The sequence below is a fragment of the Peromyscus leucopus genome, chromosome X (genome assembly GCF_004664715.2).
Source record: "Peromyscus leucopus breed LL Stock chromosome X, UCI_PerLeu_2.1, whole genome shotgun sequence".
In the NCBI taxonomy this organism is placed as follows: domain Eukaryota; kingdom Metazoa; phylum Chordata; class Mammalia; order Rodentia; family Cricetidae; genus Peromyscus; species Peromyscus leucopus.
The window spans coordinates 107,910,077-108,139,852 of record NC_051083.1 but is presented as its reverse complement, the minus strand read 5'-3'; the positions used below and the strand labels follow the sequence as shown (position 1 = coordinate 108,139,852).

Here is a 229,776-nt window from a genome sequence, read left to right as displayed (position 1 = left end):
TGTATTTAAAACATTTTAAAATTAGTAGGGTACTATGCAGTCTATCTCTGGGGGGTCCTCATATCCCCCTTCTGTTTAACAAGCATCTCTTTATAAGGTTTAATCTATCCATCTAGGCATTTTATAATTTTTGTTTTATCAGGGCTAATTTTTTTTTGTTTGTTTGTTTTTCGAGACAGGGTTTCTCTGTGTAGCTTTGCGCCTTTCCTGGAACTCACTTGGTAGCCCAGGCTGGCCTCGAACTCACAGAGATCCGCCTGGCTCTGCCTCCCGAGTGCTGGGATTAAAGGCGCGCGCCACCACCGCCCGGCTCAGGGCTAATTCTTTTTTGGCCTCAGCTGTTAATTGTCTTGGACTGTTTAAATCTGAGTTACCTTGCAGAATTTGAAACAAATTAGTTAATTCTTGAGTAGACAATCCAATTGTAGGCTGCAACCAGTTAATATAATCCAATAATTTTTGAAAATCACTGAGAGTATGCAGTCGATCTCTCCTAATCTGTACCTTTCTGTGGCTGAATTCTCAGTTTACTTAATTTATAGCCTAAATAGCTAAGAGAATCTCCTCTTTATATTTTTTAGGAGATATTTGTAATCCCCAACAGGGTTAATTTTTTTTGTACTACATTAAACATTTTTCTAAGGTATCTGTATCAGGAGCAGCCAATAAAACATCATCCATATAATGATAAATAATAGATTGAGGAAATTCTTTACAAGTCATTTCCAGTGGCTGATTTACAAAATATTGACATAAAGTTGGGCTACTGACAGCGGCCCCTACTCTAAATTGACAATCTCTATAGGATTTGAAGAGGTAACTTTAGGCAATACCCTGGAGTAGTTTTATAAAATCTTAAAAAGAGGATCCTTTTTTATAGGTTCCAAGTAACATATTAATGCAAATCACCAATTATTAACAATGTGGACCAAACAATTTACTTGTATTTTATTTAGTGGAAAAGTAATTTTGTAAACTCTTTATCAGTAACAGATGATTTTTATGGGTTTTTATCCTTGCAACCATATTATTTAATAAGCTAACAACCCAATCTGTTTCAGGTGTTACATTTCTATAGAATTTAACCAAGCATTTTTAGAAAGCAACTTAAAGAGCAGAGCCGAATTCTCAGTAATGATGAACAGACAAGAGCATATCTAATATATAGTTGAAAATTGTGAATCCTGTTTTTTTTTGTTTATCTACCATGAAAATCAAACATTCATCCAAACGAGTATTAAACAATCAAAAGAAAAGAACATCTTCTATACATTGAATGATTAATATCTCTGGAAAATCAAAGAGCACCAACTTTAGCATTCCAAGTCCTGACCGCAACCGTTCTTCACCAGAAGTTGAGCCCATTTAAACTTCCTCTTTCTCCCATGAAGGAATAATGAGTTATTCCCACCATTAGGGAAAAACTGAAAAACGTTTCCCATGAAGGGATCTTTAATATTGAGTTATTCCAGCTCCGAGGGAAAAATAAAAAACATTCAAACCAAGGTTAAGCAAACAGACAACAACATTCTAAGCTCTGGGCTTGCTGTGTTTGTTCAGGCTGCAGCAGTGAGGCCTCCCGTTGATTCTTTGTAATTCAGATGCTGACACTGTGCTGGCAAGCAGAAAGAGCTCAGAGTATTAGCTATTCTGAAATTTTTAGGTAGGAAAGAGCCTTTTATTCCTCTATTTTTATTGGGAAGAGGCTTTTTTCTTTCCTATATTTTCCTTTTATGTGGCCTTATAATCTTTAGGCCTAGTTTTAATATTTTCCCCCTTTTACTGGGAAAAACCTTTTTTGTTGATGATTTTTTTTCTTTTCTAATAGGAAATTTCTTTTTATTTCCATTCCTTCCCTCTTCTCTATTGGGAAGATTTTCTTTTTTATTTTCTTTCTTTCCCTTTTCTCTATTGAGAAAGGTCTTTTTCCTTTATTTATTTCTTGTCTCAGGAGCCATTGTATTTCTATCCTTAAAAATTGTGTAGTTACTGCTTTTTATTTTGACAAGCATTTTAGCAACTGTACATTTTGTTGCTCCTGAGATGGGGAGTTTAAATTCCCCATGACCCTGCCAATCCTGGAGTCCTCTTACCCTGAGGTTGCTCCCTCCAGTTCTTAAGATGACCGTCTCTATCCTTCTTCAGCAGATACTTTGTCCTTCTTCAAGCCATGTGTTGGGCACCAAATGTAACTGTTTGTCTCGACATGGGTGTGGGGGTTCACTCTGGTCCGTGGAAAGAAGACTCAGAGGCATCTTAAGAATGAATATAGCCTTTCGTGGCTGCAGGGGGGTCCAGCCTTGAAGGACAGAAGCACTATCCCTACACCTAGGGTATTTTTATTTCTCTCTATTTACAGTTTAGCCAGTTAATTCCTGTACCTTCAAAGCAATCTAAAAGGAGCTCCCAGAGACCAAATGCCAAGTGCAAATTACTTGATTTATCAGGTACCTCGGTTTTCTGGGTTTCCTGCACCAAGTTTTGCATAGGCCTTTGATCCCTGGGGGACTCTCTGATCCTTGACTCTCAGACAAGATTCACATAGGGCGATAAGAGAAACAAAAGGTAAGAGAAACAAAAGGCGTGGTTAAGCAAAGGAAGGTTGAGGGCTGGGTGCTGCTCTCTGGAACTCAGCAGGAATACACTACACCTGAGCTATAGCCCTGAGCTTTGCTATGATGAACAACATCCTTTGACTCTAAACTTTGCCCTTTGCAGCAGTCATTGAGCTTATTCTGTTTTTTTCTTCGCTCCTGTTTTCAGGTGTATATAGTGTCTATGTTCTTTACATGCTACAAGCCTTAAGTGTCCCAGGCCGGTCTCAAACTTGATGTAGTAGTAGTAGTAGTAGTTGTAGTTAAGTAGTAGTAGTGTCCCATTGAAGTTCTGATCCTCTTGTCTCCACCTTCTAAATGCAGAGATTGCAAGGATGCACCACCATGCCTAGATTCTGCAGTCCTGGGAACTGAACGTTGGGCTTGGTATATGCTGGACAAGCATTCTGTCAAGTGAGCTACATCTGTTGGTTAAGCGGTAGCGCTCGTGGCTGGCCGCTGCCCGCAGTGGCCATGCGGAAGAGACCACTGGATGCCGTGGTCGCGGAAGAATCACGAGCCATGGTTATCTTTCTAGAGCTTTATTGGGAGAGGGAGGGGGAGGGAGAGAGAGAGAGAGAGAGAGAGAGAGAGAGAGAGAGAGAGAGAGAGAGAGAGAGAGAGAGAAACAGAGAGACAGAGAGACTGCTCGGAGGAGAGAGAATACAGAAGGAGAGAGTGCGGAAAAAGAGAGGACACAGAAGGCATAATCCTTACAACATCTCCATCTCCATTCTGGAACCTAAAGACTTATTCAGGTTAGGCAAGTATTATACTCTGAACTATGTCCCCAGTCCTATTTTTACCTTTTTATTTTGAGGCTGAGTCATTCTACTGTGTCCACATTGACTGTGAACAGAGTTAGTAAACCACACTGGCCTTGAACTCAGGATCCTCCTCCCTCAGCCTCCTGAGTAGCTAGGATTATAAGCCTGTGCCACCTAGGCCCAGTTTCTATATTATGAGACTCCTAACCACTTTTTTTTTTCTTTTTTGTGCATTAAGAGTTGAAGAATGTCGTAGATTTATAATGAAACCTATTAAACTCTGAATGTCTAGTTCTTTGCCAGACTTCCAATCATCTCTTAGATGAAAATTGTCTAGTAGAATCTTCAGAAAGAGCTATTGAATAAAAAATTTCCTCAGGTCTTGAATGTATAAAACAGTAACTTTGGTTAACTTTTACTTTACTTGTTTTTAATTTTTAAAAGTTTTATTTTTATTATTATTATTATTATTGTGTGTGTGTGTGTGTGTGTGTGTGTGTGTGTGTGTGTGTGTCAGAGAACAACTTGCAGGAGTCAGTTCTCTACTTCCACCATGTGAATCCTGGAGATTGAACTCAGGCCATCAGGGTAGGTGGCAGACACTTATATACCCCTCTTGGGTTTCTTTACAATAATGTCACCCCCACATCTTTCCTTTAATATTTTGTCAAGTATATTGGTCCCTTCTGTTTTTCCTTTCTAATAGGTCCTGTAGGGTTATTATTTTTTTGGCTTATAGATTATTTCACTTTTCTTTATGAGATGGAGTCTCATTATGTTGCCCAGGCTGACCAGTAGCTTGTGATATTCTGTGTCAGCCTCCTGAATGCAGGGATTTCAGGCCTTCCTAATCATGCCTGGCTGACTGTATTTGGTTCTTTGTCATCAACATCTGTTTGTGTGGCTTAGCTTTGTTCCAGAGCTGACTGTCAATGAGTTATCAAGTTTGCTCTTTTCTTGTGGAAAAGGCCAATGAATCAAGGATCGGTGGTTGGGGCAAGGAGAAAGATTTATGTGGAAAACCAGGAAACAAAGAACTTGAAAGGTACCAGGCATAGCAGCCTACACCTTTTGCCCCAGTCCTCAGGAGGCAGAGGCAAGGGTACCTCTGTGAGTTCGAGGCCAGCCTTGTCTACAGAGCAAGTTCCAGGACAGCCAGGACTGCACAGATGTTGCAGGATATTTGTTTAGTCTGTGTGAAGATTTGCCTATGTTCTGCCTCACCTGACTAAGGCACCTGATTGGTTTAATAAAGAGCTGAATGGCCAATAGCTAGGCAAGAGGGGATAGGTGGGACTTCGGGGCAGAGATAGGAACTCTCAGAAGAAGAGAGGTGGGATTTGCCAGCAAGATACATAGGAAGTCAGACATATATTATGGAGGAAGGGTAACAAGCCACATGGCAGAACATAGATTAATATAAATGGGTTAATTTAAGTTTAAGAGCTAGTTGAGAACCAGCCTAAGCTAAGGCCAAACTTTCATAATTAATAAGAAGTCTCCATCTCATTATCTGGGAGTTGGAGGCCCAAGAAAGTCTGACTACACACAGAGAAACCCTGTCTCGAAAAAACCAAGTGAACAAAACCAAACAAACAAAGGCAACATAAATAATGTTAGAAGGCTCAGGTTTGCCAAAGGGCTTTATAGGGAGGAGCTGGGGGCAATGGGCAGGAAAGAATTGATGCCCAAACATCTCCAGTAACCTGGAACAGGATGTTGTCTTTCTTAATCACTCTTATCTTGGTGTGCTCATTCCTGAAGGAGAGATTCAGTCATTGGAGGTCAAATCAACCGGTGCAGTTCTGAATAAAAAAAACTGTTTTTTTTTTTTAAATGGCTCATCTATCTACATGCAAAATTGAGAAGATAGAGTCTGACCTAAAGGTCAGGGTAGCCAAGGAGACGTGCAATTGGAAGGCTGAGAGGCCAAGCATTTCTACTGAGTTAGTCACTCATTGGACATCTGCGGGGCTCACTGCTTTCAGCAAAAGTGGACTCCATGTTCCTGAAAAGTAACCTAGGCAACGGTTATTCTCATTACACACACAGCAGAAGTGCTGTTGACAGCAAGGCTAATGGGAGACTAATAATATATTGTCCAGCTGCATGACCTCCACAACTTAGGAATTTGAAAATCAACTGAAAGCAGGGGAAGCCAGCAGATTTGTTGAGCTTTTCCCTCAGTTACAGATGTTCTCGAGTACATGGCAGGATCTTTTAGTACATTACATTTAGATGTTTTTTTGTTCCTGAGAGTTCCAATTCAACTGTGATAAATTTAAACCCGAGTTCTGTGCCATGCTTTGCTTTTTCCAACTTACTTTCGTTGTTATTCCTCCCGTCTTTTACCTGTTTGTGTGTTTGTTTTGCAGTCCTGTGGCTTGAACCCAGACTCTCCTATATGCTAGGGAAGCAGCTCCACAGAGTGTCACTAATTGCTGAAGCTGTCCTTAAATGTGTGTGCCTCCTGCCTTGGCCTCCCAAGTAGCTGGGATTATAGTCACATGTCACTAGTCTTAACTTCTTTTTTTCCCTTTGGTTTTTGAGACAGGGTTTCTCTCTGTAGCCCTGGCTGTCCTGGAACTCACTCTGTAGGCCAGGCTGGCCTCAAACTTTGAACTCCGCATGCTCTTGCCACAGCTTTAAAAGCCTTGAGTACCTTTTAATTTAGTATTCTCATCTGAGATGATTTTGTTTTTTCCCTTCAATGTCTTTCTTCAGTTCAGTTAGCATTGTGTATTTTCCTACTTCTGTCATGGAGTTTTCCATTTCTCACGGTTGGTTTAAAAATATTTATTTATTTTTATTTTATTTGCATGTTTGTGTGTGCCTGGTGCCTGTGGAGGCCAGGTGAGGTTACTGGCTATCCTTAACTGGAATTACAGGGAGTTGTAAGCAACTATATGGATGCTAGGAATCAAACCTGGGTCCTCTGTGAGAACAAGAGCTCTTAACTGCTGAACCATCTCCTCAGCCCCAATTTCCTGTTTTGTTCTTTCATATTTATATTGATTATTTAATGATATTAGTTTGTCTTCTCCTCTGCTTTGTGGTTTTTTTTTATCACAGGATAATTTATTTATATCCACTGAAAAGTTTTGACTCTTAGAGGCTGGGGTACAGCCCAGAGTTAGAGAGGTAGAGACTTGTCTATCATGTGTAAGGCCTTGACATCAATTCTCAACATATCATACAGGCACTAAATAAGTAATGAGAAACATATAAAAAACTTTGGAGAGCTGTCCTAGTAGTTAAGAATTGCTCTTCCACAAGACCTGGGTTTAATTCCCTGAACCCACTTGGCAGCTCACAACCATCTGTAACTCCAGGTCTAGGGAACCTCACACTGCCTTCTGGCCTTCCTGGGCACCACACACACGTAGCTGGGGAGTTGCTCTCCAGGTCCTGCCAAGCTCCCGTAGTCCCACAGCCCACTTATAAAGTAATTACTTCGAAGCTTATATTACTTATAAACTGTATGGCTGTGGCAGGCTTCTTGTTATCTAGTTCTTTTTTTTTTTTTTTTGGTTTTTCGAGACAGGGTTTCTCTGTGTAGCTTTGCGCCTTTCCTGGAACTCACTTGGTAGCCCAGGCTGGCCTCGAACTCACAGAGATCCGCCTGGCTCTGCCTCCCGAGTGCTGGGATTAAAGGCGTGCGCCACCACCGCCCGGCTGTTATCTAGTTCTTATATCTTAAATTAACTCATTTCTATTAATTTATAAGTTGCCATGTGGCTCATGGCTTACCAGTATCTTTTTTTAGTAATTTATTTATTTTTTATTTTATGTGTATTGGTGTTTTGTCTGTGTGTATGTCTGTGTGAGGGTTCCCTGGTCCCCTGGAACTGGAGTTACAGACAGTTGTGAGCTGCCATATGGGTGCTGGGAATTGAACCTGGGTCCTTTGGAAGAGCAGTCAGTGCTCTTAACCGCTAAGGTATCTGCTTCTCAGCCTTCCACTTCCCAGAATTCTTCTCTCTCTTTGTCCCACCTATACTTCCTGTCTGGCTACTGGCCAATCACTATTTTATTTATTAACCAATCAGAGAAACACATTTACAGCATACAGAATATCCCACAGCACACACACACATGGTATACAGACACACATGCAGGCAAAGTGTTCATGCACAGAAAGTAAAAATATGTAAATCTTTAAAAAAAGTTGTGACTCACTAGAGTATACTGTCACAAGCATCTAGTACCAGCACTCAGGAGGAGGAGTCAGGAGATTCAGGTGTTCAAGGTAATCCTTGGCTATATATCAAGTTCAAGGCCGACATGGACTACATGAGAGACCCTGTCTCAAAAACAAAAGCAAGCAAGCAAGAAATTAAAGGGAAAAGAAATATAAAAGTAGGCCCAAGGAGATGGCCCAGTGGGTAAAGGAGCTTGCTGCCGAGCCTGAAAACCTGAATGTGATCCTGGGTCCTACATAGTAGAAGGAAAGAACTGACTTTGGCTTATTGTTCTCTGACATCTGCTTGTGAGCTGAAAGACTGTCTCCCAAAGTTAAAAATAACAAGGTAATGAAAAGTTTAGATTCTTGCTTTTCTCTTCTTTTATTGTACTTTCATACAGGTGCTGTGGGTTTTTTTTTTTAATCTTGCCACAGTAAAGTGTCCCCAAGTTTCCTGGAGCTATGGGGCCAAAATTTAGATGCCTTATTTGGTTGATTGGCTCAAGAGCACCCTCTTCTGTTGGTACAACAAGGTACAATTTCTTTAATAAACTTAGCTTTGGTAGGAGGGCCATTGATTCATGGCTGTGATGCTATTCCACCAGCAGTCATTTTTTTCTATCTTGCTGCCTTCATAAGATTCTTCATAAGATTCTTTCCTTCCTTCCTTCCTTCCTTCCTTCCTTCCTTCCTTCCTTCCTTCCTTCCTTCCTTCCTTCCTTCCTTCCTTCCTTCCTTCCTTCCTTCCTTTCTCCCCTTCTTTCTGTCCTTTCTTTCCTTCTTTCTTTCTGTCTTTCTTCCGTTTTCTTTTTGGGTTTTTTTTTTTTGACAGGATTTCTCTGTGAAACAGAAGATTTCTAGTTTATACTGAGTGCTCTGGTTCACTGGGCTTCACATGTGTTCTTAGGATTCACTTAGTTAGGTTGGACTTGTTTCCCTTCAAGTGCAAACTGTAGATGATGGTACTTTTTGTTACCGATAGTACTCTGCAGAGCTTCCTTCTCATCCTCACATTTCCTGCCTAACATTTCAAAGACATGGAGTAATATATGCAGGGTTTCGTAACTGTTTTCTGGATAAAATTTCTTCAGTGTTTATCTGTGCACTAAGTAGTATGCATCATCAGTAGTTTATTATTCTTATAAGTTTATAATCTTCCATTGTGTAAATATCCCATGTTTTCCTTACTCATGCACACGCTGGACCATTCCCAATATTTGGCTATTATCTGGATTTTGTTTTATTGCTGCAGGGAATTGAACCTCCTACATATAAACTGTACTACTGTACTTCTGCACCATTTTGGCTATTATGAATAATGCCATTACAAAGATTTGTGTGCAAGTTTTTTTTTGTGCAAACATATGCTTTCATTTATGTTGGGTATTATACCTAGAGATAGGATTAGCAGGACTTAGAAGAGCTATTTTGAAGAATGGCTAAATGGTATTTCAGAGTGCTTTCATGAGAGACTAGGGATGTGGCTCAGTTGGTAGAATGTTTGTGCAGCATGCATGCGGGCCCTGTAGTTCCCCACTATCACATAAACTATGTGTGGTGATGCATGCCTGTGTTATCAGCAGTGGGGGAGGTGTAGGCAAGAGGATAAGGAGCTTAAGGAAGGCCATACTTGGCTAAATGGTGAGTTTGAAGCCAGCCTGGAATACATGAGACCGTGTCTAAGAAAACAAAACAAAGTACTACTTTACATTCCTACCAGCAATGTCTGACAGTATTCAAATCTTCACATCTTCAACATTTGTTTTTGTTTGAATTGTGGCCATCCTGGTGATATACCATTATTATTTTCGTTTGTATTTCCTTAATGATTACTCCTGTTGAACATCTTTTCAAGCCTCATTGGCTGTTTATACACTTCAATTTTGACAGGGTCTCACTATATAGCCTAGGCTGACCTCAAATTCACAGAGATCCATCTATCTTTGCTCCCCAAGTGCTGGGATTAAAGGTGTGCACCACCATGCCTGGCCATTTGTACATATTCATTGTTTTATATTTATTTATTTTGGTCTTTCGACACAGTGTCTTATTATGTACACCAGACTGGCCTTGAACTTTCAGCAATCCTTCTGCCTTTACCTCTTGGGTTCTGGGATTATAGGATTGTGCCACCTTGTATAGCTTATTTTCAATATTCTTTTTTTTCTTTTTATAAAAATCTGCCTTTAAAGACTTTCCCATTTTTATTTGGGAGTGGGTGGGTGAAAGTGGAGGCCAAAAGAGAGAGTCAGACCACCTGAAACTGGAGTCACAGGCAGCTGTGAGCCACCCAACATGGCTGCTGGGAGTCAAACTCGTCCTCTGCAAGAGCAGCAAGCATTCTTAACTACTGAGCCACCTTCCAGCCCCTATTTTCAATATTCTTTATGCATAAATATTTCATATATAATATTTGCAAATATCTTTCTCATTTTGTTGGCTTTCTTTTCATTGCTTCCTTTACTCATCTCTTTGAGGTAGGGTTTTGTTATATAGTCAAGTCTGGTCTGAAACTCACTGTAGCCCAAACTGACCTCTAACAAACTGTTTTTCTGCTTTAGTCTCCCGAGTGTTGTGATTATAGGTGTACACCACCATATACAACTATCTTTTCACTTAAAATGTTCCATTCATTGTGTGTGTGGGTGTGTGCATAGGGATCAGATGGCAACTTCCAGAGTAGGCTCTCTTTGTCCATAATGTGTATTCTGTGCATTGAATTCAGGTTGGAAGGATTGGTTGCAAGAGCCTTTACCAACAGAGTCATCTAACTAGCCCTCTTCTTCTTTCTTTCATTTGGTTGAGTGTCTTCATCATGCTCCATCTTAGTTTTTGAGATAAGGTCTCCCACTGAACCTGGAGCTCAATGGCCTTCCCCATGCTGGGATTACAGATATATACCACTACTCCTAGTACCCAGCAGGAACTGGTCTGAACTTAGGTCCTTATGATTGCATAAGTCCCCTGCCAACTAAAATATCTGCACAGCCTCTTTTGGAGGTAGAGTCTCCTGTAGCACAGGCTGAGTTTAAGCTATGTACCTGACACTGATCTCGAATTCTTGATCCTCCTGCCTCTACCTGTTGAGTGCTGAGATTACAGGTAAGTGGCTCACTGGTGTTTTTGATGCTGTATCTGAAAACATATTACCTAAACCAAGGCTTTTAAAGCTTTATTTATTCTTTTAAAAATGTTTTAAGGAGCTAGAAAGCTGGCTCATCAGTTAAGAGTGTACTGTGCTTCCAGAGGACCTGGGTTCAATTCCCAGCACCCACATCAGACAGCTCACTGCCTGTAACTCCAGCTCCAGAGCTATTGGACACTCTCTCCTCTTTGAGCAAATGCACTTGGATACTACACATACATATAAATAAAAATAATCAAAATAAAAAATTTAAAATTTGCTTATTTTGTGTGTCCATTTGAAGTGTGCATGTGTGAGATGTATCTGTATGTGGTGTATGTACATATATGTAGACAGCTATGCACACACCTTTCCTCTCCCGAAATCAGAGGCATGTAGGGTATCCTCTTCTATCATTGTCTGCCTTATTATTTTTTTAAAAATTTATTTTATGTGCACTGGTGTGAAGGTGTCATATCCCCTGGAACCAGAGTCACAGACAGTTGTGAGCTGCCATGTGGATGCTGGGAATTGAACCTGGGTCCTGTGGAAGAGCAGCCAGTGCTCTCAACTGCTGAGCCATCTCTCCAGCCCCCTGCTTTATTCCTTTGAAGCAGTCTCTCTCTCTGAACCTGGAGCCCTTTTGGCTTGGCTGGCCAAAGGGATTGTTTTTGTCACTGCCCCGTGCAGCACTGGAGTAACAGGCATGCATGATATTTGCCTGGCTTGTTACACGTGTGCTGGTGTCCAGGCGGGTCCTCAGGGTTGCACACCTAGCACTGAGCCCTCCCCCAGCACTTTCAGTCACCTTTGGCCCCTCACCTGGCAACATTTTACTCAATATCAGGCATATAAAATAGATCTGTATAAACCAAACATTTATTGATAACAAATCATAAAGAAATTTATTTTAGGCTGGGCATGGTGGCACACAACTTTTTAAATCTCAACATTGAGAGGTAGAGGCAGGCAGATCCCTGTGAGTTTGAGGCCAGCCTGGTCTACATAGTGAGTTCCAGGACAGCCAGGGTGATACAGTAAGACCCCAGCTGAAAAAAAAGGAGTAAAAAATAAATTTATTTTAAAGAAACTCTTTGCATACATGTACTTTTACCATTAATTAAAGACAAAGTCAAATTTGCATACTAATGCGATGCCTGTTTATTTTTACATAAAGAATTAAATCTTGGCTGCATATTTAATATTGCAGGATGTAGAACATCTTCAAGATTTTTCATAGTTGATTGATACTTTGATTTTATAATTCTCCCACTGAAACTGCCTCCTTGTATAAATATGTAGTATAAAATGGCAGAAATATGTTTAGAGTCATTTCAGAAAGTGTCAGAAATTCTGTTCTACTACCAAGCCAAATGCACTGAATTTTTTTTTTTTTAAAAATGAAACTTTAGTCAGCAACTCAAACAGCTATTTCTATTTTTTTTAAATTTGTATTACACTTTATTTATTTTGTGTGCATATATGTGGGAGTCATGTGTGTGCTACTGGACACACATGGAAGTCATTCACAGGTGGAGGTCAGAGGGCAACTTTTGGAAGTATATGGTGATATTTTATTTGTACTAAAATGTGATTTGTATGTTAATAAATAAAGTTGCCTGGGGGTCAGAGCTATTAGAGCCATAGAAAAGCTGGGCGGTGGTGGTGCATGCCTTTAATCCCAGCACTTGGTAGGCAGAGCTAGGCTGATTTCTGTGTGTTCAAGGATACTGCCAGCATTGGAGACACACACCTTTAATCTCAATACCAACCATAGAAGACCTGGAGGTCTGTACAGACAGGCAGTGACGAGACGGTCATGTGGTTGGGTTTGCAACCAATGAGAAGGCAGAACAGAAAGTCTACATAAAGATAAACACATAGGAAGTAGGTCTCTTGGCTGAAGAGAACAGCGACAGTGAAGGGTAAGGTTTTTAGCTCTTAGCTATTGCTCTGACCTCTTGGCTTTCATCTCTGTATTGGCTCTGTGTTTCTTATTTAATAAGATGGTTCCATACATAGAAGTAGGCTTTCTCCTTCTAATATATGGGTCCTGGGGATCAAGCTCAGGTTGCTAGGCTTAACAGCAAGTGCTTTCAACCACTGAGTCATCTTGCCAGCCCAAAGAACAATCTTAAAAGTCAAAGATTCCAACACAGTACAACCCAAATATGACATGTGGAGGAATAATGGTAGGAAAATACTTAAAAGAATTTACTTTCTGTAAATAAACCATTAGGTTTCTTTAAGAGCAGAAAAAAAAATGTGCATTCATAACAGACAACAGCGTTGGATCTGAGTCAAGAAGTTTCAGATAGCCTTCATTAGCTTACCATGGTATAGTGACATGCTCAGTGTAAAGTATGCATGTTGTGTGTTCGGAATCTAGGCTGCAGTGAGTGAAGTGGTACAATACAACACAGGCAAGGACTGCTAGAAACACCTCAAATTGGTGATGCATGTTAATCACTGAGTACTCAGAAACCTTTTACATTTGCTAAATTTTTCTCTTTACATTTGAATCCTCATTTAAGTGACAAGAACATTTGGAGCTGCTGTGTGTTCTTGTGAATGGTGTGGCAATGTCTCTAGTAGTGCTGTTCGTTTTGTGTTGTTTTTGAGACAAGGTCGTAGCCTTCTGTGTCCTGGAACTCACTCTGTAGACCACCACCACACGCACCCTCTAGAAATGCTTTTTTAATTAATATTCATTTATTTATTATTTATTTATTTATTTATTTATTTATTTATTTATTTATTTATTTTTTATTTGCACATATACACACACTTGCAGGATTCAGTTCTTTCTTTGTATCAGGTCAGTCCTGGGATATAATTCAGGTTATCAGGCTTGGCAGCAATTGTTAGACCTAGCAATGCTTTCTGATTTCAAATTTAATCTATGTGATATTAGGATGTGTCTATAAACTTTCTTTTATATAATATCTTAGGGTTTCTGTTGCTATGAAGAGACACTGTGACCACAGCAACTCTAATAAAGGAAAACATTTAATTGGGGCTGGCTTACAGTTCAGAGGTTTGGTCCATTATCATCATGGTGGGATATGGTAGCACGCAGGCAGACATGGTGCCAGAGAAGGAGCTGAGAAGTCTACATCTTGATCTGCAGGCAGCAGAAGCAACTGTGTGTCACACTGTGGGTAGCTTGAGTATAGGAGACCTCAAAACCTGCCCCCCACAGAGACACACTTCCTCCAAGGACACACCTACTCTAACAAGGCCACACCTCCTAATAGTGCCACTACCTAAGGGCCAAGAATTAAAAAACATGAGTCTATGGGGGCCATACCTATTGAAAATACCACAGATAGTATTTAAGTGGCATACCTTTCCTCATATTTTTGTTTTGTGTTTGTTTTTGTGACGGGTGTTATTTAGCCAAAACTGGTCTCAAATTTACTATGTAGTCAAAAATGATCACGAATTTTTGACTCTTCTGCTTCCAAGTGTTGGTATTCCAGGCAAACACGCCCGGTTTTATCACAGATTTTAAATATTTCTATAATTTTTTATAATACATTCATTTCTTAATTAAAACAAGCAACTGTATGTGCACCTGCACATGTATGAGTGAATGTACTCTAACAATCTGTTTTTAATTGATGCATTTAGTAAAATTATAGTTAATATAATTTGGTGTACATTAATTGATCTTTTGAATGTACTGTCTCTTTGTTTTGTGTTTATTTTCTTCCTTATAGCTGTGGATGGTTAAGGTTTTAAAATTATTCATGGAATAGGAGCTGAGTAGATCAGTCTATGGGTTTTTTATTTTAGCTTGTTTGAGACCTCAGGTTTAATTCCTAGGAGCTCAAGAAAATTATTCCCTACTCCTATAACTCCCTAAATAACATTAGTTAAAAACATTTTTGAGGGTTTATTGTGGTGGTCCATGTCATTAATCTCAGCATTCAGTGGGGCAGAGGCAGGCAGATCTCTATGAGTTCAAAGCCAACCTTGTCTACATTGCAAGTTCCAGGCCATCCAGAGCTACACAATGAGACCCTATCTTTAAAAAAAAAAGTGTTATTTTTTTTTCAGTTGTGATGACACACATATCTGAAGAGGCAGAGGCAGAGAGCCAGGAGGCTGACAAGGCATGCTACCTTAATCCCAGCACTCAGAAGGAAGAAGCAGGCTGATCTCTGTGAGTTCAAGACCATTGTGGTGAGTTCCAGGCAGCCAGGGCTACATAGCAAGACCCTTTCTCAAAAACAAATTGTTCGACAGTTTCATATACTTATATAATGAATTTTGGTTATTTTCACTTCGTGTCAGTTATAACATGGTCAAGAACCCTCGAGGGATAGTCCCTGGTGGGGTTGGGGGTGGGGGGGGGCGACCTACTACTATGGTTCTATTAACTAGTCAGTGTTTCTTTAGAGCCTACATAGTTACCACTTTCCTTGTTCCTCATTCCTGCTCTACTCTGAGCTTCTGTCTTAAGAACAGTGTTTAAAATTTGTTCACTGAGTGATAGGTAATGCTCTCATGGCAAACTGTCTTCGTTTTATTTTCTTTATTCAAATATATTCCAGCGACATACAATTGTAGGTGGACAGACATTTCCTTACAACATCTTTTTCCTTTCTTTTCTTTTGTGAGGTAAGGTCTCACTACTGTGAACTTAAGTTCCCAGTTTAAAAAAAAAAAAAAAAAAAAAAAAAAGGTCATGCTTATAACAAATGGAGACCTCTACAGAAAACCACAGTCAATCAAAATGCAGAGTTGTTGAACCCAGTCCTAATGGATATAAGTACACACAACTCCCACACTTAAGGCTCAGGGAACATTGCTGAAGAGGGGGCAGAGAGATTGTAAGAGCCGGAGTACCAGGGAGTTTACTGTGACATTGTGTCTCCTAGTAACATCAGAAGCTACATCCATAAAGTCTCACCAGCATGATTGCCCGGACATGTGATGAACAAGGATGACACCAGTGAACATATGAAACTGCATGGGGCTTGGTGGGGGAGCCCATATAGCCTCATCCTACATAAAGAACTACATGCAATTGAGCAAAGCATGAGAGGTGGCCCTCCCCAGGGAAGAGCAAAGCAATTGGTTGTCCAGTGCCAAATGGCCAGCCCTGAAAACACACATACAAGTAACATTGTGTGGACTCAACAGGTTATATTTGGGAATATATGTATATACAAACACATGTATGTATGCAATAACAACTGATGAACAATGAGGGCGTGAATTTGAAGGAGAGTGGGGAGGGGTAGAGGGGAGGATTTGGAGGGAGGAAAGGGAAAAGAGAAATGTAATTAAAATACAATCAGTCTCAAAGATAAACAACAAAAAGCTATGCTTGTATTAAACATTCAATAAGGCTGATTGATTGAGAGTAGGAATGCTACAGGTTGGGAGCCAAAGTTATCTTAGACTAGCTTAGTCCCCTAAGTAGCCATTTATTGCCCACCTCTGTATGTGACCTAACTTCTTTGTGACTACTAGGTAAATATTTTTTAGTGTATACAAACAGGCTCCCCTAAGGCTCCCTAGCTTCCAGTAACTCAGAGGCTAAGATTATCACCACATAACACTGAAGCCTTGAAGCCTATTACAAATTGCCCTGTTTTGCTATAAATGGGAAAAATCTATTTGATTTTTTCCATCATTGTATTTGAAGTGACTTGATTGTTTTTGCCCTGTTACTATAAAACTTGATGAAATTGTCACTACATTGGAACATGATATTTGGAATAACTTTAGTCCATGTTTCTGGGTCTGGAGACACGCAACTTTGGCTCCAGAATAAACTAACCCTTATTTCCTTTGAGCTGTGAGCTGTATTTTGCATGTTTGTTTGTTTCAGGGCCTTGTAGTCCTATTTGGCCTGGAACTCACTCCATAGCCCAAGCTGCTCTCAGACTTGCACTAATCTTGTTGCCTGTGCCCCCCAAGTGCTGGAATTATAGGTCCGCATCACTGAACTCAGCCTGTGTGTGTGTGTGTGTGTGTGTGTGTGTGTGTGTGTGTGTGTGTGTGTGTGTGAGACGTGGCCTGCTCCGTTTCCTGCCCATCTCCCCATTGTCAGGACCTGAACCTACTCTCCACTCTCTCTCCTCAGAGGTGGACTCCACGCTGCGGCACTTGTTTTCATCCTCGACTCTCCTGTGGACCTCAGGAGCAGCTCCCTCCGGATTCTGTTGCTACAGCATCTTCAACTTGTATTCATGCTGTAACCACATATATGCATATATGAGAAATATTTCCTCTTTGCAGTGTGCTATGAGACTTAATGTTTATTACTTGTTCTTTTAAAATTAATTTTATTTCTTAAATTTGTGTGTGTTGTGTGAATATGTGCATGTGAGTGTAGGTGTCTATGGCGACCAAAGGAGTTGGATCTCCTGCAGCTGGTGGTTGTGAGATGTCGATAGCAGAAACTGAACTCTGGCCTTCTGGAAGGACAATACATGCTCTTAACTGCTGAGCCATCTCTGCAGCCCCTTACTTATGTATCATTTGGTTAGTAATTAAGATTACAATAAAAGAACCTGTCTCCATTTCCTAAATAAAACACCAACAGCACAAACCCTGAGCACAACAATTAATAAATGGGACCTCTCGAAACTGAGAAGCTTTTGCAGGGCAAAAGACACAGTCAATAAGACAAAAAGACAGCCAACAGAATGGGAAAAGATCTTCACCAACCCCACATCTGACAGAGGATTGATCTCCACAGTATATAAAAAACTCAAGAAAATAGACATCAAAATACTGAACAGTCCAATTAAAAAATGAGCTAAAGAGCTAAACAGAGAATTCACAAAACAAGAAATACAAATGGCTGAAAGACATTTAAAGAAATGCTCAACATCCTTAGTCATCAGAGAAATGCAAATCAAAACGACTCTGAGATACCACCTTACACCTGTCAGAATGGCTACGATCAAAAACACCAATGACAGTCAATGTTGGAGAGGATGTGGAGCAAAGGGAACACTCCTCCACTGTTGGTGGGAATGTAAACTTGTACAACCACTGTGGAAATCAGTATGGCGGTTTCTCAGAAAATTAGGAATCAAACTACCTCAAGACCCAGCCATCCCACTCTTGGGCATATACCCAAAGAATGCTGATACATACCATAAAGATACATGCTCAGCTATGCTCATAGCAGCACTATTTGTAATAGCCAGAACCTGGAAACAACCTAGATGCCCGTCAACGGAAGAATGGATGAAAAAAATGTGGTACATATACACAATGGAGTACTACTCAGCAGAGAAAAGCAATGGCATCATGACGTTTGTGGGCAAATGGATGGAACTAGAAAAAAATCATCCTGAGTGAGGTAACCCAAACCCAGAAAGACAGTCATGGTATGTACTCACTCATAAGTGGATTCTAGATATAAAATAAAGAACAATCAGACCACAACCCATAGAACCATGGAGGCTATATATATAGCATGGAGGTCCCTAGGACGACTGTGGCTTATAATAAATTTTGGTTTTACTCAATTATTGAAAAAAAATAGCCAAATGAATGGAAACACATGAACTATGAACCAAAGGCTGAGGGGCCCCCAGCTGGATCAGGCCCTCTGAATAGGTGAGACAGTTGACTGGCTTGATCAGTTTGGGAGGCATCTAGGCAGTGGGACCAAGTCCTGTGCTCGTTGCATGAGTTGGCTGTTTGAAACCTGGAGCTTATGCAGGGCCACTTGGCTCAGTCTGGGAGGAAGGGACTGGACCTGCCTGGACTGAGTCTATCAGGTCGATCTCAGTCCTCAGGGGAGGATTTGCCCTGGAGGAGGTGGGAATGGGGGGTGGGCTGGGGGTAAGGGGAGGGAGTGGGAGGGGGGAGAATAGGGGAACCTGTGGCTGATATGTAGAACTGAATGGTATTGTAAAATAAAATAAATAAAATTAAAAAAAAAAGAACCTGTCTCTGCAAGATTACCACGGTAGGCAGGATTATCTGGCAAATCACTGTCATTGAAACTGCTGACCTTAGTGAATTTATTGCTATTTACTAAATTCTGATATCATACAAATATAAAACTCTATCCTATGGTGATATCTTATTTGTGCTGAAATGTGATTTTATTTGTATGTTAATAAATAAAGTTGCCTGGGGGTCAGAGCTAATAGCAAGCCATTTAGCAGAAGTCTGGCAGTGGTAACACATGCCCTTAATCTGATCACATGACAGGCAGAGTCTGTGTGTTCAAGGACATAGCCAGCTTGGTGACACATGCCTTTAATCCAAGTACCAACCATAGAGACCTGGAGGTCTGTATAGATAGGCAGTGACGAAGAAGTCATGTGGTTGGGTTTAGAACCAATGAGAAGACAGAACAGAAAGTCAATAAAAAGAAAGACACACAGGAAGTAGGTCTCTTTCTGAGGGGAAGGATGGCAGCAACTGGTAAACTAAAGGCTATTCGCTAGTGCTCTGACCTCTTGGGCTTTTAACTATTTGGCTCTGTGTTTCTTATTTAATAGGACTGTTTAGAATTACATCTACACTGTCCATCGATGTTTCTGGTATAGTGTTCTCACAACAAATACCTTGAGTTTGATAAGTACCTCTGTGTAGACAAGTTCTATTCATACCTCTGTGTTCTGACCACAGCTGCTGTCTCGAGTAAAGCGACCATAATCTTTTGTTGTTTTGTTTTTGCTTTTTGTTTATTTGTTTGTTATTTAAGACAGGGTTTCTCTGTGTAGTCCTGGCTGTCTTGGAACTCACTCTATAAACCAGGCTGGCCTCGAACTCATAGAGATCTGCCTGTCTGCTTTTGCCTCCTGAGTGCTGGGATTAACGGTGTATTGCTCCACTCTCCCCTGTCCTCCACCCTACAAGTGACCGTTATTTTATCAACCAATAAATCAGACATTTCATTCCCTTGTTTAAAACCTTCCTGTGGCTTTGGAACTCAATCAAAACAAAAATACTCATTTAACTGGCTCCCTGGTTCCCACTTAGATCTTATCAGGAACACCGAAGTTAGCTAGCTGCCGGCAAGGCCTCAAATGGGCCAAGCATGCTTGTGCCTTAGGGCTTCCCTCTTCCCTGCTTTTTGCTGTTCTTTACTAAGATATTTTCAAGTTGATTTGTCCAACTCCAAGTTTCTGCTCAAATTTCACCTTTCATCAGAAGGCCTTTCCTGCCCACCCTATGTAAAGTAGCACACCTATCTCCCTTTATTCCTGTTCAAAGTTTTTTCAGTTATAATAAAAAATGTGTTTCATTGTTACACCTTCTTAATTATATACATTATACCTTGCATATATTACCTACGTCCACTACCCGTCCTTGTCCCTGCTCCCCACCTCTTGCTGCTTCGCTGACTCCCTACAGACTGTTCTTCTCCTTGAAGAACCAAAGCACCCCCATTTCAAGCAAGCCCCTCACCCCAGCTTGAAACAGGCCTGATTTTCAAACTTCTCAGAGCTGCTGACATAAGTCCCAGGACAAAGTCAGGATGTTTGAAGAACCATCTGGTAACAACTGATTAACCATAGAATGCCCCAATGCCGGAGATGGTCAAAGTACAAAGTCAGGATGTTTGAAGGACTAGCCGGTAACAATTGATTAACCACAGAATGCCCCAATGCGGAGGTAGTCTATAAAGTTTGACAAACAACCGGTTAAAACAATTTGAGCAGAAATTGAAACAGAATTTTGAGATCCATGAGGTAGTCTTTTAGATCTAAAATGTTTCTCAAAAGTTTATCACTCAGCTTGCTGCTATTGGGAGGTGGTAAAACTGGGTAAGATGTTGTGCCTACAGGATGAGCCTTCTGGTAATTGAATAATTGAGAGTGGCCCATCAATAGGATATTAGTACCCTGTCTCTTCCTTTTCCTCTTTTTTCACTTTCTAGCTGTCATGAGCTCTGCAGCTTCTTCTATTACCTGCTGTAGTGTACTGCCTTGCCACAGGCACATAAACAATGAAACCAGATTTTCCATGGACTGGAACCTCCAACGGCAGTGTGTGCTCCTGTAATCCTAGCCCTTGGGCAGATGAAAAGCTCAAGGCCAATAGCAAATTCAAGTCCAGCCCAGACTATATAAGACCCTGTCTCAAAAAACAAAACAAAACAAACAAACAAACAAAAAAACCAAAAACAAATGAAACCAACATCTCCAAAATTATGAACCCAAATAAACCTTTCTGCTTTCTCCTTTGTGCTCCAATGGGCCCTAGGCAAGTGTCTGTCCTCATTTAAAGGTAATTACCTGAGGCATTTGTGACATTAATGAAAACCAACTCACAGAAAAATAAAATAAAATTCAATGAGGAAAGAACAAAGCATCTGTAAAGGAAACTAGTTACTCAAAGCAACATAAAAGGACTGAATTTTGCAAAGATATTATCTCCAAGTTGATTCATAAAGTTATTGAAGTTCTCATTTTAAAACCTCACACTACTTTTTTTGTGTAGTCAGAAAGATCCTAATGTTTCATCTAAATAATTATATGTATCTAGGGAGTTTATGAGAACAAATTTAATACAGGGAAGACTAGGGGCTAGAGTCATAGCTCAGCCAGTAAACTGCTTGCAAGCATCTAGTTCGATGCTTGCAAGCATCTGAGTTCGACTCCCAGCACCCAAGCATGGTGGCACATGTTTGTAATCAGTCCTGGGGAGGCAGAGACAAAGGATTCCCAGGACCTACTGGTTAACCAGCATAGCTGAATCAGTAAATCCCAGGTCCCAGTGAGAAATCCTGTCTCAAAAAATAAAGTTGGTGGTTCCTGTGGGCTGACAGCCAGGGTTCACACACACATGCATACACATGTATCCTTACACATACACAGAAGTAAGTCTAACTCTACTGTACTTGAAAACAAATTGCAAGGTAGTAGTAATTTTAAACTTATGATTCAATAAAATAATAAATAAATTAGGCACATATGATAATTTGGATTTTGATAAATGTAGCATTTTGAAACCAGTAGTGAAAATGTCAAATTGTCCAATGAAACTGTCTGGAAAATTGGCTGGTATTTTTGAAAAATAGAGATGCTTTTCAACCTCATTTCTTACTCTGGAAAAAATTCAGACATCTCAAGGATTTAATTAATAGGACCATAAAAGTATTATAGGAAGAAAAAAAGTAGTGAGGCATTTGTAAACATAACACAAAGCCAGAAACTTACAAGGCAAAATCCACAAATTCAACTGCACGCAAGAGAAAAATAAAAATAAACCTACGCAATGGAAAATGTTAGAGATAAAAGTAAAAAACATAAATTGGACATAAATACTTACACTACAGATGTAATGTAAGATGATAGAAAAACGTTTAATGAAAAAAAAAACCCAAACCCTTATGACCAACATCCAAACAATGAGCAAAATGGATATAAGATGGACAAATATATAGATAGCTAATAACTGTATTAAAGACACTCAATGAAATGAAAGGCAAAATATTTCCTTTGAGCTATTGGATGGGCAAAGATGCAAAATATTGACAGGTCTGTCCTTTGGTGGACCAAGCTATGTACCACATCCAGGCTCTCATCAGGGCAAGCAAGGGCTCTCCCTTATATGTTTAGTATTCTGTGGCCTTAAAAGCTGTCTGAGGTTCCTTGGCAGTATCTATATGAAGAGAATATGGTACAGTGTGGCTGCCCAAGAAGAGTTTTGTCTATAGTCTCATCGTGGTGTTATAGGGCTACCGAACTTTTTAGCTGATGCTTCCTAGTGCAACATTAAATGCTGGTGTGAATGTAAATCATGAGTCAAGTCTATCAAGACCAGTTCCCAGTAATCCAAGTAATGATAGGATGATGGCTTTGGTTTAAATAGGTACTTTCCATTGGTACAGTGAAAGTTGGCAGAGAACTTACACTGGAGCTGTCAATTAGAGTTCTCAATGCGGCTGCAATGCTGTTTCTTTTCAATAGACAAAAGAGTGGTATGCCTTTTTGCCAGCCTGTTGCTATCTGATGAATGTAGTATTTGTATGGCATGATAGTTAATAGGTAGAGTGTGGAGGTGGACAGACGTCTCAGTGGGCAAGAGTACTAGCTGCACTAGCACAAGGACCTGAGTTTATGTCCCCAGCACCAACATTAAAAAACAAACAAACAAACAAACAAACAAACAAAAAACCCCACCACCAACAGAATCAGAGATAGGAGGTTCACTGGAGCTTGCTGGCCATTGGCGTAGGTCCAGAGTCAGTGAGAGAGCCTGCTATGGCCTCCACACACACCCTCCATGCATGCACACAATACTCAAACACACACACTCATAAACACACACACACACATACATACATACATACATACATACATACATACATACATACATATATACAGAGAGAGAGAGAGACAGAGAACATGAGAACAAGAGAGGAGGGGCTGGATTGATTGCTCAATGATTAAGAAAACTTGGTGCTTTCTTACAGAGGACTGGCATTTGGTTCCCAGAACACTTGTGGAAGTCTCATAGCCACCTGTAACTCCAGGTTCAAAGTATCTGAAGCCCTGTTCTGTCCTCCTTAGGCATCTACATGCATCCACACAGACACAGACACAAAAGCAAACATAAAATGGATCTTTTTAAAACAGATGTTGACTCTGGGTTACTGCAGTGCATGCTGAGCTCAGTAGACTATCATCTGGAGCTCACTCCAGTCCTTACTGCTTGTTCCATGAATGCTTATGCACTTGGTCCTGACCCTTTCTTCATGTCCTTACTTGCCTGACCATAATCTTTTAAGATGCCAATCTTGCTTTAGGGAATTGAGGTTAGTGATTAAGATGTTGATTGTTTCTCTCAGAAAACTGCTGGTACAATGTTGTTTTATTTTCCTTCATTCTTTTTTTTTTTTCAAATTAGCACTGAAACAAATGTCTCCATAGTAGTTAAAATAAAGAAAAATAGGCATTTTATTTTTATTTTTTGTTTTTCGAGACGGGGTTTTTCTGTGTCGTTTTGGTGCCTGTCCTTGATCTCGATCTGTACACAAGCTGGCCTCGAACTCACAGAGATCCACCTGGCTCTGCCTCCTGACTACTGGCATTAAAGGCGTGCACCACCACCACCACCACCAGGGCAAAATAGGCATTTTTATCCTCAAATTTGAACACATGGCCCAGACATCCTCTTCTTATTAAATTCTGCTTGCAAGTAACACCTCAGCTGGAATTGGTAAAACGATGGAGCCTGGAGGGTGTATCTAATAGGTACTTCTTATAGAATCTTCTACAGGGGATGAACTTCAGATCTGAGGAGTGTCCAGCCAATGACTGTGCGTAGACATGATGTCAGCTCATGACAATTTCCACTTTGTGTGAGACACTTAGGCAACCTTTACTCTGGGCTTTCTTACTGAAGGGACTGCTTAGTGCTGGGAGAGAGCCCAGGGACAGTATAGACAATACAACATATCTCTTGAGACCTGGGATTGTTATGCCCAGATCGCAGGGACCCCCAAAAACCACTACGGAGACCAAATCCCACATGTAAAAGCAAAGAGCCTTTATTTCAAGCTCTGGAGCTTGGTCCCTCTGTCTGTCCAATGCAGTGGTCAGAGCAGAGAGCCCTGAGCTCAGGTGGGGCAGAGTTTTTATCATAGCAGAGGTTAGGGTGAGGGGATTTCTAGGGTCGAGACCCTGATTGGCTGACAATTGTCAAGGGGTATCTGTAAAATAAAAAATAGGTGTGTGCTAGACTCAAGAACATCTGGCCACCTTATCTAATGGTTGGAATGTTTGGGATGTCAGGTACTTTCTCACCCTGGGTGGATCCCTGGGTGGTATCAGCTTAAGGCTTTTCCTGGATCTGGGTGTTGCCTGCCAGTAAGCCTGTCACAGAAGCTGTGTTTAGGTCCCTAAGCCTGTCATGGCTGCTGTGTGATCAAGCTATTTTGGGGCCCCTCCACAGGATAATGGTGGTTATTCCACAGTTCTCCCAGACAACTCTGCTCTATGTGGAGTAGAGACCTCCCGACGAAATTTCCTGAGGTCCTAGCCTGCTTGTCTGATTCCGACGACTATGATGGGCCTTGAAGAAGCTCTTTGGCTGGCCAGACTTGTTTTCAGCTTCTCTCATTTGAAGAGATTGCCACTTAGGCTCTGAGGAACCTGAGGCAAAGACAATTCCTCCTTGTGCTTCAGCAGAGGGATAATGGCTCCTTGGCTAATTGTGAACCAAAAGAGCAAACTCTTACTATTTCCTGGCTTCCACTGCTCATGGGACCATAGTAATCTGACATACCTGTGAAGAAGTCCAAATCATGACCAGGCAAAGGGAAATGACTCATTCCAGGAGATGTATTAACTAGATAAAGGAAGACAAACTTGAACAACTAGAAAAGTGGCTTCTATTGACGTAGCACTACAGAATGAGGCAGAGAAAATTATTAACTGATTAAGCAAATTAATATTTGTATAGTGTTTAGAAAAGAGCCTGACATATACTGTATGTCATATATAAACCTGTCAAATAAACTGCAACAGAAAAGTCATGTCAGAGCACACACACACACACACACACACACACACACACACACACACACACACACACACAACACCATAGAACTAGAAAACATGCTTTTAGAATTTAAAAATTCCACATACTAATGCCAAGCTGGGATAGAGAGATGGCTCAGCACTTAAGACTGTGCATTCCTCTAGCAGAGGACACAAGTTCAATTCAATTCCTAGCACCTAATTCTTCTCAGCACCCTTGTTAGCTAGCTCACAACTGCCTGTAACGCCAGCTCCAAGGGATCAGTCTTTGGGCACTACACTCAAGTGTACACACACACACACACACACACACACACACACACACACACACACACACACTTAAAAGGTATGGGGGTTAGAGAAATGGCTCAGCAGTCAAAAACACTGGCTACTCATCTAAAAGACCCAAGTTCAATTCCCAGCACTCCCATGATACTCACAACCACCCAATCTTAGAGGATGCAGCTTCTTCTTTTGGCCTCTGTAGACACTAGGCATGCATACGTCACACAGACATACATGCAGGCAAAAGGCTCATATACATATAAATTTAAAAAGTAAATCCTTAAAAATAAAAAAAAATACATAAGCTGAAGAAGAAAGGGATGATCTTTAGCTCAGAAACAAGTCAATACTCTGAAAGATCAAATAAGATAAATATCATTAATGGATCTTTCAAAGAGGTAGAAATCATGAGGATTACAAGAACAGAAAACAGACTCAAGGGGCTTGTCATGAAAGCAGTAAGAGTCCAGAAGGGCAAAGTGAAAGGAAGGAAGATAATTAATTAATTAATTAAAAACAAGACACTTTCCCTGAACTGAACAAAGATCTGAGCTTCCAACTGAAGGTATTCACTGAATCTCATGAATGGAAATTGAGAGAGAGAGAGAGAGAGAGAGAGAGAGAGAGAGAGAGAGAGAGAGAGAACCAAACCTATCCCGTGGAGTCCCTGAATGCCAAGATAAAGAGAAGGTCTTATAAACTTTGGAACAAGAAAAACACATCATAGCTTGCAACTGGCTTTAGGTAGTAGTAGGCACTGGTGAAGGATGGAGGCAGGGGTTCAGGAGAACGCAAGGGGCTTTGCTTTCCTCTCTACCTCAGTGCCTCTTTAGTGTCTATTATATACTGCCACATAGGCCCCGGCTGGATAGCCTTGACCCTTGGGCTCAAGGAACTTTTTTTTTTTTTTACTTCTTTTTAACTATCTAGAGAATGCCCCTCATTGTCCCTGTTTGGTTTATCGGTTCTTCTATTATTTGTGTAATTTATTTTCTGAATTGCTATATTCCCTGTTTTATTTATTAAATTGCTTAAGTTTTTTTCTGAGACAGGGTTTCAAGTAGCCCAGGGTGGCCTTGAATTTGCTATATAGCAAAATATAACCTTGAAGTCTTGGTCCCCTTACTTCCACTTCTCTGGTGCTGAGATTATAGACGTGTCACCATGTACAGTTATCTTATTTTTTTTTTTACATATTTTAAGTTCCTCTTATTGGTGTGTGTGTGTGTGTGTGTGTGTGTGTGTGTGTGTGTGTGTGTCCCCAGAGTGAGCATGTAGAGGTCACAGGAATATTTTGTGGTGTCAGTCTGCTCCTCCCACTGTGGGTTAGAGGGATCAATCTTGGGTTGTCAGGCTTGTGAGGCAAGGGCTTTATCTGCTGAGCCACCTTGATGACCCCATTATATTTACTTTTAATTAGTTTTTGAGACTGAGTCTCACTGTGTAGTCCAGGCTGGCTTCAAACTTGTCTTCTTCTTGCCTCTACACCTCCTGGTCTATTCTTTTTATTTTACTTGGAGGAGTTTCTATTTTCCAGTAGGACTGTAACTGACATATCTACCAATGAAAACAAATTTGGACCTTTTATCCATACCACAAAGGCTACAAAATGGTGGAATACAGTATTAGAGTTCTTTGAAACTCTCAAACAGAACTTATAGAATGAATTATATTAGAATGACTTAAGGCTGTGGTCCAGCTAATCCAACAATGGCTGACTATGAATGGAAGTTCCAAGCATCCAGTAGTTGTTCAGTTCATAAGGCTGGATATCTCAACTGGTCTTCAGTTTATGCCAGAATCCCAAAGAATTAGGCTTTAATGCCAGTGAAGGAATGGACTTTCTAGTAAGGCAAAAGCAAGTGCAGAGAAAGAGCAAAAACTTCCTCTTCCATGTTCCATGTGGCCCATCTTCCCACCTCAAAAGATCTGTATTAAAGGCGTGTCTTCCCACCTCAATGATCCAGATTAGACGTGGATCTTCCCATTTCAAATTAAGCAAAACTCCCTATAGATGTGCCCCATTTTAGGGTTTTAGTTAATTCCAGATGTAGTCAAGTTGACAATCAAGAATAGCCATCACAAATATCAACTCTAAAATGTTGGCAGAAAAGAACTTAAAATCCTATACTTAGCTGTGGTTGGCTGCTTTGAAATGATTCCTCAGAATGCTACTGGCGTTCATGGCTGTGTGAAAATCTTTCCAAGCCAGGCATTAGGCCCATGCCATTAGTCCCAAGCACTCAGGAGACAAAGGCAGACAGATCTCTTGAGTTCAAAGCCAGCCTGGTCTACATACTGAATTCCAGAAGAGCCAGTGCTACATAGTGAGACCCTGTTTCAAACAAAGAAACAAACAAACAAACTATTTTGTAGGTGTGTGCGTGCGTGTGCGTGTGCGTGTGCGTGTGCGTGTGCGTGTGTGTGTGTGTGTGTGTGTGTTGGAACTAGTAAAAACTGACTGTAGAAAAATGGAGGAGACTGTGGCATGAAAGACTAGCTTCTGTACTTTGCTCACCTCTGTCTGTCTCTTCTTGTGTGGTGTCTTTTGTAGAGGGCCATCTGTCTAGGAACAAAACATTTCTAACAACCACGTAAAATAGGTCCTGTTCCAGATGAGTCTTGAGCTGAGACCATAGATACTTGACTGCAGCTTGTGAAAGACCCTGAGTGGACACACTGGTTGCAATCTTTTGAGAGTCTAAAGCAAATCAGGTCATGCCTGAATTCCTGAAACTATGAGACTATAATGTATGCCAATTAAGGCAACGTGTTTTTCTTTCTTTTTCTTTTGCTTGTTTTGTGATGCTAGAGATTGAAACCAGGGTCATATGGAGGCTACAGACATGCCATACCACTGAGTCACATCCCTAGCTTAGCAATTAAGTTTCATGAGGTAAAAAATAGAATTCAAAATCAAAAGCATTAAGCAGTTATACCTTGTGTATTTTTTCATTTCGTTTTGTTTGTTTTTCAAGATAGGGTTTCTCTGTGTGTTCCTGGCTGTCCTGGAACTCATTCTGTAGACCAGGCTGGCCTTGAACTCACAGAGATCCTCCTGCCCCTGCCTCCTGAGTGCTGGGATCAAACACGTGTGCCGCCACCACGCAGCTGACCTTGAACTTCTAACCCTTCTGCTTCTATCACCTCAGTTCTGGGATTCCATGCCTGAGCCACCACACCCAATTTCTGTGGTGCTAGCACCCAGGGCTTTCTACATGCTAGGAAAGCACTTTACCAACTGAACTATATTCCCAGCACTGCTTAATGCTTTTGATGTACAATTGGGGAGACACAGAGCTTGTGGGAAATTGGAAAATATGAGACTAGCCTGAAAGCATTCAAGTTCAGCAGCTTGCAATAGCCCATTACCATAAATGTTTTTATCGTCAAAAAATTAAAAACATGCAAACCGTGTAATCTACTAAGAGCAAATAAACCACAAATTATCAAAAATAAAAGACAAATAGGCAGTTAATGAAAGATAAAGCTCAAATAACCAAAAGAGAAACTTGTCACTGGTGGGCTTCTCTGGGAACCACGCTGAGGGGTTAAGGGCATAGTAATTTTAGAGGAGTAACCTGTAAAAACAATGGCAGGCTATGTTGTGAGAGTGCAGTGAACACCTGCATGTCTCAGCTGGCCCATCAGGGAATTCTGGAGCAATTACTGCCCATCAAATGAGCTGTGCAATGAACAGAACAGGTTAGACCCCAGCACCTCCCCTCCCTTCATCTTCTGCCTTGGGCATTCTGAGCGGGAGATGACCTCAGCTCAAACGCTGAGGTGGACCCTGGAGGAACTAAGAGCCTGCAGCACTAACAGCTGCTCACATTCTCTCCAGTGGCACAGTGAGACCCCTCTTTGAAGCAAGGCTTAAGTGACTCCTCTTTGCTGCATCTGTCACAAAAACAAACATCGTTATAAGCCCCAACCAAAAGCTGCATTTAAAAAGGTAAATTCGATCTACTAAAGCATCTGCCTTTTTTGGTCTGTGTGCAATTTGTAAAATGGTTCTACAAATCTGCAGAGTGGACATTTCAGATCTGTCAAATGATGTGTTAAGCAAAACCAAGTAATATTCAGAGGGCTGTCTGCCAGCATGGAGCCTTTAAATGGAACTATTTCGAAGTCAGCCTTCCATGCAGTGCCCCTAAACTAGGTAGAAAACTGTGACGAAATGAAAAGGGGCTAGTAGTCTTTGAGAAAAAATTCTCTTCTGTCAGATTGAGGGTTCTGTGTCTGCCAGAATTGAAAGCAGTATTTTCCGTTTTGAACTTTTCATTTTTGGATTTTATTTTGATTTTCTGAGACCGGGTCTCACTATGCAGTCCTGTGGAATCGATGCTCTCTCCCTGCTGACCAGGCTGGCCTCAGACTCACAGAGATCCGTCTGCCTCTGCTTCCTGAGTGCTGGGATTAAAGGCGTGCACCACTATGCATGGCCAGGGGAGCAGGGCAGTATTTTAATAGATGTCAGGAAAGCAGTGGCAAGGTTACTTGGGGATGGGGAGAAAGGCGATGGGAGAAGGGGAATAGGGAGAGGCCCCCCAAAAACCCAAAGTATGTATGAAAATGCCACAATGAAACTCATTCTTTTGTATGCTAATTTTAAAAAAGAACAGGATTTGGGAAGGGATCGGCTGAGCTGAGCCCATGAACAGAATTTGACTACACATACTGGCACTCCTGAGCATGGAGAACCCCAGGAGAGCAAGAGCGCCCCAGCTGATCAACTCACTGAGCATTCCTGATTATTTTAACACTGACTTGACTGGATCTAAATCGAACAGGAGAAATTCATAGATGTCCCCATGTTCTGGAGCTCTGTGACGGAGATACCAGCTAGCTTGGTGGATTCTTTTTGTCGGCCAGTTAAGAATCAAAGCAATAGCTCAGAGTGAAGTGAAAGGGAAGTTTATTGGCCAAGACTCTTCAAACACAGGAAGAAAGGCCACAGAGCTTAGAATCTACTGATTCTAGGGGGTACTGGGTTGTAGCTAGAGTTTTCCTGCCTTGCCCACAGTCAGGACAAATCTGTCACCCGCCAGTCCCACAGCTGCTCAGACCCAACCAAGTAAACACAGAGACTTGTATTGCTTACAAACTGTATGGCCGTGGCAGGCTTTGCTAACTGTACTTATATCTTAAATTAATCCATTTCCATAAATCTATACCTTGCCACGTGGCTGGTGGCTTACCGGCGTCTTCACATGCTGCTGGTCATGGCGGCAGCTGGCAGTGTCTCTGCCTCAGCCTTCTGCTTCCCAGTATTCTCCTCTCTCCTTGTCCCACCTACTTCCTGCCTGGCCACTGGCCAATCAGTGTTTTACTTATTGACCAATCAGAGCAACAGATTTGACATACAGACCATCCCACAGCACTGGGTTTTTACTTTGGGTTCAAGTACTCACTCCTGGTGACTTCTTTACTTTGCTACTGAACCTATAGTGTTCATACATCCCATCTGTTGTAGGGATTGGGTCTCTGTTTCTGTCCATAAGCATGGAAATAATTGCACATGGACTCCCCACTTAGGTTCATGATCATAGAAGCAGCTACAATGAGGTCCCTGATCTTGGTGCACAGGTGTGGAAACAATTGTTAGTTGGTTGGGAAAAGGGTCCCCAGCCTGTCTTTTCCTTTGTGGTGGCTTTCCTTGCTGTGGGTGGGTGAGGGGAAAATGAAATCTACTGTTAGAGAGGAAGACTCAGAAAGGCCATTAACTCTCCATTCTCTCACCTAGGGACTCATGGTCTCAATAGCATTTAATAACACCCATTCGGATGTAATCTGTATATTATTCTGTGGTGTTTCTCCAAGTAACTGATGAAATATATGTGGTCCAATTATTCTGTACTACTCTGACATGCCTTATCTGTATTTGATTCTGCATAGTCAATAGACATAAATCTCTTCTGAACATCCTTCATGGTAAGTGTTCAAAAATTTTACCTCAATGGCATGAATGGGAAAAACATGATGATTAAAATGTAGGCTGCTATTTAATACCTGGAACGCAGCTAATCTGATGGGGAATGTGCTAAAAGTATAAATGCACACATGCTTCCAAAACTTTAGACTGAGAGCTGCTGCCACGGCTCCACAGGTGACCAGAGTCGGAGTCCTGGGAGCCACATGGTGGAAGGGCAATACTGACTTTTGAAAACTATCCCCTTACCTCCACATGTGTGCCATGGCACACACATGCCTACACATGCATACACACTAGCAGAGATAAATACAATACAAATATTTAGGATGAAAAGTTAAGCCACCCCATGAATTTATACTGAATAAGTATATATTTTGGGCCTATGAATATATATTCTTAGATAGTCTCTCTCTCTCTCTCTCTCTCTCTCTCTCTCTCTCTCTCACACACACACACACACACACACACACACACACACACACACACACACACACACACACACACACACATATATAGTTTTGTTAGTGCTGGAAGTTGAATCCAGGGCTACCCCAACTCTTCTGAATCTTTGTGTGTGTGTGTGTGTGTGTGTGTGTGTGTGTGTGTGTGTGTGTGTGTGTGTATGGTTTTTCGAGACAGGGTTTCTCTGTGTAGCTTTGCGCCTTTCCTGGAACTCACTTGGTAGCCCAGGCTGACCTCGAACTCACAGAGATCCGCCTGCCTCTGCCTCCTGAGTGCTGGGATTAAAGGTGTGAGCCACCACCTCCCTGTACTTCTGAAACTTTTTAAGACAGGGTTTCACATCACTTTAAGTACACACTGTACCATTAAATTCTGAGTCCCCAGAAATAGAGATATGGATATAGTTTCATTTTTTACATGGGAGTATCCTGGTTTTTGAGCACCATTTATTGGAGATTTTCTTTCTTTCTTTCTTTCTTTCTTTCTTTCTTTCTTTCTTTCTTTCTTTCTTTCTTTCTTTCTTTCTTTCTTTCTTTCTTTCTTTCTTCTTTCTTCCTTCCTTCCTTCCTTCCTTCCTTCCTTCCTTCCTTCCTCCCTCCCTCCCTCCCTCCCTCCCTTCCTCTCTCCCTCCCTCCCTCCTCCCTCCCTCCCTCCCTCCCTCCCTCCCTCCCTTCCTCTCTCCCTCCCTCCCTCCCTCCCTCCCTCCCTCCCTCCCTCCTTCCTTCCTTCCTTCTTTCCTTTCTTTTTTTTGGAGACAGAGTTTAATGGAGCTTAGGCTAGCCCCCAACTTGAACTCCTCATATAGTCTGAGAACTTCTTACCTTTCTGCCTCCACATTCTAGGGTATTTAGATTATGGGTATGTGGCACTACAATCTGTTTATTCAGTACAGCAGGTGGACTCGATGGCTTCATGCATGCTAGGTATCTACCAACTGAGCTATATCTCCAAACCTAAAGCTGTATTTTTAAGCATGGTGGAGGAGAACAAGTTTGGAGGCACAGCTCCAAATATTACTTTGCCTCATCTGGGTAAATTAGAATACCCCAAACAATGCTGAACAAAAATGATGATAGCATCCTTTAATTTTATATTTTAATGAATACGATTTTATATTTTCAACATTTAGCGTAATGTTTGCTGTTGCATTTTCATAAGCAAATTAATTATATTTAATTGTTAAATTTTAATCTGTACTACTGTGACTATTAGAATGGCTGCTGCTTTTAAGTACCTTTTCAATGTCTTTGACACAATAATATGTATTTTCTCCTTTAATTGCTTTGTATGAATCATGTTGATAGATTTCCTAATGTCAAATCGTTTTTGCATTTCTGAAATAAAGTCTACTTGGTCATGGTATGCAATTCTTTGCCACACTGCTAGATATATGCCCAAGAGTGGGTACTACATTTTCTCTAGCCATTGTTTATCAAGGGACACCTAGGCTGTCCTGACTATTCCGAATGGTTCAGCAACTTTTTTTTTTTTTTCGAGACAGTGTTTCTCTGCGTAGCTTTGTGCCTTTCCTGGAACTCACTTGGTAGCCCAGGCTGGCCTCGAACTCACAGAGATTCGTCTGGCTCTGCCTCCCGAGTGCTGGGATTAAAGGCGTGTGCCACCACTGCCCGGCCGGTTCAGCAACTTTTTACAGGAGTCAGGTCTCTCCTTTTGCGATGTGGGTTCTGCGGATCAAGCCTAGGTCATTAGGCTCACAGAAAAGCACTGTTACCTACTGAGCCTTCTCACCAGCCCATAGTTAGTGTTTGGGGAACTGTATGTTCATATCATTGGCCCACTATTCTAAGTGGTTTCTCATTTTCTTATTGATTATAGTTCATATATATTTGTGGTAGCAGATATTAAAATCACTTATAAGGGCTAGATGTGCTGGTACATCCCTTTGATCCTAGCACTCAAGAGACAGAGACAGACAGATCTCTGAGTTTGAGGCCTGCTGATCTACATAACAAGTTCCAGGTCAGTCAGGATTACCTAGCGAGACCCTTTGGTAAAGAAAAAGAAATATTTGTATGGTCCAGGACCCAGATTTGAATGTGGTGGCTAGTGCATCTGTGTAAGTGACATCAAGTCAAGTGACATAGTGTGCTGTGTAAATGTGTGGGTAGAATGGGTGGACTGGCATCAGACAAGGCACATGCCTCTCTTGGCCATGACTATACACAGTATCTTCACCTACCAGTGCCTGTTCCTACTGGAGCCTACTGTGCCTACTGTGGTTTTCTCTGGGCCACCTTCCTTTGCTTTTCACAGCAATGTGCGATGATGCATTGAAGTCAGTGTGCGTCTTTCTTCTTAAAGAGGAGGCCATGACATTGGAAAGGCCCCCAAGCAGTGAGCTATTCAACGTTCCCTTCCCATGACTATGTTTTGTTCCTGTACTTTACTGGACTTCCTGCAGAGAAGGTATTCAATCAACAAGTTGTGTGCTCCATTTTGAAACGTGACAAATCTCAGGTCCGCTTATTTTTGTTTGTATCATCACACTTCTAAAGTTCTTTCTTTTCAATTAAAAAATTGAGGCATGGTCTCACTATGTACCTCTGGCTGGCCTACAACTTGCTATGTAGGTCTGGTAGCTTTCAACTTGCAAAGATCTACTTGTCTCTGCCTCTTGAGTGTTCAGATTAAAGGCATGTGCCATCATGCCCAGCCTTAAATTAAAATTTTAAGTTGGTCTATATAGTAATGAATTTATGGTATTTTCGTGTGTGTGATTATACTTTGTTCTTATTCATAACTTTCCTCCAATACCTTCCCCCATAGTCCTTTCTTCTCTGTTGCTGATCAGTCCTCTTCTTGCAGAGTCACCCTTTCTGTTTTCATGTCCCTTCTCTTTTTCCACCATCCTCTTTCCATAGGATCTTTTTATTATCATGATCTGTTGTACACTTTCATGACTTCCACACACATGTTATTATGTATGTTTAAATCTAGATTCTTTGTAGGAAAGAAAAACTTGAAGTATTTGTCTTTCGGGGTCTGAATTATTTCACTTAATATAGCTAGTTCTAGTTTTATCCATTTCTCTGCAAATGACATGATTTCATTCTACTTTAAGGGTGAAAAATTCCATTGTGTGTATGTACTACATTTTCTTTTTTACTTTTTTTATTAAATTTTTAAAATTTATTTTATATACCAACCACAGTTTCTCCTCCCTCCTCTCCTCCCGTCCCCTCCCCCACCTCCTTTCTACCCCCTTCATCCCCTCCTCCAAAAGAGTAAGGCCTCCCATGGGACTCAACACAGCATGTTATACCAAGTTGAGGCAGGACCAAGCTCCTCTCTGCTGCATCAAGGTTGAGTGAGGCATTCCACCATAGGGAATTGGTTCCAATAAGCCAGCTCATGCACCAGGGACAGATCTCAGTCCTACTGCTAAGGGCCACAAACAGAACAAGCTACATAACTGTCTTCCACATGCAGAGTGCCTAGGTCAGTCCCATGCAGGCTCCCTAGCTGTTGATCTAGAGTCTGTGAGCTCTCATGAACTTGGGTCAGCTGTCTTTGTGGGTTTCCCTGTCATGATCTTAACCCCACCCATTACTCATATAATCCATCCTCCCTCTCTTCAACTGGACTCCTTGGAGTTCGGTCAAGTGCTTGGCTGTGGGTCTCTGCATCTGCTTCCATCAGTTACTGGGTGTAGATTCTATGATGACAGATAGGGTATTCACTAATCTGATTACAGGAGAAAGTCAGTTCAGGCACCCTCTCCACTATTGCTAGGAGTCTTAGCTGGGGTCATCCTTGTGGATTCCTAGGAGTTTCCCTGGGACTAGATTTCTCCCTAACCCCATAATGGCCCCTTCTATCAAGATATCTCTTTCATTGCTCTTCCTCTCTGTTCCTTCCCCAACTCGACCATCCCAATCCCGATACCTCCTCCACCCCCTCTCCTCTAAACCCTCCACCCCTACCCCCAGTTTACCCAGGAGTTTCCATCGTGGCGATCTATCTCTTTAGCTTAGGTTATTCTAATGTATTTCGTGTGTGTGTGTGTGTGTGTGTGTGTGTGTGTGTGTGTGTGTGTGTGTGTGTGATGCGTGTTGATTTGTTTTATGTGTATGTTTTTTGTCTTGCTTTTATGTCGACCATGTGCACGGAGTACCTGCAGAGTCCAGAAGAGGGCAGCAGATACCCTGGAACTGGAGTTATAGACAGTTGTGAACTGCCATATGAGTACTGGAAACTGAACTTGGGTCCTCTGGAAGAGTAGCCAGGGTTCTTAACTGCTAAGCCTTCTCTCCAGCCCATGTATGTATGTATTTTAAAAAAGATATTGTGAATGAGAATTCCCCTCCTGATTTGTTGTTTATTTGAGGTAGAGTGTCATGTTGTAGTGGGTGGCTGTTTGAGCCATGCCCTGAAGCACCAACCCTAGTGTGGGAGCAGGTAGCTGTTACACCTGCCTATGATCTTGAGGTACATGCTCCTGGGGCGTGGCCGCTGGGGGTGGACCCTTAAGACCTGGGATGCACATATGTGGCTCTCTTTGCTACCTCCTGGTTTTGGATTCTGGGACAGACCAGGGCAGAGCTCGCCAGAGAACAGCGTTGGACTGTGCCTCGCTCTTCCAGGATTCTGTGACAAATTCCTTTATTCTATCATGTGAGTTAACCCCCAAATAAATTCCTTTGATCGTTATGCAGACTCTGTGGATTGCTAGCAATATAATCCCATTATCATGTAGCTCAGGGTGTCCTCAAATTTGCTATGTATTGGAGGATGGCCTTGAAATCTTGATCTTGGTGCCTCTGCTGGGATCACAGGCATGAGCCACCACACCCAGGTTTTTTTTTTTATTTCATTTTTTGGCAAGTTTTTTGGTGGTATATAGAAAGGCTGGGATTTTGTATGTTGATCTTGTATCCTACGTTATTGAAAATAAGTGTCAAGTATAAATTTTCCGGTAGAATCTTTATGGTGTTTCAAATATAGAATCATGTTGTCTGCAACTAAGGATACTGCAGCTTCTTCCTTTCCTATTTGTATCCCTTCTCTTTCTTTCTCTTCTCTTATTACTCTAGTTGACATTTCATACAATATATTGAAAAGGAAATTGGGCAGCCTTGCTTGCCTCTTTCCTAATTTTAGAGTATATGGTTTAGCTTTTCTCCATTTAGTATAGTGTTGGGTATAGGTTTGCTATATATAATCTTCATTATGTTGTTAGATCTTTCTTTCCATTTCTAGATCCTTCAGAGGTTTTATCATGAAGGAAGAAAAGTTGAACTTTGTCACAGACTTTGTATCTTTTGAGATGATCGTGTGATTTCTGACCTTACGTCTATTTAGATGCTGTTAATAACTTGTGTGTGTTGAACCAACTTGATCATGGTGTGTGATCTTCTTAATGTGTTCTTGAATTTTGATTTGCAAGAATTCTTTTTGGAGAAATTTTGTACCTATGTTCATCAGGGATATTGATCTATCCTTTTCTTTTTTGTGTCCTGATCTGGTATTGCTATCTGGATAGTGCTGACTTTGTAGGATGAGTGGTATGTTTTCTTCCCTTTCTGTTTTGGGGAGCAGTTTGTGGCATATTGCTGTCATCACTTTGTTGAACAAATCCTAAATGGTCTTATAATAAAAACCTAGAGCCATATATCAGGATGAAAACTGAAAGGTCAGAGAAGCAGAGCAAGCCACAGCCACCACCTCTTACCTCACCAACTCCTCAGCCTGAAAGAACTCTAATTCCTGTCTCCTCCTGCCTTGTATTCCTTTCTCTGCCCAGCCATGAGAGGGTTCCTGTCTCAACCTTCCTAGAGCTGGATTAAAGGTGTGTGCCCAAATGATAAAAGGGCTTAGAAAGAAGTCAGAGAAACATCACCCTTTACAATAGCCACAAATAATATAAAATACCTTGGGATAACACTAACTAAACAAGTGAAGGACCTTTTTGATAAGAACTTTAAGTCTCTAAAGAAAGAAATTGAAGAAGATACCAGAAAATGGAAGGATCTCCCATGCTCTTGGATAGGTAGGATTAACATAGTAAAAATGGCAATCTTACCAAAAGCAATCTACAGATTCAATGCAATCCCCATCAAAATCCCAACACAATTCTTCACAGACTTGGAAAGAAAAATACTCAACTTTATATGGAAAAACAAAAGACCCAGGATAGCTAAAAGAATCCTATACGATAAAGCAACCCCCGGAGGCATCACCATCCCTGACCTCAAACTCTACTATAGAGCTATAGTAATAAAAACAGCTTGGTACTGGTATAAAAACCGACATACGGACCAATGGAATTGAAGACCCTGACATTGATCCATGCACATATGAACACCTGGTTTTTGACAAAGGAGCCAAAACTATACAATGGAACAAAGAAAGTATCTTCAACAAATGGTGCTGGCATAACTGGATGTCAATATGTAAAAGATTACAAATAGATCCATATCTGTCACCATGCACAAAACTCAAGTCCAAGTGGATCAAAGACCTAAACATAAATCCAGTTACACTAAACTCAATGGAAAAGAAAATAGGAAGCACTCTTTAACACATTGGCACCAGAGACCATTTCCTAAATAAAACACCAATAGCACAGACCCTGAGCACAACAATTAATAAATGGGACTTCTCGAAACTGAGAAGCTTTTGCAGGGCAAAAGACACAGTCAATAAGACAAAAAGACAGCCAACAGATTGGGAAAAGATCTTCACCAACCCCACATCTGACAGAGGATTGATCTCCACAATATATAAAGAACTCAAGAAACTAGACATCAAAGTACTGAACAGTCCAATTAAAAAATGGGCTAAAGAGCTAAACAGAGAATTCACAAAACAAGAACTACAAATGGCTGAAAGACATTTAAAGAAATGCTCAACATCCTTAATCATCAGAGAAATGCAAATCAAAACGACTCTGAGATACCACCTTACACCTGTTAGAATGGCTACGATCAAAAACACCAATGACAACCAATGTTGGAGAGGATGTGGAGCAAAGGGAACACTCCTCCACTGTTGGTGGGAATGTAAACTTGTACAACCACTGTGGAAATCAGTATGGTGGTTTCTCAGAAAATTAGGAATCGAACTACCTCAAGACTCAGCCATCCCACTCTTGGGCATATACCCAAGGAATGCTGATTCATACCATAAAGATACATTCTCAGCTATGTTCATAGCAGCACTATTTGTAATAGCCAGAACCTGGAAACAACCTAGATGCCCATCAACGGAAGAATGGATGAAAAAAAAAATGTGGTACATATACACAATGGAGTACTACTCAGCAGAGAAAAACAATGAAAGCATGAAATTTGCAGGCAAATGGATGGAACTAGAAAAAATCATCCTGAGTGAGGTAACCCAAACCCAGAAAGACAGTTATGGTATGTACTCACTCATAGGTGGATTCTAGATATAAAATAAAGAACAATCAGACCACAACCCATAGAACCATAGAGGCTATATATATAGCATGGAGGTCCCTAGGACGACTGTGGCTTATAATAAATTTCAGTTTTACTCAATTATTGAAAAAAAATAGCCAAATGAATGGAAACACATGAACTATGAACCAAAGGCTGAGGGGTCCCCAGCTGGATCAGGCCCTCTGAATAGGTGAGACAGTTGATTGGCTTGATCAGGTTGGGAGGCAACTAGGCAGTGGGACTGAGTCTTGTGCTCATTGCATGAGTTGGCTGTTTGAAACCTGGAGCTTACGCAGGGCCACTTGGCTCAGTCTGGGAGGAAGGGACTGGACCTCCCTGGACTGAGTCTACCAGGTTGATCACAGTCTTCGGGGGAGGACTTGTCCTGGAAGAGGTGGGAATGGAGGGTAGGCTGGGGGTGAGGGGAGGGGGTGGGAGGGGGAAGAATAGGGGAACCCGTGGCTGATATGTAGAACTGAATGGTATGTATATATATACATACATATATATATATATATATATATATATATATATATATATATAGTGTGTGCTCTGTTTCTCTTTTACACTGAATTAGTCTCATATAGCCCAGTGTGGCCTTGAACTCACAGAAATCCAGACTGGATCTCTGCCTCCCGAGTGCTAGGATTAAAGGTGTGTGCCACCACTGCCTGACTTCTGTAACTAACTCTGTGGCTGGCTCTGTCCTCTGATCTTCAGGCAAGCTTTATTTCTTAGATTACAAATATATCACCATAGCACTTTACAGGAGTGGTAGAATTTGACAATGAATTGATCCAGTGGAAGGCTTTTTTTACTGGAGGACTTTAAATTTTTTTTTGAAATTCTAATTAAAATAATATTTCCCCTTTCCTTTTTCCCCTTCAACTTCTCCCATGTTCACTCCCTCCCACCCCACCCATATCTCCCTTCACTGCTTTACCAATTCATAGAATCCTTTTCTTTGATGATTACTATTATACATATGTAAATGCACAAACAGATAATATAACCTGCGGTGTCCATTTAGTGTTGCTTATGTGTATATGATTTCAGGGCTAACCACTTGGTATTGGATAATCAATTAGGGACCTCAACTCTTGGAAAGACTAATAGTTCCTCTCTCAGCAGTCATTAGTTGCCTGTAGTTCTTTTGCTAAAGGTTGGACCCCATGAGATACATGGTGAGACCCTGTCTCCAAAAACAACAGAAAGAATTTACTTAATTGCTTCCCAAAGGTTTTTGTAAATGGTGCTTTCATTTGAGTCTAGGAGTTTTTAAAATTTCTCCTTGACTTCTTCAATGACCCTCTGCTGATTCAAGAACGTATTATTCAGTCTCCAAGCATTTCTCTAGTTTCTGTATCGTTTCTTGCTATTTATTTCTAGTTTATTTTCACCATGCTCTGATAAAACAGAATAAATTATTTTGGTTCTTTTGTGTTTGTTAAAAGTTGCTGGCCGGGCGGTGGTGGCGCACGCCTTTAATCCCAGCACTTGGGAGGCAGAGCCAGGCGGATCTCTGTGAGTTCGAGGCCAGCCTGGTCTCCAAAGTGAGTTCCAGGAAAGGCACAAAGCTACACAGAGAAACCCTGTCTCGAAAAAAACAAAAACAAAACAAACAAACAAAAAAAAGTGCAAATCAGCAGTTTCGGGGGCTGGAGAGATGGCTCAGAGGTTAAGAGCACCGACTGTTATTCCAGAGGTCCTGAGTTCAATTCCCAGCACCCACATGGTGGCTCACAACCATCTGTAATGAGATCTGGCTCCCTCTTCTGTGTACAAAATAAATAAATAAATAAATAAATAAATAAATAAATAAATAAATAAATAAATAAATAAGTTGCTTTGTGGCCTCTAATGTGGGTTTATTTTAGAGGAGGCTCCATGGGATGCTCAGAAGAATATATGCTCCCTATTTGTGGTATATATCTGTTAAGTCCGTGGGAACTATGCTACAGTTTAACTCAGAAGCTTCTTTTTTCATTTGTAGTTCAAGTGATCTATCTAAAATATATGAAGCATTTCTTAGATTTGAATGCCATTTTTTTTTGCACTGAGGCCATGCTAATACCTTTATTCCCCCAAGTTTTGTATATTTTGCTAAAGTGAACATTCCATTTGTTTTTTTATTGAAAATTGTTTTACATCTTGTCCAAACATAACCCCCAATTTGAGACTAAACAGTGTTATTTCTCTACTGTTTCCACTTCTGTACTATTATTTAGACCAAACTGACAGCAATGGCAAACGGAAGCTTTTAGTCATTTTATTTGGGTGACTATTTTGATGACAGTGGAGCTCAGAAACCCTAATTCTGATTGTTTAAATACAAATTTCACACCTCCTTCAAGCAGGAGAGTAGGCCTAACTCCAGAAGTCTTACCAGGATATTAGATCCTAAGTCATGGGAGAATAATGTTCCATTACTAACTCTCATACACCTGTTTTCGCATTCTTCCCATATCCAAACTCCTAAGATCCATCACCAGCTTTTTTCTTCTTATCCCTACAAATACAGATACTTCAAGTTCTACAAACAGTCAATGAATAATTTTTAAAGATTTATTTGGGGACTGGAAAGATAGCCAAGTGTTTAAAAGCACTTGCTGCTCCTTCAAAGGATATGAGTATGATTCCTAGCACCCACCTGGCAGCTCACAACTGTCTGCAACTCCCGTCCAAGGGATGTGATGCCCTCCTCTGGCCTCTGTGGGCACCTGCATCCATAAGCCATATACATATACAAACAACGCATAGACACCATGGCAGGGAAGGAGGAGAAAGAGGTAGATACATATACATAATATAAATAAAAAGAGTAAAAATAAATCTTTAAAAATAAATGCAAATTAAATGTAACAAACAAAAACCCTCTTTAACTTTGTTCACCATCCCACAGACACAGTATATACTCCTCAAAGACAAACCTATGAAGTGTGATTTTGAGGTTATATTCATTGCGTGTACTGTACAATAAAACTTCCCAATTTCTTCCTTTTTCTCGTCATACAGTACTTTCTTTCATTGTGACAAGAATTTGAAAACTTTTAGTAGAGATTCTTTCTGGTTTCTCTACCCCTGAGGGTCTACTTTAAAGGATCACGTCTGATCTAGCTGTCTTCCTTTGACTATAACAGACTTTGCAGTAAGTGTCTGAGAGCAAAAGTTTTATCTGGTAGGCAATCCCAGGGAGCAGGGCAGGGAAGTTAGACAGGGGAAATGGAAAACAATACAACTTCTATTAATGAGTAGGTTGGTGCTGTGGGCAAATGGCATTCAGCTCCACTGGGATCTCAGGAAGACTAAATAGAAAGAATATGCCTTAGAGTTTTCCACCTAAGAAACAAGAAAGCTGCTGAGCAGTGGTGGCGCACGCCTTTAATCCCAGCAGTTGGAAGACAGAGCTAGGTGGATCTCTGTGAGTTCAAGGCCAGCGTGGGCTACAGAGTGAGTTCCAGGAAAGGCACAAAGCTACACAGAGAAACCCTGTCTCGAAAAACCAAAACAAACAAACAAACAAAACAAAAAAAACATCCCAAAGCAAACAAAAACAAAGAAACAAGAAAGCTGATGTAGTTTCCTTCCATTCACACTGTTATTATTATTATTTTTTTTTTTGAGGGGAGGCGGTGGTTCAAGATAGGGTTTCTCGTATAAGAGTTGTAGCTGCCCTGGAACTCACTGTATAGACCTGGCTGTCCTCAAACTCAAAGATCTGGCTTTGCCTCCCAAGTGCACCACTACAGCCACCACCCGGCTCACATTGTTATGTTCTGATAGGAAATGTCCCTCACAGGCACCCGGGTTGAGGGCTTGGTTCCCAGGTGGTGGTACAACTGTGAGAAGCTCTGCAAATTCTAGCAGGCAGAGACTAGCTGGAGGAGGTGAGTCACTGAACATGTATTTTAGGAGGCTATTATCTTGTCCTTGGCTTCTTCCTCTCTCTTTCTGTTTGGTTACTATGAGGTGACCAGTGTTAACCTTCCCTGCCCTTCCCACCATAATACACTGCCTCACCACAACCCATCAATAATGGACACAGACAACTATGGCCTGAAGCCTCTGAAAGCCAAAATACAGATGGCCTGCTTCAAGACTGTTCTGCCGGGTGTTCTGTCCGAGTAGTCCAATCTTTTTACTATAAAGTGGAGTCCTCATTGATTAAGGGTTGCTCCTGGTGCCCTTTGCATCTTGACACTTATTTGCCTCACCTTATATTTTGTGTGGACAGAAAGCTCTTAGAGAGGCAGGGGTGCTTGTAGTAAGAAACAATGGATGTCTGTGGCGCACAAGGAGAAGCAACGACAGAGTGCTGCCTATAGGTGGATGCGAGAGAATGGACCTTTCCTTGATACATCTTGCCTCCTCCCTTTCTGATTGAGGTGGGTTAACAGGTGCCTGTGCAATGGTTGGCAAAAGGCATCAAGATGGAACGTTTCCTCCTTAGAGATCATATATTTCCTCTTTAGATTTTGAACTTTTAGATTTTTGATAGTACAGTCAAGAAAAGCTGTACATGGTGGAGAACTCCCTCCCATGTGAAGGGGATCAAGGCAGAAGGGAAGAAAGGAAAATTCCATTCCATACAACTAGACCTTGAATGCCTATGTGAGTCTCAGTAATATTTTCTCACAGCTCCTGGTGCCTCCACCTTACTGTTCAGAGCTGCTTTGGTCTATAAGTACAGAACACCTAAGTATTGTGGCATAAGAATAAGGGTTTGTGTGTTTATTTTCTCACAGACAGAAAGGCTGGAGGTCAGGGGCTGCTGGCACTTGCTTAACATCTCAACAAGGTCAGGCATGATGACTTTGCAGCCTTCTTGGCCTTTCTCTCAATGTCACTAGGTCTACACTCAAGACAAGAATAAGGGAGAGGAGAGAGAACCTGTATAAGGAAAGCAAACCTGTTTCCAAAGAAGCCATGAATTAGTTTCTTCCAACTAATATATCAGCATATCACAAATTTCGTGGCTTCAAGGAATACAAGCTTAATATTAATACCGTACAGTTTTGGGCATCAGAAGTCCAAAGTGGGTCTCATTAGGCTAAAATCACTGTTACCAGGGCCAAGTTCCTTCTGGAAGGAAGCTGTAGGAAAGGAAATGTCTCTTTGTCTCGAAAGAGTCATATTCTTTACTGATAGTTCCTTTCATCTTTACAGCCAATGGCTGCATCACTCTTCCCCCCCTCGTGTGTGTGTGTGTGTGTGTGTGTGTGTGTGTGTGTGTGTGTGTGTGTGTTTTACAGGGACTAGAACCCAGTGCTTCATGCAAGTTCTTTAACACTTTACAACAAAAGACCTGAAAACAATTTTACTGTTCATATTGAGGAAATGGATAAATGACTCATTTTTTCCAAAATGAATCCCTGTACATTTTATACAACGAAATACCCTGCAGCCTTCATAAACAGTGAGGCAGCTCTGAAATGTAATCACATGACTACTCATGGTTTATCTTCATGGGAAAATGCAAGTTGCAGAACAGCATGTGTTGTATGACCCTACATATGTTGTAGAAAATAAATGGAAACTTATTGTCCTGGGAAAGAAAGAACACAAAAATATCAATTTCTTGGTCTGGGAACCTAGATGTGGTAGCACACACCTGTGATCCCAGGAGTCAGGAGTCAGAAACCGGATAACCCAGAGTTCAAGGCTAACCTTACTATGTACCAAGGAAAGCCTGGTCTGCAAGAGACTTTGTCTCAAAAAACAACATAAAAGCAACAAAAATAGTTTTTAGGACCAGCAAGAGGGCTCATCAGGTGAAGGTGCTCCACCAAATGTGACCCATATGGTAGATGGAGAGAGTCAACTCCTGAATGTTGTCCCATGACCTCTACAAGTGTGGTCACCCACACACTTCTTCCTCCAAAATAAGTAATTGTAAAAATAGATTAAGGAATCCAACTCTTGGTTTTGAAGTATTCCAGAAACACATAGCATACTCTTCTCATGTCTTTGCACTGATTTTCCTCCTTTCTGTAATACTTTTCCATCAATGTATTAAAATATTAATGAATCTCCAACACAGAAAAATTAGAGGAAATATTAATATAAATTGCCATAATTGGTGGCTATATTCTCTGTTCATTAAGGTCTCTGTACAATGTTGTCTTCATAGAGTTACCTGACTTGACTGAGATATCATCTAAAACAGCAGGCTCTGTCACTCTCCTTTTCTTATCCTCCACTCTATTTTTGTGACATTCTGTGTCCATTTGTTTGTCCCATCCCATGAGACTGTGGATCTAGGATGTACATTCACCTAGGTGATTGTGATCTGGGCTGCTAGACTACCTCAGTTTTCAAACCATTTCTAACATTTAGTTAGAACAGTAGTTCTCAAAACATGGTCTCCATGCCAACAGCATCAGCATCATCTGGGAACTTGTTAGAAATGCAAATTATCTAAGTCCCACCCAGAACAACTAAGCAAAAAGCCTTGGGAATTGGGCCCAGCAGTCAGTGTTTTAACAAGCCCTCCAGGGGATTGTGGTACCTTGCATTTTTTTTTCTAGTCAGCTGTTCCCAGTTTTCTTCTTAGGTATCGTTCCCAAGAGGAAATATGGTAATTGTCTCCCCTATTCTATCCTCCACAATGCATCTTCTCTTTTATAAGATTTCTTTTTCTTTTTCTTTATGTGTATTTGTGTGAACTCCACGTGTATGTGAGTGCCTGAAGCCAGGAGAGAGAGAGAGAGAGAGAGAGTCATATCCCCTGGAGCTGGAGTTACAGGTGGTTATGGGTGCTGGCAACTGAACTCAAGTCCTCCACAAGTGTAGTACATGCTCTTAATTACTGAGCCATCTCTCCATCCCCCAGGCTTCACTTTTAGGTGGGTGATTTAGCTGCTGTTGCATTCCCAAGAAACCAGCAGCAGAGACTAACACGGAACTCTTGATAAAGTATCAGTGACTGAGGAGATACCAACCAACTACCTGTGAAAATTAATTGCATTGGTGCCCTTCTACCTTGGGAGAGATGGGAGAGTAAGTTGCCCTCAATGCCATCAGTAAACATTTCAAGTCAGTAACTTCTTTGAATGCTTGTGTTGCTTCTATCTAACCCTGCAACTTCCTGTTTTCCTTTGTGGGTTTCATTCTTCAGTAAATCCTTTGCACTGCTTATGTGGTTTCAGCTCGTCCTTCCTAAAGAATACAATCTGCCAGAACCTCTTTCTTTGCTAACGAGAAAGGGGATACTCATAATGTGGCAGGCGCTGATGGTGATTACTCGAATGATCACCCATGGTGGTTTAAAATCGAATGCAATTTTAAGTCAACACTTTACAAATTCAAGTGACTAGACCACCTAGTCCCTATGGTGATGATGAGTTCAAAGGATTCAGTTACGGCCAACTCTTTCTGATACCGCTGGAAAGCTTGCACAGAAAAGAGGACAAATGGCAAGGCTTGAATGTACAGTGAAGAATACACTGGAAAATCAAAGAGCATCAATGCTAGCATCAAAGTAGTTTTCAGAGTTGCAGAACAGATATGCCTAAAGATCATGCCCAGGGACTGATTATAAATGTTACAGAAGTGCTGCATAAATTACATGATTCTCAGACCAAGTTAAAGATACTCTTGGGGGAAAGAATAAGACCCTAACATGCTGGCTAGGAATATTTGGCATAAACAGATGAGGCCAAGAAAAAAATAGCCCCATAGTCCCCTGAACCTTTTTTTTTTCCCTTCGAGACAGGGTTTCTCTGTGTAGCTTTGCACCTTTCCTGGAACTCGCTTTGTAGACCAGGCTGGCCTCAAACTCACAGAGATCTGCCTGCCTCTGCCTCCTGAGTGCTGGGATTAAAAGCATGCGCCGCCACCACCACCCGGCTCCCCTGAACCTTTCTTGCAAATTTGAGTAGCCCTTTATCCCTTCTAAAGGTAGCAATCTACCTCTTTGATGCGTTCCACCAGAGTGTTCTCCTTCCAATAAGTGCTGGATCTCCTCAGAACCAATCCTCACTACACCTCACTGCCCCCCCCTACTCTCAGAAGAATTATTAGATCTCAAGCCAAGTGTGGCTGTGCATTCATGAAATCCCTGTGCTCCTGAGGTGGAAGCAGGAGGATCAGGTTATTAAAGGCATCCTTGGCCAAATAATGAAATTTAGGCCAGTTTTGGCTAAATGAGATCTTGTCACCAAACCAAACCAAAAGAAATAGACATGTTAGATATCATCCAAGCATAGCGGCTCATGCCTGTAACCCCAGTGCTCAGGAGGCTAGAAGCAGAAGAGGTGAGTTACATAGTGGGTGAGATATATAGAAAACCTCCTCCTGTCTCAACAAAACAAAACAAACAAATCAGTTGTTAGATTTCAGCACCTCTCCAATCTCCTAAGGGGAAGGGGAATATGGGCACGTTATGCACATCTGCTCTGAACCTACCTTCCCCTTCAATTCTCTTCTTAGAAGTTCTTGGCGTGGCTCCCCTTGAGCAGCTAGCACCACAACTGGATTCCATTGTTCTTTTCCTAAAGTGTCTCCCTCTACTAATTAATGTCCATTAAAGGCAATTTGAAAAAGAATGTTGTAATTTTAGGTTGGTGTGTGTGTGTGTGTGTGTGTGTGTGTGTGTGTGTGAGAGAGAGAGAGAGAGAGAGAGAGAGAGAGAGAGAGAGAGAGAGAGAGAAAGAGAGAGAGAGGTGAGTGCGGTGGAGTGGGGTGTGAGGGAGCCTGAGGACTCCAGAAGAGAGGTCAGATCTCCAGGCGGCTTTGAGCCACCTGACATGGGTGCTGGGAACCAAACTCAGGTCCTCTGGAAGAGCCGTAAATGTTCTTGACCGGTAAGCCATCTTCTCAGCCTTGAAAACCTCTTTTTAATAAATTCTGAGTTTGTTTTTTTTTTTAAAAGCTCTGTGCTATAGGATGACCCACTACCTTGGTTTTCCAAGATCTTAAGGGTTAGATTGTGGTATTTTCATTTTTTTAAATAAAAATTACTTTATTGTAATGAATTCACAATTAAAAGCATATTCATGTAGCCACCCAGACAAATGCCTGCCCAGTTGATCATCCTCTCAGAAGGACACTGTATCAAGAAATATATTCATGAGGGGCTAGAGATGTAGCTGATTGGTAGAGTACTTGTGTAGAATGTGCAAAGTTTGCTTAACACCCACCCACCACCACGACCAACAACAACAAGAAAAATCAAAACAAACAAACAAAATACACCAGCAAAGACTAAACATTGGGGTTATGAAAGAAACAAAGCACTTTCTGATTGCATGTGAGGACTGTCCTACCTGAAGAATCTGATGTCAGTTACTGCAAATCTGAGCAAAATCCCGTGACCAGGGAAATCATAGTCCCTAGGAGAGAATCTACTGTTGTTGTTTTGCTAAACAATGGTCACATTGTCAAAATATTTAGGCTCATACCCATAGATTTGTATTGGTTTAGTCAGAGAATATGGTCGATATTCCCTTTTGCCCTTTAGTTGGTTTGCCCTCTTTCTGCTGACTTCCACTATCTTCTTTCCCTGTGATGCTGTCCTTGATGGCCCAGGGCCAGAGCAGCTGAAAAGGAATCCATAATGTTTAGGTGGATCCATCTGCAATAACAAATGCATACCCCTTCCCCATGATAAACATTTTAATTTTGCTGAAATTGCACTGGAAATAGCAAGCGCAGCTCATGAGGCCAGGGAGGAATTGGTAAACCCATTCCTTTTCCCTGAAGTGCCCTAGATTGTCCAGCTTGTACATTTACCATTTTCATAGGCTTTCCAAAATCCTCATCAGGAAGTGGAGAGGATTCAAGATTAGAGTGATTATCAAATTCCTCACCCAGTGCTTCAGGGTCATTTTCAGGCAATGGCTCCAATAAGGGGGTTTATCTGTGGTTTATCAGTGGTGCTGTGTTTACAATCAATTTTGCCTGAATGGGGAAAATCTCTTTTTTGCCTCTTTCTCCAGTTTTAAGGGTTGATCATCTAGTTTATATTCATTCAGGGAATTAGCCATCTCTTCCTTGTGATTAATATCTTCCTTATCCTCCTTGAGTATTCCAATAACAGTTTGAATCAATGTTCAAGTGACCCAAAATTGAACAGTGATATTTTCCTCTTGTTTGTACACATTTTCAATAATCTTTTGGATTTTGTCACATGCTTCTTCAACTAAAGTTCCTTCTTCTGGAAACCAGGGATTACAATAATGATAAACAACTTGCAAGCAATCTAATAATTGTGATTGTGATACTTGCGCTCTTTCTTTCTTTAAAAAATGATACTCAAAGCCGGGCAGTGGTGGTGCACGCCTTTAATCCCAGCATCAGAGGCAGAGCCAGGCAGATCTCTGTGAGTTCGAGGCCAGCCTGGTCTACAGAGTGAGTTCCAGGAAAGGCGCAAAGCTACAGAGAGAAACCCTGTCTCAAAAAACAAAACAAAACAAAAAATGATACTCAAGCTTGTCATAAAGCAAACCCTTCCCTGGTTTCTGCACCATTATTCTTACCCACCTCCACTCTCTTTTCTCAAAGCCTACTTCAGGTCCTTGATTTGGGAGCCACTTGTCACCAAGTGTACAATCACAAGGGCAAGCCACACATGGCAGACAAGCCACACGTGGCAGTTAAGCTGCATATGGCAAAAACGTGGTTTTTCATCGAGGAATACAAACAAATAACAATAGCTAGCTGTGATGAATAATCTGAAGTAAACTCACTCGTATCCACCATATCTGAGAGGGGCATGAGAACACATTCCAAGAACAATTTCATGTTTTTGAAGAAACCGAGGTCACAAGACCTTATTCTCTTGGAAGACTTGTCTTGTTTTCTTGGAGTTTTCTCACAAGCACTCAGAATTTTCCTCACACGACTCCATTCTTGGGCCATGTTCTGACAGGTAGTGGTTAATGGAGAGACTTAAAACTGGTCAATATGCTGAGCATGAGTAACTGAGTGCTCAGCTGTGGTTGAATCACCTATATCAATTTCTTCCCAGCTAAGGCTGAAGGAACATTGGGGAAGAGAGTGTGGAAAGAATGGAAGAGCTAGTGGATAGGGAGGAGAGCTGTGGAATGCTGACTTCTGGATATGACATACCTGTTACACTGTAGGTGGACTTTTTCTGTCCCTCCAGCCAGCTCCTAAAATACCACACAGAGACTTAATATTAATTATAAATGCTTTGCCGATAGCTTAGGCTTGTTACTAACTAACTAGCTCTTAAAACTTAAATTAAATTAAACCATGTTTCTTATCTATGCTCTATCACGTGGAAGTACCTTTTTTTCAGCACCCACCTAACCACTTCCTGCCTAGCTATTGGTCAGTCAGCTGTTTTATTAATCCAATCAAAGGTGCTTTGGCAAAGACACCATCTTCATAGTGTACAAAAAGACTATTCCATAACATTGCACACAGCAACTCTGATTACTCTGAATAAGACAAGATCAAGCCAGTCAGAATTCCAGCATGGTTGGGGGAGGGGCCCTGAAGGCCCTATACTTATGTGAGGAGCTACTGATAGCTAAAGGCCTGTGTAACCATGCCCAACTTATGCCTGCAATTAAAAAAAAGAATATTGCTTAAAAATTCAACATTGGTGCCGGGCGGTGGTGGCGCACGCCTTTAATCCCAGCACTCGGGAGGAAGAGGCAGGCGGATCTCTGTGAGTTCGAGGCCAGCCTGGGCTACCAAGTGAGTTCCAGGAAAGGCGCAAAGCTACACAGAGAAACCCTGTCTCGAAAAACCAAAAAAAAAAAAAAAAAAAAAAAAAAAAGGATAAAAAAAAAATTCAACATTGGTAAGAGTATCATCTGTGTTATTGAAATGCTGCACAAAATAGCATCTATAAGCTGGAGATGATGGGGGAAGTTACCATGGTGAATCTAGGCACCCTGATTTCAGTAGAAACCATAGAACCCTAAAGGGTACAGTCTAGGCAATAGCACTTAAGTATCAGAGCTAAAGTTGGCACAATTAACATAATCAAGCAGGGTGATGGGGTGGTGACAAAAGTATGTTCACCTCTAAAAACTGCAGTGGTTGACTGTGGAATTCCCAAGGGGTTATTTCATGCCATATAGATGCTGACTTGGTACTTGGCAGACTTCTAGACACTGTTCTCAAATCTGCTAAGCCAATTTACAGATCTGCAATCTCTACCTGAGGACAGGATCTGAATGTCTTTGAAAAAGAGCCCTAGTGCTATGCTGTCATGCACACATGTGCTACAAACCCTGCAGGCCTTCCTTAGATTGGGACCTGTTGTCATTTATTAGAGAACCATGACCAAGGAAGAAACACCTCCCTTCTCAGAGTTATCAGATCCTGTCTTTGAATTGATACTAACTCTTCTATATTTTTTCTTACTGCCATTTATTTTTTTTTTTAATATAAGATCTCACTACATAGCCCAAGCTGTTCTAGGGCTCACTATGTAGCCCAAGTTGGTCTTTATCTTGCCAAAATCTCACCCTAGCCTACCAACTACTAGGATTATAGACATGTACCACCATGCCTGTTTTGAAGCTAATTTTGAATATTCAGTATGACACTTTGGTTTTTTCACAGAGGGGTATTAACTGAGGTCACCTCCCCAAAGCCCTGCCTACGTTAAACATTCTACAAGCCTGATTGATTGGTGAAACTTTAATGATTGTAAGGAGTTAGGATGATGCATTCACAGAGCCAAAGCTTAGGCTTAGTCCCCTAAACAGTCACATATTACCTAACTATGAGTTTGACCTAAGATCTTTGTTACTATTAGGTAAATAGGTTTTGGAGTATACTTACACACCCCAAGTTTCTACCAATCCAAAGACTAAGAATGTCACCAGCTAACATCTGAGGCTTACGTCAGATTACTGTTTTGTTGTAACTGGTCTCTGATGTTTCCATCAGTGCATTTGAAAAACGTCTTCATTTTCAGTTTTCTTTGGTTTGTGACTATAAAAACTTCATGAAACTATTACCATGTTGGAAGATGGTATTTGGTATAACTTAAGTCTGTGTTCCCTGGCCATGGTCACTCTCATATTTGGCTTTAGAATAAATAATCTCATTTTCTTTGTTTGATTTTTGCAATACCCATTTTTAAAATCTTTATTAAACATTAAAAATTATTTATTTCTTTTTATTTCCTGTGCATCAGTGTTTTGCCTGCATCTATGTCTGTGTGAGGGTGTCAGGTTCCCTGGAATTAGAGTTACAGACAGTTGTGAGCTGCCATGTGGGTGCTGGGAATTGAACCGAGGTCCTTTGGAAGAGGAGCCGGTGCTCTTAACTGCTGAGACATCTCTCCAGTCCCTAGAATAAACAATTTCATATCCCATTTGAATTGAGGGCTGTGTTTTTTGCTTCAGTAATGGGGACATAGGAAATGATGTCTTGGCTTTGTTGTTTTCACTGCAAACTTGCACTCATCTCAACAGAATCACCACACATTATTTTTCTGACACACTGACCCTTGGAAAGACAGTTTTATAGAGATAAATAACCTCTGCAACTTTACCTCTCCCTCCCTTCATCCTTCATACTGAATCAATACTGAATCCCAGGAGCAATCAAAATAAGTACAGCCTGGTATGGGATGGTCTACATGTCAAATTACTCTGATTGGTCAATAAATAAAACACTGATTGGACAGTGGCTGGGCAGGAAGTATAGGTGGGACTAACAGAGAGTAGAAAAGAAAGAACAGGAAGGCAGAAGGAGTCACTGCCAGCCACCGCCATGACAAGCAGCATGTGAAGACGCAGGTAAGCCACGAGCCATGTGGCAAGGTATAGATTATGGAAATGGATTAATTTAAGATGTAAGAACAGTTAGCAAGAATCCTGCCACAGCCATACAGTTTGTAAGCAATATAAGTCTCTGTGTTTACTTGGTTGGGTCTGAGCGCCTGTGGGACTGGCGGGTGACAGAGATTTGTCCTGACTGTGGGCAAGGCAGGAAAACTCTAGTTACAACAGCCATAACCAAGAACTTAAAACATGGAAATGCAATGACTTCAACCACAACCTCCCCTTTATCTTTTTTAATCTATGGAAAAAGCTGTAAGATTTTGATAGATGACTATGGATTATCATTAGTTGATCAGGTGCTGGTGTTGCCAATCAGAACTGTGATCCCTAAGCTAAGAGTGTATTTTAGAAATCTCTCTCTCTCTCTCTCTCTCTCTCTCTCTCTCTCTCTCTCTCTCTCTCTCTCTTTCTCTTTCTGAGACAAAGTTTCTCTGTGTAGTTTTGGTGCCTGTCCTGGATCTCACTCTGTAGACCAGGCTGGTCTCGAACTCACAGAGATCCGCCTGACTCTGCCTCCCAAGTGCTGGGATTAAAGGCATGCACCACCACTGCCCAGCAGAAATTTGTTTCTTTTTTGAGACAGGATCTCACTATATAACACTGGCTGGTCTAGAACTCACTGAGTAGACCAGGCGGCTTTGGACTTACAGCTATCTGCTAAACCCTACCTCCTGAATGCTAGGATTAATGGGGTGTGCCACTACACCTAGCCTTTATTTTTTATTTATGTGTATGTGCATGTGTGTTTGTGTTAGTGTGTGTGTGTAGGTGTATGTCCATGTGGATGCCCTTGGAAGTCAAATGAGAGCACTAGATTCCTTGGAGTTGGAGTTACAGATAGTTGTGAGCTCTTCAACATGTATTCTAGGAACCAAACCCAGGTGGTCTGCAAAAGCAGCAAGTGTTCTTAATCACTGAGCTACCTCTCTAGCCTCCCAAGGTTATATCTTTACTGAACAAAAACATCAACACAGCATTTGGTATATGTTGCCTTAGCAAATATCAAAATCTACTTGCCTTTCTGGATGTGGAGCTATGTGGCAGAAAATAAAAAATGTTGGGGGCTGGAGAAATGGCTCAGAGGTTAAGAGTACTCACTGCTCTTATGGCAGATGGGGCTGCAGTTGCTTGCACCCATTTGGGGGATCACAAACATTTGTAACAGTTTTAGGGGGATTGATGCCTTCTTCTGACATCTACAACACCAGGTATGCACTCATGTGGTGCATACACATATATGCAGGCAAAACCACCCATATACATAAAATAAAATAAATCTAAAAAACAATAAAAAAAGAAAATAAAAATGTTTACTCTTATTCTCTAACCTCAGTATTATCTGCTGTCATAATCTATTCCAGAAAGAAGTTGGTTGTCTTTTTTATCCCACAGACATGATGATGGCCTTATTCTAATGATTACACTGAACAGGAAGAATGAAGCACACTAGATGCTTTATGCACAAAGGATAGAAGATAAACCCATGAAAGCTCAAGGGTCTGTTACATGGCTGTTTATAGATGGCTGAGCCATTTGGAACATGTTAAGACATGCCCTTTTAAAAATCAATTCAAGGGTTTGGATTTTTGCTTGGCAGAATGCTTGTCCAGCATGCATGAGGCTCTGGATTCTAATCAAAGCACTAAACTAAATTAAATTAGGTTGGTGCTCACCTAGAGTTCTATCACTTTGGAGATAAAGACAAGAGCATCAAGAGTTCAGAGTCGTCCTCGATGACATAGGAAGATTGAGGTCAGCCTGGGAAACATGAATAAATAAATGAATAAACACACTAAAGTCAAGTTGTGTTCTTGTGAATCAATCACTACAAATAAATCCATCTTCACTAGCCTCTAGAGTTTAGAAGGTAATATATATTATATTTAGGTACATTGCTTTGACCACTGCCTGAGTAAACTGTTAGAAGGCCAATTTTGAGTGGTATCTGAAAAAATGGCTCAGTGACAAATCTGGACTGCAATGCAGACAGTTCTGTTCCTTGGGCCTCATGACTCAGCAAACCCATACAATTAATGCATGAAAATACAAAAAGAGAAGCATATACTCAAATCCCCAAATCTTCCCAAGTAACAAGTCTGATTCTCTTTTAGAGGAAAAAGAAACAAAGTAGCTTGATGTGTAATCGCTCATATCTGAGCACTTGGGAGGCAAGGGCAGAGGCAGGAGGTTATCTTTGAGTTCCAGGACAGTGTGAACTGCACAGAGAGTCCCAGTACAGCCAGGACTACACAGAGAGACCCAGTACAGCCAGAACTACACAGAGAGACCCAGTTGAAAGAAAGAAATACGGAAGGAAAGAGAGAAAGAAAGAAAGAGAGAGAGAGAGAGAGAGAGAGAGAGAGAGAGAAAGAAAGAAAGAAAGAAAGAAAGAAAGAAAGAAAGAAAGAAAGAAAGAAAAGAAAGAAAGAAAGAAAGAAAAAGAAGTCAACTACTCTACACTTATTCTTATGCAGAGACTAACAAGGTGGCTCCAGAAGAATGAGGAAAAAACAAAATAAGCATTTGATGATAAGGAGGCCCAGCAGAGAAATACATGCACAGACCTCTAGAATGGGCCCCACTGTGAAGTGTATCTGATGACCCATTTGAAAGATGTTAGTGACCTGTTTCCTCAGCTACCCTAGGGCTTGCTCAGAAAGCACAGGAATAAAGCTCGAGACTGTGGAAGTGGGGCCTATGTGTGGACTCAATAACATTTTTTCCCTCATGGAAGCGGATCTGTCCACTGCCACTGTTGAATAGGCAGCCTGCTTATCAGCAGAGACCAAACCCTGAAACACCAGAAGAGCTCCATTCTTCAGGGGGAGCAGGTAGTCAGTCTCCTAGTGGGAAGTTGGTTATACTAGAACTCTTCCATCATGTAGTAGGTTCTAAATGTCTTCACAGGATGAAAAACATGCTTTAAATATGGATTTGCTCTCCGTATTAGTAATGCTTCTGCTGGTATCATCCTGTGGACTCACAATATTTTATTCTTCACCATGGTGGTCCTTTCTAATGTTGCCACTCACAATTCATTTTTAGGATGGAGGACATGTTGTGATAGGCCAATCCCTGTAGAATTTATTGGTTTCTATGCAGCATTCTATCAACCAGAAGAATGTGGCTTGATAGAATAGGGACATTTCCTGCTGGAAGCACAGTTATGACACTGCAACTAGAAGACTGCAACTAGTTCCAGCACTAGGGATGCAGAGGCAAGCAGACCTCTGTGAGTTCAAGGCCAGCCTGGTCTACAGGGCAAGTTCCAGGACAGCCAGGGCTACACTGAGAAACCCTGTCTCGAACTCATCCCCCCTCCCCAAAAGAAGACTGTAACTAGCAAGTTTAGGGTATTTTCCCAAAGAACCTTGGAAATACTTTTAATAGCTACCATTCATTTTTGTTTATGTGAATGTGTATGTGCCATGTGTGTGGATGCCAACAGAACCCAAAACAGGGTATCAGAACCCCGGGAGCTGGAGTCACAGGTGGTTGTAAGTCCTGAGAACCAAACCTGGAGCCTCTAGAAGAGCAGCAAGAGCTCTTAGCCACTGATCATTCCCTCCAGTTACCCTTGTAAGTATTTTAAAGTGTAGGATAATATAAGCCATTATTCCTTTTGTATCCAGAATATATGGGTTCAATATTCAAGGGGGATGAATGATCCTTTTCTAAAAAGACTTAGTTTTCTTTTAATTAAATTCTGTGTACATGTATGTCTGTTCAGGGGTATGAGTATATGAGTGCAGGTACCTGTGGAGGCCAGAAGAGGGTGTCAGATATCCTGGAGTTGGAGAAACAGAGCTATGAGCCACTGAACTTAGAATCTCTGCAAGAGCAATACTTGCTCCTAACCACTTAGCCATCTCTCCAGCCCTATAGAGTGATCCTTCCCAGTAAAGAAATATTTCTTTTCCAGCTTTACATACAGGTATCAGTGAATTATAAGGTTCTAGCAACAAAGGGAGAGATGCTTATATTAGGGAAATATTGGGAATTTACTATTTTAGGCACTAGCCCTGATCCCAGACCGTTTTATACTTCTCAGAGTGTTGCATTAACAGGCAGACAGGAGTCACAGTACTGAGTGTGGTGGTTGCAATGGTTATTTTGTGTGTGTGTGTGTGTGTGTGTGTGTGTGTGTGTGTGTGTGTGTGTGAAAGAGAGAGACAGAGAGAGAGCGAGAGCGAGAGCGAGAACAGGCTGACCTTGAAGTCACTGTATAATAGAGGACAAGTTTGAACTCCTGATCCTTGGCTTCTACTTCCGTGAGTGCTAGGATCAGTGGCATATGTCACCATGCCCAGTCTGAACATTGCTGGGGACTGAATCCAGAGCCTTTTGAATGCTAGGCACCCATTCTACAAACTGAATTACATCCTTAACACTGGACCATTTTTTTGAGACACTGGAACTCACTATATATGTTAGGTTAGCCTTGAACTCAGCAATTCTCCTCTTTCAAAGTCCCATGTTCTAGGATGACAGGCATAAACCACCATGCCAGGCTTTTGTATTTGGAACTTTTTAAGTTGGATGCTTAGTTTTTAAATTTCCAATGTTATTTTTTTAATAACTTTATTGTTATTTACATGCACAGTTTTATCTTTGAATTTCACTTTAGCTTTGAGGCTTTCATTAGTTGTTGAGGTAGAATATTTTCGATAGTTTTGGTGTTATTTTATCTTTTTAGTGTGAATTTTCCCTGAGCTGTGGTTTATTTCAAAGGATGTTTTTAAGTTTCCAAAGATGGACATTTTATTTATCATTTTATTATTGGTTTTCAATTTAGTTGCATCAAGGTCAGAAGATTAAGATTTGAATGAGAGTGATTCTTTGAATTGCGCTGACACAGGCTTTATTGTGTCTAGTTGATGGTTTTCATAAATGTTCCCTGTGCTGGGCCAACAATAGATGACGCAGTGCCTTTGTGTAGATTAGAAAAACAAGCTGTTTTTCAGGTGGATGCAGTACCATGCTTTATAAGTAATTTGGCAAGTGGAGCATACAATCAGTGTGGCCCCATTTGTTCCTTTGGCTTAGTACTTTCATAAATGAACACCTGTGACCTTGTTCATGTGTTCTTTCAAAGGATGTTTGTTTTCTAGTTGCTAGGTATAGTGTTTTATAGATATAGCCACCAGAAAAAGCTTGTCCTAATTTTCTGCATCATTACTGACTGTTTTGTCTACTTTCATCTGTCAATTTCCAAGAAAATCTCTTAATATGGAGGTAAGATATATTTCTACTTGTAATACTGTTAATTTTCCCTTCACATATTTCAGAGTTGTAACTGAATACAGTTAGGATTAGGATTGTTTATTTTTTATAATTAATTGAAATTTTAGGAATAGCCACCATTTTTCCAGATGAATGTAACTTCTTTCAGGACCTCTGTTTTTGCTTGGCGTAATGGCAGACACCTTTATTCCCAGCACTTGGGAGGCAAGGGCAGGCCGACATGTGAGTTTGAGACCAGACTGGTCTACATAGTGAATACCAGGACAGCCAGAGCTGCACAGAGACATGCTGTCTCAAACAACAGCAGCAACAAAAGACTTCTGCTTTTTGTTTTTTTTTTTTTTTAGGTTTTACGAGACAGGGTTTCTCTGTGTAGCTTTGCGCCTTTCCTGGGACTCACTTGGTAGCCCAGGCTGGCCTCGAACTCACAGAGATCCGCCTGCCTCTGCCTCCCGAGTGCTGGGATTAAAGGCGTGCGCCACCACCGCCCGGCAAGACTTCTGTTTTTTAAACACATAATTCTCACAGCACACAGCATTAACATTTCTAGTTCTTCTTTTTACATATGTGGGCCATTTGGGAAGAATAGTATTAAGATCATGATCTAAACTACCTCTTAGGGACTCGTGGTTTAATAATCATCGAATAATTTAAAAATAATCACTCAATAATCATTGAATAATCAGTTATTCAAGACACTGTACAATGATGTATACCAAAGCAGCCGGGTGGTGGTGGCGGCGGCGGCGGCGGCGGCGGCGGCGGCGGCAGGCGCGGCGGCAGCGGCAGCGCAGCAGCAGCAGCAGCAGCAGCAGCAGCAGCGGTGCACGCCTTTAATCCCAGCACTCGGGAGGCAGAGGCAGGCGAATCTCTGTGAGTTCGAGGCCAGCCTGGGCTACCAATTGAGTTCCAGGAAAGGCACAAAGCTACACAGAGAAACCCTGTCTCGAAAAACCAAAAAAAAAAAAAAAAAAAAAAAAAAAAAAAGCATGGCTGAATGTCATTATTTACCCAGACATTAAAAAAATGTCAGTTTTCAGTGGCCTGCCAGTGATGTCCTGTAGACAAAATCTGGTTGTTGTTCTATTTTTGTATAGGGTTATATTTTAATGGGATGTTTAAAAAACAACTAAACAACAATAAAATATATGTGACAGAGGCACATATGCCTTAAAATTATTTATCATCTGGTTTTATGCAGAAAAAGATTGTTGACCCCTTTTCTGCACAAATCCAACTGTAAGAGATTACTACTGGCATATCCTTATGCATATTAAACTGGACGCTGCAGTAATGGACCAGTGCCAGCAGCATGATTCACTGCTCAAATGAGGCGCTTTTGTTTGAATATGTACATTTCCAAAACAATTTCATCTGGAAAGCTGCACTGCTACTTAACTCTACTCCTTGGTAATTAGGCCCACATGTGAAATCACAGTCTGCTTAGGGACTACAGTGAAGCAGCACAGAGTGTTTCCAATGTCAGTGGTTATTAGTGGTTTGAGACCACTTAAATGTTAATAAGATCTATAATTTAGATATTGTTGATAGGTGGCATCAGTGCATTATTTAAACAGCCTCTACAAAACATGTATGAACATCCTGATTATTTGCAGAAGAATAACTAGTGAACTCAGTAGAAACTTATTTTAAACATGGGAAATTGAATATAACATGAAGGCAGTAGGGGGACTAATTTGAAGGAGGAAGGAGAGTTAGGGCTAGGAAGGGAACTAGTAGGGACAGGCATTTGAGGGTAATGCGAAGCAAATATGAGCCAAGTATGGTGATACATATATATATAAACATCACAAAGAAACCCATTATTTTGTATGCTTATTAAAATTAATTTTTGAAAAAGGAAATGGATAAAAAGGAAAACAAAATTAAAAAAAAACTGTAACTAAACCCTCTGGAACACAAAGACTAGGGTCTCTCAGTCATTGCTCCTAAAATGGCCTGGGTTCTATATTAGTTTATAATTGTTGCAGTGGGAAGCTTGTAGCTTGTCAGTAAGGCTTTTAATAAATAGTAAGTACCAGGCCCTTGAACAAATGCTTTCAAAGTAAAATCAGCTTGGGGTTGTTCAACATATATGATTTCAGTGTGTTAATTAGACAGTTCCTGGCCAGTGCACTATATTTAAGCCACAGAAAAGCATGACTTCCCTTCTTCAAGCGATGGCTAATCATCAAATTTCTTCCTTATAAATCTGTATCTTTTGTGTATTACATGCATGTGTATATATGTATAAGTGTAGAAGCCAAAGATTGACAGTCAAATGTCTTCATCTATCACTCTCTACCTTATTATTTGAGAGACTGTCTGGCCAGCAAACCCCAAGGATCCATCTGTCTCCACCTCCCCAGTGCTGAGATTACAGGCATGTTTTTCCATACTTTGCCTTTCATGTGGGGACTTAGGGTCCAAATTCAGGCTCTCAAGCTTGTATAGCAAGCACTTTACTATGAATACACATTTTAGATTCTTAGCAAATGCTGAAGTTTTGGATTTTTCCTTTTTGAAAGACTGTTCACAATCCTTAAGTGTGGGTTTGTGTGTGTGTGTGTGTGTGTGTGTGTGTGTGTGTGTGTGATGTTCAATTCAAAACACCATTGTTATCTTCTTTTGACCCTCTTTTAAATGATTTTAAGTTAGCATACCAAGTAATGAGTTTCATCATTGTGTGTGTGTGTGTGATTATACTTTATTTTCATTTTATTTCTCCTCTACTGCCCTTTCCATTGATCCATCTACCTCCAGTTATTCCTCCCACTTCTGCTTTCTTATCACACATATTCAATTACACTCTCTTTCCCAACTGTTGTGGGACAAAGCTTTTCCTGGAGTGACACAAAACACACATCTACTCACCCCAGTTAGAGAACCCATGACTGACCAAAGTACAGATACTACCAAAGTATAATTTGGTGAACCAATGAGGTTTTTTTTTGAGGGGGTCACTTACAGGAGCAGAAATGACTCAAAGACAGCTGCAGCACCAATCTCCACCCCATCATGGGTGACAGCTCACAAAAGCTGGGAACCTGGAGCACACTCCACAGCTTACAGGCAGCACAACAGGTTGAGTGTGTCCTTTGCAGGTGCCTCAGTTGGTCTAATTCTCTTCCAAGCAGCTTAGCTGGTTTCTGTTTCTTCCAGGCAGCTGGTCTGGTCTGAGAGTCTTCTTTGCAGCTTGGCTCTCCTGTATCTGAGGGAGACTCTCAGCTTTTATTGCTTACTCTGGCACGGAGAGGCCTAGTGAATCTGCTCAGTTTCAGGGACTTCCTGAAGTTATTTTGCATTGTTTACCTTTTTTCCTGCTTAAGAATCTTCCCTGTGGAATGGAATGTTTTAATCTTGAGGAGATGCTTATGTAGCACCAACTCTCTCTTTTTTTTTTTTTTTTTGGTTTTTCGAGACAGGGTTTCTCTGTGTAGCTTTGTGCCTTTCCTGGAGCTCACTTGGTAGCCCAGGCTGGCCTCGAACTCACAGAGATCCACCTGACTCTGCCTCCCGAGTGCTGGGATTAAAGGCGTGCGCCACCAACGCCCGGCTAGCACCAACTCTCTTAAGAGCTTCAAGTTGAGCATTTTCAAATGATCTTCTATACCTATTGGATTGGGACCAACTTCTTTGTGTATCCTAATTCTGGGAAGCATCTTCCACTTTGGAGCAACTAACCATTCAGAAACAAAGAAGAAATCAGTTCCACTACTACACAGTAGAAAAATACCCCCTGCCCCCGATTTTGTCTCAATACATCCTCTACTCTGAAGCTCATGAAGGAAATGATTTTAATATTCTCTTGATAGACTGAGCTGGACACTTGTCCCTGAGAATGGCTTTCACTGTCTAGGCATCTTTATGATTGTGGCCAGTCTTGTCATTCAGACAAACAAACTTCAGAACTTTTTCTAATGTTACATAACTGGCCAGCTACGTGAGAATTATCATTATTAATCATTAAAAATATTTAGACGGGTTGAAGAGATGGCTCAGCGGTTAAGAGAACTGGCTGCTCTTCCAAAGGTTCTGAGTTTAATTCCCAGCAACCACATGGTGGCTCACAACCATCTGCAATGAGATCTGATGCCCTTTTCTGGTCTGCAGGCATATATGCAGACAGGACACTGTATACATAATAAATAAATCTTAAAAAAAAAATTAAAAAAAAAATATTTAGAGATGGCATGATGGCACATGCCTTTAAGCAGAAACAAGTGAATTTCTGTGAGTTCAAGGCCAGCCTGGCCTACATAGAGAATTCCAGGCAGGCCCCAACTGCATGGTGAGATCTGTATGTTTCCAGATGCCATGGAGTATCATTTAGCTGAGTTATATCAGCAGGAAGCATTTTTGTACTATCTATCTATCTATCTATCTATCTATCTATCTATCTATCTATCTATTTATTTATTTATTTATGTTTCTCCGTGTAGTTTTGGTGCCTGTCCTGGATCTCACTCTATAGACCAGGCTGACCTTGAACTCACAGAGGTCTGCCTGGCTCTGCCTCCCAAGTGCTGGGTTTAAAGGCATGTGTCACTGCTACCTGGCATCCTTTTTGTGCAATTTATTAACCTGTGTTCCAGACTTTATCAAATGCTGTAAACTTAAAGGCCAGTCATGAATTCTGGTAGCCAGTGTTTAGATTTCCTATCAGGAAAGATACCAGCTTGGTTTGTATCAATTTCATTAAAGACTTGTGTCCTGGTTAGTTTTGTGTTAACTTGACACAAACTTCAGTCATTTGGGAAAATGCCTCTAATGTGCAGAGATGACCGGTCACACCAGTGGAAGCTCAAGAACTGTGGACTGGTGGCTGTGGAGCCCCCATGGGCCTGGACTAGGTCATCTGGATGTGGAAGACAGTTGTTTGGCTCGAACTGTTTGGGGGCACCCAGGCAGGGGGGTCTGGATCTGTCCCTGGTACATGGGCAGGCTTCTGAGAATCTGGTGCCTGTGGTGTGATGCCTTGTGCAGCCTTGGTGCAGTGGGGAGGGGCTTGGACCTGCCTAGGCTCAGTGTGCCGGCTCTGCTGACTCCCCATGGGAGACCTTGGTTTGGGGGATATGGGGGTGCTGGGTGGCTTGGGAGAGAGAGCTGGGGGTGGGAGGAGGGAGGGGGTTGGGATCTGTTTTCTTAATAAAGAAAAATGAAAAAAAGAAAATGCCTCTATAAGATTTAACTATACGCAAGTTTGTAGTGCATTTTCTTTTGTTTTTTGTTTTGTTTTTGTTTTTTGAGGCAGGGTTTCTCTGTGTAGCTTTGCACCTTTCCTGGAACAAGCTTTGTAGACCAGGCTGACCTCGAACTCACAGAGATCTGCCTGGCTCTGCCTCCCAAGTGCTGGGATTAAAGGCATGTGCCACCACCACCCGGCATAGTGCATTTTCTTGATTGATTGATTGATGTGGCTAGTGCCATCCCTGGTTAGGTGTTCGTAGCGTATATAAGAAAGCAAGACATGAGGAGCAAGCCAGTAAGCAGCATCCCTCCATCAGCTCTGCATCAGATCCTGCCTCCTGGTTCCTTCCCTGCTTGAGTTCCTGTCCTGACTTCCCTCAGTGATGGAGTGGAATCTGAGAGTTGTAAGCTGAAATAAACCCCTTCCTGCTTAAGTTGCTTTTGGTCAATAGGAACCTAACTAAGAATACTTGAGACATCCAGTCATTGAATCACACTTATGAGGTAATACAAATAAGAAAAGAAACTGCATGTCCTCAGAATCACACACTTTGTGAGATGACATAGTATCAAATTTTTCAGGGAACATGTCTTGCAGTTCTTGCACAACAGTTTAGTTAGTAATATGAGACATTTGCAGAAGGATTTCTGAGATCTGAATCCAAACTTGCTATTAAGAGTTTTATTTATGCCGGGCGGTGGTGGTGCATGCCTTTAATCCCAGCACTCGGGAGGCAGAACCAGGTGGATCTCTGTGAATTCGAGGCCAGCCTGGTCTACAGAGTGAGATCCAGAACAGGCACTAAAACTACACAGAGAAACCCTGTCTGGAAAAACGAAACAAACAAACAAACCCAAACAAACAAAAAAAAAAAAAAGAATTTTATTAACATATTCCAGGGATTCTGAAAATTCTTTTTAGTTGTCTTCTAATATGTTTGCTCTTCAAGTGTGTCAATTGCATCTTCAGTGATCTGTCTTCAAGAATACCATGGAAATACTCTTTCTCCCCTGAGCAAAAAGTCCAGGACACTTAACATGTGTTGTGTCCTTCCAGTTACTCCTTCCTTAGTAGCTAGATGATCCTCAGCCTTTCTCCCCTTGCTGTTTTCTCCCCTACTTCCACTGTGAGTTTTACTTTTCCATGTGGCGTTCAGGTGGAATAATTAGAAACACCTTTCTATCAATACACCCTGGCCTGCCACACTTTGGGTCTTAATTTCTAATTTCAATCTTGCTTTGGTTTCCCAAAATCAGCTGTGAATTCTGATCCTGGTTAGTGCCCATATACTTTTATTGTCCCTGCTGGGAATGCTGGCCTCTGTAATCTTTGAGAAGCTCCAACATTGCTTGGGTTTTGTGAACTGGTTTGTCTAGTAGTGTCTCCAACTTGTAATTTATCTCAGTAAGTCATGAATTTGTTTTTTTTACTTTAGTACCTTGTAAATTCATTAGAAATGACCTCAGCAAACCCTGACTTGTGTAGCTTGTAACCCTTCAAAGCGATTTCTCCGTGTTTCAGTTTCAAGTATAAGTTGCTGAGACTCCAGTCTCTTTTGGAAAGAGTTAAACATTTACCAGGGGGAATTTTCCCCTCCTCTGGGACTCTCCCTGTCATGTTAACACCATGCCTTTATGAAGTGTTTTTCAATCAGAACATCCTGAGAGGAAATTTTTTGCCTCTAGAAGAAGTGTTATCGGGCTGACCAACTTTTAAAACAAGGTTTCTGGGTTGTAGAATTCAGTTTCGGTGCCTCCCTGTACCCACCTCTACTGTTATCTGGATTTTGAACTCATCATCTGTGCTTTGAAATGTGACATGAAAATATCTTGTGGTTGTATTCATTCCACTGTACATTAGGAGGCAGATAGTTCACCACTTATTGGCAGAATCCTGTTGGGTTATTGGACTGCCATTGACGGCACCTTCAATTCCTCTTTTTTTCCAGAGCTAAGGACAGAACCCAGGGCCTTGCGCTTGCTAGGCAAGCACTCTACCCCTAAGCTAAATCCCCAGCCCCCCTTCAATTCCCTTTTTGGCTATTTGTGGAAAGCTGAAATAGGAAAAGAGCTCGTCTTTGGGATTACATAGTGGGTCTGTTTTGGGAGATGAGTTACTTTCTACAGTTCATGAAAACGTTCATGCCCACTATCACCATCATCAAGCCCACAACGAACCAGGAATCTTTATGTTCTTGGATACAATAAGAAACACTGTTTGTTCTTTCTGAATCTGCCTAGTCTGTCTAATACCAATATTTCTGATACCCCTGTCCCCCCAAGACTCACTCTGGTGACTCTCTCCACTGGTACCAGAGAAATCACCATACCAAATTTTCACAAATCTTATTGTGAGGTAGCTGTGGCTTGTTCTGTCTCTCTGATCTACCAGCATTGGCCCCAATAACTGGCCTTGGGTTTGATTTTATTAATAAGAACTTTTAAGATTCCTGCTACATCTGGCGCCCAACGTTCATGTTACGAATTCATGAAAAAGCTGTTTGCCTGTGGCCTTGTGAGCCCCAGCTCAGGCCCAAGCTACACTCAGCCGGTTGTGGTGGCACACGCTGGTTGGATTTGCTGAAGGAGGCAGAGGCAGGAGGATCCCAAGTTTGAGGCCGGCCTAGGAGGCTTGGGAGAAGCTTTGGCCCGGGGCCGAACCACAAACAGTGGTGGGACCATGGAAGCAGTGGCTACTGCTCCATGTTGCCAGCTCCTTCTCATCGTGTTGGTGACTGCGGTGATGCTGATACCTGGGACGAAGGGTTTACTGCTGCTGGTTCAGAGAAGAATCGCCAGGACCATCGTGTTACAAGAAAGCATCGGCAAAGGTCAGTTTGGTAAAGTTTGGCAAGACAAATGGCGCAGAAAAATTGTTGTGAAGATTTTCTGTTCTAGGGAAGAATGTTCATGGTTCTGAGAGACAGACATTTATCAGACTGTGATTGCTCCAAACCTCGGAGGAGGCACAAAAAATAAAAAGAAAGAAAAAGAAAAAGAAAAAAAAAGTCTGCATGGAACCATGACCACACCTAACAGCAACTTTGAAATCTTCAAAAGGATTATGGTAAAGCTATTAAGCTGATTAACACCACGGAAAGCTATGCTTTGGACTACAAACTGCTTAGGACAATTTTGAGATGGCTAGCTGAGATGATCCAGCCTGACAGACTACTTGAACAAGGACTTGAAACAAGCCCTGAACTTTCCTTTTATGCAGAGACTGGACAAATGATACAGGACTTGACAATTAACCTAATTTTTTTCTTTTCAAGATTCCCTAAAGATATCTTCACCCCTAGAAAGCAAAAAGAAAAAGAGAATAAGATATGAGATAATAATTGAATCTACTCTGAGAAAAAAGATAAAGAAATAATAGGATAAATAGGTAGATCATTGAATCTACACTGAAGAAAAAGGGGAAGATATAAAAATGACAAAAGGTAGACTACTAAAACTATTATGAAAAGAAAAAAGATAGAATATGGATATAAGATAAAAAGGGAGATTATGGAATCTACTTTTAAAAAGGAACTACTTGTTTTAAATAAGATAAGTAATGAAAATTTTTTGGTCTGAGTTTATCATGTTACTGGACTGGACATTGTTAATATATATAATGGAGTTTTTATCTGAATCTGTCAAATGTTAATGGACTAGACATCATTAATGTAGTTTTTGGCTGTATATATTGTATATACTTATTGGAAAGTTTTTCTTGTATTAGTTATAAGTTTTCTTTAATTTTAGACAAAAAGAGAGGAAATGTGGTGGTATTGTGTTTCCCAAAATATCGTGTACCTTAATAAACTTATCTGGGGTCAGAGAACAGAAAAGCCACTAGTTAGGCAGTGATAGCACACACCTTTAATCCTAGCATTCCAGAGACAGAAATCCCTCTGGATCTCTGTGAGTTCAAGGCCACATTGGAAACAGCCAGGCATGGTGACTCATGCCTTTAATCCCAGGAAGCCAGCCTTTAATCCCAGAGAGTGGTGGTAGAAGGCAGAAAGGTATATAAGGCGTGAGGACGAGAAACTAGAAGCATTTGGCTGGTTAAGCATTTGGCTGGTTAAGCATGTGGCTGGTTAAGCATTCAGGCATTTGAGCAGTAATTCAGCTGAGACCCATTCTGGATGAGGATTCAGAGGCCTCCGGTCTGAGGAGACAAGACCAGCTGAGGATCCGGCGAGGTGAGATAGCTGTGGCTCGTTCTGTCTCTCTGATCAACCAGCATTGGCCCCAATAACTGGCCTTGGGTTTGATTTTATTAATAACAACTTTTAAGATTCCTGCTACATTATTGAAATAGCCTTCTTTTCCCTCTCCTTCCCTCCCTCCTCTCTAATTTTGGTTTCAAGCTTTCAACATGTACTGTACTCAATGTTCAAGGAGAATGAAGTGAGAGGAGGGGAGAGGTGGGGAGGAGGAGGCATCTGGAAAAAAAGCAGCCTGACAGTCCAGCTGTTTACAGCCTCTAGCACATCCTCCAGTTATATGGCAGAAGGGGGAGGGCTGAAAAGAAAAGAGGAGAAAGAAAAAAAATAACTTAAACAGAGAGAGAGGGGGGTTGGAGAGGGAGAGAGAGAGAGAGAGAGAGAGAGAGAGAGAGAGAGAGAGAGAGAGAGAGGAGAAGGAAACATGACACACGAGCTGGTGATCCATGAAGACAGAGGGGAGGAAGGAAGGGACGGTAGCTATTTTACCCATGTTGAACCAGCGAGCAGGGAGGGAAAAGGAAGAGGAGGGAGGGAAGAGAAAAAAATCAGAAGAAACATTAGGGCCGAGGGAGGAAGAGGCATGGAGTCAATACAACTCGAGGAGGATGAGGCAGCCTGACCGGCATGGTCCTGCGAAGGCCTTGGAGGCTTCAGTGCAGTGTTGCGCTGGTCTGGCTGGCTGCATTTCTGGGGTGGGGCATAGTCTTTAAGGAGCTTCCCTCACCCCAAGCACTGAGGCCCCAATGGCTGGACAAGAGTCTGAAGAGGCAGACGAGGCAATAGATGTGGCTGGCTGGTGCCCCGCCTGCAGCGGGTGCGGGCTGGACGGCTTGTCTCCTGCTGGCCCCCCAGCATGGGATGGGCCAGCATGCAGGGTCAGGTGCTGGAGTACGAGCTCAAAAGAGAGAGAAAGAAAACACTGAGACAGCATTAGTGGAGATGAGAGGTGAACACAGAACCTGGAGTGCCCACCCCATCCTCTTCCACTATACTCCCAATTATCCCTTCTGAGATAAATAAATAAATAAATAAATAAATAAATAAATAAATAAATAAATAAATAAATAAATAAAACATAGGAAAAATCTCCGCACAGATCCCAGGTGGGAAACAGGGTTGGGGATGCTGGCTCAGTGATTAAGAGCTCTGGCTGCTCTTCCAAATGGACCCAGGTTCAATTCCCAGTATCCACATGGCAGCTCACAACTGTCTCTACCTCCAATATCTGACACCCTCACGCAGACATACATGCAAGCAAAACATCAATGCACATAAAATAAAAATAAATAAATTAAAAAAAAACCGAAATCCACAAAGGAGGCTCTGGGCCACAGTCCTAATCCCATCCTTCTTGATGGGTGCTCAGAAGGCTGGCAGCTGCGCCAGGCTGAGGCAGCAGTCCATGCTGGAATTGTCTGGGCCCATGTAGGACAGGCCCAAGGGCTCTAGGAAGACCCAGCACGTGTCTACTAGCCTTAGAAGGCCAGCTGGGACTGCAGGTAGGAGACAGACAGTGCAGCCCAGAAGGGTTTCATCATGACCTTTAGGGTGGCCTGAGCTCCTGGTCTGCAAACTTGTCCACAAGGTAGCCAGACATACAAGGTGCATGGCAATAGAGCCGGAAGAAGAGGTGGTAGTTCCCTAGGGCCCAGGCTGCCCTCAGTGCCAACGTATGGCACCCACAGGGGTCTGCCTTCAGCTCCCTCGTGAGGTAGGCCAGCTCCATACTGTTGTCTCCAGAGTTCTCGGTAAAGATGTAGTCGAAGATTTGGCATGGAGTACATTCACCCACATTACCTGCCAAGTTTTCCACATACAGTGACTTGAACTGTGTGTCTGGCACTGGTTGAATTCTTCATGGTCACCCTTCTCCAAGGCAATGCAGGCATACATCTCATACACCCCCACAGTGAACTTGGTGAGGATTCCTTGCATCCTTAGGTCCTGCCACATGGACTTCATCTTCACGGGCAAAGGCATAGTCCTGTTTCTCCTTCCTGTGGGACTTGACCATTCAGAGACTTCTTCAAAACAGTCACAGGTTGCATAGTTGTTGGGTCTGGGGCACTGGTGAGATGCAGACAGTGCTTTGTGATGTCAGGAGAGGTGCTCACAATCTGAGGCTCCTGCCTGTCAGGGTCAGCTTCACTGCTTTCCAGGTTACTCATCTGCAGCACCAAAGGATCAAGGCGCAGGTGGCCTGAGTGCCCATGCTGGAAGCGGGCTGTCTTCTTTTGCTTCTTAAGCTCACGCCCTGGGTCCTCCAGTGCTGCCATCTTCTTATGGTGTGATTACGGAGAGCTAGGTCATGTCTCTTTCTGTGCTGTTCCCTGCCTCAACCTTATCCATGTGGACCCCGCGACCACCGCGACCCTTCGGGGATGGGTTCCTGTGGCCTACAGGGTGACACTCGTTCCCTGAGTAGGAGCTGTCAGAGACTGAGTGGGAATCACTTCTCCAGAAGTGGCAGTTGGGGGACCTGGATGAAGAGCAGGAGCATGAATCCATGCTGGAGGAAGAGCTGTTGTATTCCATGAAGACGCTACCGTTGCCAAACTTGGCAAAGCTGCTACCCTGGGCTCAGCCAGCAACCGCCAGCCCCAGGTGTCCCTCGCTGGGATTGGAAGCCTACCCTTCCGGGAGGGTGAAAGCTGCTAGAGACCTCCCATTGCTTCTTCTTGGGCCTCTCAATCACATGCTCTCTGGGCAGCCCAGGCAGAGGCTCATGGTTCCAGTCGATGGTATAGGCAGAGCCACCCTGGAGCTGGGCCTGTAGCACCTCCTTGAGCAGCTTCTCTGTCCGGTCCTTGTCCTTGGCTGACTCACGGGTGATGAAGCACGGCTCCACATATCCTGCGGCCAATCATCCGGCTTCCCAGACAGCACCCCCGCTGGGTCCCGCCCAGCCAGAAGGACCACTGTAGTTCTGAGTTTTCTCAGAGTTGGGCTGGAGGCCAAAGCTGCTTTCTTGACCCTCTGCATTGGAGCTGAAGTTCTGCTTGGTGACAGCAAAGAGCCGCTTCTGGACATTGGACTTGAGACCTCCAGTTCAAGGGGCTGGCTTTACGTGGGTCCATAGCTGCTGACCCTTCTTGGCCATGGCAAGCTTTCTGTAGCTGCGTGGCCCTATAGGTGCCCCTGCCTGACTGTGCTGAGTGCCTGGGGCTGTTCCAGGCTGAGGGCCATTGCTTGGACCATGTGTCCTATGCTGAGGGTTTGAGGGCTGAGGGGGTTGGGCTTCAGGTATCTGCTGAGGAAAGCCTAGTAGGCCATACTCTCCTCCATGCCAGGGAATGGAGGCTGCTTCAGAGTCCCTGGTGCTAGGAAGCCAACAGCTGCCGGGCTGTAGCTGAGCCTCAGGAGCTGGCCACCCCACACTTGGACGGGGGAGCTGTAGCTGTGGTACATGCTCATGGGGTAGTGGTAGCTGTAAAGATAGGCATAGTTGTATTGCTGCTACCGTTGGTAGTGCTGCTGTTAAAGCTAAGTCTTCTGCCTGAGAGACATATTGTGAACTGGTCACAAACCCACTGCTGCTGGCTTTGGAGCGGCTGGCAGCCTCTGCTTTGCTGATGCTGGCGGCCCTTCTGCCCCTCTGGGTTCTTGTGCCTGGGAATCTCCATGCCATTCTCGCTGCTGGCCCCAGGCACCGTGCTATACTGAGAAGACCAATCTGTGCTGTGCTCATCACCCACACTGGCCGCCATCCTGAGAGCCAGACTGCTTTTTCACTGTCAGCTAAACGAATGTCTGTGACAGTCGTTGAATATGATGGGTGTTGGATATGATGACTTTGAATAGCAGGTGAACTGAAAGTTGGCAAGTGGGTTAAATTTTGAAAACCCCCCTGGCATGTGTTACTATTGCCACTCTAGGATTGTCAAGATTCAGCCAGGGTGGAATCTGCCCATAGGTGATAACAAAAATATTCTGAAACCATGGTGCATATCTTCATAGATCACAGCGGTTATCTCAATTCTTCATTACCTTCAAAATGGATGGCAGAAATGTCTTCCTCCTGTAAAAATAGTGGAACAATCAGTTCTCTGCCAATGATGGTCCTTTTCTTCTCTGTTTGCTTATGAAGTTCTTGGAAGTCTTTGGGGGTTATTCCATTTTTAAAGGCCACAGTGGCTTCTGAATACAACTGCAACAGTTTTGTTTTATTTTAGTTAATTTATTTACAATTAACTTATTTATTTGTGTGGGTGTGGGTACATATGCCCCGCCAAGTGTGTGGAGGTCAGAGGTCAGAGAATGACTTGCAGGAGTAGATTCTCTGCTTCCACCATGTGTTCCTGGGATGGAACGCTGCTTGTTAGGCTTAGAGGTAGACTGAGCTGTAGGGACAACCCGAGTTTTGTTTTAGAAGAAAGGCTTTCTGACAATTTTCTTTTCAATTGATTTGTTACTTGTGGACTGGTGAAAATACACCCAGGAAAGCCCAATCTTCCATTATTAAACCCTGGGGCTTCTTTCTTGGGTGTCAAGTAACTCCCCTGAACTGTCTGTCCTTGCCTTTCACCGGTCCAGTGTGCGCATCTTCACGGTCTTTGGTACTGTTGAAAACAATGGAAACAGTAGTGGAAGAAACTTCGGTTTTGCCACTTGAATACATGGCTGGCAGCATGAAAAGAAGAAAAAAGATGTTAGGTCCTTCAGGGTGTTTTGGCTGGCAAGGGTGTGTCCAGGGCAAAGCACTGGCACCTTCACGCAGTGCGTCAGCAGACATTCCAACAGCTCCTTAACTCTTGGCTGGTTCTGTTATGTGCTTCGCAAGCATTTTTCTCACTGCTTTCTGATCCTTCCCTGTTCCCCTAACTGCTGTAGTTCCTTCAGCAGTCACGATCTGAGCTGTTCACCAAGGTGTAAACTGGTCAATTGGCCTGGGAGGGCAGAGCCAATTCTGGAAGGATTTCCCTGCACATTGTCTTTATAGGATCCAAAGAAAACATTGCAGAAATATCTCTTGCAACTGGAGTGTGGAAACAATGGCTACAATGATGCCTATAAAACACAGTTAGTTCCCATACCTGTGAGACAGAAAGATATAGGTCAGTCTATGCAGCAGCTGGAACAGCAGTATTGCCCAAAGCCACTCCAGGAAGAATGGATGATGCCTGTAGGCAGCTGTTACAGGGATTCTCAAGCCCTTGGTGCAGTGGAAGCTACAACACAGGCCAGCTCCAGGACGGGTGGGCTTCCTGGTTGTTGGGGAGGAGGGGTAGGGGAGGTGCTGCCTCCTTAAGTCTCTTTGAATTTTCTAGTTATTTTCTCTTTAATTCGTGTGTGTGTGTGTGTGTGTGTGTGTGTGTGTGTGAGAGAGAGAGAGAGAGAGAGAGAGAGAGAGAGAGAGAGAGAGAGAGAGAGAGAGATATTTGTGCCAGGGATTGAAGCTAGGGCTTAACACATGTTAGGCAAATACTCTACCCTTGAGCTACATTCTAGCCCCTAGTTTTTAATCTAATACCAAGGTACCTATCACAGCTTTGTTTTCATTGACCATTGTATTTGTCTAGTGTCTTTCCCCAAGTTTTTCCAAATTATTTGCAAACTTTTTTGTCCCTGGGCTTTAGGGCTGTCTCTAAAAAATAGCCAGACTTCTTTAAGTCAAGATAATACCCTAGGTTTTTAAAACTTGAATATTTAGTATATTTACATTTTTATACATTTCTGTTATATTAAGGTTTTAAATCCTATATTCTCCTTTTTCTATTTGTCCAATGTTTCCATTTTCCCTCTTTGCTGTCTTTAAAAAAATGCTTTAAATATGTAAATATATTTTTAAATTTAAATTTTAGTTTTTTAATATTATTATTATTTTTTTAAAATTCAACAGGTTGCTTTATTGTAAAATAGTAACTTTCATATATTGGAATACTAGCCAAATTCAATACTGATATAAATATTGTATTATTGAATAAATAAGTTTCTTAGGTCAAAATATGTGGTCAGGTGAATTTTCTGAATCTCATAAAAGACAGTTTTCAAACCATATAAAACATTTAGAAACAATATACATCAATAACATACCACATTTTAAACTAAATAAACTATGAAAATAGCTCAATCTTTAAGATTTAGAACACATATTTTCAATAACTTAAAATACCTATCTATACTTCCCATCTCTTAATTCTCCTTGGAAGAACAACTAGTTGCTAGATTTAAATAATCCAAATATTTATTCAAAGTAAGAGATTCTGATATTAAAGATAGGTGAGCTTATTGGAAACACAAAAATCATGAAAATTTATTAAGTACTTTAAATTATAACAAGTCCTTTCAAGCCCTAGATAATAAAGGCAGTTTTCAACTTTCTAGTAACACCTAAGGTTTATCTGCATAATGCAATTCATCAGCTGACCAATGATAAACAGCTGAAAGGGAATCTATTCACCTATTCAGTAATGTTTCATTGTAAAGGATATGTTGACCAGTATTTAAAATGTATAAAATTTAGTTATGCTAACATTTTGTGTTGTTGTGCTGGCTAGTTTTGTGTGTACTTGACAAGCCAGAGCCATCAGGAAGGGGGGAACCTCAATGAGAAAACGCCTCTGTAAGATCCAGTTGTAGGGCATTTTCTCAATTAGTGATTGATGGGGAGGGCCCAGCTTGCTGTAGGTGGGGTCACCCCTAGGCTGGTGGTCCTGGGTTCTATAAGAAAGTAGGCTGAGCAAGCCAGGGGAGCAAGCCAGTAAGCAGCACCCATCCATGGCCTCTACATCAGCTCCTGCCTCCAGGTTCCTGTTCTGTTCAGTTCCTGCCCTCACCACTTTTGATGATGAACTGTTCTATGGAACTGTGAATGAAATAAACCCTTTCCTCCCCAAGTTACTTTTGGTTCATGGTGTTTCACCATGGCAATAGTAAACTTAACTAAGACAATTGTTAATTTAGCAATAAATCATCTTCATGAGGCCACTCATTAAACTGAAAAGAAAGATGATACATTCTGGCTTTTATTTACAAAGTTATTTTAATTCAATAATTTGATTGTTACCACTTGAGAAGTACATTTGCTTCCCAGTATTGGGTGGCAATGAGGTTTAAGCAGCCTTCCTGGCCCTCACTTCCCTCTAACAGAAAGCAATATGGAAACTCAGCAGTAAACATTTGCTACTGCTTATGTAAACTCAGCTCCAAGAGGAAAAAAATGTGAGAACATTTCTAAGTTCTGTTTGGGACATTCCAACCTCCAGTACTCTACTCTAATAACAGGGTACACCAGCTGTTTTGTCACGGACCAATCAGCTCGAAGATGAAGATAACAGTGTTCTCACTGATGCCATTCATAACAAGTTTTTACTTAAGTTTTATATCCAAATGTGTGCATATAAAACATTTGCACAGATATTAGTGTTAAGAATTGAGAATGCACAGCAACATCCACAAATGGCCTGTTTGTATCCTGAAGCCCTACAAATGCTTTTGAGGCTGGAAGATAAAGCCTGGCTACCTATTTAAAAACATGTCATAATCATTGTGTTAAGGAGAGCTCTAGAACTGACCATCTCATGAGAGTCAACCCAACTCCTGTGGCTTCACTACTTCTTACTCCTAATTAGGTTAAGGAGAGACCAATGAATACTACAGTCAGGAATTTACTAAATACTGGTGATTTCTACTAGTCAAACTCAGCTCTGCAAGCCAACAGATGAAACAGGAGTCTTTCTGAACTCATTGTCCATTAGGAGTCAATTAAAGCCTTCATTTTCCCTGTAGACTTCAATATATGTGGGCCAAACAGGGCTGGCTCTGAGGTGGCCTCTGAATCTGGCTTTGGAATTTCTCTTTCAACTTCACCTTGACTACTGTGTTGATAGCGATAAGCAAACTTCTTTTTCAGAGCCTCTGCTATGAGGGCAGCAGGGTCAGTAGTATCTACTGGCCTAGGCTTGACATCTTTCTCTGACCTCTTGACTGACCGTAGCTTCACACTGTTCATGTCTTTAAGGATCTCAAGCATATTTGGCATGTCAGGTGGCTTTGGGTGGCTCTTCACCAAAGTCTTTCCAGCATCGAGTCTTTGCTCTCTTCGCTCTTTAATCAGATCAACAGTAGACATACTTTGGTGGAGCGGTGGGGGAGGGGTGGGGGAGGAGGAGGAGGGGGTGGTGGTGCTACCGTGGAGGAATCTGAGTGACCTGCACTGAGACTCTGTTGCTCCTGTGGGGTCACAATCTTGGCAATCTGAGCTCGAAGTGCAGCGAGCTCATTCTCAAGAGCGGAGATCTTCTGCAAGGCCTCCTCACTGGCCAGTGTTGTCTTTGGAGGATGCTCATCCTGAGACAAGTTTGGTAAGGAAACGTGCCTGCTTGGGGGCTTCTCAAAGCAAGGAAGGTCATCTTCGGGGGGGGGGGGAGACTTGGACCTGACCTCTGCCCTGAGTCTTGTTGAGCACTCTCCTTCTTCTGTGGCTACCCATCCAACATCAGCAAACGATGCCACCACATCCTCTCCTGGGTGGGCAGGACTCCCTTCTGTGGCATGGCTGGTAAGCTGAAATTGAACTCTTGGACACTGAATCAGAGATAAGTTGGTACCAATTTTCCTTACGATACTTCGAGATGAACCATATGGTTTTCCAGACCAAAGTACCGACTGCATGCTGACCCCAACTTGCTGAATCACCATCCTCATCAGCCACTTAATCCAGCCCAGCATTTAGGTGTCCACGTCTTCCCAACCTGCAGTTCAAGTGCTTCAGGCATCCAGAGTAGCACATGGTCCATAGAGCACGCTCCGCGGCGCCGCAACCAGCACCTTCCCGGCCGACTCTAATATTATTTTTTTAGATAGACTATAATTACATCATTTCCCCCTTCCCTTTCCTCCCTTTAAGCCCTCCCATGTAACCCACCTTTGCCTTCTTTATAGTGACTATTTTTGTTTCCCTTTTTAAAACAGGGTTTCACTATCTTAACCAGATTGATATTGAACTCAAAATCCTCCTGTCTCAGCTTCTCACATACCTGGGATTACAGGAACGCAGCACTGTGCCAGGCAGAAAAGCCTATGTTCTGGATCTTATTTATGAGATCAGGAAAAGGCTGGCACTTTTTAAATATCCTTCAATAGCCCATCCCCTCCTCAGAATTGTTTTTCTCAGTCCTTTCCTTGTATATCCTGGGTACATTTCCTTAGTAAACTACTTGTGCTTAAATCTTTGACTTGGTGTTTATGTGCACGAAAACTAGTTTACAACAGAGTATATCCATGCAATAAAGTTCCATGTACCATTAATCCAAAACTCTTCGATTTAGCCTCAGACATATTTTTAGGACAAGGAGCAAAAACCAGCCACATTCTTTGCCAACATATTGTAATTATAGTCTCTAGGTCAGTCGTTAATATCATTCCACTTTGCAAGTTCTTGAGCTGGATCTAATCTACATTGTTCTCAGCACTATTGTCTTCCAAGCTCTTAGTAGCATGGCCCACTAAGCCTTGCTTATAGTATTTTACCTGCTTTCCTAGTACAAAGTCCAAAAGTCTTCCACATTCATCCAATGAACATTATATGGTCAAGCCTCAGCAATAGCCCGCCATAGTTTGAATTAATGGCAATAACAGAGGAGATTTCAAGATACCCTAGTTAGTATTGACTATGGTATATGGTTGCTAGTAATCACTTATGCAGCTCTACAATGAAAAGAAGCAACTTGGAACAAGAGAAACAAAAACATACAGTTTGAGGAGAAAAAGGAATACCAGGAAGTGTAATGGAGCTAAGTCCAGTGCTCAAGGAGATAAAAAGTTTAAAGAAAAGCCTGTTGCTAAATGGTATAAAGAGAATAGTGACTTCAGGGCCAGACCCCACCTAGCTAAGCTTCTAACTTGTGAAAATTAATCAAAGAGGGGCTGGAGAGATTGCTCAGAGGTTAAGAGCACCAGCTGCTGTTCCAGAGGTCCTGAGTTCAATTCCCAGCAACCACATGGTGGCTCATAACCATCTATGATGAGATCTTGTGTTCTCCTTTGGCATGCAGGCATACATGCAGACAGAACACTGTATACACAATAAATAAATACATCTTTAAAAAAAACATAAAATGAATCAGGGAAACATTTAAGCAGTGAAGAAAACAACAGAAAACTGATAAAAATGTAACTGATTGACCAGGTCAAGTTCCAGTCCCTGCAAACATCAGAACTTGGCAGCTTTGGCCACGTGGTAGCCAAAAAAAGCTATACTGGCTTTAGTGTCAAGTATAGAAGAAAGGGGTTATGGAATCTCCCTCCACTACTAAGGAAAGCAGCTGAGGCCAGGAGTATGTCAGGGGTGCCCCTGCACGGTGGCCTAGAGAGGCCATTTTGTGAAGCTGTGCTGGTGAAGCCTGAATTGTGTTAGAGATGCCAGAGCCATGGGCTACCTGCCGTGGAAAGCTGCTGACAGGGAGTGGAACCAGCCCAAGAGAAAGAAGTATGTTGCAGTCAACAAAGCTGAAAGGAGTTGAGATCAGAAGAGGGTTTTGACATCAGACATGGAGATGCAGAGTTTGGAGTTTGCCCAGCTGCTTTTTAGTCTTGCTTTGGTCCAATATTTCTTCACTGTGATTGCTTTCCTCCCTTTTGGAATGGTAATATACATCCTATGCCATTGTATGTTGGATGTAGGTGATCTGCTTTTTTATTTTGATTTTACATGGAGTTACAGTTAAGAGATCTCATGAAACTCAGAAGAGACTCTGGACTTTGCAACATTGTTGAGACTGTGACAGACTATGGGGACTTTAGAAGTTGGAGTAAAAGCATTTTGGGCCAGACGGTGGTGGCACACGCCTTTAATCCCAGCACTTAGGAGGCAGAGGCAGGCAGATCTCTGTGAGTTCGAGGCCAGCCTGGCCTACAAAGCGATTTCCAGGACAGGCTCCAAAGCTACATCAAGAAACTCTGTCTCAACAACAACAACAACAACAACAACAACAACAAAACAACAACAACAACAACAACAAAAAGCATGTGGCTTTTCACAGCAATAGAACAGGGACTAAGACGAGCAATGTGAATCATTTCCAGTACTAATAGATACAGTTAGCCTTATTTGATAAAGAAACAGAGTCATAGCGAATAACTTAGGTGCTCCAATTTATGATGCCAAGTAATGAAACCTAAGTTCATATTCCAGTATTGGGGCTAGGGGTGGAGTTTAGCAAAGGAACACTTACTTGTCCAACATGTGTGAGAGCTTGAGTTCCGTGTGCACCATCACCAAAAACCAAACTGGAACAAGAACCAAGAAAACCCAAACAAACGTTATTTCCTCTGAGCAATATACAGTTAAGAAAGTGGGCTCTAATACTTGATTGAGTTGTGAGAGAAGAGGAAAATTCAATGAAAGGGAAACCAACAATGAAAAACTGATAGGAGATAAGAGTTCTAATCTGGGCTCTGATAATACCAATGATCTAGCTTTGTAGTAAGGTCATAGTTATCAAACTGGTTGTTTTGACCCTGCTGATGTTGACAGCTTTCTCTCTTAGAATACTGGACCAACCCCTGCCCTTCTGCTTCCTTCCTCTCCGCTTCCCCTGTGGGATTCCAGTTCCAAACTGAAGATTTTGCTACTAACAGACAATGAAAAGGTCATTTCCACACCAAAGAAACAGCTTGGATAGGATGGAGCTAAGGAGACTGGCCTGACATCAACAGCTCTAGCCTAAAAAGCAGAAATTATCAGGTAGCTTGTGTTTAGGAACTTCACTTCATTTTGGATGTTCTGAAAGCTTCTGTATTCCACTTATTATTTCTTTTGTTTGGCTTTTATGTGCTTGTTCTTTGGTTCCATCGCCTAAACTCTCATGTGATATCAAGACTGCATAATCTTGAAATTACCTAAAATCTACCTACCACTCCATGCATGAGATTGTCAACAAAGTAAGTACCCAGTCCTAGCTTTTTTCAGAGACTGCAGTCCCTCACTCCTTTGTTGGTACCCATGAGTTATTGAGATCACCAGGGAACAATACTCTCATCCACTGAGACAACAGCCAGATGTTGATGGCAAAGAGCAAGCAAGAGAACAAGGATATAAGAGATATGATAGCTTTGCAATCTTATAGGGCAAGAAGCCAATTAGCTCTGAGCAATTCCTAAGGGAGTCATCATATCATATAAAAATAGTTCTGCTGGCTCCATGAAAAGGGAAAACTAAGGCCCCAAAGGACATCATTGCACCCAGGCATTTGTGGCATACTGAGTAGTATGCATACTGAGTAGTATGCATATTACACATACTTCAGAGTTTGGGAGGAGACATCATCATGATGTGTGGCAAAGTAAACCATAATGTAGCAAAAGGGGACAATTTTGCCCTCCAGGTGACACTAGTGTGTGCACGTACGTGTGTGTATGTGTGTGTAACTGGTATCTAGTGGATTGAGCTTACAGATGGTGTTCAGCATCCTACATTGCAGAGGACCCACCTCCAAAATACACACAAAGAATGATCACACCTAAAATGTAGATGAAGCTCAAAATTGGGGAGGAGATCTCTACAATAGGTTAGTTATATAGAGAAGTATACATCAAAAAAAAAAGTCAGTGTTTCTTGTCACATAGAAACTAGCCAATAATAATGATATTTTTAGAGATCTGTCTATCTATCTATCTATCTATCTATCTATCTATCTATCTATCTATTTAGTGTGCATTGGGGTTTTTGCTGCATGTATGTCTATATGAAGGTGTCTGATCCCTTGGAACTAGAGTTACAGACAGTTGTGAACTGTCATGTGGGTGCTGGGATTGAACCTGGGTCCTTTGGAAGAGCAGTCAGTACTCTTAATTGCTGAGCCATCTCTCCTGATAATAATGATTTTGAAAAATTTTCCAGGGAGAATAATGGTACACGAAAATTCACAACATCATCTTGTTTTATTTTGTATATATTTAGTTTTTTTATTATAATGAAATATGAAGAGATCTAAGGATAATCATACTTGGATTATCGTTGAAACAGCATAATGTTTTTAAATAAGTCCAAGTTATTGAAACTCAATGCTGTGGAGCTTTCCACTGAGTAGCTTTAGAACTTTAGAGTCAGAGATTAAGAAATCAGTTACAGGAGTAATCTAAAACTAGACAAGACTCTGAAATATTTTGTCTTCTATTAAAATTCATTGTTCTGTAAAAAGATGAGGTACAGCTGGTGGAAAACCATAATAAATATTTTTCTTTTTCTTCAGACATACTTTAAACATAGCCTATTCCTCAGTTTATTAGCACCAATGAACATGGGTCATTTAATAAAACTTGCTAAATTTAGAAGCTAATACTAATTCTAAATTTCCTATGTTAGAGCCTGGTGAGATTGCACCACAGTCAAGAAGTGAAGCCTGATGATCTGAGTTCAGTCCCCAGGATCCACATGGTGGTTAGAAGGAGCTGACTGTCATACATTGTCCTCTGACTTCCACACATGCACCATGGTTTACACACTAGTGCTTATGTACATACGCTGAAAAATATATGTAAAATAAAGTTCATATATTAATATGTGCAATAAAATTTCTCTATTTTCTTATGTGTTTCATAAACTTTCTGCCAAATATGAATTTCTTTTTACATCTTACTATTTATTTATGCACAGGTTATCAGGCTCTCTCCTTGGTGCACATTTTAGTATGTGTTTCTAAAATGTTTTATATTTTAAAAAGTTTTACAAACAAAAGCACCCCTGTATGCCCTTTATCCTTAATAAGAGGGGAAGATTTCCCACTCTTCTGTTACTGTTCATAATGGAACTGATAAAATAAATGGACATAAGATTAGAAAGGAACCTATTCAAATTTACTATGTACACAAGGATATCACAGAGAAGCAAAGCAAATGTTTCAACTAGGTATGATCTGGAATTTTATATTTCCTCATTATAAGTTGTTATTATTACTATCTGGACTGGGGATATGCCGCTCCTCCAATCCCCTGCATCCATGTACAGGGTCGAATGTGGCAGTATGCTTTTGTAACCCAACCACTGATGACCTGAAGACAGGAGGATGCAAGGGCTCCTGGCCAGTTAGTCTAGCTAATTGGTGAGCCTCAGCCTTGGTGAGAGGCTGGTTTTCACAACATGAAATGGAGGCTGGGTGGTGGTGGTGCACATCTTTGATCCCAGCATTCAGGAGGCAGGGGCAGAGACAAGAAGATCTCTGTGAGTTTGAACCCAGCCTGGTCTACAGAGTGAGTTCCAGGACAGACAAACCTACATAGAGAAACCATCTCGAAAAACCAAAAAAAGAAAAAAAAAAGTGGAAAAGGATAGAGGAAGATACTCAGTGCCTACTTCTGACCTTTTCTTAACCCCCCACCCCCCACTTATCAGACCCATTAATGGCTCAGTGGGTAGATCGCTTGCCCTGCAAGTCTGATGATAACTTAAAAGTGTGTGTGTGTGTGTGTGTGTGTGTGTGTGTGTGTGTGTGTGTGTGTGTGTGTGTGGTGTGTGGAGAGGGAAGAGAACAGACTCCTGAAAGTTGTCCTCTGATCTCCACATGCATGTTCTCGTACCCATACATCAAACACACTCATACAATAAAGTTTTTTGAGACAGGGTCTCTCCACATAGCCCTGACTGTCCTGGAGCTCACTGTATAGATCAGGCTGGCTTTGAACTCACAGAGATCCACCTGCCTCTACCTCTCAAGTGTTGGAATTAGAGGCATGTGCCATCATACTTGGATAAGTTGAATTTTTTGATTAACTTCTTAGTTAGCATGTAAAATGATGTTTCCTTGTGGCATTTTCCCATACATATATACATTGTAGTTTGCTCATATTTACTCTCATTACTGTCCCTTGTTCACCATACTCCTATAGTCGTCTTTCTTCTTTCATGTTATACACACCCACCCATACGTGTGTAACCAGATTCTCCATGAAAGAAAACATGCCAGATTTGTCTTTTTTTTGCATCTTATACATTTATTCATGTATTTGTCAACCCAAATCACAAAGCTATTCTTCCCACATAACACCTAATGAATACAATGATAAGAATGCAGACTTCTGTGATTTGCTACTGATTATTGAGAAGATGAGCGCCATTGAAACTGTCGTGCTGTTTTAACTCTGAAATGTGCTTTTGGTAGGACAGAAGAGGGTGTGAGAGATTTGAGGAAAGCAGCAGAGGCTAGGCTGCTTTCTCAGGTAGAACATGTATTTTCAGACATGTTATTTTTGTTTGTCAGTTTGTTGATTACTCACATCCAGTTCATTAGTCTGACACACTTCACTCATTTTCTGCAGTTCTCCTAGGCTGTGTCCTCTTCCTCTGCTGTCTCATACAGATTCATTTCCTTTGTGTGGATTACTTGAACCTTTCTCTGATTCATGTTTCATCAGCACTTCTGCCAGAGTTCTTTCATACATTTGGTCCTTTTTCCACACTGAAATTTTCTAGAATTGTTTTCTTCACGTCATTGCCTCTAACAAGATTTTTCTTCATAGTGAGATCAGAAGATGAATACTTTTCAACTAGGGCCAAAGTGCTCAAGCTATTATGAATTGGCTAATGGGGACAGCAGAGAGGTGGTAATGCCTGTGTGTTATCTTCAGCAATATGAAGGAAGTAGGCACTAGATTTGTCATTGAGCTTTGGCTCCTGTCTTTCACCTGTGTAGTGGCAATAGATGAGTCCAACGAGGTCCTGCACCATGCCTGGCACTGGTCATAGTCGTCATTGTCATGGGTAGCAGTCTGTTCTGGCTCAAATGTGGCTGCAGTTGTACTAGGTGATACTTGCCATTACATTTAGAATACACATTAAATGAGTTATTCAGCTACAGAGGGCACTATTCCTGACATACAGGTAACAGGGACTGCTTTTCAGAACTCTCAGAGGGTATTTTTCCTTAAACAGGCTAAATTAACTTTGTTTTTCTTATATTATTACACTTTGTGGTAGCCCCCAAATAAAGCCTGGGTCCTCTGCACAGAGAATCTAATGATTGAAGAGTTCCTGATAGGGAGATTTGATGAACATGGTTGAGGTCAGAGGATCAGATTGTTGTAGGTCCTGGAGGTGGCATCAAAGGTGGCCTTGGTGAAGTTGTCTAGGGTGGCAGGGAAGCCCCTTTCTGACATCTGGAAATCATCAATATCTGCCATCAGCAGCAGCTTCTTGGGCCCAGGAGCAGAGATGATGCCTGTTCGCCTAGGGGCAGGGATGAAATGCACTAGCACGGAGCCACTATAGCCTGTCATGGAGCACTATAGGGCTTCTGTCTTAGTTAGGGTTCTATTGCTGTGAAGAGATACCATGACCACGGCAACTCATATAAAGGAAAACATTTAATTGGGGCTGGTTTACAATTCAGAGATTTAGTCCATTATCATTGTTGTGGGAAACATGGTGGTACACAGGCAGACATTGTGCTGGAGAGGTAGCTGGGAGTTCTATATCTAGATAGGCAGGCAGCAGAAAGGGAGAGTGAGCCACTGGGCTTGGCTTGAGCTTCTGAAACCTCAAAGCCCACCCCCAGTGACATACTTCCTCCAACAAGGACACACCCAGTCCAACAAGGACACACCTTCCAGTAGCGCCAATCCCATGAGCCTATAGAAGCCATTTTCTTTCAAACCACGACAGCTTGACAATCTTGTTCCCTCAGTAGCCTCTCCACACAGGGACAATGGGAAGCTTGGACAATATCATGGCCCCTTGAATGACAGTGGCTACTTCCTGTGTCATTTAACCCCCAGATGAACATGACTAATGTACTCCCCAATGTTAACAAAAACCTTGAACGTGATCTGCTGGCTAGCCTAAATCTGCTTCTGTACTGGTATTACTGATCTTTAGACTCTCATCCTTAAGAGATGCTTCTATGAAGAAGTCAATAATCTCTGACTCTTCAATGGGCAGGGAGAACACATAGAGCTCATCCATGGATTTGCTTTTTTTGTGGGGATGGGGGTTATGAGCCTAGACTTTAGCAGCTGAGCCATTTCTCCAGCCCCCAGGGACTTGATTCTTAGGTCCTTGACTAGACTGCTAAGCTTGGTGACAGGAACCCACTCCTTCTCTCTGGCTTTGCTCCCACAAGCTTTGTGATCTTAGCCTGTTCCTAGAAGAAAATTCCATGGCTTCCCAGCCTGGGCTGCACAGGTCCCCCAGACCCTCTTCCTGCACTGGCATCACCCACCATTTGTTTTTTTCCTTGAGAAGCAGGGGATTTTAAACTAATAACCTCTCCCTCCCATGAACCAGGGTCTTGTGTAGCTCTAGGTAATTTCAAAAGATCAGTCATTGTGCCTCAGCCTGAGTTGTGCTGGGAATTACAGGTATGTGACACCATACTCAACAGACCTGGTTCTACCCACCCCTAATTGATTTTTTTTAAACTCCTGGGCTGATAGCCTGTTATTTCTTTCCACTGAATAATTTCTGTATTTAATCTGGCTTTGTCTCTTTTTGGAGTTGTTCTCATCTTTGAGTTGTATTTGAGCATCTTATAATACTGAAGATGAGGTGATAGCAACTGTGTGTGTGTATGTGTGTGTGTGTGTGTGTGTGTGTGTGTGTGTATTGGTGCCTATAAAGGGGCAGTGGATTTCTTAAAGCTGGGGCAGTTGTACACACACACACACACACACACACACACACACACACACACATCTGAATGTCACCTCCTGGAATTTCTGACCCACTGTCTTCAGGCTTCACCCACTTGAAGCTGTTTCCATACTACGTGTCTGGTTGGCCAGGAGACTTATCTTTTGAATGGAGGTATTGACTCCTCCATGCTTTCAGGTCCCTACCTTTCTGGGATTCTAAGGAACCAGTGTTGGCCAGGGCCACTCAGTTGCTTCTTCCCATTCTCAGTCCTCTGGTTCCTTCCCACAGCAGTACATACACCTTTTGTTCTGTGCCCTATAAGCAGATACACCTGGCAAAGCCACCCAGGTGTACTGGAAGTCCCGTGCTGGTAAGGCACCATTTTATATATCTGCTATATCATCCTCTCTCATTGTTTTGTCTCTCCCTCTTCTATCACTTTAGACCTCTTCCTCTCCTCACACAGTTCCACATCTATTTTCATGTTTTATATCTGTCCTAATCTGGATTTACATATGCTCATAAATGTTTGATTAAAGCTCTCTCTTCTATGATAAGAGAGGTTTGTGCTTTATCTTGTTGTTGATTTTACTTGGTTGATGAGTTTTCTATGGAGATGATCCTTGACAACTGAACAGTTGAGAGTGTTTTTTTTTTTAGACAAGGTTATTCAAAGAAGGCCCCATCCCTGTTGCAATTTCTTAAGCAGGTGTGGTCCCTGGGGCCTGTACATACCGTGCTTTGCAGACTGAGACAGGCTACTTAGCGATATTCTAGCTACTATGAAGTAACCAGCATATTAAAGGTGCAGATTTCATATTTGGGGGTAGCAGTCTCTAAATGCCTTCAATTCACATTCCTAAACTGTTAACTTTACGTTTGCATTTGCTTACTCAATTTGAAATTCCTTCTAACCTCCCTCCCCCCCCAAAAAAAAACATATTTGAGAATAAGTTGCAAAATGTGTCATTGTTTCAGGGAGACTTTTTTTTCCTTTTGTTGAGACAGAGTCTCTCTACATAGCCACCAAGATGTCAGCTTGGGTATCCTTCAGGCTCAACCTCTGAGTCCCTCCTTCCTTCCTTTCTTTTCTTTTCTTTTTTTTTTCCAAGACAGGGTTTATTTGTGTAACAGCCCTGGCTGTCCTGGAACTCCCTCTGTAGACCAGGCTGGCCTTGAACTCACAGAGATCTGCCTGCCTCTGCCTCCCAAGTGCTGGGATTAAAGGTGTGCGCCCCCACAGCCCAGCCTTTTTATTTATTTTTATTATATGTGTGTGGATGTTTTGTCTAGATGTATGTCTTGGATCACATATGTGCACTGTCATCTTAAGTCAGAAGAGGGTGTCTGATCCTTTGGGACTGGAGTTATAGGTCCTTGGAAATCACCAGTTGGGCGCTGGGAATCCAACCTGTGTCCTCTGGAAGAGCAGCCAGTGCTCTTCACTGCTGAGCCATTGCTCCAACTAAAACTTGTTTCTTTTTTTTCCTTTTCTTTTCTTTTTGGTTTTTGGAGACAGGGTTTCTCCGTGTAGTTTTGGTGCCTGTCCTGGATCTCGCTCTATAGACCAGGCTGGCCTTGAACTCACAGAGATCCGCCTGGCTCTGCCTCCTGAGTGCTGGGATTAAAGGCGTGCGCCACAGCCCCCCACCCCAAGTCTTGTTTCTTGAAACAGGGATTTTTTTTCTGTGTCACAGTACAAGTATTTCAGTCAAGAAAATAACTGATACAATATTATTACTTAATCTACAGATATCCAAATGAAGTCAATTGTGCTAGTAATACTCTTTTTTAAAATTTAATTAATTTATTTATTTTATATACCTAATGCAGCCTCCCTTCCCTCCCCAGTTCCCCACCTCCCCAATCCATTCCTCCTCCCTGTTCCTTCAGAGAGGGGCAGGCCTTCCGTCCATGGGAATCAGCAAGGCATAACATATCAAGCTGCCATAAGACCGAGCACCTTCCCCTGTATTCCAGCTGGGCAAGGAACCCAGCATGAGGAATAGGTTCCCAAGAGCCAGCCAAAGCACCAGGGACAGTCCCTGCTCCCATTGCCAGGAGTCCCAGAAATAGACCAAGCTACATAACTGTCACATATGCAGAGGCCTAGGTCGGTCCATGCAGGCTCCCTGGTTGTTGGTTCAGACTCTGTGAGTTCCCATGAGCCAGGCTAGCCGTTTCTGTGGGTTTTCCTGCAATGTCTCTGATCCTCCTGGATCTCCTATAAGCCCTTCTCCCTCCCCCTCTGCTTAGCAGGACTTCCTGAGTTTGGCCCAATGTTTGGTCTTGGGTCTCTGGATCTGCCTCCATCAGTCACGGGATGAAGGCTTTCCGCTGACAACCAGGGTAGTCACCAATCCCATCAAAGGGGATGACCAGTTCAGGCTCTGCATCCACTGCTGCCAGGAATCTTAGTGGGGGGCCCTCCTTGTAGACTCCTTGGAGTTTTCCTTGCATCAGGCTTCTACCTGACTCCTGTCATGTCTCTCAGCACTCTCCCCCTCCACCCACTCCCGACCCGATCCCTCATATTCTCATGCCTCCCTCCCTCCAGTGCAACCAGGAGATCTCCCCTACTCAGTAATACTCTTTACAGCAAAAGAAAAAATTTTTTTGGGGGGAATTACTTAATTTCTTGTCTCCATTAATCTTTTCTTGAGACAGTCTCAGTATGTAACCTTGGCTGACCTGGAGCTTGCTATGTAGGTGAGGCTTGCCTGAAACTCACAGAGATCCTTCTGCTTCTGCCTCCAGTCTTCATAAATCTTGAAGAATTACTATCTTCTATGAGCTTGACAATTTTGAAGAGTGCAAGTCATTAATTTTGTAGACTGTCCCTCAATTATGGGCATGTCTTCTGCTCCTACAATATCAAATTAATATGTAAAATTCGGGCATTAACAGTTCGAAAAAGTTGATTAGTGTTTTTCCTAGCACCTCACTGGCAGTCCCATTATGTCCATTTCTTCTCACTCGCTTGCCCACCTTGCCCATTTCCAGCCTGGTGGGAAGTAGCTGTGCTCCTGCCTCAGTCTCCTGAATGTTGGAATTATATCTGTGTAAGCCTGTGGTTCACTTGTCATATTTCTGAGATAATTCAGTCTTTTTTTTTCCAGTGGTGAGGTTCCAAATCAGAGCCTGGTGCAAGCTAGGCAAGTGCTCTAGACCCGAGCTACAGCTCCAACCCTGGCAAAATTTATTTTCACCAACATAGGGTGGTATCTTCCATATTTTCCTACACTAACGTTTTCCCTTTGTAACAACAAGTATTTTGTGGAGAGATTTTTGAGACTGTAAACACTGTTTCTCTTTATACTAATGCTCCTTACTTTGACAGCTAAAGCAAGGAGTTTAGAATTTAGGGATTATGCGTTTCCCAGGGCCAGCTTTTATCCATTATGCTAGCCCTCTCTGTGATAATTTTCTATCAGTACTAACTTGAGATCTTTCTTATCTCATGTTCTTCTTTTCCAGAGGGTCATTCCATGCATGGCTGACAGTCCAGTCTCTGCAATGCCTAACATACCGAGCGCTTGCAAAATTACGTGTTTGAATTAGTGGTTTGGGGTAGATATTACAGGAGCATAAAGGCTACAAGCGGTCCGGGCCTGGCGTTTTTCAATTTTTTAATTTTTTTCCCCCCATTCTCAAGGTACGTAAAACACGAATATTGTGGAGGGCGCGGTCCTGACAGGTACTAGCGAAAGGGACCACCCGCGTCTGCCACCTCTTTGTCAGCCTGGCCTGGGGCTTCCGTTGGGTGGGGAGGTAGGTGGGGCGGGAAATCTAAAACCGAACTCCCAGCTTCCGTCACTCCCCGTGGGCGGTGCTCCCCTTTGACCCCTAGCTCGCGAGCTACACATCCGGGCCACTGTTACTAGTGAGGGGAAGATGGCGGCCGCAGCGGTGGTGGTTCCCGCAGAGTGGATAAAGAACTGGGAGAAATCAGGGAGAGGCGAATTGTGAGTGTGCGGGCCGGGGACGGGCGCCGGGCACGCTGAAGCTGGGGCGTTGGCCACATTCGGAAGTGGGGTACGGGGGCGGGAGGGGGGAGCGGCGCCCCCTCCCCCACCCGGGTGACGATTGGGGATTGTTGGTTAGGAGTTTCGAACTGCCGGAGGAACGGAACCGGTATCCTCCATCGAGCGCCTCCTTTCCCCGACCTCCGGCAAAGCCCTGCGGTCCACCGGAGCCCTGCTTCCTTTTGGTCTCTCAGCAGAACTTCCGTCTTGTCCCTTCAGGTCCCCCTGTGCTCCTGCTCTGTCTCTTTTTGTCTGTCTCTCGTTTTGCCTCAGCTCACTTGGCTGCTTTTCGCTCCGTGGGTTCGCGCCCGGGGGCTGTTGGGTCCATACTTGACATTTTCCCCGCTGTCCCATTTCATCACTCTGCACGGAAGGCGACTCCCGCAGTTTGGCGCCCGGCCTCTCCTATGCCCGAAGTCTTAGCAGGGCGAACTGTCCCGAACTCTCTACGGTCCTAGCCGCCAGTGGCAGGGGAGCTTTGGGCGTCAGGGACAGCCAGGCTTGGCACCTCTGGTTTCTTGGGGAGCGCCAGCTTGCACTGCCCTGGCCCTGCGGTCCTTGGGGGAAGTGTGACAGGGATTGCCGCTTTTTGCCAAGTCCCTACCGGCATGTCACCTCCGAGTGGATTCGGGCTGGATTCAACTTTTCATCATTAAATGTTGATGAAACCCCATTTTGGCCTGGAACTGTAGCTAGTTCTGGGCCCCCTCGAAGCTTTTTTAGTACTTTACGATGTTTTTTTTCCCCCTTTAAGTCGTAAACTTATTTTGTAACCCCCGCCTGGTAATTTGCCACGGTAGAGGTTTTCTCACCCCAAATAGCCACCCCACCCCCACTCCCCGTTTAAATAGCAAAATTAACCATTGATTTAAAAAAAAAAAAAGTTCTAATTTCTTCGTCCGAATCGCTTTGGAAGCTTAGTAGTCAATCCTAAATGAGATTAATTCTTGTTAGCTGTTAGGGTTGTCTCCTTCCACTCCCACACGTCAGTTCAGTGTCAGGTTCTCAGTTGCTAGCGGGAAGATAGGAATCTCTGAAACTTTGCTACTTCGAAGGAACGAAGCGCCAGACACGCATTGCAGGATCTCATTCTTGTAAAATGACTTACTCCCGCCGACAACTCCCTTTGCTATTCCATGAACTTAACAGTGTGAATCCTAGAATTGGATTGTCTGCATAAGCGGCTAGCTTAGCCCACTTAACTAGCTGAGTGACCTTGGTAAATTCTTCACCACTTCGACTGTTTCCCCTTGAGTAAATTGGGAATAATAAGCACTCTACTCAAAGGATTGTTGTGAAGACTAAATGTCTGTAAAGCACTTGGCTTATAGTAAGTGTTCAAGTATTCCAGCTTTTAGATATTTAAACTTCTCGGGACAGTTCTTGCACTTACAGGCTCTACCTCTTTAGTTAGCAGTTAATTGGCCTCTGGCTTCATGTGTGTATACTCTTGTTTGCCAATAAATTGAGAGGTCCTTGAAGAAAAGCGATGACATCTCTTCTTTTGGTCCAGCGTATACTTATTGTGCCCTAGTGTTTTGTTAACTCACAGGTATGTATGTCTCACATGTAAGATGCTTATTCATTTTTAATTTTTATGTACTATTTAACAAATACCTATTAGATCCCTTGAGTGCTGAGAAGGCAAGTTGGGAAGCAACTCAACTAAAGCTTGATATATTTGGGGTAATCCTCCCCAAACACATAATCCAGTTCATTGTTATTTACTGTCTAAAACCTATTTATTCGTTATGGAAGGTCATGTTTGTGGGCTGCTTAGCTTCCTTCTTTAGGTAGATTGTGTATGTGTGTGTGTATGTGTATGTATGTATGTATGTATGTATGTATGTGTATTTGGTAGTAAGTGCTCCATCAGTGGGGTACATCCACAGGCCTAGCTGTTTTTTTTTTTTTTTAGTTTAATGTTTTTGCTTCCACCTTAAAATGAGTATTATGAATAGGAGGAGTTCTGCTTCACTTGTAACTGGCAGTGGTTGGAGAAAAACTAAGTGATGTATGAAGTCAAGAATATCTAGTTAAAATGGAATTTTGAGTTTATATATTTTTACATGGTCCATGCTACCTAGTGTTAAAAGAGCTACTTAAAAACTGTACTTAGGATTTTCATGTGTGTATTTGTTGCATAGCTTGTGGAATGTGGTTTGAATTATAGTAGATCCAAATCAGTGTGATTAGCTTAATGATTATATAAATATATTTAATTCCTGTTATATTAAGAGGACTTATCTCATTTTCTGAGACAATGACCTTGTAGCCCATGCTGACCTTGAATTTATACTGCTCTTCTGGGTGCTAAGATTATAGGCATGTACCCCTGTACTAGCTGAGAATTTAAAGTTGGATGGCATAACTGGGTGTGGTGGCCAACACCTGTAATCCTAGCACCTGGGAGGATGAAGGAGGGTCCCATGAGTTTGAGGTCAACAGAGGCTACATAGTGAAACCTTTTCTCAAACAAAACAACGAAAGCTAAAAGAAAATTAAACAAAGCTACACAGACTGGGGAGATGTCTTGGGGTTAGGAGCTCTTACTGTGCTTCTAGAGGACCTGAATTTAGTTCTCAAAACCCACATCTGTTGGTTCATAGTTCATAGACTGTAACTCCAGCTCCAGGAGATCTAACACCTCTTGCCTCTTCAGGTGCCTGTATTACACACACACACACACACACACACACACACACACACACACACACACACACACACATTCACAAACATATACACAATTAAAAATATCTAAAAAAAACCTGAAGCTATATAATATAATGAATTATTTAATTTAACTTTTGCCTTACTGGTAGATGAACCTAGAGGCCTTGTACATACTAGGCAAATACTACTACTGAGCTATATCTTCAGCCCTTTACAAAATTATTTACATTAGCATACAAAGCAATAGGTTTTATTATGGCATTTTCGTGCATATGTTATACTTTAATTTGCTGACTTCCTTCCTACTACTTTCCTCTACCAACCTCTTGCTGGTCACCTTTCTCCTCCTAAGTAGTCCTACAGTTTGCTTTTATGTCACATATATTCCATATCTACTCTTTTTTTCTTTTTAATTTGAGACAAGCTCTTACTATGTAAGAGTTCCATGGCTGGCCTGGAGCTCCCTTTGTAGACCAGGCTGCTAAGTGCTGGGGTTGAAGACATACTCCACCATGGCTGACCTCATTACCTATTTTAATCTACCCTTTTCTTTCTTGAGGTCTCTCCTTCTCTCTCATCTCTTTCCACTTTCATGACCTATGCACATCTATATGTACACTTAAAAACATGGTATTTGTCTTTCTTAGTCTAGATAATTTTGTTTAAATTTGCTTAAATACATGATTTCCTGTATTTGTATTTTTCTACCTTCCTTTCTTTCTTTCTTTCTTTCTTTCTTTCTTTCTTTCTTTCTTTCTTTCTTTCTTTCTTTCTTTCTTCCTTCTTCCTTCCTTCTTCTTCTTCCTTCTTCTTCTCTTCTTCTTCCTTCCTTCTCTCTCTCTCTCTCTCTCTCTCTCTCTCTCTCTCTCTCTCTCTCTTTCTCTCTCTCCCTCTCTCTCTTCCTTCCTCTTTCTTTTTTTTTTTGGGGGGGGGTTCTCTGTGTAGCTCTGGCTGTCCTGGAACTCACTTTATAGACCAGGTTGGCCTTGAACTCACAGAGATCCTCCTCCTGCGTGCTGGAATTAAAGGCATGCCCTACCTCTGCCAGGTGATGGCTGCTGCTGCTTCTTCCTTTTTAAATGACAGTGTCTCATATATTTTAAAGCCACTGTATAACTGAGAATGACTTTGAATTTATGATTTTCCCTCTATTTCCCAAGTGCTGGAATTATACGAAAATCACATCTGGTTTATGCAGTACTGGGGATTGAACCCAGGCCATATGGCATACTATGGCAAGCACGTACCAACAGAATTACATCTTTAGCCCTTTAATCTTATATTTTGAGACAGAGTCTTGTTCAGCTGCCCAGACCAGCATTGAACTTGAAACCTTCCCATTTCAGCCTCCCAAATGGCTGGGATCATAGGCCTGCACTATCAGGCCCTGCCATAATGAAATTAAAAAAAAAAATCACTATTTAAATACTTTAAACACATCACCATCCTGTACTTTGTTTTCATTATTTGACTTTTTTTTCCTTATGTGAAACTTTGTTTCATGTAGCTTAATTTTAGAGGGTTTAAAAAATCATGTTAGAGATATTGGCATTTTCATCTTGTTAAAACAAATGGTATTGAAAATACATGCAAAAAATTCTTTGTTTGGAAACAGTGTCTTAAATATAAAACAGCAACTGGAAATGTTAAAAGTGAGGGTAGAATGAATACATTTATAGGTTTATAAAATTATGTTTTTAAAGTATTTTTTTTTTTTGAGACAGGATCTCTCTGTGTAACCCTGGCTGTCCTGGAACAGCTGTCCGTAAGTATGTAGACCAGCCTGGCCTTGACCTCAGAAATCTGCCTGCCTCTTCCTCCCAAGTGTTGGGACTATGCAGACACCCCTACTGCCCAGCTTTTTAAAATGTGTTTTTAAAGTTGTGTTTCATGAGGTTGTCAAGTTTTTCTTATCTGTAGCATGTTACCAGTATATAGTTATGGTGAGAGTTACAGTGTCCGTAGTGCTAAAAGCAGCATGAGACTGGAAATAAGTTCAAAGGTAAAGCAATTGCACAGCATACTCAGAGTCCCTGGGTTTGATCCTCAGCACTGAAAAAAAAAAAGAAAAACAAAAACCAAACCAAACCAAGAACAACAACAAAACCCAGTCCAAACTGTGGGGCATTTTATTTTTTTAGTGAAACGTTCCTTAATTTTTTTTATTCCTGATACCACAACCACAATCTTCAGAACAGTAGACCTGATATAATAAAAAGACAATGCTAAGGCAGAGACCTTATGAATTTATATCTAATTGATACTCTACTGCATTAATCAATAGCTGCATTTTCTTGCACAATGTGCTTGTGGCAGTCCTAAACAAGAAGGGTTTCCTATTCAAGCTTCGCTAGTAATTTGTGGCTATAGATATCATTGCTTCTGTCTGAGACTTTTAGACTTCCTGTCTCAAAGTAGCCTGCAGTTTCCCTGACAACTCTCCAGCTGACAACTGTAACCCTTTTCTGGGGTCTTCAAAACCTTCTTTTACTGTGTCCACCACCATAGGGACTACCAGAGCTTTGAAAAAAATTGTTTTTTAGTTTTTGAGATTATAATGGGATTACATCATTTCCCCTTCCCTTGCTTCCTTTCAAACCCTTCCATATAACTCTTTTTCACTCTTTCAAATTCATGACTGCCAAAGGTTTTAAGGAGGACAAATATATAACTGTGCTCCATGAAAACCAACTGTCGGTTAGATAGAAGAACTTATATAAGTTTTGTTGGGTAATAAAGCAGAAAAAAATGATAATTTTTGTCCATCAAAACAGTCTATCCCTCACATACCTCCTATACACTATTAGTTTCTAGAGATTATATGTGTATATGTATGTATGTGTGTGTATATATATATACATATATATATATATCATACACACACACACACACACACACACACACACATTTAAAGTTGTCACTTACTTTTAACATTTTAAAATTGTGTGTGTGTGTGCCCAATTGTGCATGCTAGGATGGAGGTCAGAAGACAATTTGTGGTAGTTGGTTTTTTCCTTCCACCATGTGGGACCAGGGGATTGAATTCAGGTCATCAGGCTTGGCAGCAAGTCCCTTTATCCACTAAGACACCTATCTGGCCCACCAAATATATTTTTAAATGATAATTATAGAACTTCTAGGGCTAGAGAGATGGCTCAGTGTGAGAACATGGACTGCTCTTCCACAAGATTAGAGTTTATTCCCATTGTCCATGTTGGGTGACCAGTTACAAGTAGTAACTCCAACTGCAAAGGAATTCATTACCTCTAGCATCCTTGGATGCTATACATGACATGCACACTCAGAGACACACAATACACATAATTAAAGTAATAAAAAAGAAATCTTTGGGAGCTGAAGTGCTATCTCAGCAGTTAGGAACACTTACTGTTCTAAGCACTGGGGATTCCAGCTCTAGGATGGGGGCCCACAACTGCCTACAACTGCAGTTCCAGGGGATATGTCATCCTCTTCTAATTTTGCAGGCTCCTGCATGCAGTGCTCATGGTGCACACATTTAAACACACATGCATACACCAAAAAGAAATCTTAAGTCTTTAAAAAAATGATAAAACTTGTAACATGTTTTTTTCCCCAAGAGGTATCAGAACAGTAGAGGACTCCTAAAGGTAATTGTTTTATTCAATAATTCTTAAGGAGCTTGGGTTTGCCTGGAACTTGCGTTAGTTCATGCTGGCCTAGAACTCCTGGTAATTCTCCTTCTTGGGTGTCCTAAGTGCTTTGTCCCCAACCCCTGAAACTTTTTTTTTTTTTGAGACAGGGTGTCATGTATTCCAGGCTGGCCTTGAACTGTCTGTGTAGCTGAGGATGACCTTGAATTTCTGATTTTATACCTTCACTTCTCAAGTACAAGGGTAGCTATGGACCCATGATAGCACACCTAGTGATCAAACCCAGGGCCTCATATATTGGCAAGCACTCTAACAACTGAGCTACATCTCTGGCCCTGAAACCTTTTCTAATTTGATTTCATATTTTAAATTATATTCATGAACTAAATGTAAATCTTGATCTGTTTTTCTAGTAATAGAAATTCATTGAGAAAATGTTGATGCAACATTAGGAATTTATTAAGTTACTACTTTTTGTTTGCTAAGTTATTTTATAATGCTGAAATGGAGTGAGTGCCATTAATGTAACTGATTTTTCCTACTTACAAGTGTAGAGCTTTTGTTAATTTGTCTTTTATAACATTTCTTGCTTTCTTGATAAGTGCATGTTTCCACAAGGTAAGATGGTTTTGTCCTAGTATTCGTTTTTGAGGATAATATTTTTGTTATAGCATTGATAATAGAGGAAGCACTTTGCTTTAACAAACAAACAAACAAACAAAAAAAAACAAAACAACAACAACAAAAAAACACAAGAAACCACTAAGTGAAGCATAGGTGACCATCAGTCTTTTATATGTGAAGCAAGCTTGCAAGCTGTGAGCATAAGTAATTCAGGCTTGTTTGTGTTTCCTTCTTGCTGAAAAAATGGGGAGTAAGTAAGATGAACAGCTAAATATTCATGTTAAGAAGCATTCACAATATACTTCTGAAATCCTTAGAAGAACATAACTCATTTCATTCAGATTTTCACAGATCTTTGACAGAATGTAAATTTCTGTCCTTGTTCTCAGGGAATTGAGGCAGCATTTCCATAACGGCACAAAACTGTTTGAAAAGTGGAAACACCGGTAAACTCAAACATTAAGAGAGTGAAATGATAGTGATTTTTGAACTGAGAGAACATTTGAATAAGTTTAAGGTCATATTAGAATGGGCAACTATTCGAGGTCATTTTGTCATCCTTCTGTAATGTAGGATAGTTTACTAGAAGTGTTCGACAGCTAAGACAGATGCAACATTCAGAACCAATTACTTCTAAGTATACTTGCTTGTTTACTATTAGTGGATTGCTTAGGAAGAACATAGTTAAATCTATACCTGAAAATATTTTTTTGAGACTGGGTACTCCTATATCCTAGGTCAGCCTTGAACTTTCCATCTCCTTTCTCAGGTTTTAAGTTCTGGGATTACTGGTATTCAGGGTCACTATTGGCTAAATCTGCAGTTCTTATCATGGGAAAATTTCTACTGGTTGTTTTTGGCTTTCTAGTGTATAAAGAATTCCCATTTTATAGTAAGGCAACACATATATCTGTTATGCAAGTGAATCACCTGAATATGATAACCCATTAATGATTTTGTACACAATTTGAACAAATCTTTGAGGTGCTAATTAATAGCTTACGATGACAATACTATCTGCAGGCTAATAAATGTGCTTGCGGCCTAGGGACTGATAATATAGAATGACATTTCAGTTATTTCTTAGTTATGTAATGATGACTGTACCTTAGGTAGGAGTGTGGAATACTGACACAATCCTTCCTCAATCATTGGAAGGCATATTGAAAAAACATTGCTGAAAGTAGCAGAAGATGAAGCTGTCGAAAATGGGAGGGAACGAATGCATTTGTCATAAGAAGGAGAAATAAAATTTCTACATCCTCCCCTTTTTAGACAGGACTTTACTCTGTATTCTATGCTGGCCTTGAACTTGTCAACCCTGCCTCAGTCTTTCAAGGGCTAGGGATTTCAAGTGCGTGAAGTGCTACAGCTGGCTCCATTGCTTCGTTATCTCCCTCCCTCCTACCTTTCCTTCAACACGTCAGGCTTCGAAGGCTGGCCTCAAGCTTATTGTTATAACTCAGGTTGACCTGGAGTTTCTGATCTTTCTGCTACCATCTCCCAAGCTCTGGAATTACAGGTGTTTGTCACCAGCATACCAGGTTTGTGTGCTGCTGGGAATCAGATCCAAGGCTTATGCATGCTAGGTGATCACTGGGTCAGCTGAGCCACATCCTCAGCCCACAGTGACTTTTCTGTACATGTATACAAAGCTGAGTACCCTCAACATTTGGAAGGTGGAGGCAGGAGGATCAGGAGTTCAATGCCAGCTTCAGCTACATAATGAGTTTAAGGTTAGCTTGGGATATGTGGACTTTGTTTCAAAAATCAAAACCCAAAAATTCTCCAGAAATAATACATGTACAAAAATAATACAAATACAGGGTCATTGGCATATCCACCATCTCAGAATCTGAGGTGGTTCTCAGCCTTCCTAATGCTTCGACCCTCTAATACAGTTCCTCATGTCGTGGAAACACCCAACTGTGGGAGCCCACTCCCACATTTTGAAGGGTTCTTAGGTGGAGGAGAGAGGAATTAGGAAATAACAGATAGACAGAGAGACCTAGATGACAAGCAGAAAGACAGAAACAGGATAGCTTCAGGAGGGCCTGGGTCAATACCCACCAGCCTTGAAGTTTATTCAAAAGGGCTTTTTTTTGTTTTGTTTTCCAAGACATGGTTTCTCTGTGTAGTTTTGGTGCCTGTCCTGGATCTATCTCACTCTGTAGACCAGGCTGGCCTCGAACTCACAGAGATCCGCCTGGCTCTGCCTCCTGTGGGCTGGGATTAAAGGCAGGGGCCACCACCACCCTGCATCAAAAGGGCTTTTTATAACAATGCCAAGGGGTGGAGTAAAAGACCTCCCCCTTGCTAAGTCAAACCACACGGTATAGCCAAGTGTAGACCCTTCCAAACACCTGGTAAACACGCCCATGAACAAATCATGTCGTTATGCAACCCTGCTGGGTAAAGCAAGCTCAGATTTTCTGTTCCTGAGTAAGTTCTCACTAGGAAACCTCTGCGGGCTCCCACACCCAACCATAAAATTACTTTGTTACTGCTTCATAAGTATAATTCTGCTATTGTTATAAATCACAATGTAAATATCTGATATGTGACCCCTGTGAGGGTCAAGACCCACAGGGTGAGAAGCGCTGCCTCAGATTTTTTTTCCTTAGTACTGAGAATATGTGAAAATTCTCTCTACTGGCAAGTTTTTTTTTTTTTTTTTTTTTTGAGACAAGGTCTTAGTCCACTGAGCCATCATCTTGCTAGCCTTATCTGATATTCTTTACTAGTTGAATAAATTTTTAATAGGTGGTGGGTGGTTAAAAATTTATAATGAGATTTTTAAATTTTATGCAGATTTAATTAGTAATTTCTTTTCATAGGCCTTTTATTCTTAATTTTGAAAATTTTGTAGCTGGGATTGGTGTTACTTGAGGCAGGAAAATCATAATTTGTGGTTTGCTACAGAGTGACTTCAAGGCTAGCTTGATAAACTTGGCCAGACTGACTGCCAAAAGAAAAACAGAAGAGGGGTAAGGATACATCCTATTGATGGAGTGCTTGCCTAGTTCATGCAAGGCTGTAGGTTCAATCCCCAGTAGCACAACAGCAAAGAAAAAAATTGTAAGTGAATTGTGGACCAGCAGATGTTTATTTTGTTGCCTTTTTCTAACCAACAAATGGAGTATCAAAATATATGATACAGAGTGGCAAGGTGTCAGAGTGTGCTAATAGATAATTTATATAATTTCAGCATAGATAATTTCTGTAGGTGATGGTATTGTGGCATCATATTAGCATAAGATAGGATATATAAAGAGAATCATAAGCTTATTCCTCCAGTGCTGAGAATTGAACTCTGGGCTTAGCACATGCCAGGGGCATGCTTATAAATTTGAGAGGGAGTGGAGGGGGCGCAGGAGTTGGAGGTGAGAAAGGGTAGGGTAGAAATGATGTAAATATAGTACTCCTGAAATTCTCATAAAAGAAGGAAAGAAACTCTTGTAATAGGAATTCATTGGTTCTCTTCCTCTACTTTAAAAGGTTGGCATGGCTGGGCATGGTGGTGCATGCCTTTAATCACAGTACTCAGAAGGCAGGGACAGGCAGACCTTTGTGAGTTCAAAGACAGACTGGTCTACAAAGTGAATTCCAGGCCTGTCAAGGCTACATATTGAGATCATATCTCAAAGAATGTTGACCTGTAAGATTTTTTTTTGTTTTTTTGAGACAGGGTTTCTTTGTGTAGCTTTGGAGCCTGTCCTAGAACTCACTCTGTAGACCAGGATGGCCTTGAACTCACAGAGATCAGCCTGGCTCTGCCTCAGTGCTGGGATTAAAGGTGTGGGCCACCATCGCCCCAGCAAGATTTTTTTCTAAATCGTGAAATTGAACAAAAAATATAGAGAAGTTCCTAAATACTAATGTGCAGAGCTTAGAAAATTATACAATTCAAATGCAAGTCAGATATAGGGGTAACTGCCTGTAAACCAACATTCAGAGACTAAAACAGGAGAGGCTTGAATTTGAGGCCAGCCTCAGCTACAAAGCTGACCTACTGTCAAAAAAACAATTTAACAGCTAGACTTGATGGACATGTATTTAAAATCCTAGCACTCAGAGACTTTGAGTTCAAAGCCCACCTGATCTATTTAGTGAGTTCCAGGCCAGCTAAGGTTACTGAAGACCCTGTCTCAAAACCAAACCAAACCAAACCAAAAAGCATATTAACAAAACAAAAACCAAAATGCATATACCACCTATTTTACATTGCCATCAGAGTAACATAACCTCTTTTTCTGATCTCTCTTTTACCTCCTCTGTGGTAATCATTATTTTGACATTTATGTTTTGGTCCTCCATATTTCACCTCATAAATTCTGGGGTTATAGGCATGTGTCACCATACCGGACTTTTAAAGTTAATGTCATATAGTAATGATTTGAAGATAGGTCAATCTGAGACAGGAGGATCAGGAATTCAAGGTTAGCCTGGACAACATGGAACCTTGTTTCAAAAATAAGAGCATCCAAAAAAAAAAAAAAAAAAAAAAACTTAGAAAAAGCCAGTGTGATTTGTATGCATTAGTATACATCATTGTGGCTTATATTTTCATTGAGCATCATTTTAGATTTATCCTTTTGAAGATCTTTATGTCTTTTGTTTGTGTTTTCAATTTAATTTTTCTTTGCTCTCTTGAGGTGCTTCATGTTGTTTGTGGGTTATATGTACTAAGAACATATTCAATCTTAAAACAGTAACCTTAACCATTTGATTTTTTGAGGTTTGGTCTTGGTTGTGTAGCTCTGGATGTCCTGGAACTCTGTGTAGCCTAGGTTGGCTTCTAACTCATGACAAATTTTCCTCCCTCACCCTCCCATGTGCTAATATGTGCTAGGAATATGCCATCATGCCTGGCTAATAGTGATTTTTTTTGGTATTTTGAGACAGGATTTGTGTAGCTCTGGAGCCTTTCCTAGAACTCACTCTGTAGCCCAGGCTGGCTCTGAGTGCTGGGATTAAAGGCGTGCTCCACCACCGCCTAGCTTGATAGTGATCTTTTGTTGTTTCTGAGATAAGGTCTGGCTGTATAGCCCAGGGTGGTCTGAACTTAATGATTAGCATCTGCCACTACACTTGGGATTAACAGTGACTTGTGATGAATATAAACGATTCATTTTAATATCATCAAATTTATCCACTGTCTGCTATATTAGTATACTTTATGCTTACTAAATATCTCCCTTTGCCACTTCCTTGTTTTTTTTTTTTTTTTTTTTTGAGGCAGGGTTTGATGTTAGTCCAGACTTTCCTGGAACTCAAGACAATCTTCCTGCCTCAGTCCTCTGAGTGTTGGAATGCTCCTTTTTGACTCCAAGGTTAGTTAAGGTGTCCTATATTACTTTAGGAAAATAATTTTACTTTTGAAATGGGGTCTTGATCTGTAATCTTCCTGGGAACTCACCTGTGTAGGCCAGTCTGGCCTCAAATTCAAGGCAATCATCCTGCCTCCACCTCAGGAGTGCTGGTATTAACGACACTCAGGTTCTCCAGAGTTTCTCTGTGTAGCCCTGTCTGTCCTGAAACTCGCTTTGTAGACCAGGCTGGCCTTAAACTCACAGAGATCTGCCTGCCTCTGCCTTTCGGGTGTTGGGATTAAAGGTGTGCACCACCACAGCCCGGCTGACACCTAGGTTCTTTTCATTTTGATTTAAAATTAAAAATTATTATTATTTCATGTATGTGAATGTGTATGGCAGGAGAGAGAGAGAGAGAGAGAGAGAGAGAGAGAGAGAGAGAGAGAGAGAGAGAGAGAGAGAGAGAGAGAGAACACGCTATTGCTTGCATGTCAGAGAATCAGAGAACAGCTTTGTGGAGTCATTTCTCTCCTTCCACTTTTGTGTAGGTTCCTTGAATTAAATTCAAATTCTCAGGCTTGGTGGCAAGAGCCTGTGTCTGCTAAGCTGTCTTGCCAGCCCTTCATTTTTCAGTCTTTTTTCTTTAACCTGGCATTGATTTTTATTGTGAGTTAGGGATTGTAATAGATTGTTGTGATTGAGGTTATGAAGAAAATCTAGCCTCATACAGCTAAATAGTTGGCAAGGGCAGCACAATTGTATTGGACTTTTTTGGTAATCATGCATATTGTTTTATATCCTGTCAAAATTCTCTTTCTCTCTCATTGGGTGTCAAAATTCTCTCTCTCTCACTGTGTATGTGTGTGGGAGGGTTGGTTTTCTCCTTCCAGGGATTGAACTCAGCATCTGTGCTTAGTCATCACCTCACTGGCCCTGCTTTTAATTTTTTTCTCAGGCTTGTTTAGATTTCAAGGGCTTAGGTGATCCTTTCTCCCTATACCCCAAGTGGTAGTTTAAACTACATTAGTAGCAGGTGTGGTGGTGGTGGTGCATGCCTGTGAAGCCAGTGCTCAGGAAGCAGAGGCAGGAGGACTGTTGGAAGTTCCAGGTCAGCCTGGTCTGTATAGTCAGCTGTGTGCCAGCTAGAGCAGTGTAGTGAGAGTGCCTTCCCAATACCCCGCAACACAAAAGTTAAAGAAAAGAAACTAAACCAGAAACCCCTAAAACATATACCCCCCGAACAAATACAAAGCAGTGACATTTTGATACATTGTAAATAAAATCCATTTTATTTCTCTTTCATTTGGAGTGGATCTTTTATCCATGTGCCATTTTATAACCTCATATATTGGCCACTTGGAAATATTTTTCACTGAATTAATACTCTGTTGTTTTCCTCAAAGGGACAAACTCAGTTCATTTTTGAGAAAATGGCCTGCCAAATATCTTGGTTTCAGTAGTCATAACTTGTTAGTTGTTTTCAAGTGGAAAAAAAATGGTGTTCTGTAAAAACAAAATAGTTAAGCTTACAGTTAAAAACAACTGTGCTGGCTGTTGAATGTTGGTGACTGTCTATAATTCCAGCACTTTGGGTGGTTGATGTGAGAGAATTACAATGAATTAGAGGCTAGTCTAAGCTACATAGTGACTACTATTCAACCCTAATAAGAAGACCCTGTCTGAGAAAAAAGTAGATGTACAAGTAGTTTCTATGCACACAACTGTTAATAATTTAATGTTGAGCAGGAACTCTTTATGCAAACTTATCATTTTATCAGAGTATCTAAAAGACATTTAAAAAGGGGCAGCATGGGATGTGATATTGCATACTTGGAATCTCAGTGCTTGTGACACTGAGGCAGGGGGATCAAGTGTGCCAGGCCAGCCTGGACTGAATGCTAAGATCCTCTGTCCCCCAAACTAAAAGTTAGGCTAGCACTCCAGAGGCAGAGCCAGTGGAATGCATATCTCAAAGAAACCAAATATTTCAGAGCTCAGGAATATTTTTTGTAGGTGGTGGAGGTTGAACCCAGGGCCTGATGTATGCTAAGAAGTGGCTTCCCACTGGACTGTACTCTAATTCTGTGTTCTGGAATTACATAAATTAATAATGAATGAAATAGAGATTTTATTCTTAAACAGTAATAATTATTTAGATAGTCTCTGGGTTGCAGCTATGCTGAAAGATGATGTCCAAGATTTTAGGGTCGAGTGCTTTTTTGTCTAGCATGTCTACCAAGCTCTTAGAAAATCCAGTAGCAGTTATAAATATGATTTGGTGTGGAGATAAAATTGGAAATAGATACACATAAGAATTACTGCCTTAGAAGTGGGTGAGATCACCCAGAGTGTATGTATGGGGGAGAAAGAGCTGCTGGGAAGAGCAAAATCAATCAACTATAAGGACAAATGTGCTTATAAGCATAAGAGTGATGATTCTTCTGAACAGGAGGGAGGGAAGAAGAGTTGGACATCCCTTAGCTCAGGTTGGAGATGTCCCAAAGTCAGAACTTCTTGAGCACTGAGATACCACAGGTAGAAACTTCCAGGTTGCAAGAACACAGTTTGTTTAGTGTCTCCAAGAAAAAAAAGTCTCCGTTCCTCCCATCAGCTACAATAACACCTTTTCTGTGCATGTCCAGGTTCTTGCCTGCAAGTCTGCGTACAGAGGAGTAAAATGACAAGTATCTTGTGTGCTGTACAGTAAACTTTGTTGAATGTACAAAATTGAAAAATATTATGTAAGGTTATTGTTAGGGGTTTGTAGAAATGACTTAGCAGTTAATAGCACTTAACTGCTCTTGCAGAGGTTCTGAGTTCAGGTCCTGGCACCTGTTGGGCAGATCACAACTGCCTGTAACTCTAGCTCCAGGGGATCTCTGACACCTTCTGTCTTCCACAGGCACCTGAACATGCTGTACACTAATACAAACATACACAAATAAAAATGAATCTTTAAAAATTTACTGTAAGGGGGACTGGAGAGAGCACTGGCTGCTTTTCCAGAGGACCTGGGTTCAATTCCCAACACCCACAGCTCATAGCTGTCTGTAACTCCAGTTCCAGGCGATTTGACACCTTCACACAGACATACATGCAGGCAAAACACCAATGTCCATAAAATACAAATGAATTATTAAAGAATTACCTTCAGGATATATGTAAGATATATACGAAACAATGAATTTTGTGTTATGCCTTAATCTGTCCTTAGACATCATAACTACATGAAAATATTCTGAACTGAGATATGAAAAAACCTATGTTCTGGAATAGTCTTGGCTCTAAGCATTATAGATAAGAGATACTCCTATTCACAATATATTACTTCTCATCCTCGCTGTTGCCCTTTTTGCTGTTTTGATTGTTTTTATTGTAGTTTGCACGTTTTCTAGTTTGATGTAGTTCAGTAGTCACCACCTTTTTGCCAATCTTGTTTCATCTACAATTACCTTTAAATTTTTTGTATTGTATTGTCTTACTTTGTAGCAGATAGCATGTTATCTGTAGTGTGACAGTGAAGATGAGAATGCACTATTTCTTTGACATTCTGTTTCCTCTGGGGTGGTGTATTTTTTCATCAGTAGCTGGGACATAATGTTTGTACTCTGTTTTTATGATGTGAACAGCCATTGACAGATGGTGAATTTTTTTGTTAGATGACTTAAAATGAAGATGTTCTAATTCTATCATTTTATTGGCATATTTTAATGTACAAAATAATGGGTCTCATGATATTTTCGTTTATGTATACAATTTACTGTAATCACATTCAACTCCAATCATTCTCTCTTCTGTCTTTCTGCTACCCTCTCCCATAGTGACCCTTTTATGTTCTAGCCTTTATGAGAGACAGAGAGAGAGAGAAAGTGAGAAATCTAGATTCCTTATCTACCTTTCCCTCTTTATTGGCTGAAATAGTTGAAAATGGAGACATTTCATTTGAGATAGGGTCTCAAATTTGCTATGTTAGCAGAGGCTGATTCTTCTGTCTTTACTTCCTGAATCCTAGAATTACAATCATGCACTACTATGCCCAGTAGAGACATTTCTTATCTAATATTGGGTTACCCCATGTTTACTTACGAGAGGCAGAAAAAAATTGATGTAAAAAATTATTTGCCAGTTTTTCAGAATAATGGATGATCATTCTCTAGTTCTGATGGGTTAGAGAAGATTGGGGTTGACTATTTTGTCGTGATCATAGGTATTTAAATGTGTCTGGGAAATTTCCATATACTTTTTAGGAGATAAACTTGCTCCTTAGGAATCAAGTGTTTTTAGGATTGGAAATTGACAGATTTTGTTTGTTTTTATTCTAGTTTGCATTTATGCCGGATTCTCAGTGAAAATAAAAGCCATGACAGTTCGACTTACAGAGGTATGATTTTCAAAAGTATCATAGCTATCATTTTTGGCTTGATAAAATTATAAATCTCCAGTTGATGTTGTGTGTGAAAATCAAAGGTTTAAGAGTGCATGTAATAGAAGACCTTATAGTCAGTACTATAACTGTAGTTACAGTAAGATTATACATCTTGAATACACACATTGTTTCATCTGCCTGACTTACATAATTGAGATTTTGTACATTTGTTTAGATTTCTGTAGTTAGCTGTACCAATCATAAATGTGAAAGAAAGCTATCCTGGGAAGAAAAACTCTTTTGATCTTATTTGCACTAGAAAATTTCCACACAATCCGTTCAGTGCTTTTACTAAAGCTGGTTGTGTTCAGCTGGTGTCTGGGGAGCTTGTTAAAGGCAGTTGTCATGAAAACATAAGCAAAGGAGCTGTTTGCTGTAGATCACAAACAGGCTTTATTAAGTAAAACGTTACATAATTAAGCAGGCTATAGATTGTACTTTTATGGGATTTTGCTGTTTAACATTCATTAATTTAAAATTAAGCACATGGATTTGGCAGAAGACAAGCCAGAATAAAAGCAATTGTGTCTGATTTATAGTGTTTTCATTTGTAGCTTTTATTGAAGATAATCTTGTAATGTTTTTTCAGTATGAAATCAATTTTTATAACTCTATTCTAACAAAATATATAAATTATAAAATTATAAAATTTATTATAGTTACATTATGGCATTGTGACTAGATGATTAAGAACAGTGTTTTTCATATAGAAAAATTTACTTTGGTTTTATCAAAAATTGAATATTACATTAACTTGAGAGAATATACTTTATTAGAGGGAACATTTGAAGGCTTTAGAGGAAAGTATTTTTAACAACTGAAACAGCAAGTTTTGGTTTCTGTTATTTAGTAAGCTCTGTTTTAAGACATCTCAGCTAGGTTTGGCGACACATTCCTGTAATCCCAGAACTTTTAATACTGAGATGAGTATTGTGATTTCAAAGCCAGCCTGGGCTATGAAGTGAGTTCTAGGCCAATCAGAGCTGTATAGTGGAACCCTGTCTTTAAATAACCAACCAAATAAAAACCCAAAACCCATGTCTCTAGCATGACACTGACAATTAGATTTTTACCTTTTTTTTAAATATAAAATTGTATAATTGGGCTGTAAATGTGTAGCTCACAAATAGAGCACTGGTCAGGCAGATGGGAAGTCCTATTTTCTGTTTCTAGTACTGCAAAAAAAATTGTATGATGTGATTACTCACAATGACTTTCAAGGTTTATATGTTTTTGTTTGCCTCAGTTAAGTTGACTGCTGGAAATTTAGGAAAGTACAAAAGTGTCTTTATAAAAAATTCTGGCACTGGGGAGGCAGAGGCAGAGGAAGAGGCAGGAGGATTGAGAGTTTTGAAGCCACCCTGGGATACATTATGAGAGCCCCTGAAAAAGAAAACACTCCCAAACCACTAGGTTTTTCAGTTTTTTTCTTCTCCAGCTTATTATTTTAAACTTCTTACTTAATTTTGATTTTTTTATGTGGATAAGAAAAAATTTAAACCTATGAAGTTAATGTGTTACTGCTCTTTTGGATTTGAAAGAACATGGATCCTTAACAAGTATATAATTATAGTTCATTTACATTGTTTTAGTTTACACATAGATCCAAAAATAGTTAGGATTGTGGCCTTAGACTGGATAACCAGTATTCTCCTTCCATTTCTCTGCTTGCTTCTTCAACACATAGACCCACAGGTTGATCTCTGCCAGTAGCTAATCTTTGGTCTAAGGCCCTGTTTGGTTGTGCATGGAAGAAATTGACTTAATACCCTTTCTTTAAGATCTCCTTTGTTTTTTTTTTTCATTTAATTTATTTTTATTTTATGTGTATGAGTGTTTGTCTGCATGTATGTCTGCGCTGTGTGAGTTCAGTGCTGCAGAGGCCATAAGAGGGAGTCCGATCTTTGGGACTGGGGTTACAGCCAGTTGTGAACTGCCATGTGGGTGTTGGGAATTGAACCCAGAGCCTCTGGTAGCACAACCAGTTCTTTTTACCACTGAGCTATCTCTCCAGCCCCCGATCTCCTTTGTTTTATTTTGGATTTACTATGGGTAGTGTCTTGTACATATCCCTTATTATGCTTTGGAATTAATTTCATTTCAGGCAAACAATTTTTGTTGTACATACTGTTTGTTCCCTTTAAAAGGTATTTCTACTTGGTAGCAATAAAACATTGTTGGCTAGGTAGATGGTTTGGCAGTTAAGAGCTCATACTGCTCTTCTGAAAGAACTTGACATCAAACACTTATATGCAAGTATCCCTCTGTTTTGTTTCTATGCTTAAAACTGCTCTTTCTAAAGTGTTAGCACTAATGTAAAGTGTTCACTGATTTTTTTTCATATATAAAGGTTGTGTGTTTCTCTGCAGTTGTGAATGTAAGTGTCAAGTTTTCCAACTCTGGTTAGCTCTGTAGTTTTAAAGCACCATTGTCTTAGTTAGGGTTTCTACTGCTGTAACAAAACTCCATGACTAAAAGTAACTCGTGGAGGAAAGGGTTTATTTTTCTTACAGCTTGTAGTCAGTCATTGAGGGAAGTCAGGGCAGGAACTAAAGACAGGAACCTGGAGGCCGAAACTGGTATAGAGGTCATGGAGGAGTGCTGCTTACTGGCTTGCTCCTCATGGTTTACTTGTCTTGCTTGATCACCAGCCCACAGTGAGCTGGGCCTTTCCACATCAGTCATCAATAGTCAATGAAGAAAATGTACCATGGCTTACTCAAGGGCCAGTCTCCGGTGGCCATTTTCTTAGTTGAGGTTTGCTCTTCTCAAGTGACCTTGTGTGACAAGTTAGCATAAAACTCGCTAGCACAATTGACCCCTTGTCAATTTGATACACAAACACAACACTGTTAGACTATAACCTTTACTTTTTGTTCATCCCCAAGACCTCATATTAATGTTAAATATCACAATATAAAATATTCCAACTTTAAAATCTCACTCTTTAAAATTCAGCACTTTAAAAGTTTAGTGTCTTTAAAACAGCCAGTCTCTGTTTCAGAGTTCAGTCCTCCCTAAAATATCAAAGCCTTTAAAATATCCATAGCTTCCCAAATATCCACTCCTTTTAAAAATCCAAAGTCACTTTAAAAATTGAGTCTCTTCCCACAGCCAAACATTAGGCGGAGCTTGGGGAATCCTGTGGAAGAGGGGGAAGAAGGATTTTAAGAGCCAGAGGGGTCAAGGACACCACAAGGAAACCCACAGAATCAACTAACCTGAACTCATAGGGGCTCACGGAGACCGGACCGACAACCAGGGGGCCTGCGTGGGACTGACCCAGGCCCTCTGCAAATGTTACAGTTGTGTAGCTTGGTGTTCTTGTGGGACTCCTAAAAGTGAGAACAGGGGCCGTCTGTGATACTTTTGCCTGCTTTTGGGACATCTTTTCTCCTACTGGGTTGTCTTGTTCGGCCTTGATATGAGGAGAGGGACCTAGTCTTATTGCAACTTAATATGCCATATTTGGTTGATTTCCCTGGGAGGCCTGCCCTTTTCTGAAGGGAAAAGAGGAGTGAATGGGGTGGAGTAGGGGAAGGGACTGGGAGAGGAAACTATGGTCCGGATGTAATAATGAAAGAAGAATAAAAAAAAATAAAAATAAAAATGAAGTCTTTCAACTTATGTGTTCCTGTAAAATAAAAACTAAGTTACATATTTTCTTATTCCAAGAGAGAATAACCAGGGCACAATCAAAGCAAAGCAAAACCAAAGTTCAGCAGTATACAAAGTTCAGTGCTTGTTGTCTGGGAGCTACTCATGATCATCTAGGCACCAAAGGACCTTGGCTGCAGCACTTCTGGCTCTGCCATCCGTATAGCACATGCGGCTAGTCTCCTAGGTTCAGGCCAGCTCCGCTCCACTGCACTGTCCTTGACATTCATCCTATAGTAGTGGCATCTCCAAAATGCTGGGGTCTCCTGCTGTAACTGGGCTGCACCTTCACCACTATTATTTCTTGGGTTTTCTTCAGGGACTCTGATCCTGCCACATGGTGCCAAGTGTTCTTCTCTCCTTGACCCCTTCATTCCTGGGGCTTCTACTTCATTTGTATATTTACCCATGGCCTGTCTTGGTCTCCCGTGGTGCCAAGCTTCAGCTACTTTCCATGACCTCTTTAGTTCTGGGATTTTCACTGCAACTGAGGTCGGACTTTCACTAATGGCTTCTTCTGGTCTCTCAGAGTGCTGCTCGTCACAACTCTGTAATGCAGTGGTTCTCAGCCTGTGTGTCTATTCCTTTGTGACTTGAACAACCCTTTCACAATGGTTGCATATCACATGTCCTGCATATCAAATATTTACATTATGATCCATAACAGTAGCAAAGTTACTGTTATGAAGTAGCAACAAAATAATTTTATGGTTGGAGTTACCACATCATGAGGAACTGTATTAAAGGGTCACAGCATTAGGAAAGTTGAGAACTACTGCTCTAATGCCTACAAAATCAGTACCACCTGGGAAACTCTTAGATATTACCAAGTTCTCTGCCAGCATGGGGGTACAATCTTGGTCCCCTCTGGACTACAGCTTTTATGTGCTGACTCTGAGGAAGCACTTTCCAGGAGATTTTTTTTTTTTTTTTTTTGGTTTTTTCGAGACAGGGTCCCTCTGTGTAGCTTTGGTGCCTTTCCTGGAACTCACTCTGTAGCCCAGGCTGGCCTCGAACTCACAGAGATCCACCTGCCTCTTTTCCAGAAGATTTTACCTCACTGATGCTGGCCTCTTCTTAATCACCACTTATTTCTCTGCTCCACCTAACAAGCATCAATTTCCCTAGTAAATCAGAGGTTTTACTTTAGTAGTTCTGGTCTCTTGCTAATCACAGCTCTCTCTTCTACTCCAGTTGACCTACAAAATATCATACAAGCCAGTGGTGGTGGTGGTGGTGGTGGTGGTGCATGCTTTTAATCCCAGCACTTGGGAGGCAGAGGCAGGAGGGTCTCTGTGAGTTCAAGGCCAGCCTGGTCTACAGAGTGAGTTCCAGGACAGGCTCCAAAGCTACACAGAAGAAACCCTGTCTGGAAAACAAAACAAACAACAACAACAAAAAATCACACAAATGACCCTGGTTATCTCTGCTTCTCTTTAAAACATCAAAAACCAAGCCTCTATCATGTGCATTGCTCTCAACAGTCTTATCATTTTGGCTCCCTGACCTCTGAGCACACAATGGCTTTTCCAGATCAGATTGTAAATGCCACCACTGCAATACCCCATGATCTGGTACCAATTTCTGTCTTAGGGTTTCTATTGCTGTGATTAAACACCATGAAACAAAAGAAGCTTGCATTTACCATTTCTTTAAGTATAATAGGAGTTCATGATCATTTAAAAATAGTTATTTAGAAAAGTTGTGAATTAGGGGCTCTCTTGGCTACTTTGTGGATTATAATTTGGCTCATTTTTTATTTCATTTGTTCAGCAAAATGACCTGGGTCACTTGTTCTCTATTTTAGTCTTCTGTGATTAAGATTAGAATTCATAGAGTTCCAATGAACAGTATATATATATATATATATATATATATATATATATATATATATATATATTTGAAGTTAATGATGTTTGGTTCTTCTAAGTGATTGCTTTAAAAAGTCATCTGGATAATTTTAAATAAATAATATTGTATATTTTCTAAGGAATTTTATTGACATAAATATATAAAATTGATCTCATTCCTACCATAACAATAATTTTTTTCTTTATTTATATAGTGTATTTACTTTTAAACACAATGAAGGCAACATGTTTATAAGGACAGAATGTTTAAAATAAGTTCTTCATAATGAATTGATAATGTTTAGAAGATGAATTAATGGACAAATTTCATTGCTAAATAATGTCCTTATTGGCTAAAAGGAGATAGACAGCACATTTTGATTTTTATTTTCTTCCTGTTTTGTGATTAGTAGTCATACCAGGGGATTTTTTTTTTTGAGCATTTCTTTTTTCACTTTTTTTTTGCCCTGAAAAAAAAATTGATTTTTTTCCCCTAAAAGGGGATTATAACTAGGCTTTCTTTTAGTTTCTTTAAGCGTGAAATGGGGTAGGACAGGATCGCATGTAGCCAGATTGGCCTGCAACTTGCTATGTAGATGAGGATGGCTTTAAATTCCTGATCCTCCTGTCTCTGCTTTCTGAATGAGTGCTGGAACTGTGGACTGGTTGTGCACTACCATGCTTGGTGTCTGTGTGTGTTTGGAATAAGTTTCCTTTGAGTACTTTTCTATTTTCTCATTCCGGGGATTGAACTCAGGGTCTCAGAAATGTTAGGGAATCATTCTACCACTTCAGCTCTAGGCTTTATTTTACATTTATGTTTTTATTTTTTTGAGAAGGTGTGTCATGTAGCCCATGTTGGCCTGTAACTTGATATGTGTGCCGAGGTTGACCCTGAACTGCAGATCTTGTTGTCTGCCTTTATCTCCCAAGTGCTTGGATTACAGGCTACAAGCACTTGGCTATGCCCAGTTTTATGTCATGTAAGAGATGGAACACAGGGCTTCTTGCATGGTATGCAAGAACTGTACTAAGTTATGACAGTAGCCCCCGACTAGTATTTTTTAAAGATATTTGTTTTTCAATATTTAATTATTGGAAGGAAATCAAAAATTTAGTATACGAAAATCAAGAAAATAATGACCCTAAGGTATTTTGTCAACTTCTAACTCCCTACTTCATAAAAAACTTTTTGTTGAGGAAATGGGACCATGATAATAGCATGGGTTACTTGTAGTTAATAGTTCTCATAAAATTGCCACTTTTGTATGTATATACATAAGTATTTATTTGTTTGAATTCTGATAGAAATTGAAGAGAAAGAAATGTAGAGTTTTGGAAGGAATTCCCTATCATGTTTACTCCTTAGGTTTCATTGTAGCCCCAAGATTGAATTGTGTATATTCTGAACAAGTTTAGACCAATCTCTGGATGTGGCTGGTGGAGAAATGGTTAATTTTGTTTATGCCTTGTTGGGTACAGTATATTTATTTAAAATATTTCTTAAGAATATGGGGAAAATGCTTTAAAATGGGTTAGTGGGTCAAGTGTGCTTGTACATGTCTGTAAATCCAGTACCTGGGAGGTTGAGGCAGGAGAGAGACCTTGTCTAAAATTAAAAATGGCTGGTGATGTAGATTATTGGTAGAGCACTTGCTTAGGACACATTAAGCCCCAGGACTACCAGAAAAGAAAAGTATTGAAGAGGAATCAAAATACTAAATGATGTACGTAGTAGATGTGGGAATAAGTGAAATTTGCAGTCATAGAAAGAATAGAAGAGAATGCTTAACCACTAGTCATATTACAGTAGAGAAGGAATGGTTAACTTTTTCCTAAACCCATTAGTGTTGTTTCTGTAGAAGTAAAAAGATAAGTTGCTAGAGAGAACTATTATAAATACATGTTTTATTACTGATGTTTATAATAATTATGAGAAATAAATAGATTTTCCAGGAGAGTTTGCCTTTCTTGTTAAACTGTCTTTACACTTATGTCTTTTATATTCAACAGATTTTCAACAAGCTCTCTATGAGTTGTCATACCATGTCATTAAAGGAAATTTAAAGCATGAACAGGCATCTAGTGTTCTTAATGATATTAGCGTAAGTATATATATTTAAAACAGTAATTGTTGCATATCTTTTCACTTTTGATACAAAGATCTTTGAAATGTATAACATGTATTTTGTCAAAATAATCGTTTGAAGGTACTACTGGCAAGCCATTCTTGCTATGAAGAAACTGACATTTAGTCTTTCTGTCTGGTTGTAAGAAGAAAAGGTTGTACAAACTGGGTGAGCTAAACAGAAGTACTGTAATGAAGTCAAAGCAAAAAGCGTCCTTAATTCATGTTTTGACTCTAAACTAGTTTAAGTACTTTGAAAGAATGTTGTTTTTGGTCATTAGGATTAAAATTTTCTTAAAATTAAGAGTTAAATTATTTTAAATCATGGTTGCATAGCTCTGACATTCATTTGTTTGTATCTGCTTCCTACTTATTTTTAGAAAATAACAGCTAATTTTTTTTAAAAACTTTTAAGTGGCTAATTCAATTTTGCTTACATTTATTAGAGAAGTTAGGGTAGATTCAGAGCAGATACTTTCAATATAGATTCAGTGTAGATTGCATATGAATCATGTCATTGGTGATTTGATAATTTGAACTGGAATGTGAACTGCTAATTGTTAGGGTGTTTATTGTAAACTTATAATTTCAAGTGGTGTGATATCCTGTTGTTAGGCTGGTTTTTAGATTTGTGTAAATTATTTGTCCAGCTTGTAGTAAGTATTGAGGTGATATTGGGGAATTTGTGGTCTCATTGTGAATTTTCTTTGTTTTATATTTCTATAGTCAGATATTTTCTGTTGGAGAGTGAAATCTGCTTCACATGATTTTTGTGTTTTTCTTGGGTTGTTTAATTGGAAGTTTTAAGTTTAGCTGTTGTGACACCACCCCAGTACATTTGAGCAGTAGGAATTTTAATATGTATTTCTCTTTCATTCTGAAACTGTCTCCAGGTGTTAAAAGTAATATTAGTTCATATTGAAGTGGTATATTTCTTTGACAACTAATATTCTATGTTGGAAAAACTCCTGTGTCTTTCTACTTCTGATCTTCAATTAACCTGAGTATTTGTATTGATAGCCCTTGAAAAACTGATAGACCACTAAGATCATTTCATTTTGTAAATTGAGAGTTGATGTAGTTTCAGTCTGTTTGTGCAATTTGATTGTAGTTATTTTTCCATTTATGAAAATAGCCTAAATAAACATTTTGTATCCCTGGTCCTTAGTTAGTGTCTCCTTTATTTTGATTACTTCATTATATCTGTGTGCTCCTACACTGTGTTACCTTTGTTATGGCTTTTCCATAGTATTAGACATTTGTCCAGTATCTTAGTCACAGAAATGGACTTACATGACTAGCAGCTGCTGGTTTTTGTCTTTAGAATTTTATTTTTTACAGTCTCTGAAAATAGATGAATTTTAGGGTTGCTATAGCGCCAGAAAACTGCTAACTCCAGTAACTGAACTGTGATCCTTACTAATGGGAGATAGCTCTAAAATTGACCATGGGAGTAACAAGTCAAGAGGCAAATGTGGAATAATGCTGGTGTTTTTATACAGAAACAGGATTGAGGGTCTTTTTCCAAAAACTATAAAGAAGAGTGAATAAAGAAAAAAAATTGCTGTAGTTTAATCAGATACAACAGCGATTCTTGAGTGACAGTGTTAAATATTCAGAAAGCAAACTAAAGAGAAAGTTGAAAAAAAAAAAGAAAAAAAAATTTGATAATTATTTCATCTTAAGAGAATTTTGAATTGTGGAATAATTGCTTTTAATTGATGTAATTTTTGATCTTCTGGTACTATAATTTTTGCATGGATCAGATATGGTTATAATATTTAAAGTTTTAGATGAAAATGTATAATTATTGATGGTCTTTATTTAGGTGCATGTGAAGTATTTTTCTACGTTTTAGTGCTTTTCTGAGGTGCTTCTTTAGGTTCTTGCCTTTTTATTAGCTATTCTGTGGTTGAAATTTAAATAGGCGGTTCTTTTTCTTTTTCTTTTTGGTGGTGTTTGAGACCATATTTTGCCATGTAGCCATGGCTAGCCTGGGACATGTAGACCATGCTGACATTGAAATCACATAATGTTGGAGTTTAGTTGACTTATAGTTGATTGATGACCATTATTCTGAAATAATAACACTTTCTGTGTACTGTTCTAGAATTAATTGTAAATCTATTTTTTAATTTAGGAATTTCGTGAGGATATGCCTTCTATTCTTGCTGATGTATTCTGCATATTAGGTAGGTTTTAAGCCTTTTATTTCACATGTAACATGTACTTGTAAATTTATGTTCATCTTTTCTTTCACAGTTTTACAAATGCTCAAATTTTTCTATAAATCTTTAGTAATTTTTAACTTTATACAGAGTATAGTTTTATAAATCAAGTGTCATTACAACTAATTTATAAAGTAGCTTTGTAGTATAATTTTTTTTCTTCTTTTTTTTCTTTTTGTTAGTTTTTCGAGACAGGGTTTCTCTGTGTAGCTTTGCGCCTTTCCTGGATCTTGCTCTGTAGACCAGGCTGGCCTCAAACTCACAGAGATCGCCTGGCTCTGCCTCCTGAGTGCTGGGATTAAAGGTGTGCGCCACCACTGCCCAGCGTAGTATAATTTTTGAGTGTTTGACAATGTATATTTATATAAATTTGAGCTAAATGAGCTAATTTCAAGTAAGAGTCAAATTTTCTGACATTTGTCTGAGTTTCTGCAATTTTAGTGACGCTATAATGTCATTCAATGAGATTTCTCTGAATCTCAAACTTAAGATACTGTGAAGGTACTACTTTGCTGTTGTACCCTTTTGATTCTTAATTTTAAAATGAGTACCATTAGTCAAAGTAATTAAAACTACTTTTGTTTTGCGAGTAAGAAATCTGTTTTGTATTAAAGTAATTAAAACTACTTTTGTTTTGCAAGTAAGAAATCTGTTTTGTATCTATCCAAAATAAAAAAGGTACATTTCTTTGATTTATGGTTAAAGGTAGTGTCCCTCCCAAGGAACACATAGATTTACAAATAATGTGTTTTACAAATTTGTCTAATTTTAGCTATTGATTAAAATAACTGAGCATGGCTTTCTCATCAGTTTTGTGCTTTCTTTAGCTTTGAGTACTAACAACATTGTTAGACATATATTACCTATAAAACAAGATTTATACTCTGAGGATTTGTCAAGTTAGAAAGAGTTATTTTAGCTCATTACTCTCTCTCTTGGTTTTTTGAGTCAGGGTTTCTCTATGTAGCTCTGGCTGTCCTGGAACTCACTGTAGAATAGGCTGGCCTAGAACTCAGAGTGATCCACCTGCCTTTGCCTCCCAAGTGCTGGGATTAAAGGTGTGTACCAGCTAGCTCAATTTCTAGGATTAGATGAGTTACTTAAATGGCTTACTGAGTATCTAGAGTTTGGTCTTAGCTAATATGAATGCCTGTGTATGAGTTTTGAGAGTGTTTCAGATTTTAGCACAGGGACAGGTCAAAATACATGTGAATGATAAATGGGAAAAACAGACCACCCATGAGTTGACCATGTGTCCTAGTTTTTTCCACTCCTGGCATAATTATTAATAGTGCTATTTTTCATTCTAAGCTATCCTGGTTTTAATGATAAAGTACATTTTTCATGGTTATATATTTGATTGATTTATACAAAATGAAAAAAGGAACTTAATATTTGAAATTGATACTAACAAATTTAGCACTGAACAAGTTCCAATTTAAAAACATTTTCTTTCTTCCTTAAATTTTATACACAGGAAACCAGTTTATGGGAGACATTTTGTGATAGCTGTTATCTCTTAGTAGTGGTAGGAATATATTTTGTCTTTAGTAATCACCAGTTATTAGCTTCTTCATTCTATTAGTTTTTCTTCAATTGACTTATTTTGTTAAAATATAGCTTTCCTTCATAGTTTAGACATATGAATTATTTCTACAGGTCATTGCCTTTTACTGTTAATATAGATTCATGATAATGATATTTGGTTACTTTGGAGGAAATTTCTCCCATACTAGCCAGTCCATTTTTATAGTCAAGATTAGAATACCATACTCAGATGAAACTATTCTTCACCTGTCCCCTTACACATCTTGGCAGAAGAAAAAAATGGGTACAAGGGTGACTCCAGAACAAGAAGGGGAATTAGGATTACGAATATGATCTAGCCAGCTGGAAAGATGGCTCAGTGGTCAAGAGCACACAGGTTCAGTTCCTAGCACCCATATGGCAGTTCTCTATCCTTAGCTCCAGTTGTACAGAATCTTACTTACCTCTGTAGGTACCAAACTTGAATGTAGTCCATATATATCCATGCAGGCAAAACACACACACATAAAATTAATAAATTCATCTTCATGAGGGTTATGTCTAATAATGATGATGATACTAATGACATTAATTGCAGTATAGTTGCTAATTTTGGAACACCATTCATGTTTTAGACACCGTGTTAAAGCTTTTCATTTTAATCTTAGTCTTTATAACAACTTCTGTATGAAAGGTATGCAGATTGGGAAAATAAGGTTTAGTGAGGTGGTCATTTTCTCAAGGCAATGCAGCTAGTAAGGCAGCATTTAATCTTGGGTCCCTTTGGCTACAAAGCCCATGATGTTTTTACTATATCATGTTGTCTTTTTAATGTGTTAAGTGTAATCAGACAGAATATTCTTATACTTTCCAGGTTAAGAGAACTTTTCAAAAGACTAATCACATGAGGGGGAGGGAGCCTGAGAGCTGTAGTAACTTGAGAGACTCACTCTGAAGTAACATGATACCCTGATGAGACCTTGGAGGTGGGCCAGTTGGTTGGTGATACAAAAGGCAGGAGCTGGAGGATGCTGAAGGCTTTTTAGAAAAAGAACTTACCAAGTGCTAATTTAGGATACAGGAGTGAGGTATGATAAATGAACTTATTTGAATAGTGTTTTGAGTTAGAACAAAAATAATAAAATAGAGAAAGTATGATTAAGATAACTGAGTGTTGAGACAGGATAACTAACAGATTTACTGAGGTCCTATTCAGTGTTACTATCATCGTCAAAAGCTGAGAGAAGAGTACCTTAATCAGTTCACGTAGCTAAGAGGATTTGGACACTGTATGCCTGATATTAAAGACCTTAGCAGTGTATCTTAACAACTTTAGAGCTCTGTGACAACTGGGAACCCTGGGAAAAAATTAATGAGACACATATCAATTACGTCTTGGAGAAAACACCATTAAAAATTGAGATTAGCTGGGCTTGAGGGCACATACTTCTTGTCCCAGCACTCTGGAGGCAGAGGTAGGTGGGTCTCTCTGAGCTTGAGGTCAGCCTAGTCTACAGAGCGAGTTCCAGAATTGCCAGAGCTGCATACTGAAACCTTGTCTCAGAAAAAAAAAAGTTGAGATTATGCTATAAGTTAAATTGCATAAATCATACCCTAAGTTTTCCTTATGTTATTTTTTCCTTTGTGGTTTCGGGGATAGAACCCAGGACCTCACAGATGCTAGGCAAGTTCTCCTATCACTAAGCCACACTCATGCCCCCTAAAATTTTCTTAATATATTTGTGCTAACTTTGTGCTACAGTGGCTAGGATATGGGCAAATGGCAATTGTCCAAGAAGGAAGAGTGAAAGGCCAGGAAAATCTTTGATGATAAATGTTGTGAGTGATGATAAATCTCCTTCTCTTTTGATTCTTGGTGTTGACAATAGAAAGTAAACTGAAGCAAAAATATAAGGTGTCTGTTATTTTGGAAGAGCCACGTAGAGGCCAACGGTTATTATTTCACTAAGACTGATGCCTTTTATTGTACTTTCTAAATTACCAGTTGACTTTAAAAATACATTAGCTTGTAATTCTAAGCACTTGGGAGGTAGAAACAAGAGGATCAGAAATTAAAGGTCATCTTGACTATCTAGTGAGTTTGGGGTCAGCCTCAGCTGCTAGAGTCCCTGTCTCAGAAAGTAAAATAATTTAATCAGTTAAAGCAACAATTCTGAAATCAGCCTTTGTCTAATCCTGCTAATCCCATTTGAAATTTTTGATGTATGGCATTTTGTATTAATTGTTTTATTTCTTCACACCTCAGATATAAACTTGGATAAGTTTTCTGAACAATTCACTAAAACTGAAGGAAGTCTCTCTTTTTAAAAAATATTTCATAGGAAGAAAATGCAAATATTGAGTACATTTTTATTTAGTGACTAGAATTGTTCAAAATAGTATTTTAAATATACCTTTTAATACTGACTTTTCATAGACTTGATATTAGACTTCTCAACTTTATTGGTAAGTGAATTTTTAGGGTTAGGAAATATTTTTGTCCTGGCACTGGGGAAAGAGAAAAAAGAGAATTTTGCTGACTTGAAGGTCAGCCTGAATTTCATTGAAGGCAGGTCTGTGCTACATGAGACATTTTCGTAAAAAACGAAAACAAAAACAAAAACAAACAAAAAAACAAACCAAGGCTGAGAAGATGGCTTTGTGGATAAAACACTTGTTACAAGTATGAGGATCAGAGCTTGGATCCTTAATACCCACAACAAAGCAGAGTAAGGCCAGGTGTGGTGGTATAAATAAGCATCTAGTCCCAGCACTAGGGAGGTAGAGGCAGGTGGATCTTTGAGTTTAAGGCCACCTGGTATTATTTAGTGAGGGCCTTGTCTTTAAAAAAGGGGAAGGGAGCACTATGGTGGTTTGCCTGTAATCCCAGTTCATGGGAGGCTGAGATGGGATCTCTTGGGCAAGCTGGCTAGTTAGACGAGCCAAATTTCAAACTCTGGGTTCAGTGAGAAACCTTGTCTCAGTAAAGTGTGGCGCATTTGAGGAAGACACCTAACACACCATCCTCTGGCCTCCATACACACCAATGTTTTTTTTTTTTTTTTATTTCTGGAGCTGAGGACCGAACCCAGGGCCTTGTGCTTTACAACGGAGCTAAATCCCCAACTCCCATACCAATGTTAATAAGTATGCACACTGCATATATGTACTCACTCAAAAAGGGGGTTGCGACCAAACCAATCAAACAACAAAATAGGCATTTTCTTTCTTTTCTTTTTTTTCCTCTTCTTTCTTTCTTTCTTTTTTTTTTTCTTTTTTTGCTGTTGTTACAACACAGCATCTTACTATTTAGTCCAGGCTGGTCTTGAACTCACTATCCTTCTGCTTCAGCCTTCTGATTACTGTTTGCTGTGTACCAGCAAACCCAGCTTAATTAGAAGATATTTTTTGTTGTTACCCAGTTCAACTTGGCCATTAAGGAATGAGTCTCTATCTTAGCACCTCTGACAAGTGGTCATTTAAACCTTGTTAGAAGTTTTTCTTTTTTGAATTTTATCTTTATTTTTGAAATTTTGTTTTCAGTGTTCCTGTGATACAAACTTACGATTTTATGGATATATGTTATAGGTGACAGGGTCAGTCATCAGTATTAAGAGAAATTAAAGTGTTTATATATGTATGAAAGACATATTACTATAGTTTATAATTTTTCCAGATTCAGAAAGAGGTATTTTATTTTTAATTAATTATATTTATTTTTGAGACAAGGTCTTTTTGTATAGTCTGGGCTGACCTGGAGCTTATAGTGTAGTCCAGACTGGCCTTTAGTCCAGGCTGGCCTTGAACTTGTTATCCTCATGGCTCTGGCTCTTGGTGCTGAAATTATAGGTGTGTACTACCATGCCTGGCCTGGAAAGAGGCATTTTTAAATATGTTTTAAAGAAGATGAATCTTTTAGTAGTAGAGAGTATAGAAAAATGCAACTTGTATCTCTTTTCTTCTGTTATTATAGATATTGAGACAAATTGTTTAGAAGAAAAAAGCAAGAGAGACTATTTTACACAATTGGTATTAGCATGTTTGGTAAGTTTTTAAATACACTTTCCCCTTCTAAATTTTGCATTGAATAAATATAATCACAGTTAATCATGTTAAATGGAGGAAGATACTGACATTCAGTCGACTTCATGGTAAGGTGAGATTTAGATTTTGAAATGGATGTTTTGTGAAATTGCTATGAAATAATCGTATTTCTAAATTACTTAATCTATACATATAAAAACCCTCATGATATTTGACTTAGTGAGTTCCTAATATAGAAAAAGGTAAGCAACTGTATAGCAAGTAGTTCTTAAACTGAATTTTTCATAAACTCTTTATTAGGCAGGGACAAAAAGATGGAAGTAATTATAAAAAAAAATACAAGTTGGGCTGTGGATGTGGCTTAGTTGATAAAGTGCTTGCCCAGCATGCATGAAACCCTCGGTTCTGTCCCTGGTACCCTATAAACTGGGCATGGGGACACATGCTTGAAGTCTCAGCACTTGGGACGTGGAGGCAGGAGGAGCAGAAGTTCAAGATCATCCTCAGCTACATAGTGAGTTCAAAGACAGCCTGGGATACATGAGATACTGTCTTTAAACTGAGAACACCACCACCTTCCCCCCAATAGAAGTTATAATTGTCTAGTGAGCCATTTTATGTTCATAAAATTAGAACCAAGGAAAAATGCCATGACTGGGACTTAGAAGAATGTTCTTGTCTTTGTTATATTATAGTTTGGCTACTTGCTGTAGAAAAAAATAGAATGCTGAAGTACTATATTAGGTGAAAATTGAGTTAAGACAGGCTCAATGTAATGAAAATTTAATCTGTAGTTCTTACTGTATGAGCTATGTACAGCAAAAAGGTAGTTTTAAAGTAATTTTTGAAAGAGATATGTGTTTTATATTTCAGTATTTGAAGAATTATTTTGTTGTAATTCTAGGCTTTATAAAGAGATAATATAGTTTTGTATTCTTACATTGGAAAGAGTATTTTGAATATATTTAAGATTGTGGGTACATAGTTGGAATGCTAAAGTATAAATTGTCTTTAATATTTTTTAATACAGTATTTAGTTTCAGACACAGTTCTGAAGGAACGTTTGGACCCAGAAACTTTGGAGTCATTAGGGCTAATCAAGCAGTCACAGCAGTTCAATCAAAAATCAGTTAAAATCAAGACAAAACTCTTGTAAGTATATGTGGCGTATGTTATGGATCAAGTAGCTGAATATTTATTTCTCATTTTGAATAGTAGCAGTTTCTAAAGGCCCTTTGAAGGCCATTTATGTTTGTGTTTGTGGTTAGTATTTTTTCCTTCTAAAACACTTAAATTACTGAGTTTTCAGTGAGCCATTCCTGTGTTAACTTTGTCCATATTTGAGTCTGAGATAACAGTCAAGTCTTCTTAAGAAGACTTACTTTAAAGGATGTGTTTGTATGTATGTGCATATGCTGAGGTGTCCTCAGAGAGCAGAGATGTTGGTGTGTTCCCTTATTAACCAATACTGCTTTTTATATTAAAAGATACATAAAAAAGTTAAACTGAAATACCCAGTCTCATGATTATTCTAAGTTAGTGATATTCAGGGAGAGTACACTACATTGTGTAAGCTTGATAATTGAAATAACCTTATCCTTTTCATGATATTTCTGATTTCAGTTATAAGCAGCAAAAATTCAATTTATTAAGAGAAGAGAATGAAGGTTATGCCAAGCTGATTGCTGAATTGGGGCAAGATTTATCTGGAAATATTACTAGCGATTTAATATTAGAAAATATCAAGTCTTTAATAGGTAAGCCATACATGTGTCTGTATACTATGTATTATTAAGATAAGCTTTATTTTTAATTAATACTCTGTTGTTTTCCTCAAAGGGACAAACTCAGTTCATTTTTGAGAAAATGGCCTGCCAAATATCTTGGTTTCAGTAGTCATAACTTGTTAGTTGTTTTCAAGTGGAAAAAAAAATGGTGTTCTGTAAAAACAAAATAGTTAAGCTTACAGTTAAAAACAACTGTGCTGGCTGTTGAATGTTGGTGACTGTCTATAATTCCAGCACTTTGGGTGGTTGATGTGAGAGAATTACAATGAATTAGAGGCTAGTCTAAGCTACATAGTGACTACTATTCAACCCTAATAAGAAGACCCTGTCTGAGAAAAAAGTAGATGTACAAGTAGTTTCTATGCACACAACTGTTAATAATTTAATGTTGAGCAGGAATTCTTTATGCAAACTTATCATTTTATCAGAGTATCTAAAAGACATTTAAAAAGGGGCAGCATGGGATGTGATATTGCATACTTGGAATCTCAGTGCTTGTGACACTGAGGCAGGGGGATCAAGTGTGCCAGGCCAGCCTGGACTGAATGCTAAGATCCTCTGTCCCCCAAACTAAAAGTTAGGCTAGCACTCCAGAGGCAGAGCCAGTGGAATGCATATCTCAAAGAAACCAAATATTTCAGAGCTCAGGAATATTTTTTGTAGGTGGTGGAGGTTGAACCCAGGGCCTGATGCATGCTAAGAAGTGGCTTCCCACTGGACTGTACTCTAATTCTGTGTTCTGGAATTACATAAATTAATAATGAATGAAATAGAGATTTTATTCTTAAACAGTAATAATTATTTAGATAGTCTCTGGGTTGCAGCTATGCTGAAAGATGATGTCCAAGATTTTAGGGTCGAGTGCTTTTTTGTCTAGCATGTCTACCAAGCTCTCAGAAAATCCAGTAGCAGTTATAAATATGATTTTTAACTTTTAGAAGATATCTATTAAAACAAAATGAATCATCCTCAGCTCTATAGTGAGTTTGAGGCAAGCCCAGACAACAGGAGATCCTTTCTCAAGAAACAAAAGAAAAGAACCCCCAAACCTGGAATTATGTAACTTTAATTTTTAGTATTTTATCGGCATTTATGAAATTTATCATGATCTTTATGAAAAATATTTTTGTCATTGTTACCTGTGTATATATTAGTTCTCATGTTCTTTCTAACACTTCTGTCTGTTAATTTTAACTATTTCTCAGACATTTTTATAGAGGGTAGAAAATAAATAAGAAATTTATGCGGGACTTTGAAACACATTTTATCTTTATTTCTGAAAGTAGCAGGATGTTGCAAGAATATACAGAAAAATGTTCTTCTTAGTTGTAAATAGCATTTTGTCACATCACTCTTATCCTGGGCATTTGAAGAAAGTCGCTGATGTTTATAGACAGGAGGAACAAATAGGGTAATCTTGGCTTTCTAAGTTTGGCAAGAATTCTTCATATTATTTGTTAGGTAGTATTCTATCTAGTGAATATTTTGAAAATTGTGCAAAATCATGTTTTGCGGTCTCCAGGAGGAATATTCTTTCCTGCCTCATTGGTTATAACTTAGCTGCCGCTTACCTTCAGCTTGTTTTTTATCTGTTTGTTTTTGGAATTTATATCTGAGTAAGAACACAATTTGGCTGAGGCCTTATTCCCTTCTTCTAGTGCTTTCTGTAGACATTTAAGTAAAGCTGTATTTATTTCAGTCGTCTTTATTCTTTGGCTTGGCTTTTGGTGACTCCAAGTGTATAAGCTAAGGCTACATTCAGTTTAAATTTACCTTTTTCTTTGAAGGCAGGTTCTGGTAGATGATCTAGTTTTTTTCTACTTCTGTCCTATGGTGATTGAACATCAGATGAGTGAGCCTCTAGCCCTGAAGGACTCTTGCTGTCTTCTGTGGCTTTGACTGTGTAGTGACCTGTTTCTAAAACTCCTCTAGTACAGGTTTCTTTTCTTTCTAGAGTAGGCTGAATTTTTCCTGCAGAGTTCCCCGCCCCCCCCATTTATCTAACTTGGGAAGCTTGTCAGTACTGCCATACTGTACTTTTTTCTCTTCCTTGTACTGTGTCATGTCCTTACTTAAGATAATGTTCCCTCCCTCTTAAGATCTTGTGTTATGGAAACCCTTCCAATATTTGCTTTCACACTTTATCTCCTTTTATGTGCACGTCTCTTTTTCTTGTTTTTTTTTTCCTTCTAGGTTTTTGTCTTTTTTATGTCTTTGTTATTTTGGGAACGTTCCTAAGATGGATTTTCTTGAAGGTATGCTTTTATGTAACTAGAAAATGTTTGCTCCTTTCTTTTCTTCAACTTTGCTCTCATAGAAAAGAGGTTATTATCTCTGTAGAACAATGTGATATCTCCACTTCAGGCTCATGGTCCACATGGATAGTTCATAAGTATAAACAATTTGATTTCTTGGTCTGTATTCATTCTAATCCATCTGGCATCTTGTAAAGATGTTAGACCAGATGTACTCAGATACCATCTTCTCAAGTCTTCCCTGGCCACCACCATTTAGCACTCCTTATTTTCTTGGGTTTTCTTCTCAGCACTTACCACTATATCAAGTATAGTTGATCCTGTGTTTCCATAGGGTTTAAAATATTCATGGGAGAATCTGTTGAAGTATTTATGTTCTATTAGTTACTATATACAATCTTTATGTGATTTAAAGTAAGAGCATGTATATCGATTATAGGCATATCTTGTTCCATTTTATATGGGACTGTAGCATCTGTTGATTTTGGCATCCTTAAGGCAGTCTTGGAACAAACTTAGACACTGAGCTTATGACTCTACCATCAGTTGAATGTACACTTCATGAGGACAATGTTTTTTGTTTGGTTTGTTTAGTACCCAATTCTTCGGGTTTGGTAGGCACTAAATAAATGAGTGGAAAGTTAATTAATACCCCCCCCCCATTTCTTGTGTTTATAGTGATTTTTAGCTTCTCTTTTTTTTTTGTCGGATTAAATAACCTTCATTGCTGTTTCTGTTACATCTTGATGGAATCCAGATCCTCACACATACACACTGCTGGTAAACAAACCCTGTGCTGCCCAAGGTTCAAGCTGAGAACAAACAAAAACACCAGGAATTTCACCGCCCAGACCTTCTTTCAGTTCCCAGAGCTCTTCACTGTGTGCCATCAGGACAAGGCACCTGTGCCCACAGACCTTCTTAGTTAGGTGCTTCCCATCAGGGTCTTCTTGGCCGCGGCGGCGAAGCAGCTCCTCAGGGCCTCGAACTCGCGCACACAAAGGTCCTTCCTCAGGCTGCCTCCGGGGGCTGTGGAGGCCTGCACGCACCTGCCGTACGCCGAAGCCTCAGCCCCGCAGGCCGCCAGGTGCTCCGGGAAGGCTCGGAGACGGCTCCGCGCGCGCCCCCATAAGGCTCCATTGGCCGACATGAGCGGTTCCTCCAGGCCCCTGTGGACGCCACCCGCTTCTCTTTTTGACGTGGAGAAATTTAGGAAGCTTAGCTCCCTGACTCTGGTTTTTTATGGTTTGATGATCTTTTGTCCACTCCAGTTGTTTGAGAAAGGAACTTTTCATTGATGTAGAAATTGAGGTTAAGGATTTAATTTAATTGAATATTCTTTCAGTGTTCAAATTAATTGTATTCACTTTCAGGGCAAACTCCATTTAATTTAGTTAGGTCTTGTCTCATCTGACCAAAACAACTTCACCTGCATAGCATCCTGTTTTTTAATGACATCTTTGGATAGGTTTTTTTCCATGTTCATTTCCACTGGCTTCTCTTAATGAACAATCTAGATAGGTAATAAATACTTCATACAAAACTATCTCAGATCTGGTCTTCATTAGCCATTGTGAGACACCAATACCTCATTTGGAAGGTATGTATGTTGGGTACGGTTGTGTTCAGGATACTTTTTCTGATGCAGAGGAATTCTCATTTATTACCCTTTAAGATTCTGGCAAATGAAAGTACATCGAACTCTTTAGCCTGTGCTGTAAGCACAGAAGCAGAACTGCTAGTATTAGTAGTAGTGATTACTATCTAAAGTCTGACAGGAAATCTGAACAACTTATTTTATAGGGTTGAAAAATTATTAGTAGGTTACTAATGTATAGATCCTTCAAGTGAATTTTATATCAAGGGGGCAGATAACAATGTATATTTTATAAATCAGGAAAAATACAGCTAAACTATTACTATATACTTAGATACCCTTAAAAAAACAAAACATTATTTTTCAATACCTTAAATATACATAATAAAAATAATTGCAAAGTATTTTTTCCTTTCATCTAAGTCATTGTTCAGCAAACATTTTTTTCTTCCACTTTCTTTTCTGTTTTCTTTTGTTTTTCACATAGGGTCTTGCACTGGCCTAGTTCTCTTGATTCTCTTGCTTCAACTTTCTTACTTTTGGAATTAATAGGTGTGCTCTATCCTGCCCAGTTTAGCTAACTGTTTTTCTGTAAAGGCTCAGAGTAAATACTTTTTGAAATTGGCCATGTAGTTTCTGTTGAAACTACTCAACTCTGCCATTGTATGGTGAAAGCAGCCATAGACAGCACATAAATAAATGAGACTCTGATTAAAACCTTATTTACAACAACCAGCAGTCGAGTGGATTTGACTGGCAGGCCATGTTTATTGATTCTTGGACTATATAAAAAATTCTGGCAAAAAGAACTCACAAGCAAGTTTACTTGAACTTAGCATTGGAGAATGGAAGTGATTCTTCTTCATTTTAGATTTAGTTGTCTGGATCTTTTTGGCTAAGTCTCTAAACTTTGTAACCACCCACCATAATTAGAACTGAGGAGCTTCATTTAAAATTTAAAAACATTCTAAGTTAGCATATAAAGCGAGTTTCATTAGGATATTCTCTCTGTCCCCTGCCTCTCATTATATTCTGTTCTTATTCATCCCCCTCTCCCATTGCCTGCTATCCCTTCAGACACCTCTTGCCGAGCCTCAGTAGTCCTTCTGTTTGGCTTCATGACATAGGAATTCCATTACTCATCTCTCAAAATCTCTTCCACTCTTCTTATGTCCCCTTTCTACTTTAATCCTACAGAGAAGTGGGGTAAAGAGAGGGATAACCATTTAAATCTAGACTCCTCATATAAAAGAAACGTTGTTTAATTTGTCTTTCTGAATCTGACTTCATTTAATATAATGATAATCTTTTCCATTCATTTTTCTTGCAGATGTCATCTTTTATTTTTTCTTTATGACTGGTAGAATCTCTTGTGTATGCCTACTACACTTTTTAAAATCTATTCATCTGCATATGATTTCATTTCTTACCTGCCGTGAATAGTACAGCTATAACCATGAATGTGCATGTATGTTTGTAATATATTGAATTTAGTGTCTTTTGCTTATCTACCTAGGTGTGGTATTGCTGTATTGTAGTAGTTCTACTTTTTGTTCTTTTGAGGACTGTCTTCCATGGTAGCTGAACCAGTTTACCTTTCCACCAGCAATGAATAAAGGTTTCCTATATCCTCACCAATGTTTTGTTGTTGATTGTTTTCTTGATGAGAGACATTCTGACAGGGCAAAATGGACTTTCAAAGCAGTTTTCATTGAATTTTATGGGTGACTAAGGAGATTGAATACTTTTTCAAGTATTTACCATTTGTATTTTTTTTATTGAAAACTGTTCATTACCCTGTTTGCTGATGGGGTGATCTTTTTTTTAGGTGATGGAGTTTTTTGTAATTGTTGTAGTTCTAATTAATATATTCTACTTACTAGTCTCTCATCTGATAAGTTGGCAAAGTTTTTTCTTTCATTCTATAGATTGTCTTTTCACTATGGTGTTCATTTAATTTACTGTGCAGGATCTTTTAAATTTCATATAATTCTACCTGTCAATTCTAGGGATTATTTCTTATGCCATTAGAATTATTTTCAGAAAGTCCTTTTTTCCTCCCTCTCTCTTTTTTTAAATTTAATGTATTTATTTTACATCCTGACCCTAGCAGCCTCTCCTCCATCTTCCCCTCATACCCCACCCCCTTCTTTCTGCCCCCTCCCTCATCCACCCTTCCTCTATGTCTGCTCAGAAAGGGGCAGACTTCCCATGGGAATCAGCAAAGCATGACATATCAAATTGCCATAAGACCGAGCACCTTCCCCTGTATTCAGGCTGGGCAAGGCAATTCAGCATGAGGAATAGCTTCCCAAGAGCCAGCCAAATCACTAGGGACAGCCCCTGCTCCCATTACCAGGAGTTGCACAAATAGATCAAACTACACAGCTGTCACATATGCAGAGGGCCTAGGTGGGTCCCATGCAGGCTTCCTGGTTGTTGATTCAAACTCAGTGAGTTCTCATGAGCTAGGCTAGTTGTTTCTGTGAGTTTTTCTGCAATGTCCCTAACCCCCCTGGCTCCTATAAGCCCTCCTTCTCAATAGGACTCCCTGAGCTTGGCCCAATGTTTGGCCTTCAGTCTGAATCTGTCTCCATTAGTCACTGGATGAATGCTCTCCAATAACAATTGGGGTAGTCACCAATTCTATCATGGGATAGCCAGTTCAGGCTATGTGTCCACTCCTGCCAGGAGTCTTAGCTGGGGCCCTCAATTGTAGACTCCTGGGAGTTTCCCTTTCATCAGGCTTCTATCTGACCCTGAAAAGCCCCCCATTTCCAGTCATCTCTCTGAACACTCTTCTCTCCCCTCCATACTCTACAACCCAGTCCCTCAAGTTCCCATGCCCACCCGCTCTTCACCTAGGAGATCTCCTCTATTTCTGCTTCCCAGAGAGATCCAATTGTCTCCTTGGGCTCTCCTTGTTATCTAGCCTCTCTGAGGCTGTGGATTGTAGCATGGTTATTCTTTACAATGCAGTTAATATCCACTTATGAGTGAGTACATACCATGTTTGTCTTTCTGGGTCTGGGTTACCTCACTCAGGAAGATTTTTTTCTAGTTCCACCCATTTGTCTTCAAATTGCCTGATGTCATTGTTTTTAAAAGCTGAGTAATACTCTGTTGTGTAAATGTACCTCATTTTCTTTATTCATTTTTCAGTTGAGGGGCATCTATGTTGTTTCCAGGTATTAGCTATTACAAATAGAGCTGCTGTGAACATAGTTGAGCAAATGTCCTATGGTATGATTGAACATTCTTTGAATATATGCTCTAGAGTGGTATTACTGGGTCTGGAGGTATATTGATTCCCAATATTCTGAGGAACCACCATATTGATTTTTTTCTATAGTGGCTGTACAAATTTGCACTCCTACCAATAATAGAGGAGTGTTCCCCTTGCTCCACATCCTCTCCATTTTAAGCTGCCATTTGTGTTTTTGATCTTAGCCATTCTGACAGGTGTAAGATGGAATCTCAGAGTTGTTTTGATTTGCATTTCCCTGATGACTAAAAGGATGATGAACAATTCCTTAAGTGTTTCTCTGCCATTGAAATTCTTCTGTTGAAAATTCTCTGTTTAGGTCTGTAGCCCATTTTTAAATCAAATTATTTGGTTTTTTTGATATGTAGTTTCTTGAGTTCTTTCTGTATTTTGGAGATCAGCCCTCTGTCAGTTGTGGGGTTGGTGAAGATCTTTTACCATTCTGTAGGCTGCCGTTTTGTTATATTGACAGTGTCCTTTGCCTTACAGAAGCTTTTCATTTTCATGAGGTCCTATTTATTAGTTGTAGATCTTAGTGTCTGTACTACTGGTGTTCTGTTCAGGAAGTTGTCTCCTGTGCCAGTGTGTTAAAGGCTACTTCCTACTTTCTCTTCTATCAGGTGCAGTGTAACTGATTTATGTTGAGGTCTTTGAACCACTTGGACTTCAGTTTTGTGTAGGGATCTATTTGCAATTTTCTACATGCCAATATGTAGTTGGGCCAACATCATTTGTTGAAGATGCTTTCTTTTCTCCATTGTACAGTTTTGGCTTCTTTGTCAAAAACCAAGTGTCCCTAGGTGTGTGGATTTATGTCTGATTCTTCAATTTAGTTCCATTTATCAATGTGTCTGTTTTGTGCCAATACCATGCTGTTTTTATTACTATTGCTCTGTAGTAGAACTTAAGATTAGGATGGTGATACCTCTAGAATTTTGATCCATTGGAATTATTTTTGTGGAGGACAAAGATGTGAGTCTACATGTTTCTACATGTTGATATCCTGTCTCCCTGGCACTGTTTGTTGAAAAGACTTTTTCAATATATGTTTTTGGCTACCTTGTCAAAAATTACATGGCTGTAGTTTATTTCTGTATCATCTAGTTCATTTGTATGCACACATTTTTTGTTAGTGTGATTGTGTAGTATAATCAGGTATTGTGTTATCTTCAGTGTTACTTTTTAATGTTAAGGATTATTTTTCTAGTTGGGAGCTTTTGTGCTTCTATAATGAAGTTTTACTTTTTCTTTTGAGAGAGTCTCCTTAGCTCTCCCTGTTGGCCTTGGAACTCACTCTGTAACTAGGCTCACAGAAATCACCCTGCCTCTGCCTCCTGTGTACTGGGATTAATGTTGTACATCACCATGCCTGGCCATGTGTGATATTATTAATGAGTTCTTGAATTTGGTTCGTAGATATCTTTTTGGAGAAATTTTGCACCTGTGTTTTTTTTTTTAGGGAAGCTGATCTATTCTTTTCTTTTGTTGTTGTGTTCTGATCTGGTATCAGGATAATGTTGACTTTGTAGGATGACTTTTGTGTCTTTTATTCCCTTTCTGGTTTGTGGAACAGTTTCAGGAGTACTGGTTTTAGAACTTTCTTAAATGATTGGTAAAATTTTGGAGTGAATCTATTCAGTTGTTGGCTTTTCTTTCTGGAGAGGTGTTTTTTTGTTTCCGTTTTATTGCTTATTATTGGTCTATTTAAATTATATCTTCTTGATTTAGTTTTTGATGAATCTTACGTTTTTAGGAATTTTTCTATTTTTTTTTTTTTAGATATTCCAGTTTTTTAAATATAAGTTATCAGAGTATTCCCTAATGATCATCTGGATTTTATTGGACTATTTTGTAAAATCCCTCTTTTTATTTCTATTTTACTGATGTGGGTCTTATCTTGTTTTGATTTGTTTGGCTAGGATATTGGTCCTCCTCATTTCAAAGAACCATTTTTTTGTTTTGTTGGTTCTGTGTTTATTTAGTCCCATTTGATTAACTTCTGCTTTAGTCTTTAGTATTTATTATTTTTTGCTACCTACTGCTTTTGGGGTTACCTTTTCTCCCTTTCCCCCCATGGTATTGGGAGTGTATCAGAAGGGTATTTATTTGAAAATCTCACTGACTTTAAAAATGTAAAAGTTCCTAGTTATAATCTTTTCTCTTAAAACTGCCTGAGCTTTGGGATTTGTTGGTGTGATATCTATTGCCTGTATTTTCATGGGTGTATCTAACTCCTTAGGTTGGATTTTTTCCTTCCGGTGCTGTCTGTAGGGCTGGATATGTGGATAAGTATTGTTTAAATCTGGTTTTATCATGGAATATTTTACTTACTCCATCTATGGTGATTGAGAGTTTTGCTGGATATAATAGTCTGGGCTGGCATCTGTGGTCTCTTAGTGTCTGCGTAATAATCTGTCCAGGACCTTCTGGCTTTTAGAGTATCCATTGAGAAATCAAATGTTATTATTATGGGTATGCCTTTATATGTTACTTGGCATATTTCCTTTGCAGCTCTTAATATTTTTTTCTTTATTCTGTATGTTTAGTGGTTTGATTATGATGTGACAAGGGGACTTCTTTTTTGGATCCAGTCTATTTGGTGTATTATAAGTTTCTTGTATCTTCATAGGCATTTCCTTCATTAGGTTGGGAAAGTTTTCATCTGTGATTATGTTGAATATATTTTCTGTGCCTTTGAGCTGGTATTCTTCTCCTTCTTCTATCCCTTATTATTCTTAGGTTTGGTCTTCTCATGGTGTCTAAGATTTCCTGGACATTTTAAGGATGTGGGGATGGGGGCGTAGCTTGGGAGGGAGGACGGAAGTGGGGAGCTAGGTGGGAGGAGGAAGGAGGTGGGATCTGTGGGTGGTATGTAGGGTGAGTAGAAAATTTCTTAATAAAAAAATTAAAAAAACCAAACCAAACCAAAACAAAAAAACCCTGCCTGAGCTATATCCCATAGCTTTTGGTAATTTGTGCTTTCAATTTTTACTTTGAATTTTTTATTTTTCCTTATGATTTCTTCCATGGCCCATTTTAGTCATCCAAGGATGTATTGTTCAGTTTCTAAGTATTTATGATTTGTGTCATTTCTTTTGCTGTCAACTTCTTGTTTTGTTCTGTTGTGATCAGTTCTTTTGTATGTGTGAGTGAAGGCTCCATTGATCATGTGTAAGAACTGGGAGGGGGCAGGGAACTGTGGCTGGGATGTAAGAGAAATAAATAATTTATTTAAAAACATAAAAAAGTACATCTGGCTTTGAGGTTTGTGAAGACAGGTGGACTTGTCCCACCTTAGGCCTTCCAGTCTTTTTTGAGCAGGGTCGTCTACCTACCTTACCTTTTGAATGTGGCTTCTGCTTTCCCTAAGTTCACAGCTGTAGCTGTGAATTTGGCTTGTCTTCTCTTTCTTGATAGTTTATAGCTGTTCAGTCAGTGCCACTGAGTTTCCAAAGCTCTTGGACTTTCTTGGTTTGGAATAGTGTATTCTTGCTTATCCCATCTCATTTCTTTAACTGGGTCATCCAGAAGCTGTTTTTAGTGTGATGCCTTACCACAGTTTCATTTGTTGGTATCTAAAGTTGAAGATTTGGTGTGGAAGAATAGGATGGGTATCTTTTCTCTTTCAATCTCATTGGTTCTTTTAGTTGTATGTACTATGACCAGAGAAACATTAAAAAGAAAATTAAATGTCAAGCCAAACAATTCTTTGAAAGATTTGTGGACAATTTTTTTGACTACATTATTTTAAAGAGTGCTTGGTATAATCTGAATATAAAGTTTATTCACTCCAGATTAATATTGTCACTGTTTCAGCTTTTTAGAGAATCCCTTTGAAAGGGAAACCAGTTTACTTCTTTCTTCATCTAAACCTTTTCATATAATAATAATAATAACTATTATTATTATTATCATTATCATTATTATTATTATTATGTTTTCTCTGTGTAGCCTTGGCTGTCCTGGAACTTACTATGTAGACCAGGCTGGTCTTGAACTCAGAGAGATCTGCCTGCCTTTGCCTCCTGAGTGCTGGAATTAAAGGTATGCACCTTTATGCTAGGCACAACTTTTTCTTTATTAAAATTTCTTGACTGTAGATGTAACAGTCTTATTCAATAAGAAAAACAGAGCCAAATGCAGAGTTAAAAGCCCAAGAGGTCAGAGCAGTAGCTAAGAGCTGAGACTTAAAACCTCCTTCTTACCCTATGCTGCTGTCCTTCCCCTGAGAAAGAGACCTACTTCCTGAGTATCTGTCTTTTTATTGACTTTCTGTTCTGCCTTCTCATTGGTTGTAAATCCAACCACATGACATCCTTGTCACTGCTTGTCTATACAGACCTCCAGGTCTTCTATGGTTAGTATTGAGATTAAAGGTGTGTGTCTCCATGCTGGTGGTGTCCTTGAACACACAGAGATCTGTGATTGGGATTAAGGGCATGTGCTACCACTGCCAGACTTCTGCTACGGTTTGCTATTAGCTCTGACCCCCAGGCACTTTTTATTTATTAACATACAAATAAAATCACATTTCAGGACAAATAAAATATCACCGTACTTGACCATGTTTTTGGAGTTTCTACTACCTACTATGCAAAAGAAGACAGTAATTGGTGTTCTCCAGCATACTTTTTTCAAAGTTTCAGGTTAATCATGCTTTTATTTTAAGTACATTTTCTGACTTTTGACCCATTGATTCTTGCTTTAAGATATGCCTTTATTATGTTTTTTTAATAAATAGTATTTCTGAGAAATCATCTACTGTAGATTTTTACTAGCTTGTTTCTTTTTCTGTCTGTATGTTGGAGGTGTGTGTGTATACCCTCATTGCTGGAGATTGAACTCAGGACCTATACATGCTAATTAGGCTCTCTTTCTACTAATTAAAAACATGATTTCCTCTGTCTTCCAAGGTCTGTTCTACCAGCAACATGATTATTGAATCTATAATTTTGTTGTCTTGCCTAAAATTTATGCATGGACACCTCTCCTAGTAATGCTTACAGTTTGGTCTGTTATTTTCCTGTTAAGAAATTCATTTGGCTTCATTCCTACAACAGTCATTGTCAACTTCATCATATTTCTTGCCTGCATTTAGTTGCATTTGCTGCAATGTACTGACTATCTGTCCATCTTTGGATAAACTCCAGTTACTTTTAGTGCATTTCCTCAGTGATCATTCTTCATAAGGCATGAACCCTTCTTAAGGATAGAAGAGGCTGTCTTTGTGTATCATAAGCTTGTTACACTTAGTGGATAGCTACATAATATTTAAATGGAGGAATGAGTCCTTAGCTGTTTCAGGTCTGTTATTTCTTTATTTTTTTCAACATATTCTTTTCCAGGATTTGCTTTTATTCTTCCAAAGGCATAAAGATATCATTGCTCCCATCCCCCTGGTGTGTGTGTGTGTGTGTGTGTGTGTGTGTGTGTGTGTGTGTGTGTGTGTCTTAATGTAACTGGTGGTTGACAACTAGGCTTATGATTTCTCTGAAGATCACATGTCTGTTGATGCTTAGGATAGACAAAAGCCTTTCTAAGATGCTTAAACACTAGAGTGCCTATGTTCTACCACAGCTGTCATTTGAAAAAACTTTAGATACTGAAGCTTGCTGATTGTTTAGAGTTTCACTGTATAGGAAATAGCTTGTTATATGAAACTCTAAAGTTTAAAAAACATTTTAACCCTTCAGTATGGTTACTTTAAACTACTACAGTAACTGAAGTTACCCCATTCCTATGGTTATTTCTGTTTTCATCTGTGAAATATGTAGCCTTTAAAAATGTTTCTGGGAAGATTCTCCTCTTAAGGAGGGACACAAACTTTGAAAATAAGCTATTAAAAATAGTTTTACCTTACTATATATTACCATGGTTGATGACTTTACTAGAAATGACATGTAATTACTTTTGAACTTAAATGTGTCTTATCTGTTTCAGGATGCTTTAATCTGGATCCCAATAGAGTTTTGGATGTAATTTTAGAAGTGTTTGAATGCAGACCAGAACATGATGACTTCTTTATATCTTTATTAGAATCTTACATGAGTATGTGTGAACCACAAACACTGTGTCATATTCTTGGATTCAAATTCAAGTTTTACCAGGTAAAAATGTGTATATATGTATATGTATAGGTTAAGTTCTTAATTTTATATGTTTAGTTTGTTTTATTTTTTATTTGCACTGTATTATTTGCTAGTTTCACCTCAAACGTTTAGCTGAAGAGATAGAGAAATGGAAAGCTAATGATGTTATGATTTATATTATATATGATTATATTATATGATTTATATTAACAATTTAAATGATCTGATGAGAAAGTCTAGAGGAAAGCAAAATTAAATTTTGCCTTAGGAGAGACAGGGTCTGGTAATACTTGGAGGAGTAATAGTGTGTTGAGGGTTTTCCATTCAGAAATAAACTGTGATACTAAAGATTAGTGATGTGGGCATATGGAGCTTATTGAAAGAATGGTCTGTAGTCTCACATGCCTGGATTGTAACAAGGGAAAAGGAATGGTAGAAAATTGTCTCTGGGTAGGCAGATGCATATTAGATTGTCATAGGCCTTTGACTACATGCTATTTTAGGATTTGATTATGTATATGAATTATGTATTAGAATTTTTTAGGGATGCTAAAAAGTACTTGAAGTGTATTTTACATCACTTTTTTAAAAAACTAAACCAGTATAATAACTGTAAAGATTCCCTATTTTCTGGTTATTTCTCTTTCAGTCTGTTCTATTATTGTTAGTGCTGTTTTCTAAAAGATTTAACGGAGGTGCCCACTACTGAAAAATCATTTTTGGTGGTATTATGCTTTTACTAAAAAATTAGCTACAACTGCTTCTCATTTTCTTACCAGAAACTTGGGAGTCCACTCCTTTTTTTTTGGTGGGGGGGAGCACTCAGAGAGATTTACCTGCCTCTGCCTCCTGAGTGCTGGGATTAAAAGTATCCACTCTCACCGCCGAGTGACAGTCCACTCTTAATATAGGAAAATAGGTCCAAGTATTTCATTAGAGTTTAAAAGTCATCTTGATTGTTTTAGATTTGATTAAGAAACCAACTACAGAAATGGAAAAGTAGAGAAAATTTAATTTGGTACATGATTAATTAAAATATAGCTTGTATATGTTTGGAGTGTGTACCTTTCAGATCATATCACAGTGAAGACAGATGACCTTTTAAGTAACATCAAGTTAGTTAATTTTAGAATTAAAAAATAGTTTTACAAGAAAAGAAAAATACAAATACAGGAAATCATGTATTTAAGCAAATTTAAACAAAATTATCTAGACTAAGAAAGACAAATACCATGTTTTAAAAAATAGTTTTACATGAACATATTGTTAGTGATGTAACCAGTATATAACTGGAAGTATTTTACAATATTTGAATAAGACTTTTTGTACATTTTAAAATAGTATATTTAATGTACATTTTTAAAGTATAAGAAATATTTGATGTTTAAAACAACATACTATTGTAAGAAATACTTTGCATACTGCTCTGTGTAACAATATTCCCTTCTCGATATTGCCAGAGCTATCTTGTCATTGTGAGAACTTAAATCTTAGGGCTGCTAAAGGGAAAGGAATTGTCAGAAATTTTAAACAATTTGTGGTCTTTGAAGGAAAGTAAGGAAAGCTTTGAAAACCAAGTCTTATTTAAGGGATGTAACCATGGGTGTAAGTTCTTAGGAATGTGTACTCAACCTGTATATTGGTCCCTCCCCTAATTTCACACTCTTTCCCACCACTACCTGAAGGCGTTAACTCCCTCTCTTCACAACCCACACATTAACAAAACCATTTAAAGGGGAAGGACAGGGATGTATGTATAGATTCAAGACATTTTTTATCCGATTGGAGCTAAGCTGGTTGATAATTAATTGAAACTAATTTATTCCCAAATATAAAGTGTTAATTGTAATACCCAAAGTAATCACTAAGAAAGAAGTCAAATTGGCACACAAAAGAAGCTAGTGATGTAGGAAATGAGGAATGAAAATCAACTAGCAAAATGCTCAAAAAGCCTGTCCTTACTAAGTATTTTAACTTATAAAATCAAAATCTTTAATTAAAAGGCAAGCTTTGTCAGAGTTCATTAAAAAAAAGCATATATATATATATATATATGTTTTATATATCTATACACACACCCCCAAATACTGAATATATATGCTTTTTGTATATATATATGTATATATATATTATTTGTACCTTTGAATAGTTTCTTTTACCTAGCATATAACACACACACACACACACACACACACACACACACACACACACACCCCTAGCATATACCATATATATACCTAGCATATACCATATATATGACCCAGGTATATGCTAGGTAAAGGAAAACTATTTAAAGGTACAAATAATTTGAAAATAACAGAGTAGAAGCAGATATTATATTTGCATATATGAAAGAGCTGTGGTGCCTGTACCAACAATAGACAGGATAGATTTAGGGGCAGAAATTGTTATGAAATGATGATGAACAGCCTATAAAACTGACATTTTCATATACTTTATATAATTTATAATAGTTATAAACACAAATGTGACAAGCAACATAGCCCCTAAATTTATGAAGCAGAGGGAACAGTTTACGTTTGACCTAAGAGTATGAAACTTCTTGAGGCGAGTTGTCTAGAACAGGATTAAGGGCATTTAGGAAGCTCAGAAGAAATTGGCAATAATTTAAATAAACCTTTGTAATTTTGCTCTTAACCAGCTATTCCCAATAGACTAGATTGGTATTAAATTTATCCTGTGATAATCCTGCTTTTATCAATGATCATATTAACTAGACATGCTGGGAATGATGGGGCTCACCTGTAATCCAAGTACTTGGGAGGCTGATGGAAGAACATAATGAGTTCTAGTCTTACTTGGCTACATATTAAGACTCTCTCATCTCAACATACAGCAAAATAAAACAAAAACCACACTAGACAAAAGATTAATAAGAAGATAGCTCCCATTAACATAAAATCAATTGGGTCTAGTAGGTACATATGGAACATTCCACCCAACAATAACAGGATACATTCTTAATGCACAGGGAACATTCTCCAACATAGGCCATATTTAGATTTTAGGCCATAAAACATCTTGAATTACAAAATAGCTTGTGCTCACATGGGATGAAATTTGATTATAGCAATAGAAATGGGCAGTGGTGTGAAATTTCTTGAGATCAGTCATTTAAAGTGGGATTTAGAGAATAGAGAATGTGACTCTAGTGCATTCAAGTCAGGTATTTCAGGACAGATTATCAGTTAAGTTCAGTAAGCTTTTGTGAGTTTATTTTGACATTGAATTTGGACCATTATTTGTTTTTATTGAAAACATTTTAATACTAAATAACTGTTTATGTGAACATATTTAGAATGAGCAAAGTGTTGTTAAATTGAAGCCTATCTATGGTAAAAAAAATACAGCAAAACAGGATATTCTTTAAACAGTACAAATTAGGTTGTTTATGGTCATAATATACATTCCAATTATGGAAACCCTTACTTATAGCCGTTTTATTTCAGTGTTGTTACAAAAAAAAAAGAAAACTTCATATGTTGTCAATGTTTGCTTTTTATCTATGTTTGACTTGTTATTTCTAGTTATTTCACTGACAGTAGAAGTTTAAAGATTAGTTTCAATGTCTATACTTGTTTTTCTAGACATATGGGCCCTCATAGATTGTTTGGAATTAACTGGGCATTTGTGTTTTAAATGCTAATTTAATCTGAACTGTGTTGAAGGGGAAGTTGGGGTGTAAGTAGACATCCTTAGGACAAAATTCAAGACAAAGGTGTAGAGTACGTACTTCATTTGTCACTGAGAACTACTTGAAAAGCAAGTGTAAAAACAATCCACAATAACAGTTTTATAAGCAGAAATGTATAACTGTGTTATATAATTTAAATCTCATGTTCTGTTCAAGTCTCAACTTTCCCTTAAGTATTCTTAAGCATTATAAAAGATGCTTAGTCTCAAAACTATTTTCTTGTACTCATCTGAGGATGTTTTGGGATGGTGGCAAAAATCATTGCCCCACTATTCAGATGTTTGATTTTAAAATGGAGAATAGTGAAGTGTATTACTTAATTTTTATTGATGATTGGTAGAGAAGAGAAAAGATTTTAATTTTACCCTATACCTAAGGAGTTTTTCTTCTTTCAGGAACCAAGTGGTGAGACTCCCTCGTCTTTATACAGAGTTGCAGCAGTGCTTCTGCAATTTAATCTCATTGATTTAGACGATCTTTATGTACACGTAAGTCGAGTGCTCTGTTAAGATGATTTGTTTCTGCTTCCCAGGGGTGGGAATAGGAGTTGGCAACTAGAATGCACTGCAGTATTAGCTCTAGACTTCCAAGGTTTAGTTTTGAAGCTATAATACATTATTGCTTTGTCTATCTTAAAAACTTAGTGGATTCTCTTCTTCAACAAACTATGCAAATTAAATTCCTCTTAGTCACCCATATATGTTTCAAGATTAGATATAAAGCTCTTTTTTTTTCCCCCGAGACAGGGTTTCTCTGTGTAGCTTTGCGCCTTTCCTGGATCTTGCTCTGTAGACCATGCTGGCCTCGAACTCACAGAGATCCGCCTGGCTCTGCCTCCCGAGTGCTGGGATTAAAGGAGTGCGCCACCACCGCCTGGCTAAAGCTCTTTTTAATCATCACCAGTGCTTAGCTCATGGGGAGAAAGGTCAAGCACTAAGCAATGTAGTGTTAAACTTCTTTATTTTATGTGTGACTTGTAGGAAATACGGGATTGCCTAGATACTTCTAGGTAAACACTGCTGTATTTTTATTTTTAGTACATTAAACATCCTTTCAGTGTTTTTACTGTGTAATAATTGACCATTACTGGGATTTATTTTTGGGTCTAGTTTCTAGAAGAGTTTATTATGGTTGTAAGAGATGACTTCTATAGAAGTTCATCAACAGTTTAGTTCCCAGTTTGGGGAGCTCAAGCTTGCACTGTACTCTTTTATTAATTTCTGCTTTGGGATATCTGTTGACTTAAACTCATCCACAATTGTAGTCTTGGGTGCCTTTGAAATCATGTAATAATTTCCTTCTTATTTGTATACTATGGTTAGAAAGTTGAATAAAAAGACTGTTTCTCCCTTGTAAACAGTCACATTATGGCAAGGGAGAAAAAAATGCCTTGTATGAAAATGTAGTCTGTGGTGTGAGCTCATCGTAGATAGTGATCACATTCATCTGTGGGTGGGCTGGGTGTTAGAAAACTTTCTAAACTAGTGAGGTTGAACTAGGATCATAGAAGAGTAGATACTTTCCAAGCTGCAATGGTAGAAATATATAGGTAAAATTAGGTGAGTTTAAAAGACAGAGATTTGACAGCATTGGAGTTACTCACCTAAGGAGACACCAGTGTTTGGAGCCTAGGTGGTATGTGGGAGTAGTGAGGATAGGAAAGCAGGTCAGAACTCAACCATTGGAAGGCCCCTATCTGCATAGAGTAGATAATTTGGATTTTTCTCTTGGGATGAGAGAACCATTCAGGATTTAAAGAAAAGTGATCTACAAACTGGAATTATGGAGAATTGGTTAGAATAGGAAGTATTGAAAGGTCTAATGGAATTAAAAAATCATGTTTCAGGTTAGTAAAAAAATACAAATAGACTATGTTGCCACCTTAAGATGATATGGGTTGACAGATTGGATTTATATACCAGTGTAGAGTCTATGTGAGACCCAGCTAAAGCCCAGGTATCAGGAAATTTATAAGTCAACTATGGGTGGTGGCTCATTCTGTAATCTCAGTACTCAGGACAGTGGCAGAAGTTTGAGATCAACCTGGTTTACATAGCAAGTTCCAGACTATTTAGAGCTATGCAGAGAGACCTTCTCTCTAACAACCAACCAAACCAACCAACCAAACAAACAAACAAACAAACATGCAAACAACAAAAAGAAAACATTGGAAGTAAAACAGTGAGGCTTTTATAGTTAGAAGAGACTTTCTAGTAATAGACTCTAAAGAGAGAGGATCATCTAAGTCAGTAGTTTTCAACCTTCCTAATGCCGTGACCCTTTAATACAGTTCCTCAGGTTGTGGTGACCCCCAACCATAAAATTATTTTTGTTGTTACTTAATAATTGTAATTTTGCTACTGTTATAAATGGTAATGTAAATGTCCATGTTTTCTGATGGTCTTAGATGACCCCAGTGAAAAGGCCATTTGACTCCCAAAGGGGTCGAGACCCACAGGTTAAGAAATGTTGATTTAAGGGGTTATGGGTAGCTCCATGTAAGAGTGCTTTATGTGGTTTATTCAGGGTCTTGGATGTAAACTCCAGCACTGCAAAACAAATAAAAAGAAAAACTCCAGAAAGAGTGTTAATGATGTTCACTAAGAAGATAAAATCATTCTAACTTTATATGCACCAAATCAACATATTCTTAAAATGCACAGAACTGAAAGTTGAGATAAACAAAAGCATTGCATACTATTTATTAGTTGTAGTCAACCAGGTAAAAGCCGAGGGCATAGAAATACATCAATTAAAATTTTTGCCATTCAGAATGAAGAAATGCACTTACCTCTTTGAACATGTCTACAGCAAATTGACTGTTTTTCCCTTTTCTTTGATTAATAGGATGAAGCATACAGTATTTAATATTTCATCTGTTAATGTTCACTGAATGTTTACCTTACATTAGCCATAGCTATTGAAATGGATTATGCATTTTAACAGGGGTAGAAACATTGCTATTGTAGCTCACTGTAGTATCTTGTAGAAACTAATTTTTTTTTGGTTGTGTTTTCATTTGAGTGAGGTTTACTATTATGAAATGCTTATAGTAACAATCTTCCACATGTACACGGTAGCTAGATTTGAGATAATCAAGCCTTCACAATAGAGGGTTGACAAGATACTACTCTCTTTTTGTATTGATCTAGAAACCAGTTTGTGACTTACTATGAGATACCAAGTTATTAATAGTTTTTGTAACTGAAAATTAGAGCATTCAAATCTCCCCTTTTGATATACATGTAGTACTTCGTTTAGTTTGGACTTTGGCTTTTAAAGGGGCAATACATAGTTTTTGTTTGTGTGGTATTTAAGTTCAAACAGGTTCTAGTCATGCTGGGCAAACTTTGCTCTCTACCACTGAGCACCCCTCCTTCTAAAAATTTCAATGGAATAGGTACATATTTTGCATATATTTATAAATTCATTGGTAAATATCTCTGTAGTGTAAATTTAGAACCTTTAGCATACCAAAGAGATGAGACATTTATTGCTAAGTGACTTTAAAATGTGTGCAGAATTCAGATAGTAACCATTTTAAATTATGAGACAATAAGTAAGACTTATTTGGAAGGAAGTCATAGATATGAATAAGCTAACCTTATTCTTATATATAGATTTTTCTAACTGGACAATAGTATTTGCTTTTTATATATGTAAGCTACTTATATTAACAATTATGAAATTTTAATGATCTATTTTTAGCTTCTTCCAGCTGATAATAGCATTATGGATGAATACAAACGAGAAATTGTGGAAGCTAAGCAAATTGTAAGAAAACTCACAATGGTTGTATTGTCTACTGAGAAACTTGATGAACGAGACAAAGAAAAGGACAAAGATGATGAAAAAGTAGAGAAGGTACATCATTTAGTCTAGTAAAACTTGCATTGTTTAGAATCATGAAATGTAATTTCTTGTGAAATGGAAGTATAATTTCTAAATTTTGATTATGTTAAAATTTGATTTGGGTAATACGCATTTACATTTTAATATGAATGGTACCTTTACAAAGAAAGCTGTTGTTTTTGTTTCTTGTGTAAATTTCTAATTAAAAAAGAAACCATAAAATTTATTGATTTTTTTTTTTAAATTTCGCTGTATATAATATTCTTCATATCCCAAGGGGATTCTCAAAGATGAATGAATTCTAGTGTCTCCTGCAGTGTAGCATTAACTCAAAGTTAATTCCAAATTTATAAATTATAACACCTATGTTACTTTGTACTAAGTGGAAAAATAAAACAACAAAAAACAAGAACAAAAGAGTCTATTTTTTCAAGTCACTGAAAATTCAGGCAATTGTTAAATTTCCCAGATATTGCAACTTTTTTGATGTACATTATTGTGATATTTAGCTCGTGTTTTTTTTTTTTTTTTTTTTTCCCCCGAGACAGGGTTTCTCTGTGTAGCTTTGCACCTTTCCTGGGACTCACTTGGTAGCTCAGGCTGGCCTAGCTCAAGTTTTAAAGAGAAATAAATATCTGTATTCCAAGTATCATTGTTATGCTTGTTCATTTTTAGCCACCTGACAACCAAAAACTTGGTTTGTTGGAAGCCTTGTTAAAGATCGGTGATTGGCAGCATGCACAGAACATCATGGATCAGTTGCCTCCATACTATGCAGCTTCACATAGACTAATAGCTCTTGCTATTTGCAAGCTCATTCACATAACTGTTGAGCCTCTCTACCGAAGGTATGTTACTCTATATTAAGTGCTGAGATAGAAATAGTTTTGGATTACTAAAAAGATCTATGTAGTTCTGTCTTTTCTCTTTAAATCTAGCATATCTATTACTATATTTTCTCAAAATTTAAGAACTATTCACAGGGCATGTTAGCCATGTGTACATCACTTCTCTCCTAACGTCCTGGTGTTCTAGAATATGTGCTGCAATGTAAAATGAAAACTATAGGTTAAGATTCTGGAGCATTTTTGCATTTGAGAGTGAAAATACCTTTCTTCTGTTTTTAGACTTTTCTTCTTGGGAGGCAGAAAATTTCTTCCTTTTTATTAGCCTTAGGGAAATCTTCTGATGTTAATGGCTCTGAGTGAAGGCATTAGCATTCTGACTGTCAGGCTGCTGTTTGGGAAATTACTAGCACAGTTCCTCTTATTATACCGACTGTGTCAACTAGTTCTATAGATGTCAGCCTATTTGTAGAGAATAGGAGCAGTAATGGAAGCAGCTCTGGCTTCAGCCTCACAGATTGGAGCCTGTTTCAAGCCTCTGAAAAGCCCCAGCAGCTTTCTTGACTTGTATATAGTTATAGGTGTTGCTTTCATTGCAACCTACAGTATTGGTAGTCCAGGCCTCTTCTCAGAGATCGACGACCCCTTTGAGTTTAAAATATAATGTCTGCTCAGTATGTGAGAATTGTGAGCATGCTGTCCTTTCTAGTATGGCAGCTGTGATTATATGTTTATCTTCCCTACTACCACTTCCTCCTACTCAGTGTAGGTAGTGGAACCCAGATTGAGAAATGTTTGATTTCATCTTGTCCTACATCTGAGGTCCATCCCTTACTTTCATTCCTGTAACCACATTCTTTGTGCTGGCCAAGCTTAACTTAAACTCATATGTTAAATGTTGCTTGAGAGCAACATTGAGAGTTCCTTTAAGTTGCTATTTTGCAACATTTTCCTTCTGAGCTTTGGTTTTATACTTGTTGAATTTGTTTTTATTTTTTGTCAGTTGAGAATTACTTACAATAAAGTTAGTGATGATTAGAATAGGTATACGAGCAAGAAAAGGATAAGATATTGGGGATTAATAGTACACAGATTTCTAAATCTTGCTTCTTTTTTTATAGAGTTGGTGTTCCTAAAGGTGCTAAAGGCTCACCTGTTAGTGCTTTGCAAAACAAGAGAGCACCAAAGCAGGTAGAGAGCTTTGAAGACTTGAGGAGGGATGTATTCAACATGTTCTGTTACCTTGGTCCTCACCTTTCTCACGATCCCATTTTATTTGCAAAAGTCGTGCGCATAGGCAAGTCATTTATGAAGGAGGTCAGTAAGATTTTCTTCTTAGTAGAAAATTAAAATTTGAAATGAAAATGTCCTGACTATATTTGTTTTGATGAGTATTCCTAAAAACAAAGTGAATGTGACTTAATTAAAGTTGTGTTTAGTAAACGTACTCCTAGTGGTGATTGTGTGTATAGGTTTGAGAACCCCAGATCTAAGAAAAATCCAGTTTGAATTCTGTTACAACTAGCACTTCATTATTCTTTCTCCTTACCTGTCTTCTATGTATTTGCTTGCATGCAGTTTTGAATCATTATTATTAGTTGTTTGGAGTCTTTCCAACCTCAAACTACTCAGGGCTTATTATTTCTATATTGTACTTATTTTTGGTGATAGGATTGAGCTAGGAGTTTTGTGTGTTTTCAGTATGTGTTCTACCGTGGTGCTATGTTCCCAGCTCATCATTTTTCTTTTTAAGTAAAGTTTTTATTGAAATAAATTATATATACAGAAAAATATATAAATTGTGATGAAATAGTTCAGTGACCTTTCTAAAACTAAAGACCCATGTGTTTACCACTTAAACCAAGAAGTGTTTAGTACCAGTAATGCCACTACCTCATTCTTAGACTATTTAAAAACATATATGACATAGAATGTGCATAATGACATAGATCTCCAGTCTTAGCTGTTTATTTTTTGACTTTTGATTATCTATCTATCTATCTATCTATCTATCTATCTATCTATCTATCTATCATTGGGGAAATTATTAAGGTCACTCCACGTAGTTAAAAGGGAGGTTTAAAATCTACCTATTATTGGGGAAATTATTAAGGCCACTCCATGTAATTAAAAGGGAGGTTTATTTTGTGGGGTAACTTACAAGTGAATGGATAGTTTACAGAGTCTAGGAAAGGCGTGGCGCAGTCCGGCGGTGTTCTCTGGAGAACTCTGCTTGGTCTACCTCCAGCGTCCAGGGTCCAGGAACCAAGAGAGATGGCGCATCCAGATCTTGGGTCTTCAGGGTTCTCTCTTGGCCCGCCTTGTAGGCGTGACAGTTACCGAAGCCTCAATGGGGGTTGGAACTTCCAGATCAAAGCTGGAATGGCTACCTACTATCTATCATCTATCTGTCTATCTATCTATCTATCTATCTATCTATCTATCTATCTATCTATCTATCTATCTATCTATCTATCTATCCGTCTATTCATCCATTCACCCACTTATCTATTTATCAGTCTATCTATCTATCTATTTATCTATCTATCTATCTATCTATCTATCTATCTATCTAATACCCACTGCCATAGTCACCACCACAAATAATCAATAGACTATTTTCATCACATGCTGTTACCTTCTGCTGTGTTGCTCATTTCTGTCATTATAGTTTTGTATTTTCTGTGATCTCATGGAAATAATATGTTCTCTTTCTGATTTCTTTCACTGAATGTTTAGAGATTCATCATTCAAGTTATTACTTGTGTCAGTAGTTCTTTTGCTGCGTAATAATATTTCATTATATGGAAACATATAGTTACTGATACATTTACCAGGTGATGGATATTTAGGTTATTTCTGCTTGGGACTGTTACAAAGCTGCTTTGAATATCTATATTTATGGGAGGCATGTTTTTGTGTTGCCAGTAGTAGGATTTGTTAGTGAAATAAATAAGTATATATTTAACTATAAGAAATTGTGAAATTCTGAATGTGGTGGTACACACTTTTTTTTTAAAAGATTTATTTATTATGTATACAGTGTTCTGTCTGCATGTATGCCTGCACACCAGAAGAGGGCACTAGATCTCATTACAGATGGTTGTGAGCCACCATGTGGTTGCTGGGAATTGAACTCAAGACCTCTGGAAGAGAAGCCAGTGCTCTCAACCTCTGAACCATCTCTTCAGCCCCCAGTGATGCACATTTTTATCGCAGAACTTGGGAGACAGATGCAGGCAGATATCTATAAAATTTTGAGGTCAGCCAGGTTTAGATAACAAGCTCTGACCAGTCAAGGTTACACAGTGAAACCTTCTCTTAAAGAAAGCAAAATAAGCTGGGCGGTGGTGGCGCACGCCTTTAATCCCAGCACTCGGGAGGCAGAGCCAGGCGGATCTCTGTGAGTTCGAGGCCAGCCTGGGCTACCAAGTGAGTTCCAGGAAAGGCGCAAAGCTACACAGAGAAACCCTGTCTTGAAACCCCCCCCCCCAAAAAAAAAAAAGAAAGCAAAATAAAACCAAAACAAAAACAAAACATGAAAACGGACAGTGTCTACAGTATTTTACATTTCTGAGAGCAGCTATTTGAGATTTCTAGGTGCTCCATAGCTTCACTGACACATGGTATTGTAATACTTAAATTTTAGTCATCCTAGTTAAGTTGTGGCATCTTATTGTGGTTTCCATTTTTGTCATGTTAGTGACTAATTTTGAGTGTCTTTTTATGTATTTACTTACTACTTAATTATTTTTAGTGAAGTGTCCATATCTTGTTCATTTTTGATATGACAGTCTTTTTGTTACTGAGTCCTATTTTTTGTATATTGTTGGCTTAAGGCCTTTATCAAATAGGTGATTTTTAAAATTTTTTTCAGTCTGGTTTGCCTTCTCATTTTTCACCTGTTTTAAAAAAATTATGTGTATATGTGTGGGAGTGGCCAGGGCTTTGTGCAAGTGGGTACAGGTGCCAGGGGAGACCAGAAGATGATGTAGGATCCCTTGGAGCCGTAGTTACAGATGGTTGTGAACTAAACTCTGGTCCTCTGGAAGAGCAGAGACTGCTCTTAACCACTGAACTATCTCTTCATCCTCTCGAAACTCACAAATGAAAAAAAAATGTAGAGCTATGACTCAGCAGTTAAGAGTCCGATCTTAGTTCGATTTCCAGCCTCTACTTTGGGTGGCTCACAACCAACCACCTGCAACTCCAGTTCCAGGCAAGCCTATGACCCTGGCTTCCACAGGTACTAGCCCTCACATGTACATACCTATGCACAGACTCAGACATATACACAACTAAAGATAATAAACAGCATTTTAAAAAGGAAAAATTAAATCTTATTTTCAGTTTAATATATTTTTCTCTTAAAATTTTCAGTTTGTATTCCCATGAAAAGTTTGACCAACCCAATAGTTTGAAGCTGAAAAGAATGTGTAGTTTCTTTTTAGTTATAAAAGAGAACAACAAAAAACATTTAGAAACTACTATGAGCACAAATACACATAATTTCTCCATAATTTGTTGATTGCATTTTTAATCTTAGCACTAGCTATATGGAAAAACTAACAGTTCTTGTTATGAATCCCATATGACATCTGAAATATTTGACTTGGTTTTTAATACTTAGCTGGTAGATTTTTTTCCCCTTAGTATCCTTTTCATACAAATCGTAAGGAAAAAGGCTTATTAGATTTTATTATTCATAATAGTACATTATAAAATGGTTCCTCTAGAGAAATCTGTTATATGAATATTGTTGTACATATCAGTTAATATATATTCATATAAAAAGGAAGCAAGTCAATGTTCCGACATCTTTGGAAAGGACAAGTAATGTTAACTATTTAATTTAACTAGTTCCTGCTTAAAGAACTGAAGGATTGCCGGGCGTTGGTGGCGTACGCCTTTAATCCCAGCACTCGGGAGGCAGAGCCAGGCTGATCTCTGTGAGTTCGAGGCCAGCCTGGGCTACCAAGTGAGCTCCAGGAAAGGCGCAAAGCTACACAGAGAAACCCTGTCTCAAAAAAAAAAAAAAAAAAAAAAAAAAAAAAAGAACTGAAGGATAGTTTTCCTTGGCACATCATAACCAGAGAGCATGGGAAGTCATTGATCCAATTACAGGTGATACAAACTTTAATCACTTTGTTGCTAGAGTTTTCCGCCTTGCCCACAATCAGGACAAATCTTTGTCACCCGCCAGTCCCACAGCCGCTCAGACCCAACCAAGTAAACACAGAGACTTATATTGCTTACAAACTGTATGGCCGTGGCAGGCTTCTTGCTAACTGTGCTTATAGCTTAAATTAGTCCATTTCCATAAATCTATACCTTGCCACGTGGCTGGTGGCTTACTGGCATCTTCACATGCTGCTGGTCATGGCGGCGGCTGCAGTGTCTCTTGCCTTCCTGTTCTTTTATTTCTCCTCTCTGTTAGTCCCGCCTATACATCCTGCCTAGCCACGACCAATCAGGTTTTATTTATTGACCAATCAGAGCAACTTGACATACAGACCATCCCCCAGCACAGCCAAGTGCAGACCATCTCAGACACCTGCACTCAGGCCCATGGTCCTAATCATCCTCTATGCGGACCTGCTGGGTAACGCCACAAAGAACCCAAGAAGGGCTCCCACAGGACATACAGAACATCCCACAGCATCACTTGGTAAGTTCTTTACCACTAAATTGCTCTACTATACAGTTACTATTTTCTCCCTTTATAGTTAATATGGGAGATACTTTGAGACTATGTAAATAGCCTGTTTCTCATCATACTTTCACTTATCCAATACTGTTGCATCGAAGAATCTGAATGTTCTGATCTTTTATTCCAAGAATTTTTTTTTATTTACAAGTATCATAAGCTTGGAAACAGATAAAAAGTCTGATGTAATGTATAGAGCTCTTACATATAAAGACCTCACATTACCTTGTTCATTTACAGCCCACCCTCTTCGCTACTTACCTTCTACTTTCCCACCTCGATGGTCCCATGTCTCCTTGCCCAGAGTCCATTCTATTCTTAATAGAATGATAAGGGAAAAGAAAGATAACCATTTTGACCGACCATTCAGGACCTTATGGGCAAGAACTAGAGTTGTGAAATTTAGAAAATGATAGTAGAATGAAGTAGAATTTTGGTATATTTTTGCTCACTAAAATATTTTACCAGCTTGGTGTGGTGATGCATGCCTGTTATTATAGCAATTTGGGATGCAGAGGCAGGAAACTGTTTAAACCCAGGCATTTCAGAATGACCTGGACAACATAGTGAGGCCTTATCCTCCAGAAAACGTAACAAAACAGAACATAGCCCAAAAGAAACAGAGCTTTATGATCACCAGTCAATGTGTTCTGTATTATAGATTTAAAAGGCTTTTATTGAGATCCAATTAGGATTCATAAAGTTGCTTTTAAATATTGAATAGGACCTTAGTTCCAAGCAACGTGTTTACAATTAAATTTACTTAACAAATACTATTTGTATATTGGGGTTGTTATATAACTCCTATTTTTGGAAGCAGCTTATATACTTAGAAAGGAAATAATGTAATGATCATGTTATCTATACTTTAATCCCTTTTAAAAATATATTCATGCAGTGTGTGTGTGTGTGTGTGTTTTGTGTATGTACATACATATACTTAACGTACATACTGCAGAGCACATGTGGAGATCAGAGGATATCTTGCTGGGGTCTGTCCTTTCCTTCTACTACATGGGTCCTGGGGAATCAATCTTAAGTCAATAGTTTTGCTTGCAGGTGCTTCTACCACTGGCCATCTCATAGGCCCTCTGCTCAGCTTTCAATCAATGAAAGATAAGAGTTGATTGTCTTCAAGACATTTCTACATAGACTCCAAAGCTGCTGAAGTGTTGAACCCTTTTTACCTACAGGGCTAATTTGGTACTGCTTCTTCCTAGGATTACTTGCCTGTACTTGAATATTGTCTGCTTTTGGGGAAAGCAAAAATTAAATTATGAGTACATTTCTTTAAACAGATTTAATGTTTAAGCTGTAATTTATTCAAAAGTTAGATGTACATGTTGTTTATTGTTTTATAATAGGAGCTATTTATATATAACAGTTTCCAGCACTCGAAAAAAATGAAAGAATTTCCAAGTGCAACCTTCCATTCCTGTAAATCTTCCTATGAATTGTATTTTTAAACTCCAAATTATTCTTATTTTATCTTCATATTTAGCCCAGGTTTGCTTTAAACTCCAAATCCTCCCTTCCTCTACTCCTGAGTGTTTGGATTCCAGGCATGTGCCACTACCCTTAGATGTTCTGAATTATTTTATTTATTTTTTACTTGAGTATTTAAAAAATATTTTGAATTTATGTGTATGGGTGTTTTGCCTCTACATATGTCTGTTTAGCATATGTGTGCCATGTCTCTGGAGGCCAGAAGAGGGAGTTGAATTCATTGGAACTGGAGTTATAGATAGGTGAAAACTGCCTCATGGATGCTGAGAATCAGACCTGGGTCCTCTGGAAAACCACTCAGTGATCTTAACTGCTGTACCATCTCTCCAGGCCAGTTCTAAATTATTTTAATGGGACCTGTTTTGGATCCCTTCTAGCAAAAAGGTTTTTCATAGAGTAGTTTTGAGGTATGTATGTGCAGTTTTTAATCTAATATACCATACCTAGTAGGTTAGGTACTCGATAATTGGTAGCTAATAAGAACATGAACAATGTGTAAGTTAAAATAGTGTCATAATTTTTACAGATACTCTAATCACAAATCCAAGTGTTTTCATTAGAGGTAGCATTTGAAAAATATTCATGGGTTAAAGGCACTAAATTAGGTGATTAGTCATTAGAAGCTATTTGTTTAGTTTTATCTCTAATTCCTTCTTTATTTCCCAACTCTCTCGAAGCCAGTCTTGATGAATCACCTGTCTTCTTTTTTTAATGTTTAGCTTTTGTGGTACTGAGTATTGTATAGTGCCATTGTCTGTTCCACCTTTATAGAGTGATGTTGGAACCTCAGTTCATGTTGATGATGGCCTTTCTAAACCTAGTTGAGTGCTCTGTTTTACTCAAATTTAAAATTCAAATGCTGAAAGCACTTCAGGCATCTTGTAGCTTAAGAGTTGTCACCTCAAAGATAGGAACTGTGTCCTCTTTTCTCTTCAAAAATCTGAGAGCATGGACACTTAGTAAATAATTGCACCTTGTACTCACTTCTTTATGTCGCCTATTTCAGCCTGGTGTTCACTGCAGCTTAGACTATTGTATGGATGATGTTTTATGTTACCTCCAATATAAAAATGAAGTAAACTAAAAGAAAAAGAACAGATAAATGGAGTAGAATGTTGTTTTAGGGTTTTTATTGCTGTGAATGTATCTTATAAATAAAAACATTTAATTGAGGTGGCTCGCTTACAGTTTCAGAGGTTCAGTCCATTATCATCAGGATGGAAAGCATGGTGGCAGGCAGGCAAGCAGGCAGATGTGGTACTGGAACTGAGAGTCCTTACATCTTGATAGGCAGGCAACAGGAAGCTTGAGAAAAAGAGAACTCAAAGCCTACCCCCACACTGACACACTTCCTCCCACAAGGCCACATTTTCTAATAGTGCTGCTCCCTTTGGGGGCCATTTTCTTTCATACCACCACAAATGTGTTTATCTTCTTTAAAAAATTGCTTTAATTTGCATGTATCTCCTGATTTATTTCTATTTAATCTTTGTTGTAATGCGCTTTTAATAGGAAATTTTACTGCTCTTCTAGGTAGCGTTATTTTTTCCCATATATATATTTTTAATTTTCCTGCTTATAAAATATTAAGAATTGACACGTGGACATTAGAAACTGACTTGAGTTACTCAGGGAAGTAAACCAGCTAAGTTACTGTGAAAATATTTTATTTCTATGGAATAAAAGTATGTAGTTTCATTAGGCTTATTTAAATCACAGTAAGGTAGGAAAAGGGGTAGACTAACATCCTTAAACTTTAATAAACTATAAGCCTAGTTTTTCCAATTATGGCCTATCCTTATTTCTGCCTCCTACTAGATACACAATATGTTAACTAAATTTTACCAGTCCTCTACCTCAAAGAAGACAACAATAGCTATTTAGTTTTGTTTCTGACGGGCCACTCCTCTATAATTGAATTGTAGGTGGATTTTTCTGTCTTGCCTGCCAGCTCCCAAATAAACAACACAGAGACTTATAACTAATTATAAAATCTTGGCCATAACTTAGGCTTGTTCCTAACTAGGTTTTATAACTTAAATTTACCCATGTTTTTATTAATCTATGTTCTACCATGTGGCTTTTACCTCTATCGCATTTTGTGTGCCTGACTCCTTCCGTGTCTGTCTGGTTTTTCTTCAAGACTCTGCCTTTTGTCTTAGTTCTCTCTGCCCTGAAAATCCTGCTTAGCTATTGGCTGTTAAGCTTTTTATTAAACCAATCTGAGTGACATTTCTTCACAGTGTATAAAAAGATTATTCCACAACATTGAATTCCTTATTTACTGACAAAATATATGTTGATCCAGTTGTGTCTGTGAAAGAGAACCATATTTTTTTGAACCTGCCAGTTAGAAGAAGAAAATATGTTGGTATGCATCCCAAAACATTGTTAGGTAAAATAAAGCACTTAGACTTCTCTGTGATAATGTCTAGTAACCTGCTCAAAAGCATACAAGCAGATTCCCTTCTTTAACAAGAAAATCAAACATTTGTTGTTGCATCGTAGGTTTCTCCTGCCCTTGCTTGATTTTTGAATGCTGATGTCTAGATTGTTTTTGGGTGTCAGTTCTTCATTTATATTTTGGATTTTCTACCTTTGTAGACATATACACCGATAGGCATCACTAACAGTTTTGTTGTTTGTTTGTTTGTTTGTTTGTTTGTTTGTGTAAGGCAGGTCCTTTTATTTAACTCTGTCTTGGAACTCACTATGTGAGATCAGGCTGACTTTGGACACTCAGAGAGCCGCTTCCCAAGTGCTGGGATTAAAGACATGCACAACTATGCTCAGCTTTCATAGTATCATTTTTTTTTAGTGGACTAGACGGCATTGTCAAAACAAGTCACTTCAGTGTTCAGTCTGTACTGGGATAATAAAGACCTCAAATGTATTTTTTTTTTTGTCAGCAGTGTCACAAATCATTTGGACTTATTTTTCATTAAGGGCTTTGGTAGTGGTGAATTATAATGCAACTTAAATTCATTTCCTTAGTTTTGGTTATATTAATATTTGATTATATTGGTTCTGTAAACCAGTGGTTCACATCCTGTGGGTCACAACCATCAGAAAACACACATTTCCAATGATCTTAGGATCTGAGACACTGCTCAGTAACAGAATTACAGTTATGAAGTAGCAACAAATAATTTCATAATTGGGGGTCACCACAACATGAGGAAGTGTATTAAAGGGTCACAGCATTAGGAGGGTTGAGAACTGCTACTGTAAAGGGAATATGAATTGAAAATGTAAATGCATTAGGACTGAATGGTTTTGATGGTTACAGTTTTGTTAAATTAAGTTTAGTAATTAATACTTAGTATGAGTTTTAGGAAGCTTTTGGTTTATAATGATGTTAAGAAAAGAACTGGCACATAAAATTGATCCTTAGGGTTGAGGATAATAGCCCAGCTAGCAGAGTGCTTATCTAGTGGCCTAAAGCCCTGGGCTTGGTTCTCAGTACTACATAAACTGGGTGTGGTAGCACACACCTGTAATCCTGGGAGGTGGAGGCTGGAGGATCAGAAGTTCAAGGTCAGCCTGGACTACATTGAGGATTGGAAACCAGCCGGGGCCACATGAGACCGTGTCTCATAGACACACACATAAAAATAAAGGAACAAACCCACCCCAGATTCATACTTTAATAAAATTCATGGAGTTTAAAATAATTTAGAGGTTAAAAGTATACGTGAAAATTTAAAATGTTTATTACTAATATGTTGTATTTCAGATGTACATGTATGTAAAAGGCAAACAACTAAGTAATATGTAATTTAGTTTTTTAAATTATAAACTAGGGAAGCATAATCAACTTTTAAACATTATTGTTTTAAATTTTAGTTTCAGTCTGATGGAAGCAAACAAGAAGATAAAGAAAGAACGGTAAGAGACTGAAAATATTAAATAATGACTGTGTTTGTCAGGATATAGCATGCTGAACATTTTACTGTGAACAAGATTTAACTATCATCAGAAATAATTAGTTTATACTTTATGTGCTCAATGCAGCATTTGGCAGTTCAGTGAACATTTTCTTTTAAAACTAGCATCCTCGTTTTTGAAGATTACCATACCGTATAAGGAAGAAGGTTAATCCCCTCATTGCCTTGCTATTTTGCATCTCTCACCACATTTGCAGTAGATGGAGAAAAGACAATGATAGGGTGGGGAATTACATATATTGTGTTATGAGATTTAAAAATAATTTCTTTAAGTCTGCTATTCCTATTGTGAGGGTATATTGAAATAAACCTCTTAATGACATATTTTTTTCCTTGCTTTCTTCTTAGGAAGTTATCCTTAGCTGTTTGCTTAGCATTACTGACCAGGTATTACTTCCATCTCTTTCTTTGATGGACTGCAATGCTTGCATGTCTGAGGAACTATGGGGAATGTTTAAGACATTTCCCTATCAGCATAGGTAAATACTTATTCAAATTGTTAACTCCTGTTAATTCTAGGGCATTAACTTCTAAGCACTTAATGTTTTCTAATTTTTCATCTCATTTTTTTTTTAAAGATACCGTTTGTATGGCCAGTGGAAGAATGAAACTTATAACAGTCACCCACTTTTAGTAAAAGTTAAAGCTCAAACAATAGACAGAGCCAAGTATATCATGAAGTAAGTTTTATTGTTTTTATATTAATCCCAATTATGTATAGATATAATTTTCTTGGTTTCAGCTATCTTGTTTAGAGGCTCAATTTTGAGAAAGCTTATAAATATTTGTTAAAGGTATAGCTGATTATATATTGCAGCTAGAATGACTTTATTTTTATGTTAGCTCATTTGAATTACAAGTTAATGTTTTATTTTTATTTTTTTAGATTTATGCGGTGTACACATTCCATAGTTTGCACATGGAGGCTAGGGAATAACTAGTGGGCATGGGTTCTCTCCTAACTCCACGTGTGCCCTGGGAATCAAGCTCTGTTCATAAGAGTGATATTAATTCTACTTTCTTATAAATTATTTAAAGCTTACAAAAATTGTGTATTTTATGCTATCATTAGTTTAGATACTAAATATGCTTTTCTTTTCTTTTTTTTCTGAGACAGGGTTTCTCTGTGTAGCTTTGGAGCCTGTCCTGGAACTCACTCTGTAAACCAGGCTGTCCTCCAACCCACAGAGATCCGCCTGCCTCTGTCTCCTGATCACTGGGATTAAAGGCATGCGCCACAACCGCCCGGCTAAATACACTTTTCTATTTGTTTTCAACAAGGATTTTGTCAGTTGTCCAACCTTTTATAGATACAGTTATGGTTATTCTAATTAAAAGTCATGTATTCTTTGGTTTCACTTGGTACAGTAGTTTGTGATGATACTGTGTTTGCCCAGTGCCATTTTCTCTGGACACTGTCTGCTGGGAAAACAGGCAGGTGCGTGGTCATGGTTTGGCTTAGTGGTTGTTACATAGACTGTATGTAGCAGGGTGGGAAGATAGACAAGAGAAGAAAATATCTAATTAGTTAATGGAGGAAGAAGTTATTGTAGGAAGTAATTGCTGAAGAGGCTATTAGGCCTACAGATACAGTTTCTAGCTTATCAAAATCAGGTCAGGTTATACACACACACACACACACACACACAACACACACACACACACACATAGTACATAAACGCACACAATATATGTATATGAGAATGATCATGCCATATTTATGTGTGTGTGTATTATTACTGTTTGTGCTAGGCACTGAGTGAGTGCTTTATAGTTTCCTTGATTCTCTATACTCTATAACCACAACCTTATTTCTTTTATCTGGAATAGTATAGTACCTCATATTATTCTCTTACTTCAAAATCCTTGGGTGACTTGACAATATTTGGCAGGTTGTACATCAAGCTTTATGGCATGGTGATGTGAGAGATACTCCCTGATCTTTCCTACCATATAGTCTATCTCATTTCCTAATGATTATACTTACAGCTGTACTGAGCCTACTTGTTTACCTAAATGTACCACACTCCATAGCTTGCATCCTTTGTATGTATATTTTGTTTCCTTTATTTCTACAAGTTTTCTCTTAGCTTGTCTTTCCTTCTCCTTCTTTGATTTACTCTTAGAAAGTGAGCTCGAATGTCAGCTCTCGGAAACCTTCCCAGAACATACTGCCAAACAAAATTGATTTGTACCACCAGTACACTTTAGGCAAATTATGCTAGCATTCTACTTGGACACATTACTATGATAGTTTTCCTTTTTGTAATTATATAAAATTCTTGAAAATTTTATGGCCATATGGTTTTAATTTCAGTAAATGAATGAGCATACAGAGTCTATATACTAGTATTACCATATAGCATTTCTCTTTCTATGCCTAGCTTAATTCAGTTCCCATAGTGTTCTCCAGTTTTATCCACGTTGTTTTGAAAGTGAGAAAGGTGGTTAGCAGGTAGTAGCAGAAGGAGAAGTATTGCTGAAAAGAGAAATTTGAAGGAAAGGAGAAATATTGACCAAAGGGATCAAGATTTCACATAGATGTAAGGAATAAATATTAGTTATGTATTATACTGTGTGGTGACTAGAGTTAATATATATTTTAAAATTTCTAAGAGAATAGATTTTTTTAAGATTCACTCCACAATAAAAAGGTAAGTTTTTGAGGCAATAAAATGATAGTTATCTTGACAGATTCATTCTTCATTGCCTATATAGATTAACAACATCATATTGCGCCCTTATAAAATACATATAGTAAAATGTCTCTCATTCTTTTGTCCATACACTCAATTCTCTCCAAAAGGAGAAAAGTAAAGTAATCAGTATTTAGATGCTTATTTATTCTTCCTGGTGTTTTTATGTATGTTCAAGGCAACATGGATATATTATTTGCACTTTTAATATTATTGATTGCATATAAGTAACCATTCTCAAATTTGTTAGCTTTTTAAAAGGAAAATTGTCAGGAGTAGTGGCAGACTCCTGTATTCCCTATACTTGGGAATCTGAGGCAGAAGGATAATGAGTTTGAGCCCTGCCTTTATTACCTGCTGAGGTGAGACTGTGTCAGAAAAACCAATAAAGAAAAAATAACATGGAAATTTAAAAAACATGATTTTAAATATGAGTATCTACTTAGGCCAGGCTTGAGAGCAAGAACTGCTCTCAGTTTTGTGTTCCCAATGTCTAGCTCTGTGCAATAGTAAGCATTAATATGAATGAATGTATACATGAATACAATTATTTAGTGTTGAAAAATATGTATAGGATTTTTAGTATACTTGGATTTTTTGTTACATTTTAGCTGTAACTGTTTCACCAAACTTTATGAGTTTTCTGCTTAAACTTTTTTATGCTGAGAGTGGAGTATATTAATATTATTTGTATAATTTTATAAGTTTTCAAATCATTCATTTCTCAAATGCTAATTGGTTGTGTTTTATATGCATAGCTTTAAGGTAGAACACCATCAAGAAGGTATTTCCTTAGTTTTACTTATTTTTCCCTTCAGTGTAGTGAAGACAGAGGGAATAGAATAAAAAGTATATAGTGTATGTGAGTAGGGAGACTGTAAACTTTGGCAAGTAGACTGCCCAAGAGCAGTGTTAGAAATAGGGAAAGGCAGAAGAGAATATGATCACAAGTTTAAAATCAATGGTCTCTCTTCTCCATTGGCAGGGAATGGGAGAAACTGAGCTATAGGAAACAAGATGGGGAAGCGGCAGATCATGACATCGTTTAATTATTGGATTGCTTTTATCACACTTGTAGATGTTTATAGAGTTTCTGCTTTTATTATGTAATCATCTCAGAAAAAGCTTCCTATTATGTGTAATAATTGTGCTGAGCTATAAGAGTTTCACTGATACAATTTTTTAGAATCTTGGAAAAAGCATGCTGAGTGCAAAAGAAATAAAGAATGAAAGGAATAAAATTAGTTGATTTTAAAAATTATGTACCTTGAATAAGAAAATCTAATCCCTGAACTGATAAATGAAACCTGGTAAATCTAAAATAATTATGATTCTTTTAAAAAGTTTTCATGTATTTGTACAATAAAGAAAGTTTTCTCGAGGCCAGCCTGGACTACCAAGTGAGTTCCAGGAAAAGGCGCAAAGCTACACAGAGAAACCCTGTCTCAAAAAACCAAAAAAAAAAAAAAAAAAAAAAAAGTAAGTTTTATCCGTAATAGATAACTAGCTCTTAAGCTCTGAAATTCCCTTAGAAAGTCTGACTTCTGCTTCTGAGTAGATGAAAATTCAGTTGCTTGTGTGAATCTATTTTGTATGTTTCAGTTTTCCTCTCATGATAAAGAGAGCTTATTAGCATCATGAGTAATGCTATTCAGTATGATCCTTGACATTTCTCTCTGTTGTAGGCGTCTAACCAAGGAAAATGTGAAGCCTTCAGGAAGACAAATTGGCAAGTTGAGCCACAGTAATCCAACCATTTTGTTTGATTATGTAAGTTTTGAAGTTAATATTATTTTAATGATGTAAATTTTAAGATATTTGGGAAAAGGCTGATGAAATGCCAGTTTATGCTAAAACCAAAATTTCACATAATATATTTAACACATTGATCTGTTTCCTAGTAATGTACAACAGAACTGTTAGGTTTTTGAAATTGCAGAATAATGTTTCACTTTGACTTAGTTATATCAATGTTACCTTCTTATTTTTTTTCTTTTTTTTTTTTTTTTTTTCGAGACAGGGTTTCTCTGTGTAGCTTGGCGCCTTTCCTAGAACTCACTTGGTAGCCCAGGCTGGCCTCGAACTCACAAATATCCGCCTGCCTCTGCCTCCCAGAGTGCTGGGATTAAAGGCGTGCGCCACCACCGCCCGGCGGCCTTCTTATTTTTTAAATTGTTTTTTGAGACAGGGTTTCTCTGTGTAGCCTTGGCTGTCCTGGATCTCTCTCTGTAGACCAGGCTGGCCTCGAACTCACAGAGATCCACCTGCCTCTGCCTCACAAGTGCTGGGATTAAAGGCGTGGGCAACTATCGCCCAGCATTACCTTCTTTTTAAAATTATCGTTATTGAAAATTTCATATAGTGTATTTTGATCATATTCTTTCCCCTCCCACAAGTCTTCTCAGATCTTCCTTGCTGCTTTCCTAGATGCCAAACTTCATGTTTTCTCTCTCTCTTGGGAAAACCAAACAAACAAAAACCCAACAAACAAACAATATGTACCTTAAACAAAAAGCAAAGAGTCCATTTTAGAAAGACTCTAAATAATAACATTTAAACCAGGACTAGCCTCTACCATTCCAAAATACAAGTTTAGACCTCGTGGAATTGTTTTCTAGATGGAAAATGTAGCTTAGAAAAATATTCTATAGGGCAATGATAATGTAATATATTTTATTTATATATAAATGCAAAATAGTAGAACCACTTTAATTGAATTATTTCTAATTTTGGAAAAGTATGAATATTACTTACCATAGAAGGTTTTCTTTTTAGTTTAGTTAATGCAACTTACTCTTCTTGATCTTCCAGATCTTGTCACAAATACAGAAATATGATAACTTAATAACACCTGTAGTAGATTCATTGAAATACCTCACTTCATTGAATTATGATGTCTTGGCCTGTATCCTTTCATGTGAAGCAATATATAGATTTCACGTTTCCCTGTATTTAAATGCTTATGAATGATTTAGTTATTCTTTCTGATTTCCCTTAGCAATAATAAAAGGTTGTTCCACATAGCTGATCTGTGGTCAAACCAAGTATTGAAAGAGAAATTGTGTGTGTATGCCTGTGTGAGCATGTGTATGCATCCATCTGTGTGAGTGCCTTGTGTTGTATAAAGGGAGAGACTGTTTTACCAAACATGTTGATACAGGTGGACTGTTACTTGTTAGGAAATGAGAAAGAGGGTAACAATGGAGAATTGATATACAATGAGTATGGTTATTTTTATTTCTTCCTGGAGACGTGAAGATTTAATGGTCTTTGTTCCCGATGTTGTGATAATTTTTTTTCTTAATGTGTGAAAGATTGTATCATTGAAGCTTTAGCTAATCCAGAAAAGGAGAAAATGAAACATGATGACACAACCATCTCTAACTGGCTTCAGAGTAAGTATTCTTCTTTTTCTAAGGATGATAGTACTATTGGTGATACTAAGGAAGTGATCATTACCATGTTTTATTTGCTTACCCTATGCTTTCAGGGGCTTATTTCTCAAGACGTCTTGATAATCTCAAGCCCCTCAGCTTGTTCTGCAAAGTGTTAGAGACCTTGGGTCTGTATGGAGATTTATTTAGTACTTACTAATGTTCTTTACACAAGAGCCTGTTTTTGAACTGTGATAGAATTTGAGGAAGTAGTCTCTGTCTATACCAGCCTGAATGTGTTGAGTGTCATCTGATCTGGGAAGCTAAGCAGGGTTGGGCTGGGTTAGTATGTACATGGGAGAATTTAGGGAGGCATTTGGAAGCTGACAATCTTTCTTTGTAACTTAGTGTTATTTAGAGGTTACATGCTTTCCTTTTGTAAATATGTGAATCTAAATCTTGCAGTGACTCTCTATTATCCTGTAAAGTTTGATTGTTTTTCCCCCTACAGTATTGGGCATTGAATTTAGTCACTCACACATACTAAACAAACATTTTACCATTTACTCAGCCCATGAAATACTTAGTAAGTGCTATAAGCTAAGTCCTTTAGGATCAGGCTCTTACTAGTCTAGCTTCATATCCCCTCACCCCCAGCCCCGTCAGTTCTCAATTCCATTAATACTGAAATTCTGGGCTTTTCATAGACCGTTTGCACCTTATTTCCTCAACATAGATACCCTTCCATGGTCACTCACTTCATCCAGTCCATCTTCTGTTTGTTCATTAGATTTCAAACGAGAAGTTATTTTCTTTGAAAAACTTTCATTGTTAATGCTCCCATTCACAAGTCTGAATGTATTGCTCTTGGTACTCTCACAGAACCAATTTACTCATCATAGCCATTCACTTTTCTGAATTCCCTACCTACCGAACTCTAAGCTCCTTAAGGGGAGGACTAATTTGCTCTAATTATTTAGGTGCTTAACAAATAACTGTTAGATAAGTTATAGGTTATTAGATACTCTTGACTTCACTGGGGTTTCCTCTCCTTCAGGAAATGAGAGGGACTATTGTTTAAATTGGTCCTCCTAGGCTGAGATGGCTCAGCATTTAAGAGCATTGACTGCTCTCCCAGAGGACCCGGGTTCTAGTCCCAGAACTGATGTAGTGGTCCCCAGCCTTCTATAATTCCAGTTCCGGGGAGTCTGACACCTATTTCTGACTGTGTGGGTGCTAGACACACACATAGTACACAAACATACATGCAGGCAAGACACTCATATGCATAAAAAAATTTAAAAACGTCTCTGTCTGCTTCTAGCCAAGTTACCTGTTTCTTTTGTTGTCTATAACTGTAGCATGTTCTTAGAGGTAAACAATCTTTTTTGACTCCAAAGTTTTTGGGGGTGGGCATTTGGTTGTTTGAGTTTACTTGGTATTCTGCATGACTGAGTCCTAATTGATAGGGCTCATAGATTGAATTATGGCTCTAGTTTGTACTGTGACCACAATCAAGTTAGGTGATCCATCTCTTTTTCAATTTGCCTCATTGGTAGGTTTATACTAAACTAAGGTGATTACTATGAGAATTAATCAATATAAGGTGCTTACATATGTATACTTAATAAACATTAGCTATTACTATTGTAAAACTAAATCATTTGCATTAGTCAATTTTTTTTTCATATGGGGCTGCAGAGATGGCTCAGTGTTAAGAGCACTGGCTGCTCTTCCAGAGGACAAGAGTTCCCAGCACCCACACCTCCTGTCCCAGGGATCTTCTTCCTCTTCTAGCTTCCTTAGGCAGCTGATAGGAACATGGTGCACATACAAACATGCAGGAAAACACGAACACACATGAGATAAAAATAAATCTTTAAAAAACTTTTCATACCTCATTTTACTTTAGAAATTGAATTTGTTGAAAGCATAATTACTGTACTTTTTGTTTCATAACTGTTTTTTATTTTTTATTTCATGTAGGTCTGGCTAGTTTCTGTGGTGCAGTTTTCCGTAAATACCCGATTGATCTTGCTGGTCTTCTTCAGTATGTAGCCAATCAGTTAAAGGCAGGCAAAAGGTAAATTTTATGTATATGAAATTCAATAATTCAAGCACTTCCAGTGGTTTTGGAATGTTGAGATTCCTGTTACTTTGAAAGACTCAGATATCAACTGGAATACCTACTTATTTGTACACTATATTTTTTTAAGGGAGAGTGTCATTTGCAGTCCAGGCTGTCCTCAAAATTAAGATCTTCCCTCAAACTTTTAAGTATTATTATTGCATATATAGAGAATTAATTTTTTGACACAGGGTCTCACCATGTAGCCCTGGCCATCCTGGAACTCACTATGAAGTGTAGGCTGGCCTTGATCTCAGAGGACTGCCTCTGCTTCCTGAGTGCTTGGATTAAAAAGAGTCATGTGCCACTATGCCCGCTGTATATTGAATCTTGAAGATAAATTAGAAGTTAATACACAGAGTTTCTTTAGTATTATAGTATTTGGCTACATACAGGACTCATTAAAAGAATAGTTAACTTATTAAGCTTTTGAGTAAACGGTTAATAGGGAATGTTGAATATCCTTTTATGACAAAACATGCACTGTTGATTACTACATTGCACGTTTGATAAAATATTTCTTTAAGGAGTCTATAGTAAAAAAACACTTTTGGAATACGACTTTAGAGATATGTAAGACTAATGTGATTTGAACTGTTTCCTTTTTTGTAAATACTGTGGGGCCAGTGGCAGTGCTTAGGCTTTGAATAGATAGTACCAGTAGATTGATTATAATCGGATAAATCTATATTGTTTATAGGCTCTTTCTGATATAAAGCCAACAAAAAAGTAAAAGCTCTTTGGTGTTTCAAACAGGTACTATTTTGGCTTTGGGAAAAAAATAAAAATACATAAACTCTGTGTTTTGTTGGGACACCCTTTCTAGCCTTGTCATTTCTGTTGCTCCTGTGTGCTACTTGTTTCTTTCTACTAGCAATGAGAACACTAGTTTGAATCGCCAATTTAATTTGCTTTATTGTCAATACATATTTGTGACCATTTAGTTAAAACAGTGTTTGTAGCTAGAGTTTTCCTGCCTTGGCCACAGTCAGGACAAATCTCTGTCACTAGCCAGTCCCACAGCCGCTCAGACCCAACCAAGTAAACACAGAGACTTATTTTGCTTACAAACTGTATGGCCGTGGCAGGCTTCTTGCTAACTGTTCTTATAGCTTAAATTAATCCATTTCCATAAATCTATACCTTGCCACGTGGCTCATGGCTTACCCGCATCTTTACATGTTGCTTGTCCTGGCAGTGGCTGGCAGTGAGTCCTTCTGCCTTCCTGTTCTTTCTTTTCTCCTCTCTGTTAGTCCCGCCTATACTTCCTGCCAGGCCACTGGCCAATCAGTGTTTTATTTATTGACCAATCAGAGCAATTTGACATACAGACTATCCCACAGCAAGTGTTCAAACTTCTGAATGCCTCATTGGTAGTTTTGTATTAGTTTGCATGAAACGGTTTGGTTTGAGAAAGCATGGCAAAATGAAAAGAAGCTCCTGATAAGAATATTAGAAAAGTATATCTTTGACCAGTAACTTGTGTATTGATAGGTGTACTTTTACCTTTGGGAAAATTATGTAATTAAAGAAAGTTATAGAAGTCATAAAATGTTATTCCCAGTGATGGTTCTAAATGTTGCAAATAAAAGCGCATACCTAGTGAGGTGTTGTGACAGATGCTTATAATTCCTGAACATTTAGGGGAAAAGCTTGAGTTTGAGGCTAGTATGGGCTATATAGTGAGACTATGTCTCAAAAAATGTACCTGTTGGGGGCTGGAGAGATGGCTCAGTGGTTAAGAACCCGGGTTCAATTCCCAGCACCCAAATGGCAGCTCACAACTGTCTGTAACTCCAGCTCCAGTGGATCTGATATCCTCACACAGATATACATACTGGCAAAATACCAATGCATATAAAATAATTTTTTTTTTTTAAAAAATGTACCTGTTAACACAGAACTAGAACATGCTTAGTGTTTTCACAACAACTTTTACTTTAGGCTCAGATACCACAACTTGGGCACTTCTCCCTTTGTCTGTCCTTCTCCCCTCTCTTTTCTAATTATGTGTGGGTATTGGAGGGTTTTATTCATTTTTATTGTTTGGAGTTTTAGGCAGATGGCTTTGTACTGGTAAACTTAGTGTCCTGAATTGGAGGAGAAGGAAAATATTATTGGGGCAGCTGATGAAAATGAAATATGAATAGTAGATTAAATATTAGAGTTACTGAAGTTGGTAACGGCTGTGGTTGTGTGAACACGTGGCTCTGTTCTAATGCACATTCTTAGACATTTGAGGGAGTAAACGACCGTGGTTTAAACAATTTACTCTTCCTGTTCATTCTGTAAAGGATTTTGTGGCAAATTCCTGAAAGAAGCAACATGAAAGCGATGATTGTTTTGTCCTCCATTTCAGAGGGTTCAGTCTGGAGGTAGCAACTATGCTGCTTTTGGTATGGTGTAAGGTGAAATATCACTGCTTAACAGGGTGTGCTCGGACAGAGCTAGCACCTCATAGAACTGAGAGCAAGAAAGGAAGAGACTCTGGGGGAGGGAGAGGAGGAAAAGAGGGAGAGAAACAGACACAAACAGAAAGAGACACAGAGGCAGACAGACAAAAAGTGTGAGAGGGCAAAGGAGCCCCTAAAAGGATATTCCCAGTGACCTGCTTTCTCCAGCTAGTCCTCACCTAACGTTTGAAGACCCTTCCAAAATAGTGCCACCAAATTGGGATCAAATCCTTAATACATGAACCCTTGGGGGAACATTTCATAATTATTAACAATCAAAACGGAATGAGAGAGGTCGAGGAGGGGAGTGAAAAAGGGAAGGGAGGATGCAAATGAAATCTGTGAGTAAAAATATGAAGTTTGGGTAAGGAGTGTATGAGTATGTTTCTTATTTAATTTTTGTATCTTATCCCCAAAGTTCAAATTAATCCAGGTAAAAAAGCAAAGATAAACATGAAATATTTTCATTGTAGTACTAGAAGTGATACAACTATTTTATTTAAAAAATAAAATTAAAAAACAAGCCTTGGTATTGTCTTTCATTCTTTATTATTTATGTCTAAAGATTCTCAGGATATTATTATGTATTATTTTTCATATTTGAAGTTTTAACTATGGTCTTTTAATTTTTTGTACTAGCTTTGATCTATTAATATTGAAAGAAGTGGTACAAAAAATGGCAGGAATCGAAATTACGGAGGAAATGACAACAGAGCAATTAGAGGCCATGACTGGTGGGGAGCAGCTAAAGGCTGAGGTAAGAATTGCTGTTCCTGTTTATTCAATTTTTAAAATCAAATGTACTATGGCCCCACTATATCTGTGGCTTTGATTTTCAAGGTTTCAATTACCCATGGTTAACCACAATTCAAAATTAAAGAGAAAAAAAATCCAGAAATAAATAAATTAAATATTTTTAGTTTGAGGTCCATTCTGTGTAGAATAATGAAAATCTTTAGCCTTTCTTTTTGTTCACTTTTGGCACATAAACTATCCCTTTGGCCAGCATATCCATACTGTACAAGGTACTCAGTAGTGACATAACAGCCATCCTGCTTTATCAATATCAATATCATATATCATATCAATAGTAGTCTTAGTTGTCCATTGGCTGTATTGTAATATGCTTGTATTCAGGTAACCTTTGCTTAAGTTTTTCAATTCTTCACCACTATACGTAAGTGTTGTTTCATCTCATGTCATCATAAGAATGATGAATGCAGTACAATAACATATTGGAGAGTGACCATGTTCACATAACTTTCATTGTATCATTCTGATTGTTTTATTAATTGTTGTTGCTAATTTTTTTCTGTGCCTAATAAAGCTTTGTCATAGGAATATATGCATAGAAAAATCACAATTTGTGTAGAATTTGTTACCATCTGCAGTTTTCATTTATCCACTGTGGGCTCTGGAACATACTTGCCACACACAGGTAAATAGACAATACTATATGTGTGGTTATAGTATAGAATTCAAACAGTATATAAGTACCTAAAGCCTAATGTCAAAGCAATATGTGTTCTCTCAAAACCACTGCTACATTTTTTTAAAGAGCTGTGATATACTAGTAATTGGATCTTAAGAGAAAAACCAACAACTGAAAGTATAAAAGACAATAACATATCTGTACTAAAGAGAAATACTAGATCTTCCATTTTCCTTGATATTTTCACTGGAATAAATCTTTATCACAGTCTATTAAGTCTCTTCACCGAATGAAAAATAATCCTTTATAAAAGACTACAGAGTGGAGAATGGAAACAGAATAAGTTTAAACACAGTTGAGTTACCATTAGATAGATTATAATCAATAATAGTATCATTAAAGCAGATTTGTTAAGGAGAATGAATATAAGATACAGAAATGCTTTATTTTATTCTGGTGGTGTTATATGTTAAGCCAGATGTTTCTTTTTATTATTCTAGTTTTTTTGAGACAGGTTCCCTTATAGCCCAAGCTGGCCTTGAACTTGTGTAGTTAAGGATGGTCTTGAACTCTTGATCCCCCTTGTGCTGCATTCCTGGTGCTTGGATTGTAACTCCTAGCTCAGAAATGTTTTAAAAGATTGTGTCTCAGCTTTTTTCTGTCTCTCTTTCCAGTGAGACAGCATGGAGTATATTACATAGAACATTAACTTTGTGTCTTCTGTTTATGCAGGGTGGTTATTTTGGCCAGATCAGAAACACTAAAAAATCTTCTCAGAGATTAAAGGATGCACTACTCGATCATGATCTTGCTCTTCCTCTCTGTTTACTTATGGCTCAGCAGAGGAATGGGGTAATTTTTCAAGAGGGTGGAGAAAAACACTTGAAACTTGTGGGAAAGCTGTATGACCAGGTGAGTGAATGAATCTTTGGTGTGTGTGCGGGGTTTTCTTTAATCCTGATAAAATAGAGATTGTGATGTCATTTGAAACATTTGTACATAGTATATGAATGTGAAACATCTCTAATGTCAAATAGGCTTTTCCTAAATAGGGCCTCTATTTCTGTGCAAATTATGATAGTTAAGAGATGGTGTGTAGGAGATGATATGTGTAAGGTTTTCAGTTAATTAGACATTCCATCTTATGAAAGGCCATTATCAAATTGCTTGCCTTCCTTTTTGATCTCTGGAAATCTGCAATTTCAGTTGCAGCAGTACATATTATCTCTTATTTCTTAATAATAAGATTACTAATACTTAAACACATTTTGTTGACTAATAAAATATTTTTGTGTGTTAATATAATTCTATAAACAATGACAAAGGAATTGACTTCTCGTTGCTTATGTATATTGTTTCATAGGATTTTAGATAAATGTTTTGAGAGTCCTTTGGATAATCCTTGGTTAGCAACTCAAGAGAGGGGCTTCTCATACCTATTGTTGGAGTTTTTGTTAGATAGTCTATAGCTCTCAAGGGGAGTATTGCTAGCTCAGATGGGAAATTTTCATTAAAACTATATTTAAACATTGATTTACATGTATTATAGTTATCTTTATGTAGATAATTAATAGTTATGATTCCTTATGACTTTTTAAGACATCCGCCCTTTTTCTGTGTTTACTTTCCTCCCTTTCCTGAGTTAAGATCCCCTTGTTCTCTCCATTTCCCCCTTCAAGTCACTTGAATCTTGTTCCTCCTCTCTCTATTGTTTCCCCCACCATAGTGTTCCCTTTTGACTTTCCTGATTTCTGCTGTTACTCTAGGTTTTATATCCATATTTGAAGATGTAGCTCAGGCTAGCCTTGAGCTTATAATGGCTTTCTGCTTCCTGGATACTGGGTTATAGATATTTGTCACTGTGCCTAGAGAGTGCATGCTCTCTCACCTTTTTTAGAGCCACATAGAAAATATATTTGACTAAGTATGTGTCTATATAAGCCTTGTTTTAATTTAAATATTTTATTTGACATCTAGTGATTGTATGTGTTAATAGGGTACATTGTCATAATTCAGTACATGTATATAATGTGTAAATGATAAAATTGGTAATTTGTATTTTCATCTTTTTAAACATTTGTGTTGAGAAATATTGAACTCTTTTCTTCTAGATCTTTATAAGCTATGTCACAAATTGCAATAAGCTATAGCCAGTCTGTGCTGGCTATACATCACTAGAACTTACCTCTCCTATGTAAATAAATGTGTTTTAGTATTAAAAATCCCACACCTCCCTATCCCTTTTCCAGTGACTCTCTTAGCTCCTAGTATCTACTCTTCTTCTCGTTACTTTTTCAAGAGTCACCATTAATGTAGGTTTTATGTATAAGTGGGAATAGGTGAAAATTGCCTTTCTGTTGTTCATTTATTTCACTGAACACAGTGCCCTTCATTTCTGTCTCTGCCTGTACTGTTAAAATCTGGATTCTTAATTTTTAATCAAAATTCTGTTAAAGTAACATATTTTAATCATTTGTAAAAGGTTTATATTGGTTTTATAAAATGTTAACATCTGGGTTTTTTTTTGTCTTATTTTTAATTTAGTGTCATGATACCCTAGTACAGTTTGGTGGGTTTTTAGCATCCAATCTAAGTACAGAAGATTATATAAAGCGAGTGCCTTCAATTGACGTGCTCTGTAATGAATTTCATACACCTCACGATGCAGCATTTTTTCTGTCTAGGCCAATGTATGCACACCATATTTCGGTAAGTATAAACATCTTCATTGGCTTTCAAGAGTAATTCTAAATTGTCACAGAAATATTTGATTTTTGAATACACATCAGTTTGATAAATACAGATTGTCTCTCCTGGAGAATTACTCTGATGTTCTGTTACTATTCTTGTCTCAACCGTGAGCAATGAAATGCTGCTTTATAAAACAGGTCTTCTTGATTCCTTTCCCCACAGGGCCACAGTCAATTCATGGAGACCCAACATATTCTCCATTTTCCATTTACTTGGATTCTGGCCTTTTTGCTCTTTGTTTTTAGTTTTACACTGTTTGTGGTTTTCACTCCAATTTATGGGGTGAAATGGTTTAATTCTATACTGTAAGTGGTATCAGTACCCTTCTCTTCCACTAAGATTCCCTCTTTATTCCCTGTAGGGACGCTGATGTGTAACAGAGGTATATCAAAAGACACTAGGGGGAAATGATGAGTTTATCTGATCGTGTAACTGAGCCTACTGTGTTCATGTTTACTTAGGAACTGCTCCTTCAATGGCACAGTGCAGCAATTCCTGTCCTGTATATTCTAGAGGGATAATGGGAACAAGGGAGACTTTTGTTCTCCTTTAGAATCTATCATTCCAGAGAATTCCATGCTATTTATGTATAGTTAATGTCTTGCACTCTTACCCTGACCACATCAGAGAAGTCTCACCCATAAAAACATAGCATCTGATTTCTTGAAGAACTTAGGTGGAAGAATTCCTTCATCTCAGGAGTTTCATATTGCATTTTACTATTCTGAGAATACCTAATCAGTGGTAATGAATCCTAGCAAACAGGAATACCTGGTTGGCTGAGGTTGGCTGAGGTTGGCTGAGGTTGGCTGAGGTTGGCTGAGGTTGGCTGAGGTTGGCTGAGGTTGGCTGAGGTTGGCTGAGGTTGGCTGAGCTATTCCTGGTCAAAAATGGAGCAGGTCATTCATACCTATGACTTACATTTTTTTTTTTTTTGCTATGAAAAAATGTTATTTGTCTTTGAAGAGTTGAAAATCTAATAAAAGACATGTCATTTCCTTCTCAGGGTTTAGGGAGAAATAAATACACGGTGGCAGTTATTTATTCCAGGCACTAATAAGTATCCCCCAACTCACCCATGTAGGCAACATGCCTCTTTGGAAAGGGAGTGCCTCAGCAGCCTAAGATGCAATTGGATGGGCATCCACACTTCCTTAACTTTGCTTTTTAGGTGAAACCCTCTCAGTGAGTCTTTGATGAATGAGGGAAATGTATAAGAAATTGATGAGAGGGCTGGAGATATGGCATACAGAGTACCCACACTTGGTTCCTAGCATCTCTGTGGGGAGAGTCTCAGCTGCACACAATTCCAGTTCCAGGGGATCCAATATCCTCTGGCCTCCACAGGTACCCATATACATGCAACACATACACACATATTCTGTCTCTATTTGCCTCTCTGTGTGTGTGTCTATCTGCCTGCCTGCCTGCCTGCCTGCCTGTCTGTCTGTCTCTTTCTCTTTCTCTCTCTCATACACACACATAGGCACAGAAAGAGAAGACACACAATTAAAAATAAAACCCGTCTTTTAAAATGCTGAGAGAGGAAAAGTAGGTAACTGCAGGTTCCCCTCAGTAAATTGGCTACCACAGGCTCTCCTTTGGAAGTTATTCAACCAATAATGATTAGATTCTTGGCCTGACATAAAGCTTTTTGGGCATAAATGAGAAGTATAGTGGTACCCTTTAATTCTCTGTTTGAGTGAAGATGTAAACCTAAGTGTTAGTTTAATTTAGATAATGGAACTTGGCATTGTAGATGAAGTATAACTATCTTTTTGATCAGGCTTATTTTCTTTCTGATCAAATTCTAGTGGAATGCCTACCAATAGAAGTCACAGATTCAGGAACACAGAAATACGAAGATTGGTGCTAATTCAGTCTTCTCATACCTGTAACTTCAGTTTTACTTTTAATCATTGAGCCTCATCTTGAAACAGATTGGAAATGGAGGTTTTCCTTGCTCCCGTTGGTCTAGAGATTTCCCACTTAGGTAGTAAGATTGTCATATGCAAGTATTTTCAGTACTGTTTGATCTCATAACTTGTTAGAATCTCAGCAGTTGTCATTCTGTTCATCTAAATTCATATTAGTTACCTTCAGCAAAATCTATTTTCTAAATTTAACATCCCTTTTACCCTAGTTATTGTTCTTCTTGGTCTCTGATATAATTGGTATACTTTCCTATTGCTCATGTTTTTTGTAGCTTTATCAGTTCTATAGTTTCAGTAGTTCACAGCATGCTCTCTAGCATGGGAATAAAAAGAAACAAATAATCCTACTTCTAGAACAATTAGAGGATTCCTGGATTGTGCTTGACATACCATTGAATGCAGTGGACTTCATATGCTTTTAGTCCAGCTGAGACTATTACCTGTCAGTGCAGAACTGAAACAGGACCTTTGGCTGACAATCATCTGGTTTGGGGTTACATATTTAGCATGAACTGAATGATTTCAATGTTTTTCTAATATAAAGAAGCAACTGGTTATAGGACTTTTAGATTCATGTTAAGGGTGATGCCTAAACCAAGTAAAATTTTCTTGGCAAGAGGTCTTTCATTATAAAATGGCTGAAAGACATGAGACAGTATATTAACTTTTTTTGTTGCATTTGACATATATTCTATGAACTAAAAATTATAGATTTTATTTTTACCTGATATAATTAAATGTATAGCCTTCCTCTGATTCCTTAATTAGGACACACCAGTCAGGACAAAACAAAACAACAACAAAAAACTGTAGCATCAGTTCTCACACAATTTCAATTTAATTTGCTGCAGGTACTTATGGAAAATTTTATTTGGCTTGGCAGTAGACTAAAGTAGCTGGTCGCTCTGTATGGAATGTTGTCAGTTTCAGCATTGAAGTCTTGCATTCTGGGAAACTCCTAAGTCTCTGGCAAAACTGGACATTTGGTCACTGAGGTAGTAGTCTCAGTAACTTTTTTATAACCTTTCTTAGTGGCAGTCCAGCTTCTTGACATATGCCCTATTGGAGTTAGTGGGTCAAATTATATTGAAAAGAAACTTCTAGTTGAGAACATGAAACTAAGGATTGGAACAGATTTCAGAGATAATTTATCTTGGAATAGCTAGAATTGTCATTACAGTTTTGTATAATTATAAGTGATATGTTTTAACTTTTTTATCTCCAGTCAAAATACGATGAACTTAAAAAATCAGAAAAGGGAAGTAAACAGCAACATAAAGTCCATAAATACATTACATCATGTGAGATGGTGATGGCTCCTGTCCATGAAGCAGTGGTCTCCTTACACGTTTCCAAAGTCTGGGATGATATCAGCCCTCAGTTCTACGCTACATTTTGGTCATTGACAATGTATGACCTTGCAGTTCCACATACCAGCTATGAAAGAGAAGTCAATAAACTTAAAGTCCAGATGAAAGCGATTGATGACAATCAGGAAATGGTAGGTTTTATTGTAGCAATACAAGTGCAATAATTGTGATATTTATGCAGTATTGTCCCTGCAAGTTCAAGATTCTTGATTCTACAAGTCTTATTGCTCTATAATATTTTAAGTAGATTTAATGGTAACCTCTCAATGGGTTGGGCAGGATTTTAGCAAATGGATGGAAATTATGATTAGGGAATAAAAAACATTCATGTCTTTTCTGCTGAACACTATCATAGCAGTCTAAGGTGATTTGTTTCCTATTTCAAGAACAGTAGAAGTTCCCAAAGGATTATTATTATACATTATTGTGTGTGTATATGTATATAATCTAGCAAATACAGGGAGTAGTATGGGCTTTAAGGAGACCTCTTTTAATCTACTGAATGGGCTTGATGATGTATTTGAAAAACGAAGTTGGTAACAAATTGGGCATATACTGAAAATCAGGCAGAATAGTAAATATGATACAATTCGGAGCTTGTTTAGATGCTTAAGCTGGGAAGTAAGAGATATAAAAATGGTACCTTAGAAAGATTATGGGAGTAATATTAAGAGTGCTTTTGATAAGAGGATCTAATCTAAGGCTAGATACTGGCTACATGTCTTTCTGGGTACTTGGCTATATGGTACTGAGAATATAGGTTATGCTAGAGACAGTGGCAATACATATGACTTGTAAACAAGTGAGGTATTTGAATGAAAGAAAGTCAAAGATGACTTCATTTTTGCCTCAGAATAATACCACCACTGTTAGGAAGGTGACATGTTCAAAAGATGTCTGAAGACTCTGTGATACTGATTTGGATGTGTTGAATGGAAGGAAAATTATTCAGTAATACCTACTGTATAATCATGCTAAAATAATTATAAAGTATAATCATTTTTTTCTTTAAAGACTTAATGCATGAAGGGAGGCAATGTAGATACAGTTAGAAAAATATGTGACTTTACTTTGTAGCCTCCAAATAAAAAGAAAAAAGAGAAGGAACGCTGCACAGCCCTTCAGGACAAGCTTCTTGAAGAAGAAAAGAAGCAGATGGAACATGTTCAGAGAGTTCTTCAGAGACTAAAATTGGAAAAAGACAACTGGCTTTTAGCAAGTAAGTTGTTGGGATTGTACATTCCTGCTGCTATTAAATTTCAAAAGCAAACATTTCTAACTTTGGAGGTGTTCAAGTGATTATGTTCATATTCAGTTCTGTTCACTGTTCCCTTCATTAGTTATTTATTACAGCACAATCAACTTCATATGTTCACCAAAGTGACTGATGATTCAGTTTGCAATTGAAATAAAATTAGCTTATAATGATAATATTGGCAGCTTAGTATTCAGATTTTCTCTATAGAGTTGTATTTCTTGGAAATTGTAGATTGAAAAGTGTCCATAGAGTTGAGTGATTATGAAGTTTTATCACATAGTATGTGGTTTTATAGCATTCCGTACACTGCAGTTAAAATGTTGTCATGTTTGGTAGCCTAGAGGCACTTGAGGAAGAAGATTACTGCTTAATACATTCTTCTTTTATTTTTAGAGTCAACCAAAAATGAGACCATCACAAAATTTCTACAGCTGTGTATATTTCCTCGCTGCATTTTCTCAGCAATAGATGCTGTGTACTGTGCTCGTTTTGTTGAATTGGTACATCAACAGAAAACTCCAAATTTTTCCACACTTCTTTGCTACGACCGAGTAAGTTCTTATTGCAACCTTAAAAAAATAAAATCTCACACAAAGACAGCTAAGTATTTATTATAAACTCTAGAGGTATTGTATATATATTGAATACCATGATATTTTTTTTCTGTCTTGTTTTGTTTTTCGAGACAGGGTTTATCTGTATAACAGCCCTGGCTATCCTGGAACTCACTCTGTAGACCAGGCTGGACTCTAAGTCACAGAGATCCACCTGTCTCTGCCTCCCCCTCCAAGGCATGCACCACCACACCCAGCTGAATAGTGTGATCTTTTTTTTATTATTATTTAAGAAATTTTTAAATTCATTTTACATACCAACCACAGATCTCCCTCTCATCCCTCCTCCTGCTTCCCTGCAGCTTCCCCAACCCCACATCCTTTCCTCCAAAAGGGTATGGGCCCCCATAGAGAGTCAACAGAGTTTAGTACATTCAGTTGAGGCAGGACCAAACCCATCCCCCTGCATCAAGGCTGAGCAAGGCGTCCCACCATAGGTAATGGGCTCCAGAAAGCTAGCTCATGCACCAGGGATAGATCCTGATCCCACTGCCAGGGGCCTCTCAAACAGACCTAGCTACTTAACTGTCTCCCATATTCAGAAAGCCTAGTCCAGTCCCATACACACTCCACAGCTGTTGGTCTAAAGTTCATGTGTTCCCACGAGCTTGGTTCACTTGTCTCTGTAGATTTCCACATCATGATCTTGACCCTCCACCCCCTTTACTCATATAATCCTTCTTCCCTCTCTTTGACTGGATTCCCAGAGGAGCTTGGGCTGGTGCTTGGCTGTGGGTCTTTGCATCTGCTTCCATCAGTTGCTGGATGGAGGCTCTATGATGACAGTTAGGGTGTTCACCAATCTGATGACTGGGGTAAGCCAGTTCCGGCACCTTCTCCACTATTGCTAGGAGTCTAATCTGGGGTCGTCTTTGTGGATACCTGGGAACTTCCTTAGCACCAGGTTTCTCCCTTACCCCATAATGTCTCCCTCTATCAAGATATCTTTCATTGCTCTCCCACTCTGTCTCTCCCCCAGATCGACCATCCCATTCCCTCATGTTCTCATCCCCCATCCCCTACCCTCTATTGGCCCTCCTCCCCAATTTACTCATGGAGATCTCATCTATTTCCCCTTCCCAAGGCGATCCATGCATCCTTCTTAGGGTCTTTCTTGTTTCCTAGCTTCTTTGGAGCTGTGTATGGGTTGTAGTCTGATTATTCTGTTTTACATCTAGTATCCACTTCTGAGTGAGTACATACTGTGTTTGTTTTTCTGAGTCTGGGTCACCTCACTCAAGATGATATTTTCTAGTTCCATTCATTTGCCTGCAAATTTCATGATGTTATTGTTTTTTTTTTTTTTTTTTTTTTTTACAGCTGAGCAGTACTCCATTGTGTATATGTACCACATTTTCTTAATCCATTCTTCAGTAGAGGGGCATCTAGGTTGTTTCCAGGTCCTGGTTATTATGAATAATGTTGCTATGAACATAGTTGAGCAAGTGTCCTTGTGGTATGATTGAGCATTTTTTAGGTATATGCCCAAGAGTGGTATCATTGTGTCTTGAGGTAGATTGATTCCCAATTTTCTCAGAAACCGCCATACTAATTTCCAAAGTGGCTGTACAAGTTTGCATTTCCACCATCAGTGGAGGAGTGTTCCCCTTGCTCCACATCCTCTCTAACATAAGCTGTCTTCAGTGTTTATGATCTTAGCCATTCTGACAGGTGTAAGATGGTATCTCAGAGTTGTTTTGATTTGCATTTTCCTGATGATTAAGGGTGTTGAGCAATTCCTTAAATGTCTTTTGGCCATTTGAGTTTCCTCTGTTGAGAATTCTCTGTTTAGTTCTATAGCCCATTTCTTAATTGGAATGTTGGGCATTTTGATGTCTAATTTCTTGAGTTCCTTATATATTCTGGAGATCAGCCCTCTGTCATATGTGGGGTTGCTGAAGATCTTTTCCCATGCTGTAGGTTGTCCCTTTGTCTTATTGACTGTATCCTTTGCCTTATGGAAGCTTTTCAGTTTCAGGAGGTCCCATTTATTGTCGATCTCAGTGTATGTGCTACTGGTGTATTTAGGAAGTGGTCTCCTGTGCCAGTGCGTTGAAGGCTACTTCCTAATTCCTATTTTCTCTTCTATCAGGTTCAGTGTAGCTGGATTTATGTTGAGATCTTTGACCATTTGAACTTGAGTTTTGTGCATGGTGACAGATATGGATCTGTTTGCAATCTTCTGCATGTTGTCATCCAGTTATGCCAGCATCATTTGTTGAAGATGCTTTCTATTTTTCTATTGTATAGTTTTTTGCTTCTTTCTCAAAAAATCAGGAGTTCATAGGTGTGTGGGTTAATGTCAGGGTCTTCAATTCGATTCCATTGGTCCACATGTCGGTTTTTATGCCAAAACCAAGCTGTTTTTATTACTATAGCTCTAAAGTAGAGTTTGAAGTCAGGGATGGTGATGCCTAAAGAAGTTGCTTTATTGTAAAGGATTCTTTTAGCTATCCTGGGTTTTTTGTTTTTTTTCCTGTGAAGTTGAGTATTGTTTTTCGAGGTCTGTGAAGAATTGTGTTGGGATTTTGATGAAGATTGCATTGAATCTGTAGATTGCTTTTGGTAAGATTGGCTTTTTTTTTTTTTATTATGTTGGTTCTACCTATCTGTGAGCATGGGAGATCTTTCTATTTCTTTTTTTTTTTTTTTTTTTTTTTTTTTTGGTTTTTCGAGACAGTGTTTCTCTGTGTAGCTTTGCGCCTTTCCTGGAGCTCACTTGGTAGCCCAGGCTGGCCTCCAACTCACAGAGATCCGCCTGGCTCTGCCTCCCGAGTGCTGGGATAAGGTGTGTGCCACCACCACCCAGCCTCTGATTTCTTTTTCAGCCCATTTATCATTTGTTTATAGGAGGGCTACTGATTTTTTTTTGAGTTAATATTCTATCCTGCCACATTACTGAAGGAGTTTATCAGTTTTAGGAGTCCCCTGGTAGAATTTTTGGTGTCACTTATGTATACTATCATATCATCTACAAATAGTGAAAATTTGACTTCTTCCTTTCCAATTTGTATCTCCTGATCTTCTTTTGTTGTCTTATTCCTCTAGCTAGAACTTGGAGTACAGTATTGAATAGATAGGAGCAGAATGGACAGCCTTGTGTTGTTCCTAATTTTAGTGGAATTGCTTTGAGTTTCTCTCCATTTAATTTGATGTTGGCTGTCGGCTTTGTGTAAATTGTCTTTATTATATTTAGGTATGTTCCTTGTATCCTGATCTCTCCAAGACCTTTATTATAAAGGGGTTTTGGATTTTGTCAAAGGCTTTTTCAGGATCTAGTGGGATGATCATGTGTTTTTTTTTCTTCTAATTTGTTTATATGATGGATTACATTGACAGATTTTTGTATGTTGAACAATCCCTCCATCTCTGGGATGAAACCTACTTGATCATGGTAGATGATATTCTTGATGTGTTCTTGGATTCGGTTTGCCAGTATTTTTTTGAGTATTTTTGCATCAATGTTTATGAGGGAGATTGGTCTGTAATTCTTACTTTGTTGAATCTTTGTGTTGTTTGGGTATCAGGGTAACTGTAGCCTCATAAAAAGAGTTTGACAATATTTCATCTGTTTCTCTTGTGTGAAACAATTTGAGGAGTATTGGTTGAATAGCATGATTTTAAGAGCCAAGTCCTTGACCTTAAACACTAGTTCTACTTATTTCTAACTAGATATTTAACCTCTCTATGCCTTAGTCTTCTTTTCTATAAAAAGGGACCTGCTGTGTAAGATTTAGCTGAGGGTTAAATGTATCACTGCATATAAAAACCCTAGGAAATTATGATTATTGCACTCAAGGTTAACCTACTCACTCAAGATTTGATTTGAGTAATCTTGAATCTTTAGAAGTAAGTTTCTCTACTCTTAACTTTCACTTCTCAACACAAAACTAAAGAAAACAACCTTCAACCCAAATAAAAGACTTTATATATTCACACCACATAAAAACAGGCAAGCATTTTAATGTTGTCGTATTCATAGATTTTTTCATATGGCCTTTTTTTGGTTAAGAAATGTTTTATTCATTTTATATACCAACCACAGGTCCCTCTGTCTTCCATCCTCCTGCTCTCTCCCACCCCAGCCTTCCCCTCAATTCTCCGAAATGGGGGAGTTGAGGGGAAGGCTGACTCCCATGGGGAGTCAGCAAAACCTGGTACATTCAGTTGAGGCAGATTGGCCTCTTTCTTATATTAGTGCATTTGTGAGGTTGAAATGTGTGTGTTATAGCATGTCTGCTGCATATTTCTAAATTTTGTCATCTTTGCTTTTGCCTACTGTCTATTCAGTCTCAGTCCTGAATGGCTAAGTATTCAAGAAGCTATTATGTAATAGTAATAGTAATAATAATAATAATAATAATAATAGTAGTATCCTTTTCCTTTATCATCTGTATCTAGAGTTTTCCTGCCTTGCTCCTCACAGTCAGGACAAATCTTTGTCACCCACCAGTCCCACAGCCTCTCAGACCCAACCAAGTAAACACAGAGACTTATATTGCTTACAAACTGTATGGCCGTGGCAGGCTTCTTGCTAACTGTTCTTATATCTTAAATTAACCCATTTCTATAAATCTATACCTAGCCACATGGCTGGTGGCTTACTGGCGTCTTTACATGCTGCTTGTCCTGGCGGTGGCTGCAGTGTCTCTTCCCCCCTTCTTCCTGTTTCCCCAATTCTCCTCTCTCTTTGTCCCGCCTATACTTCCTGCCTGGTCACTGGCCATCAGTGTTTTATTTATATAGAACGATATCCACAGCACTTCCCCTTTTCTTCTTTTTTTAAAAAGGAAGGTTTTAACTTTAACATGGTAAAATTACATATAACAAAACAATTATTGAGCAAGAATTGCAGTTACAATATTTAAGAAGATGTCCTATCTATCTTATATTTGTGAGTTTAAGGTTTTATATCTAACTTATCTTTTATCATAATTGAGGAAATTACAACTATCTAGTCTTCAACCATATCAAAGACCTGAGAAGGAACATAATGGTACCTGAGAAATGGTAGATGGATGTAAGCAACTTTCGGGAATCTTGCAAGAGTAGACAGAGACAGCTGGCAGCCTGGACAGTCACCTAATATTTCTCAGCATTGTTGGTGCATTCAAATTGGCTACAGGCCTAGAGTATATGACAGACCATTTTCAAAAGCAGGAATTCTGAGAGACCATCTTACCCTGTCTTGGCCGAGTACAGTGGTCGCTTTCCTTGTGTCCCGCTTGTCCAGAAAGGACAGCATTGCATTCGTACTGTCAGCCGTCAAGGCAAGGGCAGTTCTTTGCCCAGTAGGCCATTTTGTGCCAAGAAGACAAACTTCCAAATGGAAATGTCTTAGAAGCCCAACATTCTCTCGGGATCAAATTGGTGCAGCCAGGAGCAATTGTGTCTCATGTCAACAGAATTCTAAGTTATTTAAATGCCATATTCTCTAGGTCTATGAAGTGTTTGAAGATTGCCTATTTATCTGAAATATATCTATGTATACCTAGAAGACTTAACTAACATGGCTACAAATATGATTATCATAGATGACTAATTATTAATCTATTTCTTAATTATCCATTACAATTTTAAATGAGTTACATAAACATAATACCTCAAACAAGAATAGAAATATATATATGTATATATATAGTATAACAAAATTAACTTTAAGTTTGTATCAATAAACTAAAATTTATACCAATGTAAAACATTTTAAACATAAATTAAAATCTATACCAATGTAAAACATTTTAAACAAGTTGTTCTTTAAAAGCAGGTTCTTTAATCTACCCTTTTATCTTATCATCTCTATATCCTATATATCTATATCATATTCCCTTTTCTTTTTTAGAAAGAGATCACATTTATAATCAACCTCTTTTAAATAAAAATATTGGTTTTTCTCTGTCCCACACCAGAGGGATCTTTTGATTTGGGACAGAAGAATCTCAACCATTTTTTTTTTAAATATGTCTGGGTTTAGAGGGGGAGTGAGCCAATTCCACCTCTAAAGCCAGCTTGGTATATTTGGGAATTTGGGCGTAGCATCTCTTACTACTTCCTGCTGGGGGGGGGTGCTGTATCTTATCGGGACACAAAATTTTAGGCCTATGGGGTAGTCCGTGAGGCTGTATTGTGTGAGCTAGTTGCCTTGAAACCTCTTGGGATGTTAGATCATCTGGGCCATGGTGTCATCGGAGATCTTTCAGGGGGTCTTGGCTGGTCAAACCTGATGTATCTTAATCTGGAACAAATCCATAGCCTCTGGCTTTCTGTGGAAACAAAAGCAGAACCTCTTTTCCAAAGTAACATATCCTTATATCCAAATTTTGAAGTCAAGGTACCTTTAAAATATACATTTTGGCATAACTGAACAGCTTTTGCAGTCAAATGTTTTTTCTTCAGTTACAAATATCAAAGAGAACATAATCCAGATTCTCTGTGTGGTAGCCATCTTTACGTGGCTTATTTTTTTTATATTACCTTGAGCCTCTTGCTTTAAACTTCAGCCTTTTAAACCTGAAACAGCACTGGCACTGTGGCTGCTGGCTCCGCCCACTTTAGCTTCCCAACATGGCGGTGGTATGTTTTCCACCAGCTCTGGGAGCCATCAACTCTCAGAAATAGTGGGTCTGTGCTTTTATCCAAGCAGCGTGTAGCCCAGAAATCTCTTTTTGTTTTGTACTAGCAAAGGCTAAATACACCACGCAGCTTAATGTGCCACTTGCAGAGGCCTCATTCCCGCCATACTGCAGGTCGAGCATACAAGCCAGGAACCCGCCATAGTAGCTCAAACACACATGCTGCCGCTAACTTGAAAGAGACAACTAGGAACTGTTTTTAGCTCCATTTTAGAATCTTTTTACTGAGGTTTTAGGTGGAAACTCTTGCCAACATGTTGGGCGCCATTTGTAGCTAGAGTTTTCCTGCCTTGCTCACAGTCAGGACAAATCTTTGTCACCTGCCAGTCCCACGGCCTCTCAGACCCAACCAAGTAAACACAGAGACTTATATTGCTTACAAACTGTATGGCCGTGGCAGGCTTCTTGCTAACTGTTCTTATAGCTTAAATTAATCCATTTCTGTAAATCTATACCTAGCCACATGGCTGGTGGCTTACCGGCGTCTTTACATGCTGCTTGTCCTGGCGGTAGCTGCAGTGTCTCTTCCCCCCTTCTTCCTGTTTCCCCAATTCTCCTCTCTCCTGCCTGGTCACTGGCCATCAGTGTTTTATTTATATAGAATGATATCCACAGCAATCATCAACCAGAATTCTTCATAAAACTTAACTTGAATGCTTTATGATTGCTATTTTCCCACAGAATATAGAGTCACACATTTGTGAATATAAAAGGAGAAAGTACATTTTTGACTAAATTTCTGTTTATTTTGATTTCCTAAAATAATAGTCTTTTAGTATTTTCAGTTAGTTTGACTTTCTTTTTCAAACATTCTTCCTCTAGGTATTTTCTGACATAATTTACACAGTTGCAAGCTGTACTGAAAATGAAGCTAGTCGGTATGGGAGATTTCTCTGCTGCATGTTAGAGACGGTGACCAGGTGGCATAGTGATAGAGCCACATATGAAAAGGTATATAATTAATTAATATGCTGATGTTTTAGCTGTGTGTAGAGTAATTGCTTCAAATTGGTCCGTTTTCAACCAATTTAAGATTCAGGTATAAAATGATACTTAAAACCACAATTAGTATATTATTAAAAAGTAAAATTTGCCGGGCGGTGGTGGCGCACGCCTTTAATCCCAGCACTCGGGACGCAGAGCCAGGCGGATCTCTGTGAGTTCGAGGCCAGCCTGGGCTACCAAGTGAGTCCCAGGAAAGGCGCAAAGCTACACAGAGAAACCCTGTCTCGAAAAGCCAAAAAAAAAAAAAGTAAATTTTTTTTCATTCTATTGCAACTTGATATTTCAAGTTATTTTCATTGGCTAATCTGAACCTTTCTTTCATATCTGGTCACTTATCTGGTCTCATTCTCCTATTTTGTGGGATAAATTTTACCTCTAAAAATGAGAAACTTATTTTTCCTTAGGAATGTGGAAACTATCCAGGATTCCTTACCATATTACGGGCAACTGGATTTGATGGTGGAAATAAAGCTGATCAATTAGATTATGAAAATTTTCGACATGTTGTACATAAATGGCATTACAAACTTACCAAGGTAAAAAAAAGTGGATATTTTTGAAAGGTAATTTTTTTCCTCTTCATACCTGTATTTTATGATAATAGATCTTTAAATGTCTATTATAGGCATCGGTACATTGCCTTGAGACAGGCGAATATACTCACATCAGGAATATATTGATTGTGCTAACAAAAATACTTCCTTGGTACCCAAAAGTTTTGAATCTGGGTCAGGCCTTGGAAAGAAGAGTGAATAAAATATGCCAAGAAGAAAAAGAAAAGAGGCCAGATCTATATGCATTGGCTATGGGGTAACACAATTATACTTTAATGTGATTTATGAGACTAGATTATAGAAGGATTCTGAAGATTTGAAAATGTTTTACAATGTTGAAGTCTTATCTTCTGCTTTACTTCAGGAGATTATGGGAGATTATGCGATCATGTTCCCACAGGCTGGTGAGAGTTGTCACTTCTGATTATCAACTTCCGGTCTATACTGGATGATAGTTTTAAAAGCCACATATAATATTTCTTGAAATGGGGGAAATGCTATTTTGTCATAGTTACCATATCTTGAGGAGCAAAAAGAAAAAAGCTCTCTAGTTAAAGGATTAGTTTATTTTGAAAGAATGACTTTAAGTTTTAGAACACTCTAAAGACATTGAGGAATATACTGAAAAGTAGTACTTTATTTTATAGAACCAAGTAGTAGAGTGAATAATTTGCTAATTTTATTCTACTAAACCCTATATTTGTGTTTTTTGATTTGTGTATGTGTATTTAAACACTTTGTGCGACTTTCAGCTACTGGGGGCTGTTGAAATGTAGAAAGTCACACATGATACCTGAAAATGAATTTCATCACAAAGACCCTCCTCCAAGGAATGCTGTTGCCAGTGTACAAAATGGGCCTGGTGGTGGGACTTCTTCATCATCCCTAGGAAGTGCATCTAAATCGGATGAAAGTGGTACTGAGGAGACTGGTATGCTTATTTATATACACTTATAAATAATATATTAAAATATTTTATCACATGATAATTACAATGCAAGCCTCATATTGCTTTTTATTTCCTTGCTTATGAGTATGTAACTATTAACTAATCAGCCTCTTGAATCTTCTAATTATCCACTAATCATTTTGATGTGAAGTCATAGTTTATGTTTACAGTTTTCTAACAAAAACCTTGTTTTTATTTATTTCAGATAAACCAAGGGAGAGATCTCAGTGTGGTACAAAAGCTGTTAATAAGGCTTCTAGTACCACACCAAAAGGGAATTCAAGCAATGGAAATAGTGGCTCTAACAGGTAAGAATACTTACTGTGCCATATGTCACAATTCTAAACTCCCCCCTCCCCCCCCTCTCTCTCGTGTGTGTGTGTGTGGGGGTGTATGATGGGTGGATGTGTGTGGGTGATGGGTGTGCATGCCACAATGTGTGTGGAGGTCTAGCCTCAGATGTTACACCACACCTGTGCCTTGTTTGAAATGGATTAGCTTTGCTACCTCTACCAGGCCAGCTGGCTTGTGAGCATTTGAAGACTCTTTTCTCTGCCTCCCATTTTACCATAGGAGCCAGTGTGATTACAGATGAGTGATTTTGTGCTGGTCTTTATGTGGGTTCTGGACAGTTGAGCATGGCAAAGTGCTGTACAAACACAAGCCATCTCCCTAACTCCAAAATTCTCTCATTAAAAAAAATTACCTTTTAACTAAGCATACAGACTAAAGGGTTCTATTATGGCATTTCCATATGTATGTCTCATGCTTTATTCTAATTGTCCTCCAGTGTCTTCCCTTCTTCTCGCTGTCTCCTACTAGTCACCTTATTTCCAAATAATTTCCCTCCTGTCTTATGTCACATGTATTCTATTATCTTCCTTTATGCCTCGTGTCTTTCTCTTAAGATGTGTCTAAGGAGTAAAGGTTTTCTTTTTCTTTTTTTTTTTAAACCTTGTTCTGTATTCCCTGAAGGTTAAAACTTTGGGAAATCTTTCTGTAAACTCCTCCTCATCCAATGCATCCATTCCCACGAAAAGAAATGCCTACTAAATGCAATTTCATGTTATTTAACTTAAAATACACTCTTTTCTATAAATCTTTGGTTTTTCGAGACAGGGTTTCTCTGTGTAGCTTTGTGCCTTTCCTGGAACTCACTTGGTAGCCCAGGCTGGCCTCAAACTCACAGAGATCCGCCTGGCTCTGCCTCCCAAGTGCTGGGATTAAAGGCGTGCGCCACCACCGCCCGGCTTTTTCTATAAATCTTAAAAAAAAGAAAAGATGTGTTTTTCTTGGTCCCTTTTCTAGTTTCATGATGATATATACATACTTCAGGTTCCACGTATAAAACAAAACATGTTATTTGCTCTTTCAGCCTGGCTAATTTCAATTAATGTAAATATTTCTAGTTGAATCCATTTTCTAGCAAATGCCATCATTTCAGTTGTCATTTTGTATGTACACCACATTTTCTTTATCTATGAATCTGTTAATAGACACATAGGCTGGCTCCATTTATTGTGACTAGTGCAGCAATAAACAAAAATGTGTAAGTATCTCCATGTTATGTTGACTTGTAGAGTCCTTTGGGTATATACTCAGGAGTGGAATAGCTGAGGTAGTTTTATTCTTAAACCTGTACACTAACTTCTGTAGGAGCTGCACCAGTTAAGATTCCCACTAGCAATTTGTAAGTGTAACTTTTTATCCACATTCTCACCAACTTTTGTTCTTGTTCATTTTTCTTGATGAGAGCCATTCTGACTGGTTCAAAGCAGTTTTAATTTTCATTTCTCTGATGGCTAAAATGTTGAACACCTTTTCAAGTATATATTGGCCATTCATATTCCTTTTATGAGCAGTTTATCAGCCCATTTATTTATCAACCTGTTTATTTATTAGATAAATTTTGGAGAGTTATTTGCAATTCTTTATTTTAAATATCAATCTCCTGTCTGATACATACTTGACAACGCTTTCCCCCTCATTTTGTATGCTTTCTATTCACTGTGATGATTGTTTCCTTAGCTGTGCAAAAGCTTAATTTCATGTAATGCTATTTGTCAGTTCTTGGTTACCATTCTAGCTCTTGGAAATGTTTTTCTGATAGTTTCCTTTAGCAGTTTAAAAGTTTCAATTCCTGTATTAAGGTATTTCATCATTTTGAATTGTTCTTGAGTGGAATGAGCTACAGAGGTCCAGTTTCATTCTTTCACTCTGTCGAGTTTTCCCAGTACTCTGTGTTACAGCTACTATCTTTTTCCAATCTGTGCTTTTGATACTTTTGTTGAAAATTAGGTGATTGTAGCTATGTATATTTATTTCTTGCTTCTGTATTCTGTTCCAGTGGCATATGTTGATCTACATGCTTGTTTTTGTGCCAGTAACATGCTGTGTTTGTCACTATGTAGCTGTGGTATAATTTGGGATCAAGTATTGTGATACCTCTAGTATTGTCTTTTCTGCTAAGGATTGATTAGGCTACTCTGGGTCTTCTGTATTTCTCTGTGTGTGTGTTGTGTGTGTGTGTGTGTGTGTGTGTTTCTAATTCTAGGAAGAATTCATTTGAATTTTTATGGGGATTATGTTGAATATGTATATCAGTTTGGGTAATAAAAGCCATTTTTACAATATTGATTCTCCTAATCCATAATCATGGAATTAAATTTTCTTTCGTTTTTAAATTTTACTTCATGGTCAAGGCATTTTTGTTTTTTAATTTTTATTTATTTATTTGTTTATTATTGAAAATAGACTTTTTTCATACAATAGATTCTGATTATGTTTTCCCCTAGCCCAACTCCTCCTCAATCTTCCTCACCCTCCCCCACCTAAATCTTTATCCTTTCTTACTCCTTCCCATTAGAAAACAAATAAGCATCTAGAAAATATAATAATATTAAAATAAGATAAAATAAAAACAAATCCTGAATAGGACAATGTCTTCAATTTGTCTCTTTTTACTACTCATTTTACCAGTCTTTTATTTCCTTAGGGTTATTCCTAAATATTTTGTTTTCTTTCAAGTTATAGTGTATGATTTCTTCCTCAGCAATTTCATCCTTATTAAATAGCATTTTTGAATTTTTATTTTACTTTGTATCTTGTTAATTTGCTGAATGTGTTTACTTGGTATAAGAATTTTCTGGTGTAGCCTTATGAGTCTTTTAAGAATAGGATCATGTCACATTTGCAAATAGAGGTGATTTGAATTTTTTCTTTCCTGTTATTTCCTTCATTTCATTTTCTTGCATCAGTGCTCTAAGATTTTAAACATTATATTGAATGAGTGGAGATGGTGTACTCTGTCTTCTTTTTTTTTTTTTTTTTTTTTTTTTTTTGAGACAGGGTTTCTCTGTGTAGCTTTGGAGCCTGTTCTGCAACTCGCTCTGTAGACCATACTGGCCTCAAACTCACAGAGATCCACCTGGTTCTGTCTTCTGAGTGCTGGGATTAGAGGCGTGCGCCACCACTGCTCAGCTTTCTGTCTTATTTCTGATTGTGCTTTAAGTGCCTTTGAAGGTTTGTTATATGTTCCCTGTATTTTTAGTTTCCTTAGGGGTTTTAAAAGTGTTTTGGTCAAAGTCTTCCTCTACAGCTATTGACATAATCTTTTGATTTCAAACCCCAAGTCTGTCCATCTTCTGTATTACATTTTTGAATCATTCTTGCATCCCTGTAATGAAACCAATTTGGTCATGGTGCATGATTTTAATGTGATTTTTTTTATTCTGTTTGCAAGAATTTAAGAATTCTGCATCTTGGGCTAGAGAGGTGGCTCAGTAAGGTCAGGAATACTAGCTGCTCTTCCAGGTTTAATTCTCAGAACCTACAGGGCAGCTTACAACCATTTTTAAGTCTATTTCCAGGGGGATCTGATGCCTTCTTCTGGCTCCTGTGAGTACCAGGCATTCATGTCATACACAGACATACATGACACAGGCATACATGCAAGGAAAACACATAAAATAAATAAAAATTAAAAAAAAAAAACCTTTACATTTCACTTACTGGGAAATTGGCCTATAATTTTGTTCTCTGGTTGTGTTTTTATTCAGTTTGGGTATGAAGGTAATATTGGCTTCATAGAATGAGATTGGTAATGTTTCTTTACTTTCTGTTTATGGAACAGTTTAAGGATCTTTGGTATTGGCACTTCAGTAAAGGTTGGGTAGAATTTATTAGTCAATCTGAATAGTTCTGGGCTTTTCTTTGTTGGAAGACTTAATAACAGCTGTCTTATTGCTTGTTATGGGCCTATTTAAATTGCTTGTATTCCCTTGATTTAGTTTTGATAAGTCATATGTATCTAGGAATTTATCCTTTTTTTCTAGATTTTCCTGTTTTATTCCCTGATGATACTGGAATCAACAGTAAACTCATCCTTTTCATCTCTAATTTTTATTAACTTGAGTCTTCTCTCTTGAGTAGTTTGGCTAGACATTGGCAGTTTTTTCAAAGAACGGACTCTGATTGATTCTCTATATTTTTCTTTTAGTCTCTATTTCATGAATTCTGCCCTGACCTCATTCATTTCTTTCTATTGACTGCTTTTTGGTTTACCTTGTTCTTGTTTTACTATGACATCATTGGACTATTTGAGACCTCTTAACTCTGCAGTTTCTTGTTGATTTTTAGTCTGAATGACCATCTAAGTTGACAGTGGAATGTCAAAATGATCCACTATTACTGTATCAGGACCAATGTGAATGTGTATGAACATTAATGTTTGTTTTATGAAATTCTCAGCTCTAATATATAGTTCATATGGTTTATGATTGTTACATATTCTTGATTCATTCATATATAGCTACATTATTTAACTGTTCCAATTTTTTATTTGAATTCTACTTTGTTAGCTACCAGAAGAGCTATGCCAGCTTAATTTTGGCTTTTACTTACTGGCTAGATAGAATCCTATCCTTTGAGTCTCACTCTCTAGGTATTTCTAGCAGTGATATGTGTTTCTTAGAGACAACAAATAATTGTGTCTTTTACTCTGTACTTTTCAAGTAACCTTTATCTTTCTGAGGGTTCTTCTTAATTTTATAGCATTTTTTATGTGTTTTTGGTACTTTTGTAAGTTTATGAAGGCCTTTGTCTTCTTTTTGAAAAATTTTGAATAGTCTCTGGTGATATATTGTGTACCCTAATAAAGTTTGCCTGAAGATCAGAGAACAGAACAAGTCACAAGTCACTAGATTAAACATAGATGGCAAGCAGTGGTGGCACATACCTTTAATCCTAGCACTCATGAGGCAGAGATCCATCTGGATCTCTGTGAGTTCAAAGCCACCCTGGACTACATGAGATTGACTCAGTCTAGGAGAGAAACAGAGCCAGGCAGTGGAGGCACACACCTTTAATTCCAGCACTTGAGATCTCATGCCTTTGCTTGGGAAGCACACACGCCTTTAATCCCAGGAAGTGATGGCTGGGCTGAGGAAGGTATATAAGGCACAGGGACACAGGAATAAGAAGCTCTTGTTCAGGCTGAGGAATTGGTGAGGTAAGAGGTAGTGCCTGTGGCTTGCTCTGCTTCTCTGATCTTCAGGCAAAGTTTATTAGGGTACACAATACATCACCACCAGAGTCTACTTTTTATTCTGACTTCTTCAGTCTATCATTTTATCTGGAAGTCCCCTAGATTCTCCTATGTGAACCTAATTAATCATGAGTGGAAGTATAGATGGTTGTAATTGAGCAGTACAAAAGTCGTGTATACTTTGTCATATATATTTTGAAACTTTGTTATTCCAATTTTGATAATTTACTTATTATTAATTCTAGTTTATATAGTTATATTTAACAGCTTTATTTCTCCTGCTGAGATACAGGATATGATGGTAAAGTTTTGAGAAGTTTTAGGATACAATGCTTGTTGTAGACAATTTGAATAAGGCTTATTAATGCAAGAAAAGGTTAGAGTCATTTCGAAAGTAGTCCATACAACTTAGCAGTCTTTACTGATAGCTCCTTTTGTTGGTTTGTTGGATGTGTTTTGGGTCATTACTTTGTTATTGTCAAAGGTTGTGAATATATACAAAATAATCTAATATTACTTATTATAATTATTAATCATTGAAAAATCACGTATTCATGAATTTGTATTGTTTACCTCATGTGAAGAAGTACTTACTTATCCTAAAGTTGTTCTTTATCTTTTTGAGGGTTACTCTTAGTTTCACAGCATTTTTTAAAGCATTTTTATTTGTTTTTTGAGGCAGGATTTCTCTGTGTGACAGCCTTGGCTGTCCTGGAACTTGCTTTGTAGAGCAGGCTGGCCTCGAACTCACAGAGATCTACCTGCCTCTGCCTCCTGAATGCTGGGATTAAAGGCGTGCGCCACTACACTTGGCTCCTTTATGATTTTAAATATGGGATATATTTGATGATTATTTGCCTTTTTTTTTATTCTTAAGCAACAAAGCTGTTAAGGAAAATGACAAAGAAAAAGTGAAAGAGAAAGATAAAGAGAAAAAAGAAAAGACTCCATCTACAACTCCAGAGGCCAGGGTACTTGGTAAAGATAGTAAAGAAAAACCAAAGGAAGAGCGGCCAAATAAAGATGAAAAAGCAAGAGAGACAAAGGAAAGAACGCCTAAGTCTGACAAAGAGAAAGAAAAATTCAAGAAGGAAGAAAAAGCTAAAGATGAGAAATTCAAGACCACCATCCCCAGTGTTGAATCAAAATCGACTCAAGAAAGAGAAAGAGAGAAGGAGCCATCCAGAGAAAGAGATGTAGCAAAGGAAATGAAGTCAAAGGAAAATGTTAAAGGAGGAGAAAAAACACCAGTTTCAGGGTCCTTGAAGTCACCTGTTCCCAGATCAGATATCTCGGAATCTGAAAGGGGCAAGTGTACCTTTTTTTTTTTTTATATTTCTGTAGTTTTTCTTCTAATTATGCTTGTTAGTTGTCTCATTGTCTTGATAAGTTAGTGATTTTGCTTGTGCAACAAATACTTGATCTTAAAAGTTGTTCACTTTCTGAAGTGTTAGGAACGACTGGAAATATCCCTCATTCTGACTCTTTCTTTTTGTCCGAACAGAACAAAAACGTCGCAAAATTGATACTCATCCTTCTCCATCACATTCCTCCACAGTAAAGGTTAGTATAGCCTGAGGAAGGCAGCATCCGTATTAGGCTCACCTGTTTGGAATACCAATGTCCTGACTTCCTTCAAGTCTTGTGCCAAGTATACACTGGAGCCACTGGAGGTTTTATATTGCATTAGAAAATGAAATTTTTCTGTATTGGTGGACTAATTTTTCCTATTGAGTGTTTTTATTATAAAAATGTTAGAACTTCAAGGACCTAGCACTAATTTTATTGTTTCAAAGTGCAAGAGAAATTTTACCCAGAAGTGCCTCACTGCTTTAAGCAGTCCTTTTTGGAGTGCAATGGTAGCTACAAGCAAACGAATGTTTTCAGCAGAATGAAGCTATTTTTCGGCCTAAATATTGAAGATTATATAGCACTGAAGACTTCCTGAATGATACACGATAAACAAGATACCTCTGAATTCATCAAGCTTCTTGATGAGCATCATTCCGATGTGCCTTCTAAGAAGGAGTCTTGAAAGGAGTTCCATTTTAAAGTCTCCTTGGTGATCAGTTCTCCTGTAGTTGTGTTTATTCAGTGAGCATGCAGCTTCTGTTGTATCTTCCCTTGGAGGTTTGTTTATACCATTGGGTTCCCAACAAGTTGAACCTTGCGTTACGATAAGAGCAGATGTGGCATCCAGTCCTACCACCCAGCAAAGAGAAATCCCAGGCATTCAACTGCAGCACAAAATCGTGGGTGTAGCCTTCTTGAAGAACTCAGGGTAGCCATTCCTTGCTCCATATTTAATTTTAATTCTAAAGTCATCTAATTTCATGGAATCTTTGAATTTGCAGTACGTTGAACTTTTAAAACTGTAAGTTAATTAATTCTTCATCCAGAGCACTGTGGTGGAATACTATAATTGGTTTCTTTTTCTTCTTTTTTTTAAACTTTTTTTCCTCGTGAGAGGCATGAGATTCAAAATCATGGTACTTTGCAACAAAATATTGATTTCTGTTTTATAGAATATTTTTTGCTTGTAATGCCACTGAATTTTGTAGATAGAACAAAATGTTTATATTTATTGGAGTTGTAAATGGATAAAATTTGAAAATCTTCTAATTAGAGAATAACAATGAAAATATTAGTCAATTTTCTTCCACGGTGACCTTCACTGTTTTCAACTTTTGGTGGAGAAAAATGTTTTGCCTTTTTAAAGCCTCTTAATTACTTAAAGCTTAATATGAAATATGTGGCATTGACATTTATTTATTTTTAACTTTCAATCAGAACTAAATTTTAATTTTATATATTTAATATTTATAAATTTTTTAAAATTACAATTCCATTGTGTGGTTTTGTTTTTTGTTTTTATTGCTGATATTCATATTGATAATGATTTCCTGGAATTTATCCTCACAAGAAATAGCTGGTTTATTTCCAGGTTACAGACATACTTCCCAAAGTTCCTCTGGGTTCTGAGAACTATGCCAGCTCACCTGTCATCTCCATTCATTTTCTACAGGACAGTCTCATCGATCTCAAGGAATCTTCATCAAAGGTTTGAGTCTTTTAAAATCATGCCTAAGTAAACCAGAAATTCTTAACTTCTTTTATTTCGTAGATGCCACCACCCTAGTAAATTTTGTATGTTAGGATTGGTGGGAGAAAGCACTCTCTCTTTATATAGAATCACCTTATAAATTCTTACCACAAGCAACAACAAAAGTGCTAGATGACAATGGTTCATTTTAGAGACGTGTGTGATGTGGCAGTATTTTTATATATTCTTGCTTGCTATATTATGTAATTTTCTTTTATGCTTTAAAATCTGGAAACTTGATAAAGTTTGGAGAATGGAGAGTTACTGATTTGTTTGGGATGGGTGATAGGTAGACTTGTGTAGTTTCACAGAGCAAACTTGCCAGTTTTCTTACTTTGCTTATAGATACTCAGAAGAACAAACAAGTAATTTGCTGCATTCATAGAACTTTAAAAAACTGAATCCATCTTAATCCATAAATTTCTTTATGTCTCCCTCTGCTAAAGTATCCTTTTAGTAGCTGTGGCATAATACCAGGAGATATAGTAAATATAAAATAATCATTCTCCTGGAAGGGAGGGAGTACTCGACTTGATGGCTATGTTTATATGTCAGTATTAATTCTTTCCTTTTACACTACTCTTCTGGGTGTTCTGATTCTTAAAAACAATGTGGAGTTTGTGTATTTTTATGGAGTTTATTTCAGTATTATACTTGAATTGTCTATTTTTCATGTCGTGTCTTATTATGAAATCTGTACCCTCTTTGATTTTTCTACTTTATGTCTTCTTATATACTACATATGACTCTTTACTTATAGACCAAATGGAATTTTGAAATGGCCATATTATTTTATTTTTAAATGAAATATCTATGAATTCTAAGCAAAGAATTACTAATTATTTAATGGTTTAGATAGCCAAAGTGCTTGTGTCCTAAATATATGACATTGTTTTTAAGATAAACTATTATTTGAAAGATTATCCACTATACTATAAGTAGTTTGTTTTAAACTAAACCTTTTCATTGGCTATCATAAAAACATATTGCAGTATAGTGGTCTTTGCAGCCAGTTTGAGATTGTATTTGTCAGTCTTAACAATCAGTAGCTTGTGTGGGCTGTTTTATATCCATGGGCTTGTAATAGTCTTAATTTGTTAGTATTTATTTATTAAAGCATACATTGAAGTAGTTTGAATCCTGATGCTAAGATTAACTAGATTTTCTTGTCAGTGATGAAGATTATGGTTTCTTAAATTTGTTGTGAAGATTATATTTTGTCATTTTTGCATGTTTAGATAATATTGTCTCATCTCATGTTTATAATAGTACTATGAGTTAAATAGGGCAGATAGTGTCTTCTTGACAAATGAGAGACTGAACTATTTTCAGTGACATACAGCTTGTCATTACTGAAAATGTGAGCTAAAATCAAGGTTTCTTGGTTCTTAACATCCATTTCAATAATAGCTATAAAGGTTTCCTAGCTTCTTCAGTGAGTTTATATAATTTTTTAAATGTGGCAATTGAAGTCAATTTTTCAACATTTTTTTGTACAAGAAGATTTTTGTGGGCATTTGAAATTCAATAGATTATTCCACGTGGAACCAGAAAAATTTGAAAGTGACATATAATATTCAATTAAAATTATGAGACTCATTTCATTTTCAGATCCTTAGTATGGGATCTTACAGTAAGGTTTAGCCTCTCAAGACATACTTTAAATGAACTCTTAAAGCCTTTGGTAAGCAATCCAAAGTAGTATTTTTGTGTAGCAGCTGATTTTCTACTTTTAAATGTATAGAAAAATCTAAAAGCATTTGAATGGCTTGGGATAAAATTTTCCTGGACTTTGAGCAATCTATATAGCCTCACTGCTTCTGGGGCAGCTTTTACTTTCTAGAGCTTTTGCCATAAGATATGTGTCTGTCTTTCATGTTACTTTGTTACTTGTAAATATAAAATTGTTTCCTTGATTTTTATTGTGATATTTTTAAGTTATGCTTTGCCCCCAGTATTTTGTTTCTTAATAATTATTGGGTACTTTTACTTTCTAATCCATAGTAAAGTAATGCATGCATTTACTATTTTAGTGAGATTAAAAGATGACTAACCTAAAATAGAATCCATATATTTTGTTACTCCCATTTCCACTTCACATCTTTTTACTTTTGATCAGTTGTGTTTTGGTATAGCAATACTAGCAACTACATATGATGACAAGAGCGCTAAAAGCATGCTTCTATTCCAACCACGCCTTGATTTTGAAAGTTGGCTAGATTCCTTTAGTCCCTCTTAATGGTCTCAATCTAAGGAAATAAAATCAAACTAGGAACAAACTCCTATAATGTTATATACAAGTTGTCCTAACACATCATTAACTTATTTGGCAAATATGTATTCACTGTATGTACTAGCCTCTAAGAAACATACAAAAGTGAAAAAGACATCTAGTTCTTCTGTACTAGAAATGATTATGTACAGAAATAAGTATCTTGAGATTTGTAAGGAAAAACCTGTTACAGAAATGGCAAATAAATAAAATGAAAAGAATCCAGTAGAAGGTGAATTGCAGAGCTGAGAGATAGTTTAGGTGCTGATGGCTCTTCAGCTATTTTTGAAAAACCAAGACTTTTAAGGTAAAAGTAATTATTCATTCTAATAAGGTAAAAGGGATGAAAGTTAGGGACTACTGATAGCCACAGAACATTAGGTTGCTGTATGGTAGGATATAATTGTGAAGATTATGGAGCATGCTTAAATGCTTAAACAAGCATGAATTCCACTCAGTAGGTGATGAGAAACTATGTTTTGTAGAAAAAGGTGTTTTGGTCACAATTATTAGAAAGATAGAGAGGAGGAAATGAATTGGTATATTTCTAAACCTAGAATTTCTGATTATCAGTTTAACTATTTGTCATTTTATGTCAAGAATGAAATATTTGAGTATTAATGCCAGAAGTCCTAGAGTAGTTTCTCAATTCCTTACACTCCAGAATTCAAGTAGGCATGGGTAAAAATGTCGTTTTTGGGGGGGATGAGGATACTCTTGTAGTGGGAGAAATGAAGCGGTACTTTCTTAAAGGAAATTGTTGAGTGTTTCAATAATATATTATTATTTGTCTTATCTAGTTCACAAATAAGATGCAGGAAAAGATGTGAATAAATTTCACAATTAGAAAAAAATATCAAGTGTCATTTAAGGCATATTCAGCAGTAGTATCTGTTAGATAGGTAGTATCTTTTATGACTGTAGAATATTCTCTTAATCTTGTTATTGATAAACACTTTGTTTCAGTCATTCCTCAACTTTTAAACATTTTTTTTAAAGAATCCACTCTGTGTTGCTTTGATACTATTTCTCAAAGAACTGAATTGAAAATGTTTGAAAGAATAAGTGTTTAAGCTTTAAACTTATAGCCCTTTGTCTTGCATTTCATTGATTATCAAAGGATTCCTGGCTGTAAAAGTATTTTACCGTTCAGTCACTGTTGTGTTTCTTCTTAGGGTATATGTAGAATTATGTAGTTACATTATGAGTTCTAGTCATTATCCTTTGAACGTAGCAAATGAAACGGATAAATGCCATAGAGTTAGAGGCTTATTTTCTGACTACTTCCTAAACATTTTCTTTTAGAGTGCATTTCCATGTTTCCAACTTGTCTAAGTAGAATTTTTCTCTCATTTAGAATTAGAATAACCTAGATGTTTGGCTATTTTTTCACCAATAGACCTTTTGACAGAGAATATTTTTTTTTATCACTTTCAGTCTTTCGAGTAGTTTAGTTACCTTCAGCTTACCTGATGGTTTTCTGAGCTATTTAGAACCAGTAAGGTAGAATTCATGGTTGTGATTATTTATTAGAGTTACAGTGCTTTCATAAGTAGAGAATATGCATCAGTCTTTATATTTATAAAAAAATATTTGAGATAATCACTGCCTGGTTTATACCTAGGCAGAATGGACTTACTAGTAAAACCACGGCTAGGTTTTATTCGTATCTTTTTGCCCCATCATTGACTGCTTAATTTAGATGGTTAGACCTTCAAATATCCATGACTGCATAGGGATTTGTGTTTTGTCTTTTTTACAGTAGAAAAAGTCCAGTTGCTGTTTTTCACTTATGAACTCTTATATACTAGGGGGACAAGGAGGATGCTGGCTTATGAATGTACTGTGAAATGTCAGTTGAGGCAATAATGAGCTGAGTTACAATGAGAATCTCTATAAGGCCGAGGATTAAAGCCTTTGTATATGTGTCACATTCTTTTATTTTAGCTCTCATAAACAAGCAGATAATTAGTTTTGACTTTATATATAGTTACCTATTATCTTTCATTTAATAAACAAAATACCAAAGGCTGCCAATACTGGAAAACTAATAATCTTTAGTAATATTGCCTTAATTTTAACAGCTCTACATTAATCATACTCCTCCACCACTGTCCAAGAGTAAGGAGAGAGAAATGGACAAGAAAGATTTGGACAAGTCAAGGGAAAGATCCAGAGAAAGAGAGAAAAAAGATGAAAAGGACAGGAAAGAGCGGAAAAGGGTTTGTAATTTTTAACAATTAGCTTGGAAAGCTTTTTTTCATGTATGGGAATTTGTTTTCTGCTTTTAGAAAATACTGCTTTATTCCATAGCAGTCTGCTTCAAGTTTTAACTGGTATTTCATCCTAGACTGTGTTTGCATTTTCTACACTAATAAGAAACTTCAGCTTAGTAATCTCTCTCATGCCATTTACCGAATATGTGGTACTACAAATATCCTCCAATGCTAGTTAGTGGTGACTTTCTTGTATAAAAGTAATACATAAAAACAAAACAAAACAAAAACCATAACCCTTGATCAATGTAGTTCACAATTCTTGGTTCTAGGACCACTCAAACAATGACCGTGAAGTGCCACCGGACATAACAAAGAGGCGGAAAGAGGAGAATGGAACAAGTAGGTAGACTTACTACTACCTTGAAGCACTCATCCAAGTGAATTGGAAAAGCCTTTCATTATTCTCTTTTGTAATTTTAGTGGGGGTTTCAAAACACAAAAGTGAGAGTCCATGTGAGTCTCAATATCCAAATGAGAAAGACAAAGAGAAAAATAAGTCAAAATCTTCAGGCAAAGAAAAAGGCAGTAGTGATTCGTTTAAATCTGAGAAGATGGATAAAATCTCCTCTGGTGGCAAAAAGGTAAATTAGGAACACAAAGGAACTGTATACCTTTTGGGAAACATGTATTTTATTATTTTTTGAGAATGTCATATATGAATACTGTATTTACATCATTTCTGCACCCCCCAGTCTTGAGTCCCAGTCTTCCTGTGTTTTTCCCCAGCTCCCTCTAAACTTCATGACCTCTTCTTTAATTATTATGTTATTATAATACCTATATATGTATCTATAAATAAAACCTGCTGAGTCCTTTTAGTGCTGCTTATATGCATATGTGTTGAGGGCTGACTACTTGGGATTGGATAACCTGTCAGAGGCCTTGTCCTTAGAGAAGACTGATTCTCTCCCTCTCATAGCAGCCATTAATAGCATGTGACTCTTCACCTAGGGATTAGAGCCTTGCGAGGAAAATACTCACTCTTGTAAGTTTAGTGCCTTGGTGTATGTATGTATGTATATTCCTGCCAGATAATCATTTGTTAGTTACTTTGGAATGGGAACAGGAGGTTTGGGAGTGGGCAGGTACTCTGGTTGGGAAATTTGAGCTAGATTAGTCCTAAATTACTGTGAAGTTAGAATTAGTATACTTTTGAAGTTCTTTTTCTCTCCATTTTACTCTCACCACTTCAGTTCTTTATGTTTGACTTTTTCTTCTACCCACAATTCTTTTAGTTTCTCTTTATTCCTGAGATATATCTATATATATATAAAGTACATTCTGTTATATACTGATTGATACTCAAATTTCAATCATGCTCCATAAAATAATTGGTAAGCTACTACTAAGGTGTAAACTGTTTACAAAGCATTACTGTAAATGTTAAAAATGTATAGTGCATTTATAGTTTTTATAGCAGTTTTAGAAAAATAAATGGTGGATAATTTTATTCTGTAAGCTTCCAAAGATAAGGCTGTTCCTTTTCAGTGTTTTTCAATTGAGATAAGGTTCACATAGAATAATAAAGTCATCAGTTCTCAACCTGTGGGTCACAGTCCCTTTGGCAAACCTCTATCTCTAAAAAACGTTTACATTATGATTCATAACAGTAGTAAAATTACAGTTATGAAGTAGCAACAAAAATCACTTTATGGTTGGGTGATATCTCAACATGAGGAACTATATTATAGATTCACAGCATTAGGAAGATTGAAAACCACTGAATTAACTAGTATGTATATTTTCAATATTGTACACTTGGTATTTGTCTGGTTCCAAAAATATTTGAATTCTTCCAAAGGGGAACCCTAGGCTAATGATACATTGATTCCTCACTGTGACTTCCCCATTCCTTGGCAACCACTAGCTTTCTGTCTCTGTGGATTTACCTATTTTTAATTATTTCATGTAAGTAGAATTATAAAATAATAGAGCTTTTTGTGTCTACCTTTTAAGAATGATTTTGAAGTTCTTTTTCCGTATTGTAGTATCTGCCATTATTTAATCTCTTCTTATGACTAAATAATATTCCATTATGTGACTATACCACACTTGTTAGTTGGTGGATTTTTGTTTTGCTTTGAGACAGGGCCTCCCTTTGTATCCCAAGCTGGCTTGGAGCTTCCTTAATACCTCAGCCTCCCCCTTAAACTCGCAGTTCTCCTGCCACAGGCTCCCTAGTGCTAAGATTGCAGGTGTAAGCCACCACACCCAGCCAGTTGTTGGAGTTTTAGAATGTTTCCACTTTTTGGCTATTGTGAATAATGTTGCTGTGACCATTTGTGTGCTGGTATGAAATAACTCATTTGACTGTCTTCAATTATATATATAATTATCTACACACACACACACCTAGGAATAGAATTTCTAGGTTATTAGATAATTTTGTTTAGCTTTTTTGAGTTGCTGCCAAACTTTTCCACAGTGGCTGTATGGTTTGCTTTCGACTAGCAATATATCAGGGTACAATTTCTGTAAATCTTTATCAACACTGGCTACTTTTTTATTTTAGTTTAATCATAGCCATCCTAGTGGATGTGAGTGGTAATTCATTGTGGTTTTGATTTGTATTTCCTCAGTGACTAATAATACCAAATGTCTGTCTTTCCATGTATCTATATATCTTCTTTGGAGAAATCTCTTCACATTCTTTCACTGTTTTCAAAATGAGTTGTCTGTCTTTTATGGCATTCACTTTTAAGAGTTCTTTTGATATTCTGGATACTTGACTGCTATACATCTTTCACAAATATCATTTCCTGTTCTATATGCTATCATACTTTCCTGTGATGTATGAATGTTTTTGCTTTTGGAGGAGTTCAGTATTTCTATTTTTTTTTGTTGTTGTTGCATGTGGTTTTAGTGTCATATTAAGCAAGTTTTTGAAGAAAACATATGGCTGGTGAATGATAAAAGGGGATTTCAGGCTATTTTAAAGAAACGTATTTGATTTTTTTCCTTCCCCAACTAATTTCATCATTCCTTATAGGAATCCAGGCATGATAAAGAAAAGATAGAAAAGAAAGAGAAACGGGATAGTTCAGGAGGAAAGGAAGAGAAGAAACAATATCCTTTTCATCTTTATATTTCACTCACTGAAATAGAAGATTGAGACTATTCATATTTAGAATTAAACCTTTCTTGTATGTGGTCTAAATATACAGGAACTTATCAGTTGTAAAGTGTAGTTACCCTTCAGTGTATGACCTGAAAACAAGAGACTTGATCTTCTTGATTTTTAAAAGTAATTCTGTAGTGAACTGAGATGTTTTATGACACAAGTTTTATAGGCTCTGTGTATTTTTGTTGTTGTTAACCCTTTGTATTGTTACCATGAGAAAAAAAGAGGAACAGTGAATCTCTTGGGCTGGGGAGCATGGTGACCAGAACAGCAGAATGATCTGACACATAAGCAGAGTTCCTAGAATTTGAGGTTACTAGGCTGATCAGAACCAATTAGGCTGGAAGTAGGACACTATTCTTCCCTGCCCCAAAGTTGTTTTCCCTTAATTTGTCATCTACTCATAAGTCCTCTGACAAGCACAGATAATGAACACTTTCAACCAAGGTGAGTATATTCTCCCCTCCTTTTCGTTTAGAGATACCCCTAAACGAGATCAGAAAATGGTAAAGGAACTAGATCCTTTTTGCAGGATACAGATACTTGAATTTTTACCTGAATATAATGACAGAGTCTTTTTGTATATAGATATAAATTTTACAGTTATTTTTAAACTTCACTTTAAGCTTGTTTTTATTTTAAGCTTGCTGATTAATCACTGAAAAAATCAAGATGTATTTGAGAACATCTGGCTTTCTCTTTGCCACCTAGTACCATCTTTTCTGGATAATTAATTATGTTTTTAAAGCACTAGTAGCTCAATAAGTGATGGTGGTTTTTATACTTTACAGGTGAAGAAACTAAAACTCTGAAAGATTGAAGTAGGTCACAGAGACATTAGAAAATGGAGTTGACAATTGAAGGCATGACTTTAGTGTTTTCTGTTCTTTGGGCCTTTAAGGTTTTGTGGCTTTCTTTCTACCACTGCACGTATTTTGCAAAGTTAGAAATTAAGTTCTGTACTTTTAGCTATATTTTAAATAGGCAAATTTGTTTTCAAGGTGATGCATTTGCTTTGTATGATACATAAAAATATTTTACATCTTACATAAATTACATGACCACCATAGTAGACAAACTGTTCATATCCCAATTGAGCCTCTTTTTTTTGTTGAGGACTTAAAGTCAGCGTCTGAATAGTTACTCTTGGACATTTTAGGATTATTGATATAGGTTGATTTGTCTCCTCCATTAATGATTCCTGGTAGACAGAGTTGAAGTTGCCTTTGCTTTTTATAGCTCATTTTTGCTTTCATTGTAATGGTTACTTCTTAATAATATTACACATATACCCACTATTTATACCTTATCTCTAATCTGAGCTGCTTCTAATCACTTATGGAACCAGGTATACAACAAACCCTACTAAGGTTTGCCTAAGGGTGAGAAATGTCTGGAGGGCCAGTTCAGTATAAGGATTTGGTTTAGGATGTGGGTTTTGCTATATTTACTTTAGTTGCAGTGAGGGAATATGAGGTTGTCAAATTAGTGACCCAAGAAAGGGTATGCTTTTTATTCGCTTGGTTTTTCCCTGCTTATTTATTATCTGACTAAGTAGAGTGGGATAGGCAGTAGTATGAAAACTATTTAGCATTTAATAGTTTTTTCTCTTATTCCTCAAGCCCTGGCTGACTTTGAACTTGCTGTGTAGACCAGGCTGGTCTTGAAATCACAGAAATTCACCTGCCTCTGCCTCTTGATAGCTGGGATTAAAGATATACACCACCACTCCTGGCTAATAGTCTTTTTTTACTTTTTGATTAGGAAGATTGTAAAAGAGGTAGTACTACTCAGTCTTCTAGGCATCCTTCCTACTGTCTTCCCTGGGAAACTTATGTTTATAATATTATATATACACTATGTAGTATATAATACCATATATTATATATACTATATATTGTTTTTTATTGTAATCGTAACTTTTCTTTTAATTTGAAATTTTATTTAACATGCTACTTCTCCGATAAAGAAACAAAAAGCCTTCCTATCAAATTTTCATTAGGAATAGATCAACCATAGTCACTGACAACTTTCACTGTGATTTTTATGTACCTGTTTTCTCTCGGAACCCAAGTTTGTCTTGTTAGACATGAAGGTTTTGATACAGATTTTCATGAGTTATTCTTATACTGGCTGTGAAATATCCCTTGGGAACAAAAGGTGAGGGCTGTAGGATTGGACAGGACTAAATGTTTGCCTGGTAGTCTTGTGGTAAATCTTCTTGAACCCAATAACTGTTCACAGATATACCTAGTTGGTTGGCAATTATGTCACATATACTTTCTTCTGGGGCAGACTCTTAACTCTTGGGAGACTGTGATTGATTTTCTTCTTCTGGTTATTTTCTGGCTGCCTCTGTGTTTGGTTTCATTCTGTAGTTAGGCAAGCTATTCTGTTTTTCTTTCTTTTCAATCAGAAATTCCTCATTTCCTATGGTGCTGTTGTCTATCTGCAGGGTGCATCTAACTCTGCTTTTCTTGCTCCCCTGTTGACTTGTTTCCTAATCTACAGAAAGGACAGAGCTGCTGACACATCACATTGCCATGATTTTATCCTATCACTGATTTGAAGATTTTCTTGTTGGTATTTAGAACAGTTATTTCAGGGGAGTCAGTCGAGAAATGACATTGATTTGTTGTAGTTGTCACTCTGAGTGCAGACATATTACAATGGTCACATTAGTATCAAGAGAATATTATATATAAATGTGATTTTGGATTATGTTCTTTTCAGAGTCTCTTGTCCTGCCCCCTACTTTTAGCTCCAAAACTCGTTTTTGTAGTATTTTTTTACCTGCAAAATCTTTCTCCAGATACTCTCTCTCTCTCCTTGATTTAATCTCTTGACTATCACTAGTTGTTCTTGCCTTAATATTTTGTTTTCCTTTAATCTTTAAAAATCCTTGCCTGACGCTCAGGATATACCTCAATGGTAGACTGTTTCTCTAGCATGTGCAAGGTCCTATGTTCAGTCCCTACACTAAAGTGGGGGAAACCAACCAACCATCCAACCAAATTAAATCATTATCTAGCAGCCATCCTATGACTTCTCAATTATTACTTGGTGTATGTGTCCTACAACTCATATCGTATTCTATCCATACTTTAAGTCCATTGTATTTTTAACCTTCCATTCCAGTAAAGCCAAATTTATTTCTTACATCTAGTCTCAAATATATAACTTGATTCTTTTATCCTTCAAGTCTGATACTGCAAGTTTCCAATACTTGAACAAAGTTTGACTTGTTAGGTGAGGTCTTAGTCTCACACAGGGTTTACATTTAGAAAACATTGTTTTATTTATTTGTTGCTTGGTTTGACATAGGCTCTTACTCTGTCTTCCAAGCTTGTCAGGAACTCATTGGGTTGCCCAGGTTGCTGTCAAATTCACTGGCAATTCCCCAGGTTTTGCTTAGTTAGTGCTGGGATTATGTGCATGTGCAGTTCTGTTAAAACACAAGATTTAATATTCTTTAACAATTCAGAAAAGTTGTCCAATCAGAATTTCAGTTTGTTTTGATGAATTGAAACATTTGGCATTGTGTCCTGATTTCTGCTTGGCAGCAATGAAACTTTGACCAACATGCTTTCCCCCTAGAACGAGGCTTTTGTGGGGAGGGTGGTTTGTGGAGGGAAAGGCAGGCTGTTTACTCTAGCAATCCCTACACAGTAAACGTTGTTTCCATTATATCCTTAGCCCCTGTAGACAATTTTAGAATTCCTGTTCTAGCCTTTTCCCCTTCTAGTCTGTACTTGGAAAACTAGCCTCCTATCCTCTCACAGATTTCTAACTTTAGGAATACACTGTCATTCCAAGGCATAGTCAAAATATGATAGTAATCCATCTTAGGAAATAAAGTACTTGCTGGAGTTTATTCCTCAGGAGCTAGTCATTGCTCATGTGTGAGCTTGTTCTAGTTACTGGTTCTCTAAGTATGCAGCATATCCACATGTCTAGATTGTGATTTCTCATCAAATAACCAATTATTTTTCCTTATTGTCTGTGATGTTTATGCAGTCTGTTAGTTGTACATAGAAATCTGTGTACAGATTGTGTACCACAATGTGAAATGTTTAATCAATGAAAACATTGGTGAAGAACAATACTAAAAGAAAAAAGACTCCCCCCCCTTGTTCTTGAGAACAAATTTAACACACACACACACACACACACACACACATATATATATATATACATATATATATCAACCATTTAATATGTACAAAGCTCTTGTTAAGGAGATTGAAGTGATAGACACAACTAATTTTCTTTTCATGAACATTTATGCTACTTGAAAGTACTAGTTGTGGGCTCTGTGAACCAATACTCATAAGCACTAAGTAGTTGAAGCCAGAAGGAATTATGTACTTCCTTGCCTTTTCTCTTCAAGTAGACACATACTCATTAAGGTGCTATTTTGTTTTGTGTTTTAACGGTCTTGACATTGGGGTAAGGGTTTATAAAGAATTCTACTGCCACCTTTGCTTATGTGTGTGACTATCCTTTCTGCACATTATTTTATTCTGACAGGCAACCCTGTGTACAATCAGGTTTCAGCTTAAAAGATTCTCGAGTTTAACTTGGTGTTACATTTTACCTACACAGAACATTCCAGGATCTGTGTTTGCTGTTAAAGTTCCTAAGGGCACCTGCAAGTGTAATGCTAGATTAGAATGCCTGTCCCTATGTCTTTTTCCTCATAACTTTTCTTTGTGAATGTTTCTTTGATATTCTGATTGTCAACTTCATTCTTATATGTCATTCAGCTTTGGACAGGGAGAGGGGATAAACATTGAAGGGGCAAATCATGATAACTTAAATGATAGTAAATGCAGGGAGCACATTGCTGTGGTGGTACCCCCTTTGAAGTAGATACTTAACCATGAGTTAGCTATTATTTTGGTAAGCTTGTATTTTATAGTTTCTCTTAACATTTTTATTACCATCAAAAAAGTCTATTTTATGAAACGTGTGAACTATTGAATCAGGTAAAAAAGAATTGAGGACGTTGAGATCATTACCAATATAAAATGGTATTTATACATGTATTCTGCTCTCAGCAGAATGGAAGGCCACTTTCTGTTTTGTTCTATGTGGTGTTAAGTAGTCTATAGCTCCAAAAGAGTGTATGTGTGTAATGGAGGACAGCGAATTGAACTGAACCTGCAGTAGAAAATGATTTTGAGAAACATCAATAAAAGAACTGTGAAAAAGATAGGTTTCATTGACCCTTTAGATTTATAAGCTAATCTGGCTTATTTATAGTTGTTAAAGTGGTACATATTTATTTTTTATATAGCATTGTTTAAAAGTAAACCTAGAAGTATGTTGCGTAAGATTGGCATAAGCTAAGTGTTAATGAGAATAAAATTGTAACTGTATCGAGGACAGAATCCTGAAGTCTCAGGTTTGGTGCTCTTTCATCACTGTGTCTTCTTGTTGTTTTGGGATGTTTGAGACAAGGACACACTTTGTAACTCAGGCTGGCCTGGATTTCTGTATACTATAGGCTGCCATCTAACCCATGCTGATCCTCCTCTTATGCTCTCAAATGCTAGGGTTGTAGGTATGCTTGATGCATGCTAGCTCTTCCTGAAGTTCCTTGAGCTTGGGAGTGGATTTCAAGTTGTAACCTCCAAATTTCAGCACTGAGTAGGCTCTGAGGACACTGTTGAGACGTTGTGACTAACATCCAGTATCTTCTTTCCACTTGCTCTTGTACTTGCTGATTTGTCATTCCAGGGTGTGGACAGACCCCTAAGCTGAACGTCTCCCCGAGGAGGATGCCAAAGCTCCATGAGTCACTCTCAGAATAATATCTCCCATAATTAAGAGCTTCTGGTGCTGTCCATTTTATGGGAATCTGCTTTAAGTCAGAAGATATATACACACCACCATCCTTTTGACGAGACATTCCAAAGTCACTGATTTTCAGAACATTATTTTCACCTGCTGGCAATTTCTTGGAGCAAGGTCCCTGTGCATACAATTTTTACTTGAGATATGCCATCCAGAAGCAGCATCTAATGAAAAATTCACTAACTGACTTTCAGTTCACCCTTCTTTCTCAGAAAGGAGAGGAAATTGCCTCCTGGAACCAATTCCTTAATAATGTAGATAGGTTGCCTTTGTGTGTGAACTCTATAAGTGTGAAAACATTGGGATGATTATGTTGTTTGGAGGGTTTTGGCTTCTTGTAAAAATTTTAATTTTAATTCTAATTCCTGGGAAAGATCTTTATATGTTTTAACAGCAACAACATTTTTATCCTTTAATGTACTCTTAAATATGTCATTAAAAGTTTCCTTGTCCTTAAGGAATTATCATAATGTGACATCATCATGATTGAGACCCCATTTCTTACTCTGATTATGATCATGTGGCTACCATGATGTTCTTTTTTCTTGGAACATTACATAGACTTTATCATGATCAAAGACCCATTTCTTATTTGTTTTCAATCTAAAAAACTGAGATGCAGTCACCATTTGAAAGTGGACAATTCAGTGCTCTTTAGTATATCACTGTGTGGTGCAGTCATCACCATAGTCTAATCTCAGAGCATTTCCCTTACCTGCAAAAGAAGCCCCATGCAGGTTACCAGTCACTTTTAACTTCTCTTTCTCCAGCCACTGGAAGCTACTGACACATTTTCTGTCTATCCATTTGCCTGGTTTGGGACATTTCATATAAATGGAATCGTGCAATATCATGTCCTTTGGGGCCAGGGTTCTTTCAACTACCATCATGTTATCAAAATTTATCCATGGTGTAGCATGTGTCAACAATCCATTCCTTTTTATGGTTAAATATTCCATAGAATGAATGTGTATCATGTTTTGTTTACCCATTTATCAATTGATGGACAGGAACGATTATTTTTTTAAGTGTTAAAAGTGTAAGTTCAACGTCAGTGTATCCAAAATTATAATTGATGATGTCAAGATTATACATGGTATGCACAGAATGCTGTGTAGAAATGATGTATAAATTATTTGTCAGCATTTCATGCAAGTGTGATTATTTTCTAAGGCCCCTTCTAGTATGATTTTAGGAACTGTGTGAATGTAGTATTTTCATTAATAAAGTTTAATGCATTAAGCATTAATTTAAAATTTGAGAACAATGTTAGGCAGATATGAAATTATTTGCCACATGCTGTAATGATTATGTTTTGAATTTATTTCATTATGCAGTATTTGAAAAATGTCTACATAAAGGAAAGGAAATGAGTATAATTGAGTCAATATATTTTTAAAGCAATTTTTATAATTTAGCAGACATTGCATCTTAATATAATTCACTATTAAAATTGTGTCCTTGTGAAAAAAAATGGATGTCATTTTTCTGTTTCTTTTGGCTAATCATGTAAAATAGGTTCCTTTCCTTTGCTACATGTTCTGTTTATTTTTGATACATTATTCCTTGCGCCTATAGAGTGTTGTACCTGTTATTCTTTTAATATTTTTCTCTGTATTCCACAAACCTTCTACCTTTCATACACAGAAAATAGAAAATGTTCAGTGTTTCTTAAAATTCACAGTGTCTTAATGTTTTCTAAGAATGGACAAAGACAAATATTTCATCATTTTCTGCGAACTTCATCCAGGCCTTTGTTATTGACAGAATTCACTGAGGTTTCTTCCTGAATGGTTTTTTTCCGTCTTTTCTTTCCCATCTGTCACTCTCTGGCCCTTCCTCTCTGTCTTCTTTCCCTGCTTTGGCTTTCCTCCTCACTTTTTCCCTCAGCCTCTCCTTCTTGTATGTCAATATAACCAGTTTGTTTCTTTCAGGTGGAAAGGATGAAATGAACTCATACAGCTGTGACCAGAATTTTATTTTCCTGGGTAGATTTCTGAGAATTGTGAATGAAGTGAGCCCATTTCCAGTTATCCGCTTTATTGCTCCATGCAGAAAACCTAAAATTGTTGTGTTGTTTGTTATTGTACTTTAACTTGTTGCTTAATTTCTACATGTTTATTTTCAGTAATGGCTGAAAGTGTTAATTATTCCATATTTTAGCACAATGTGCTGCATATACTTCCCAATAAGCAAATAAGGTTACATGTGTACAGAATTTCACTTTTGATTAAATATTGCCTGGGTTTTGTCCCTCCCCTCATTTGAAATGCTTCCTTTTTAATGTTTGAAACTGAAAATAAACAGTTATTGAATGATTTTGAATTTACCTCATTTTAGAACTCAGTTTTAATTTATTTGGCCTGTTTTTTTTAAATATTAGTCACTAAAAATAAAGTGAAGCACTGTCTTCTGCAACGCCTAAGAATCGTTTTATATAGTATGTGTACAACATTAAAGCCTGTTCTACAAAGAAAATTATACCAGCGCTCACTTGTCCCTTGCCATTTTTTCTTGTAATTAGGAAAATCGGGGGGAGAAGAATAAAACAATTAATTGTGTTTTAATTTTACAGCTACCGGAGCTTTGTATTGCTAAACTTACATCTGGAAAAGTTTCACAGTGACGTTTTTAAGAGAATTTTTTATCTACTGAATTCTACCAGTGTAACCATTTTTTCTAAATAAACAATAGTTTTCTCAAATGAATATATCATTGTGTATATTGTTACTTATTTAGCATAACTTAGAAAAGTCAAGTCAATAATCTTTCAGCCCTTAATTTTTTTCATGGACTATGTTGTTAAATATCATCTGATAATATGGAAACATTGTTTGATTATTTTTTCACTTGGAGTAAGCTGTGGGATGAAAACATGTTTAATACTATCCATTTCTCAATGCTTTGATGACAATATCTACACAAATCAGAATTTTCGGAGTTGAAAAAGGATATACTTTTTAAATAAAAAGAGGATTAAGAAATGATGAGCCCATCATGAAAAAGAATATACATTTTGATGCCCCTTTTTGTGTAATTGTATTTGGAGAAGATGAGCAGAACAATTAATTGTGGGGGTATGGTTTGCGCCTTGACTGTTGAACAACTATACCTGACACACAATATTTCAAAGGAAAAAAAACTTCATTAAAGTGATTTGTGACTATGAGAAAGTAACTGGTTTTTTTCTTGAAATTATTGGTGTGAAATGTGTTTAAGAAGAGCTTTCTGTTTCTTAATAATGCACTCATGTTTTAAGGACTAGATGCTTAATAAGAATAGGATATACCTCGATATAGGAAAGACTGACAGATTTATAGCCAGCAATATACTCAATTGGGAAAAACTTTCATTTCAAATCTGGAATGAGACGAGGGTTCACACTCTTCATACAGTTTTTACTCAATATAGTACTGAATGTCTTAGCTAGAGCAAATAAGAAGGAAAAGGGATACAAGTAGGAAAGGAAGAGGTCAAATTATCTTTGGTGATAACATGGTTCAAAAGTTCTAAAAACTTCACTGGAAAAATCTTGGATCTGATGGACATGTTTAGCAAAGTAGTAGATACAAAGTCAGCATTCAAGTTTTTTTTTTTTTTTTTAATGTACTACTAACAAACTTGCTATGAAAGAAATCAGGAAAAATAAACATAGTTTACAGTAACTTACCTAAGAATACACCTAGCCAAGGAAATGAAAGTCTTCTATAGTGAAAACATCAAAACAAAGAAATTGACCTTAGGGGATGGAAAGATATGCTCATAAATTGATCGGTTTAATATGAAAATGTCTGCATTCCCAGAAATTATTAACAGTTAACAAAATCCCAGTGACTTTTTTTTTCCCGAGATGGTTTCTCTGTGTAGCTTTGGAGCCTGTCCTGGAACGCACTTTGTAGACCAGGCTGGCCACGAACTCACAGAGATTCGCCTGGCTTTGCCTCCCGAGTGCTGGGATTAAAGGTGTGTGTCACCACTGCCTGGCCCCGATGACATCTTTACAGACATATTTTTCAAAAATCCTAAATTTTAGTATGTAAGGACAAAATACTATGAATAAACAAAGCAGATCTAAACAGGAGCATTCCTGGAAATCACAATATCTGATTCCTTGACCCTATATAGCCATAGTAACAGCATGGTACTGGTACAAACACAGACTAACAGAAAATTCCAAAACAAACTCATTCAGCTACAGCCACATTTTGACAAAGGTGCAAAACAGACTTGTGAAAATAAAGCCTCTGAATTGTGCTAGGTAAACTATCTGTGGAGGGAAGAAACTAGATCCATATTTACCATGCACAAAAATCTAATTCAAATGGATTAAAGGCTTTAAAGACCTAAAGCAGACATTGATAGAGGAGAATGTAGAACTATTCAAGAAACAGACATACAATGACTTTAGAAAAGGTCGTTCAATAGCTCAGGAAATAATGCCAACAGTTGACAGTCCTTCCTGTTCATGACATTAGAGAGCTGGGCAGAAAAGGAAACAACTAGCCGAGTGAAGAGACAGTCTACAGAATAGGAGGACATCTTTGCCAACTATATAGCAAGTAGGATTAATATCTTGAATAAACTTTTCAAATGGACAATGGATAATTCTCAAATGAAATGCAAATGGCCAGCAAACATTAAAAGTTAAAACATCCTAAGCTATCAAGGAAATGCAACTGGAAACTACATTGAGGTTCCATCTCACCTCAAAATGGCCATCATCAAGAAAACATGAAAAATAATTGCCAAGGGTATGAGGAAAGAGAACCCTTATGTATTGTTTATGAAAGTGTAAAATGGAGCAGCCAGCATGGAAATCAGTGTGAAGATTCCTTAAAAGTCTGAAAGAACTACCATGAAATCCAGTGGTACCATTCCTGGATTAATATACTGGAAGGGCTCTCTGTCAATGACCCACAGACATACTTGCACACCTGTTTTACTGCATCATTCAAAATAGCCAAGATAAGAAAATGTCCTTTCCCCCAATTAACGGATGAATGAATAAAGAAGATGTAGTATATATACAAAATGGTAAGTTTTTTTTCCCCAGCTAAAATAATGAAATGTGATTTGCAGGAACATAGCTGGAAGTTGAGATCATCATATTAAGTAAAATAAGGCAGATTCAGACTGATTTTAAACTAGATAGTTGATAGTCATTAGCATTTTTGGAGGGAGATAGGGCATTGCTGTGTATTCCAGGCAGGCTTTGAACTCACAGTTCTCCTTTAGCATCTTGAGTGCTGGGATTGCAGATATGCATCATCATGCCCAGCTAGCATTTCTTTATCAGCTAATATATAAAAGTAATCTTTAGTTGGGACATTAAGAAGGAATACATTGATGCTAGAACACAGTAGCATTACTTAAAAAAAAGGGTGTGTGTGTGTGTATACATATGCACGTGCATGTCAGGGAGCATGCATGTATGTGCACTATATGCATGCAGGTGCCTGAGGAGGCCAGACGAAGGCACCAGAACCTCTGTAATTGAAGTTATGTGCTGCCTGATAAGGGTGCTGGAAACTTAATCCGGGTGCTTGCATGAGTCCAAGTGCTCTTATCTGCTGAGCCATCTCTCCAGATCCATAGCTTTGCTTTTAACTGCAAAATTATGTTATGTTGGAAGTAGGAAACAAATTGTAATATGATAACTGCTTCTGAACATCTACTTGTTTTCAGTACAAGCATATAAAAATCATTTCCTGTTCTGAAAGTAAGGTGTCACGTGTTTTCTATAAAACACCATGTAGTAAAAATTTGAGACTTGTGATCATATGTTCCTCTTGCAACTTTTTAGAGCTGTGGATGTAGTAAGAAAGCAGTTATAATATATCAGTGAGTGTGGCTACAGTCTGAGGAAACTTTATTTACAAAAACAAATGGGAACCTGGATTTGGTGTGCAGGCTCTAGTTATCTGATATTGAGTATTTCTCCTCTTGGAGATTCATTCAAAAGATGTTTTAAGTGCCTCAATATCCTAGAGGCAGAACAAAACAAGTGTCTCCCATCATGGATCATCCACTCTAGTTAGTGGATTCAGACAACAACTCATAATGTTAAACAGAAGAAGATGTTCTGAAGAGGCTGGGAGAAGTGAGGCCTACTACTTTTTATACAGCATAATTATGGAGTGAAGGTGAATGAAACAGGACATTTTGCGGTAGTTACCATGATGTGAATATTTTATTAAGTAGCTCAGGCTGCTCTCCCACTGTAGCTGTGGAAAGCCTTATATTTCTGACTCACCTACTCAGAGCTGAGATTATATGTGTGTGCCACCATGCCTGGTCGTGAACTAAGCTTATGCTCTATTGCTCTGTCGTTTTGATAGCCTGGCTGTGTAGCTCCTGCTGGCCTTAAACTTGTGGCAAACCTCCTGCCTCTGCCTTCTGAGTACTGAGATAACAGTGTGCACCACCACATCCAGTTTGAAAATTTTATTGAACAAGTGATGTGAGGATGTGTAGCAGGAATCTTAGAGAGTCTTATTAATAAAATCAAACCTGTGGCCAGTTACTGGGGTGAATGTTGGAAGATCAGAGAAGCAGAACAAGCCACAGCTACCTCACCTCGCCAGTTCCTCAGCTGGTCTTGTTTCCTCAGACTGGAGGCCTCTGAGTCCTCATCCGAATGGCTCTCAGCTGAACTGCTGCTCAAAAGCCTGAAGCTTAACCAGCCAAATGCTTAACCAGGCCAAAATGCTTCTAGTTTCTAGTCTTCACGCCTTATATATCTTTCTGTTTTTGCCATCACTTCCTGGGATTAAAGGCTCACTTCTTGGGATTAAAGGTGTGTTTCACCATGCCTGGCTGTTTCCAATATGGCCTTGAACTCACAGAGATCCAGAGTGATTTCTACCTCTGGAATGCTGGGATTAAAGGTGTGAGTGCCACCATTTTCTAGCCTTTGTATCTAGTGGCTGTTCTGTCTCTGACCCCAGATAAGTTTATTAGGGTACACAATATTTTGGGGAACACAATACCACCACAAGGATGAAATACCCATGATGCCCAGCCCATTTTTGAAACTTTTGCATGAATGTCATGGAATATGCAGAATCTGAGTTTTAAGTAAGTGGCTTTGAGGTTTGTCACTTATCTGGAAAGGTCTTCTCAATCTTAGGCTTTATTACTAGTCTTGGAGATATATTTCAGATAAGATCCCAGCCTCCTCAGAGCATCTTCCTGTCACTGAAGACTGAAGCATCAAGCTTGGTGGCACACTTGGGAGATGGGGCAGGTGGGTGTTTGTGAGTACAAGGTTTTGATCTGCTCAGCGAGTTCCAGGTCAGCCAGGGCTACATAGTGCAACCCTGTATCAAAGGCAAATCAAACAAAATGGAAGAAAGTATTGTGAATGGCCTGAGTGTTAGTGGCTCGGTGAAACCTCAGTTTGTAGTTGTACGGGTACTTCCATAATAGCAAAAGTGGTCCAGGCATGCAGAATTTTTGATGATTTTGTTTGGTACAGGGAAACAATTTCGAATATTTACAACAGGTTGTATAAACTGGGATTTATACTAACATTACTTTTTTCCTCTTTTTGTTATTGCAAATAGCTTTTTTTCCCCATATAATATATTCTGATTATGATTGTCCCTCCCCCAACTCTTCCTAGATCCTCCCCACCCAGCCAAATCTACATCCTTTCTTGTTCTCATTAGAAAACAAGCATCTAAAAAAATAATAAGATAAAATAAAATAAAAAAAACTTAATAGGACAAAAGAGATGAACAGAAAAACAAAGAACTGGGAAAAAAAGCTCAAGAAACAAATATAGCAATAGAGAAACACACATTGGCATAAACAGAAAGTCCTTAGAAACATAAAATTGGAAGCCATAATATATAAGTAAAAGACTTGAAGGTTAGGAAAAAAAATATAAAAGCTCAGACAAAGCACTATGAGGGGAAAACAAAAACACCTCCAAATATATCATTGGATTCTTTTTGTGTTGGCCATCCACTGCTGGACGTGGGGCCTGAACTTAAGAGAGTGGTTTGTATACCCAGTGAGACTCTGTTGGAGAAAACTGGGTTTTCATTGGCAAGTGGTTATCATTTGGAGATAACTTTTTTATTAGGTATGAGGCCTTGTGTCATCTTCTCTCAGCGCTGGGACCCCATTTGGTACAGACGTGTGCAGGTCCTGTGCATGCTGCCACAGTCTGAGTTCTTATGTACATTGGCCCTCCTGTGTTTAGAAGACCTTGTTTCCCAAATATTCTCCATCTCCTCTGGCTCTTCCTGCCTCCTCTTTCTCAGGGTTCCCTGATCCATGGGGTAGGGTGGGGGATTGATGGAGACATCCCATTTTAGACCAAGTGTTCCAGTGTCTCTCACTTTCTGCACCTTATTCAGCTGTGGGTCTCTATTCCTAACACAGGAGGAATCTTCTTTGATGATGGCTGAGCAAGACACTGATCTATGAGTATAGCAGAATGTCATGAGGAGTCACTTTGTTGTTACATTCCTTTAGCAGAACAGTACATTTTGGTTTTCCCCTAGCCTATCAGCTTCTTAGCCACCCTAGCAGTGCTGGGTGTGATAATATTTTATTTGTGCTGAAACATGGTGATATTTTACCTGTATGTTAATAAATAAAGTTTGCCTGGAGATCAGAGGGAATAGCAAGCCATTTTAAGTAAACACAAAAGTCAGGCAGTGGTAGCACACACCCTTAATCTGATTGCTTGGCAGGCAGGGGCTCTGTGTGTTCAAGGCCACACTAGGAAACAGAGCCAAGCATGGTGACACACGCCTTTAATCCCAGTACCAACCATAGAAACCTGGATGTCTGTACAGACAGGCAGTGACAAGGAAGTGAGGTAGCTGGGCTAAGAGCCAATGAGAGGGCAGAACAGCAAGGCAATAAAGGCACAGGTAGACAGAAGTAGCTCACTTTTTTTTCAGAGCTGAGGACCAAACCCAGGGCCTTGCGCTTGCTAGGCAAACGCTCTACCACTAAGCTAAATCCCCAACCCCGTAGCTCACTTTGGAAGCTGTGACATGATGAGGTAAGGTTAGCTGGTGGCTATTCCTATTTTCCTGATCTCTAAGACTTTCACCCCTATATTTGGCTCTGTGTTTTTTATTTAATAAGACCATTTAGAAATTCATCTACAGCTGGGCATGGGTTCCATCTCATGGAATGGGCCTTAAATCCAATCAGATAGTGATTGGTTGGTCCCATAAGTTTTGTGCCACAATTTCATTAGTACATCATACATGCAGGTCACCACTGTAGATTGAAGAGTTTGTAGCTGGGTTGGTATTTTCATTTCTCCTTTGGTAGCATCAGAGTACTATGGAGAGTGGTATTATGAACACTAGTAAATAGGGGTGAAGGCTCTAGGTAGGCACCAACTCAATGTTCTCCATGTTCAGTGAGTTCTATAGGTATTGTGTTCAACAATAGGACCTCACTGAAGTGTGATCCTAATTAGTCTTAACAATAAAAAGCTGGAGCCAGATATCAGGGTGAAAGCTGAAAGATCAGAGAAGCAGAGCAGCCACCACTAGAAACTTACCTCTATGAATCCTCAGATTGAATGGGGGGAGATCCTGTTTCCACTCGCTTTACATTCCTATCTCCACTTCTCTAGTGCTGGGATTAAAGGCATATACCACCTGTTTTTTTTTTTTTTAGACTGGTTCAATGTCATGTAACCAAGGGTGGCCTTGAAATCCTGATCTTCCTGTTTCCTCCTCCCAAATGCTGGGATTAATGGTGTGTGCTACCACTGCCTGGGCTCTATGGTTAACTGGTGGCTAGCTCTGCCCTCTGATCTCCAGACAAGCTTTATTTGTCAGAAGACAAACAACATATCACACAACACCTTACCATCAGTTTATAGAGAGCAACCAATAGCCTTGGCAATAACCTGAATATTTTTGGAGGTTCCCATGGGGCCCCTTTGGCCAATAACTCAAAACCCATTCCCAGAAGTGGAGGCTTCATTTGGTGAAGAGAGATATCCAGTTGGGGCTCTGTCTCCCCCATTATTTGGCAATTTCATCTAGATCACCTTCAGGTATGTATATATTTTAGGAAGTTTCTACTGTATTAGCTTTCCATACTACCCCTCAAATGGCCCTTAGTTTTAGCTGTCCCTCCCTATATTCCTTCCTTCATACCCTTCTTTGCTCCCCTCCCTATATGATCCTCCTATTCTAGTCCTCACCTCATCCATCCATAACTATCCTATTTCCCCTTTCTAGGGTGATCCCATCCTCCCCACCCCAGTTCCTTACTCTATACCTAACCTCTATAGACAGTTATATGGATTATAGCTTGCTTATCACAGACTTAACAGCTAACATCCACATATAAGTGAATACATAAACATATTTGTCTTTTGGGGTCTGGATTACCTCACTCAGGAAAATTTTTTCTATCTCTATCCATTTACTTGTAAATTTCATTTTTTTAACATCAGAGTAACATTCCATTATGTAAATGTACCATATTTTCTTTATCCATTCAGCCATTGAGGGACTTCTATCTTGTTTCCAATTTCTGGCTATTGTGAAAAGAGCAGCAATGAACATGGTTGAGCAATTGTCATGGTAATAGGATGAAGCTTTGGGTGTATGTCAGGAGTGCTATAGCTGGATCTTGAGGTAGATTGATTTCCATCTTCCTGAGGAACTGCCATATTGATTTCCATAGTGGCTGTGCAAGTTTGCACTCCCACAAGCAATAGATGAATGTTCCCCTTACTCCATATCCTTGCCCGCATGGTCTAATTTTTGATTATTTTGTTTTTGTTTTTCATTTTTCTTTATCAAGACATTTTCTACTCACTCCACATACCACCCACAGATCCCCCCTCCTCCCTCCTCCAACCCCCAGCCCTCTTTCCCAAGCCACCCCGCATTCCCACATCCCCCAAATCAAGGTCTCCCATGGGGAGTCAGCAGAGCCCAGCACACTGAGCCTAGGCAGGTCCAAGCCCCTTCCCACTGCACCAAGGCTGTGTAAGGCATCACACCACAGGCGCCGGATTCCCAGAAGCCTGCCCATGCACCAGGGACAGATCCCGATCCCCCTGCCTGGGTGCCCCCAAACAGTTCGAGCCAAACAACTGTCTTCCATATCCAGAGGGCCTAGTTCAGTCCCATGGGGGCTCCACAGCCACCAGTCCACAGTTCATGAGCTTCCACTAGTGTGGCCGGTCATTTCTGCATGTCCTCCCATCATGATCTCGATGTCCCCCACCTGCAGAATCCCTCCTCTCTGTCATCAATTGGATTCATGGAGCTCAGCCTGGTGCCTGGCTGTGGATCTCTGCATCTGCCTCCATCAGTCACTGGACAGAGGCTCTATGATGACAGCTAGGTTATTCGCTAGACTGGTCACCAGAGTAGACCAGTCCAGGCACCCTCTGGACCACTGCCAGCAGACCAAGGTGGGTTCATCTTTGTGGATTCCTGAGAGCCTCCCCAGCATCCTGCCTTTTCCTATTCCCATGAATAGGAAGAAGTGGATGAGATCTACAGGAGCAGACTAGGTGTGTGTGTGTGGGGGGGTGGCAGAGGGCAAGGAGTGGGGGATGAGGACATAGGGAAATGGGAGGGTCAAGCTGGAACAGGGACAGAGTGGGAGGGTAGGGAGGAAGATACCATGATAGATAAGGACATCGTGAGTTTATTTTGTAACCTGCTACTTTGCTGAAAATATTTATTAGCTGTATGAGTTTCCTGGTAGGAATTTTAGGGTCACTTATGTATACAATTATATCATATGCAAATAATGATACTTTGAATTCTTCCCTTGCTGTTTGTGTTCCTTTGATCTCTTGTAGTTGTCTTATTGCTCTAGCTAAGACTTCAAGGTCTATATTGAATAGTTATGGAGAGAGTGGAAAACCTTGTCCTGTGTTCCTGATTTTAGTGGAAATGCTTTGAGTTTCTCTCCATTTAGTTTGATGTTGGCTGTGGGATTGCTGTAAATTTATTATATTGAGTATGTTCCTTGTATCCCTAGTCTCTTCAGGACTTTTATCATGAAGGAGTGTTTGATTATGTCAAAGGTCATTTCTGCCTCTAGTGAGATGATCATGTGGTTTTACTCTTTTAATTGTTTATATGGTGTATTACATTTATTGATTTACATATGTTGAACCATCCCTACATATCTGGGACAAAGCCTCTTGATCATGGTGGATTATATTTTTGGTATGTTCTTGCATTCAGGTTGTAAGTATTTTATTGAGAATTTTAAAATCTATGTTCATAAGGGAAATTGGCCTGTAATTCTCTTTCTTTTTGTATCTTTATGTAGTTTACGTATCAGGATAACTGTGGCCTCATAAAAATAATTGGGCATTATTCCTTCTGTTTCCACATTGTGGACTAATTTGAGGAGTACTGGCATTAATTTTTATTTGAAAGTATAGTAGAATTCCACACTGAAACTATTGGGCTGTGGCTTATTTGGTTGTTAGACTTACTGCTTCTGTTTCACTAGAGGTATAAGTCTGTTCAAATTGATTATCAGATCTTGATTTAACTTTGGTGGGTGGTATATCTCAAGAAAATTATCCAATTATGTTAGATTTTCAAATTTTATTGAATGTAGGTTTTTAAAGTCTGTCCTTATGATTTTTCTGGATCTCCTTAGTATCTGTTTTTATGTCTCCCCTTTCTTCTCTAATTTTGTTAATTCAGGTCTTTCCCCCATTCCTTTTACTTAATTTGGCTAAAGGTTTGTTATTCTTATTGATTTTCTCAAAGAACCTACTCTTTGTGTCTTAGGGTTTCTATTGCTGTGAAAAGACACTGTGACCACAGTGACTTTTATAAAGAAAACATTTAATCAGAGTGGCATGCTTACCATTTCAAAGGTTCAGTTCATTATCATCATGGCAGGGAGTGTGGTGGTATACAGACAGACATGATGCTGGATCTTGCAGGCAACAGGAAGTCAACTGAGACACTGGGTGGTATCCTGAGCATAGGAAACCTCAAAGCCCACCTCCACAGTGACACACTTCCTCTAACAAGGCCATACCCACTCCAACAAAGTCACACCTCCTGATAGTGCTATTCCCTATGATATTATGGGGCCCAATTATACTCAAACTACCACATTCCACTTCCTTGCCCCCATAAGCTTATAACAATATCATAATGAAAAATGCATTTAGTACAACTTCAAAAGTCCCCATAATCTATCATAGTCGCAACAATGTTTTAAAGTCCAAAGTTCAAAGTCTCTTCTGAGATTCATGCAGTCTCTTAACTGTAATCCTCTATAAAATCAAAATAAGAAAACAGATCACATACTTCTAACATATAATGGTAAAGGATGTACATTACCATTCCAAAACAGAGGAAATGGAGCATAGTGAGGAAATACTAGACCAAAGCAAGACCAAAAACCAGCTGGGCAAACTGTATATGGCCATGTTTGATGTCAAAATGCTCTTCAGATCTCCAATCGCATTCAGTCTTGCTGACTGCAACACACTTCTCTTTCTTGGCCTAGTTCCACTCCTTGTTAGAAGCTCTTGTCAGCAGGTATTATATGACCTGGCATCTCTCACATCTTGGGGTCTAAGGCAATCCAGACTTCAACTTCACAGCTTCACACAATGCCCTCTTCTAGGGCTCTATTCAGGGACATCCCTGACACATGCCTGGCCTCAGCAGCTTTCCTAAGGTGCAGAGGCAAATTCCATAACCTGTTTCTTCTATCTTTAAGTTTAAAGCCAGAACCACATGGCTGAAGTTGCCAAGTTCTGCTGATTCCTGGGGCTGGAACATGATTTTCTCATTCAATTACATCATCACCAGCTTTCTGTCTTTCACTGCATAAGCTTATCTGTCCTGAAACTGGATCTCTAGACCAGGCTGGCCTCAAACTCGGAGATCTGCCAGCCTCTGTCTTCTGAGTGCTGGGATTAAAGATGTGCACCACCCACCCAGTTCTAAGCTTTTCTTTAGTTCCTTTTCACAAGTTAGAAATTTAACCACTCCCTGTGTTCCATTTCTTAATCCGTTTATCTCCTTGAATACAGGACTTAGCTACATTCCACTTCCTGGTGTTCTTTTTCTCCTCAAAATTTACATTTTGTAATTTATTCTGCTCAGCTTGCTCCTTTTCATTATAAATCTTCATTAGAGTTACCATTAATAACCACACAGCAGAGTCTATACTAGGCCATTGAGATTTCCTTCGCCAACAGAATTAATCCAAAACACTTCATTTTAACCTCAGGCTGACTCTTTGTAGAAGTGCAAAAGGCAGCCACTTTCTTCACCAAAATATTACAAGAACAATCTCTAGGCAACCTACTAAAATTCTTCTTCTGTGAAACATTTTGATCCATTCATTCACATTCAGTACCACTGTCTTCCATATTCCTCCTAGGATGGCCCATTAAACAGCTCTTAAAGCATCCCACTGCTTTCCTAACCCAGACTCCCAAAGTCCACATTACTCTAAACAAAAAAATGGTCAGGCCTATCACAGCAATACTCCAGTCCCTGGTACCAACTTCTGTCTTAGGGTTTTCTATTGCTGTGAAGAGACACCATGACCATAGCAACTCTTATAAAGAAAATATTTCACTAGGGTGGCTGGCCTACAATTTCAGAGGTTCAGCCCATTATCATCGTGACAGGAACATGGCAATGTGCAGGCAGACATGGTCCTGGAGTGGTAGCTGAGAGTCCTACATCTTGCAGGCAACAGATAGTCTACTGTGACATTGGGCAGTAGGTATACTGTGTTGTAGAATATTATTTTAAGATGTGTTACTTTTGTTTATGCTCTGGAACATTTGTTTAATGATACGAAGATGTGTTTGATTAAATAAAATTCACCTGTGGTCAGGAGGCTGCATCAGCAACTAGCTGACAGGAAGTGGTGGGGAGGAGCCAGGTGGAGAAGGGTTTATAAGGAGGGGTGAGGAGAAGCAGCAGGAGGGCCTTTTGGAGGAGCAAGGAGAGGAGGTGAGCTACTTGCTATTCAGGCTCTCTGGAGAGCAGAGTTCCACCTTAACCTTTGAATCTTGAGTTCTTTAGAGAGACAGAGGTTTAGTTAAGTTCCCTTTGTAACAAGAGTTGGAGCCTGAGGGAACAGAATCCCCTCTGACTACAGCCCTTGTGGCCTAACTGCTGCTGGTAGTGGTGGAGCTGCAGTTGCTGATTACAACAGCTGTGGCTTAAAAGGCAGCAACAATTAAATAAAAGGACAACAATCCTGAGCACAGGAAACCTCAAAGCTGACCCCCTCAGTGACACACTTCCTCTAACAAGGTCACACCCACTCCAACAAAATCAAACCACCTAATAGTGCCACTCCCTATGAGATTATGGGGGCCAATTACATTTAAATTACCACACTTTGTTTCATTGACTTTTTTTTTTATAGTTTTTGTCGTTGTTTCTATTTTATTGATTTCAGCCCTGAATTTGATTAGTTCTTGCCATTACTTCCTTTTGGGCATTATTTTTTCTTTTCTAGAGCTTTCAGGTGTGACATTATGTTACTAATATGAGATCGCTCTAATTCTTTTTTTTTTTTTAATGTGTGCACTTAATGCTATGAATTTACCTCTTAGAACCACATTCATTGTGCCCAATAACTTTGGGTAAATTGTGTTTTTAATTTTCATTTAATTCTTTGTTTTGTTTTGTGAGACAGGGTTTCTCTGTGTAGCCTGGCTGTCCTGGAACTCGCTCTGTAGAGCAATATGTCCTGTAACTCAAGATCCACCTGCCTCTGCCTCTCACGTGCTGAAAGTGAAGGTATATACCACTACACCCAGCTTCATTGAATTCTAAAAAGTTTTACATTTCTTTTTGACGCATCTTTTATTCAGCAGTGAGTTAGTCAGTTCCCATGAGTTTGTTATTTCTGTTGTTGATATCTGTGGTGGTCAGATAGGATGCAGGGTGTAATTTCAATTTTCTCATATCTATTAAGATTTGCTTTGTGACCAAGTATATGGTCAGTTTTAGTGATGTGCTGAGAAGATATATTCCTTTATCTTTGGGTGGAATGTTCTGAGACTATCTCTTAGGTCCATTTGGTTTATGATGTCATTTAGCTTTAGCATTTTTCTGTTCAGTTTTTGTATGGATGACCTGTCTGTTGGTGAGAATGAGGTATTGAAGTCAGCCACTATCAGTGTGTGAGAGTCAATATGTGATTTTAGCTGTAGTAGTCTTTCTTTTATAAATTTGGGCATCCTTTTGTTTGGTACAGAGGTGTTTAGAATTGCAAATATTCTTGGTGGATTTTTCCTTTGGTGAGTATGTAGTGTCCCTCCCTATTTCTTCAGATTAGTTTTAGTTTAAAGTCTATTTTTTCTGATATTAAAGTGGTTACACTAGCATCCTTATTGGGTCCATTTGCTTGGAATATCCTTTTCCATCCTTTTACCCTGAGGTGTGATGTCTATCCCTGATGTTAAAGTGTATTTCTTTCATGCAGCAGAAGGACGGATCCTGTTTTCAAATCCAATCTATTAGTCTGTTTTATTATTGGGGAATTCAGACCATTAATGTTGAGAGTTATCAATGAGCAGTTTTTGTTGATTTACATTAATTTATTGTTGTGATGTGAGTATTTTTACTCCTTTTTTGATTTGCTTGTTTGAGATTATTTATTCCTTGTGTTTTCTTGGGTGTGGTTAATCTCTTTAGGTTAAAGTTTTCCTTCTAGCACCTTATGTATATTTGGATTTGTAGATAGATGTTGCTTAAATTTGGTTTTATCATGGAATGTCTTTCTTTCTTCCATCTATTGTGTTTGAGAGTTTTGTTGGGCTGGCATCTATGGTCTCAGAATTTATAGAACATCAATTCAGGCCCTTCCAGCTTTTAGAATCTCCACTGAGAAGTCAGGTGTATTTTAATATGTCTGCCTTTATATGTTACTTGGTCTTTTTCCCTTGTGGCTTTTAATATTCTTTCTTTGTTCTGTATGTCTAATGTTTTGATTATTATGTGTCATGGGGATTTCTTTTATGGTCCAGTCTATTTAGTATTCTGTCTGCTTCTTGTACCTTGGTAGGCACCCCCTTCTTTAGGTTAAGGTGATTTTCTTTTATGATTTTGTTGAAAATATTTCCTGTACCTTTGACCTTGGTTTCTTTTCCCCCTATTCTTATTATTCATAGATTTGGTCTTTTCATAGTGTCCCAGATTTCCTGCATATTTCTTACCTAGATTTTTTAGATTTTACATTTTCTTTGATTGAGATATCCATTTCTTCTATTGTGTCTTCAATGCCTGAGATTGATTCTCCTATTTCTTGTATTCTGTTGGTAAGGCTTGCCTCCGAGTTTCCTGTCACAATGTCCTAAAATTTCCACTTATTTATTTATTTACATCCTGACAGTTTCTTTCCCTCCTTTACTCCCAACCCCTCCCCCTCCCCTCTCCTCTTTCTCCCTATCCACACCTCATCCATTTATCTTCAGAAAAAGTTCTTCTCTTTAGCAGGCCTCCCATGGATATCAACCAAACCTGGCATAACAAGTTGCAGTGAGACTTGGCATCTCCTCTCCTATTAAGGCTAGACAAGCCAATTCAGTGGGAGGAAAGGGTCCCAAAAGCAGGCAGAAGAATCAGAGACAGCCTCTGCTTCCAACTGTTAGGAGTCCCACAAGGAGACCAAGCTACACAACTGTCACATGCATGCAAAGGGCCTAGGTCAGTCCCATGTGGGCTCACTGGTTGTTGGTTCAGCCTCTGTGATCCCCTATGAACCCAGGTTAGTTGATTTTGTGGGTTTTCTTACAGTGTTCTTGACCCCTCTGGCTCCTACAATCCTTTTTCCTCCTCTTCTTCAGGATTCCCTGAGCTCTACCTAATGTTTGGTTGTGGGTCTCTGCATCTGTTTCCATCAGATGCTGGGTGAAGCCTCTCTGTGATAATTGGGCGAGATATCAATCTATGAGTAGAGCAGAATATCATTAGGAATCATTTCACTGACTTTTTTCTTTTTTGCCATTTGTGGTTGGTTCTATCCTATGTCTCAGGGTTATTCATCCTCTGGGTTCTCCAGGCAGTGTCAGTGATGGGCTCCTTTTCATGGTATGGGTCTCAAGCTGGACCAGTCATTGGTTGGCCACTCCCACAAGTTCCCACCTTTCCCCCAGCACATCTTGTAGGCAGGACAAATTGTAGGTTGAAGTTTTTGTGGCTGTTGTGGTGTCCCAATCCCTCCACTGGAAGTCCTGCCTTGCTACTAGAGATGGCCAGTTCAGCCTCCATATCCCCCATTGCTAGGAGTCTTCAACTTCATAGATTCCTGGAAGTTTCCATTGCACTAGGTTTCTAGCTGATCCCAGAGATGCCCATTGATTCCAGTTGTCTCTCACAATATTCCTCCCCTCTCCTGTTCTCCCCATGCCCCATCCAGACACCTCATCCCATCCACCAGTGATATCTGTTCTATTTCCCCTTCACAGTGAGATTCCTGCATTCCCCATTGAGCCCTCCTTGTTAATTAGCTTCTCTTGGTGCTGTGAGATGTCTTTCTGTATGCTGTGAATATGTGTTGTTCTGATTGGTTGATAAATAAAGCTGCATTGGCCTATTGAAAGGCAGCTTAGAGGCAGGCAGGAAATCCAAGCAAATATATAGAGAGAAGAACGGAGAGGAGAGAGAGACACCAGCTACCACAGAAGGAACAGCAAGATGCCAGCAGATGGGTAATGCCATGGCCATGTGGCAACTTATAGATTAATAGAAATGGGTTAAATTATAAGATCTAGCTAACAAGAAGCCTGCCATAGGCCATACAGTTTGTAATTAATATTAAGCCTCTGAGTGATTATTTTATAAGTGGCTGCTGGACTGCAGGTGAGAGAGAGATTTGTCCCAACCACAGGTCGGGCGGGACACAGGAAATCTTTTGACTACACTCTTGGTCTGTGTTTGTAGCATGATTATCCTTTACTTTAGAGATAATATCCACTTATAAGTGAGTACATATCATGTTTGCCTTTCTGGGTCTGGGTTACCATACTCAGGATGTTCTTTTCTAGTTCCCTCCATTTGCCAGAAAATTTTCTGATGTCATTGTTTTTAACAGCTGAGTAATACTCCTTTGTGTAAATGTACCAAATTTTCTTTATCTATTCTTTAATTGAGGGGAATCTAGGTTGTTTCCAGGTTCTGAGTATAAGGAATAAAACTGCTATGAACATAATTGAGCAAGTGTCCTTGTGGTATGATTAAGCATTCTTTGGGTATATGCCCAGGAGTGGTATAGCTGGGTCTTGAGGTAGATTGACTCCCAATTTTCTGAGAAACTGCCATATTGATTTCCAAAGTGACTGTACAAGTTTGCGCTCCCATCAGCAATGGAGAAGTGTTCCCCTTGCTTCACATCCTCTCCAGCATGAGTCATCATTTCTGCTATGGATCTTAGCCATCCTGACAGGTATAAGATGGAATCTCAAAGTAGCTTTGATTTGCATTTCCCTGAGGCTAAGGATGTTTCTCAGCCATTTGAGATTACTTTCTTGAGAGTTCTTTGTGTAGATCTGTACCCTACTTTTTAAATTGGATTATTTGGTTTGTTGATGTCTAGTTTGTTGAGTTCTTTGTATATTTTGTGCATTAGCTCTCTGTTAGATATGGGGTTGGTAAAGATCTTTTCTATTCTGTAGGCTGCCATTTTGTCCTTTTGACAGTGTCCTTTGTCTTACAGAAACTTTTCAATTTCATGAGGACTGCTATGAACTTTCCTCTTAACACTGCTTTCATTGTGTCCCATAAGTTTGTGTATGTTGTGCATTGATTTTCACTGAATTCTAGGATCGACTTTCTAAAATTTCCATTTACAGATTTCCTTCATTTTGGTTTTTATTGATTCTATTTCTACTTTCTTGTCTTGGACAGTTTTCTTCATTTAATTCTACTGTTTAAATTTTCATTAATGGATTTAGTCATATCCTCTTTACAGACCTCTAACATAATGATAAAGGGTATTTTGAAGTCTTTGTCTTGTCCTTCATCTATATTGTAGTCTCAGAACCTATTGTAGGGTTTGCAGTAGGGTTGCTGGGTTCTAGTGGAGGCATATTGTCCTGGCTGTTATTGACTGTGTTTTTATGGTGTTTGGGATGCTTATAATTCTATGTGTTGACATCTGATCTTGCCTTTGTTGGGGGGTGGGCTTCTGTTCCTTGGTTTCTGTTGCCCTGTGTGGATCTTAGGAGTGTATGGTGGTTGTAGCTTGCCTTTTAGGGAGTTCTTCTTAGTCCCTGATAGGTAGACCACTGGGGATCTCAGGTAAACTTGTTTCTAGGTATTTGGAGCTGGCATGCAAGAATAAGGATGGGCTAGAAGGAAAGGGGCCCGGGAAACTCCACAGGAAGGAGTAGAGCTGAGTCTGCCAGGAGGGTCTCATTCTCTGGCCAGTGTGTCCTATGAATTTCAGGGAGAGGAATTCTTGGGTGTTGAGACAAAGGTATGGGATGAGGAAGGAGTGTTGTAAGGGAGGATCTGCTTAGCTCCCTGGGTGTGGGTGCAGAGAGGAAAGGGGCCATACCAAGGTGGGGATAAAACTGGGGAATTGGGTTGGAGGGTGAGAAGGAAAGTGAAAGTCATTCATCTGTTTCCTTGGCCAGCTCTGCCAGTAGGTTTACCAGGAGAGACTGCCATGGGTGTTGTGGGTGGGGATGGAGTCAGGAAGGAAGGGCATAGTAAAGGATCTGCTTTGTTTCCTGATACTCTGCTGGTTTCCTGACATTCCTTTTTTTGTACAAACATATTTATAAAAACCAGAGACTCATGCAGTCATTGTTACCATGATGCAAATATTATGAAAATATTACTGTTTTAAAAACTGCATCTGGCCATGCCTTTTATTTTTCATTTTTGTGGTTATAAATTTCTGACACTGCCTCTAATGAAGCTGAAACACACTAGCTTAGTATTTTGTCATTACTTAGAAGCATGATTTAAATTTTAAAAAGGATTTTATTTTTTATTTTGTGAATTTGTCTATGAGTATGGATTTGTAGTTCCCCTGCAAGTCAGAAAAAGGTGTCAGATCCTCAAGAAATTGCAGTTATAGATCACCCATGAACTCTGATCCTGAAAGAGCCCTTCCTTTCAAAATATTCCTTAGAAGCCATGGGTTGTATAGGATCTAATATACTTATTTTCCACAGAGGTAAGAAGCCTATAAGTGAGATTTATCCAAATAAGAACAGAAATGCTGGGATTCTGTGCTGGTTAAATCCAAATGCTATTCCTACATTAAAATCACCTGAGGCACTTCTTACCTGAAGAGATTCTGATTCAATATACTTAAGTAGAGACTTCTAATGATTCCTAGTTTGTAAATTTATAAACATATTACCAATAATAATGAAAATTGATGCCAGTTATTGAGTACCTCCTATTTAGTAGGCCCTGTTTTAGGTGTTTTACATGTACTGTTAATTCATTAGGAAAGAACATTGTGTACACCAGATGAGGAAGTGTAGTTTAGTAGAGCTCATTATAGAGGTTAAAATGGACAAGAAAAGTGATCTGAATATGCCAGCAACAGCTTTTCATATGTAGAGATACTGAAAATAAAGATTAATATTGATCTGTGTAATAAAAAGCTTAGTGATATAATGCTTATGTTTTTCAAGGTGAATAAAAAGACTCCACAAAATGTTGGAAGACAGCATGGAATCATATTCAAACAGGATTTGCCTCTCTAATCTCATTTACTCCTGGACTAGTACAATTAATTGCTTCATAATTGGTCTGGAATTCAAGTTCAACATTTTCTGTTTATGAAGTTAAACATGACATCCAAGCACCTACACTGTCTAGATCTAAATCCTTCACAGAGCCTTTCTAGATCTAACTGTTGAAAACAGTATTTATCCCAGCACACTTAGTCTTAGGTAATTCTTAAGCTTCTCTAGACAAGGTTGAGCACAGCATTAATCTATGGGTGCTGTAGGATGTTCTGTATGCTCTGAATGTGTTGCTCTGATTAGTTAATAAATCAAGTGCTGATTGGCCATTAGCCAGACAGGAAGTATAGGTGGGACAAAGAGAGAGGAGAATTCTGGGAAGTGTAAGGCTGAGTCAGGAGACACTGCCAGCCGCTGCCACGAGGAGCAGGATGTAAAATAAAGTGCCGGTAAGCCATGAGCCACGTGGCAAGGTATAGATTAACAGAAATGGGTCAGTTTAAGATATAAGAACTAGATAGCAAATGCCACAGCCATACTTAGTTTATAAGTAATATAAGCCCCTGTGTGTTTACTTGGCTGCAGGACTGGTAGGTGAGAAAGATTTGTCCTGACCATGGGCCAGGCAGGACCAGGAAAACTCCAGCTACATACGGGTATACACACAAATATTTGGAAAGCAGTCTCACAACACATACATTAAGCAAAACAGCAGCAGTAGCAGCAGCAGCAGTAGTGAACTTGCTCTTAGGGCCTAAGACTTCCCAAGCCATGGGCGTTGATCACGTTTATAATACCAGTCATGAATTTCTTCCTTTGGATCTGGCCCCA

At 38.7% G+C, this 229,776-nt stretch overlaps 2 protein-coding genes and 2 pseudogenes across 5 annotated transcripts; 1 reads left to right on the top strand and 3 right to left on the bottom strand.

The window, feature by feature from the left end:
- Positions 1-69,082: 69,082 nt before the first annotated feature.
- On the bottom strand, positions 69,083-71,705 carry LOC114701509 (annotated as a pseudogene).
- Positions 71,706-75,326: 3,621 nt separating this feature from the next.
- Positions 75,327-76,435, bottom strand: LOC114701508 (annotated as a pseudogene).
- A 12,672-nt stretch (positions 76,436-89,107) lies between these two features.
- On the top strand, positions 89,108-209,977 carry Thoc2 (THO complex 2). Of its 4 annotated transcripts, none has more exons than XM_028881613.2 (39): positions 89,108-89,214; positions 105,838-105,896; positions 113,462-113,553; positions 115,717-115,768; positions 121,305-121,375; positions 122,406-122,527; positions 122,999-123,132; positions 136,220-136,386; positions 140,479-140,571; positions 143,792-143,947; positions 144,611-144,783; positions 145,902-146,097; positions 155,840-155,881; positions 156,289-156,419; positions 156,519-156,620; positions 160,322-160,406; positions 161,448-161,541; positions 161,951-162,031; positions 163,997-164,093; positions 167,231-167,348; positions 168,756-168,935; positions 170,568-170,732; positions 173,934-174,209; positions 175,156-175,297; positions 175,730-175,887; positions 183,405-183,533; positions 183,992-184,123; positions 184,213-184,397; positions 184,894-185,072; positions 185,296-185,398; positions 191,513-191,943; positions 192,140-192,198; positions 193,661-193,696; positions 198,095-198,232; positions 198,559-198,628; positions 198,710-198,870; positions 201,279-201,355; positions 201,812-201,857; positions 207,153-209,977. In XM_028881613.2, exons 1-38 carry the CDS (start codon positions 89,144-89,146, stop codon positions 201,837-201,839), a joined length of 4,785 nt encoding a protein of 1,594 aa, XP_028737446.1. In that variant the 5' UTR covers positions 89,108-89,143; the 3' UTR covers positions 201,840-201,857; positions 207,153-209,977. The 4 variants fall into 4 exon arrangements, with proteins under 4 accessions (XP_028737446.1, XP_028737445.1, XP_037055194.1 ...); XM_028881612.2 differs by having other exon boundaries at positions 193,580-193,696; positions 201,818-201,857; XM_037199299.1 differs by having other exon boundaries at positions 193,580-193,696.
- On the bottom strand, positions 126,123-126,581 carry LOC114701516 (NADH dehydrogenase [ubiquinone] 1 alpha subcomplex assembly factor 8-like). The gene has a single exon (XM_037199300.1). The coding sequence runs from the start codon at positions 126,565-126,567 to the stop codon at positions 126,343-126,345; it is 225 nt and encodes a 74-aa protein (XP_037055195.1). The 5' UTR covers positions 126,568-126,581; the 3' UTR covers positions 126,123-126,342.
- Positions 209,978-229,776: the final 19,799 nt, after the last annotated feature.

Coding starts and splice junctions, on each gene's coding strand:
- Thoc2 (XM_037199299.1), top strand. CDS start 89,144: ATGGCGGCCGCAGCGGTGGTGGTTCCCGCAGAGTGGATAAAGAACTGG. Junction 164,094..167,230: donor CAGTTAAAGGCAGGCAAAAG/GTAAATTTTATG, acceptor TTTTTGTACTAG/CTTTGATCTATTAATATTGA. Junction 198,871..201,278: donor TCTCCTCTGGTGGCAAAAAG/GTAAATTAGGAA, acceptor CATTCCTTATAG/GAATCCAGGCATGATAAAGA.
- LOC114701516 (XM_037199300.1), bottom strand. CDS start 126,567: ATGTCGGCCAATGGAGCCTTATGGGGGCGCGCGCGGAGCCGTCTCCGA.